The 254,933-nt window shown below is 44.2% G+C and overlaps 1 protein-coding gene and 2 long non-coding RNA genes across 10 annotated transcripts; 2 read left to right on the top strand and 1 right to left on the bottom strand.

The window, feature by feature from the left end:
- Positions 1-29,277: 29,277 nt before the first annotated feature.
- Positions 29,278-204,168, bottom strand: CDC42BPB (CDC42 binding protein kinase beta). 8 transcript variants are annotated; one of them, XM_053257808.1, is made up of 38 exons: positions 203,203-204,168; positions 167,539-167,630; positions 140,465-140,548; positions 124,705-124,800; positions 121,248-121,396; positions 115,384-115,477; positions 113,444-113,644; positions 112,004-112,252; positions 109,708-109,787; positions 107,956-108,122; positions 107,746-107,865; positions 106,681-106,814; positions 103,548-103,790; positions 101,408-101,518; positions 86,772-87,016; positions 86,509-86,614; positions 85,955-86,079; positions 83,693-83,798; positions 82,420-82,568; positions 80,750-80,844; positions 80,436-80,515; positions 73,904-73,954; positions 68,398-68,487; positions 67,913-67,987; positions 66,057-66,162; positions 62,741-62,877; positions 56,784-56,923; positions 55,761-55,842; positions 53,499-53,715; positions 52,367-52,429; positions 48,057-48,656; positions 43,961-44,058; positions 43,763-43,847; positions 42,431-42,551; positions 42,220-42,337; positions 40,212-40,314; positions 40,062-40,132; positions 29,278-31,170 (listed from the first exon to the last, which is right to left on the bottom strand). In XM_053257808.1, the coding sequence occupies exons 1-38, from the start codon at positions 203,378-203,380 to the stop codon at positions 31,039-31,041; spliced, it is 5,193 nt and encodes a 1,730-aa protein (XP_053113783.1). In that variant the 5' UTR covers positions 203,381-204,168; the 3' UTR covers positions 29,278-31,038. The 8 variants fall into 8 exon arrangements, with proteins under 8 accessions (XP_053113783.1, XP_053113791.1, XP_053113845.1 ...); XM_053257816.1 differs by having other exon boundaries at positions 42,431-42,548; positions 203,203-204,167; XM_053257870.1 differs by lacking the exon at positions 203,203-204,168 and adding an exon at positions 196,887-196,923.
- Positions 142,199-146,806, top strand: LOC128328169 (uncharacterized). Its single transcript, XR_008309056.1, has 3 exons — positions 142,199-142,328; positions 144,605-144,711; positions 146,117-146,806. It is a non-coding gene; the product is annotated as an uncharacterized LOC128328169 (long non-coding RNA).
- Positions 204,169-229,859: 25,691 nt separating the features above from the next.
- LOC128325949 (uncharacterized) lies at positions 229,860-240,719 on the top strand. The gene is made up of 3 exons (XR_008307757.1): positions 229,860-229,991; positions 240,124-240,147; positions 240,513-240,719. It is a non-coding gene; the product is annotated as an uncharacterized LOC128325949 (long non-coding RNA).
- Positions 240,720-254,933: the final 14,214 nt, after the last annotated feature.

Below are 254,933 nucleotides of genomic sequence, written 5' to 3'. Positions count from 1 at the left end.
ATCAGAAATGGAAAACCAATTGCAGATAGTGGCTGCCAGTTTTCTAGCTATAACAGGAGCATGCAAATGCCCTCAGTCTCTCAGCAAGACATGTTGTTCTTTTCTAATGCTGGCATTTCATTACAAGACTCCATTTCCAGCCGGCCAGCCTCTGACTCTTCCAAGAATGCAAAGAGATGAAAATGTATACAGGTTTGCACTTTATTGATGAGGCTTGCTGGCAGGTAGGCTACAGAGGCAGTTATGGCAAGTTGATTCATTTTTTTACACACACACACACAACACACACACACTCACACACATTTTGTGGCAAGAAGCCCTCTTCCTTTTTTGGAGGCTCTGGAACTCATTTTGACATACATCATGAGCGCTGCCAGAAAGCGACAGCGAGTCTGCAGCATTTAAAGGCATTACACACCTGTCTCCAGGATAATAGCTCACTGGAGATGGTCAGACGAAAATTGAATTTGTCTTCCAATATGTTTCCTGCCTAAATCAGATAGACCTCCTTCCCCCACCCTGCCCTAAAGTCCCTGCACAGCCTGGTTTAGTGTCATAAATGGGAGCTGGGAAACATGACAAATGAATATCATCTTTCCACTGTCCTTCGGGCAAGGGGATGCTGGGTGAGAAATGCGACCAATCACTAGTGACAGTTCAGGGATGCCCCTGAGGGAGGGCAGAAGGAGCAATTGTCCTCCCCCTATTTCCCCATCCAGTTACATCCCGTCCTGTTAGATCATTTCAGATGGCCCTTATGTCGATCCCTGATTTTCGAGAGGTTCAGAGTTCTAGGACTCGCGAAAGGGTTTTTTCGGTTGCTGCCCCACTTCTTTGGAATTCTCTTCCCCTTCAGATTCATCTAGCCCACTCTTTAACGGTCTTTAAATCCTTGCTGAAGCCCTTTCTTTACAACCAGGCATTTGCCCTGTAGTTTACTCTATTTCATTTCCATTATCTATTTTAGTTTGCAATTGTAATGAAATTTTTATTGTAATTTTTAATGTTACCTTATTTACATGTCATTGTATACTGCTCGGAGTCTTTGGAGTGGGTGGTATATTAAATGCTTCTAATAAATAAATAAATAAATAAATAATAAATTTCAAACAGCATGGAACTGATGGCTGGCATTCTGCGCAACGTTCCATATGCCTTTGAATGAAATGTGTGCGCAGCTGTGCAAGAGCACTCTTGCACAAGTGCAAAAATTGTGCAAATGCAGTTGCGTAATGGGCAGCCATTATTCCCAATGGCCATCCATTGCTCAACTCTGTGGGATTTCGTGTGTTTGTGCAAGAATGCTTTTGCGCAACTGCACACATTTTGTTAAAAGGCACATAGAGCATTGTGCAGTTTGACAGCCACTGGCTATTATTTATGGATCCCAAGCCATTGAATGGGCCAAGGCTTGCCAAAAGCAAGAGAAAGGTTTTCTTTAGATATGTCCAAAACAAGTGGAAGGTCAAGGAAATGGTGGATCTGTTGCATGGAGAACGTGGTGAAATGGGAAGAGGTGACAGAGAGAAGGCAGAGCTGCTTGATGACTATTTTGCACTTGTCTTTTTAAGCAAGGCAGATGTGGCCCAGCTGGGCAACAAGTGCAAAAATGAAGCAAGGAAGAAACTGTGTCCAAAGAGGTGGTAAGAGCCACCTTAAAAGTGTTCAAGTCTCCAGGTCCAGATTAATTACATTGTAGCAAAGGAACTTGAAGACATGATCTGAGAACCACTGACTGACATAACATGCAGCGTTCTGTGCCAGGGATGCAATAGACACCCAGACAGCCCTGATGCTGTTACGAATGTGCCATTGTGCAAATTGGACTTCTGTAGGTGTATTGATCACCCCGCTGACCAACAGAGTCCCTAACCGAGCTGACAGACTTGGTCTTGGGTTTGGTGTTGGAGTCTCCCAGGCTTATGGTGCTGACAGACTTCGAGACCAGTTTGTCTGGGGCAGCTCAGGAGTTCATAGTGACCATGACAACTATGGGCAGATCCCAAGCAGTCTCGGGACCAAAGCATGTTGCTGGTCACATGCTTGATCTGATCTCTTACTCTGACCAGGGTGGTGGTCGGTGGGTGGGGACTCCTGTGATTTCCCCAATGTCATGGACGGACCACCATTTGGTTAAGGTTGGACTCATAGTCACAACAACCCGCCTCCACAGGAGCGAGGGCCTATTGGGAAGGTCCACCCAAGAAAGTTATTAGATCCAACAGGCTTCCAAGAAGACTTGGAAGGATTTAGTGTGGGCTCTGCCGATGGTTCTATTGATGCCCTGGTGGAGAATCAGAGCAGCAAACTCATCAGGGCAGTAGACAGGATCGCTCCTAAGCATCCTCTCTGACCTGCTTCAAAATTGGCCCCTTGGTATACGGAAGATGTGGCAAGGTAGACAACTGGAGCGCAAGTGGAGAAAGACTCGACTCAAATCCGACAGATCATAATATACTGCACATTTGAAGACTTCTGCTCAGGCAATACATGCAGCAAAGAAGCCATTCTTTTCTGCACATACTGCATCTACAAGCTCACGTCCAGCGGAATTATTCAGAGTTGTGAGAGGGCTAGTATGTGCCACTCCTCCCTTTAATCAGAATTTAGAACCATCAGTTTACCCATTGTGGCATTTTATTATGAGCCCCATCGTCCACTGAGGTCATTGGAGGAGGTCCGTCTCCAGTTACTACCAACTCGTATGATGGATACACAGAGACAGGCCTTCTCAGTCACTGTCCTGAGATTGTGGAATGTGCTCCCTGCTGAGATACGATCCTCCCCATTTCTGGCAATTTTCAAAAAACACCTGAAAACCCATCTTTTCAACCAAGCTTTCTCAGCTTCCTAAATTTGGGGGGTTTTAATATCTGGTTTATTTTAAAATTCAAAACCTGATTTTGGGGGTTTTAATCACTGTAATTGTTTATTTGTTGTTTTAAAATGTTTTTAAATTGTTAATTGTTATGTTATTTTTTAAATTTTGTTTTAGCTCTTTACTGTTTTAGTGGTTTGTTTTAATTGTAAACCACCCTGAGCCATTTTGGAAGGGCAGTATATAAATCAAATAAATAATAATAAAATATCTTGTAGTCGGGCTGACTTAGACCCCAAAATTATTGAAGAATCTAATGAGGAGGTGTCCAGCAACTCCTCGTATGTGGTTACGCTTGATCATTCCTGATGATGTGACTCTTGATGATGTGGATAAGCTGCTTGGAATGGTGTGGCCTACCACCTGTTCTCTTGACCCTTGTCCAACAAGGCTTGTACTATCAAGCATTTATAATCTCTACCAGGTCTTCTACAACAACCTTCCTGCCTATCTGAGGGAGGGCAGGATGCCATCATGTCTTAATGAGATAGTCATTAGACCACTTCTGAAGAAGCCTGCTTTGGGTCGCTCAGGGTTAAGCAATTATAGGCCTGTCTCCAACCTTCCATTGCTGAGCAAGGTAATTGAGGGGGTGTTGGCCACCAAGTTCCACCTAGTCTTGGAGGAAACTGATTACCCAGACCCATTTCAAACTGGATTTCAGGTGGGCTATGTGGTGGAGAATGCCTTGGTTGGCCTGATGGATGATCTCCAATGGGGGACTGACAGAGGGAGTGTGTGACTGTTGGTTCTTTTGGATCTCTCCGTGGCTTTTGATACAGTGGGAGGCTGCTTTGCTGAGGTTCTGCTCCTACCTCTCGAGCAGATTCCAGATGGTGTTGCTTGGAGACTGTTGTTCTTCAAAACATGGTTTTATATGGCACCCTCCAGGGCTCCATACTGTGTCCAATGCTTTTTTGCATCTACATGAAACTGCTGGGAGCAGCGAGGTGGCCGAATTTGCAGATGATACCAAACTCTTTCAGGTAGTGAAATCTAAAACTGATTGTGAGGAGCTCCAAAAGGATCTCTCCAAACTGGGTGAATGGGCGACACAAAGTGTAAAGTGTAAAGTGATGCACATTGGGATGAAAAACCCCAACTTCAAGTATACGCTGATGGAACATGGCCACGGACGGACAGCAGGCTTTTAGCTGAGCTCTCAGCGTTTTTCTTGTTTTAGCTTTTTATTTTTATTTTAGCTCTTCTTTGTTCACTTTTTACTAACTTAAACTAGGTTGAACAACTTTTATTTTAAACTGTTGAGCTTTTTTTTAAGTATACGCTGATGGGATCTGAGCTGTCGGTGACAGACCAGGAGAGGGATCTTGGGGTCGTGGTGGACAGCTCGTTGAAAGTGTCGACTCAGTGCACGGCAGCTGTGAAAAAGGCCAGTTCTATGCTAGGGATAATTAGGAAGAGGATTGAAAATAAAACTGTTAACATTATAATGCCCTTATACAAAACTATGGTGCGGCCACACTTGGGAGTACTGCATACAATTCTGGTTACCACATCTAAAAAAGGATATTATAGAACTGGAAAAGGTGCAGAAGAGAGCAATCAAAATGATCAGGGGCCTAGAGCACCTTTCTTATTAGGCAAGGCTACAACACCTGGAGCTTTTTAGTTTAGAAAAAAGATGACTGTGGGGAGACATGATAGAAGTCTATAAAATCATGCATAGTGTGGAGAAAGTGGATAGAAAGAAATTCTTCTCCCTCTCACATAACACTAGAACCAGGGGTCATCCCATGAAATTGATTGCCAGGAAATCTAGGACCAACAAATGGAAGTACTTTTTCACACACCGTATAATCCACTTGTGGAATTCTCTGCCATGAGATCTGGTGACAGCCAACAACCTGGATGGCTTTAGGGGTTTGGATAACTTCATGGAGGAGAAGTCTCTCATTGGCTACTAGTTGGAGGGCTATAGGCCATCTCCAGCCTCAAAGGCAGAATGCCTCTGAGTACCAGTTGTAGGTGAGTAGCAGCAGGAGAGAGGGCATGCCCTCAACTTTTGCCTGTGGCTTCCAGTGGCATCTGGTGGGCCACTGTGCGAAACAGGATGCTGGACTAGATGGGCATTCTTGGGCCTGATCCAGCAGGGCTGTTCTTATGTTCTTATCTACTTTTCCATGTCAACATCATCAGGAGAAGGCATAACCACCCTAAATGCTTGCCTGGAGGCAGTAATGGGCTGGATGAGAGATAACAAACTGAGATTGAATCCAGATAAGATGGAGGTACTTACTGTGTGGGGCTGGAATTCAGAAGATCATTTTGATCTGTTGGTTTTGGATGGGGTCACACCTCCCCAGAAGGAACAGGTATGGAGTCTGGGAGTGCTTCTGGATCCAAACCTCTCTCTGGTGCCTCTGGTTGAGGCAGTGGACAGAGGTGCTTTCTATCAGCTTCATCCATTTCTTTAGCTAAAAGACCTCAGTACAGTGGTGCATATGCTAGTAACCTCCAGATTTGACTACTGCAATGCACCCTATGTGGGGCTGCTTTTGTATGTATAGAAACTGCAGTTGGTCCAGAATGCGGTAGCCAGATTGGTCTCTGGGTCATTTCGGAGAGACCATATTATTCCTATACTAAAAGAGCTACACTGGCTATCAATACGTTTCTATGCAAAATACAAAGTGCTGGTTATAACCTATAAAGCCCTAAACAGCTTAGGCCCAGGGTATTTAAGATAACGTCTTCTTCACTATGATCCCCCATTACCCATTGAGATCATCTAGAGAGGTTCGTCTGCAGTTGCCACCAGCTCATCTGGACAGGCCTTCTCTGTTGCCTCCCTGAGACTCTGGAATGCGCTCCCTGCTGAAATAAGAGCCTCCTCCTCTCTGACAACTTTTGGACAGTCTCCAAAGACACACTTATTCACCCAAGCTTTTTAACTGGACTTGTGGTTTTAAATTTATTTGAGATTTTAATTTCTGTCTTAATTTGTTTTATGTTGCTGTTAACTGGCCAGAGATGAAAGCTTGGGGCGGTGTACAAATATAACAAACAAACAAACAAACAAACAAACAAACAAACAAACAAATGTACTATTGCCTAGTTCCCTGTATGAGCCTTGTAGAAATATTCTATCCGTTCAAAGGCCAGACTTGTGGTTTTAAATTGTTGAATTATCCTTTAATTTGTTTTATGTTGCTCTAAACCACCCAGAGTTGGAAGTCTGGGGCAGTGTACAAATATAAGAAACAAAAACAGGCCAGGAGAAGGAAAGGCTGCAGCTTAATCAGGTGATATTCCTGAGAATGAAGAACCAAACCTACAGGTGAAACTCGGAAAATTAGAATATCGTGCAAAAGTCCATTAATTTCAGTAATGCAAATTAAAAGGTGAAACTGATATATGAGACAGACGCATTACATGCAAAACGAGATAAGTCAAGCCTTAATTTGATATAATTGTGATGATCATGGCGTACAGCTCATGAAAACCCCAAATCCACAATCTCAGAAAATTAGAATATTACATGGAACCAAGAAGACAAGGATTGAAGAATAGAACAATATCGGACCTCTGAAAAGTATACAATGTACTGTGCTTGATTGGCCAGCAAACTCGCCTGACCTGACCCCATAGAGAATCTATGGGGCATTGCCAAGAGAAGGATGAGAGACATGAGAAAAAACAATGCAGAATTGCTGAAGGCCGCTAATGAAGCATCCTGGTCTTCCATAATACCTCATCAGTGCCACAGGCTGATAGAATCCATGCCACGCCGCATTGAGGCAGTAATTGCTGCAAAAGGGGCCCAAACCAAGTACTGAATACATATGCATGCTTATACTTTTCAGAGGTCCGATATTGTTCTATTCTTCAATCCTTGTCTTCTTGATTCCATGTAATATTCTAATTTTCTGAGATTGTGGATTTGTGGTTTTCATGAGCTGTACGCCATGATAATCACAATTATAACAAATTAAGGCTTGACTTATCTCGCTTTGCATGTAATGCGTCTGTCTCATATATCAGTTTCACCTTTTAATTTGCATTACTGAAATTAATGGACTTTTGCACGATATTCTAATTTTCCGAGTTTCACCTGTAGAACCCCTTTTGAGTTCCTTACTTTACCTGGGCTGAAGAGTTGCAGTACCAGTTCTGACCATTATATGGGTGGTGCTGTAGTGCAGCAAAGTGCAGGCTGATCACTCCCTCTGCCTGAGAGCTGCTGCAGCAGCTCAGGGAGGAGGTGCCTGAACCCTGGTGTCATGGTGCAGGGAAATCTAGTTGGGGTAAATTGGGGAAGAATATGATTTTGTTTCAGTTATACATTCCTAGCTGAGTAGAGTTTACAGAGACTAAGAGGTTATTCCAAAGGCTTCACAAAAAAGATGGAAAAACCTAATAAACACTAATATACAGTTACCCTTGCTGTTGGCATATTTTTAAACTTATTTTCCGAATTTATATCATCTTCTTGTCAAAGCCTCAATGCGGCTTAACAAAAACAATATAAAACAGTAAGATAAACAATAAAACAATAACCAATGATGACTGAAAAAAGCACAAATGTAGCAGACACACAGAGCAAGATGCAACTGACAATGAAACAGTTATAGATTAAAGCTGGGGTTCTCAAACTTGGGACTCCGTATATTGTTGCTGGATTATAATTCCCTTCACCCCCCAGCCTCATGTGGCCCCCTGGATTAAAGGGAGTGAGGAGATATCTGACAATGTAAGATCTGTCAAAAGTCATTAAAAACTTTTTGAGAGGACAGGATATGCCTCAGGAACGGAGGGGAGGGGAGGGAGGAGAGGGTAGAGAAGAGGAGTGTCAGACAGCATCCCTCCCACTTCCTCTCCTTGTGACTGGCTGGCTGATGCTCAGCAACATTTCCCTTGCTATTGAGGCTGTCTGTCAGGTTATGGAAGGGGTGAGCTGAATCTGAGCACAAGCTGGCTGACCAGCCAGTCAGTCAGCCAAGAGGAGAGGAAGAGTAAGGGATGCTGCCTGACACACCTCCCCCTCCCCTCCTGGTGAGAACTCCTCTCCCTCGAAGCCAAAGATTAGACCTCCAATCAGGAACCAGCAGCATAGAGAGGGAATAAATGAAGAGCATGCTGTTATCTAGCCGGCAGGACCTTCAATTATATCTACACCCCCGAAGCAGTGGAATCGTTCCCTTCATTTTATAACCATGCCAGAAAAAGCTTCATTAGCTTAATTCCTGCATTGGAGACTTCTTTTAAAAAGCATAGGTGCAGGGCAAGTGAAAGCAATTGGCAACCCTGTGACCAGGTTTCTCTTTCACACGAATTATCCTTGGAAGGTGTTTCTAAAGCTCCCCCCATCCTCATTTTGCTTCCTTTTTAAAATCTCATCTATTCTGAATTTTTATTCTGTTTTTGTTGCCTTTCCCCCCTGTAGCTACTGGTGTCAGTGCATGCAAAAACAAAAGAAAGAAAAGGGAAAAAGCTGTCTACTGAAGAAGGCCCTGATGAGGGCCAAGAAAGGAGAAGCAATAATTACAGGGATCGTTGCCCAGCTGAGCAGCAAAACGCCATTTCTGAGCCAGCGTCAGTGAAATGCTCCTCACACAAATGTACGCCCTACAGAATCAAGGCTGAGTCACAGGAGGGTGTTTTGATCTAAGGATAGAGAGTGTCAGGGAACACACGGCAAAATGCAAAATATATGACAACAGAAAGGCACTTTCGCTTGGCATAAATCAACACAGGTTAGCCGCTTGGTATTTGGGAACCTGGATTTCCTCTGCAAGCGAGTATTAATCCGAAATGCATTAACTTAAGGTCACTTACTGAAAAGGTTTTAATTAAAGCAATGATCAGTTCTGTCAGCGTGCTAACAAAGCACATTCTGCTCTCTTCCTGTGGGAGACACATTCCATCACCCAAGAAGAAATGGTACAGGAACATTTGCAAAGGATAACTAGAAGGTGGAATGGGGTGGAGTGGGGGAGCACAGCTTCTGTAGGCCTTCCTAGGAATGGTGGGGCATCCTGATGGGTGCCCCTTGTCTCTCCTGACGACACACACTTCATGACGCCAAAAGGTAGAGCATCTGCTTTGCATACAGAAGGCCTCTGGTTCAAACATCTTCAGTTAGGGCTGGGGGACACTCCCGCCTGTCACCTTGGAGAGCCAGTCAGTGGAGACAGTACTGAGCTAGATGGACCAATGGTCTGGCTCGATATAAGGCAGCTTCCTATGTTCCTATGCACAGGGAAGAAAACAGCCCTCTCCCAAAAGGGATACAAGAGCGTTCCCCTGCGGCAGGGACCACCAGATCACAGCAGTACATGAAAGGGACTGAAAGGGACCGTGAGAAAACAAATCCCCAAGGGGCTGGTGTTTGATCCCATTTCTCTCTGCCAACAAATGGGCAATGATGTAGTCTCAATCAGGGCCAGCCTGTCCACTAGGCAGACCTAGGCAGGCGCCTAGGGTGCTGTTATGAACGGTCTATAACATATCAGAACCAGAGCTATCAACTCAGAAGCATGTGAAATATAGTCCTGTGTCTGATTTATTTTATATTAAGAGTTCAATTCAGTGTCTGAACTGGAGATGAATCTCATGACTGCCTGGTCAATGATTTGTAGAGGCAGGGGAATCTAGCATTGGTTATCTGTGGAAACTCACTGAGACAATGGGTCAGGCTTAATTACCAGTCTCACACTGCTGAAATTAACCGTTGTCCAGTAATCCCCCTTACCAGGATGCTTCTGCCTTAAGTCAAATGTGTTAATTAACTTGCCTCACACAGGCATACCTTTTGATGTTACTTTGAATACACAAGAAGTAATGTAATTGATGTCTCACACCAATAGAACTAACTCTCTCCCACTAACTCCTGACTTTTTAACACCTTTTGGGACCAGGAAGATGAGATTCAGAGATCTCTCTGGACTGACCAAATATCCTGAGCTAATTTTGGTAATTAAAAGACAATATTCAGAGGATAGCAGAAAAACACCTTTTGTGATCCAGAAGACATCAAAGGATGGAACCACTATAAGAAGGAGTCTCTGGACATGGCAGTTTATCAGTTCTGTGCCTATGGGCATTCTGCGCACATGCTAGCTATCTTGTGCCTACAGCAAGATTTGCTGAGGAACTCTGCTCATGAACAGGAACTGTCTGTGACTTCTAATGCACAGTGAGAAGTCAAGACTTTTCCCCAGCCATGGCACCTTCACTCTCTGCCTCGCTCTGAGCAAACTGTCTGCTTGACCACCAGAAGCCAGACCATCGCTCTGTTGCTGCTCCCAGCTACAGTCTCTCCTCTTCAGCTGAAAGATCCACCATTCTCAAGCCTGGTAAATATGCTGCTCATACAAACCTGGAATTCCCTCATCCCTTCCCCTTCTCCTACACCCTTCACCTCTCCCCCCTACTAATTTCTGACCCCCCCAAAAAAACCATACCAGCCCTGAGCCTTCCTTCCTCCCTCCCTCCCTCCCCCCTTTTCGGCCTGTATCTAAACTGTACTAGGCTCTAGGAAGATTTAATTACACACACATAAGGTAGTGAGGCACACGGGTGAATATTGGTGCTGGTTAGGAAATACTGTTAGCTATATTGATAGAGTGTTCTGCTTTCTGCTTGCTAGATTATGTTGTTATCCTCTATAATAAAAGCCTTGGTGTCCGTCCGTGTCAAATTCCTGGCGTGTGTCCGTGTCTCCCTCGGCTGTTCTGGGCATGCAGAGCGCATGCCCAGAACTCGCCGAGGGAGACACGACTGCCAGCACCAGGCTGCCGTGTTTGGCGGATGATTCCCCGGCCGCGGAAAAGCCAGAAGCGGCCGCCGCGAAGCCGGGGAAGAGGCGGCGGGGGAAACTGGCCAAGGCACAGAGCCGCTGCCTCGGCCAGAGGACATGGCGCGGCCGAGGTGGCGGCGGAGCCATGGCCGAAGACTGGCCGCGCCGCCGAAGCCGGGCGGAGGGAAGAGGCGGCGGGGGAAGCCAGCCAAGGTGGCGGCGGAGCCGCCGCCAAGGCCTGGCAGCGCCGCCGAAGCCGGGTAGGGGGGAGACTTTGGGGCCCTTGCCTGGCCGGGGAGACCGGCCGCGGCATGGAGGCTGGCGGCGGCGGGAGGGGGAATGGTGGAGGGGGCCCCGGAGCGCTTACTAGCGCCCGTTATTTAACTGGCCAAAAATCACTTGTACTCAATAAAGCCCATTGAACCCAAACGTGGTCACTAATATAAAAGAACTTGGTCCAGACCTGTTTTGTATACTAGCTAGCATATCTGGTATACCAATCGGGCCTGGTCTGTAACAGTGCCAGTTCTTAGGGGACGCATACACAGCGCCAGAATATAGCACTGCCCATTATTCTTTCTCTCCCTCTTGCATGGCACCTCTGAAATACAGCACAGTGGTATAAAAGTGTGATATGTAATTCTGTTCCCAGCTCTCCAAAGGGCCTGTACCTCCTGTACTCCAAAATACACAGTTTTCTTTGCTCATTGCACCTCAGCCTCCCACAAACAGTTGCAAATCATCCAGAACAATTCCCTAGGGAAGGTTTTGGGCCTTTCCCGGGGCATTCCTGATGCCTGCCTAAGAATCGAGGTAGGGCTACTTTCAATCTCTGTCAGAGTTCATTTAGCATTGCTAAGGTACTTCTAGAAATTAGACAGAAATTAGACTGGAACTTCATTTAGTCAAATCTTGTTATTTATTTTTGTAGGGCTTGAATTCTTCACAAAACATTTCATTCACTGGAGAGGTCCGTCTCCAGTTACCGCCAACTCGTTTGGTGGCTACACAGAGACGGGCCTTCTCGGTCGCTGCCCCGAGATTGTGGAATGCACTCCCTCCTGGATATGATCCTCCCCATCTCTGGCAATTTTCAAAAAACACCTGAAAACCCATCTTTTCAACCAAGCTTTCTCAGCTTCCTCAATTTTGGGGTTTTTAATATCTGGTTTATTTTAAAATTCAAAACCCGATTTCGGGGTTTTTAATCACTGTAATTGTTTAACTGTTGTTTTAAAATGTTTTAAAATTGTTAATTGTTATGTTTTTTAAAAAAAAATTGTTTTAGCTCTTCACTGTTTCAGTGGTTTGTTTTAATTGTAAACTGCCCTGAGCCATTTTGGAAGGGTGGAATACAAATTAAATAAATAATAATAATTATTATTATTATTTATGCAAGTGTTCACAAAATGAACCCAGGGCTAATAGATATCTTTTTGAGTAGAGCATGTCTTCCATTTTAATCCATATTGAACGTCTGGGAAATTCTGCATTAGAAGGAAATCTTGAACAGACATTTCCAAAGTTTCTCCATGGCTAAAGGGCCTTTACCCAGGTTATGACTGCAACACCAGATAAAGTTCTCAAACCTGTGAAATAAAATGATAATGCCTGCAGTCAGAGTGCCTTTCTCTCCCCACTGAATAACCATACCTATCTATCGGATAGGTTCCCACAGAATTCTTCTGCAGGTACCATTAATTTTCTGTCAGGCAAAATACAAAGGGTTTATATACTTGTTCTAGGTGCTAATTAACCTAGAGAGGAGAGCTGGTCTTCTGGCAGCAAGCATGAATTGTCCCCTTTGCTAAGCAAGGTCCACCCTGGTTGCATTCGAATGGGAGACCACATGTGTGAGCACTGTAAGGTATTCTCTGAGGAAAGCATCTGAGGCTCCAGGTTCCCTCCCTGGCAGCATGTCCAAGATAGGGCTGAGAGAGACTCCTGCCTGCAACCTTGGAGAAGCTGCTGCCAGTCTGTGTAGACAATACTGAGCTAGATGGACCAAGAGTCTGACTCAGTATATGTCAGCTTCCTATGTTCCTAAACTACCAGCTTTTCATTCTCATTATGAATGTAAGCCTTATTTTTTCTTGCTCTTCTATCCCAACCTTCCTTTAATTGAGATACTCATGAGTTATTTCCTTGCATTCTCACAACAACTGAAGGTGAGAGATCATGACCGGCTGAACGTCAGAAAGTGAATGTTATGGCTGGCTCAGAATTTGAACCCAGGTCCCCATCCTCCTCGTCCAACACTAGCTACTGTGCCACACTGTCTCCAGAGGAAAGGTGGTGTGAGAAATCTACTATGACGCAGAGCTCAGATGCTACAGAGAGAATTCCCACAGCTCACGGCAGGCTGGCGATACCTACCTACCCCTCATTAGGAAGCTCAGGAGCAGTGGGGCATGGGGCTGATCAAGGTGGGGTCCCAGAAGTATCAGAAGGCCCATCACCCAGCCATGGGACCTGCCCAGTGTCCATTCTGGTGGCAATGGCCTCTGCTGTCATTCCCCAATAAACTACAATGCACATATTACATCACTGTGATGTGGCAACAGGGCAGGCCCATTGCACTGTCCTGAATTTTAACAAGACGAGCCCACAAAACTTGGGGCGGGGCTTGCTTGGGTGGTGGGGTGCCAGCAGCCCTCCAAGCACCAGCGTGGTCACTGCAAACCCTCTGCATTGCTGCCACCCTGCCATTGGGGAGAATGCAGCACAGGACGTTGCCCAAGGGGCCTCCTGCAATTTGGCACCGTTCCTGAGGAAGGCTTAAAGGATCCCAGAACTGTGGTCCTCCTGCAGAAGTTGGCTCGAAACTCCCACCATCCCTGGCTACCAGTCACCACTGAAGCTGTAGTTCAACAGCAGCTGGCGGGCCACAGTTTAAAACCTCTCCGTGTAATTCTTGAAGTGCAGGCTCTTTCTGCTGTTGCTTGGTGGCGAGGGAAATGCTCATGGCAGCCAGTCAGAGCCACAGTCATCTATTTGGATGTTTTCGGTTTCAGGGTTTAGCTTTGACACTGAAGACAAGAATCAGAGCGGAGACTTGGCACACTTGAAGCCCTGCAAATGAATCTAAGTGTGTACTCCTAGAAATGCTCCCTGTGGAACTAGGGATGTGCACGGACCGGTCCGGAGACCAGTCCGGACCTGAGGCCGGTTTGGCGGTTTGACGCCGGGGAGGGGGTTGGACCTTTAAGGGCAGGGGAGGGTGTACTTACCCCTCCTGCCGCTTTTCTCCCTGCAGCGCTCCCCGTTTTTAACTCATTTGGGGCAGCAGGGTGCCTCCCTGCTGCCCCTTCCCCTGTTCCTCGGCAAAAAGCTTCAAAAGGCTGACTGTGTGTGAGCACACTGCGCGTGAGTGTCATGTCCGTGTGTCGTGGGCGTGCATATGTCAGATGTGCGCGTGCGATGCACGGACATGATGCACGTGGCGTGCGCACGCACAGTCAGCCTTTGGAAGCTTTTTGCCGAGGAATGGAGGAAGGGAGGCAGGGAGGTGCCGTGCCGCCCCAAATGCATTAAAAACCAGGAGCGTTGGAGGGGGGAAGCGGCGGGAGGGGTAAGTACACCCTCCAAAGAGTCCCCCTCCCCAGTGCTTGATTGTGGAGGTGTGGTTTCGTGAACACCACTATGTGGAACTACAGTCCTCAGCATTCTTAGTGGTGGTGGGGAGGTGAAAGCAATTTAAATTTTGGTAGACATGATAGACACAACTGTCATTCAGAAGCCCATGGGGGTTCTGGTATTCCCACCGGGTATTTTCCCCCTACATTGTGGCCATAACAGAGCAGATCACTGTGAGGATTCCACATGTATGCATGTATGTACGTACGTACGTATACACACACATACACATACACATACACACACTTTCACTCTCTCCATTGTTTGGTTCAAGAGACTCCATGAGGGATTAGTAACATATAGGCCAGGCCAAGCCCTTTGTGGGCAATACAAACATACACAGAACTTTCAGGAACCACCATTGAGAACCAGCGTGGTGTAGTGGTTAGAGTAATGGACTAGGATTGGGGAGACCCGAGTTCAAATCCTCATTCAGCCATGATACTAGCTGGGTGACTCTGGGCCAGTCACTTCTCTCTCAGCCTAGCCTACTTCACAGGGTTGTTGTGAAAGAGAAACTTAAGTATGTAGTACACCACTCTGGGCTCCTTGGAGGAAGAGCGGGATATAAATGTAATGATATTATTATTATTATTATTATTATTATTATTATTATTATTATTATAGCACCTCAATAATAATAATAATAATTAGAGCACCTCAACACCATAGGGGCCACAGAAATCACCATCAGCCAATTACAAAAAGCAGCTTTACTGGGAACAGCCTATATTCTGTGATGATATCTATAACAGCAACAACATTGACAATAAAATTCTGGCATCCCAGGTCCTTGGGAAGGACTCGATGTCTGGATAAAACAAACCAGTCAATAACACCTGTCTGACTGTGTAAAATAATAATAGGCCCCCCAATGAGGCACTACCTTGGCGTGGTTGTGGGGCTTGCGTGCTCTGAGGAAGGTGAGAGCTATGCCAGAGGTCCAACCATACTGGACAGGTCTCACCAGAGGAGCCAGACGAAGAGTACCTCTCCCATCAACAATATGGTGAGGCGTAACTTTAATAAAGCTATACCGGATCGGTCGTCGCCCGGGTCAACAAGGACCGCACCAGGTGCTGGATTCCCTGGACATCTGGTGGCAAGTGGGCAACAGGACTCAGGATCTTCAGTTGAGCAACCAGGGCTGGAGACTGCAGGGTTACTGGAAGAAACGTCGCTTAACTGGAAAAAATATACGAAAAATGCCAACAAGGAAATAATGATCTGCTATTACAAGTCTAGTCCAACTAGAAGAGGTTATTTAAAAAGAATGTACCAAATTTGGAAAGAGAAGCATCCAGATACAGAAATAACAGAACAAAGGCTAGCAGACCAGAGCACAGTCATAATAAGAAATAAAGTATTCAAAGAAGTTGAGCTGGAAGAAATGCAAAGAGCAACACAGGCTCAACATATGGAAGAATTACCACCAACTGAAGAAGTTGCGCAGGCGCAGGTGGAGGAGGTGTTGGAAATCAAGGATGCCACTGTTGCTGAACTGTTTCAAAATCAAAACCAGGCAACCTCCCCTTTGCCTTCACCTCAAAAACCCAAATGCCGTTTAACAGAAAAGCAACAAGAACTAAAGCAAAAAATAACTGAGCACATGAACCAAACAACCACCAGGGTTCGACTTCCAGCTCTAAAAACAGTTGCCAAAAAACCACTTACTCAGGCATTAAAAGATGTCAATGCTGCACTTGCAGAAATAACAACCAATAATTTGCAAGAAACAAACCAACTAATGTACAGTGCAGCAACAATAACAACACAAGAGCTCGGATATAAGATCAGTGGACCTGTAAAAAAAGAAAGTAGTACATCACCTAAATGGAAGATTAGATTAGAAAATAAAATCTCCAGGCTTAGATCGGATGCTAGTAAATTGAAAGATATGAAAGACAAGAAGCTGAAGAATGAAAACACCAAACAGTATCTGATCCAAAAATATTATCTCGATTCAAGGAAAATTAAAGACATCCTGGAAATAATAAAGCAGCAAATAACAGCAGTGTCAAAGAAGATTAGCAGATATGAAGCCAGAATTACACAACACAGGCAGAATCTCCAATTCCAGTCGAATCAGAGACGTTTCTACCAAAGCATAGAAGGAGAAACTGCAAGAAACGTAGAAACACCAAATAAAGAAGAAACAGTGCAATTCTGGGGGAAACTATGGGACAATCCAATAGATTATAATAAAAAAGCAGGCTGGATGAAAAAGGTCAAAAAATGTAACCAACAAATGCAAGATCTAATAATAACACCAGAATTAATAAGTGAAAGAGCAAAGAAAATTAAAAATTGGACTGTACCAGGCGATGATGAACTGCATGGCTTTTGGCTTAAACACCTAACAAGCCTCCATAAACAACTATCAAAACAGTTCAATCACATTATGCAAGGAGGTGATATTGAACAATGGCTAACAATTGGGAAAACTCATCTCATCATGAAAGACCCAGCAAAAGGTCCAGTTCCAAGTAATTATAGACTGATAACCTGCCTGCCAACCATGTTCAAATTATTAACTGGAATAATAGCAGATGAAGTGATGCAACACTTATTAACTAATAAGCAGTTTCAGGTTGAACAGAAAGAACACCAGAGGCACAAAAGACCAGCTGCTGATTGGCAAAATGATTTTAGAAAATTGCAAGAGAAGAAAAACAAATCTAAGTGTTGCATGGATTGACTACAAGAAAGCCTTCGACTCATTGCCTCACACATGGATACTAAAATGTTTAGAAACAAGTGGTGTCAGCAAAAACATTCAGATATTTATTTAAAAAGCAATGAGCATGTGGAGTACACAGTTAACAATCAATGGTGAGACATTTGGACAGGTTAGCATTAGAAGAGGCATTTTCCAAGGGGACTCACTATCCCCTCTGTTGCTTGTAATCGCCATGACCCCACTTTCACAAATACTAAACAGAACAGGCCTCAGAAATAAACATCTAAAACATCAAGTAAAATAAACCATCTGCTATACATGGATGATCTAAAGTTGTACGGAAAGTCCCAGTCAAAAAATCGAATCACTGTCGACTAAATCAACTAAACACTGTCCGTATATTTAGTAGTGATATAGCAATGGAGTTTGGACTAGACAAGTGTGCTGCATTAGGAAGCAAGATCAAGAACCTGGAAGAGAAAGAACATTACATATACTTGGGCATTCTCCAGGCTGATAACATAGCACACACTGAAGTTAAAAGAAAAATGGGAAGTGAATACATCAGGAGAGTTAGAAAAATCCTCAAGTCCAAACTCAATGGCGGGAACACCATACAAGCCATAAACACCTGGGCTATACCTGTTATCAGATACATTACAGGAATAATAGACTGGACCCAGGCAGAGCTAGAGATGCTAGATCGTAGATCTAGGAAAATAATGACCATCAATCATGCTCTACACCCCTGCAGTGATGTCGATAGGCTATACCTCCCTTGCAGCTCAGGTGGAAGAGGAATGCTGCAAGTCCATCAAACAGTAGAGGAGGAGAAAAGAGGCCTTGAAGAATATATCAAGGACAGTTATTGGTTATTTAAAACAAAGCAGGCCTACAAGAAAGAACAAGTCAAGAACTGAGCAGAAAAATGGAAAAATAAGCCACTGCATGGTCAATATTTGCACAATATAAGTGGAAAATCAGACATGGCAATGGCTTAAGAATGGCAACTTGAAGAAAGAAACAGAGAGTTTAATACTGGCTGCACAAGAACAGGCACTAAGAACAAACGCAATAAGAGCAAAAGTCAAAAAATCCACAACAAACAGCAAGTGCCGCCTTTGTAAAGAAGCAGATGAATCAGTGGACCACTTAATCAGCTGTTGTAAAAGATCACACAGACTGACTACAAACAAAGGCATGACAAAGTAGCAGGGATGATACACTGGAACATCTGCAAAAAATACAAGCTACCTGTAGCCAAAAATTGGTGGGACCATAAAATTGAAAAAGTTGAAGAAAATGAAGATGTAAAAATATTATGGGACTTCTGACTACAAACAGACAAACATCTGCCACACAATACACCAGATATCACTGTAGTTGAGAAGAAAGAAAAACAAGTCAAAATAATCGACATAGCAATACCAGGAGATAGCAGAATAGAAGAAAAAGAAATAGAAAAAATCACCAAATACAAAGATCTACAAATTGAAATTGAAAGGCTGTGGCAGAAAAAGACCCAAATAATCCCAGTGGTCATTGGCGCCCTGGGTGCAGTTCCAAAAGACCTTGAAGAGCACCTCAACACCATAGGGGCCACAGAAATCACCATCAGCCAATTACAAAAAGCAGCTTTACTGGGAACAGCCTATATTCTGCGACGATATCTATAACAGCAGCAACAACATTGACAATAAAATTCTGGCATCCTAGGTCCTTGGGAAGGACTCGATGTCTGTATAAAACAAACCAGTCAATAACACCTGTCTGACTGTGTAAACAAGACATAATAACAAGATAATAATTGGCCTCCAGTGCCTTGTCCTTCCCCCAGAACAGTCTGCCTTGTCCTTCAATGGAGGCTTTCAAAAAGAGGCTGGACAGGCCTCTGTCAGGGATGCTGTAGTAGATCCCTTCAGTAGATCCCTTCAGCAGATCCCTGCACAACCCATATCCCTGGGTAGGACTACAAGACCTCTAAGGGCCCTTCCCACTCTTAAGATTCTATGATAAGGTTTTTGCAATGTTTTGATGCATATCGATTGTATTTTAAACCAACAATGCTGCTGTAGTTAAGTCTGTGAAGTTCAGATAGATTTATTCATGCAGCTGTTGGGGGAAAGAAGGCCAGGATGGATTTGTAGCGCTTCAGATTCTTTCTCTCTCTCTCCCTTCCTCTGATCATTTTTTTTTTCCTTCTACCCCCCAAAAAAGAAGTGGCTGATCATGTTTGCTTTATTCTTGTGGGAAAAGAGGCAGATGGCTGAGCTGCTGCTTGAAGAGCGATGGCTTATCTCATCCATTTTTATGCCGTTAGTTCTCTGGCTCAGAAACAACCTCAAAAGAGCTTCTTTGTTGGTTTACACAGAAGCGCGTGCGAGAGTGCAGCATGTACGGAACGAGCCTACTGTGACTGATATTGTCCAAAGTGAGCTGATGCAAGGGGAAAAGATTGCCTTGGTAATCGGTTTTGTCTCTGGGTGATGGATTGGCACACCTGGATCCAGGAGATACCAACCATTTCAAGTGGGGAAGTTTGTTTTACTCAGTGATCCCCCTTCTGGTGGGATCGGCAAAGTGCAGTTAATCACTTTTTAAAAGGGCACCCTGGGGCCACTTCATGTTATGGTTATTTTTAAAGATGCATATTTAAACATGTAAAGCATGAACACACACACTATTACAAACAGATGCCTCATAATACAGGTGGATTCATCAGGGGACAAAGAAGAGCATGCACTCTTTATAAACTCTGTTTTCCTACTGGGTAATATGTGAAACGGCTCTGAAGCAAAGACAATCTTTTGAACACTGTTAATGGAACTGCTCCGGAATGCTGGCTAAACACTCCGATCAGGCTTATGGGCTAACGTGGGGAAATCAGCGTGACTATATGGAGCCGTCCACCACAGTATCAATTTAAGCAAAGTTGTGGACCGGAAAATGAGGAGGAGGCAGAAGTACAATATAATCAATTTATTTAAGGATAGGAGGGGTGCAGGAAGAGAAAAAAGATGATTAGGCAAAGCAATAAAATCTTAACTAGCAGTAATAACAAGAATCTCACGTAGAGGCGTTTTAGCTTAAGGTCCCAATTGTGAATGTAGCATTTTGAGGCTTACTGGAGAAAGGTCTAAAATGTAAGTCTAGAGCAGGGATTCTCAACGTGTAGGTCCCCAGATGTAATTGGACTTCAACTCCCATAATTCCCAACCAAAGGCCACCGGGGCTGGGGATTATGGGAACTGAAGTCCAATAACATCTGGGGACCCACCAGGGTTGAGAAACCCTGGTCTAGAGGAAAGAGAAAGGGGCAAGGAGTTTAAAGGGGTAGTAAGTTTGTATTATCAGTCCCGATCCATTGGTGTGTTTGCTGCACTTGCAGGGAAATACCTGGGCAGACCTCCCTGTAAGCGGGGGGGGGGGGGAGAGCAGAAAGGCAGGAAAAAGAAGAGGCAATTGGCGAAGTGTAACCACTCACAGGCTGAAGAACTAGCATGGTATAGGTCCATGTAAGTGTGAGGAGCAGGGTCCTTTATCCTTGTGCCCGGGGTCAGTTTTGAGAGTTCTTTGGGTATCCTGATTTCTCCAAACACGTGCTTGGATCTGGGCTACAAATAGGCAAATTCATGCCCCAGGGCCATTCACAAGTCACGCACCCTGGCTGGAGGGGCAGAAACTTGTGTGGAACAAAGGAATTCATGTTTGCAATAATTCATCAACTTGGGTGTAAACCTGGGGAACAAATGGTGGAATGGTTTGGAAGAAAGTATACGTGCAAGTTTGAATGGGTGAACATGAAGCTTATCTGCCAACCGGGATATCTCCAGGTGGAGAGAGATGGTTCTTTTGAATTTTAACAACTTCACCTCCTGGTTCTGGTCAAATCATTAGTGTGTTGACAGTGCAGTGGGGATGTGCTGTGCTTATTTGAGTTCCTGAGGAGAAGATTTGCAAAGCGACTTCTCTTTTGTAAGTAGGGAGTTTGCTATTTCCCAGGGACGTAGCGAGAGCCCCGGGACAAAATCTTCGTAGGAGGCCTCCCCATCATGCACATGCATGCACACACTCCAAGCCACACCTCCTGCACCTGACATCAGGCGCAAGATGCGTGGCAACAAACATCTCCCCCTGTGGCTGCCCCCACCCTGGCGCTGCTGCCACCCTTGCTCTGCCACCACCACCGCCCTTGACCCGCCACCACTTATCTTTGCCCCCATAGCAGCAGCGGGCACTGTGGCTGGGCCAGACTGGGCCACTCCAGCTGGCCAGCGCGCCTCTCTGTCTCTCGCTGGCTGGCCAAACTGCGTGCCTGCACAGTTTGACTATGCATGTTGCATGCCCCAATGTCCATAGTTAAACTGCGCAGGAACGCAGTTTGGCCAGCCAGTGAGAGAGAGGCATGCCGGGCGGCCAGAGAAGTCCAGCCATGCCACAGCACACGCCGCCGCATGGGGGCAAAGATAAGCAGGGCAAGGGCGGTGGGGCAGCTGCAGTGGCAGTGATGTATGGTATGGATATTGAAGTGCACAGCTTGAGATAAGCAACCCTATTTTGTTTAACTAAGCTCAAGGCTTTGCAAGGAGAGCCTTGTCAGCAGTTTTTGAGACTGTTACTGGTAGTTTTCCATGTTCCCTAAAGTCAAAGCAACCCGCTAGTGCTGGAAGATAAGGTTGGAATGAACTGGTTGGCAATCTGCACACGTTCCCTAACCTTGGCCAGTCATGGCTATGCAGCTGCTTTTTGAGGGATACTTTTGACTATAAATGTGTTGCCTTCTGTATGGTTCTGGGTCCTGCACATTGGCTTTAGCCAAGGCAGCACCTCTGTTACTTAAGGCAGAATAAAGCTTTGATCTTTAAGTCCTCTCACCTGGGCTGATATTATTGGGCTCCATCCGCCCAGGAACGAACCTCCCCTATTGGGGACAGGATACCCCGATACACCAGCGGGGCAGTCTGCTTGGGGCCCCCTTGAGCTTCTGAGCCCCAGGACATTTGTCCCTGCTTGTCCAATAGATGCTACGCCCATGCTATTTCCCTTGCGAAGGTCTCTGACCCTGGGTCTATTTTGCTAGCTTTCTTCTCTTTTGAAAGGGAGGCTATGAGGGAGGCTATTACTGCTGCCAGATGATTAGGCACCTGCTTTTAAATGTGCCCTCTCGCCACCCCCCACTGGCTGCCCTTAGAAGCGCTTTAAAGGCAAGATCCCCCTTTGCTTGTGAAGGGGAATTCTCACTGGATACCTCTTTACAAGCATAGCCCCTCGAAGCATCAATCTGGGTCAAACTGGCCCGCAATGGATTTGGCTCGATCCAGTTCTATCATGGACTGATCCACCTCTCCTGGAGGCCAGTTTAGTTCACAATCGAATCATCAATCTGGCCGAGTTCGTTGGGGCCTGGTTCATGCATACCACTGTCATTTGTATCTCTGCTTGAACAAAGACATTTTGACAGGAGCTAAAATCCCTTTCCTGTCCAGGAGATGTCTGGTGTAAGCACTCTCCAAGACAGCACTCTCCAATGTCCAAGTTTTGTGTGTGTGTTGCCAAGAGCCCTTCTGTCCCGTTGCTGCAGGAAATGCCTACCTGAGTGCCAGCAAAAAAGTCCCTGCAGGCTGGATCCAGCCCGCAGGTCTTACGTTGTGCAGGCCTGCCCTCAGGGGAATATCTTGCAGTGCTCACACAGGGGCATAGCTAGGGGTGAGGGGGCCCATGATCACTCCTCTCCCCGGGGGCCCCTTGGAGTTAGGGAGATAATGAAGAAAATAGGGAGGGGTGGCGCTTGGGGCTCCGGGTTCTCTGAACTAATCTGCTCAATTATAGCTACGCCCATACTCACACATGTAGTTTCCCATTCAAATTTAAACCAGGGTGGACCCTGCTGAGCTAAGGGGACAATTCATGCTTGTTGTCACAAGATCAGCTCTCCTGTCCAGCCTCTGAAAACCGCCACCAAAGAAAAGCCCACCACTGTCCGCGGCAGATTATTCCACGGTTGAACAGCCATAAGAAAATTCTTCCAGACCACCGTTCCCTCTAACATCTGGATTCCCAGATGTGGTTGACAACAACTTCCAGCATCCCCCACTGCAACAGCCTTTGTTTGGAGATGCTGGGAGTTGTAGTCAACAAAATCTGGGAATCCCTGTTAGAGGGAACATTTTGCTCCAGATGTCTAGCCTTAATCTGCTTTCTTGTCATTTCAACCCACTCCTGCCCTGTGGCACAACAGAGAATGTGTCAGCTCCCTCTTCTCTGTGAGAGCCCTTCAGATATTTGAAGACAGCTATCCTATCTCCCCTTCGTCTTCTCTTTTCCAGGCTAAACATTCTCAGCTTTTTCAACTACTGCACATAGCATCTAGTTTCCAAAAAATCCATCACCAAGCCTCCTTAATAGCTCTTTTTCTGGAAATCCCAATACCAGCTGTAAGTTATGCCGGAAGCTTTCTTAGGACTTTCTTTATAATGGCTTTTTGATAAGAGGGTTAACAATTACCCTAAATAGTTTCTATCCACTGGTAATGGCCCATCAGCTCTTTAATGCACCAACTCCTGATGCATTAAGACCATCTCCAAGAAGGCGAACGAACAGTGTGTGGCATTTACTGTTCTTTCTATCCCCATGTTTAATTCAGTATTTGCTCTAGAAGGAAATTCTCTTTACTTTTGAGGAGGACTCCAAATAAACATTATACAAATGACCCAAAAAATCCCAGAGATCACAGGTTTTCAAATTTGGGTCCCCAGACATTGTTGGAGTACAACTCCCATCATCTCCCATGTGGCTGGGGTTGATGGCAGTTGTAGTCCAACAACATCTGGGGACCCACATCTGAAAACCCCTGCCATACAGATGACAATAGAAACCCTCTCATTTTCACAGAGACGTTTCACCAGAGACATTGACTAAGCTACCTACACTTTGTCTTGAGATATACTTAAGCAACCATGCTAATGTAATTAGATACCAGGTTTTGCTGCCTGTGGTTAACTACTCCTGGAATTAGATATGGAATGACAGGAATTTTGCAAATGTTTGCAACCTGTAGCTAATATAAGGCAGTAATACTATCTATTTCGATGACTGAATCTTTATGTTCTTGGAAAGAAATGCTCCTTTAGTTATAAGACTTAAGTTCTGCTCCAGGATTATTCAATACAATGCGACACACCCCATGTGCCAGTGTAGTGAAGTCACTAATATGGAATACATACTCTTCAACATTTTACCAGTGAAAATGTGGACAAATGAACATCCACAGTTGTCCACATCTGGACAAATGCACAACGTAAGATCTGCGGGCTGGATCCAGCCTGCAGGGAATTTCTTGCTGGCACTCAAGTAGGCATTTCCTGCATGGAGAGGAGAGCTGATCTTGTGGTAGCAAGCATGACTTGTCCCCATAGCTAAGCAGGGTCTGCCCTGGTTGCATATGAAAGGGAGACTAGAAGTGTGAGTACTCTAAGATATTCCCCTGAGGGGATGGAGCCACTCTGGGAAGAGCAGAAGGTTCCAAGTTCCCTCCCTGGCTTCTCCAAGATAGGGCTGAGAGAGTTTCCTGCCTGCAACCTGGGAGAAGCCGCTGCCAGTCTGTGAAGACAATACTGAGCTAGATGGACCAATGGTCTGACTCGGTATATGGCAGTTTTCTCTGTTCCTATGTTCCTATCTAGAGGACATGGCCAAGCAATCTGGGAGGGATTGCAGACGGTTCTGACTACATGTAAGCCACAAACAGAAAGCAGGTAATGATCTGCATGCAGAGCACAGGATTCCAGATTGCCAAAATGAATGCGCCAAGCCTATACCCACCACACCAACATTTCATAAATACCCCCCAAATAGCCTATTTTCAGACCAAGGATTACTGTCCTAGTCCCCTACCCACTTTTACACATGGCTGAAAACTTGTCTCCTCCACCTTATATGCTGGCACCCGCTGGTATGTTCCCCAGACTATAAGAAACAGCTATATCGGGCAGCAGCAATAAAGGGAGTTGCTGAAAGGCATCATCTCATACTGTGCAGGAGGAGGCAATGGTAAACCCCTCCTGTATTCTACCAAAGACAACCACAGGGCTCTGTGGTCGCCAGGAGTCGACATTGACTTGATGGCACACCTTCACATTACAGACACAACTCATCCACCCACCTACTTAGAAATTTAATTTCTAGAAGCTCTGGGGAGGAAGTTGAATCCTGAAGAATGACAACCCCAGCAACTCGCATGAATTAAGAGAGTGCCTACTTAAGGGAGTGCCTTCTTTGTCATGAACCCTGCCACCTATTAAGATCATCTGGAGAGGACTGGTTATAGTTGCTGCCAGCTCGTTGGGTGGCGTCTCGGGACTGGGCCTTCTCTGGGGCTGCTCTGGGGCTTTAGAATGTGCACGCTCTTGAAATAAGAGCATCTCCTTCTCCATTTGCTTTTAAGAAGACCCTCAAGTCACAGCTGTTTTCCCTGGCTTTTAACTGAAAATGTGAAACTAATGTGTTTTTATCTTGATTGTTTTATGGATTTTAACTGTGTTTATATTTGTTGCGTTTTTTAATTTGTACACTGCCTAGAGATGTATATATCAGGTGGTATAGAAATATGATATATATATAAATAAAATAAAAGAGAGAGAGAAAAGAACCTGGCATCCTCAAGAGGCAAATATGGAGACAGTGATTTGCCAGGGACAGATGACAGAAAATGGGGACAGTTGGTGCCTATGGGAATACTGTGCAGTCTAAATGGAGTACAGATTGTGAGTTCGAAGAGACCCTAGTACTAAAACAGACAATCCTTGCTAACTGGGCAAAGAGGCAGTGGTGATTCTCTTTCTCAAAGTGGCAATTATCTTTATTTCATGTATATACTATCTATTCAAAATGGCTCAGGGTGGTTCACAATCAAAAACCATTTAAAATAGTAACACAAGTCAGTAAAACCTAAGTAACTTGCCTAGGGAGCAAGAGGTTGCTGGCTCGAATCCCCACTGGTATGTTTCCCAGACTATGGGAAACACCTATATCAGGCAGCAGCTATATAGGAAGATGCTGAAAGGCATCATCTCATACTGCGCAGGAGGAGGCAATGGTAAACCCCTTGTGTATACTACCAAAGAAAACCACAGGGCTCTGTGGTCACCAGGATCAACTCAATGGCACAACTTTACTTTTACTATTAAAAGCCAAGCAAAGAAGTTAAGTCTTTATGGAGCTCTTGGATGACTCTAGGGATAATAGACCTCTGATTCCCACAAGAAACACATTCCACAATCTAGGGGGATGTCTGAGAGGGCCCCGATTCCAAAGTGCCTCCAGATGAGCAGGTGGCACCCCACTCCTGGAGATTTTAATGAGCAGTGGGAGTCTTACAGAAGGAGGACCTAAGCTGTACAGAGGACTTCTATTAAGCAGGACAAAAATGGTTGGCCCTATTCAACCTGAACATAGCATCTCTCCAGTGGATGCTGTTGGTGTCTCCCATGTGTTTTAGACTGTGAGCCCTTCTGGGACAGGGAGCCATCTTCTCATTATTCTTTTTCTGTGTAAACAACTTTGAGAACTTTGTTTTTATTTTTTAAAAGCAGTATGTTAGTAGTAGTTTCACACCTGTCCCAAATTTTCCCCGCCTCGTTGCTATCTGGCATTGCTACCCACTTGAAAGATGTGGCTGAGCGTTTTAATGGGGCATTGTGTGTTAAAGCTAATGAACGGATGCTCTTTCTGATCCAGCTTAAGAGCCATCTGCAGCTGGGAGCTGAGTAAAATGTAATTTATTTACCAGGATACCTTATTTCCGCTATACCTGCCATGGCTCAGGCTCAGTTGCCATCTGTTTACCTGTTTGCAAATACTGCAGCAAACGGAAGGTTTTTCAGCTAAACATTCTCCCTATGTAGAAGAGGGTAGGCTGGGAGTTTATTTAAGCTTTCATATATCCACCATTGTCATCTCAATGCCTCTTTAAGTGCTGCATTCACACGCATTCTCCTCTGATTGCATTGTACTCATAATAGCAATCTGGAGCAAGTTATGCACGGTCAAACATTGTGATACACACGGTTACATTTCAGGCCCTTTCCCCTCTCATGACAATTTTTCTGGGTCACTTAAAACATATTGCATCAGATAAAGGAAATGAGCAAGGAGTCTAAATTAAAATTACAATGCTGGGATTCATTTCAAAAGGACTTTTCAGAGACCCATTCAGAGTATTTATGTATACAGAATGGCAGCACCTGATAATGTGCTGATAAGGAGCCAGTGTGGGGTAGTGGTTAGAGTGCTGGACTAGGACCCGGGAGACCCGAGTTCAAATCCCCATTCAGCCATGAGACTTGCTGGGTGACTCTGGGCCAGTCACTTCTCTCTCAGCCTAACCTACTTCACAGGGTTGTTGTGAAAGAGAAACAAGTATGTAGTACACCGCTCTGGGGTCCTTGGAGGAAGAATGGGATATAAATGTAAATAAATAAAAATAATGCCCCCAAACCTGAAATGGTTTCCTATTTGCATAGAGGGAAATTTAAAAAAGGTTAATCAAGATGGGTAGTCTTTGACTTCATCAGTTTGACTGGATTAACTCTTCCATCTTCCTGTTATTCCCAATACAGGCTGCCTACTATATGTCTGCCACTTCTTCACACAACTTACCAGAGCTGATGATTCCTACTGACCTTTCCCCACTGAATGGTCCTCAGCTCCATCCTACAGAAAGGAGAAGGGGAAGATCAGCAGCAACTGATATTCTTCTGCAGGCTTTAAATGTGGATTGAAAAGCCCTGGAAGCTGCAGAAGCGGCAGCACTGGCATATGCCAACTTTCAGCTGCTGCTTTCTCCGCCTCTAGGTTGCTTGGGCAGGTACAGGACGACAACAGAGAATATTCTACACATGCTTAATGTGCTGGGACAGGCCAGGCTTCCTAACCTTTTGGAGAACACAGTGCATGAATGAATTGCAGGGAAAAACCTGGTCCAATCTATTTATCTTTGGAAGTGACAATATTCATGGGCTAACATCCTGACTAATGAAGCACCGGTGTAACAAGAGAAGCACCAGTGCTTCTGAGGTTCAACTAACTCCGCTCCACTGCTGGCTCAGCAGTGGGGGCAAATTTCAATGACTTCCCCTTTCCCAGGAAGTGCTCTCTGCCAACAAAACATATGTCCCCATGAGGCACTCAGCCCTCGGGGACATATTTTTGGATGACACAGAGGGTTTCCCAAGAAAGGGGAGGTCCCTGAATTCCACCCTCCAGACATTCTAGCACCAGTGTTGTGTTAGTCTGGAACTCTACAGAAGTACCAGTGCTTCCTTAATCAGGATGTCAGCCGTAACTTTTTTTTGGTCTTAATGTTAAATTGTGTAGGGTACCCATGACAATTTTATTGTGATATGTTTGTGATATCCAGTTATACATTTGTATATTGATTCTGTTACCTTTGATTATATATGGATTGTTTTAATAAAACCTTTGTATGCTTGGAGCATGGTATTTTTAATGTGGATTCTTTCTAGACATTTAATGTGTTTATTGATTAGGGAAAATGTCTTCCCTTTATTTGCTGTGTGGTGGATAGGCACTTAGAGTCTCTGGATAGCCTCTTAGAGCAGCTCTTGAACACAAGCCCCCTTAAACAAGTGCTCCCGCTTATTTTGTTCTAAAATTAGATACAGGAGTGCACAAGGATCTCCCCACCCCTTTTCCTGGGGTGAGACATCATAGCCTCATTCAGACTGTATTTTAAAGGAACAGTGTACTCAAGTACACTGTCCAAAGCAGGAGTAGAGAAGTCTGGCGTGTCCATCATTCCCCTCAATTTGTTTCCTGCAGGGCTCACACTTCATCTGAAGATGCAAAGGCACCAGGGTTCACTCTAATAAGGATTCCCAGATGTTGTTGACTACAACTCCCATAACCCCCAAGCAAAGGCTATTGCAGCTGAGGATGCTGGGAGTTGTAGTCAACATCTGGGAATCCCTGTTAAGAGGGAACACTGGCGGGCACTTCCGTGATCGGAAGACCTGGGTGCTTGAGTCTCCCGATCACAGAAGCACCCGCCACCATGCTTACAGCCTTTGCCACATCGGACAAAGGCCATAAGTGTGAGCCCTGCGGGAGCGGGAGTAAGAGTGATGATGGATGCAGCATCAAGACTGGGGCTTCTGCTCCCACTTTCGATGGTGTACTCGAGTGCGTCATCCTTTTGAAATAACATGTAGACGAGCCTCATACTTCAATGCTTTCAAAATGAATAAAGTGAGTTTGAGTTTGAGTGGCGAACACAGATTTTAACCAGCAAAAGACAGGACCACTGGGAACTTTTTAAAACCTCCCTCTTCTGCTTTATTGACAAGTAAATTGTTCAAAAATGTTCTCACAATTCAATAATTACAAAGACTTTAGACTTACATTTAAAAAAAAGAGTAAAAACCAGAAAACCCCAAAAGCAGTAGTGTCCAGCTCAAATCGAGCCGCATTGATCAAGAATCTGAGAAAGAGCGAATATTGTCAAACACTTAATGTAACAGGATTAAATGTTGACTAGAGCCACTTGGTTTAAACTAGAGATAAGTGCATGTCCTATACAGTGTTTCAGGAAAGAGGATTAGCCATTGGTATACCATTAGCCCATAGAAACCAGATTTTAAAACAAGTGACATCCAACTGTCATCAAATTGGCACAGAAGGCACACTAGTGTGACAATGACAAACTGGATATGCCAGCTACAGAATTAATTACACACTTTTAAATGAAACATGATCACAAAAATTGTTGTTTTTTGGGGGTGGGGAGAATTACTAAATGTATAATACATGGAAGCATGAGATAAAATATACACGCAATATGTCACTGCTGCACGTGGGCCATAGCAAAATATACAGGAGTGTGCTGTGCAATTTTTCTCTACATGATCAATACTTTTGATTAACAATCATGGGGTCTTCATGCAGGTGAGGAGACAATGAACTGGGCGGGGGGAGGAGGGGAAAAAGAAGAGGCACCCTCATATACACATCCTTCAAGGTCTCCATTTTGGTTACCAATAAAAAAAGACCAATGGTTTTAAGCACTACACAATCCCATCGTATGAGCAGCCTTCAAAGGGAGCGATCCCAAGAGAATGCTAGCTAGCTAAAATAAAAACCAAAATTAAATGAAGGTATCCTTTACACTGAAAACAAAAACAAGAAGTTACACAAGTGTCTGAGAAGATGGTAGCAGGAAAAGCAGGGCATAACCTGTTTCACAGCAGTATTTTATATATATATGTTTGTGTGTGTGTGTGTTTGTGTGTGTGTTTTAAGAAAAGCCCTGCCCTGGCCAACAATGATTGAGGAGGTCTTAAAAAAAAAAGAAGACAAAGAAGGGTTAAGGGTAAAATGTAACGGTAATAGTTTTTATGTACATGGCTAAAAAGTCAGGAGAATGACATTTACAAAGCTGAGAATGCATGTAATGGCTAAATAAGTTAAAAGGCCACAGACTAGAGCCTCAATTTTCATTCAACTTCCTGACATATTCTACTGATGCTGGGAATGGCCCTACAGCTTCCTATCATTCTCCTACACTTTGAAAAAAACAACAGAATATATTTAGCTGAGGATGTAACTAGCCGGCTTTTACTTCCCATCCAAAAAGTTCACTTTTTTCCTAAAAGGATTTCCTGCTAACGAGACATTACATCATCCTATAGAAAAATAATATTCCTGACATTGCTGAATAGTAACTACCACCAGCATCTCTTCTCTAGGTTTTTTTCCCAACTTAAGTGTGCAGACTATTTACTGGTAGTCTTTCATGTATGCCGTGAGAGTGTATCACAGCTCTCCAGAAATGGGTCCCACCAGAAGTTTAATGAACAGTTTTGCATAAAAAACCTTTGATCATTGTAGTAATAAAGAATTCTCTCCATTTTTTGTCCCCCAAATCTACAATCTAGATACAGGATTTAGTTTTGTGCAACACTAGAAATTCAGTATCAGTCTTGGCACTGTTGTTGGAGACAGATGTCCTGCTCTTGAATACTCCATGGAGTAGCGGATGGTCCCACGTTCAGAAAGGGGGTGGCTGTAGTATTATGCATCACAGGTTGATTGGTCCAGTCCATCTAGTGTCAGCTGATTCCTATGTGGAGAGTTGGGACTTGGGGGGCCACTCGGGTTAGAGCTGTTGGAAGGAGTAGAGTGTTTGGTAGAATCCGAATCAGGCTGTTAAGAGACAGGAGAAAACAAGAATGCTTTCAAAACACACTGAAATTCAAATGCCTAAAAAAAAGCCAACAACATGGGATAGGAGGAGAGGCAAAGGCAATTCAGCTCATCACAACAAAAGGGGAGTCCTGTGGAGGATACAAATACAAAAAGTGTATACAAAAAGTGAACAAGTGCACATTAATGTAGAAAAAATTGCCCTGGGCCCAAACTAGACACAGAAGCAGCAGGCTTGTTTCTTCCAAGTGTGTTTGGCCTAAATCACATAAAAGTAGGAGATGCAAATTTAAACCACCAAAGGGGTGTGTGGGGAGGAACACTGACCCCTCAGCTCTTACTACTGCAGTCCAACTTCCAAAATCTGTGGCATCCTAGATGGGCTTGGATATTGGAAATGAGTCTGACTTCGTAGCAAGAGACCTTGTGGTGCAGGGGCATCTAAGCCACACTGTTGCCATACACTGGAGGAGAGTCCAAGCAGCGGCCTCTAAATCTGCATGCAGGTAATGTAGAAAAGACTCCGTTTCTTTTGTCTACAGCCAGGTCTCAAAAGGGGAAGAAAGAAAGGAAAGAAAGGCAACTTGTCTTTTAAATATGAAGACCAGCATACAGAACTTCCCTGGAAGGAGCAGCAGCAGAGTGGAAGATGGATGGGGAAGGGTTTGGTGCTCTCCACACTCAAGGCCTTTTTGGAGGTGACGGCACCCATCCTTCTGTAGACATGATTGGAGTGGTTTGAAGATGCCATGTGTAGTTTGGGCCTCAGTCTGATTTTAAAAAATGACGACCAGGACTTTTTTTGGGTAGGTGTTTGTGGTGTAGCAACAGAGAGCAGGTGATAGAAAGCAACAGCAATACCAGGGCACAGTTCCTGCAAGCTTCAACTCATTGACATTGGGTAGCTATTGAAGGATGTTCACATACAGTCCACATGATGGCAGTTCTGGGAGCAAGCCTCAGGATAGAGCCTAGGCAAACAGATTCTTACCTGAATCACCCCCACACTTGTGATCTGTCCAGCACTGACAATTTACTGTTCCGCAACACTAGAGGTTCTGTATTGCTCTTGACCCTGCTGGAGACAGAACTCAGACCCTTATTCCCACTCACCATCCTCTGTGTGGTGGGAAGAGCACACACCAGCCCAAGGCAGATGCTGCTTCTTGTTGGGTGTGCAACCTTCACAGCTGGACTGTGTGTGAACCTTCCCTATGCAGGATTTTGAAGACATCTTGTAGCAAACATATTATGACTATGATCATTTTCTTGCTCTGTGCCTGGAATTCTCTCTTCAAGAGTACCCTATATGATGCCACTTTTTTCTCCCCCTTCACATTCCTTCTCCTTCCCCTTCACATTCCTCCTCAAAGCGCACCTTTTCTGCAAGGTCTTTGGCTTAACACCTCTTTACTCCTCCATGCCACATAACTGCTTTCACACACACTTCTCCACGACCATTCTTGACCTTGTATTTTCCCTTCTAACAACATAAACACACTGGAAGAGCTAAACTGCATTGAATGCATGATTCTATTGCTGCAGTGGGAAGATGGACTAATTGTAACCTCTTTCTGCTCCTGCCATTTGTCTATTAACTGGGAAAACTGTTTCCCAGTTAATTTTCTACCTGTAGGGGAAAAGGTAAGGGGTGCTTCTTCTTGCCCCACTCCCCCACCCCCACTAACAGGAAAGCAGGGAAGAGGCATGAATGGAATGGATTAACATCATCCACTCCTTATCACTTTGCCCAATTTTGAATGTACACTCAGAAATGGCTTTTCTTATTATGTTATGTCATGTGGGCATACACACCTGAGTTCAACGGGCAATCTTTTAACTAAAGGCTAACCTCTGCCAGTGAGGGAAGAGCAGAACTCAACTGCACACCATTTGTAGTTTGGAAATGAATTAAGTCTGATGGAAAAGCAAAGGCATAAGACAACTTAAGAATTGTTCACCAATTGCTCATGCAATGGCTCTGGCAGCACAAGAAAAACTGGAGATTTTGGATTGCAACTCAAAAAACTCATCAAATTATGTCAAGGGAGGCTGGAAACGCAGCCCAGAAATGAAACATTCACTGGAAATTCCTTTCAGTCAATAACCCCCATGCACCGACGCTTATTTTCTAGATATCCTGCTGGTTGCTGACATTCTATGTGCAGTCCTTTCTCTTTTCTTTACTGGCAGCTTGGCCAGTTTTCTGGTATTTTGGAATGCAATTAACCCTTCACAATGCACAGCCTCATAGCAGAACTGCTACTGTGGCAGTCTATTAAATTGGGGGAAGCAGAATTTATATTTAGCCAAAAGATTAAGAGGCAATTACCCCCAAGAGATACAGTTCACAAGATTTTTTTGAGGGTGTAAACAGCAAATTTATCTAGAATGCAATTAATTAGAAGAGATAAGCAGTGATAAGGCAACATTACTGAGATCATTATCTTGGAAATGTGTATTGTGCTATCCATATACTCCCATGTGCAAAAACCAAGCATTAGAGAGTGAGTAGGCACACTGTACATAGGCATAAACTGAAGATGCGACCAAAAACCTGACTCAGTGGGCAATTCTTAAGGCGACAGCTGCAGGCTAAGCTTCTTGTTATGCTTACTGTGGGTGGAGCCCCACCATTGTGTTTCACCTGCAGTCCTATGATTTTTGCAGTCACCAAGGGGCAACAGACAGCTTTTAGGAAAGGATCCAGCACTGGTAGGGATTCTGACCCACTGTGCAAATATCAGCCATGAAACAAACTATGATGACCCACAGTATCCATGGATACTGGATCTTTTCAAAACGCCAGATACAACGCAGCTCTCTCTAGGGCAGTGGCATTCACTAGGAAATCGAGAAGTGTCCACAGACATGCAGAATTTTTAATATTTTGAGGGCTTGGGAAATTTTCCGAGACATATGCAAATGCTCCTATTCATTACCTCAAAGGCAAGTTCGACAAACAATTTCTCCCACTGCATTTCCCAGACCTTTACTTAAAGATATTTTTATCCCAAGCTCAAGATAGTTCAGATCTATTCAAACCTACTGGCCAATATTCTGACTAATAATGTTACACGAGAGGCATCAGTGCTGCTTCTGACTTTCTAACCAGTGCAGCACCAGCATTTGTGCATTAGGGGGTGTGGGTCCTATGACTTCCCCTTCTCCTGGAAGTGCTCTGTGCCACCGAAAGAGATATCTCTGAGGGTTGCACAATCCTCAGGGACATATTTTCAGGGGGCACAGAGCACTTCTGGAGAAAGGGGAATGGAGCATTGGTCGTGAAGGCTTCTTCTGGCTGATGGAGTTTAGGACATCTCTAAGTGGGTTAATGTCCCTCACGTGCTCCTAGGCAAGACTATGTTAGTTAGCTAAACTGAACATCTATATAGCCTGGGGAAGATAGCCCCACCCCAGTTCTCCAGGTGCAAGGATAGCTGAACATGAGATAAAAGATAAACATATACAATATAAGAAAGAGAACTATATACAGAGATAGGGGAATGATCAGAGAGTCCCATGTCGTCTGAGAGGTTGAGGACTGGCTGATGAAGGTAATTCTTGAGACTGTGTACCCATCGCCTCATGGCAGAAAACTCTAGACAAAGGAAGTTAGGATCTGGGAGTAGGTAGAGGCGGTGAGCGAGTGGGCCAAGATGTCCTTGACTCCAGCAGCCAGAAGAAGCCTGCATGGTAAGTGAGCAATGCTCCGTTCTCAGCTGCTGGGGTCAAGGACATCTCTAAGTGGGAGTTACCACAGCACAATAACATCTCCGCGTGGGAGCGCCTCCCACTACTCCCGGGGCAGCACCTGCTGAAGTACACGGCTTCCAAAGGTGGCTTGGGCTGATGCATGGGTGTCCATCCTGTAATGCTTGGTGAAGGTGGATGGATTTTTCCAAGTGGCCGCTTTGCAGATCTCGTGCACCGGAGCCATTGCTGAGAATGTTGCCGTGGTGGCTGCTGCCTGGGTGGAGTGGACCAGAATGCGTGTTGAAGGATGTGTGTATTTCGTAGGCCACAGGGATGCAAGTTCGGATCCATCTAGCTATTGTAGATGGAGAGAGCGACTTGCCCATTGATCTGGGAAGGAATGAGACAAAGAGCATGTCTGTAGTCCGGAAGGAAGCTGATCTTTTTATATATACTATATCCTCTTGAGGCATTGGTGAATGTCAAGCATGTGCCATGCTTTCTCTGCCGAGTGTGTAGGTCATGGGCAGAAGGAAGGCAGGATGGTATCTTGTGAAGTATGGAAGGCTGAAGAGACTTTAGGGGTCGGGTATGAGTTGAACTGTTTCTTGGGAGAAAATGCAGTAGGACTTGTGGATTAACAAGGTGAGCAGATGTGACAGCTATAAGAAATGCCAACTTGAAGGAAAGGATGTGCAACAGAATAGAAAGGATGGGCTCAAATGGAGGGGCCTGTAGGGCCTTCAGGACGGTATGTAGGTCCCAAGCAGGAAAGTGATGGACTGTAGGCGGAGATAATATGGTTGTGCTGCAAAGAAAACATCTGAGATGAGGATGAGCCAGTGTGGACTTCTGGGAAAGGCCAGGTATCAGGCCAATTAGCGATGTTGCCTGATGTTTGAGGGTGTTAGGTCTGAGCCCCTTGTCTAGTCCATCTTGCAGGAACTGAAGGAGGTGTTGTAAGGATGCATTGCCCCTGGGAATAGAATGACGGGCACACCAGCAGAGGAATGCTCTCCAAGAGCATTGATAAATTCTCTTCGCGGAGGCTCACCTGGAGGACATCATAGTGTCCAAGACCTTTAGTGAGTAACCATGCTGACTTAACAGTTGCTGCTCAGTCGCCATGCAGCTAGCTGCAACCAGCCAGGGTCTGGATGTAGAACTGGTCCTTGGGTTAGAAGGTCTGGAGTCAGGGGGAGCATCCACGGTTCTGTTGTGGTCAGGTGAAGTAACTCCATGAACCAGGGTGCACACGCAGCCCTTACTTCCGGTATTTCCAGGCAACAACGGGGGCAGGGAGGAATGCTGCCACCCCAAAAACCTTTTTTAAAAACGGAGTGCCAGCAGGGGGAAAGCGGCGGGAGGGGTAAGTGCAACCACCCTGCCCTTAAAGGGAGACCCCCGCCGGCGTCAAACCATGTCTCTGTGGTTCCGTGTACATCACTACTTTGTACAATGTCCAGCACCAACCTGTCTGTGGTGGAGCTTTCCCAGGCATGGAAGTGTGCAGAGAGGCATCCCCACAGTCTGGGAAGCCCCGAGTCAGGCTTGTTTATTCTGCTTGGCTGGTTGGGAGAAGTGTGGCTGGTTCTGGTAGGGAGTTTTGGAAGGTAGGCTATGGTGATTCCAGCCCCCTCTTTGTGGTCTAAAGTCTCTCTCTCTGCCTCTAAAAAGGCGGTGGTTTAGAGGCACAAATGGACAGAAATGGCTTCCTGTTGAACCTTTCAGGTTTTTGGGCTGCAGGTGGCATGGTTTTTCTTTTATCTTTTGATTCCACCAAAGAGCTTGGCCCCATCGTAAGGCACTGCTGATAAATTAAGTCTTAGAAGTGGCATCCACCTGCTAGCTCTTAAGCCAGAGGTGTGTGCCTTCTGCCCACCACTGATGTAGCCAAGGCTCTGGAGGCAAACCTGATTGAATCTAGGGTGGCGTTGGCAATGAAGGCCTGCGCCTTTTGTATCTTAACCAGCTGTTGTTCAAGTCTGGTGGGGCCAGACGGAGGGTCCTGTAATGGATTGTCCACTCAGAGGAGTGTCGCTCTGGCTATCATGGAGGCGGAGGCAGTGGCCCTAGTTACCAGGGAGACATTATCAACTGTCCTTTTAAATACAATTTCTACCTTTTTGTCAGTAGGGTCTTTAAGTAGCACCTTAGCGTCGCTGGAAAGCAATGAGCCTGAGATCAGGTGTACGACTAGTGAATCTGCGGGGGTGGGTGGGTCTTAAGCAAGTATGATGGCTTCTGTTGGAACCAATAGAACTTTTTCGGCACTATGAGAGCATTTCTATTTGCCACCGGGAGAAACCACTCATGTTTAATAGCTTTAGTAAATGGAGGTGGCATGGGAAGAAGCATATCTTTGTTTCTGGTTTTAGGAAACATCTAGTCCTCCCTAGAGGCTTTAGGTGATTCAGATGGCAGTTTAGGTTGCAATCCCAGTGTAGCAATAGTTCTAGACAGTAAGGGGTTAAAGTCCTCTGGTAAGAACAGGCATTAAGAAACAGAGGTAGCATCAGGGTCCTCTGCTGGAGACCATTCCCCCCCCCCCATCGGGGGTAGCGTCTGGGTCAGGATTAGTTCTATCCCCCCCCCCCAATTTGGAGTAGCTTCTGGATCTGCTTTCAGATCAATAACAGGATTGGAGGGTTTGGGAAGTCTAACTGGCCCAGTTGGGCGAGTAGGTTTTGCGGGTGGGTCATCTGAATTGGGGCCAGAAAGTTCCGATGAATGAGGTTCCCTGGTTTTAAGTTTTGAACCCTCTGATGTGCCAGATTTATTTGATTTGTGTCCCACAGTATGTTTTCTTTTTCTTTTGGCTTTTTTAGGTGGAGGAGAAAAGGCTTTGGATGAGGAAGACTCCTCTAAGGAAGAGGGAGTCCTCCTGTGGCTTTTTTGCTGTTTGGCTTTAAAAAAAAGCATTTTAAAGGATTGGAGAGATTCAGCATTTGTAAATTTAAACCAATCCTGATACTCTGAAGGTATGTATCTGGGCAATGGGGCAGAAAGGGGTTGTGGCATGCCTGCACCAGAGGGCCCCGCAGGGGAGGAGATCACTCAATAGGGTTAGATCTAACCAGGTCTTGAGAGTCATTTGGAGTGGAGTTGTCTTCCCTTTTATTGCTCTGGGCTCAGTTTGCCCAGTTGTTGCAGGGACGGGGCTGTGCGAGTGCTGCTCCATCGGCTGGTTATCCTCTTTGCTGTGCGGCTGATCCGCCATGGCCTTTTTAGTGGGTGCGGTGGGAGAAGTTTGTTTGTCCACTATGGCTCTGAGTTCCCTAGTGGTGGGGGGCGGGCGCTTTAGTTTGGCATCCGTGGCTTTGCGGAGCCTTAGGGAGAGCAGCAACAGCACCTCCGAGATCTCTTCTCCTTGTGGAATGGACAGGGGCGGAGAGACATGCTGTGCATTTCCCATCCGGGGATGGGAAATTACATGTCGAGGTATCCTGGGCTTGGCCGAGTGGCAGTAGAGTGGCCAGCATTGCCCGGGTGGGTGGAGGTGATCCGGGAGCCCTTGTAGTGAAGGGAAAACCCTTATGTCCCTTTACTTTGGGGACCAAAACAATCTGAGTGTTCCTTGAGTGCTCCATGCGAGTAACGGGAAGGAAGGAGGAAGAGACAAGGAAGGCTGAGATAGATTTTTTTTAAAAAAAATCAAAGGTTTAGAGTAGATAAACAGCGAGAATGGAGGTAGGAAGGAGGAAGGTATTAAAATGGAATAGCAAAAATACCGAGCTGGAGAAAGAAGTTGCCTGGAGCACTGTAGGACTGGAAGAACTGGGGCGGGGTTATCCGCCCCAGGCTATATAAGTGTTCAATTTAGCTAATAAACATAGTCCTGCCTAGGAGCACGTGGGGGGGAATTAATCCACTTAGAGATGTCCTTGACCCCAGCAGCTGAGAAGTTGCTGAAATTCATTCCAAATCCATCAGCAGCATTGGTGCTTCTCATACAGTCCTAGCATTTCGTTAGTCAGGATGACAGCCAATATACGCAAATGTAAGAACAACAAAGCCACATTTACTGCTACCACCATTGTTTGAGCCATCTCTTAGCCGCAGACATTTGCCCTTCCACACACACTGGCTCTGTCCACTATACTTGTAAGCCTGCCCTGCCACTAACACTACTGCCCATGTGAAGTAAGGCCAAGGTAATAATGGGGAGGTAGAAGCTGAAGAAGGGAAAACAAGCCCTATATCTGAAAGGGAGGTTCCTCAATAGGTCAAAGGCAATGCTTGAGCCACCCTCTGATTGCTCCCTTCGTGCTCTATGACAACTACAAAAACCACGGTGAGATGGGAGTAGAAAAGTATGCATGCGAATCCGTGCTCCCTCTCATTTTTTAGATGTGTGCACACAGAATGAATTTTGTTTTGGGCGGCAGTATTAAGGCAGTGTGTACGCACATGCATTCAGAGTGAGGCCTTCCTTATTGAACCTGAGCGGCATCTAAAACTAACTGAGCAGACATGGGGGGAAAACAACTTGTGAGCATGCACACACCTTAGAGGAAACACTGGTGTGAATTTAGCCACCAGGATATGAAGTTCATTCCCAATTTTGGTTTCCAATACTTCAGTTACTAGGCCCATCATCTTGCTTTAATTGTACTTGCCATAAAATCAGCCACAGCAGTTTATGCACTGAGGAATTAGGAACTGACTTCATAGTTTCAAACACGCAGTTTGTTTGGGAATCACTTTAATCCCCCAATGATACTATTACTGGTTTATGCAAAGTGGCAGACCAATTCCCTGGCAAGGGGGCTGGGATAAGAAAATGCAGGCCAACTGTGACCTTCAAAAACGTCCCACTTAATTTTTTAAATGTTCAGCATGAAACATCTTGAATCCTAGATGCCCAGAAAGTGTTCCAAGTATTAGTCTTTACATATTTTTATACTGCCCAGAGACATAAGTTTTGGGCAGTATAAACATATGTAAAACAAACAAACAAACAAACAAACAAACAAACACACGCTTTAACACAAAGTTGTTCATAGCTTTCTAATAATGTGAACCTAAAGTTTTGGGCATAAAGACACCTGCAGAACAGAATCTCCTTATATTTGACACTCCACACGTGATGTACAGCGTAACTCCAAGGAGTTGCTGTGTGCACAGACAGGCCTTCCTATCAATCAGATACAACTGGGTTCTACAATCAGAACACACATAGAGATAGATCTCACCTCTTTGTCGAACTCCTGGTCTGGATCGGACATACTTCGCAAGGGCATGGCTGCTCCCAGGTCGCTGCCAGCTGCAAATCAAGGATGTTTTTAACATCTGACTATAAAATGTTTTCAAAACAGTGTAGAAATAGATGATTCCATCCTTACTTGAAGAGGGCCATGAAATGTAGCTTTTGTTTCTCTGAGGGGCCTGGCGTGAAACGTTGGTCGTGGGAGGACAAGCCTTTTCATCTTGTGAAGGCAGGACGCTCTGTAGCAGAAATGCAGCCACAATCAATTACGCAAGACATTTTTGACAGAAGAATTTCTTTGAAATTTCTAGTAGATTTTTTTTTAAAAAAACTTAATACTACATTCAGTGCTAGTATAGGGTAGCTATAGAAACTTGCTTTGTTCAGCTGATGAGAGGCATATGACACGACGCTATATCTTCCAAAGAATCATCAAGGAGATACAACCACCCACTCCTCTCACCCATCCCCCAAAAGCTGAGCACTCAATCTAAAGTCCTTCCAACTGCTGGAGGCAGGATAACTGAAGCCACCAGAAGACATGCCTGAACAGAATAATCAACAACAATATGCTTCTTTTGCTTCATAATTCCGTCTAGAGGATAGTAAGTAGCCAGCGATACAAAAGTACTTCCTTTCCCTGGACTGGATAAGATCCTGCTAATTTGGGATGCTTATCAATTTACTGGTGTGTTGTTGGAGACTATATGGTATCAGCAGCAGAGTCTAACTGCAGATCACGCCTCTGGGTTTCCCAGTTACAGAAACCAGAGACTGGTTTGATTTTCAGCTATGTTCTATTTGGCAGCTATGACAGTAAATACTGACAGTTCTGCAACAGTGAAAAATTTCAAAGCATTCTCCAAAGAGTTTTTCACTTTGCCTCCTGCTGTTGGAAGGATACATAATCCCTGCCCAGGCTAGGAAAAGAGGTTCCTAGAGAAGACATGAATTAGTCTTAGCAGCTGAGAGCCTGCTATCTTGAAGGCAGGATTCAGAGCAGCAAGTACTAGCTTACACACAGAGGCTAGTAATTCCCTATTAGCCCTCCTCCCTTCCCCGCCACTTCCTTTCAACGCTGGCAGAGAATGCACACCACCACCACCATCATCATAATCCACTTCAGTTCCTAAAGAGCTGCTCCTACCCTTGCTACAGAAGCAGAGGAGGGACAGGAAGAGGAGGAAAGCAGTGAGGAGGAATGGTCACTCTGGAGAAAGATTTCAGCAGAGATAGGGCTCATGTGATAGACGTGCTCAAAGCCTGTTGGAGGTGATATCAGAGCAGAGTGTCGGGAGGATGAAGGGGAAGGAAATTCATTCTGTTATTTCAGACAAGACAAACAAGAAAAAGGAAGGAGGAGAGAATGGTTATTTAGAAAATACTATTGCACTCCTGGCAGTGATGACTGCTGACTTTCAGCCGTGTGTGTGTGTGTGTGTGTGTGTGTGTGTGTGTATGCACACGGTGGTGTTCTTGAAAAGACAGCTTTCACACAGCCTGTTCGGCCATCTCTTCCCTCTCAACCACGGATAAAACTAGTGACAAGCATTGGGCTTGCATGTCTCCTACCCTGGTTCTCCTCCCTGTGGGGAGAACTGGCTGAGCAAATGGGAGAGCATGTTTATCTGAACACAGAACCTCCTGTTACCTTAAGGTACCCAACTCCCTTTGAAAAAAGTTTCATCTCCTAGAGTCAGAGGAGCTACCCGGTCCAAATAACCACGAGATCACCCATTTCATCATTTCCATGAGGGTGGGAGTGTGCAAAGCCTACTTTTGTTCTCTTCCTGGAGTTATTTCTGTCCATGGCAAGGGAGGAGAAGAGGAGCAGCGTCCTAACAGATCCAGTCTCACCTGGGGTGTGATTCAAGGATTACAGTTGCCTCCTAGAAAACTAACAGTGGTTCTGTCCACTCTAACAGGGATTTCCAGATGATGTTCACTACAACTCCTAGGATCCCCAATGGCCTTTGGCTGGGGATGATGGGAGTTGTAGTCAACGACATCTGGGAATCCCTATTAGAGAGAACACTGGTTTTGTCCAGACTTTAAAGCCCTCTACCAGCTTCTCCCCTAAGATTTGAACAATGCAGCTGAGCCCTGGCTCAGATAATCCCTTTCCTAGAAATAAGAAGTTTTACCAATGGCAGATCCATGAGCACTTGCATCCCATCGCCTGGTCCCATATGAGCCACGTGGTTGAAATTGGTTGGGTTAGAAATCATTTTGTTTCTGAGTTCAGGATCTCGGAGCATCTCTCTATATCAAAAGGGACGTATATAATTACTTTACATAAGCAGATCCTCTGTTTCCCCCAAGTGTGTGTGTTGGGGGCAAAGATTAAAGCCTTACCGTCTTTGCTGCAATCTCTCTTCCTCAGGGACCTTAAAGACAAATCTTCGCTTGCTTCTAGTGCGAAGCATCTGCTTTTTGCTGTTGTCAGACGTTTCTGGCACACTGAGGGCAGCTCCTGCTGCAACAATATATTAATGCAGTTACATGGACTAGACACAGACTAGAAGTTCTGCACAAACCCAACTGAAGTGAAGGCAATGCAAGCAAAAGAAATTCTTAGCAAATTACTTGTGCTCATTGTGTACAGAAGATCTAAGAATTTGCAAGACCTGTGGCACTATGCATCTCAGATCGTGACCTCTCAGTCTAAAACCAATCTCTAAAACCTCACCTTGTTACAGTCTCTGTTTTACTTTATACATCACTTACTGAAATGACCGAAGTATCCACATCTACAGATCCTTACACAGCTTTATTCAAATGGTGAGAACCATGTCCTCTGACGAGGCTAGGAACCTGCATCCATTTGCTGTGGAGTCAGAACACTAGGAGTAGGAGAGTGACAGGTACCTCTTATTGCAGGTCCCCATCAAGTCAGTCTTCTAAAGAACCTGCTTCCTAGAGGGCATATAGGAAGAGCACCCCAAGCTCTAGACTGCTGGATGGCAACAAATAGGGAGAACCAACTAATCATCATCTGACAGCGAATTAATTATTTAATCAGTGACTAGAATTTAAGGAATAAATTAAACCTCACTATAAGTTACATTTTTGTGATCATGCAGAAGAAGGTAATCTACAGTTCAATTAGCACAAGCTTCCACTCATTTTTATAGAAGGAAAGGCCATTTCCAACTCCAGTATTATGGCAGGACCAAAACAGTCTCTCACACACACAATACTAAAAACTGCTCTACTTCCTTAACCAACTAATTAATCTGCTGCTTAGAGCTTGCACCATGCATTTGAGCTTGCTCCTTCCCCCACACTCCAAATGGCATTCAGCACCCTGGCTCACATATGGTGCAGCAAAACACAGGCAGTTGAGCACCACCCATGTTTCTGCATGTGCCCAAAACACTGACCACAGTTCTGCTGCAACTCAAACCTGCAAAATCGCAGCAGTGCAACATGACTGCCACTGGAAATAACAGGTAGTGTTGTACAACAGCGATGGTGCAATTTTAAGCTGCAGCAGAACAGTCTCGGTCTGTAACGCCATGGGCAGTGTCTTCGGTACACAAAGCAGCGCCATCAAGGCTCAACTGTCTGCATTTCACTGCACTGTATGTGAGCCTCTGGCCTCCAACACAAGAGAAGGCAATCACAGTTTCAACGGACCCCCTTTGTTATACTGTTATTTTCTGCCCTCGCCTCAAAAAGACTAACCTGAAAACTTGTTCTTGAAATAGATGAGCCGAGAAGGTTCACAGTGAAGGAGATTCAATGTGCCTGTCACATTTAGGGGTTTGATCTGTCAGGGAGGCAACAAAGAGAGGGAAACCGAATGCATTCTCAACCCACTGCACAGACATTTCCAGCAAACCAATGAGCCATGTCATTTTACAGGAGAGGCGGGCTACCTACCCTTCTTAAGCCAATAGTCTGAACCCATTCCATTGTGTTAACATCGAATACATCTACACCGTATTCACTGTAGATAGTTAAATAGAATGAATTGCAACCTAGGAGAAAACACAACTTTTGTCATCACCGCTTGAGGAAATGGCCAAGCATCATGATTATGTTTACAGTTTCCTGAACCCAGGCATGTTCAAAAACCTTCTTAGACTTGGCTCTTGCTGAGGTGGAAACTGAGCTGTACCATTTCAGACTGCAGGTGAAAAGAATGCTCCTCCACTGCATGTGGGTGGAGAGGAAGAGGATCCCTGCAAGCAGTGTAAGCCAGAATCCCTCTCCCTGACCATTCAACAGAGTCAGACCATTGGTTCATCTATCTTGGTACTGTCCACACTAGAGGTCAGCAACCTTTCACGCTGTGCCATGTCTTCATTTTACTCACTCTTAGAAATAAATAAAATATAAGGTTTTCTGTGCTATCAATACATGATATTTAGATTCTAACCTACCACCACCATCACTGGGGACTTCTTCCCTTGCTCCTGTTTTCCAGCATGCAGCCCCTGAAATTGTCCACGTGCCCCAGTCAGGGAAATTCTCTCTGATGAAGTTCTGGGGATGGGCTGCGTGCTGAAAACTGGGAGTGAGGCAACTCCTTGCAGGGACCAACAGTTAGAGGGTGCTACACAAGGGCCTGCCCTCCTTCTCCCCGCCCCCAATTTCTAGCATGCAGTCCCTGAAAACCACCCCTGGAGCCAAGTGCCATTAATTGGACCAGCGGTGGGAGTGCCACTCAACATCATTTTGCATGCCTCTCTTGGCACCCGTGCCATAGGTTGCTGACCCCAGCGCCACATGGACTGGCAGTGGCTCTCCAAGGTGGCAGGCAGGAGTCTCTTCCAGCCCTTCCTGGAGATGCCAGAGATTGAACCTGGGACCTTCTGAATGCAGAGATGTTCTTCTACTAAGCTAAAGCCCAATCCCCTACAGCCTCACAGTTTTCTTATGTGGAGGAAACCTTTTCCAGGGAAAAGAATTAATTATGCAAATCCTCTCTCACCTGCAGTCTCCGGGTGGTACAGCCCAGACCAGCTTTAGTACCCGAGTACTAGGCCACAGACTAAACTTTTACCTAGATGAAACTCATGGATTAATCTCTTACAGGGGACTATGGAGTAACACTTTTGTTGCAGAAATTTCACTGCTCAATTCAGAGCGATCATTAGTATGCATATAAGAATATTTGAAGTTCAGTCCTTTCCAGTCATCTTCATCAGCCTAGGCAGGACATTATTTTCCTTTTTCAGACAAAAAGTGGAGGGTGAGGAAATACAACTTGCCCAAGGCCATCCAGTGAACCTAGGGGATTGGAACCAAGCTCCCCCAGGCCTGGCCTTACACAGTCCCCATTCAAAGTGCAACGTATGACTGCTTAAAGGAATTTTTATACTTCAAAAATGAACTGCCCCCGTCCCCCCGCAAAGGTTGAAACAATATTATTCCACAAGGGGCTTTTAAAGGGATGGGGCTGTAGCTCAGTGGCTGAGCATTTCCTTTCCATTCAGAAGGTCCCAGGTTCAATCCTGGCATCAGGCAGATAGACTGACTCAGTATAAGGTGGCTTCATATGTTCCACCATCTGCATCTTTTGGACAGTGATGCCATGCCAGTCTCACATCTAATACATGCAGTAGGGGAGAGACAGAAGAAACCACTAGTGGACAAGGGAGCAAACTACATTATAGCTTCCCCTGCCCCAGTCCCACTTTTTCTCTTTTAAAAAAAAGAACTGGCCCTTTGCTTGAGAAGAGACTTCTGGATTTATATGTTCTGATTACCAGAAGATGTAAACCCGTCTGACTTGTTTTCTATATAGAACACCAGTGGTTCCCAACCTGGGTTCCGCCAGGTGTTGCTGAATTACAACAAATTGTAATTATAACAAATTGTAGCTGGGAATGATGGGAGTTGCAGTTCAGCAACATCTGGAGAAACCCAGGTTGGGAACCACTGTAGTACACACTAGAGCAGAACAAAAGGAAGGAGAGAACACACTGGCAGCACTGACAAGCTGCTAGTGACACGCCGATGGAAGTGCCCCTAAAACACAGCATCTGTTTATGTGGTAGAAAGGCCTATTCACAGTGGCAAGCCTGAGCAAAAAAATGAGGAGAAAAGGAAAAAGCAGTAGCAGAGACATGCCAGTCAGCCCCTGGAAGAACAGGATGCACCCTCCAGAATCTATGAGCATTTCCCCAGCCATCTGAAGGGTTCTGGACAGTGACAGTGCCTGCATTGACTGCACTTTCATCAGGCTTCAAAAATCTGGTGTACTCATTTTAAAAAAAAAATAGTTCTGTTAGTCAGACCAAATAAGTCTATCTAGCTCAGAATGTTATTGGCCAGCCAGAAAAGCAATAGGCCTTCCATTTATCCCCAGCACCTGGTAGTTGGAGGTAGCTTGCCACTGAAGATGGAGCTTTGATCTGGCTGTTATGGCTGGTAGCCATGGCGGAGTTGCCATCATTATGGTGGACAGGCTCCTCAACAGTTGCATGGCACACAGAAGCGCAATGACCAAAGTGTCCCCAGATCTCTCTATGCTGCTGGTATTCTGTCTGTCATGTAGTTGCTTGAGGCACAGAAGACTGTCCATAGTGGCAGCCCTAAGCTACTGATATGATTTGTTTACTCTCTTTTTTAGAAACCACTGAAACTAGTGTCTTTCACCACATCTTATGGTAGTGAGTTCTACATGTGCCTGATAAGAGAACTCCCACTATGCACTTTGAGAACTGCAGGTCTAGAGATGACAGATATCCAAATGTCAAGAAAGTTGTGTCCACATTTCTCTTCATATGAGATGAAACGAAGTCTACTTGGCAGAAGTGGTTACACTAACCTTTAAGCCTGAACTAAAGCGAACTGCAACAAGCAGAAAAGAGGCAGCCCAGACAGGACTAAGCATGCTTTGAGGTCCCAGGAGGAGTCAATGTTAGCAAAAGTTTGCAAAACAAAGCACATACCACTTTCCTTCTATAATCATACAGCATCATGCACGACAATTTCATGTACTACACTGATTGGTGGGTGATGGCAGTATCAGCACTCTGGGTTTTTTTTAGCAAATTCAGACAGACACTTGCAAAAGCCAAGGAGAAGCTCATGTCTCAAAGTCTCTTTAAAGTGTGAAACCAGCCTCCGTGAAGAGACCTGAATTCAAAGAACTGGTTATTAAAGCTGGAGACAGACTCTCCTAGAGGCGCGCAGGCTTGAATCTAACAATTAGTATTCATTGGGGCCACAAGGCTGACCAAGCTCTGGTTGTTCGTGCTGAGCACTGAACGGCAGCCACAAACCCCTCAAGTTGTCCACTCAGCCTGCTGAAGCTTTTTGCTCTACCTCTTTGAAACAGGAACTGAAACCATGCAGCTCTGCTCCCTCCTGTTTCTTTTCACTGGCTTGCACCTAAACTAAGGAGAAGAGTGACCAACCAAAGATGGGAACTCTTCCTGTCTAATATCTGAAGAGCCTTGGCCAGTTCTTGACTTGGGTGGCTTATTAGGACAAGTCTGTCTATTAGAATCCAATGTAAGGAAACAATCCATAAAGAGAAAAAAGGAAGGAAAGTAGACCAGGCTTCCTGTATTTTACAGGAACTCTGGTATTTTGCCTTTTGAAGACACATACTAATTAAGCTCACATGAAGGGATTTTCAGTGTGAAAGACCCAGCAGCTCCTAAGAAAAACCCAACAGGATCAGAACAAGCAAGGATCCAGGATTCAATTTCCTATGGTGGCCAGCCAGCTATTTCAAAAAGCCCAGAAGCACGAAGGCAACAACTCTTCTCTGTTGCTTGCCATCCAGTACCTGGCCTCCAGCAGCATTCTGCCTCTGAAGCTGGAGGCTCTATGCAGCTATGACGACAGCCACTGAGAGACCTGTCCTCCTTGGATTTGCCTACATTTGCCTCAAACACACTGAATGATCTTGGTAAACGACATTTAAACTGCAGTTGTTAACTCTGCCTCTTATTTGTCTCTTCTTTTCAGGTAAGTGAAGCAGCAACAAGGATACAGCAACAAAAAAACATATACATACTACAGGCAGTAGGAGTCGCAGGCCACATTAGCTCCTGCAAGCGCGACCTCCGACCTTGTGCATCGACGAACACTCCCAGGTGGCTGAAGCAAAGCAGGTACTCCTCATTGCTGAGTTCCACAGCACAGAGGGCATCAAAAGACTGTTGTGAGAGGAATGCAAGCGAAGGGTCATTGGGATTTACCAGGTTTAGAGACTGTCCATCACCCTGGATGTTCAATATAGAGAAACCAGATGGGTAGCCCACACACAGCCTGTCTTTGAACACAGCCATCCACTGTATGTTGCCAGGAGCCTGGATTTCATTGAACTTTTTATGGAAAGGTTTAGTTCTGTGAATCTCATAGCAGAGAACCTGCCGCTTCACTGCCACAAACAAACTTGTTGAAGGGCTTGTCTTCTTCACTGTCCCAGTTGTCATTAACTGGCAGGCTTTAGTTTCTGGAAGTTTAACATCAAAACCACCTTCGGATCCATCCAGGGAGGACCAGGGATACAAGTGAACATGATGATTCCGCCCACAGATGAGGATGATGATTTTCTCTTTGGGAGCAAGCTCTATCTGGTGGACCTTCTTGCAGTCAGCAGCTCGGACAATCACTGCAAACAACAGAACCAGTGAGTAAGAGGTGGGAGTGTAAACAAACTGGGTCATATCAGATATTACCAAAAATGATTACACAGTGTTTATGCATAGTTCCATATTAACAGGAGTAGCTGTAGCTTTGCTCCAGATATGACATTACTAAAGGCTCTCTCTTAGCCCTCTCTTAAAACTGTACATTATTACAGCAATAGCACTTACTATAGAGGAGAGATAGGCCAACTTCTATTTTGCGTGCTCTTTCTTTTTTTCTTAAAAAAAACCAACACCTAGAAATGTCATGGCCAACCAATGTGTTTTACATTTATAATACAGTAGGAGGACATACCTAGGATCTCTGCTCAGTGCAAGAAGCACAAGCAATTTGTATCAGGCAAAAGCAGAACAAGAGTGCAAATTCAGGGTTCCTTAATAGATTAGTTATGTCTTAAGACGTAATTAATCTTTTAGTCAATCCTGAATTTGCACTCTTGCTTAAGCATGTAAAAATGGCCCTACTGGATCAGTCCACCAAGTGCAGTATTCTTTGACAAAATCCCAGCACTACGTTATCCACCCGAAATTGATTAGCGGCACACAGGTGGATTGCTATCTACCTTCTGCCTGTCACTGCTGTAGACTGAACACATACTTAAGGTCCCCATCTACAAAGTCATCCTTTCCCCTTGAATTTGGGGGGAAAACTAATATTGTTTCTCAAAGGTCAACACAATTCAGGGCTAGTTGAGACTCTCTCAGTAGTAACTCCTATTTCATTAAGGGCAAATATTTTCATTATTAATGAGCAAAAAAAACATGGAGGTAAGAGCCTGAAAAGTGAGAAGTGAGACAAAAATGTTGCAATAGTAAAGAGAACGTGCTTGGAGGATTCCAGGAGGGCCTTAAAGACCCATCTTTTTAGCCTGGCTTTTGCCAATATCTAGTTTTAATTTTAATTTTAATCTGCTTATAATTGGTTTTTTTATTTTAATGTTATGTATTTTTTTATTTTAATGTAAGCTGCCTTGAGACACCTTTGGAAGGGTGGCATATACATCAAATAAATAAATAAAACAATGCTTTGACTCAATTGGAGAAATGAGATCGCGGAACATACATGCTAAATGTAGGAAAAAAGGAAGAGCGAAAGATGGATTCAAAGAAATTCGGGATACATTGTACTTTATTAAAATGAAATATTCTACAATTACAATGTATGAAACATTAATGTTAGGCATTAATATTAACTAGATGTAATGTGAACGTGACTGCATCCCATGAAAGTTGAATGCAATAATTTAGTTCTGAACAATTTGAACTATCCAGAACTTATTTCTAGTACTGCAATCATTTGAACCCTTTTTTAGTCTTAAAATGCTGCCCCCCTCCACCACACACAAGCGCAAAACAAACTTATATATTATTCAATTATTTTCATACCAGGGCAAGTCACTTCATTTTATAGAGATGGGAGACAATTATTTTACTTGCACTGAGGGCACCTGCATGCAAAAGATTTCATTTATGTCTGCCCCCTTACCTATGGGGCACCTGGGCAGGAAGCATGATGGGTTATTGGTATGGGGTGGAGAAGAGGGGTCTGTGCAAGCCTCCCATATCTAGATCCAACCCTTCTTTTGCCTGATGAAAATTAGTTATGCTCCTCGCACTGGGCTGAGAGTGAAATGCAGAAAGGTGGGGAGGGGGAGGGGGGAGTAGGGTTCTTTTGTTGGTCCCCATACACTATTATATGGGTTGAGAGAGACTCCTGCCTGTAACCTCATGTAAACAATTTCATGGATCTGGTAAAAGTAATTTAGCTTCCACATTCCACCTTCAGTTCTCAGCAATACGGCTTTTCTCAGATAAAAGTTCCAGAACGTTTGGCTTACCTAGAACAGAAACCTGTTCAATTAACAAATGATAACCATCTGTGCAGTGAGTAAGATAAAAGAAAATTCTTTCTGGTTTCTCCACAACATCCATTGTGTAGAAGCACTCCCTTAATTTGTTCACTGCATACCGCACTCACTCAGGCCACATAATGGAAACAAATCTATACCATCTCAAGGAAATAGTAGCAGATACAACTCATGGCACAGCAACTGCTCAATTTAATCACAAGCAACAGCTGAAATTCCAGAGTGTCTATACCACAGGTATTGGAGTTTTGTTTTTCCCAACCTGGTAAGTCACTTTGTATTTAAAAGTGTAGACAGTTTACAGACAACTTAGTCAAAGCCATTAGACATAATAAACTGCATCAAAAAGTAATACCTATCGTAAATGTGGGGTGAACATATCAACAAAACCATTTCGTGGAATCGATTTACTAAACTAACATCCATTTTGTGTATATTTTGTTTTTCTTTATACTTTTCTTATACAATTTATAAAGCTAATAAAGTTATTAGGTATAGGTGATCATCTATTTTGTTGTAGGAGAGTTCAAAATGTTTGAATAATTATAGCCTTAGAAATAATCCTATGTCTGCAAGACTGCTCGAATAATGAGACTCACTTTAACTTACAGAGTATGGCTACAGAGAGCACAAAAAAGTCTCTCTGACCAGAGAAAAATTGGTTTCAATGTCTATTTTTAGCCTATTCACCAATTATTCACTTGAAATAGTCAGTTTTCTGAAAGCCTGTTGGCAAACCATGGTTTTTTTTTTCATTTTCAGAGCAACAAATAAAAGAGCACAAGAGGAGAAATATTTTGTTTGAAAAATATCACTGTCTTTTACACAGACAGGCCAGAGAAAAGAATCAACCCTGTAATCCAGATAAACTGCATCTGATTTCAAGTACTCAGTTGCTCAGGGATGTACATTGATGTACATCCTTCGTCTCATGGTGGATGACAAGCCTTGATGAAAAAACTGACTCAACCAATCCAAGTGATGAACAGATGTAGATTTATCCTGTTCGGTGTGGTACACCATTATGACCTTTGTTCATAGTAATCAGCTTAAGCACGATCTGTACTCTCCTGTTTTTCACAATAACTTTTGGAAGGATATTTTAGGATGACCAAGCCACCTAATGGTGCAGCGGGGAAATGCTTGACTAACAAGCAGAAGGTTGGCGGTTTGAAACACTGATATTAGGCAGCAGCGATATAGGAAGATGCTGAAAGGCATCATCTCATATTGCACGGGAGATGGCAATGGTAAACCCCTCCTGTATTCTACCAAAGAAAACCACAGGGCTCTGTGGGCACCAGGAGTTGAAATTGACTTGATGTCACAACTTTACCTTTATTTTAGAATGAGAAGAGGTATGTACACCCAGTTTTGGTGTAATGTGGCTAGACGACTCCTGTACTTTGGTAATTCTTTCGTTGGTTTATTTTTGCAGAATAAAACTTAACAACAACAACAACGGTGGTGGAGGAGATGGATGTACAGTATTATTATCCCCAAATTGCCGTTGGGAGCGGAGGCCAAGAGGGGAGTGGCTTGCCTAAATATTCAACTATCACTGACTAGAACTGCTTTTGGTTAAGGCAAGAGTGCGATCACTCACAATGTTCAATAAGTTACCTGCTTGGTTTCAGAGAGAGCCCACTGAATAGAATAGTAATTAGAGTGCCCAGTAACTTGTCAGATAAACAAGTTCTATATGTGAAGAAAATCTGTATATCCCATGTGAAAAAAAGATAATTCTAATTCATGGGGCTCACATGCAATATACAACTGCTGAATGTAGCAAAGACTTCACTTACCATCACGGGTCACCTCTAAAACATAGAGACCTTCTTCGGAGCCAATCGCTATTCTATCCCGATCTACCAGTAGTTGGGAGAGAGAAAGAGCTATTAATACAATCATGTTTGCTGACACTGAGCTTCTATTGTTTTCACGGAAGACATCTGTTTGATTAAGGGTGTGAGCTGGAGAGAGAATATTGCATCTCTGTTAACCAACTCCACTGGTTCCCAATGTATTTCTGGGTGTAATGCAAAGTAGTGGCAGTAACCTTTAAAAGCCCTAAGCAGCCTGGGCCCAGGTTATCTAAGGGAGTGCCTTCTCCTGTATCAGCCTCCGCAAAGACAGAGATCTTCAGAGCAAGACAAGGAATGGAGATTTCTCTTTGGAACCCACCCCCCCACCCAACCAAGCCCAGTGGCCTAATACTCTCCTCACTTGCCAGAAACCAGGGAAGACGTTTCTATTCCAATAAGCATTCAAAGGGTGAGGGGGATTATTTTAATTAGCTTGGTACTGCAGAGTATATATGCTCTGTGGCTTTAAATTGGTCTACCCTCTTAATTTTCTTGTATTGTTAACTTCAATTTGCTTTTATGTGGTGCTATTATGATATTTTGGTCGCTACCCTCAGGGCCATTGTCTATGTGGCAGGATGTAAATGTGAAAATAATCTCTCCAAATGAGAAAGCCTACAGGGAAAATATTCACCATTATATTTTAAGGCTTTGTTAAGTGTATTAGCTAGTTATTTTCCCCCATTAAGCCAGTGGTTGCCAAACTGGGAGCCTCCAGATGCTGCTGAACAGCTCCCATCATCCCCAGCCACAATAAATTGTAGCTGGGGCTGATGGGAGTTGTAGTTCAGCAACAACTGGAGGCTCCCAGTTTGGCAACCACTGCCTTAAGCCAAAAGCAATGGGCAGAGAAATAGGAAAATTCATTCAAGCACTGTAGATGCCTACTGCAAGTAAAGTTAATCATAATTAGCTTTTGAAAATCAATTAGAGAATTTCACACTACCAAGCTTCCCTAGGCAGAGAGATACAGATGAGGAATACATAAAAGGACAGCAGTGCAGGCAATGCATTAGCTCCATTTGCAGCTATAACAGCACACACATCCAACAAGTCATACCTATCAACATACCTATAATAGCAGCAGCTAAGCTGTTTTTAATGAGAGGCAGTGTGCTGTCATAGGCTTCTTGTGGAATATGTACAACTTGGTTTTTGAGTTTATTTTTGTGCAGAATAGATTGAAGCCCCTCCAGGATTCCAACCCACTTTCGCTTTTCATTCTCATTTTCTGTTAGGATCAGCAGAGAGCAGGTCTTTGAAGGCGAGCCTAAGAGAGAAGCTGTCACCTTGACAGCAAGAGGAAGCATAACAAAAACAGTCTCAGATAAATTTGAGCTTTTTATCAGAAACAATTACATTGGCTAAAGCAACTGGCAAATGAAACCCATCTTCATCACGATGCTTTCTGACACTTAACTTGGTACAATGCCTTGGCAATTGTTTCAGCATTCAGTTTTAGAACAGTGTTGAATTTGCATACTTAAACATTTCTGCATGTGGATGGTCAAGGGATGAACATCCCCATCAGGACTGGCTTGGCTGTCTGAGGCAACACACTCCAATGCCAGTGTCCGGGTGGTGCCAAGTCCTGCCTCCCCTGTGCGAGGCTGTCCAGGCTGCCTAACCTTCTGGGAGGGTGTGGAGAGAGCAGAGCTGGATGCTTTCTCTCCTGCTTTTCCCCCACCCTTCGCCATCCACCTAGCTAGACTGACCTGGAGGTGTGGCAGGGTGGGAAGAGCAAGAGAGAAACCATCTAGCTGTATTTTCTACACCCCCACCTCCCTCACACAAGGATGTCTCGGCTGCTTAACTGTTTGGGCAGCTGGGCTGTTCAACTGGGCTCCGGTTTAATAGCCCAGTTATCCAGAAGGCTAAGCAGCCAGGACATCCTCATGGGAGGGAAGGGAAGAGTTGGGAGGGGCAGTGGCAGCAGTGAATATTATTAGTTGCAGCTGCAGGAGGTGGGTGAGGTGATGTCCAAGGGCAGTGGAGGTGGGAAGCCCCAGGGCACAGGCACTGCCTGAGGCTGTCACCTTTACCTTGCCTCACTGACGAGCTGCCTCGGCTTCCCATGCACTTTCTGTCACAATTAGCCAACTACATATAGCTGGATTAGGTTGAAGGAACTTTGGCCAGGTTGCCTTAGCAATCAGAACTCATTCTCCAACACACTCTTTGCAAACTTTTGGAACTTATGGCAAAGAGCCAGACTTAAAAAAAAAAAAAAAAAAACCTGCACAGAAGGAGGGCATTTTTCAAGAAGTGCTCCCCTTTTCCCCATTGTGGCTCAGTCAAATTTGCAATAAATGTAACATTTTAACAGAAACACTCCCATCTCAGCCCCATAACGATGACCAATTCACCACACATCTGCATCTCATGTGTGGTAAAATCTTCTTTACCACTTGTCCAAAAGTGTTTTAAAATTCTTTTAAGCAGTGTGTTTTAAATGGTGTTTGTTTTTGTGTCTTTCAAATTTGTGCACCGCCCAGAGCCTTTGGATGGGGCAGTCTAGAAATGTAATAAATAAATAAATTAATAATACATAAAAAGAGATGCAAATGACCAAGAAGGACGTTGATACACTGGAACAGGTTCAGAGGAGTGCAAATGAGGATGAGAGTAAGAGCATTCATTCAGGAGCGCTTTGATAATCTATAAAGGTTCTTTAGACTGCTAAAATGGTTTTTGCATCTTGTAAAATATGACCTATAATATACCAGATGTTTAAAAAAAAAGGATAATGAGCTAACAGCAGAAAGTTCACGTGACCTATTTAGATGCTAGTACACAGAGAACCCTATTGAATCAGACGTTACATGCTCTTTTGTAACAGAGCAGGGGACATATACAATTCCTTCTGGTTGGGCAAAGGAAGAATTCAATAGCATACAATTAAGAGTGAGCAGTCTGCTATTTGCCTCGTGGTGGGGGAAGGGGGCAAAATTTTGAATCATATATATCTAGTCAAGTATATTGCTGCATCTGTGTACATTAACTCTGAAAATATTTCAGAACTGTCCCTTCAGTTTTTGCTAGCATCTCCAAAGTGAGGATGCAGTATGGTTTTAATCATTTATGATGAGTAAATAGGCAAATTGTGAAGAAGAAAAATTGCAAACAACCTAGCCCTTCACAGACCACCTGAAGCTACTCAGAATTTTAAACAGCTTCCTTCTGCCTGTTCAGCACAACTCAGTAAACTAGTCTTTTCAACTAATTCAGGCTTGCTAAGATAATTCATTTTTCACTGAAAAAAAGGATGATCATAATAAATTACAGCTAAGAAAAATACAAACCACTTTCCCCCAAACGAATCAAATAACCATACCCTGAATATACAAGGGACATCTTTGCGGGTTGCATGTATAACGTCTGGTGCTAGCACAGAGCTCACACAAAAATCTTCATCTCTAGTAAAAAGAACAAATACCACATGTCACTGAATTTGCAGAAACTGACTTTATTAAAAAGTTTATTAAGGAAGAAAGTTAACACAAAACCCTGTGGTATTTTATCAATTCAGGGATATACTGGGTACAGATAAGCTTGGTAGCATTAAGGTGATACCATCATTGCTTTCTAGCAGGGAGAGAGTACATGACAGCCCAAAACTTGCTCTTTTTTCATACCAGGTACTCAGATGGTCTATCTTTTGCCAAGACACATACCGTATGAATTTAAGACAACCTTCTTAAAAAGAGAGATTAAATGCAGGTTACATTTGTAATTACCCCAAAGGATCAGGACTCTGAATTTAAGAGGAAACCGTCTCCCTCTTCCAATTTCTAACATCAAAGAACTTGGAAACAAACTAGTCTTGGATTCAGCTAAATACGGTACTTGTGCCACCTAACCCAGAGGCTCTAGGCGGTTCACATGAACAATAAAAAAAGATAAATAAGCCATTAAAAACAATATAAAATTAAAACAAACATAAGACTCATATAACAAAGCGTAATACTAAGACAATGGATATTTATATACCACTTTTCAACAAAAGTTCTCAAAGCAGTTTACATAGAAAAAGAAATAATAAATAAACAAATAAGATGGTTCCGTCTTAAAAGGGATCACAGCTTAAAAAGAAACATAAGGTAGACACCAGCAATGACCACTGGAGGGATGCTGTGCTTGGGGTTGGATAGGAAAAGTTGCTTTCTCCTTGCTAAGTATAGGAAAATCACCACTTGGAAAGGTGCCTCTCTGCTTTGTACTGCATGATTCAAATGAAAATTAAATGGGGATGCCATTTTTTGCTTGCTTTAATTGGGTCAAAGAGAATGTCAGCATAAATGTGACATGCAAACACAATGTTGTGTTTGAGCACAGCAATGGCAGAGTGAACATATACCTGAGATCTAAGACTTGACTTGCAACAACTCCTGGCTGGGTGGATTTCCCTTCAGGCACATCGTAGAGGAAGAGTTTGCAGTCACATACAACTGCATAGGCCCGCTGCCACCCTTTCTTAACTCCTGTTGGCTTTGGAACCTGTAAATACATATGACATGCACTATATCACTCACAGGTTTACAGACATAAAGCAAAAGAAGTACCCTAGAGGTAGAATTATTCTAATTATTTTTCATTTTCATGCTACACTTAAATCAAAAACTGCCCTAGGGCAGCAACCACATGTTTCCTCAGGGTGTGACACCAAGATGCATAACCAATAACTGAAGATGGCTTATCAACCCTAGAATTTATTTATTTATTACATTTCTATACCGCCCAATCCAACAGCTCTGGGAGGTTTACAAACTAAAACAAAATATAATCATTCAAAAATCAAATGTAAAGCCATAAAACCTGAACAATTAAAACAGTTTAAAACAGTTAAAACAATTTAAAACAGTTAAAAAACGCTGGAAGGCCAGACCAAACAAATACATCTTAAGGGTTCTCTTAAAGGCCGATAATGTATGTAAACCACAAATTTCCGTGGGAAGTACATTCCACAACCTAGAAGCAGCTAGAGAGAAAGCTTGGCCCTGAGTTGCCAACAGAAGCACCAGTGGTACCTGGAGATGGACCTCTCCAGATGACCTCAAAATGTGGTGGGGATCATATAGAAGAAGGCATTCTCTAAGGTAACCTGGACCTAAGCCATTCAGGGCTTTAAACGCAATAACCAACACTTTGTATTTTGCCCGGAAACGTAATGACAGCCAGTGTAGCTTTTTAAGTGTAGACATAATATAGTCTCTCCAGGTTGCCCCAGAGACCAATCTGGCTGCTGCATTTTGAACTAACTGAAATTTCTGAACTACATACAACGGCAGCCCTATGCAGAGTGCATTGCAGAAACCAAGCCTGGAGGTTACCAGTGGGTGTGCCACAGTTTTGAGATCGTTCTCTTCAAAGAATGGACGCAGCAGTTGAATCAGTCAAAGGTGCTCCTAGCCATAGCCTCCACCTGAGATATGAGGGTGAGGCCTGGATCTAGGAGCACCCCAAACTACATACCTGTTCCTTCTGGGAGGGTGTAACCGTGTCCAGAACAGGAAGATCTATCTCATCCCTCAAATTCCAGTCCCCCACAACAAGCACCTCCATCTTACTTGGATTCAGCTTCAAATTGTTATCCTTCATCCAGCCCATTACTGCCTGTAGGCAGGCATTAAGGGAAAGAGTGCCATTACCTGATAATGACGGTGATGACGATGATGATAAGGAGAAACAAATTTGAGTGTCATCAGCATACTGATTAACACCCAGCACCAAATCCCCTGATGACTTCACCTAGCGGTTTTATGTAGATATGAAAAGGCCTTGGTGACAGAATGGAGCCCTGAGGGACCCCATATAATAGCTCCTGTTTCAAAGAGCAACTGTTACCAAGTGCCACCATCTGGAATCTGCCTGAGAGATAGGAGTGGAATCACTGCAAGGCAGTGCCTCCTATCCCCAACACCCCTAGGTGATCCAGAAGGATACCATGTTTCATAGTATCGAACGCGGTCTTCAGTGGGGGAGTCTGGAGGGTGCAATAATAAACCTCCTCTTCTAACCAGGGAGCTAGAGCTGGCAGATCCAAGCAACTGGGGCTGTTGGTGGCAAAAGGCAAAGCCTCCTCACCTTACCCCGCTCCTCTTTGTAAAGCCCCACCTTTGGTTTACACCACATCATGAACCTCTGGTTCATTCAAGGTGAGCCAGCGAGCACCCTTTGCAATTGGGACCAATTCCTGCGAAGAGATGACATAGGGAAGGCTTGCCAGTCGAGGGGCAGTGTAAGAGGCTGGGATAGCATCTGTGGCTTCACTGGGATGTGCAGAAAGGGGGTCTATCTTTGGCTCAATTCTGCTACTTCTAAAAAAGTGATATCCATAACTGCCTGTGGTGCAGGTTTCAGGCTCCAGCTACAACCTGGGCTGCTTGAACTGCAGGTTCCCTGTTACATGTGAACCTATCTTCAGTGCATATACATTTCAGACAAACATTTCTCTCTCATTATCCCTCCCATTAATCCCTTTCTTGTTTCACAAAATTTCCTTCCAGTTTGCAGTCTGAGATTTCAGCTGTCAGTTTCTGGTCGTTCATATCAACCCACCTGCCATGCTCACTATAAGGATTAGCATTAAGGGGATTACTAGGAATGGTAAACAAAGCCTCAGGGCTTTATCACAATTTAGGAAAAATGGACAGGAAGAGAAGATTGTCAGCACAATTCTAGGGGAGATCCTCTTCTACAGTGTGTCCCTCCTAGATGTCTGATGCCAATACAGTACAAGCCAAGCTTCATGATGTGCGGAAAAGGTTTCCATAATACACCTAGATAATCAAGTGCCCTGAAGCAGCACACAAAATATAACAGAAAGTTGTTTTCTTGCAATTTTTTTCACTTTAGCTTCTGCATAAAGTTATTTAAGCTAACCTATTTAACCAAGGATTTTGGTTTCTCTTCATGTGATCTCAAAAAACAGTATTTCTGTTTCATTTATATATAATCTTTTTGCTTACTACATTTCAAAAGGTTAAGGCAGGTAACAGTGGCTTCAAGCATATAAAGAAAAACAGGTCTTTTTAAAAAACGCAATAAGCCTGTAACAAATGTCTCAACTCTACCCTGTAATGATTTTGCTGTATCTGTTCCTGTTGATCATTTTTGCTGGAAACAGCAGCATTTCAGATTCTTCTGTTTCTATGATCACGCTGTGGCAGTGATTACATTCCAGATTCTCTTGTTGCTTTCTGACCAATCTATATTTCTGTTAGCTATGAGGGGTTTGTCAGAGCAGGCCAGCAAAAGCTTAGGTTAGTCTACTAATGTTAGTGGCAAAGCAGTTTAAAATCTCAACTTCTTTTCTCCAAATAACAGAGCTCCAAGGCAGGGTGGTTCAGGGTCCATATCATATTTTAGAAATATCACTGGGACCATTTATTGCATTTTTATACTGTCCCATCTATTATTTATTTATTTATTTATTTATTCATTCATTCATCCATTCATTCACTCACACAGTCAGACAGGTGCGATTGACTGGTTTTATCCAGACATCGAGTCCTTCCCAAAGACCTGGGATGGCTGGATTTTATTGTCAATGTGGTAGCTGCTGTTATAGATATCGTCGCAGAATCTAGGCTGTTCCCAGTAAAGCTGCTTTTTGTAATTGGTTGATGGTGATTTCTGTGGCCCCTATGGTGTTGAGGTGCCCTTCAAGGTCTTTTGGAACTGCACGCAGTGCGCCAATGACCACTGGGATTATTTGGGTCTTTTTCTGCCACGGCCTTTCAATTTCAATTTGTAGATCTTTGTATTTGGTGATTTTTTCTATTTCTTTTTCTTCTATTCTGCAATCTCCTGGTATTGCTATGTCGATTATTTTGACTTGTTTTTCTTTCTTCTCGACTACAGTTATATCTGGTGTATTGTGTGGCAGATGTTTGTCTGTTTGTTGTCGGAAGTTCCATAATATTATTACATCTTCATTTTCTTCAACTTTTTCAATATTATGGTCCCACCAATATTTGGCTACAGGTAGCTTGTATTTTTTGCAGATGTTCCAGTGTATCATCCCTGCTACCTTGTCATGACTTTCTTTGTAATCAGTCTGTGTGATCTATTAACAACAGCTGATTAGGTGGTCGACTGTTTCATTTGCTTCTTTACAAAGGCGGCACTTGCTGTTTGTTGTGGATTTTTCTACTTTTGCTCTTATTGCATTTGTTCTTAGTGCCTGTTCTTCTGCAGCTAGTATTAAACCCTCTGTTTCTTTCTTCAAGTTGCCATTCTTAAGCCATTGCCAGGTCTTGGTGATGTCTGATTTTACACTTATATTTTGCAAATATTGACCATGCAGTTGCTTCTTTTTCCTGCTTGGTTCTTGACTTGTTCTTTCTTGTAGGCCTGCTTTCTTTCATTGGTGTTGAATAGTTTCTCGTTATTGACCATTTGTAGTGCATCTTCTTCACTATCCTTTATATATTCTTCAAGGCCTCTTTTCTCCTCTTCTACTGTTTGATGGACTTGCAGCATTTCTCTTCCACCTGAGCTGCGAGGGAGGTATAGCCTATCTACATCACTGTGGGGATGCAAAGCATGATTGATGGTCATGATTTTCCTGGTCTTACGATCTAGCGTCTGCTTGGGTCCAGTCTATTATTCCTGCAGTGTATCTGATAACAGGTATAGCCCAGGTGTTTATGGCTTGTATGGTGTTCCCGCCATTGAGTTAGGACTTCAGTGCGTGCGATGTTACCAGCCTAGAGAATGCCCAAGTATTTGTAATGTTCTTTCTCTTCCAGGTTCTTGATCTTGCTTCCATTGGGCAGTTCTATTCCTTCTGTTTTTCTTATTTTCCCTCTGTTCATTATTAATGCAGCACACTTGTCTAGTCCAAACTCCATTGCTATATCGCTACTGAATATACAGACAGTGTTTAGCAGTGATTCAATTTCTGACTGGGACTTTCCATACAACTTCAGATCATCCATGTACAGCAGATGGTTTATTTTACTTGATGTTTTAGATGTTTGGTATCCAAGGCCTGTTTTGTTTGGTATTTGTGAAAGTGGGGTCATGGCAATTACAAACAACAGAGGGGATAGTGAGTCCCCTTGGAAAATACCTCTTCTAATGCTAACCTGTCCAAGTGTCTCGCCACTGATTGTTAACTGTGAACTCCACATGCTCATTGCTTTTTTAAAAAATAAATAAATATCTGAATGTTTTTGCTGACACCAGTTGTTTCTAAACGTCTTAGTATCCATGTGTGAGGCAATGAATCGAAGGCTTTCTTGTAGTCAATCCATGCAACACTTAGATTTGTTTTTCTTCTCTTGCAATTTTGTCAATCAGCAGCTGATCTTTTGTGCCTCTGGTGTTCGTGCAATTTCCTTTCTGTTCAACTGGAAGCTGTTTGTTAGTTAATAAGTGTTGCATTACTTCATCTGCTATTATTCCAGTTAATAATTTGAACATGGTTGGCAGACAGGTTATCGGTCTATAATTACTTGCAACCGCACCTTTTGCTGGGTCATTCATGATGAGATGAGTTTTCCCAGTAGTTAGCCATTGTTCTATATCACCTCCTTGCAAAATGTGATTGAACTGTTTTGATAGTTGTTTATGAAGGCTTGTTAGGTGTTTAAGCCAATACAAAATCATCATCATCATCAATCATCATCATCATCATCTATTCGATTTCTATATCGCCCTTCCAAAAATGGCTCAGGGCAGTTTACACAGAGAAATAGCAAATAAATAAGATGGCTCCCTGTCCCCAAAGGGCTCACAATCTAAAAAGAAACACAAGATATACACCAGCAACAGTCACTGGAGGTACTGTGCTGGGGGTAGAGAGAGCCAGTTACTCTCCCCCTGCTAAATAAAGAGAATCACCACATTAAAAGGTGCCTCTTTGCCAAGTTAGCTAGTAGTCCCAGTTGGTTTACAACCAATTTGGTTCACACAATATTCTTCTAGGTGGCCCAGATTTCCTGCATACTTAAGCCTAATCCTTTTCCTAATCTCTACTCATCCTGAAGTGGGATATGGAACCCGAAATAAGAAGGTTTTTCTAAATAATCAGCTAAGAAGAATTAATTCTTTATTTGTGACACAAGTGCAGTAAAGAAATCGTTGCACTTATATACTTCTTAATATACACTCGCATTTTTGATAAGCGTACACTTGCATTTGATATGGCACTGAAGTGGATTATGCGCCGGTGTCCCTAATTATCTCCACAATCCAATTCAACAGTCAATACTGGATTTGATGGTAACTAATCATATCTAAAAAGTAGCACCGAAGAGAAGCTGCAACCCTCTCTTTCTCTTCTCACCCCAAGGCATCCAATCTTACCTTGACGTAACCTTTGTAGGCTGTTCCTATTCCTCTTTGAACATCTACTCCAAGGGGTCTCTTGGCTTGCTCCGGAGGTATAGGGCAGACTTGTGGTGTGCTGTCCTTGCAGGAAACATGGCATGCAAATGAACACACTAAGGGGGGGAAATGGAATTTGTCAAAACTCTTTGCTGTCACCAAAGTGAAGCCTTACAATCAGCAAGAAATGGTTGGCAAAACTGGGAAAGCACAGGGACACAGAAATCAATTTGACTTCTCACATCCATAGTTGAGTGGACAAATCAGCTACACTGCAGAACAGTGGAAACTTCAGTGCTCTTTAGAACCTGAGGATGGTGCCTAGCTTACTGGTAGAACACAGGCTGTGCATGTAGAAAGTCGAAGATTCAGTAGTGGTTAGTGTTGGACTAGGACCAGGAGGACCCAAGTTCAAATCCCCATTCAGCCATGAATCTTACTGGGTGACTCTGGGCCAGTCACTGAATCTCTCAGCCTAACCTACCTCACAAGGCTGTTGTGAGGATAAATAACCATGTACACTGCTCTGGGCTCCTTGGAGGAAGAGTGGGATAGAAATTCAAAACAAAAATAAATAAATAAATAAATAAATAAATAAATAAATAAATACCCAGGCAGCACTGGAAAAGACTCCTGTCTCAAACCCTAGAGAGTTGCTGAGAGTCAGTATAGAGAATAATGAACTAGGTGGCCCAATGGTCTGATTCAGTAGGAGGCAGCTTCCTATGTAACGTTATGCTGCCTATTCCATGTAAGTTGGTAGCAACACTAAGACTATTTTGTGACATATAAAAGCACTTCATTGGAAAACTTACACCATAATATATGGGTTTTAAAGGTGCCACAGGACTCTAAAGCCCCCTTCTTGTGCAATTCTCCCCATGTTCAATGAAAAGGAGAAATTGAAGGACCACATTTGCTGACCACTAGCCATGCCTCCCAGCGGCTGAGGATCCAGCATTAAATGAGGAAGGGGCCATACTTGTGGACTCAATGACAGTGGGAACTCAAGGATCTCACTGCTTGAGAATAACTGGGTATAGACCCTAACATCAAACCCACAACCGCTGGGGGGCAACCCCAGAAAGTGTTTGGTCATGCTAAAACTCTCCACATCCAGTGAGAAGAGGACTTGTTTTCTCCCTTAAAATGATACTATTTACTCCCTTAAAATGATACTATGAACAGGGAAGGAGGGCAGGGGCTCAGCTTCATCCTGCTCAGCTTCATGTTTGCTATTGGGGAATAGGAATGCTCATCACATGATTGTAGCATGTGAATTTGTGGTCACTTGTGAACTAACTATTCAGGTCTAAAGACTTGTGTTTCAGAGGAAGCTGTTATGGTCACAAAAGGATGCCAATGCACTGGCAACTTTTGATACTTGCAGCACAAGTTCCTTCTGTATTAAAGCTGAAGGCACCATTCATTTTTATTTTCTCTCCCCCACACCCCATTTTCTTGATCAACTCCCAGTAGAATGGTTGCATATGAATGGGAGAATAGAAGTGTGAGCACTGTAAGATCTTCCCTTCAGGGGATGGAGACACTCTGGGAAGAGCAGAAGGTTCCAAGTTCCCTCCCTGCTATCTCCAAGATAGGGCTGAGAGAGATTCCTGCCTGCAACCATGGAGACGCCACTGCCAGTCTGTGAAGACAAAACTGAGCTAGATAGACCAGTGGTCCGACTCAGTATATGGCAGCTTCCTATGTTCCTAAAATAGTTAGGCATTCTCTTTCCAACCGTCAGAGCACGCAGTTAATCTGTCAGAGCTCAGAGACAAGACTGGGCTTTTACAAGCAGTGGTGTTGCTTCTGACACTTCTCAAAGACTCACTAAAATTTTAGAGTTGGAGGGAACCTTGAAGATCTTTTGGTCCAACCCCTGCTCAGCACAGGAAACTGCTGCAGCATCCTGCATAGAAGGCCATTCAGCCTCTGTTTGAAAACCTCTAGAGAACAAGAGCCCACCACTTCACGAGACAGACTGTTCCAATGTATAGTCACGACTCTTAGTTTTAGAAAATTCCTCCTAATGTCTAGCTTGAATTTGTTTCCTTATCATTTTTAACCCATTGGTTCTAGTCCTTCTCTCAGGAGTAACACAGAAGAAGCCCACTCTTTCTCCTATGAGACAGCCTTTTATATATTTGAAGATGGCTATCATGTATCCCTTTAGTCTCCCCTTCTCTGGTCTAAACATTCTTAGATCCTTCAGCTGTTCCTTACAGGATTTGGTTTCCAGACCCTTCCTATCTTGGGTTGTTCTCCTCTGAACCTGGTCCAGGTTTATCAACGTCTTCCTTAAAACTACAGTGCCCAAAATCAGACACCGTATTCCAAGTGAAGTGTAACCACTACAGAAAAGAGCGGAACTATTATTTCTTGTGATTCGGATTATCACCATGATGGTTAGGTTTTAGATCTTTGTGACTCTCAGCTACAGCACTAACCACATTTGGGAATGCCAGCAAATCCTTAACTCCTTCTCTTACGATAATGTCACTGACCATATACTGGCAGGGAGAAGGACATCACTGCTGCACGGAATGTCCCTGCTTTGACAGGCAGAGAGTGGTGGTTACACCCAACACAGAAGCTTAATTTTGCAAGATGCACTTCAGTGCCTTTTATAGCACAGTTTGGAAATCATTGCTTTAGATACTGATGCATCTGTCAGCAAAGGCAGAGTCGTGGAAGTGATAGCAGTAGTAGTTCAAACAGATTCTCTGTAAAACTGGGAAGCTCTTGCACACAGCAAGCGATCTGAACAAGCAGGTTTGTGCTGTGTAAAATTTTAGTGCAAACTGGGAACAGGCCAATTTTCTAATGTAACCATTAACGAGGTTATAATAGCAAGCCCTATTTATTGGTATATAGTGCACTGTGTATGGTGCATTCCAAAGTACAAGAGGACAGGTCCCTGCTCCATGGGGCTTACAACAGAGGAAGGGGAAGGAATGGGAGGCAAGAAGATCCTGCAGGTACTGGGCTTCATTTTCCAAATTGTGTAGATGGGGCTGGTGCTTTGATACCACCTCTCACGGATGAAAGAGAAGTTTCCACTGGTTTGAATGATTTGACAACAGATTCAAAATCTGAACCTAAATCTAAGTATTTGAGATTTATATAATTGCTCTCATTTGAAATCTACTGACACAGATGCTTGTGTATTCTAAGCTTGTGTGCACACAGAGTTCAAATGTATGTTTTCTTTCCAAGCAACTGTCTTGTTGCTTTAAAGAGATGCTGTTAAATCGCTGAGTGTTTAGATTGGAGACTGAAGCCAACTTACCATCACAAGCGTAGCCCTGTCTAATCAATCCCACCATGAGGGATGTGCAATGGCTGCACTGAGTAGGGCTTGAAAAGGACTTGATGCTGAGCTGATGAGCTTTAGGCTGAAACAGATTCAGGGTAAATAAGAACAAACATTCATTGGAAAACTGGCACAATCAGCTAGAAACCTGTGTATCAACTGCACAAGTTCTTATTTCCATTGATCTTGATTTGAGGCAGTGGGGAGGGGAGGAGGGGCCTGGCAAACAGATGTATCTTTGAGCAGCCTCTATTTACCTGCCATGGATACAGGAGCCATCTCTGGTAGAATATACGCTCCTCATTTTTGATGACTATACATACACAATACATTTAGATTCTCCTAGTATCTTGGTAGCAGTGCTACCTTGATCCTGAAATACTTCTAGCAAGTAGAATATATTATGCTTTCTCTAAAAGCATTTTAAGCTTAGGAATGTGCTCCCTGTTGAAATAAGAGCCTCACCATCTCTAGCAACTTTTAAAAAGAAACTGAAGACACGCTTGTTCACCCAGGCATCTAATCTGATTTATAGTTTTATTCGTTTGTAATGTAGGGTTTTAAATGATTTTAATGTTTTAGTCGTTTCTGATTTTGTTTAATTTGTATTATTATTATTATTATTATTATTATTATTATTATTATTATTATTATTATATTTGATTTCTATACCGCCTTTCCAAAATGGCTCAGGGCAGTTTACACAGAGAAATAACAAACAAATAATATGGAACCCTGTCCCCAAAGGGCTCACAATCTAAAAAAGAAACATAAGATAGACACCAGCAACAGGCACTGGAGGTACTGTGCTGGGGGTGGATAGGGCCAGTTACTCTCCCCTTGCTAAATAAAGAGAATCACCACGGTAAAAAGGTGCCTCTTTGCCAAGTTAGCATTTGTACTGTATTTGTTGCACACTGCCCAGAGACAGAAGTTTTGGGAGGTATATAAATATGTTAAAACAAACAAACAACCACTCTAACCCTATACTATTTTCCAAGTCCTACATCCTGGATAATTGAAGCAGATGACCCAGCTCTGAGTTTCCAACACAGGCAGGCTCCCTCGTTCTACCTCTGGAAGCAGACCTCACCTCTGGACCAGGACAGCAAAGACCACTGGCTGTGCTGGCATGAAGAAAAAACACCAGCACAGTGCAGAAGATCTGTGCAAAGAGCATTTTCAGATGAAGAAATGACTGAGAGAGAGTTGGCAACACTTCGATTAAAAATCCTTTGTCAAGAGTATTTTGTGTGTTGTTCCTTGTGTTGGGATTTTACTGATGCAAAATGCATTTGGTCTATTAAAAAACAACAGTGAGGCTTCTGAGGGTCTCCTCTCCTTTTTTTGTCTCCTTGGTAGTGCCTCCACCCTTCTTTTTTGCTTTTGTTCCACATTCATTTTAAAAATTTATAGCTAGCCCCTCCAGTACACTACTGCTCATTAAATTATGAATTTGTATCTTTACTTAGGTACAGATTGTGTACCTAAGCCAAATCTATCAAGCCAAACATAGCCCACCAACCTTTTTACAGGGCCTGCAGGTGCTCAGCAATATCCTGGATTTTGCAGTTCCAGGCAGGCAGCAAATACTGGAGATTTAATTAAGGACGGGCTGCCATATACAGCATGCAGGCTGTGACTGGCTTGATGTGTCATGAGTTGTTTAGGCCTTTATTTTAAATATCTTAATAAGCCGACTAACAAATGCGGACATGAGCAAACACACACGACACAGATGGACCATGTATGAAATAAAAAGTAAAATAACTAAGAGCCACAATAATTATTACGCACCCCCCTTAGCAAAACAAATCATCAAGGCCCCCTACCTTTGGTACAGCTAGGGAAATGGACTGAATGGTGGGGGAGGGAGCAGCAGGCATCCTCTGAAGCCGAATTGGTTCCTGAATTGTAAAAAACTAAAATTGAGCAATATTTAAGACTTCTGGAATCCAATACACATTCGGTCTGGCAACATTGGTTGATTTTTTCATTAATAAGAGCAGGGGAAAGCAGAGTGTTGATCCTGATATACAAGAAGCAAGTTGCAGATCAGAAAGACTCACAGGAAAGCCTGCTCTTTGGAAGCAGCAGAAGGTAAAAAAAGAAAAAGTGGAGCACAAGGATACATCCAGGAAAATGGTAGCAAATCAGGAATTCAAAAAGTATGTACATTGAAATGCTGACATGTGCCTACAAAAAGCACACACCGCGAGGAGAGAATATTTCTTCTTATGAAGCAATGAGACACACTTTTAAACATAGAGCTCCCCAAAGTGGTTTAGTCAGGATAATAAAAACGATGACAACTTACTTCTTGTTGCTGCTCTGTAGTCACTACAGATGTTGATGGCGAGACTTCTGGTTTGGGACCTTGCACCTCCTGCTCACCAACAGAATTTGTCTGCCATGAAGCGGGGGAGGAGAAAGTATGCAAATTAGCTTTCAGCAACAGACCTCCAGGAGCAGAGACAGATCAAGTTCACCTGGGGCAAAAGAGCCTGTCTATTTGGAAAATATGGAGCTCTTCTCAACTTAGCGCCCCTGCTTGCGGCCTGGAGCACTTATGCTTATCTGTAAAAAAATTAAGTGTAGAGAAGAATGGGATTGGGAGCCTGGGCCTGCCCTAGAGTCCCACCCCCTGCTATGGGCCTGCTCAGCACTGTTGAGCTAAACTCCTGCACCCTAAAAGTAAAGCCCCAAAGCAACAGTTAAACTGTATGCCTACATGAGCTGCTGCTGCAAGCCTAAAATGGTAAGGTGTCAGTTATTTCAGAGACCAAGTTAAAGCCACTGACACTTGGCCTCCAAGACTCTTTGAAGGTCACTCCTAACTAATTGCAGAAACAAGCAAAATGAAGCCAGACCTGCCTTGCAGTTATTAAGATCATAAAGCAGTTTATTACATGGCAAACAGTATATATTTTTTCACACTACAGGACTTGAGTATCCCTGTTCCTCTTGACCCCTACATGCTACTGTAGGATACAAAAATAATACTAATAATTTATAGATTTTAAGGACATGTTCAAGACTACATTTCCAACAAAATTGAAGACTGGGGTGGTGGGGCAGGGCAGAATCAACTATTATTTCCCGCATTTTTTAAAAAAATCTAATTTTAGTAAACATTAATACAACTTATTAAGCTTATCTAAACTGTTCACTAGTTTACGAATTAGAACCATTAGGAAATTCAGTTACGTAAACGTGCACACAAATTCAGTATCTTTGCAAAGCATACACATTTGTGCTCTGATTCAGGTAACAAATGCCAAAATGTAGGTATTAGTATGTGCAGAGCCAAAGGGGGTATTTAAGAGTGTCTTTTGGTACCTTGGACAACAAGACTCTATGGAATGTGAGTATGATCAACAAAATAAAGTTACAGAATAGTTCAAAGCTCCTAATTATACAAACTGAGCTGGCTGTAAATAAGAGGCTATTAGAAAAAGAACAGTTTCAGGAAGCAGATATGCTACAACAGAGTTCATTTATGCTGTTCATGAAAGTTTCAATATAAGAAATAAATCCTTTTGGGTCCTTTGATACTGTGCAGCTAATTCAGGTAGCTGTCAACAGCATAAACTGCTCTACAAAACCATACAGCACCTTTAATACAGCTTAGAATTGAAACAATAACAATTTTCTACCTATATATATATATATATATATATAATTCTCTAAAGCATACCCATGGCTAAAACTGTGTGTGGCAGCTTTCGTGAGAGTTCGCAAGCAGAAGCACCTGACTGGGCAGTCGGGATTCCATATGCAGATAGGGAGGAGGAGCCTGTGAGAGCAGAAGCACCATGGTGATTGGGCAGTGGGGATTCCATATGCAGATAGGAAGGAGCCTGTGATGGTTAAAGTCAGTTGGAATGCAACTGTTACTGGTCAGAAGATGTTCTCAATTGTAGAGGAGAGGAATCTATATATAAAATGATAGTGGGCAGGGGTCTGCGAAGAGAGGGGTCATGAGCGAGGAAAGAGCCCCTTCAGAAGAGGGAGGCCGCTGTTGTGTGAATTAGATGAGGAAACAAGATAAACAAGATCTGTTAACTCAGGAAGGGAGAGAGAGAGAGAGAGAGAGAGAGAGAAGGAAAGGAGGAAAAGAAAGACAGAGGGGAAGAGTGAGTGGAAGAGAGAAAGAGATAAAAAGAAAGGAGGAGGAGAGAGAAAGAAGGAAGGGAGGGCGAGGGACAGGCCCAAACCTGTCAGCAGCCTGAGGGGAATGAGCGGCCATGGCGGCGTCTATTGGTAATAATAACAACAACAACAACAACAACAACAACAACAACAAAACTCGATTTCTATACCGCCCTTCCAAAAATGGCTCAGGGCGGTTTACACAGAGAAATAACAAACAAATAAGATGGAACCCTGTCCCCAAAGGGCTCACATTCTAAAAAGAAACATAAGACAGACCCCAGCTACAGTCACTGGAAGTACTGTGCTGGGGGTGGATAGGGCCAGTTACTCTCCCCCTGCTAAATAAAGAGAATCACCACGGTAAGGAAGGGTCCAGTCAACCACTGCTACTGTTTGGGGTTACTGAGGCTAATGGCGGTGGCAGGCAAGCGGGCAAGGGAAGGGCCCGGGCCTGTCAGCAGCCTGAGGGGAATGAGCAGCCATGGCGGTGGCAGCAGCAAGTCTCAGGTGGGGAGGTCTCTGGGGATAGGAGACTGCAGCTTGGCCAACTAGCACCACAACGCTGCAGACACAACCAAGAGGGGGATGGAGTAGTGACCAGGAGGGGAAAGGGGGATGGAAGCAACCGGATGGAGGAGGAGGAGCAGGAGAGCAGCTCAGGTGAGATGGAGAGATTTCTGAGTTGGGGGGGGCTGTGGCAGGGTGTGAGGTGAGCAATCAAGTACTAGTACACAGATGCTCTGCGCGGGTCAAGCTAGTATTAAATGTTGCTTTAAACTTCCAGCGTTCATCCTGATAGAAAATGTGTTTTTTCCCCTTTTCAAAATTATGATTAGAGTTTTTTTTCAACTGGGGGTGATGCCTCCTTCCTACAGCATTTTTAAAAATTAGCTCACTTCAGGCATCACATCAAACCATGGTTTTTATTAACCATAGCTTAGAACAGGGATGTGCACGAAACAGATTTAGCGTTCCATTCTGAGCTTGGAATGGAACACTAAATCTGTAGAACTTTCCGAGTGACATTTTGGATTTCAAAATGGCGCTCAGAACATTCAGACTCAAAACAGGCTGCTCCACTCTAAGCTCAGAATAGGCCCTTCATTTGAAAGGTGTTCTGTTCCGAGCTTGGAACTCTCGAAATGGCCCCTTTTGGGTTGTAAAGTTTCGACCGCAGAATGTTCTGCACATTCCATAGTTGAGAACGTAAGACATGTTTTGAAGCTGCCAGGCCATAATTACAGTTGCGTGTTTGCTTTTGTTTCCTATCCTTCTCAGAAATCAACTTCACTTCTATCTTCATGGTGCAGCAGCCTCTCTAGGTGGAGAGATGGTTGTAACCAGTGTTCTAATTCAGACGTGGCCCACAAATCCCCGTCAAACCACGGTTTCCAATTTTTGTTTGCTGATTGATGACAAGCCAATTAAGGCAGTATGGTAAACCATACTTAAACTGCCTTAACTATGCTTTGGCTTAATATCTGGCTGGAGTGAAGATAAACATATAAAAGGGGGAAAGGCTCCAAAGGGGCCCAACATTATTTACCCATGACACAATCCACTGGAAAAGTACTATTACTCAAAACACATTTGTTTCAACAGGCAAGCCCCTAATGGACTGTACCTGGAGCTTCTGCAATTATGCAACTCCCTTGGTGGCCCTATAGCCTTTTCTTTTCCAAAAGCCTGGCTACTGACCTAATAAAGAGATGGAGAAATGTCAACTGATTAATAATCTGCCTTTTAACCAAATTAAATTGAAAAATTGTACATTACCAACAGTCTCGAGACCTGCGCCTTTGAGGTGGTGAGCAACAACAAAAGCTCTTGCTCATTAGAAGGAAAGGAAATTTGTGCTTTTTCTGTTCTATCTCAGCACCACATTAGAAACAAAACAACCTCAAGAAGAAAGAAGCATGGCCATAACTTTCAACCCACTTAACGTCTCTCCTCACATTTTAAAAATGGGTCCAATCAATTATTCAGAGGAACATAGGAAGCTGCCTTACACCAAGTCAGAACACTGGCCCTTCTTGTTCATCATCATCATCTACATGGACTGGCAGTAGTTCTACAAGGTTTAAGGCAAGGGTCTTTTCCAGTCCTTCTGAAGATGCCAGGGATTGAACCTGTGATCTTCTACCATTGAGCTACAGCCCCATCCAGGGGATTATTTTACGATGGACAGTGCTCACATGTAGTCACCCATCCAAATGCAAACCAGGGCAGACCCTGCTTAGCAAATGGAACAATTCATATTGGCTACCGCGAGACCAATTCTCCTCCCATAATCAAGTGCAGCATTATTTAGCTGACCAATCTAAAGTTTGTGGCCTTGAAATTAACTACTACAGAAAACAATGAGACCATTGCAAATAATCTGTTAATACAAACTTGCACTCACTGCTGCTGCTAATAAACAATCACAGTTCTTGAATTAAAACAGAAGCAGATTGGAGGTGAAACTACTGTACTGTTTTATCACATTCTCAGGGCGTAACAACTGACTTACAAACACCAAATTCACCTTTACAAAGCTTTTGCTATTCATTTTGCACTACGTTATATAATCCTAAAGGCTTATTTGTCAGTCCGGCACTTTATTTTTGGAGATCTCCTTCCAACAGTTAACACACAAAATGCATATACTTGATTTTGTTACCAGTCAGCTACTCATATGAGGCAGTGGTGTGTGTGTGGTGGTCTTTTTAAGTACCAAACTTGTACTTGTAGAAATTCAGAGCAAGTTTACTCTAATCCATTCCAGAAATATGGGCTTGCAAAAAGCCTCACCATATATTGCTGCTTTGTTCAAGGGGACAACACAAGCTAAAATTACAGTAATTAAAAAAATCTACCTAAAATCTACCTCTGCCACCTTTCTGCTACTCAGCCCCCAAGCCAATTCATGACAGACAATGTAACTAGAAGAATATCTAAATAAATGAACAAACACCACTTAATTTTAAGAGAACAGCAGCAGCAGCAATAAAATCACGGACCATCAAATGCTCAGGAGACAACTTTAAGATAATAGTCTGCACCAAATTAGTTGTTTCTGAGGTGGTATTCCTCCACCTGGGGAGGGGGTATGGTGGCAGGATGACACCACAGAAAACATCATGTCCCCAGTAGACACCTGCCTGACTCCTGAAGGCAGAGGGCCCTGGAAGAGGACACAGATTTAGTGTGCACCTACACACACTGTAGCATGCAAGCCTCACAGATCCATGCCCTGATTGGACACGGGAATGTTTAACTAAACTACATCTCTCTCTGAAAGCATTATTACGCTTGAATGGACATAGACCATCAGAACTCTAGGAAAGCTGCTAGATGAGCAAAAGAAAGGCTTGCTAACCCTGGCCAATGTAAACTACATAATACCAGACTTAAAGGCAGGCTTGCTTAAAGGCAGCAAATTCTACTTTTGTGTCACAAAGGGTATGTTAACCTTCATATTTTAATTTCTTTTTCACAACAACTAGATGAGCAGACTACAAGAGGGCTCTTAAAGAGTAAATGAAGCTAGCTCTGTTTAGTTGGTTAATCTGCAGCATCATTAAAAACATGTATAAGGAAGCTAAAGGTGGGCAGGCAGACTAGTTTAGGCAATTTTACACATACAGGTCACAGATTACAGAAGTAGAGTGTCAGCATGAACTTACTTCTTCCGAAAAGGCTAGCAGAGAAGATGTAGACGAGGAAGAAACAGAGTCCTTTGTTGTAACAGATATGAGAGGATAAAAAGGATCACTTATCATCCAACATACTGTCAGAGGGGTCATTAGCAAGCTAACAAGATAAGTGACTACCTGGCAAAGTTCGTCACCGGAATTAAGCTTTCCTAACAAAACTGAACATTCTTTGCTGTCAAATTTAGGCAACAAAGTACCCATGAAAAGCAGGAGCTCTGACCCACAGTTCACAGCTCAAGCCCAACAAGACTTGCTGAACAGACCTGGGAAGGTTATTAACACTGAGCCTCATTTTACTGTCTTAATATCGCAATAGTACCGATCTGTCTGAAAGGGCTACTGTGAGGAAAAGTGAGGTAAGAAATTTTAAAAGAACTGTAGACAAAAACTGTAAGAGACAAATATTTCCTGCAGATGTATAAAAAAGAAGGTATAAAAGAAGAAGGTTGATATTGGAACTTGATTAAAATTCAGCTTCTCTGACGGTAACAGACGTTTACATCTAATGTAATGCTGAGTTCTGAAAGAACTCAAATGTGAAATTGCTGATCTCCTAGCAAAAATATGTAACTTGTCCCTACAATCAGGTTCTGTAACAGAGGACTGGAGAGTAGTTAATGTAACTTCACTTTTTCACAAAGGATCCAGAGGGGATCTGGGAAATTACAAGTCCGTTAGCTTAACTTCAGAGCTGGATAAACTGATGGAAAACATATGCGACAAAATGTTAAACACACAGAAGTGTGCCTCTCTTGAAGATACATCAGGAGAGGAGGAAAGAAGGTTTGATTTTGTGGTTTTATTTTCTTAGCACTGAGTATAATGTGCTATGCTACTGTGCTATAACTATCCGGTTTTGCTGGATCTCAGATTGACAAAGGCAGAACCTGGGTGTCTGCCTTCCTTGAGTTGTAGTTTGTTTTGTCTGAGACACAGTATTTTGGTGAGAAATAGACACCAGCAGCTGTGATGATTGCTGTGATGAGCTCCATGTTTGGCCTTGAGACTAACTTGTGCTTCACTCACTGCTCTGCTCTGCAATTTGCACTGCAAGGAGTACTCAGTCAAAATGTGGCTGAAGTTGCTCTAGTTGAGCTTATGGGTATGCTTGCTGCTAAGGGTGCTGCTGTAGTAGCGCTAGGAAGTAACATAAGGAGTCATAATTATTGTGTGGGGTCTGAACTTGGGAGATGATTTTGATCTGCCAGTTCTGGATGGGGTAACACTTCCCCAGAAGGAACAGGTACACAATCTGAGGGTGCTCCTGGACACAAAACTCTCCCTGGTGTCCCAGGCTGAGGCAGTGGCCAGAGGTGCCTTTTATCAGCTTCAGCTGATACGCCAGCTGCGTCCATTTGAGATAAATGACCTCAGAACAGTAGTACATCCGCTAGTCACCTCCAGACCTGACTACTGCAATGCGCTCTATGTGGGGCTGCCTTTGTACGTAGTCCGGAAACTGCAGTTAGTCCAGAATGCGGCAGCCAGGTTGGTCTCTGGGTCATCTCGGAGAGACCATATCACTCCCATCTTAAAAGATCTACACTGGCTGGCGATAAGTTTCTGGGCAAAGTACAAGGTTTTGGTTATAACCTATAAAACCCTAAACAGCTTGGGCCCTGGGTATTTAAGAGAATGTCTTCTTTGCTTTGAACCACACCGATCATTGAGATCATCTGGAGAGGTTCGTCTACAGTTGCCACCAGCTCATCTGGTGGCTACTCGGGGACAGGCCTTCTCCATTGCTATCCTGAGGTTTTGGAACACACTTCCTGCTGAAATAAGAGCCTCCCCATCTCTTACAACTTTTAAGAAGGCAGTCAAGACGCCTTTGTTCACCCAGGCTTTTAATTAGATATAGTTTTAATAGTAATTTAATAATTGTTTTAATGCTTTAAATGTTTTAAATTTTAATTGTTGAAATGTGTTAATCTTTTTATTGGTTGTTTTTATTGTCTTGTAAACCACCCAGAGAACTTGTGTTTTGGTTGGTATAAAAATGTGTTAAATAAAAATATTAAATAATAAAATAATTGTGTATGAGAGAGCCAATTGTGCCAATGAGGTTACTGCAGTGCAGGCAATGTGGCTGGCAGTGGATTCTGGGTCAGTGATTCTTTTTTTGGCTGTATCTGGACTGTGTTTGAAATGAGTGTTCTGTGTTGAGAGGGACACATTCCCTTTTACTGTGTGCTTCTGCAGTGTTTTTCAAGGCAGTGTTGCAAAATGCATTGCAAAACTTGTGTGAACTCCGTGAGTGCAGCTTGTTCCGGCCATAGGGAGCAATGGGAAAACTCAAAACACCCCATAGTTCCCCATGGATAGCTTTGGGGACACCAAAGTGGGTTGGGTGGTAGGGGATGATAGGTGCTACCTACCAACCAACCCACAAAAGAAATGGGCAAGCAGGCAATTTTAAACAAATTTTTAACCTTTCCTTCCCAAACCACGTATAATCTTTTTGGGGAAAGGTTAAAAAATGGTTAAAAATTGCCCACCTGCACATTTCTTGTGTGGGCTGGGCAATAGGTAGCACCCATCATGCCCTATGATCCAACCCACTTTGGTGTTCCCAAGAGCTACCCATGAGGAACAATGGGGTGCTTTGTGTTTCCACACTGTTCCACACTGACCGAAACACTCAAAATGTTTCAAATTTGTTTCATCAAAAGAGCTGGTTGAACTACTGTTTCAACAAAACATTTTGGCCATCTGTGTTTTGTTTTAAGCTCGAAACAAAACACAAAATCCGTTTTGTGTGTATTCCTACTTGTTCATAAATTATCTAGAAGTTGTAAACAGCGAAGTGGCCAAATTTGCAGATGTCACTAAACTATTTAGGGTAGTGAAATCCAAAACAGATTGTGAGGAGCTCCAAATAGATCTCTCCAAACTGGGGGAGTGGGCGACAAAATGACAAATATGGTTCAATGTAAGCAAGTGTAAAGTGATTCATATTGGAGCAAAAAACTCCAACTTCACATATACACTGATGGGTTCTGAGCTGTCAGTGACTGACCGGGAGAGATATCTTGGGGTTATAGCGCACAGCTCATTGAAAGTGTTGACTCGGTGCACAGCAGCTGTGAAAAAGGCAAATTCCATGCTAGGGATCATTAGGAAGGGGACTGAAAATAAAAATGCTAATATTATAATAGCACTTAGCAATAGCAATAGCACTTACATTTATATACCGCTCTATAGCTGGAAGCTCTCTAAGCGGTTTACAATGATTTAGCATATTGCCCCCCAACATTCTGGGTACTCATTTTACCGACCTCGGAAGGATGGAAGGCTGAGTCAACCTTGAGTCCCTGGTCAGGATCGAACTTGCAACCTTCTGGTTACAGGGCGGCAGTTTTACCACTGCACCACCAGGGGCTCTTTAATGCCCTTATACTTGTCACTGTATCTTAAGGAGGACATTGTAGAACTGGAAAGGGTGCAGAAGAGGGCAACCAAGACGATCAGGGGCATGGAGCACCTTCAATTTGAGGCAAGGCTTCAGCATCTGGGGCTTTTTAGTTTGGAAAAGAGGTGACTAGGAGACATCAGAGAGGTGTATAAAATTATGCATGGAGTAGAGAGAGTGGACAGAGAGAAATGTTTCTCACTCTCTCACAACACTAGAATCAGGGGTCATCCCCTGAAACAGAAGGTCAGGGAATTTAGGAACAACAAAAGGAAGTACTTTTTCACACAGCATGTAATGTTAATCTATGGAATTCTTTTGCACAAAATGTGGTGATTGCCACTAACCTGGATGGCTTTAAAAGAGACTTAGACAAATTCATGGAGGACAGGCCTATCAATGGCTACTAGTCTGTTGGCCACCTCCAGCCTCAGAGCCATGATGCCTCTGAATACCAGTTGCAGGGGAGCAACAGCAGGAGAGAGGGTATGCCCTCACCTCTTCTTGCCTGTGGGCTTCTCAGAGGCATCTGGTGGGCCACTGTGTGAAACAGTATGTTGGACTAGATAGGCCTTTGGCCTGATCCAGTAGAGCTGTTCTTATGTAATCCAAGCTGTTGATAACACCTGAGATTTGGCAGCAACCTCTATTTGCTTTCCATCTATTTTGCTTTCAAAGAGAGGCTCCAGTGTGGGTGGAGAATAGCACACAGAGCATCCTTCTACAACAGCAGTAAACTAGCACCCACATTCTGTGACTAACAAGCAGCACAAGTGCCTGCTTTATTCATTCAAAGGCTCACTGCCAATTTTTCTTTTCCTTGGCAAGCAGCAAAGCAGTTTAAAAAGGAAATCAGAAAAGTCAGGAAATCACAAAGACATGCTATGTACAAATGTTGCAGAAGTAGCACCAACATTATAAGTGCATCTTCATGGATATTATTCACATATATCATTTCTTTACCCTGCCTATTGTGTATCACTATTACATACTTTCAAGAGTTTGTGGATTTATGCAAAATAGTCATACTTCATAAGTACCTACAGATACCAAATTCTGCATAAACAATCCTGCCACAAATTAGCCGAATGCAATACTTTTTACATCTGAGTATGCTGGGGGAAAGGTTTAAATGGTTTTTTTTTTTTTTGTATTTAAAAAGAAGAAATTCTGAATTTAATAAGCATACTTTGTTATCACCAGATTTATCTACACTCAGTGATCAGATCAATAACTCAAAAAAGACATCATGCCAAAGAAAAGCAGAATATCTTTCTCAGATTCAAATGTACTATGATTCAAATTTACTATGTATGGTAATTATTCAATACAAAGTATGTTTAAGGTTGAAATTCCACAATTTAAAAACTGTTCTTTTAGTTCCCTTTTGCAAGCACATCAACAAACAATTCTATTACATATATTTAATTTCCGGAGCCTTCCTGTAAGTGTAATCTTAGCAAAACGATTTTGCCCAGTCAACAATGGGCCTCACCTGCTAGTGTTTTATAAAATAGGCCCCCAAATCAATGGAAATTGAGTGTGTTTAAACTTCACATGACTCACTTTACTATGCTCTCCTCAGGGGATATATGAGTTATTTGTAAAGTGCCCACTCATCTGCAACTGGAATCAGAGAGGATGTGCGTCTCATGCCCCAGCTCATATAATAAATATATTTCCTACTAACAACTCTGCTAAAGCCTCAAGCTGGAGTCAGCAAGCTTGCATGCAGCCCCTGTGACTACTGGAGAAAACACAGACAACATGGCGATTGCTTCTTGCCCTGCTCGTGACCTTCCCTAAAGCATCTGACCAGCTACTGCCGGCTTAGATTATCTCTTCTTCGATCCAGCATGACAGTTCTTAACATTCTTTATTTGGAAATAGCACATCCAATTCTATGCCCAACCAACAGATTTCCATTCCAAATTTTGCCTTTTAGTTCACATTCAAAATGACAATAAATCAAATACACAACACATGAAGTATTGAGGAGCGTGGTTTGCATTCAGCGTCCTGAACTGTGTGTCTGGATAACAAAGTCAGACTTCATTAGTTTGAGTGGATTAATTTAATGAGAGAGGGTTACACTCCTTTTCAGTGTCTAGCAATGAGATCCTCAGTCACATCATCTAAGACCTAAGGAGAGGACTACCTTTTCTTGTCAGCCAGATTCCAACTGCCAAACATTTTGCTCTCTGTCTGCTGGATTATCTGTGGCGTGCTTGTGGTCTTTGCCTCTAACCAGCTTTTATTATCTTTCGGCTGACATGTCTCCTTCCCAACACAGGGAGATATTATAGGGTTCCCTACAGGACAGAAGATGCACGTGTATGTGCATCTCCCTTTATCTAGCCTGAGTGGGAGATGATTTGGCAGAGGATAGTATGATACAGAGTCACCTTAAGTGGTGCTGTGGGGAAATGCCTGACTAACAAGCAGAAGGTTGCCAGTTCGCTATATGGGGCAGCAGCAATATAAGATGCTGCTGAAAGGCATCATCTCATACTGTGCAGGAGGAGGCAATGGTAAACCCCTCCTGTATTCTACCAAAAGAAAATCACAGGGCTCTCTGGGTGCTAGGAGTCAAAATCGACTTGACGGTACACTTTACCTTTACTATGATACAGAAGTAGGTTAAAAAGACAGCTCATTCATAAGGAAATGTAGATTAAAAAATGGGTAGACTCTTCAATATTGGGGAAAGAGTTAGACAGATATGGAGCACAGAATGGGAAGGGATTATGCTTATTTAACTTCTGGCTATTAAACCACTTAATTTCTCCCTCTTGTTTCCTTCCATGCACTGACTTGAACAACTGTTTTCTATTTCTTTTAAATATAGCATTGCTAGTTGACTATGTAAACAAAAGAGACGGACCCCTGAACAACTGCTGTTACCCTGCCCTGAGTTCACAGGACAAGGGAAACTCAAGTCAGGATTTGAACATGCTGATTAAGACTGTATAGGCACAAAGCTTGCTGTTTATCTTGCATACTTGATGCTCATTTGCTACAACCCAGGTCACTGTGCATTGTCCCTGGATAGCCTTAAGCAAATGTTTGTAACAACAAGGAAACACTCACTCTGAAAGACAGATCATGAGCAAGAGGGGAGGTATTGAAGTACTCAAAAATGGAATCTTGGAAGTCTGGAAGTTTGAGACCTGAAAAAGAGAAAAAGCACAATTAACTGATACACATATTTGCTATTTCTAATTAAGTATTGTTTAAACCAAGGGTAATTAACTTTTGGCACTCCAGTTGTTGTTGAACTTCAACTCCCATCATCCCCAGCCATGATTTATAATGGTGGAGGAGGAGGAGGAGGAGGATGGGAGTCATAGTTCAACAATAGCTGTAGCGCCACAGACTGCCTATCCCGGTCTAAAATATATTACCTGCATCAGTCCTATATTTTTCTTCCAGCTTCTTCTTTAACATTTCAACTTCATCCAAGAGTTCCCGATTCTTTATTTCAGATTCTTTTAGTTTGCTAAATAGAGAAATGGAAACCTTGAAATATTTGGAAGGTAAAATAACCCTAATTTTTTTGAGTGTGGGGGAGCCTTCATTTTTCTTCCAATTCCTCTGAGCCCTTGTTCTTCAGTTTCAGTGACATAGAGGCCTTAAAGGACTTCAGACAGTTAATGAACTGAATCTCATAGAGTACAATGCCCCAACAAGTCAGAGGATACATGTCCAAGTTCTCATTTACTGTAAAGACTGCATTCTTGCACACACTACTTGAGAGGAAACTCATTTTTTATCAATAGGGTTTACGTACAAATTAAATGCATGTACGATTTAACTCATGAAAGTTAAGACTTCTCAAGTTGCCCAGGCTCTATTTTATCTAGCATCATGACAGGTATCATTACATGTAGCATATTCTCACACTATAACAGAACAGGTAATATTATACATACAGAGAATGTGGACCAGTAAGGTAAAGCAGTGGTTTTCAAGCTTTCAGCCTTTAGGGAACATTGATAATTCCTCTGAGGAACCCCAAGGTATCTGTCACAGAATGCCTGCACATTACAGAGAATTCTGGGACATGTTCTAAGGTGCAGTATCAGTTCATGCAGAGCCGTAGCCAAGCCTATTGGTTTCATCTCTGCCCCTTTGTAAACTGAGAATGCATCCTTGAACACACTTGATACTCTTCTGTAGCATCAGTTGCAAAGGAAGATTGGTAGTGGTGAGCAAGCTGTCATTTAGGAGCATTTGTCTGCTATGACTAATCATCTTGCTCCTGATAAACTTCCATGGGATGCCAGGTTTCCCAGAACACAGTTTGAAACCTATTGGTATTAGATTAAATAGGCCTTCCACTTACCCACAAGCTTTAGAGAAAGATGGAAAGTTAGCTATATCCAAAAAGATGTTAGGTAGCAATGCAGTTATTTTGATAGTGCTAAATAAAGACAGTGAATTAGGTCATTCATTAAAAGCAACAATTACCACCCTTGTTCTTTGTATATCTGACAAGTAGATAACTATTCCATGTAACTCAAATATGTACATAGTTATAAAAAGGAATAAGCAACTGCACTTTTCTCTTACTAATATTGGAGCATGAGGTTTATTTCTTTCTTTCAATAAAATACAAGAAAGATTTTACTAATCACACACATTACTCCAGCTATAGTACTTCTGGCATACCACATGAAGAAGCAGGTACCATTTTAATAGTCCAAAGTATACTTCAATAAAAGACTTTTCCCTCTGAGCAGCAGACCTCCATGTACATTGCTTTTTCAACTTTCTCAATATAAAAAGAGGCTTGCCATATGACATGGTGGGAGAAGGAGGAAAGAAATACAAGTCAAAAGCTTATTTGGGCATGCAGAACTAGTTACACAGTTCTTTGGATCTAGACTATTCCATTTCCACTGTTATAAAGCAGAGGCTCACAGTTGCTTAGTTTTTCTTAGACTCCCCAGAACATCTTCTCAAAACATGTATAAAAATTACTTCTCTGTCAGAAGGCTGCATGGTGTCTTCCACACCCCTGTACTATATAAAAGTAATGTGAAAGAAGCTAGAGAGAGGTGTCAAACGTTACCTTTCAAAGGATAGGTTGGCATCTTTAACCTTCCTTAATTCTTCTTGGACTAGTTGTTTGGCACGTATTTCAGCATCGAGAGCAGACTGCAACTCCAGCCTCGCTGACATATCCAGCTTCTGACTACGTCTTACTTTCCAGAGTGGGTCCTGTTGCAGTGAGCAATTGTTAACACCTCTAAATAATTTATCACGTATGTTTAAATATTAAAGCAATTCAAAAGCTTCACTTGAATCCTGAATTCATTAGCATTAGGAAGGGGTGGAGTTCTTAAAGGACGACTACATCCAGGTAAGAACATGTGCAATAAAAGAATGTCTGACTTTACAACCAATCACTAATCACTGAAATACAAAAACAAAAAACGGAGCAGTGTTAAGCTGAAAGTAAACACTGTCCCAAAAAACATCACACACACACACCCCATCCAGAACTCATCAAGACATTGCCCTTGAGGGCCCCAAGTGAGTTGAAAAGCAAGATGTAAATACAAAAACAAATAACGCTAAGAAAAAAAGGAACACAAGGTGAAATTTGCTTCAAAGCATGAATTACTGAATGAGTGATTTGCCAAAATACATTTCATTGCATTATCATCTGCTCTTCTTTGGACAAATTGCCACTTTCCCCTCCTACTCTTGTGTATGCCACTTTTTCATATTCTAATGGTTAACAGAAGTTAAGACAGTCATGCTGGAGTGTCCAATGAGTCAGTGAGACAGTAAACAATGGCCCTGCCCTAGGATCATTCTAGAAAGGAAACCAACTCTGGGACTCACCCTTCCCTTGGCTTCTACCAAGAGAAGCAATGCTTTCCCCTTGTTCAGCTATAGCAACCACCAGTATTTTCAAGAGAAGGGAACAAGCTGGCTAAGCCAATCCACTTCCTGTCTCTAGGAGTTGCCCAGGGCAGGACTCTCTTCTGATTTGGGGCTGCAAAGTTTTTTCCAAGCAGGGTTCAGCGGGGATGTCACTAGATATCATGCCCTTGGGCAAACAGCTTGAAGTTCCCAGTTCTCGTCTTCTGGTATTAGTTGCACAGCATGCAATTATAACAAGAATTGTGATGAGTACAGGGTCATCAGTTTTGGCTGCGATTTATAAATATAAACTGGGGTGACTGAAAGCAGAAAAGAGGGACTTTTTTTGGCATGGTCTGCCCTTTCATTTTGAAAAGAACTTCAGGTGCAAGTGAACCCTGAAATGAAGCTTTGGAGATGTCCTGAATTGGTATGTTTTAAAATTAATCAAATGTTTAAATGTGCATGCTCACCAAAGTTCTTGATCCCAGACTGGAGCTTCTCAAAGATTCCAGTTCTTCTGTCATCTTTGAAGCTAATGCCTGAAGATACCCACGTGCATCTTTTTCATCGCTCACCCTAGAGTGCAGTCATAAGAATGACTCCTTTACATAGGTAGATACTTGTATAGCTTTTATACACATGCAATAACATGCTATTAACAGCACACACACCCAAATTAAAAATATAACATGTTGTTTGCTTATACAAAATGTTTCAGCACTGAATACAGCATAAAGAGGAAGGGTGGCTTTTCCCACAGCTGATGCCCCAGAGTGGACCTACCGTGCCCTTTTCGTTGGAACAGTCATAAGTCAGGCCGACAAATTTTGGCCATGAGTTCCATCTCAGGGGACACATACTCAAAGTGATTTTTGGCAATTTCTACCTAGCTAGAGATGAAAAATAGGTGATAGCATTGTTGTACTTACAGTTTTCTCTGTGTTATCACTGCTTGTGTTATCTCTACCCCAAAACAATTAGGGTAAAACTGCAGTCATTTCTGCACAGAGGAAAAGGTTAGGGTAACAATGAACACATTGTTTTACTTTCTCCATGGAATAATCTTTGGAGGACATTCCTGCCAATTTTCATTTCCATCCCTCTTGACAACATTGATAAAATTTTATAGTAGTTTTTTTGTGTTTAAAACTTTTAAAACACCATTGCAGATTTGGTTGCTGCAGGCCTGATGTTCAGGACAACAAAAGCATGATAACATGCTGAAAGTATTGTAATACTATCACCTATTTTATATCTCTAGGGGTGTAGTCTAGACTGTCAAAAAAATCACAATGAGCATTCATCCCCCCAGATGGTACTGACCACCCCAGCTGGCTCATGTAGTAGAAGGGATTTCCTCAGTTGTGGCCTTTCCAGACTAGTGTTTTTAAGCAGAATAAATGCAATTGGGATTCATTCTAGGCATGTGCCTGAAACGTTTCAGCGCTGGGGCAGTTTTCAGTGTTTCGGCACCGGCAGGGGTAGTACTTTAAGGGTGGGGGAAGGTATACTCACACCCGCCGCCTGCCGCGTTTCCCCCGCTGGCGCTCTGTAAATTTCAAGCCCCTCGGGGCGGCAGCGTTCCTCCCTGCTGCCCCATTCCCCCCGTTGGCCAACAGTGGCCGGAAGTTGCGAGCGTGCGCGCACCCGTCTGCTGTGCGCGCGCATGAGGGGCGCACGCACGCTCGCAACTTCCAGCCGATGGGGGTGAGAACGGCTTGAAATTTACCGAGTGCCGGCGGGGGAAACGTGGCGGGGGGGTGAGTACACCCTCCCCCGCCCTTAAAGTACTACCCCCGCTGGTGCCGAAGACAATTCGTGCACATCCCAAATTCATTCTGTCACAAGGAACTTATTTCACCTATACAATACCATCCTTTCTTCAGCAATATACATATTGCTGAAGGCAACTTTCAAGAGGAGATTCACTGGCTGACATACCACAGAAGGTACATCAGCCCAGTAACGCTATGTGCACACAATTTGTGCAAATGAAATTACACAAGAGTTAGTCCATTTCCAATAAGCTTACTCGTGTAATATTTGTGCAACATTACTGGCCTGACGTACTGGGCTGGCATACTGGCTTACTGGGCTGGCGTGGTATGTCAGCCCCTACACCACATTATTTCAGATGATTCGCTGACAGTTCCCCTCAAGGTAGCACTTCTGTTTTAGGGGTATTTGCATCTTCCTCATACTCAAACTGTAGTTTGTTGCCAGGCAAATACAATTTTTCTTTCCAGACAGTGTCAAGATTGTGTGGAATGTGGTTGTGGAGGCACTAATATTCCTATAGGAAAGGCTGTGAAAACACTGTGACCTTCCAACTCCTTATACCCACATTATGATGGGACTTTAAAAAAACCAAAAAACTTTGAAGGTTCTACACAGCCTCACAGTTTAAGTTTGGCACAGAAGCACTCAGGTAGACTCTCTTTAAAAAACGGAAAAAAAAAACAGCCAGGCGACAACCTTTTGTTAATATTAAATCAAAAACACATGACCTAAGACATCCTCTCTTTGGTGAGATCATTTGATACAGAAGATTACCAACTTCCTGTAATAGTAATAAAATCAGGACAGACAGTACACAATCAATCAATATCGGCTGTTGTGTGTGGATTTTTGAAGTGTATCATCTGTGAGATGATACACAGCAGTTCTTCGAGACTTGCTCCTATTAATAAGGCTCCAATGTATTTTTCAAAGGATCCCCAAATAGCACATACCACTGAATAATTTCTGCAATTTGAGCTTCCCAGTGGGCAACAGATTCCTTCTTTGCTGCCAAATCCTGCAGCTCATCCTCCAGCTGCCTGTTTTGGGATGTAAGTTTATCCACAAAGGAACAAAGCTGCAAAGAGAGAATTAGTAGTTTTCACAACCGGAAATTAATACAACTTCCAGGCACATGGAACTAATGTACAAATTTCCCACCACCCCAAAACAAGGACTATTTTCCAAACAGACAAATTAAGAAGAGTACTGAAGATGGCAAAGTGCACCAGAAGCACTTCAAATAATTAAGAATCACTGAGCAACTTTGATGTTGCTAACATAATGGAAACATTTTAATGTACCCAGGTTTCTAGCTTCCATTTGGGACAGTCAGGATCTTTCCTCATTCAAGTTCCTAAACTGTTTCAATAATACTTACAGCCTTCTTTGTGCTGAATGTTTTACTGGGGATGGAGAAATTATAAAAATATTTGAAGGAAATGAATGAAACAGATAACATATCCAGGGGGTGGGGGGACCCACTGTACTTAAGTGTGTCAATTACCTTTTCATTTTCGGTTGTTATTTTCTTGTTATCTTCAAAGAGCATGGTTCTCTCTCGCTCATATTTCTCTTTTAGAGTTCCCACTGTTTCCTCCATCTCAGTGCGCCTAAAGAATGAAAGATGGTCATATAAATGGCATTTCACAGAAGAACAAAGAGTTACTTTTTTAGGGGGCTGCGAGCATATCTCCTTAGTTCTTGGATTCCACATATGCTTTAAAAAAGTTTTAAAAAGATGTTTTCAGGAAAGCACATGCAACTTACTTCTCTCGTTTTGCCTTATCCAATTTGTCTTTTAACATCATGATCTCCTTTTGCAATGCCAGCTGATGGCTTTCCAAGTCATGCATCTCCTTTTTCACATTTTTTACTTCCAAGACATGGGATGCTTCTCGTCTGACCAGCTCCTCTTCATAAAACAAGATTTTCTTCTCAAGCTCGGACTTCATTTTGGCCAGCTCCTGCTGATGTTCCTGCATGGCACCAGCAGCACGGCCTCCTTGCTTTAACTGCAAAAGAGCAGAAAGAGACAGAAAAGTGGTCCAAGTCACTCTAATGTTACTTAACCCTTGGCTGAGAGTTGGGGTGAAATGTACCCCGACAATGATGAAAACAATAAAACTTATGTAAGTCTTCTATGACTCCGTGGTCCATGGGTCCATGTATTCCTTCATTATGATGAAGTTTTAATTGACATGTGCTTCACCTCTTAGATCTAGTCAAACATTGGTGAGTGTAATCTTAGTTTTCGGGGTCAATTCTATCTCTATTTGCAAGACAAAGAAAATGGAAAGACCATGTACATCAGGTGCTAAATGTCAAAGTGACTCTGCAAAATGCTGTTTTCACTTTTTTAGTTACGCCAAGTCTATAAATGTGTAGACCAAAACCTGTTCTTTCATTTTTGTGTGAGAGAGGAGCACAGAGAGATAAATAAGCATAGGGGGTGAAAATAGAATATTTTGTTTATTTTCATTTATTTCAACTAATTTCTCACTTTTCTTAATATCATTACAAATGGTTTTAGGGGTCAACACTACCCCACAGGTTTACAAAGCCACCTTATAAACTGGATTTTTAAATTTAAAAAAATTAAAAGAAAAAATAGAGTCTTCCTTGTGACCAAACAAAACAGCACCCCCCCACCCCCATCATAGTTATTTGCAAAGTTCATACTGAACAAATTTTTACATATATATGCCACTCTTCATCCTGGGACCCCCAGGATGCTGAACATAAAAAATAAGCATAACAAACTAATTAAAACAATCATAAAAAACCAACCACCAAAACACACAGCTACAAAACCAACTTAAAAGATAGTCAGGGGATAAAGAGCAAAGCCCTGAATGCAATGCAAAGGGCAGTCCTCAGTTGCCTCTGAAAGACTGGGAGTGAGGGACCCATGCGAGTCTCATCTGAGGGCAGGATTCACAGCTGGGGGCAGCTGAGAAGGCCCTGACCTGCGGCTATGACAAACAAGCTCCAGCAGACATCAGCACATGGAACAGAGCCCTGCCAGCTGACCAAATCAGGTAGACACTTTTGTTGGAAGTAGGTAGGCCTTAAGGTACCTGGGGTCAGGGTGGATAAAAATCAATGATTAAAAAAAAAAAATCAAAAAAATCAGATTTTTTTGATTTAAATCGGATTTTTTTAAAATAAAATGCTTTTTGAGGAAAATATATTACCATCCAAAGGTTATTCCATCATGAAATAAAGATTAGTTTTTTAATTATGTAGAATAAGGCTGTATATGTTTATTTTTTTTGGTAAATAAATTCCATTAATCCATTCACAATGTCATGCTCTTCCAGAGGTTTTTGTAAGATTATTGGGCAGTTTCTCTGCCTACAAGATATTATCACAGATGCTTGGTTTACTTTTGCAGTTCTCAAAACTGAATTTGACTCAGCAGAGATCACATGCCTCTTCTTCACAGCAAAAGTGTTATGACATGAACAGAGTTGAGAAAAAGACCTTAATCCTATTGTTCTACAAACCTATGAATACAGAATCAACCCCTTCAGTGCTAAGTTTCAAGAAGTTCAGTGAAATAGAATAGAAACAATATTTTTCTGACTGTTTGGAGTGGAATAGATCTGCACAAGAAGAAAGTGAAACTAAGTGTGAGGAGGGAGGGGCAAGCAGACAAGCAGTACAAAATGAAAGTGAAACTTTCTGAGCACAATACTGCATAGCCACAGACAGACAAGTCTTTGGATCTTTTTGTGTGTATGACCTGAGGTTTATCACATTCTTTCCTTGGAGGAAAAAACCTATAATGGCAGCAGGCCGTAAAAGAGACCCAGTTTGGCAATATTTTAATGAAGTTCCTTTACCTATGGGTAAGGCAGGCATGCGTGCAAAATGCAAACACTGCAACAAAGAAATGCAAGGCCTGGTGGCCCAAATGAGGCAACATCATGAGAAGTGCTGTGATGAAGATGACCAAAGAAACACATTTGAACAGGCAGGATCTTCAGGTTGGTAAACATTTTTATTGAATCATATAATATTTCTAAAGACTGCCTTGAACTGTCATGTTTGAGCAAAATTATATTTCTTATTATTACTGCATGTTACTGTCATTTGGTACAGTTATGAAGAAAAGCAAATATTCCTTTTGGGGCAGTGCTGTGTACAATAAGCAGAAATTGTATAAACAATAAAATAACAGCATTGACTTTTTTGTTTAGGGGAATTCATGGATTCTGGAAACTATCCACCTTCAAGATCACCATCCTCCTGTTCTACAGTTTCAGAGTTATCCATCCAGGATAGTGCTTCATTAGCATCATCATCAGACACCCACAGCCACATATCACTATCACCTAAAAGAAAGAAAAAATCCTTCCCTCCTGGAACCACCATAGATATGTTTGTGATAAAAACTAGCAGATTAGAAAAAGAGTTAATTGATGAAAAAATTGCCCAGTTTGTTTATGCAGCGAACTCTTCTTTCCGTCTGACTGAGAACCCACATTTCATTAATATGGTTCAGTCACTGAGACCAGGATACAGTCCACCCAGCAGAGCAGATGTTGCAGGGAAACTGCTGGATAAAGTGTATGACAGAGAAATGGAGCAATGTGCAACAGCTCTGGAGGGTAGAATTGTTAACCTAAGTATTGATGGGTGGAGTAATGTCCACAATGATCCTATTGTATGTGCTTGTATAACAACAGAAGAAGGGAAAGTCTTCCTTGCACAAACAATTGATACGTCAGGAAATGCACACACAGCAGAATACTTACAAGAAGTGGCAGTAAAAGCTATAATAACATGTGAACAAAAATTCAAATGTCTAGTACGCAGTTTGGTCACAGACAATGCTGCAAATGTATCCAAGATGAGAAGAAATTTAGAAGAGCAGGAAGGGAATACAAAGCTAATAACATATGGTTGCAGTGCTCATTTGCTGCACCTCTTAGCCAAAGACTTAAGTGTTCCAGAAATAGACTAATGTTGTTGAAATTGCTAAATACTTCCGTAACAATCACTTTGCTGCAGCAGCTCTGAAAAGGATGGGTGGAACCAAGCTAACGCTCCCACAAGATGTTAGATGGAACTCTGTGGTGGACTGTTTTGAGCAGTATATCAAGAACTGGCCTATTCTGATGACAGTTTGTGAACAAAATCGAGATAAAATAGATGGCACTGTCACGGCCAAAATCCTCAACATTGGGCTTAAGAGAAATGTTGAACATATGCTGAGCATCCTGAAACCCATCTCTGAATCTTTAAACAAAATACAGAAAAATAGCTGTTTTATTGCTGATGCTGTTGAAATTTGGAAGGAACTGAGTGAACACTTAAAAACAGAACTACACATGGACAGAATTAAATTACAAGCATTAAAAAAACAAATGGGACAAGTACTGTCTCCAGCTCATTTTTTGGCAAATATTGTCAATATCCAGTACCAGGGTCAAAACTTAAGTGCTGAGGAAGAGGAGTTAACTATGACATGGGTATCCAGCAATCATCCATCTGTAATGCCAACTATAATAAACTTCAAAGCTAAGGGGGAACCATTCAAGAAATATATGTTTGCTGAAGATATTTTAAAGGAAGTCACACCAGTGAACTGGTGGAAGTCACTTAAGCACTTGGATTTAGAGACTGTTCAAGTAATGATTTCACTTTTAACAGCAGTAGCTTCTTCTGCAGGCGTTGAAAGAATATTCTCTTCCTTTGGACTCATTCATTCTAAACTGAGAAATTGTTTGGGACCCGATAAAGCAGGAAAGCTTGTTTTTCTTTTCCAGATTATGAACAAAGAAGAAGATGAAGATGACGAGTGAGCTACAGAGGACAGTATTTAAGTTTTTCATGTGTAGGCTGGGCTGACAGTCTAGGTTTCTTAAAATATATATATTTTGTTTAGCCAAATTAGTTAACAAACATGGATGTTTGTTTAAGCAAATAACATATGCTGTAATGTTATTGTTTCAGTTGAATAAATCTATTTAAATTGTTATTATTAAGGTAATGATTATTTTTCTCCTTCCTAAGTACAACAGAAAAGTTGTCCAAATATGAATGATTAACCTATTAAACTGGGGATAAAAAAACTAATATGAAAAGTTGTTATTCTAAAAATCTTCATCTACTTGCATATTAAAGTTATACCAGCAAGAATTAGGCTTTATGTAGAAAACTATGATTTAAATCAAGCCTTACTGACTAGTGATTTAAATCGTGAATTAAATCAGTTTGATTTAAATCAAATCCACCCTGCCTGGGGTCCAAGTCATTCAGGACTTAAAAGGCAATAACCAGCCTTTTTATTAACCAGAAAGAGATGGACATCTAGTGCAATGTCTTCGGATTAGGTAACTCCAGATATTGGTCTGGCTGCCCTATTCGGCATCCTCTGTCGTTTCCAAATGCTTTTCAAGGGCAGCCCTATGTAGAGTGCATTGCAACAATCCAAATGCAACTAAGGAATGGGTGACAATAGTCCAGATCAGCCTTCTCAAGGAACGGGGTACAGTTGGTGATCAGCTGAAGCTGTGCAAAGGCACTCCTGGCCACTGCTACTTTTCTTACTAGTAACGAATTCTGCTCTGGGGTCATTTCGACTCCAATTTCATCTGTAAATCTTTTTAAGCAACCAGTTGACCAGACTTAATGTCACCTCTCAATTAACTACTTTCTTTGCTTTCCTTTGTTCACAGGAAGATCTTTGCAAAACGTGTTGACAATTGTCCTCAGGCATATTTGTAACCAGTCAGTCCAGAGCAATACAAATGCAGATTAGCTCAATCAGTGGTGGGAATGTATTAATCTGAACATTTTATGAACCTTGTGTGACTAAGATGTCCTTACATGTCACACTGTAAAGTCAAGTTGGATTGTTGGTTGTGGCTGTCTATTTCCTCTTGCTTCTGAATAGCAAACAGCAAATAGCAAACCCCTGCTAACTGGGCAAAGAGGCACCTTTTAACGTGGCGATTCTCTTTACTGAGCAGGAGGGGAGTAACTGGCCCTCTCCACCCCCAACACAGTACCTCCAGTGAGTGTTGCTGGTGTCTATCTGATGTTTCTTTTTAGACTGTGAGCCCTTTGGGGACAGGGAGCCATCTTATTTATTTATTATTTCTCTGTGTAAACCACCCTGAGCCATTTTTGGAAGGGCGATATAGAAATCGAACAAACAAACAAACAAACAAACACTGTCTAGAAAGCTAATCATCTAGGCTCTAGTCTGGATTACTGCAATGCGCTCTACGTGGGGCTGCCTTTGTACGTAGTCTGGAAACTACAGTTGGTTCAGAATGCGGCAGCCAGGTTGGTCTCTGAGTCATCTAGGAGAAACCATATTACTCCTGTGTTGAAGGAACTACACTGGCCTCCAAAACGTTTCTGGGCAAAATACAAGGTGCTGGTTATTACCTATAAAGCCCTAAACAGCTTAGGCCCTGAATATTTAAGAGAATGTCTTCTTCGCCATGAGCCCCACCGCTTGTTAAAATAATCTGGAGAAGTCCGTCTGCGGTTGCTGCCAACTCGTCTTGTGGCTATTCGGGAACGGGCTTTCTCTGTTGCAGCCCCTGGACTTTGGAATGCGCTCCCTACTGAAATAAGAGCCTCCCCATCTCTGGGAACTTTTAAAAAGGCAGTGAATACACATTTATTCACCCAGGGTTTTAATTAGATTTATAGTTTTAATATTGGGGTTTAAATGTTTTCAATGATTTTAACTGTTAAATGATCTGATGTTTTAAATGATTTTAGTTGTAAACCGCCCAGAGATGCAAGTTTTGGGCAGTATAGAAATATTTTAAATAAATAAAAATAAATAAATAATAACTCTTGTTGCTGCTGACTAGCAAAAGAGGGAAGAAAAAGGGCCAAACAGCATACCATGGAAGAAACTATATCATGTTCTGTAAAGTTTCTTGTTTCTGTTACAGGTAATTCACAAAATATAATTATTGCACTGTTTACTTATGGAACTGTTATAATTATATTGTATGTATGTTAATGCCACAATGTGATGCTTGTGTGTGTGTGTGTGGGGGGGGGTGTTTAACCCAATTGCTTACCTTTAACTGGTGGCCCATGTTCACATCACAGAATAGGTTCTGCCCCGTGCAGTAATCTCTGTGGAAGAATTCCAAAGCTTCATGAGGCGCTCTTCAGCTTTGCTGCCTTGCATGCTTGGCGCAACCATTATTTTCGTTGGGAGGGCACGTTCTCCTCAGTTCCTGAGCGGCCGCTTCGATAAGTGGGAAGTGTTGAAGTCAGGTAAGTCATTATTCCTGTGGAAGAATCCTAGCAGCAGAATAGGCTGGGTGGGTGTTGTTAGTGAATACGGATCACTAGAAAGATCGCCTGTTACAGGTAAGCAACCTGCTTATCTTTGAGGTGATCCATGTTCCCTCACAAATTGGGTGATTAGTGAGCTCACCTGAATGGCAGTGGGTGCTAGGATATGGTTACAGCACCCTTTAAAGAACTACCTGACCAAAGTTGGTCACCACTGCTGAGTATATGTCTACAACACAATGCTTTACGAAGGAAAGATTGGAAGACCACATAGCTGCTTTGCAAATGTCCGTCATGCTTATGCCTGACATGGGCTGCTGACATGGCCATAGCTCTAGCTGAATGTGCCTTGACTCTGGACGGAGACTTGACACCTGCTTGTATGTATGCAACATATGAAGATTAATTCCACTAGCCAATGCGATAGTCTCTGTTTTGAGATTGGCTGTCCCTTTTTTCTCCCTTTACAGGAGATGAACAGCTTATTGGACGGCCAGAATGATTTTTGTTCTGTTCATATCATCAAGAAGGGACCTTCTAATGTCCAAGGAGTGCATGGATTTCTTCAGAGGAGTCAAAGGGTTCATGCAGAAGGAGGGTAAGATTATGTCCTAGTTTAGATAGAATATAGAAACTATTTTGGGTTTAAAAGATGGATCTGTTCTTAGAATGATCTTGTCTAGACAGAATTTAGTGTATGAGGAGTCAGTTCTAAGTGCTGTTAGTTCTCTGACTTTCCTTGCCGATATAATGGCCATTTAATATAATGGCCTTTTAACAGTCTTTAAAAGCAGCTTGAGGGAGGAGGCAATCAGTGGTTTGAATGGAACCTCCATTAGTGTGGACAGGACTAAAGAAAGGCTCCATGGTTCAACTGGCTCTCTTACTATTGTTGATCCCCCCTTAAGGGATTCTTTTGAGTCAGGGTGGCACAATACAGTACGTCTGTCCCACCAGTCCCACCTGGGATGTCTTGCAGAGAGAGCCGCCATATGGACCTGCCTGGAGGTGGCAATGAGCTGGATGAGCGATAAACTGAGGTTGAATCCAAACAAGACAGAGGTGGCTCACTGTAGTGAGCCTCAATTCAGGAGATGGGATAGCTCTACCTGTTCTAGATGGGGTTACACTCCCCCAGGAGGAATAGGCTAGCAGTCTGGGAGTACTTCCGGACGCAACTCTCTCTCTGGTATCTCAGGAGGAGGCGGTGGCCAGGAGTGCTTTTTATCAGCTTTGGCTGATACACCAGCTGCGCCCTTTCCTGGAAGAGTGTGGCCTTAAGATAGTAGTGCATATGCTGGTCACCCCAGGCTTGACTACTGCAATGCACACTATGTGGGGCTGTCTTTGTACGTAGTCTGGAAACGGAAACTGATGCAGAATGCTGCTGCCAGGTTGGTCTCCAAATTGTCCCGTAGAAACCATATCACTCCTGTTTTGAAAGAACTACACTGGCTGCCACTTGGTTTCTGGGCATAATACAAAATGCTGGTAACTACCTATAAAGTCCGATGGGTTTCCCAAAGAGTAGTCAAATCTGTTCCGTAGTCGTAAATGAGTAAAGATTAACTTTCCGAGGACTGATCCGAATGGCGGTCAGCAAGAAACTGAGTAAGAGGACGCCCAACTGCCGCTAGAGAGTACTGCAGTCATGTGCACAGTGCGGTTATGGGTGTTGCGAGGAGCTAATGAATTCTAACCGAAGCTGGTCTGCACAGGCACAGAACCCACAGTTATGAGTGTCTAGAACCACTACCCAGTTCATCTTGGGCCCAAGGTATTTAAGAGAACGCCTTCTTCGTTATGAACCCTCTCGCCTATTGAGATAATCAGGGGAGGTTCATCTGAGGGTGCCAACAGCCCATCTGGTGGCAACTCAGAAGCAGGCCTTCTCTGTAGTTGCCCCAGGGCTGTGGAATGTACTTCCTGCTGAGATTAGAACTGCTCCATCCCTGAAGGCATTCAGGAAACAACTGAAGACACATCTCTTCAGCCAAACTCTTTAGTTGAAGTTTTAGTTGAATGTATTGATTGATTTAAATTTAAATTTTATATGTTTTAAAGTGGTTAATCTTTTGGTTTGGTTTGTTATTGTAAACTGCCTAGAGGCTACCTGCCCTTGATGTGTAGGGCAGTTGGATGCACACAATGATGTATGCACCACTCCCACAACTGTAGTGCTAGACTGAGAGACTGTTCCCCCTTGGCGACTGAGGTATGTAATCACAGTGGTGTTGTCCGACAGAATCCGCACGACTCGATTTTTAACTAAGGATATAAAATATTTCAGGGCGTGTAATATTGCTAGCAATTCTAGAGAGTTTATATGTAGGGATTGCAGCTGCAGCATCCATTTACTCTGGACATGAAATCCCGCATAGTGGGCTCCCCATCCGTTCAGGGAGGCAACCGTCTCACTGTCAATAATAGGGTTGGCAGTTGAAAGGGCACACCCACAGAGAGTCTAGTCTGGTCCACCACTGCAGGAACCGTATCACAGGTGGTGGAATAGTCAGCCACATGTTCTGGTTGTCTAAATTCAGCTCTGGAATTGGCACATCTTGAGCTTTGTATGAGTGAAGGAGGCTGTGCAAGAGGCCATCAAACCCAACAGTCTTTGCATGGCGCACGCTCTTTGTTTCAGGATGAGTGTGAAGGTGGAGATCACTTGTATGAGCAATTGCCTCCGGTCTTCTGGGAGGCATGCTCTCTTTGTCTCCGAGTCCAGAACTGCTCCTATGAACTGAATTTGTCTTTGTGGTCCTAGGATTGATTTGTTCCAGTTCACTTTGATTCCTAGTTTTACAAGGAGGATTAGGATGTACTGAACATGAGAGATCAGGGAGTTCTTGCATTCAGATGTCACTAACCAGTCATCCAGAAAAGGAAGTATTGTTTCTTCTCCCTCTCACATAACACTAGAACCAGGGGTAATCCCATGAAATTGATTGACAGGAAATCTAGGACCAACAAACGGTACTTTTTCCACACAACGCATAATCCACTTCTGGAATTCTCTGCCACAAGATGTGGTGACAGCCAACAACCTGGATGGCTTTAAGAGGGGTTTGGATAACTTCATGGTCTATCATTAGCTACTAGTTGGAGGGCTACAGGCCACCTCCAGCCTCAAAGGCAGGATGCCTCTGAGTACCAGCAGGAGAGAGGGCATGCCTTCAACTCCTGCCTGTGGCTTCCAATGGCATCTGGTGGGCCACTGTGTGAAACAGGATGCTGGACTAGATGGGCCTTGGGCCTGATCCAGCAGGGCTGTTCTTATGTTCTTGATATGCCTTGTGACCTCAGGTTTGCTATTACTGCACTTACACACTTTGTAAAGACACAGAGTGCTCTGTAACCCAGAGTGAACTTCAGATGTTTTCTGTGTCTTGGCCTTATTCCCACGTGGAAGTAGGCATCTTTCAGGTCTAGAGTCACAAACCATTTTTCCCTTGCTAGTAGGGGAAGGATGCTTTGTAAAGATATCACCCTGAATTTCCTCAGTCTTACCTATTTGTTTAGTTGCCGCAAGTCCATAATGGGATGGAGGCCTGCATCCTGTTTGGGAATCTCGAAATATCTTGAGAAGCCCTTCTCCTGGCCCTTCAGAGGAACTGGTTCTATCACCCCCTTTTCCAGTGAAGAATGTACTCCCTCTTCTAAGGTAGGAACTGAGTGGGTTGTATCTTATCCCTGAAAAAACAGGGAAGTTGATAAATTCTATGGTGTAAGCTGTAGTTATAACGCTCAAAATCTAGGCATCCAATGTTATACAACTCCAAGGATAGAAAAAAAGGTGAGTGTGTGTGTCAGGGGGAGGGGTACATGATAAATTTCCTGGGTTAAAGCATCAGAGTCTGTTTTGACTGATCTTGTGATATTGCGCTTTGTTGCTGCCTCTGCCTTTGATTGTATGTTTCCCCCCAAAAAGATAGTTTATAACCTTTCCTGTCAGTTTATTTGTACTGGTATCTTTGTCTGCCATAGGTCTTGTAGTTTTGTGAGTAGGATTGTTGCTGAGGGTTGGAAGTGAAAGTTCTTGCCATGCAGCATTTTTTCATCTTATCCATGGTCTCACCCGTTAGTGTGCCAAAAAGACCCTTCAAATGGCTGATTTTCTATTTTGTCTTTCATGTCAGGTTGTAGGGATGTAGATCTCAACCAAGCATGTCTCCGAAGAATACAGCACCTGCAATGGCACGGGACTCAGTCTCTTTCAGGTGTACTCAGGTGCTGCCTGTTGATGTCCACAGATTTGCTCAGGGCTGTTTTAGGAATTTTCCGAAACTCCTCTGGCACACCCTTCAAGTCTTCTTTCAGATTGTCCCACACTAAGCAGTGGTACTTGGCCATGCATGCCATTTAGTGGGCTATTTTCATGGATAAGCACAAGGTGGAATGAAACCTATACCCCATGGCATCTAACTTCCTCCTTCCTTATACACTGGGGCCAAGTGCTTCTTTCCTGACTTGCTGCTAGCACCATAATCAACCACCAGTGAATTCGGCTTACATAGAAAGGAGCGTGACTCTTCTTGAATTCTATACAGGCTCTCTAGCCTTTTTGGTGTAGAGGCAGAGGCCGATGATGAGTTAGCTAAGACTGGCAGCATAGGTAAGGATGTTGGTTGTGATGAAGAACTTGCTATGAAGTCATACATAGGAACTTCATAGGAACATAGGGAACCAGCATAGTGTGGTGGTTAGAGTGTTGGACTAGGACCAAGAAGACCCGAGTTCAAATCCTTATTCAACCATGAAACTCACTGGGTGACCCTGGGCCAGTCATGTATCTCTCAGCCTAACCTACCTCACAGGGTAGTTGTGAGGATAAAAATAAGCATGTTCCTCTGAGCTCAGAGGAAGAGCGGGATATAAATGTAGAAAATAAAAATAAACAAACTTCGACTTCTTGTGTTCGCGCTTTCAATTCTAAACCTGCTTTTGCCATGTCTGCCTCTGAAGGCGAATTCGAGAGTGGGTTTGCAACTGTTTCATCTGGGAAAGGGTCTGAGGGGATATCCATTTGGACTGAATCTCCCTCAGAAGAAAAGGTAGAATCATATTCACCATGAGTGTGCTCTTTTTATTTTTCAAGTAACTTCTCTGGTGCTGGAGAGAGGTGGATAATCAGGTTCAGGCTGGTGAGTACTAGCTGAGGTCTGTTGTTTCTTCTTTCCAGGGGGTACATTAGGAACCCCTGGGAGAGTCAGTAGTGGGTTTGGAGAAAGCTTTATGGGTAAAAATCCATAGCTAGACACCCCTAAGTTTCACTGATTTCCATATATGGTAATTGTCAAAAGCATATGGCAGCCCAGGTGAAGGCAGATAATAGAGGTCTCTGTAGTACCTGATACCTCTTATGTAGCCTGGGTCCAGGGCCCCTGGAGAGCTCTAATAGTTCATAGGTCTTGTCACAGAGGAATAATGAGGAGCAGAGTGGTGGTGCCTTTCTCTCCAGAGACATGAGGGAAAACATCGAGGAGTCACCCTCACAGGAGAAGCTGAGAGAGTTTTAGGAACTGGAACAATTTCTGAATCCCCATCACTGTCCAGTCCATGTAGAGAGAATCCTCTAAAAGCAGAACTTGATGGGGTGGTAGTTGCAGATCCCATCAGAAGCTCTCTAAGTTCCTTGAGGCTGACTTTTCCTGTAGAGTTGGGGATGTCTCCCTTGAAGAGAGAAGCTTTCCTCTTCTGGAGTCAGACTAATCAGCATGGATGGTGCGAACTGGAGATAGGTCTGGTGAGAAGTCAATCCTAATAGGTGACACATTGGTGACCCCAGTAATTGCCAGGATTTCCTGTGTTTTAGCCTTCGACGTAGGTGTCAGCATGGTGATCATCAATGTTGGTGTGGTGATTGTAGGCAGTGACTGATGAGTCATCAGTGGTGTATGGAGAGTCTCTTTGATGTTTCCTTTTTTTGTGGTGATGACATTGGTCATTTTCATTTACTGCTTCTAGTCTCTTTTGGCCTCTGTCAGGCGGAGGTGCCCAAGTTACCCAACTTGGGGAGTCCAATGTTGTCCTTGATCCCAAGGGTTGAAGGTCCATCGACATCAATGTTGTCAAAGAGGATGGGAGCAGTGATCTCGGCATCTGAGTTGGGGGTCGCAGTGTGGTCTCCGACAATGTCACCCTTAGGCAGAGCTCCCTGCCTTTACATGTTTGCTTTGAAAAAGCCAAACTGATTTTGCAGGACTCCATGTTTTGGTGTTTGGCCATGCAGATTAAACACTTGTGCCTTTCAGAGGAGGGTAGTGTTCCCCTATAAGAGGCACACTTCTTGAATGGTTTTTTTTTTTTTTTAAGAGTCCATTAAAACAAAAGGCCAACACGTAATACAAAAGAGAAACCAGAAACAGACCATTGTCATGAAGCCAGCAATTTCACCAATAAAGAACAGAATTATTCCAAAGAACAAACCAAGAAAGTCTGTTGGTCAAAGTCAGAATAACCTAGAAATGGTTTTCTTACAGGAACCAAATATTATGGAGCGAATCCTTCAAGACACAAGCAGTGTGGCAGTTGATAAGGACCTGGCGAGAAGGTGCTCTCACACCAAAAATAATGGTTGTGCCATGCGCGCAAGGTGATGGAGTTTTGGAATTCTTCTGCAGGGATTACTGTGCAGGCACAAAACCCATTTTGTGAGGGAACATGGATCACCTCATAGATCTGTGGAATCAATTAGGCTCCACAATCCTTTCTTGTACATGTTAATGCACTTCACACTGTGGATAACTTTTGCAAATTTTTGTTTTAAACTGAAGGAGGAAAATTGGCTTTGCTAGGGACCTTTGACCTCGAAACCAGATTGGCATCTTGCGAACAACGATAAAACTTTTAGTACCAGCTTGGACATATATTTTAATAGCAGCTGATCATGGCCTATAAACACCTCCAAGTTGCTTGGTCTCTTTCCTTTGTTCAGCCAAGAACTGAGAACAGACTGATCTATGCAGAAGATATACTGTACTAGCTGACCTGGCACAGAGCATCTGCGCCCCTAGTTCTCCCTGTCTCGCCCCACCCTTCAGCCCCAGTTTGCCCCCCCCAGACCCATTTCGTCCTCCCCCAGCAGCTGGCCCGCAGGGAGTGGGGGGAGAAGCGGCTGCCATCGCTTCTCTCCTCTACCTCCCGGATGCTAATCGGCAGCTCGATCGCGAACTTTCTCAAAAGCTGCCACGCATGGGATTAGCCATGAGTATGTCTTAGAGAAATCAATATATAGAAGACAGACAGACAGATCATCCAGGGCTGGTACCACATAGAAATAGCATATTTGAATGCTCTTTTCTGCATGTGGAAAGCTAACTTCAGGAAGAAGGGTTTTAGCTTAACCTTCTTATTATACTACTTTTCCATGAGGAGAGTGAGGAACATCCAAACTTGCAAGATCTGCCGTTCAGAAATATACACATCACTTGACAATCAAATATACACACAAATCCTCTGGCACCTAATACATAATCAATTCAAAACTGTATCTGATTGTGCTACTGTAAAGGGAAAAACTGTGTAAACAGCAGCAAATAGCAAACAAACCTTTGTCTGGGCTCTGTCAGTGTGAACTTGTGTACATGAAAAGAGCTGTTATGTGGCCACATTACATTCCTTTCTATTGCAGTAAGGTGGTTGTAGTCACTTACCACATGGCTTGGGAGATTTTGCCCATGTCAATCCAAACCTCTAAAAAAAAATCCTACGATCCATGAAAAGCCATGGTACACAGATGCCCTGCTTTGTGGAAAGGAATTGAAAGCAGTTACCATGTGGCTGGCGTTAGATGTGAATCAACACCAACAGCTCTTTCCCACATTAAAAATGTTGATACTGGGAACATTTCTACCCAATATATCTGGGTTTGAAAACATCTTGCTGGAATGCCCAATACATGAAACTGATTATAAATTAAATGTCCCTGATGCAGAACCAATTCTGGAGACTTAACACAAGCCAACCATTCTGAGCTGGTTATATCTACTGAACAGTCTGCCAAATGGTTTTTAAGAGGTGGCTTGCCACTGCAACTTGGGAAGTACGCAAGACCTGGATTCCTAGCCTTTGCCAAGTAAAATTGTTCTCATTTAGCTTGGATGTTTTCACAATATTACTACCTTTAGTGTTTCCAGTTCATTTTCAAGTTGCTTAGAGAAAATCTCACTGTGCTCCCGAAGCTTGCGCTCTTTTGATGCTTCTGCTGCTGCATCATCAAGTTGGGCTTCCAGCTACAGAGAGAGAAAAGGCAAAATTATTGAGACTAGCTCAGTCATAATTATTTTGTAGTTCTAGAGTACCTGTGACTCGGCGTTGCACAAAACAAAGTTAAGATGCAGGCCCTCTCTGCAGGCTGCAATCTAGATGACAAGGCACACAAGGGAAAGGGAGTGGAAGGAAAATGTGTGAGATCAGATCAGTCATGTCCATTTATTCCCACAGCTCAGTAACTTCTGAAAATTTCAAAGCAAATTATGCTGCTTTATGACTTATCCTCCGTGCTTGCAGGCCACTATGAAGTGACCATCTCACTAAAGTCCAGGAAAGCATCTTTTGTTAGCCAGCTGAGGTCCCAACAAACAATGGCACAGCGATGTGGGTGGCAGCTTGTGTCCAAGTTTTTTTGGCGGGCTGCCACCCCGCCACACTCATCTGTTACTGTACTGTGGCCCCATCCACATTTGCTGGCTGCAGCAAGGTATGATTATGTTATGGCCTGATACCTGCTAAACTGTGATGCCATTTCACTGTGTTATAGCCAGAAAATGCGCAGCAAGCTGGCCCAGAAACTGTGGTGGATGAGGCTGCAGAGAGCCAGAGCCGGAGCCGCAGGTGCCAAGTAGCAAGTGGCATGGAGGACGGGGAGACCCTACTGTGGAGGTGGCAAATGGTGAGCCCTGTGGCAGCTCCCCTCACCCACCCCCGCTCCGCATCCTTGGAACACGGCCACTCAATTATAGATCCACCCCGCCAACAAAAACAAGATACTTCGTAGACTGTGATATATTTCTAGTTTACACGCAACTGTTAAAATAAACAGCAATTAGTGCTTTTAATTTTCTCTCTCTCAAAGTAGACAGGAGAGAAAGAAGGTAAGAATAGCTAGTGATGTGCTCGGACCGGTCCGGAGGCCATTCTGCAGGCCTCCAGACCAGTCTGGCCTTGGGGCGGGTCTAGGCGCTGGGGTGGGGATCCCTCTGAGGGTGGGGGGAGGGTGTACCTACCCCTCCCTCCGCTTGTTCCCCACCGGCACGCGTCCGTTTAGCAAGCATTTGGGGCGGCAGGATACCTCCCTGCCGCCCCTTCCCCCTCTGGCAGCAAAAGGCTTCGGGTAGCCTTTTGCGTGCGCCAGGGAGGTATCCTGCCGCACCAAATGCTTGCTAAACAGACGCGCTGGCGGGGGACAAGCAGAGGGAGGGGTAGGTACAACCTCCCCCCGCCCTCAGAGGGATCCCCACCCCAGTGCCGGACCGCAACTCCACGATTCCGTGCACATCCCTAAGAATAGCAAGGTCATGAAAGTCCAAACGAAGGTCCAGGAAGTGGCAAGGTGATGGCATAGAATATATCTAACCCCTGCTAACTGGGCAAAGAGGCACCTTTTACCGTGGTGATTCTCTTTATTTAGCAGGGGGAGAGTAACTGGCCCTATCCACAACCAACACAGTACCTCCAGTGACTGTTGCTGGTGTCTATCTTGTGGTTTTTTTTAGAATGTGAGCCCTTTGGGGACAGGGAGCCATCTTATTTATTTATTATTTCTCTGTGTAAACTGCCCTGAGCCATTTTTGGAAGGGCGATATAGAAATTGAATTAATCATCATCATCATCATCATCTATGGAGTAGCTGGTCCACAGCCAATTAATGGCGCAGCGGGGAAATGGCTTGACTACCAGGCCAGAGGTTGCTGGTTCAAATCCTCGCTGATATGTTCCCCAGACTATGGGAAACACCTCTATCGGGCAACAACGATATAGGAAAATGCTGAAAGGCATCATCTCACACTGCGCATGAGGCGGCAATGGTAAACCCCTCCAGTATTCTACTAAAGACAACCACAGGGCTCTGTGGTCACCAGGAGTCGACACTGACTCGACGGCACATTTTAGCTTAGTTGATTCACACATTGAATTTATCCACTTGGAAAAACTGCATGGAGAAATGAAACAGCTCTTGTCTGTGTGACCAAATCCACAGTGTACTATTTTAACCATGAACAGCAGCTGCAATCTATTATCCCCAAGTATGCTGTGAGATACCTCTTTTCTTGCTTTCTCAGATTTACGGATTTCCTGTCTCATGGAGTCAATTTTCTGCATGATCACTTCCACTTCCTCTTCTTTGTCACGGAGCTGCCGAGAAAGCTTCTGCTTGTGAGAGCGCAAGTCTGCCATCCTCTCGTTCAGCTCTGAGAACTCCTGCATTGCGAGCTTTCTTTGTTGATGGGCATCCTTGAGTTCTTTGGACTGCGTCTTTAATCTTTCAGATGCTTCAACAAGTTGCTGATGAAAGAAAGGCCCAGACAAGTTTTTAGAGCTGTATTTCAAGTATGAAGTTAAATCTTATTGAATACCCAACAGCAATTTAGCAAAGGGCATATACACCCCCTCCCCACATATCCTAGCCAAAGCGGGGGCGGGGGGGGCGGGATAAGGTAGTTTCTGCTTCTCTCATCCTCAGCAGGCTGGGCATTATATTCATACACAAGCAGCCTCTTGTAACAATATAAATGTTATTTGTTGGCCATTTTTCTGTGCTTTCTCAACTTCCTTATTCTCTTCATTTCTTGTTTCCCCCATCAGTTTCTCCTTTCCTTCTCTTCTGACTTTTTCTTCCCTATGTCTCTCAACACTGACCCCAGTTTCATCCTACTACTTCTTTCCATCCATACCTCCCTCCCTCCCAGCCTAACTCTTCCTGTCCCATTTCCATTTTCCCCCCATTTCCCTCCTCTCCTCTTCTTCTTTTTACTATCCCTCTTTCCCCTTTCTTACACTCATGCCGCTGATGAAAAGGGATTTTTACTTGAAATACATTAAACAAAACAAATGATTCAGATTGTTTTATGAATTAACTGTATTCTTCAACACCTTCAGGGTTTGCCTCTGTTTTTGTGGCAGGACAATTGCTCTGAAAAGTCGTAGGACCCCCGCCCCCCAAGTTAACACACCATAAAGATGACTGCCACCAATTACCCTTCTTCTAATGGATTGTACCAAGAGCCCACTTCACCCACTAGCAAATAGTATCAGCATCAGCTTAGGTGGCTGCATGCGGGGCATCCTGCTCCAGCCTGCCCCTGCAGCCTAACCACTGGGCCTTCCTGAGTTGCCTCTCCTTTCTGCAGCAAAGAGGGAGGCGTGCTGGTGCCTTTTCTTGAACCCATTTCAAGGACAATGACAAATATTAGCAACTTCTTCACTGGAGGAGTTTAACTTGCAGTCTAGTCATTCACAAGCGAGTCAACATGGTACAGTGGATAAGGAACAATGGATTTAGATCAGGAGGACTGGAGTTCTGATTGTCCTGTATTTTGCCATGAGGTTCTCCAGTATGGACAGGATTGCTGTCATAACCTCACATGTTATTGTGAGGATAAAACCCAGAAAATCTCAAGTATGCTGCCCTGAGCTCCGTGAAGGAAGAACAGAATAAGAACATAAGAATGGCCCTGCTGGATCAAGCACAAGGCCCATCTAGTCCAGCATCCTTTTGCACACAGTAGCCCAACAGATGCCTCTGGAGAACCTACAGGCAAGAGGTATGTGCATGCCTCATCCCAAGGCACCACATCCCATGGCAAATAATTCTATAGATTAATTATGTGCTATGTGGAAAAAGTACTTCCGCTTGTCGGCCCTAAATTTCCCAACCTTTAGTTTCATGGCGTGACCCTGGTTGTAGTGTTGTGAGAGAGGGAGAAAGATTTCTCTCTGTCCAGTGGTCCCTCTAATTTTTTTCATCTCTGTGCGGACTGAGTTTTGTTCTGGAAAGAAGTGTCAAGGCAGTGTGTGCATACCTGCATTCAGAATGGGGCCTTTCTGATTCAACCTGAGTGGGATCTAATATGAACTAAGTGGACATCCAAAGACTTGTGAGTGTGCATACGTGTGCATGCCTTAGAGGGAACAGTGTCTCTGTCCACCCTCTCCATTCCATGCATAATTGTATACACCTTGATCATGTCTCTCCTTAGTCATCTTTTTTCCAAGGTAAAGAGCCCCAGATGCTGTAGCCTAGCCTCATAAGGAAGGTGCTCCAGGCCCCTGATCATTTTGGTTGCCCTCTTCTGCACTTTTTCCAGTTCTACAATATCCTTCTTAAGATACGGTGACCAAAGCTGTGAGCAGTACTCCAGATGTGGCTGCACCATCGACTTGTGTAAGGACATTATTATATTAGCATTTGTATTGTCAATCCCCTTCCTAATGATTCCTAGCATGGAATTAGCCTTTTTCACAGCTGTCGCACACTGAGATGACAGTTTCAATGAGCTGTCCACTACTACCCCAAGATCTCTCTTGGTCAGTCACTGAAAGTTCAGATCCCATCAATGTATATGTGAAGTTTGTGTTTTTTGCCCCAATGTGCATCACTTTACACTTGCTTACATTGAACCTCATTTGCTGTTTTGTCACCCACTCTCCCAGTTTAGAGAGATCTTTTTGGAGTTCCTCATAATCCATTGTGGATTTCACTACCCTAAATAGTTTAGTGTCATCTGCACATTTGGCCACTTTGCTGGTCACCCCAACTTCTAGATCATTTATGAACAAGTTAAAGAGCACTGTCCCAGTACCGATCCCTGGGGGACCCCACTTCCTACTTCCCTCCATTGTGAAAACTGTCCATTTATTCCTACTCTTTGTTTCCTGTCCTTCAACCAGTTACCGATCCACACATGAACCTGTCCCCTTATTCCATGACTGCTAAGTTTACTCAAGAGCCTTTGGTGGGGAACTTTATCAAAAGCTTTTTGCAAGTCCAAGTATACTATGTCAACCGGATCACCTTTATCCACATGCCTGTTGACACTCTCACAGAACTCCAAAAGGTTAACTTTTCCTTGCAGATGCTATGCTGGTTCTTCTTCAACAAGGCCTTTTCTGTATGACAAGCAGACAACTCTCTATAGCAGAGGTTGCAATGCTGGTTCTTCAGCTGTTATTGAACTACAATTCCCAGCATCCTCAGGCACTATAAATTGGCTCCCATCATCCCTAGCCACAATAAATTGTGGATGGGGATAATTGGGGTTGTAGTTCAACAACAGCTGGAGAGCCAATGATCCGTTCCCATGCTGTTCTAAACAGTTGGCCACACAATCCAGATTGGTAACACCTGTATTCCCCCCACCCAACCCACACTTTGCTGGATGCTTTGTGCTAATACCTTATGGAGGTCCTCCTTCTCTTGCCTTAGTATCCTGCACTGCTTTTCAAGACCTTTTAACTTATGGGTGGAGTCTTCATGTTCTTGCCGCAGTGTCACTGCATCTTCGAGCTGCCGTTCTAGTCTATTTGAGTCTGTAAGTTTAAAAAGAAGATTATTTCCTTGGTCTTCTATACATATAACACAGAGCAGTTCTATATTCTTGTAGGTTACAAAGGACAATTTAAATTGGACAGTTCAGAGCAAATGTAACAACACATCCCTTGTATCAAAACATGCTGGTGATATACCATCTTCACATGGCTTTATACCGTATTCAGAAATGAAATGAAATCCAAGTTCTGCCTCACCGTGGTCCAAATTGTGTACTAAAGAACTGTGGATTCTGAACGCAGAATAAATTACGCAAATAAACTTTTGTCGTTTCCTTATTTCACACCACTGATTCTGAGTCCAACATCCATATTGCCAAAAGAAAGGATCAAAAGAGAGTTCTCTTTGAACACAGAACCGTATAAGCAGTAGCTGACTGCTCACATTTCTTTTTATCTTAGATATACATCACAAGACAATGAAATACAGAGCAATTAAACATTTTCTCATGGACAACACTTGCACCAAGTTCTGTAGATAAATTTTGTTTCTCCCTGGGAAAAGGCAAGATTAGGAGAAGAGGATATCCTGGGATTTTTATAAAAAGAAACAAAAATCAAAAGAATTATCTAAGTGAACCTGTAAAAGCCAAATTGCTTGTTCTCTTGGAACCCCAGTGGGAGTATCTGCTATCAGGTTGATGAAGCTTTAAAAGATAGGTAGATTTTTATTTAAACAGCTAAATGTTACTTAACACTGCATATGCCACAACTCTCCAAAGCTATATTGGAATATATAATTTCTCGTGCATTTACAGAATGAGTTATCTTACTCCCCATATGAAGGATCCAACAGTTAAATAAATGAAGCTCTATGCCAACAAGGTGCTTCAAGGAATTATTCTTCAGACTGGAATTATTCTGTACTACTTCCAGGGAGATAGGAACCTATTAAAATATGCCAGACACATACCTGCTATTTTATTTTTCAGGCGTTCAATTTCCTCATTTAACTTTTTTATTTCTTTATCCCGAGTTGTGCTTCCTGTTACGCGAGCAGAACCGTGAAGGGACTGAACAGTCTGGGTAGATTCTTGAATTGAATAAACACACAATATTTAGTCAAAATCAATGTAATCGACATATTCACCGCATGTAGTATTGAAGGAAATTAACAGCATACCTTGCAACTTCCTGCTCAATTCCAGCTTTTCCTGCTCCAGTCTTCGTATTCGCCTTTCGTATGCTTCTATTTGCAAGCTGTTTTCTAAGTCACGTTGCACATCCTCATCTTTGGTTATTCCACTGGACTGCATTACACTTTTTAGTGAGCCTCTATCAGAAAAACAGCTGGAACCCACAACACACCAGAGAACACATTTTAATCAACATGTTCAACCCTAAGCAGCAGTTTCCTGTTGAAAATTCAACAGAGCCAGAAGCTTGGGAGCAACTGTTAAAATTATATCATAGACATCCTTGCTTTCTCTCCCTTGGGCCAATCATGAAGGCTCAGCCCAATGTATCTCATAGGTTGTTGTGACAATGAAGTGAGAAAGGGTACAAAGTTTACACTGCCCTGAGCACCACAGAGGAGAGGCAAGATAACAAGAAACAATTACTTCGATATCTAGGTAAGTGGTGGTATGGCAATGCTCAACTCACCCTGAGGCCAGAGCTGGATTCTCCTTGTGGTTAGAATCACCAACCAGGGCATTTTTAAACAGACACCTTGCTTAAACTGTCTTGTATTTACATATTACAATTTATTTTCCTTTGTCCTCATCCTCAATTAAAAACGAAGCTCAAATATTAATTTATTTATCATATTTTATACAGATTATCAAATATCTATACAGGAGAGCCTTGAGTACTGCAGGTTTCGCTTTCATGGTTCTAATTTTTCACAGGCAACTTCAACCAAAACAGATAGTTTTGGTCTTTTGTAAGGTTTCCTGCTTAGAATTTAGAAGTGAAAGGGGTTATCCCCAAGCCCACAATGGCTTCTCAGTTGAGAACGAAGTGGTGCTAGCTGCTCATTCGTTGGGCTGGGGAATTAAAAAATAAAGGGGTTTAACTTTTAACTTCCCAACTGTATCTCAGGCAGTGTTTGCTCTAATTTTTTTCATCCGTGTGCAGAATGAGTGATCCAAGAATGGGTGTGCACATGCATTCAGAGTGGGATCTTCCTGATTAAACCTGAATGGGATCTAAAATTAACTGAGTGGACATCAAAAAACATGTGAGCGCATGGGCATGCGCATGCCTTAGAGGAACACTGATCTCAAGTAAGAAGAGGCCATTTCTTTTTCGCTTGGTTGAGATTTAAAAGAGGAACCTAACCTCATTTCCCAGTTAGATTTCAGTTTTGAAAAACATAGTTTTAACTTTTGCAGTACTCTGTGGAACATTATCCCCACAATGTTCAAGGGCCTCCTGTAACTGCATTTTGCTCACATTAATCCTTTATCTTTTTGCCTCCCCTCTTCCTTGTTTTTCCATTGTTGGAATGTAGATTGCAAGTTCCTTAGGGCAGAGACTTGTCTATCTGACCATGTGTCTCTGCAAAGCAGTGATGGCACTACATAAACAATATAATCCAGTATAAAAGCAAAGACTAACACTGAAGCTTGAACACTCATTGAGAGCATAGGAAACCAAATTCAATTCATGACTCTGGAGAACTAAACCTAAGGATTATGCATAGGCCATAGCCTAGTGGTAGACCACATTATCTACATGCAGAAGGTCCCTGGTTCAATATCTGGCAACTGCAAGTAGGGTTACAAAAAGACCACTGTCTAAAATCTTGAGAGAGCTAGTGTTAATTATTGCCAACAGTACAGACCTAGATGGACCAATGATCAGATCCAGTATAAGGCAAGTTTCATGTGCCATTTTTAGGTACTCCCTGTTTGAACAATTTTTCACTTACCTTTCAGTTGTGTAGGTAAAGCCAACAAAAGGTAAATGCAAGCCAGAAAAGCCAGTGTGAGAACCAGGTGGTATCATTTCCTGCACAAAAAGGAACACAAGAATAAAACCAACAAAATATGGGAGGATGCAATGGCTTTTTTTATTCAATTCCTCAAGAACAGGCTGAATAAAATGAGTAATATAATTCTTCAAGCATGTCAGTTTAAGAAGTTATTTATCAAACTGTCCAATGCATGCAAAGGTATATAGAACTTTTGACTCAATAAGGTTTCCAAATAAGGATTCAGAAATAAGGTAAAAACATACAAACATAGAAAAATTACTTTATTTAAAATGAAGTGACTGTTGAGCAATTTCATCTGATAACCTCTAATGAGGAGAACAGCTAGTTGTGTGCCCTTCTGTTTGTTTTGGAGTCCTGCAGAAGCAAGCTACTCCCATCCACTAGCTGCCACACACAAATTATATCCTGATTCTGGGCAGATACCCCTAACCTTAAACAGCCATGTCCTGCTTACTCTGGCGATGGCTACTTTCTCCTATTTGGCACAAAACAAGTGGGATGGGATTCAAACACATGTGCTTCCTTCCTCATTAAGAGAATGTCGTATTAATCAGTCCTCAGTATCTACACTGAGTTTTAAACATGAGCCAACCAGACTTTATGCTGATCTACACATTATTTATTTAGCAGATTTTTATACCACCCCATATATAGATCTCTGAATCTCTTACAAATTATGCAGAACAAGTTAGCAGAACTCGACTATACAACTTTAGTCTACAGGTTGAGCATTCTATTATTTAATGGTTCCCCCACCATGGGCTGTAGTCGACAATTAGAGAAAGAGGTTCAGTACAGGCTTCTCTCTGATATAGTGTCCTATAGTGCTGGGAACATGTAAATAATTTGTGTTGGGGGCGGGGGCACTGTATTTCAGCTGCAGTCTGAAGCAATGCATTCCAAACTTCTACTGCCTCAGTCTACCACCTCATTTTGTGTCATGTACAGAACAGTCCAATCAAAGTAAAACCAGAATGGTATGGTATGGCATGAGTTCATATCACACAGGCAGGCAGCTTAAATCTTAGCTCAAAATACTCTCTCAAAAGGTTCATCTGTCTAAAAAGCATGGTATATTTTCTTTGTCTGCTCCATCTTTTGGGCACACTAGTTTCTGACATGCTTGTGTGCCCCCTAAAGGACAGAAGGGGACATCCACAGAGCAGTCAAGGGATAGAAAACAGCAACTAGCATTTTTTATTATATACGTGTGGAAAGAAGCCCATGCTGAGGAGCTGAAATGACCCAGCAAACTTCAGTTCTAAGAATCTTCTGAGAAGCAGTGAGCACAACATAGATTGATCTTATTTAGACACTCAGGGCCCTGAATGTTGAGCCGATGAACAGAACGTTGAGGAAATCGTTCATTTTACTCACTATCCCCAATGCTGCCATTAGGAACAATCCACACTTCACAGAATAAAATTGGGGGGGGGGGGGAGAGAAGCGACATCTCTTTATATGACCAAAGAATCAGACAGAAGTCCAGGATAATTTCAATACTATTTACCAACTTTGTGAGTAACTTTGAACTGGATGGTCACAAAAATGTTGCTTAGCAAGATAAAATATAGTGAGAATACCTCACAACAGTGAATTTTCAAGCTGTGTTCTGGAGAGCCCTAGGGTTTCTCTATGAGAAGATCAGTAATGGTGGACAAGTTTCTCTGAAAACAGTTTGCCAATTGCTAGCAATCCTCCCCTAAAATGTGCAGCCACAGCAGAGGGCTAGGTGTCCACTCTGGTGCACTCTCAATCTCGTCTGGCTTTGTTCTTTTAGACACCAGGTAAAGACATTTTTGTTCAACCAGGCCTTTTAAATACTGATTTTCAGATTTGATCTGATTTTAACCAATTTTAAAATGAGTTTTTAAGCTGCTTTGTACTGTATTCTTTATTTTATTTTCACTTTTTTGTAACACATTTAATGTTTTGTGTGTTTTTATTGTATGTTTTAATCCTCTGTTGTGAGCCGCCCAGAGAACACTTTGTTAGGGGCAGCTAACAAATAAAGTTGTTGTTGTTGTTAATAATAATAATAATAATAATATTAGGCGGCAGAGAAAAGGTGGTGTCTGGACAAATTGCCCCCCCCCCCATGGGAACCAAGTGTGCACTCTAGAACATGTCCCAGAATCCTCTACAATAAGACAGATGAGATGAAATGGAAAGGTTTCCCAAGAAAATAAATTTGAAAAGCACTGCCTTAGAGGATAAAACAGTCACTCACAGGGTTCCTTAATACATCATCATCTACGTCAAAGTTTGATGTATCTGAAGGACTGCTAACTTCAGGAATGTAAGGTGCTTCCAAATTTCGGATATTATCCCAATTGAGTCCTTCAAAAAATGCATGTGACTTGAAATCCTGTATTCCGTTCTGTCCCAAACGACGTTCCCTACTGCAGATAAGCCGCTGGATGAGGTCTTTTGCTTCTTCAGACACATCAATAACATGAGATGGAAACTGAAATCTCTCCTGTGGGAGAAAGAGAGAAGATATTTATTTACGATAAAACGATGAACTGATGAACAGATCTTAGTTCACCCCATTCTCATCATTACTGTGGCAACTGGAATTTTTTTTTTTTAATAAACCAAATTAGATCAGGTACTGATATGTATTATGTAGTGTTCATAAGTACAACTTAGCTTCTCCCAACAGCCCAATCCGAACTATGATCAATGTAATCACCGCTGATTTCAATGGAATTTATTTCCAAGTAAACTAGCATAGGATTGCAAGCAAAGTGCTAGCATTTATGCATATTCTCTCTTCACTAGTTCAATAACTGTATGTGTCAATTCGAGTAGTAGACAAAACATTTAAATCTATGATTACTTGTTTTCTACTTAGGAAGGAACAAGTTGCCCATCACTTGTGCATTTAGTAAAACAAAGAATCTTGAAAATCCCAAGGGTAACTTTTAATCCTTACCCATAAAAGCCTTGGGCGTGCGTCCGTGCCGCCCGTGTCTTTTTCGCCCGTTCTGGGCATGCGCGGAGATGGGCGGCCATGTTGGACCCGGCCGCCGGTGGGCGACTGGCCCCAATGGTGGCGGCCGCCGCCACGGGAGACCAGAAGGAGCAGAAGCGGCGGGCGGAGAGTGCGGCCGAGGCGGCGGCGGAGCCGCGGCCTCGGCCAAAGGAGTGCGGGCCAAGGAGGCGGTGGCCGTGGCGGGGCGACTGGCTCCGATGGCGGCGGCCGCCGCCACAAGAAATGGCGGGCGGAGAGAGCGCCCGAGGCGGCGGCGGAGGTGTCGGCCCAAGGAGTGCGCCCGAGGCGGGTGAGGCGGCAGCGGGAAACCCCCCCCCCACTAGAGCCCGTTATTACAACGGGCTTACACATACTAGTGATTTATAATTGCCACATTGCAAGCAAAGAAAGATGTAATGGCTTGAAGAAATAACCTTTCGGTTATTGGTGGACCAGTGATATTTCTAGTATGCCATAGCAAGGCTCTAACCAGTCTATCTACATCCTTAGTAAACATTAGTCATCAAGTTTGTTGGTGTACTATCAGATCTTCAAAGAAAGCTGTGGTCTTAAAATCCCATCATGCAATGTATTCACTCCATCCCAATCTTCCAAGAACCATGTTAAAATATATAACAGATCCAGTTTCCATAGAAAAGAAATAAGAATTTTTAGTGTGTGTATATTTCTTACTTCATGATTCATAATCTTTCCGTAGGTTTCCACCAGTGACTCTGCATAAAACGGTGTTTCACCATACAACATTTCATACATGCAGACACCCAGGGACCACCAGTCGCATTCAGGCCCATATTTTCCCATGCCATCCTCCATGGCTTGCAGTATCTCAGGGGAAATGTAGTCAGGTGTGCCCACTGCAACTGACGATTGCACCTTCAAAGTAAAACAAAAATGTTAAGTCCGGGAGGACACTCTCCCCTACACATGAACTATATTCTAGCATTACTGAGATGCAATGGCACAGAGCCATTGTTCACTGTAATATGGATCCCCAGATATTGATGATTACAAATCCATCATCCATAACTATAACATTAGTCAACATCTGGGAGACCCTGTTATACAGAACACTGCTTAAAACCAGAGAACCATCAGCACTGCACCCCTAGCAAAATGGAGCATTCCTTCTCCCTCCTCCATTCTGCGGCTCCCCACCCCCAAAAGCCAACCCTGAGGGTTAGGGGAGCCCCAGTAATACTATGATATATGGCAAGCAGGGAGGGGGGTTGCAGTGGAAATCCTGCCTGCCCCCTTGAGCAATTGGAAGTGGTGCTCTGCTCATGCAAATGCTAGTTGAGATGCAACCTAAGGACAGCAGGCAGTTTTCTTAAAACATTTCTGTAGAAGTTCTTACAATTTGTGTTTTGAGTGAAGACATTTTATAAAAATGTTTGAAAACTATAAATTCTAGTTTTACCAATCTGCAGTGTCATCCACCTCCACCCTCCTGAAATTTCTGTATTGTTTTCAGACCTTCACATCTCTATCCAGAACACAAACATGGGGGTACACATGCAGTATAAGTAATTATTTTGCTGAATAAAAGCCCAAACTTCTTTGTCCACAAGATCAGAACACACACTATTACCTGCAGTCTCATTCTACTAGCCCCAGTGACTCCCATACCATATTTTTGAACTTGCTGGGTTGTGTGTAAACACATATACCAGGTTTAGGACCAACAAAGGGAAGTACTTTTTCACACCACGCATAATCATCTTGTGGAATTCTTTGCCACAAGATGTGGTGACAGCCAACAACCTGGATGGGTTTCAGAGGGGTTTGGATAACTTCATGGAGGAGAGGTCTATTGACGGCTACTAGTCAGAGGACTATAGGCTACCTCCAACCTCAGAGGCAGGATGCCTCTGAATACCAGTTGAAGGAGAGCAACAGCAGAGGAGAGGGCATGCCCTCAACTCCTGCCTGTAGGCTCCCAGTGGCATCTGGTGGGTCACTGTGGGAAACAGGATGCTGGACTAGATGGGCCATGGGCCTGATCCAGCAGGGCTGTTCTTATATTCTTATGACACTTACTTGGTTCAGGGCTTAGGGCTTAAATGAATGGCATAATTTGTAGGTGTGCAATAAAATAATATTAGGGTGAAAACTTGCTCCCACAGTCCAAAAGAGATATACAGTGCTCCCTTAAGGAAGCAAACCTTAGCACTGTACGCTGTATGTAAAATGGGGACTACAGCAGCTTGCTGCGTGAGATGGGATGGGATGGGGAGGGGCTGGCTCTACCAAAAAGCCATACTAATTTTTAACTTGTAAAGAGTAACTGCCACAACTACAATGAGACTTATGTTCTTTGTGTACCATGACAAAATGACTTTATGGGCCTTTGAATTGTTTGCATTTGAGGAGGGAATGCACGAAACAAGATCCATAAAGTAGCTATCACAAGTATCTTTGGCACAACACACACAGGAGTGTACAAGCTAAAATTCACTAAACATGGCCGGACTGCCTCTTGGCATATTTATTGTTTCTATTATAGGCCAACAGTTTAAAGCGAAGTATTAAAAGTAATTATCCAGGGGGTAATACACAGCAATTATGCCACAACTGCTTAAAATGAACTCATCTAAAATCAGACTGATACATACTGTGCCATCTTCACTCATCTTCAAGCATGATCCGAAGTCTGCCAGGCGTATGTGGCCATTCACGTCTAACAAAACATTGTCAGGCTTTATGTCTCTGTGTATTAAAAATAAATATATTACTTTTATATAGTACACACAGTTGGTTCAAAGTAGCAGCTTTACAATCCAGTTAAGAAAAGCAATCATCTATTTTATGCCACTGGTGCATTCGGGTTATAACCCACATAGCCTTACCCTGCTCCTCTGCAATGCCAGGTTGGTCCAAAAAAAACCTGAACTCATCCATGATTTGATCATGGATGAAGGGGCCGACCTGGTATGTATTAGCGAGACTTGGTTGCAGGAGGCTAGTGGTCCATTTTGGTCCCAGCTTTTCCCTCCAGGATATTCTATAGAGCAGCAGGTGAGGGGACATGGGTGGGGAGGTGGAGTGGCTGTGGTCTATAAGGACAATATCTCCCTTACCAGGGTCCCTGTTAGGGTTTCAGACCATATCGAATGTGTGAACTTAAGTTTGGGGACCAGGGATAGATTGGGACTTCTGTTGGTGTCCCGATCACCCTGCTGCCCAGCAGGATCCCTTACTGAGCTCACGGATTTGGTCGCGGAACTCATGTTGGAGTCTCCCAGACTCTTGGTGCTGGGGGACTTCAATGTTCATTTCAGGACCAATCTGTCCGGGGCAGCTCAGGAGTTCATAGCAGCCATGACAACTATGGGCCTATCCCAAGTGGTCTCTAGACCAACGCATACTGCAGGTCACACACTTGATTTGGTCTTTTACTCTGATCAGGGTGGTGTTCCGTGGGTGGGGACTCCTGTGATTTCCCCATTGTCATGGACAGACCACCATCTGGTTAAGGTTGGATTTACAACCACTTCCCACCTCCGCAGGGGCGAGGGGCCTATTAGAATGGTCCGCCGGAAGAGGTTATTGGATCCAGTAGGATTCCAAGAAGCCTTAGAGGGATTTAGTGTTGGCTTTGCCGGTGATCCTGTTGATGCCCTGGTTGAGAATAGGAACAACTTTCTCACCAGGGCAGTAGACACGATTGCTCCCAAGCGTCCCCTCTGACCCACTTCAAAATTGGCCCCTTGGTATACAGAAGATCTACGGGGGCTGAAGCGGCAAGGCAAGTGACTAGAGCGCAAGTGGAGAAAGACTCGACTCGAATCCGACAGACTGCGACATAGAGCACATTTAAAGATCTATGCTCAGGCAATATATGCGGCAAAGAAGCGGCTCTTTTCTGCCCATATCGCTTCTGCAAGTTCACATCCAGCGGAGTTGTTCAGGGTTGTGAGGGGATTAGTATCTGCCCCCTTCTGCTGGCCAATGGCCATAATAAAATTGATGATGATTATGATAGTACCTGCCCCCTGTCCCTTGAAGCAGAATTTGGAGTCATCAGTTACCCGCTGTGATGTGTTTAAAGAGTTTTTCACAGATAAAATCTCTCGGATTCGGGCTGCCTACCACTTGTTCTCTTGACCCTTGTCTAACATGGCTTGTTCTATCTAGCAGGGAGGCTGTTGTAGGCGGCCTGGCAGAAATCATAAACACTTCTCTAAGGGAGGGCAGGATGCCTCCTTATCTTAAGGAGACAATAATACCTCTTCTAGAGAAGCCTGCATTAGATCCCTCAGAGTTGAGCAATTATAGGCCTCTTTACAACCTCCCATGGCTGGGCGAGGTAACTGAGAGTGTGGTGGCCTCTCAGCTCCAGGCAGTCTTGGATGAAACTGATTATCTAGACCAATTTCAAACTGGCTTCTGGGCGGACTATGGGGTGGAGACTGCCTTGGTTGGCCTGATGGATGAACTCCAATTGGGAATTGACAGAGGAAGTGTGACTCTGTTGGTCCTTTTGGATCTCTCGGCAGCTTTCAATACTATTAACCATAGTATCCTTCTGGAACGTCTGAGGGTGTTGGGGGTGGGAGGCACTGTTTTACAGTGGTTCCACTCCTACCTCTCGGACAGATTCCAGATTGTGTCGATTGGAGATTGTTGCTCTTCGAAATCTGAGCATAAGTATGGTGTCCCTCAAGGCTCCAATGCTTTTTAACATCTACATGAAACCACTGGGAGAAATCATCAGGGGATTTGGAGCTGGGTGTTACCAGTACGCTGATGACACCCAGATCTACTTCTCCATGTCAACTTCTTCAGGAGCTGGCATATCCTCCCTAAATGCCTGCCTGGAAGCAGTAATGGGCTAGATGAGCGAGAATAAACTGAAACTGAATCCAGATAAGACGGATGTACTTATTCTGCGGGGTCAGAACTCTAGAGACGATTTTGATCTACCTGTTCTAGATGGGGTTCACACTTCCCCAGAAGGAACAGGTTCGCAGTCTGGGACTACTTCTGGATTCACACCTCTCCCTGGTTTCTCAGGTTGAGGTGGTGGCCAGGGGTGCTTTCTATCAGCTCCGGCTGATACACAAGCGGCGTCCGTTTCTCGAGATCAATGACCTCAAAACAGTGGTACATCTGTTGGTAACCTCTAGACTTGACTTCTGTAATGTGCTCTACGTTGCGCTGCCTTTGTATATAGTCTGGAAGCTTCAGTTGGTTCAGAATGCAGCAGCCAGGTTGCTCTCTGGGTCATCTCGGAGAGACCACATTACTCCTTTACTGATGGAGCTACACTTGTTTCCGGACAAAATACAAGTGCTAGTTATAACTTATAAAGCCCTAAATGGCTTAGGCCCTGGGTATCTAAGAGAGCGTCTTCTTCACTACGAGGTCCGTCTCCAGTTACCGCCAACTTGCTTGGTGGCTACACAGAGACGGGCTTTTTCAGTCGCTGCCCCGAGATTGTGGAATGTGCTCCTTGCTGAGATACAATCCTCTCCATCTCTGGCAATTTTTAAAAAACACCTGAAAACCCACCTTTTTGCCCAAGCTTTCTCAGCTTTTAAAAATTGTCTGTTTTAATTTTATGGTTGATTTTAAACTGTTGATTTGTTTTAACTTTTATATGTGTTTTAATTGTTTTATGTTAACCGCCCAGAGACAAAAGTTTGGGAGGTATATAAGTTTGATGAATAAATAAAATAATAAAAATAAAAGCAGGGAATCTACTTCACAATTCTATAATAGTACTAGGGATTTAAAAATTGATACGTGCCTAACAACATCAAACAAGACCTAGATTGCTTCCGATTTACTGCTCAAAATCAAAACCTAGAACAGCCATTAGGACAAACTAGACATCTCAAAAGATCATATGTATTTAACTAGATTGCTGTGTTGGAACAACAGATGCATTGGCTTAACAAATATAAGATGGCAAATTTTGCATACAAATATATGCAAAACAGTGAAGCACAAAAGCAGACTGCTAGAGGTCAAAAGAATATTCTTCTAAAACACGCCAACAAAATAGCAAATGAAATTTCAACAATAAGTACAAAAGATATGTTACAAGCATAAAAACCATGACATTCACCCAGTCATGTCTTCATTCATTCATTCATTCATTCATTCATTCAATTTCTATACTGAACTTCCAAAAAATGGCTCAGGGCAGTTTCATGAATGGATTTATCATGACAGTATTTTGCTCCAAAAAAATCAGATAAGCATGGCATAAATTTCACTGTATAATGGGCACCCAATCGCATGAGTGCAGATTCCATGTACACATAGAGGAGCGGAATGCTATCCACTGATTTCCCCCTTCCCTCTGCAGACCCTGTGCCCACTGAAAATAAGTATGTGAGCGTTGGAGGACATACATAGACATTTTTGGGGCTGCAAAGGTAAGCGGGGGGTGGGGGTGAAAATCAGTAAAATTCACTCCACCTCCAGAGTGTGAGCAAAAGAATACTCTTCAATGAAGACTTAATCTGAATGCTGCCCAGTAGAATCATTTTGCATGGATAGTTACCTTTTCAAAAGCAAACTGTAAAGATGGTTTTACAAAAAGTGAAAACCTTCACAGTAGATCAACTGGGAAGATTTACTTAAGGATACTGGTGAATGTGTGTGAGGTCAAGCACGTGTGTGCACACAAGAGTTTACAATTCTAGTTTGTTCCATTTGCTACTTAGATTGGTTAATAAGGATTCTGTAAAAGGTTATAAGCTGCTTTGAGGATTTTATGGACAGGCAGGGTAGAAACTTTGGTAATAAAACAAACCTTGTGTTCCATGCTTGGTTGCAAATATATACAACCTACCAATTCTGTAGAAGTGCATTAATTACATGCAACTACACACACAACTTATCCAGTGCCTGGTTGTCACTGGTTTTTACACACTCTCAATGCTGCAGAAATTGCTCTCCCTAGGAGGCTGAGACTGGCCCACAGGGCAACAGGGAATATTCCTGGTGTGCCCCACCCACGGGGCACCCCTGCGCCCCGCTGCATTCGGCTGCAGTGAATACTCCCACCCTTAAGTACCTATTCTGCTAAAAAACCGGCGCCCTCCCCACATACATTCCACTGTCCTCTCAGTGCCCCCAGTCTGGCCCTGCTCCCTAGCTTTAGACTAAAAAAATCAGGTGTACATAATACTCAGTGGCTGCACACATAAGACAGTCATTCCATTTTACATAATCTCTGTTCATAACAACCTGAAGTGGAAGGTCCATGTTTCCTGTACTAAGGCTTTTGTGCCAAATTAAAGAAATAGCACCATTATTGGGTGTGTACAGGTGGGGGAACAGTGCCAAGATGTGTATCTTTACTTAATCAGCTTTCTTATAACCCTGAGGATAGCATCATGTATTTCTCTTAACACTTCTGTTTACGAAAAGGTTCTTCTGGAACATGCATTCTAAGAGCAACCCAACAATAAAAGTGTACAACACGTACTTTGTCTTTCATTTCCTCCCACAGTGTAAGAGGAAGGAAGGTGATTAACTATTGGAAAACCTCAAACAGGAATTGATATTTTTTTAAAATAGCTTTGCTTGCATATACAGATATTTGATTTTTGCCACAACTGCCATGTAAAAAGACCCAGAAACAGGCTCAATAATATAGGGTTTCGCGCCCCCCCCAGCTAGTAAAATTTAATTGCAGTAAAGGAGGTAACAACACTGTCTTAGCTATGTTAACTAGATCATGTTACTGAAGTTTTTCAAATGGCATTATATCATTTTTGTTTACTCAGAAAAGCTGTCTTTAAATGCCAATTTTCTAGCTAGCTAGAGACAAAAAGTCTTTGAGCAATTTCCTGAAGTAGCAGTTATTCAGAAAGGTCATTAAAAGTCACATTATTTTTAGCAAGTTAAAAATTACTTTAATGCGGAAACTACTAGTACATTAAAACTGGTTGAAACAATACCCAAACATCTCCCCCCGCTGCCAACCACACACACTACCACTGTGGCTTTTTTGCAATTCTTTCAAAAATAGTAATGAAGAAGAGTTTATTCTATAAAAGACTATAAAATGGGTTGGGATGCAAATCAGCCACAGAACGGAAGGTGCCATTTTGCATGGTAAGCCCATGTTGCATGACTTGCATGTTCCCAAAAAGAAACCCCATGCTATCCCCACTAATGGTTCAGAGACTACACACCTGATGTCATGACATTACGATGACATATGATCGGCTGACAGCTTTTTTCTTAAAATTAAATTGACAAATGAACTTTTGTTTGGAAACTACATTTAGTGCTTTGTTATTTTTAAAAAAGTGGATAGCTGGGTTGAATATGGGGCTGACAACAAAATCAGTGGTAGAACCTCTAAGTATGTCCATCAGAAGTATTGCAAAGGCGAGGAAAGCTAGATTTACTGCAGTGCTTCTTCTGTTTTATGCACACCAAACCTTAGGTGACCTTTCACATTTTTGTTACCTTCAAAATATGCATTTTTTTCAAAATAAAACTAATCCCTCACCTGTGCACATAATGTAGCTGATGAATGGAATGTATAGCAAGTACCATTTCACCGATATAGAACCTTGCCATGTCTTCAGGGAGTTTGTCTTCAAACTTGCTAAGTAGTGTCAACAGATCACCACCTACGTAGTAGTCCATTACTAAGTACTAAAATGGGGTGGGGGTGGGGGAAGCAAAACAACAGGTAAGAATCAATGTAGAATTAAGGTAATAGTGGATTAAATACAGCAATTACAGGTAGCATTTTAAGGGGCACTACAAGTGGGGAAATGACTTGACTAGCAAGCCAGAGGTTGCCAGTTCGAAGCCCCGCTGGTATGTTTCCCAGTCTATGGGAAACACCTATATTGAGCAGCAGCAATATAGGAAGATGATGAGAGGCATCATCTCATACTGCGTGGGATATACTCCTCTCCTCGGGAGAGGACAGCTGGTCTTGTAGTAGCAAGCATGACTTGTCCCCATAGCTAAGCAGGGTCCGCCCTGGTTGCATATGAATGGGAGACTCCATGTGAGCACTATGAGATCTTCCCTTAGGGGATGGAGCCGCTCTGGGAAGAGCAGAAGGTTTCAAGTTCCCTCCCTGGCTTCTCCAAGATACGGTTGAGAGATTCCTGTCTGCAACCTTGGAGAAGCCACTGCCAGTCTGTGAAGACAATACTGAGCTAGATAGACCAATGGTCTGACTCAGTATATGGCAGTTTCCTATGTTCCTATATGGCAATGGCAAACCCCTCCTATAATCTACCAAAGACAACCACAGGACTCTGTGGTTGCCAAGAGTTGACACCAACTCGACGGCACACTTTACGAACAGCCACTAGAAGCAACATTTTTGTTACAATCCACCAAAATTTATCCTGTACAAGTGTTACTGAAATATGCAAGTATTTGAGCATCACAGGCCCAAGTCCAAAAGGCACACCATGATTCAAAATAGGGATGTGCATGGTCCGGAGCAGTCTGGACCGACACCGAAGGGGGGCCTTCCTTTTAGGGCGGGGAGGGCTTGCTTACCCCTCCCGCCTCTTTGCCCCCTCCAGCGCCCATATTTTACAGAGTAATTGGGGCGCTGGAAACCAGCCGCCCCAGCTGCCCCCCCCCCGCGAGCGGATTAGGGGCAAAAAAACCCTACTGCCGCCCTCCTGCCCCCCTGCCAAAGTCTCAGGCCCAACGAGGCCCGGTCTACCCAGCTTCTTCCCGGTGGGTAGACCGGGCTTCCGGCCGAAGTTCCATTAGCTGAGGAGTCCTATCGCGCGCAGCGCGCGCCCAAGGCCCCAGTTGGGCCTGAGACTTTGGCGAGAGAGGAGCTCTGTTCGCGAGCTCCTCTCTATTTTTTGCAAATGATGTGGTGAGCACTCGGGGGGGGCAGCAGGAGGGAGGGCAGGGGGGCAGGAGGGCGGCAGTAGGGTTTTTTTGCCCCTAATCTGCTCGTGGGGGAGTGGCGGGGGCGGCTGGTTTCCAGCGCCCCAATTACTCTGCAAAATACGGGCGCTGAAGGGGGCAAAGAGGCGGGAGGGGTAAGCAAGCCCTCCCCGCCCTAAAAGGAAGACCCCCCACCCGGGCCCGGACCGGCCAAGTCCGAACCGGTCTGGAAGTTCGGAGGCCTTTAGAATGGCCTCCAGACCGGTTCGGACACATCCCTAATCCAAAAGGCACACAGAGCAGCAACCCTGGTGAAGCTAAGCATGTCTGGATCTGGTTAGTGCCTGGGTGGGAGACCTGGGAAGCATATGGATATATCACACTGAGTTCTATTAAGGGTATACTCTCTCTCCTGCTATTACTCCCCTGCAACTGGTATTTAGAGGGATCTTGCCTCTGAAGCTGGAGGTGGCCTATAGCGCTCAGAATAGTAGCCATTCACTGACCTGTCCTCCATGAATTTATCTAAACACTTCTTAAAGCCATCCTGGTTGGTGGCTGTCACCATATCTTGTGGCAGAGAATTCCATAAGTTAATTATGCCTCCTTTTGCTGGTCCTAAATTTCTTGGCAATCAGTTTCATGGAATGACCCCTGGTTCTAGTGTTGTAAGAGAGGGAGAAACATTTCTCACTCTCCACACCATGCATAATTTTATAGACCTCTAACATGTCTCCCCTAGTCATCTTTTTTCTAAACTAAGAAGCCCCAGGTGTTGTAGCCTTGCCTTGTAAGGAAGGTGCTCTAGGCCCTTGATCATCTTGGTTGCCCTCTTCTGCACCTTCTCCAGTTCTATAACATCCTTTCTGAGATATGGTGACCAGAACTGTACACACTACTGCAAATGTGGCCACACCATAGTTTTGTAAAAGGGCATTATAACATTAGCAGTTTTATTTTCAACCCCCTTCCTAATTATTCCAAGCATTTTTCACAGCTGCCACACATTGAGTTGACAGGTTCAACGAGCTGTCCACCATGCCCAAAGATCTCTCTCTTGGCCAGTCACAGACAACTCAGATCCCATCAGCGTATATGTGAAGTTGGGATTTTTTCCCCCCAATATGCATCACTTTACAGTTACACTGAATTGCATCTGTCAGTTTGGCGAGATCCTTTTGGAGCTCCTCACAATCTGTTGTGGATTTAACTACTCTCAATAGTTTGGTGTCATCTGCAAATCTGGCCACCTTACTGCTTACCCCAACTTCTAGATCATTTATGTTAAAAAGCACTGGCTCCAGTACAGATACCTAGAGGACCCGGTTCAATGCCAAACCTGTGCATGAACCTTGCTTCGTGCACCCTGTTAGTTTCTTTGAATTCTAATTCCATCTGCACTTCCCTCAAATACTTGGGAACAATGATGGAACAATACAGAAGCCAATTGTGGGCTTCAACTCAGACAGCCAACAACCTGGATGGCTTTAAGAGAGGTTTGGATAACTTCATGGAGGAGAGGTCTATCAATGGCTACTAGCTGGATGGCTATAGGCCAGCCTCAAAAGCAGGATGCCTCTGAGTACCAGCTGCAGGGGAGTAACAGCAGGAGAGAGGGCATGCCCTCAACTCCTGCCTGTAGGCTTCCAGTGGCATCTGGTGGACCACTGTGTGAAACAGGATGCTGGACTAGATGGGCCTTGGGCCTGATCCAGCAGGGCTGTTTTTATGTTCTTACCTCAGTTTGGCCACCTCTGGATTTTAGAAGCAGTCTTGGAATCTTGCATAAAGTGACACATGAAGCTACTGTGCCAAGGTAAGTAACTAGAGAATAGGCATTTAGCTGAACAATTATCCATCTAATTAAATTGACTCTAACTCATTATATTTAATGGCAAATCAACATATCTACTGAGAAAAATAAAGCGAGCATACTGTATATGCATTATTCCGGAAATTTGTTTTTCCTTCAAAATGAATGAATGAGCATGTAGCTAACAATAATCTAAGGCTCTGAAATTCTCAATAGGTATCCAAGTGAGAATCCAGGTGTTAAGGGTCCACCTTTTAAAGTTTACTGCTCAACATACCAAATAGTTTTCATCCTGAAAGGCATAGTGCAATGTAGTAATCCACTGACAGTCTCCATTCACCAATACATCTCTCTCTTCTCGGAAACAAGCAGTCTAGAAATGGATTGAGAAAAGGAATTGCTGAAAACTTATATTTGTGTATACAAAACAAGGCGGCAAACATTTTAAATGCATTTTTATTTATAGCTTTAAAAAAACATGCAACTGCACACTAATACCAAGGAACAAAACAATTTACAACTTATCAAAACATTTCAAATAAAATTCAAACATCATAATAAAATTGCGTTCCCTCATACACAGTTTTGATTTACAAAAAGAAATACTCCTTTAATTACAGAAACCATCATTTCCAAAAGAACTATTTATGGAAAGGGACTAACATTTAGAAATGAACTCCTCTTAGCTGGCATATGAATATATATGGGTTTACAGTTGTGAAAAATGACACGTTTAAAATGGAACATGCTCATCTATAATCGATATGAGAGAAGCTGTTGGATCAGTGGTAGCATACATGCCCCGCACACAGGTCTCTGGTACAAGCCCTGACATCTCCAGAGAGCTAGGAAAGACACCTGTCTGAAAACCCTGGAGAGCTGCTGCCAATCAATGTAGAAATTAAGCTGGATGGCTCAATGGTTTGACTGGAGAAGAGCCTCGTAAGTTGAAAATATATAGTATCTATGTGCTTTCCCCCTGTACGAGAAGATAGATCTAGATCGTGGGTTGCTTCATTTGAGCTTTTAGGTAGACGACAGAAGCAATCAAGAAAAGATGTCTCATACTCTTTAAACACACACTGTAAACCAAGGTAAGGCAGGCAAACTTTGCTTCAAATAACTTTATTATTTCAATAAAAGTTTTATATCAGTTTTCTTCCACACAACCCAAAGTGGCATATAAACGGTTAAAAATAATTTTCATACAAACAAAAACTTCTGAGAGTCACTGAGCATTGAAGGCTATCCTGAAGAACCAGTTTACACCGATCACATTAAGGTGAGCAATGTGAGGGGCTCAAGTAGCCTCTATAGGGAAAGAATTCCAAAGAAGTGTTGCTGTCAAAGAGGCACTATTTCTTGTGGATGCTTGCCAAACATCAGAGAGACCAAGTATCCAAAGCGAGGCCTCAGATGACCTAAGAGTACAAGGGGGTACAAATAGGAGAAGGTGGTCCGTCAGGCAACAAGTCCTAAGCCATTTAGGACTTTGCAGGTAAGAACCAGGCACCTTAAATTGCGCCTTGAAGCAAATAAGACAATGGTTTTATAACCCAGCAGCACTCCTGAAGTTGTATTGTAGATGAGTAAAATAACTGCTGCATCATTTTTACTTGCACTGTGAGTCAATTATAGTCCTTAACACATCACGTTACACAAGGCAAGTGAAATCTTCACTCTCCAAATGGTGGTAGAGGGAGCAGGGTAAGAAAAGTAGTAACAAAAAAGGGATGGTATATGTGCTTCCCATCCCTGCAGAATGCACTGAAATTTTAAGTACCAATGGAAATACTTCAAGATTTCAGTATCCACAGATGTCCAGGATTAGAATGAGTGCTTACAACCTACATACAGGTGAAACTCGAAAAATTAGAATATCTTGCAAAAGTTCATTAATTTCAGTAATGCAAATTAAAAGGTGAAACTGATATATGAGATAGACGCATTACATGCAAAGCGAGATAAGTGAAGCCTTAATTTGTTATAATTGTGATGATCATGGCGTACAGCTCATGAGAACCCCAAATCCACAATCCCAGAAAATTAGAATATTACATGAAACCAATAAAACAAGGATTGTAAATAGAACAATATCGGACCTCTGAAAAGTATAAGCATGCATATGTGTTCAGTACTTGGTTTGGGCCCCTTTTGCAGCAATTACTGCCTCAATGCAGCGTGGCATGGATGCTATCAGCCTGTGGCACTGCTGAGGTGTTATGGAAGACCAGGATGCTTCAATAGCGGCCTTCAGCTCTTCTGCATTGTTTGGTCTCATGTCTCTCATCCTTCTCTTGGCAATGCCCCATAGATTCTCTATGGGGTCAGGTCAGGCGAGTTTGCTGGCCAATCAAGCACAGTAATCCCATGGTCATTGAACCAGGTTTTGGTACTTTTGGCAGTGTGGGCAGGTGCCAAGTCCTGCTGGAAAATGAAGTCAGCATCCCCATACAGCTCGTCTGCGGAAGGAAGCATGAAGTGCTCCAAAATCTCCTGATAGACGGCTGCGTTGACCCTGGACTTAATGAAGCACAGTAGACCAACACCAGCAGATGACATGGCCCAAATCAGCACAGACTGTGGAAAATTCACACTGGACTTCAAGCATCTTGCATTGTGTGCCTCTCCATTCTTCCTCCAGACTCTGGGTCCTTGCTTTCCAAATGAGATGCAAAAGTTGCTCTCATCAGAAAAGAGGACTTTGGACCACTGAGCAACAGACCAGTTCTTTTTTTCTTGAGCCCAGGTAAGACGCTTCTGACGTTGTTTGTTGTTCAGGAGCGGCTTGACAAGAGGAATACGACATTTGAAGCCCATGTCCAGGATCCCTCTGTGTGTGATGGCTCTTGATGCACTAACTCCAGCCTCAGTTCACTTCTTGTGAAAGTCCCCAACACTTTTGAATGGCCTTTTCCTGACAATCCTCTCTAGGCTGCGGTCATCCCTGCTGCTTGTGCACCTTTTTCTTCCACACTTTTCCCTTCCACATAACTTTCAATTAATGTGCTTTGATACAGCACTTTGGGAACATCCAACTTCTTTTGCAATTACCTTTTGAGGCTTTCCCTCCTTATGGAGGGTGTCAATGATGGTTTTCTGCACAACTGTCAAGTCAGCAGTCTTTCCCATGATTGTGATTCCTAATGAACCAGACTGAGAGACCATTTAAAGGCTCAGGAACCCTTTGCAGGTGTTATGGATTGATTAGCTGATTGGAGTGGGACACCTGGAGCCATGATCATCACAATTATAACAAATTAAGGCTTGACTCATCTCACTTTGCATGTAATGCGTCTATCTCATATATCAGTTTCACCTTTTAATTTGCATTACTGAAATTAATGGACTTTTGCACGATATTCAAATTTTTCGAGTTTCACCTGTATACTTTTACCAAAGTCTGCACAACTCCAGCTCTCCAGGAGTTGGACTACAACTCCCATCATCCCTGACTATTGGCCACTGTGCCTGGGGATGATAGGAGTAGCTCTCCAACAATCTCTCTCTCTCTCTTCAGGCTTTTATATGATTGTCTCTGCAGCTGCTTATTTGTATTTTGTACTGTTTTAATGCTTATGTTTTAAATTTTTAATCAGATTTGTTTTATATTTTTAGCTTAATATTTTAATTGTGTCATTATTATAATTTTGTTTTTAATTCTGTGTAAACCACCTTGGGATTGTTTTAATGAAAGGCAGTATATAAATTTAACAATTAAAAAAAATTAAAAATAATCTATCACATTTTCAGACCACCCCAAACGTCCATCTCCAAACGTCCAAATTTTTATTTTCATCTGTTTTAACACAATTTAAAGCCACAGTACAGTTAAAAAGCATGGGCAAAAAAAAAAGTCTTCAGAGACTTTTTAAAAATTGTCAGAGATGGGGAGGCTCTCATTTCAGCAGGGAGTGCATTCCAGAGTCTTGGGGCAGCAACAGAGAAGGCCGGTCCCTACGCAGTCACCAGACAAGCCAGTGGCAACTGCAGATGGACCTCTCCAGATGATTTCAGTGGGTGATGGGGCTCATAGTGGATAAAATATTCTCTTTAATACTCAGGGCCTAAGCTGTTTAAGGGTTTTATCGGTTATAACCAGCAGCTTGTACTTTGCCCAGAAACCTATTGGGAATTAGCCAATAGGAGTAATATGGTCCCTCCGAGATGACCCAGAGATGACCTGGCTGCTGCATTCTGTACCAAGTGCAGTTTCCAGACTATATACAAAGGCAGCCCCACATGGCGTGCATTGGAGTAGTCAAGTCTGGATGTTACCAGAATACGTACCACTGTTCTGAGGTCATTTACCTTAAGTAATGAACGTAGCTGGCATATCAGCAGAAGCCTCAACCTGTGACTAGGGGTGTTCACAAAACCAGGTTGCCCAGTTTGGTTTGAGTCCAGAACCGTTTTGTTCACCCCCAAATGCCCCCCCCCGGTTTGGTTTGGGAGGTTACAAATTTTTTAAAAAATATTTTTTTAAAAACCCTTTTTAAAAAAACCAGAAAAATAAGTCTTCACCCCTGCCGTTCTGGAGGCTTATCCATGGCCACTGGTCGGGGTGTGTGTGTGCTCTAGAGGTTCATCTTTCTCTCGCCAGCATCCATTAAGTTCCGAATAGTCCAGTTTGGGCAGTCTTTGGCCCATTCTGGGCCTCATCTCCATGGTGGTGGCCATTTTGGAGGCTGTGCATGCCCAATGGGCCTCTGTGTGGACGGCCCAGGAACTTAATAACTTGGCGGCAGTGAGTTATATTTCTTTCTTTTAAAAAGTTTTTTTAAAAAAAAATTAAAAAATGAACCCCCAAATCTGAACCAGGGGTTGTTTGGTCCATGATCTGGCCGAACAGGGGCCAGTTTGGTATTGATGTTCCTGTTCGATGTTGAATGGGTTTGATACTGAACCCATTCACACATCCCTACTTGGAACACCAGAGAAAGATTAAGATCCAGAAGGACCCCCAAACTGCATATCTGTTCCTTCTGGGGAAGTATGACCCCATTCAGAACCACCACATAAAATAGTCTCCCGAGTTTTGACCTCAGACAATAAGTACCCCTGTCTTATCTGGAATTTATCCCTCATTCAGCCCATCACTGCCTCCAGGCAGACATTTAGGGAGATTATGCCTTCTCCTGGTGATGATGTCATGGAGAAATTGATTTGGGTGTCATCAGCATACTGATAACACCCTGCACCAAGTCTCCTGATAATCAATCCCAGCTGTTTCATGTGTAGATCTTTAAAAGCACTGGAGACAATATGGAGCCCTGGGGGACACCATATAAGTTTAGATTTTGAAAAGCAACAGTCTCCAAGCAATACCATCTGGAATCTATCCAAGAGGTAGAAGGGGAGCTACTGCAAAGCAGTGCCTCCCACCCCCAACCCTCTCAGATGCTCCAAAAGGATATTATGGTTGACAGTATCAAAAGCTGCCGAGGTAGCCAAAAAGATCAAAAGAGTCACACTCCCTCTATCAATTCCTAATTAGAGATCATCCACCAGGCTGACCAAGGCAGTCTCCACCCCATAGCCCGCCCAAAAGCCAGTTTGAACTGGGTCTAGATAATCAGTTTCCTCCAAGACTGCCGGGAGCTGGGAGGTCACCATCCTCTCAATTACCTTGCCCAACCACAGAAGGTTGAAGGCAGGCCTATAGTTGCTTAACTCTGAGGGATCCAGTGCAGGCTTTTCCAGAAAAGGTCTAATGATTGCCTCCTTAAGGCAGGAAGGTATTCTGCCCTCCCCAAGAAGCATATATAATCTCTACCAGGCCTTCTACAACAACCCCGCTGCCAAATAGTATAAGCTCTGTCAGACAAGAGCCAAGAGAACAGGTGGTAGGCCACACTGTTCCAAGCAGCTTGTACACATCCTCAGGAGTCACAAACTGATCCAGGCTAACTACATAAGAGATGTTGCTGGACACCTCTGCATCAGACACTGCACGAATTGTGGGATCTGAGTCAGCCTGAATACAAGAGATTTTATCCACAAACAATTCATTAAAAACATCACAGCAGGTAACTGATTGTTCCAAACCTGATTCAAGGGAGGAGGGGCATGTACTAGCCCTCTCGCAACCCTAAACAGCTCTGCTGGACCTCTCTGCCCACATCCCTTTACCTGTTCCTCAACAGAGTACCCTGGAGGGAGTAGCTGGAACCAGACCAGGTCACCAGCCTCTCGCAACCAGGTTGGACCCTTCTCCATAATCAGATGCAATACAGACAGAAAAGAATTGATTCTTTGCTGCATGTACTGGCTGAGGACAGGTCTTCAAGTGCGCTCCATGTCATAATCTGTCAGATTAGAGTTGAGACTTTCTCCGCTTGCAGGCCAGTCTACCTTGCCACTTCAGTCCCCTGTAGAGCTTATGTATACCAAGGGGCCAGTTTTGAAGCAGGTCAGAGAGGATGCTTAGGAACGATCCTGTTTACTGCCCTGGTGAATTTGCTGTTCCGGTTCTCCACCAGGATATCAACAGGATCTCCGGCAGAGCCAACACTAAATCTTTCCAAGGCTTTTTGGAATCCTATTGGATCCAATAAGCTTCTCGGACAAACCATCCTAACAGACCCCTCACCCCTGTGGAAGTGGGACATGATTTTGAGTCCAACCTTAACCAGATGGTGGTGCGTCCGTAACAATGGGGAAAACACAGGAGTTCTACCCACCGAACACCACCCTGATCAGAGTAAATGATTAGATCAAGCATATGACCAGCAACATGCATCAGTTCCTAGACTGCCTGCGATAGGCCGATAGTTGTCATGGCTGCTATAAACTCCTGAGCTGCCCTAGACAAACTGGTCTCGAAGTGAACATTGAAGTCCCCTACCACCACAAGCCTGGGGGATTCCAACACCAAACCCAAGACCAAATCCATCAGCTTAATTAGGGACTCCACTGGGCAGCGGAGTGAGTGGTACACCAGCAGAAGTCCTAGACTATCCCTAGTCCTCAAAACCTAAGTATACACATTTGATTTGGTAAGACACTTTGGCAGGGACCCTGTTAAAGGAGATGTTGTTATTAGCAATCACAGCCACTCCACCTCCCCTCCCCTGCTCCTCAACAGAATACCCTGTAGGGAGAAGCTGGGATCAGACTGGGCCACCAGACTCCCTCAACCAGGGCCAAAGTTACGCAGCCTTGTTTTTACCGTATTAACATCTGCAGTAACACACAGACAGCATTATATATGACCCTTTAAATCCAGTCAAGTGCACAAATTTCTTTAAGTTGTAGAACACAAACCTATAGAGTTTTTATAAATTGTTCTGCTATTTGTATGCATGGATTGTTTGGTCTAGGACCGTAAATAAAACTTGACTTGACTAGAACACATCTTATATTTTATTTATCATATACAGAGATCCAGATATTCTTCCCTATCTTCATAACCAGAAACTACTGAATGTTCCTCCCAGTCTGTGGCAGAAGACTGAGGGGAAGGGCTTGATCTTATTTCCCCTGCTTGTAGGGCTATATAGAAGGCAAGAAGCAGTCAGTATCCCATGCCACTTTCCTGGTGCCATGGAGAACACAGGGGTCTTGTTTGACTTTCTGTGTCTCAGAGAATCCAAGAAAGTGCGAGAGAGGAGCTGGGGCCATTGGGCTTTCTTCATTTCCAGCAGGGATTTTGCAACATTACTCTCTCACACTGATTCTGCCTTCTGCAAAACCAGCCAGACACTCCCTGCATTATCTGCAATTTATCATCTGTAAATCACTTGCCATTGGTGTGCTGGTAAGATTTCTGGAGCCCTTAGAACATGTAAATATGAGGTAGCCTTTTTCTGAATGCTATTAAGTGTCAGGAAACTGTATGAAGAGATAGAAAGAGAGCATAAGGTTGAAGGATCTCTGCCTATGAAACAGACAAAAGCAGCAGCAGCAGAGAAAGAAGTTTAGTGTGTCACCATGACTTTAATGTCTACTACACTGAAAAAATATGGCCCTTCCTCCCTGACCCCATACTCCCTGGCAAAAATTGTGGTTCACACACTGGTCTTAACTATTGCAACCTTCTCCTTTCTGGTCTTCCAGTATCCCACTTCAGTCCTATCCAGAACTCTGCCACTAAAATAACTCACCTATCTTGTCGCTCTGACCACATGGTCTTTAAATCTCTACATTGGCTTCTAGTTTGCTCCTAGACCCAGCACAAACTCCTTGTCCTTATCTTCAAAGCCTCCATGGACTTGGCGCTCTCCTTTCCCTCTGATCTCATAACCCAATATATCCCTGCCTATAACCTTTTCTCCCTAGTTGCCCTTTATGTCTAGAATGCCAGCCCAGAATACTTCTGTGATACTGCCACTTGTCCTTCAAACTCCTCCTCAGAAGTCCTAGTCCTTATTTTTTGCTACAGAGGTTTCCAACCTTGGATCACCAGATGTTGCTGGACCACAACTCCCATCATCCCCAGCCATAATGTGGCTGGGGATGATTTATTTATTTAGCATATTTATATACTGCCCACCACCAAAGTCTTTAGGTGGTTTACAACATGATGGGAGTTGTAGTCTAGATCCCTTCATCTAGCAACATCTGGAATCCCAAGGTTGGGAGAGCACTGTGGCTGGGAATGATGGGAGTCGTAGCCCAACAACTTCTGGGGACCCAAGGTTGGGAACACGCAACCTAATGATACTAAACCTAAATGTACGTAACTGACCTGAACACATTATTCCTTTTTTTTTTACCATTACCACCTCCTGTTGTCTCATATTTAATTTTAGTTAGCTCCTTGAGTACAGACTTTTAAAATCTGTAGAGTGCCATGCATATTGGTAGAATAATATCTGAAGGGATGCTGGTGATTTTTTAAAAGTATCTCATATTGAGGTGACAACCCCGGTGAATGGATCATAGGGGTTTAATACGATAATATTAATTTGTGTCAGGGTTTAAGGTGACAGGGAGCCAGAGCTAGTTTATAAGAGACAGAAGCACAATGGAGCATATGAGGAGACTGTTAAGAAGCTGGTGATTGTGGAAAGCAGGCCAGCACAACTTTGGCCCTCCAGCTTTTGTTGGACTACAATTCCATCATCTATAGCCGTAGTGGCCAATCGTTACAGCTGGAGGGCTGAAGCTGTGCAGCCCTGGTATAAAGACTGGGAAGCATGACTACCCGAGAGGATAGAGAGGATTTCCCTGAAGAAATATAACCATAAATTGAGAAAGGTTAGGAAAGATTCACATTTAGATAGGCCTAGATGAGTTTTTTCTATTTTATTTGATAAGCAGTCTGACCTGTGCTTATTAGATTTTGGTAAAGTAAACAGTATTAGAATATATTTGTATGTTGTTAACAACAGAAATGGATCACTTTATGACAACAAAACAGAAAGGAGCATCAGTCTCACCATGAAGCCTTGCTGCTGGATTCTTCTGGCTGCTGGACATCTCATGTTCCCACATGTTCCTGGAGGCAGGACTATGCAAATTATGAGATGCTTTAAGAGTCTGAGAAGGAGAACCCCACCCAGTTCATAGCAGCCAAGTCCAAAGTACATAGAGAAATATGAGAAGAAAAGGAGAGGTACACCAGCAGATACAGATCCCTGAACAGGTGGTTTTAGATGTCCTTAAATCCAGCAGCAACAAGAAGCCTTCATGGTGATTAACCAATGCCCCTTTCTCTGCTGCTGGATGAGGACATCTCATGTGGAACTTGCCACAGCTAAGAACCCCAGGTGGGAGCATCAGCATCTACTGGGGCAGAAGAGCCTCTCAAAGGACACGTCTGCCAAAGGCAACTTGTGAAGAGTGATGCAAGTCAAGCTTGTAATGTCAGGTGAAGGTGAATGTAGATGCCCAGGTGATCCTGCTTGGGAATCAGGCCACCCCCTCCATCAAAGAGCACCAGCGGGCACCTGTTGGTCGCTGGCGTGCTTGCGGCCGTAGAGTGGGTTGTTACCGCTTGCTGGTAAGGTCACCTCAGTGGAGGAAAGGAAGAGTTCTTCCCTTTAGGAGTAGAATATTCCTAATCCTGTTTAGCATCTGGGCCATAGAGGGCAGAAGAAAAGATAAATACCAAGATAACAGAAGAGAAGATAAATACAAAGGTGGTTTTTGTTTTTTAAAGAGGAGTAAATAAGGCAAAGAAGAGAGAGAAAGATGATAGAGAAGTATAGGAATATGGGAATATAGCAAGAGAAGGCTTGGCTAAGGAGGAAAAAGGCTGTCTCTGGAGCAGGATGTAAGGCTAGAACTGGGTGGGGCTCCTTCCTAGCCTCTTTTCATAATTTACATAGTCCTGCCTTCTGGAGCATGTGGGAAGGATAACCCATGTGAGATGTCCTCATCCAGCAGCAGAGAAAATCCTGATTATTTATTTTAACCTGGTGTAGAGATCCACTTTGTAAAAACCTGAGCCTAAATCCACACAACACCATCAAAAAGGTTACCCTGTAGCAGGGACAGAAAGCTACAAGAAAAGAACAGAATAAAAAAGAAACAATAACAGAAATGAGGCTTGGGGGTGTATCTATGGTGGGGCAGGCAGGGCATGTGCCCCGGGCGCCACTTGAAGGGGCACACCATTTTATTTTATTTTTTTTAAATGGCCACAGAAAACAAAATGGCAACCGTGCATGCTCAAATGACCTCTGTGAGGCCCTAGGCCATGCCAGGCCTCGCAGAGGCCAACTGAGCATGTACGGTGGCCATTTTGTTTTTGACAGCCATTAAAAAAAAATTTTTTTTTTAATGGCCACCGCACATGCTCAAATGGTCCCTACGAGGCCCTAGAAGCCAGCAAGGGGAGGGGGAACTTTGCAGACCTCCCCCGTGGCCTTTAGGAAGCCCCCCGAAGGGGCTACAGCTTAAAAAAAATTAAATTTAATATAAGTCACTGTACACATATTCAGTTTGGCACTATGTACAGAGAATCAGGACTTGTGAATACTGAGCTGAAGCTTATGAGCTAGGATTGTATTCATTTGCTCTTACTTTGCTTCTTGTGATAAGTGAGTTAAATGTGATGTCTTAATAACATGGCTATTAATGGTGAGTTTGTCTTTGAATCAGTGTGAAATCCTTAGTATTAAGGCCCACTGGGAGTTTCTTGCTCTCTTTCTCTCATTTTAACTGTCTTTCTGAAGGACTAGAATATATTCCAAGCAGTGAAACAGTTTAATCTGCATATCCTTTAATTATTTTCAGAGTATCTGGGAAAAGTCAAATTCTCCATTTATTTTTAAAACTTATGTAATAGTGATGCTACAATGCATAGTAGAGAATTAGACAGGCACTTCTGTTTAGTTTTCCAAGTACACCTCCACATAGTATTTGGGTATTTCATGAGCCACAGCATACTGAAATTTTTAGTTTTCTAGCATTTTTTGGTCTGGATACATCCACTGCTAAATAGTTTTAGAAATATTAAAAGATTAACAAGCCTGACTTGAATTTTTGAGCTGATATTATGGTAAAGTTATCTGAAAGATGGGTGTCAGATGCTTGGACAGGGGGTGCAATTTCAGTGCTTGCCCTAGGCACTATTTTCTCTAGATACGCCTCTGGTGAGGCTGTATGTGGATTTGGAATCCCCCCCACCCCCGCCAGGCAATCATGGTGGTGGCAGCAAGGAGTTAATTGGGCAAGCTCAGCAGTCCTTAGAGGAAAATTCCCAGCAGAGGGGAGAAAAGGATCAGCAGGTCCCCACACAACTCAAAAGTGTGGCTGAGCAGACAGATTAGACATACAAAGGTTTATTAAATTTGCAAGGGGAACACCAATCATACAGTCATTTATGCTAACGTTTTTGCTCTACAAACCAACTGGGTGAGTTTCTATGATGAAGACTGAGAACATTCATTATCCTATGCTCAATGTGTGTGTGGGGGGGGGGGGGAGGTAAGGGAACACATGGGGGAAATTGCCTTTATCAAATCTCTGTTAGCTTATGGTATCCAGCAGGGGAAAGGGGATTAGTATCCTAATCTTCCCTGGCCTCCAAATCCAGGATGTTTTAAAAGTTTGACAATGCTGAGCTCAAAGAGCACTCCTCGCAGGTTCCTAACACTTTAATGTATCATGGAAGAAGAAGGGGGGCAGGGGAAGAGTGAAACAGAGTCTGGAGATGTGAACTGTGAGAAGTAAATATATTCACCACCACCACCACCACCTGCATAACACTACCCAGGTTCATAGCAGTTTCCTGTTCCTCTGGCCCCAGAGCTCAGCAGTCTCATGCTACTATACTACTAGGTGGGGGACTCCTAGTTTTTTCTCTATTCCTCATGGGTCCCCAACTCGTTTTAATTCTATTTTCTGGCTTTATTAACATATTATCAATTTCCAAGTATCAAAATGAAACAAATCACTGAAACAGATTTAGCACTCACTTTTGGGAGGCAACTATATGTGTAACCCTTTTTATCTGCTAACTAGCATTTTGTTCTAGTCCATCTCTGAACATATTGCCCTGAGTTCGTTCAACAGGTATTTACTAACTTGCAGCTGACAGACAGGGATAGGAAACAAAATTGATCTTTTACAGTTTCCAAGAGAAAATTAATACATACTCTCCTCTCCAACATGTCAGAGACTCATGTTCATCTTATTGGAATGTAAAATTAATGGTTAGACATTAAAGATTCCAATTAGAAGTAGTTTCACAAAGAATTAAGTCAACAATGTCAAACTTATTACAAACATTGATTTGATTATTAAACTGGTTGTTATTTTTATTCAAGGTTCTAATAATCTGCTTTTTGTATGAGCATCAGAGTAGATAGAGAACTTTTTAAAATGTATGTGATATTTAAGAATAGTATTTGAATAAAGTATAAATGCTATTTTGACCGTGAGATTTACTTGTTATGATTTGTAATCTATTGCCACTGCATCTTTAGCTTGACATAGCTAATGAGTAAAAGTATCCATTACATAGGAACTCTGTTATGTACTACAGGTGGCCCTCATTATTTGCAGAGATTCTGTTTTCACCTACAGGCGTGAATATGGAAACCACAAATAACGAAACCTTGAGTCAATGGGAATTGGGGGGTTAGGTTCCTTGAGCTTAAAAAAATCCAAAAAAATCAGAGGGGAAAGGAATAAAGCATAGTATCTTGCTCTCCAGGCCTCCAGAAAGCCTCCCCCCATTCAAACCTTCAAAATTGAGAATTATTTTTGAAAATTGAGTGTTTGTTTTTTTTAAGCCACAAAATGGTTCTGTGCTGCAATTTAGTGGCTGGATATGACATCAGAAGTCATTTCCAGACACCCAGGAACTGCGGATAGATGAATCTTGCCTATTTTAAAAACCACAGATAAAGAAACTGGGTCCCTAACGCAAAATTACATCAAGTACACTATCCTAGATGTTGTAAATGCTCTACGGAATTTAAAATTAACATGTTTTAGTTTTCAGATCTGCACCATTGTTAAGAAATATGTAGAAACTTTCTTCAAATCAACGGCGGGCGGGGGGGCGAGAGACGCGGGGGGCGAGAGAGGCGGCAGTGGCAGGCGGACAGGAGGGAGAAAATCGGCAGCAGCAGGGCCCATCTTGGCTGCCCGCCGCAGTTCTGTGTAGCGGGTCAGCTAGTGAATAGTTCATGATTTAAATCCTAACAGGTATGATAGGTTTTACTAGCTTAATAGTAATTCAAATGGCTAGTTTTGACCCTTAGAAGGACCTCATGACTTAGGATCTACATGTCTTCTGTCTGTCCTCATATGAATGCTTCCACCTCATGTGTCCCATTTCATGCCACTTCTGCAGGAAGGAGCAGAGCTTTTCAATAGAGGCCCTATGGAATGGGGAGGAACAATATAAGGAGGAACAATCTTACTCCTCTCTTGGCTTTCAGATTATGTAATCTCCATTTATTCAGAAAGCCTTTGGAGCACTCAAAGCATGCTGGCTTTTCAGACTGTGCATGAGTGGTAAAGAAAGCTTTAAAACTTTTTTTACTGCACTTTTGAACTTGTATCAAAATAGATTTGGCATTCAAATTTGTTTTATTGTGATTAACCAATTGGTTAAAAGATCAGAAACTATAAATTCTTCAAAATCTATTAATAATCCTAGTTTGTAAGCATTACAATGATCTCCCATTTTCCTCCAAAGTGGTTATAATAGAGATGTGCAGAACGATTTGAGCTCAAAAGTGCTGTTTTTAAACAAAATACACTTAAAATAGAGGACCTGTTTCAAGCTTGAAACAAAACTACCCCATTTTGAGCACCATTTTGGAGGGCTGTTTTTCTGGGGAAAGCTGGTCTACTAATTAGGGCCAGCAGGTAGACCAGTCTTCCGAGATGGGCTGATGTGCTAGGTCCAGAGCAGGGGCTGGTCTCCACGTCAGCCCGTCTCAGAGGACTGGTTTATCTGCGTGAGGCGGGTAGATCAGGCCTCCCCTCTGGACTTAGCGTGTTGGCCCGCCTCTGAGGACTGGTTTGCCTGCTAACTCAACTGCTAGACCAGCTCTCCCCAGAAAAAGAGCTCTCCAAAATGGCACTTGAAATGTTTTGAGTGTTTCATCGAAACAGCTGTCTTGGCCGCTGTTTTGATGAAACAATTTGAGCATTTTGGGTTTCATTTTGAGCTCGAAATGAAACGCAAAATTCATTTCGTGCACACCCCTAGCTTACATTTCCATAACAACTCATTTACATACTGGTTTTCATCCTTATTTATGACACTTTTACTCCACCCTTCAGCGGAGAAGCAACCTGCCTAGACAGTAGGAGGCTATTGGTTCAAAACCCCACTGGTGTGTTTCCCAGAATATGGGGAAATCCTATATCAGGCAGCAGCGAAATAGGAAGGTGCTGAAACGCATCATCTCATGCTGCACAGAGAAGGCAATGGTAAACCACTCCTGTATTCTACCAAGAAAACCACATGGCTCTGTGGTTGCCAGGAGTCGACACTGACTCAACAGCACAACCTTTCCTTTCTATAAAATACTTAAGGCAAAGTAGCAGCAACAGCAGCCATCACACCCCAGTAGATGCAAAACCACACACGAAGAAAGAAGTGATGCAGAAGTTTTTCTTTCACATATTTGAACCAGCCTTAGATTGGAGGAAGGAGAGATTTCTTGTGGCAGTCAGGAATGTATCTATGCTTGCAGAATGCAAGCTGTATTTCCTATTACTTGTTATAAGACACAAGGAAGAAATAAAAATATCTCTTCAAAAAGAAACAAAACCCGATGGAAATCTCTCAAAGATTAATAGAGGTTGTATTGTAGTGGACTGTGAAATGTGTTTATAGAGTGTGTTTCTGCATCCAATCAAATTCTTCCAAGTCCAATGAAAATTAGCCACTGGACTGTGTCCATAGTGTGAATTTCACACTATGTGTTATAATTTGATAGTTCTTTTTGAATGTTATACACTGTTATAATGGATTTTTGCCAATGCATTATTTGCTGATTTATACATATCTTGATGCATATTCTATTAAAAGCCCTCTTTGATATGTTACATGTTGATCTTTTTAATATACATAAAATGTCTGTTAGGGTATTTATGGCATTTCTGAACCAAAGTATCTCATTTCATATGAATCAACAATGCATTTCACTTTCACAAACACCGTCTCACTTTTTTTAAGGAGCCAAAAGCATTTCCCCAAATTAACAGTTACCCTTGAAGGTTTAATTTTCAAATGCAGAAACATCTATTCTTCATCATTTTTAATAATGATTTTTACATGTGGCTCTATGTCATATTAAGTGAAATCTGAAGCTTCCATGTCGTCTTTAACTTGGTTTTACAGTAAACAAAAATCTGGCCAATATAATTCATGGTAAGAACTAGGGCAGACTGTCTGGTAAATGAATACACAGTAGCGCAGAGAACAACAGATGCCTCGAAGGGACTGTCAGACTTGAGTACATTAAAGCAGCTCACTTATTTTAAAAAAATGGAGCCCCTATATGCTCATGCAGTAATTCTTTCTAATCTGGCAGAAGTTCACTGCAATTTTCCTTAATGTCATTCTTTAAAAAAACAAAACCAAACCCAAATCTCTGAATTAGAAACACTGTACTTACCTCTGCCCTTTTAAGCATTTCCCATTTATTCAGAATTTTCATCGCATAAATGCGCTCTGTGCATTTCATTTTAACAACTGCAACCTAGAATTTAAAAAGATATATATTACTACAAAGGCAATGGCATTTTAAATGGGTTGTTAGTGCTGGAACTGCCAATAAAGAAAACAGAATATAAATATCAACTTATACTACGGTACGATAACTGCAGAATGAAAAAAATTATTCAGCATGCCACTGACAATTGTTTTCAGACTTAAATAATACTAATTATGGAAATATACAGGCAGCCCATAAGAGTAAACAATTGAAACAGGAGTCAAGTGTGTGTCCCCAAATATTTGTCATTAAAAGATAGGGCTACAAGTGTATAAATCCCTTAATATGTTGAAAAGCTGCAAAGTCTACTAAGAACCAGCAGTGTTAATACAGCATATGCCTTTGATGGTGAAATAACTTTGAGCAGAGCCAGCCACAAAAAGACAAGAGCAACTGACCCTAGAGGAAAACACATTTGAAACCAGCCGGCAATGGATCAAAATAATTAAATTTAAAATTAACCAAATTAACCTGAAATATATTTGCATACTGGTATTGGATAACATTATTGTTCTCCAAGATCTGTCCCAAAGGACACTTAAGATACACACCCAAGGGAACACTGATCCCCTAAGCACTACCTTCTACACATGGGGTGATTAGATATAACCACTATGTTATAATTATGACCATTATAATATTTCCTGGTGTGTGTGCATGCGTGCAACTGAAAACATGTGTGATCATTATTTGCACTACTGACCAGAGCCCAAACCTAAGAACATTAGTTATATCAAATTAATTCAATTAAAATAAAAGCAGTTTCGTGTACCCTGTTTCCCCGAAAGTAAGACCTACCCCGAAAGTAAGACCTAGCAGTAATTTCTGATGTACCGCTAATTGCCCTAGTGCATTTTGGGGGGCTAAAATTAATATAAGACACGGTCTTATTTTCGGGGAAACACGGTATGTGGTCTCAGAGAGGAGCAAAGTAGAGAAAAGCATGAGAAATAGGCAACTGGTGGCCAAGGAGCTCAATTTGGGCCTCAGAGGCTTCTCATCTGGCTCTGAGCAGAGTTCCTGCACACAATCCCCACCCATACACAAAAGCTCTTTGGCTGCTTTCTAAGAGTTCTTTGGCTTCGGGGGAGGGCTCTGACAGTGTTTTTATTGCTGCTCACACAGATCAGAAAAGGATTCAAATCCCTCACCTGTGTATTGTTCTACATAAGAAATCAGTCAATGGGTGAAACCAACACTGCTAGCACATCATCTTTTGCTCTACTCAAAATACAGACCTTATTAAAAAGTATGTGCCAACCAGGGACTTAGAGAATGCTCCACTTATGCATACCACCATAAGGCAGCTGTGAATATTTTGTCTGGAGAAAGATTGCTCTGAAGTGAAATGCATTTTAGAGACTGCTTGAAGGGAAAATCTGTCTGCTAAGGTGAACAGGCATCTTTCCTAGGCTAATATGATCATTTCTACTAAACTAAATTCATTTGGGGAAAGAAAACACACACACAAAATTCTTGAAGCTGAAAGAAAAGTCAACACTGTAGCAAGTGTTGGCATCTTTAGTTAGCCAAGTGTATCTTGGTTGATGATTGCTTATTTCTAGAAAATCAGCACTTAATGCAATGCAAGCACTAACAAGTTTTAACAAGCAACAGATGAAGGAAGTAGGTCACTGCCAGAGACAGAATGTATCACACCTGACTATGAGGCTCTGGGAAGGAAGGTGAAGGAGCCTGGGCTCAGATGGTGTTCTCAGCAATTCTTCCTGTAAAAGGAAGGGCCTACAGAGAGAAGAATATTCAGGTGAATAACTGGTTACTCAGAAGGTGTTGAAAGAGATTTGGTTGCCAGGGCCACAGTTTAAGCTTAATGAGCAGGGCTTAGGAAATCCACTTGTCTACTTGTTTGAGGTGAGTGAAAAATGGTAAGAATATAAGCCTGCTGGATCAAGTGCAACACTTATCTAGTCCAACATCTTGTTTCCCACAGTGGCCCACCAGATGCCTCTGAGAAGCCCACAGGCAAGAGGTGAAAGCATGCCCTCTCTCCTGCTGTTACTCCCATGCAACTGGTATTTAGAGGTCTCTGAGGCTGGAGGTGACCTATAGCAAGACAAGTGGCCATTGATGGACCAGCCCTCCATGAATTTATCTAAGCCCCTTTTAAAGCCATCCAAGCCCATAACCATCACCACATCCCATGGCAGAGTATTCCATAGATTAATTATGTGCTGTGTGAAAAAGCACTTTTGTTGACCCTAAATTTCCTGGCCATCAGTTTCATGGGATGGGACTCATTGAGGCAACTGCCCCGAGTCCCACGGCTTCAAAGCCTGGAGGTGGGATAGTAAATCAGCAAGAATTTCAGAAAAGATGCACTGGTGTCAGCACACCTTTTCTGAATTGCTGCTGTTGCTGACAACACTGCTGAGACAGCACAAACCAGCCTGCCTTTCCTGAGTTGCTGATCTGCTGCTGCCACGAGCCACCACTGCTGGTTGGGGTTGCAAGAGCACACCAACCAGCCCTGAGGAGCTGTTGCTGCTGCAGTGAGAGTCCACATGTGAAGAGAGGAAGGTGGGTGCAGGTCGGGCAAGCCATGCAGGTGGTACAGTCATTGGGAGCCAGGCAAAAGAGGGGAGAGAGGGAAGGAGGTGGTGGATGGGCTAAGGCAGAGTTAGGCATCCAGCTTAGGGAACCTGCTGTGGAGTACAACCTTCTGGGGGAGTTGGAAGGGAGAGAGTTCTCAAGTGCAAGATTTGGTGGGGGGGGCAAAGGTGGGATAAGTGGAAGAGCCTTCAAGAAACTTTGCTGCAGAGAAGAATTGTTTGAGGCACAGACACAGTGGAGCTGTTCTGGAGGTGAGGAGGAAAACAAAGACCCCTCTTGTTTGGGAGCTCAGTGGCTATTGACTCTTCAAAGCAGAGTGCAGACATGGCAAGAGAGGAAGGTAGGTGAGGATTTTGTCTGGCTGGTGAACTAAGCCAACATTTCTTGAAAGTGAGGGACTACTGGCAGGAGATGGGTTGCACCCTACAAGAACTTGGAAAGGTGCGTTTGGCAGAAATCAGACAAACCTGATCAAGAGAGTTTTCAACTAACTCCTGTGGGAGATTGAAACAAAAAAAGCAAATTAAGTATAAGGGAGAAAGGAAAGGTTGTGCCGTCGAGTAGGTGTTGACACAAACTAAGTACAAAGGAGGTACTAAAGTTAGAAGGATGCTACAGGAGAAATTGAGGGAGTTAAGAACATTCATGCTGGATCAGGCCCAAGGCCTCTGGGAAGCCCACAGGCTGGCAAACCCTACAATAAAATAATGGTAGAGACATCAGAGCATGCGAAATATATACACTAATGCAGAGGGGTATAAAAAAACAAGCAAGATGAACTGGAATTCCTAGTATAGGGTGATAAATACAACTTGATAGTGCACTCAAGATTGGTGGCATGGCTGCCAAAATGGGAATGCAGCAACTGAAGGACAACTTGTTCAGAAATAATAGATGCAATGCGGGGGGCAGCACTGTGCGTCAAAAAATATGTACACTTACACAGAAATCTGAAAGTATGAACATGGTAGATGAGTGGAGAGCATTTGGATAAAAATAAATGGAGAAGGGAAGGAAAACAGCATTGTAGCTCCTGTGAGTCTACTACGGACCACCATGTAATGTGAAAAGGATCATAGGATTCAAGTCTGCCACATGCCAAATATGAGTTGGCAGTGTGATGCAGTTCAATGATCTGCCAGATCTGCCATTAACTCCTTCCTCACAAGCCTAGAAGATTCACTCCACCACTGATATTGCTTTCTACATGTCTGATAATCCATTTGGCAATGCCACACATCAGGGATGCTGCACCAGAGACTGAATCTTTACCATGGAAAGCATGTGTTTTATTTGCTAGCTTGGGTGGTTCATGTTTTGAACCAGAAAGGTGGAATAAGTTTTCACAAAAAGACAAGCAAACCTATTGCTACAGATGGATGTAAGGGCTGGGTGCAAGTGGAGGGTTGAGAGATAATCTAATTTACCAAGAGCAGAATCTGAGCTCTGATCTTTCCTTTCATACTGCAGCACTTGAAATCACTGACATACAAGACTGAGGCTGAAACCATCTTTGTAATCCTCTCCACCTAGACCCTCGAGTGGGAGAGGAATGGGTTCAACATTTCCAACACCAGGTGAGTGGACAGATACAGTTGCTAGGGATATTGGTTAGGTCTGGTGTTTGGAGTTTCACAGTTGTTATGTCACTGTTATAGCTTCTATGGTAGGTGTATCATGGTTCCTGTAGTATATATTCTTCAAACTTTTGTGTTCTGTTATAGACTATGAATACAACAAATATTTATATACAGCTTTTCAACACAAGTTCCTAAAGCGGTTTACATAGACACAAACAAACGGCATGCCCTCAACTCCTGCCTGTAGGCTCCCAGCAGCATCTGGTGAGCCACTGTGTGAAACAGGATGCTGTACTAGATGGGCCTTGGGCCTGATTCAGCAGGGCTGTTCAAACAATGGCTCCCTGTCCCCAAAGGGCTCACAATCTAAAAAAGAAACATGAGAGATACCACCAACAGCCACTGGAAGAATGCTGTGCTGGGGATGGATAGGGCCAGTTTCTCTCCTCCTGCTAAATAAAGAGAATCACCACTTTAAAAAGGTGCCTCTTTGCTCAGTTAGCAGGGTACTAAGCATGGCACATTGACTCCCTTGTGCTGGTGTACACAGGGAAAGAGTGGAGTAAAACCTGATGCTATAATCCAATTATCAGACCTCATCTAACTTCAGGAGATCGTTCCCCAAACTTCTCACACATTTTGATAGGGCACCTGTAACCTAGCTGAGAAAGGAAGAACTCCTTTGCATGTGCTTTTGACTAAACAAAAAACGCTGGGAAGTAACAGGTTATATCCCTGCTAATACATATGCAATAAGCTGGATGCCCTACTCTTCACTAGCAACAGCAAGTGTAGCAGCACATTATTCGCAGCTGCTGTCTTAATCTGAGTGCTAGTCCAGGCAGTCGTCATTGCTTTGATTACAGGAGGCATTTTAATCAGCATCTTGTTCACAAAGGGACTACGGTGCTGCTCTGTGATTGAGCACTTAAGGTATGATCTGCAAGGTTCATTAGCAGTTTCCTGGCTGCTGAGAAGCAATCTGGTGAATATGGGAGCGTTTTCAAAGCTGCTTTTATATCTACAAAATGGCTACCAATTATTTATATGGAATTCATGGCTCTCTGCTCACCTTAAAAATGGAATATGTTAAAATGTTCAATGTAGAGGTGCTACTGAATCTGTACATTCAGTGCATCCTCTTAAAACTTTTCCCTGTTTAATCCAATCAGCTGTTCAGTCCATCAGGAAACTTCTAAACTGATAACCAAGCTACTACAGCCTATATTCTCAATCATATTCACTGTCTAGACTTAAATGTGCAAACCACAGCTATTTGGTGTCGTTATTTGCTTCTGACAGACATCCAAGGTTTTTTGTGGGGGGTGGGCAGGACTTGACCTCCTTATCTTCCTTGTTTTCAGGGCAATATCAAACATTACTCCTTTCTTTCTTCCCACAGGCCTGCCAATCCTGATACAATGGACTTGCCAAGACAATGTAACTGTGCCCTGTAACTGGATGGAGCTATGGCGCAGCTGCATGGCTCATCACAAAGCAATTGTCCTGCAGAACTTAACACAACATGGAAATCCTTCCTACAGGCAAAAAAATAAAACAATTAAAAGAAGGAATGGAATGGATGGGAAACCCACCTGAAGTACAAGCTGCACACTTCTGGTTTAATGTAATGATCAGGCTAGTCTGTTTAACATTGTGAATTCCTTCTCTTTGGTCTACAAAACCATACATTGCAATAAAGTAAGCACTAGCCCCAATTGTCTATTCATACAAATTACCTTTCCAAGAGATGGCAGAAAAAACTGACAATTTACAGCAATGGTATGCAACTAAAAAAGCGACATGGACATCTAAAACTTTTCATTGTTATTTTTGAGGTTTTTTTGGACAAGCTTGTTTACCTAACAAAGCCAGATAATGAAACATTTTTAATACTTGTTCTAAAAAAAATAAGAGTGCAGTTTTAATTAGACCATTGTTCATGCACGTGTGTATGTAAAATATTATTCTACCACATTTAACTTAGATGCATTGTTTTGGAATGCCCTTAAAATGTTTTTTTAGACTGCATAAATGTCTAAGATAAACTAAAACTATTCAAGACTCCATAGATTACAGATGTTAAGGCAGATTTCCAGATTAAAGATTAAAGTACAAGGAACTGCTGCCTTCCTCCAAAGTTACTATGCAGAAATCAAGGAGGGGGGTGGGGTGAAGAATTGTTTGCCCTCTAGGTCAAAGGCGGCAGATTAGAAGTGTCTGATAAACTATGGAAAGTTCTATTATAGCCATACATTGGACTTAGTCAGGAAACCCAAAATTATGAAGAAGCAGAATAGAAGAACATTTTTTCCTCTTTCCCCAATCCCTATTCTTTTTTGGGTATTACCTGCGTCAAAAATTCAGTCAGCCTCATCTGTCATGTACAATCAGACTGAGAAAGCCCTGAAGCAATAAGCAAAGGCTCCAACTTATCAGGAACACCAGAATATCAAGAACAGAGAAGCAACTACAAAAATTTGAAAATGATCCTTTCAGAGTTAAAGAAGCAAGACAAGTCATTGATGGGCTCCTATGTAAATATATTTCTAGCAATCACTCTGTTCCCAGATTCATTTGAGTACCACACTGCACTGTAGAAAGAAACGTTGGTTTTATAGCATGAAGGGTTTTTTTTCATAGTTGAGGAGGCCATCCTTAACACTGGGATAACCAAGTTGGAAAAGAATATGGGAGGGAGACTAGGAAGGCACATCACACTACTTGCTGCAGGACCATGCGACTTAATGCCGCCTGAGCAGAGTGGAAAGAGGAGATTTTGTAATGTTTAATGAAAGGGGTAATGGAAGACCATGTAGCTGCTGTGCATATTTCCAACAGCGGGGCACTGGCGGAAAATGCTACAGAAGTAGCTGCACTGTGGGCAGGGGAGGATTAACCTATTTGCCACCCATAGGCAAAGGATTTTGCCGCTGCAGGGAGGGGGCCGTGCGAGGGGAAATCCCCCCCTTTTCACTCTAAATATTGCCGCTGCCATAGCGGGATGGGGTGCAGTGTTGGTGGCTGCCTGCAGGGAGGAGGGGGGCGAGGAGGGAAGAGTGTTCCCTTTTCTTTACCTTTTAAAATGCCAGGAATGGTGGTGGCCTGTCTCTGGTCCCGCCACCCTCCAGTAACATCCACTTCACCTGGTGCACAGGCTCCACCTCCAAAGCCCAGCAAGCCCCTCTCCCTCTGTCTTTTCAGGCAGACGTTGGCTGCCTGGAATGCATTTGTTTCCCTTTCTCTCTCTCCAGAGAGGAAGAGAAAGAGAAATAAACACTGTTCAGGCAGCAAACGGCTACCTGGAATGACAGGGGGAGAGGAGCTCCCTGGTCTTCAGAGCCCAGGCCACACACCCCTTTGCATGCGATTTCCTGTGTTCAATGGCCTTAGTTTGTCAGATGTAAACACGGAGAGCATGGCATACATACAAAGTATGCCAGATCTTTTCCTTAGGAAGGGCCAGAGTCGGAGGGAGGGAGGGCTATATCCTGAGAACAATGGTAGTCGGAGTTGGTTGGTGGCAGAAAGATAGGATTTGTCTTCAACACCATGGCATCTGGCTGGAAGATGCAAAGCTTCTTCCAGACTGAGGGAGCCCCCAGTTCAGAGACTCTACACATGGATGTAATTGCTGTGAGAAAGAGGACTTTATAAGAGAGGATTTTCAAGGAGCTATCTGCTAGGCTTGAGCCCGAAACATTTCGGCGGCCATTGAAAAGGCCGCCGAAACGTTTCGGGTGGTGGGGGCGATTCGGCGTTTCGGCGCCGGCGGGGGTAGGGCTTTAAGGGCGGGGGAGAGTGTACTCACCCCCCCCCGCTGCATTTCCCCCGCCGGCGCTCTCGGAATTAGAAGCCCCTCGGGACGGCAGCGTTCCTCCCTGCCGTCCCGTTGCCCCCGTCGGCCGGAAGTGGCCGGAAGTCCCGTTTGCGCGTGCGCCCGTCATGCGCGCGCGCGTACGGCCGCGCGCGCGCGCGAACGGGACTTCCGGCCACTTCCGGCCGACGGGGGCAACGGGACGGCAGGGAGGAATGCTGCCGTCGCGAGGGGCTTCTAATTCCGAGAGCGCCGGCGGGGGAAATGCGGCGGGGGGGGGTGAGTACACTCTCCCCCGCCCTTAAAGCCCTACCCCCGCCGTGCCGAACAACCTTTCGTGCACATCCCTACTATCTGCCAGGGGCTTGAAGGGAGGCTGAGTGAGTGTGTTAAGCACCTTGTTCAAGCTCCATGATGGGAATTTATGGACTGGAGGAGCGACCAAATTGGAGGCACCCTTGAGGAACCATCATAAATGGGGGTGCAACTGGGAAGAACTATTAGCCGAAAGTCTGAGAATGGAAGAAAGGGTGGATGTCTGGAATTTAAGCATGTCGGGACATAACCCCATATCTAACCCCAACTGTCAGGCCAAATGGTTGTCTGGTAAAGAAAGAAAGAAAGAAAGAAAGAAAGAAAGAAAGAAAGAAAGAAAGAAAGAAAGAAAGAAAGAAAGAAAGAAAGAAAGAAAGAAAGAAAGAAAAGTCAGTCAGTCTATCTATTTATCTATTTATTTAACATAGTTGTATACTGCCCAAAATGCAAGTCTCTGGGCGGTTTAGTTGAAGGTTGCCTGGACGCAAGAATAGTATTCTGTACAGCCTTTGGGTACTGGAGAGGAGAGCTGGTCTCATGGTGGCAAGCATGACTTGCCCCCTTGGCTAAGCAGGGTCCACCCTGGCTGCATATAAATGGGAGCCTAGAAGTGTGAACACTGTAAGATATTCCCCCCTCAGGGGATGGAGCCACTCTTGGAAGAGCAGAATGTTTCAAGTTCCCTCCCTGGCTTATCCAAGATAGGGCTAAGAGAAATTCCTGCCTGCAAGCTTGGAGAAGCCGCTGCCAGTGTGTGAAGATAATAGTGAGCTAGATAGACCAATGGTCTGACTCAGTCTATGGCAGCTTCCTATGTTCCTATGTACTCCTTCTTGGCTAAGATGGAGTGTTCAATTTCCAGGCATAGAGGATCTGGATGGAGGAGTGGCCCTTGTGACAGTAGATCTGGCAGTAGATCCTCTGTGCCTCGAAGGCCTTGGTTTCCAGATCTTCAGAACCTCCCAGTCAATCAGCCATGGCTCCTCTGGCTGATTGACCAAGAGGTTCTGAAGATCTGGAAACCAAGGCCTTCGGGGCCAATGTGGTGTGATCAGAATGACCTCTGCTCATTCTCTGCAGAGCTTTTGAAGTACCTTGGTGATAACTGCCAGAGGAAATGCATTCAGAAGGCCTGGGGGTGACGGGGCATCTGTAATCTCCACCGGGGAGGGGGGGAGGTGAACCTGGTGAAGAATCTGGAAAGGAGATGATTCTGGAGAGATGCAAAAAAGGCCACATCGGGGGCTGAAGCACCTCGCAATCTGTTGAAACACCGACGGGTGTATGCTTTGGCGACTGAGCTAGTCAGCTTGTGAATTGGCCATGCCTTGCAGATGTTCCACCATGATGGACGCGGTGAAGTTCTTCCCAATGAAAGGGCTTGTCCAACTCTGTCATCAGAGGACGTGATGTGGTGCTGCCCTGCTGATTGATGTGTGATTTGGCTGTCATGTTGTCAGTGCGCACCAGAACATGAGCCTTCCAAACCAGAGGGAGACACTGAATTAGGGTCAGTCGAACCACACGAACCTTGATCCAGTTTAGTGTGTTGCCTCCCTGGTTGACCAAATTCCCTAGATGTATTGGCCCAGGCAGTGTGCTCCCCAACCAGACAGGCTCATGTCGATAGTGACGATGATCCATTCCGGAGGAGTCAGAGGGAGCCCGAGGCACAGGGCTGGCGAGAGCCACCAATGGAAGGACAGTCGCACAGTTGGAGTGAAACGGATTTCCTTGTGCACTCAAGCCATGATGTCCTCTTGGAAGAGAAGCAGGAGCCATTGAAGGGGATAAGAGTGCCAGCGAACCCATGGTTTGCACTCCAGACAGGAGACCATGAAGCCTAGTAGTTGAGCCAACAGCATCAGGTATGCAGACTTGCTCTGGATGAGTGGGCGAATTAACAGTGTGATCTTGTCCTTCTGATCTTGTGGTAGGAAAATCAGCCCACAGGCTATATCGAAGTATGCCCCGAGATGCTGTAACTGTTGAGAAGGCGAGATGACTTTTCTGATAGTTTATCAGGAACCCGTGATTCTCGAGAGTCCTCAGACTAAGCTGAAGGGCCTGTTGGGCCTGCTAGAGGGAAGAAGCTCAAAAAACAGGTTGCTCACTAACTCTTGATCTGGTAGTGATCCATTGTATCGCTATGGTAGCAAGAACCCAACAGTCTTATGTAGTGGCTTCCCACTGAGGGTAGAAGTCGAGAAGCCTGCCCACTACTGGTGAGTAGTCATTGCGTACGCTGGGGATGGGAGGTAGCTGAGGAGAACTGGCGGTTCCCACACCCCCTGGAAGTTCCACCTCCCCGTTGTTGCCACTGATTACACCAGGTGGGTCTAAAGGAGGCAGAATGGTTATCTCTGCACTGATGGAAGGAGGATCTGGGAAAGTTCCAAAAGGAGAGAAAAGGCTGGTAGGTAGGCTGGATGGGCCTACAAAAATCTCCCCGAGGCGTAGGTAAGGCCTTTTTCTTATCTTTAGTTTCCACTAAGATAGGATTAAGGGCTTCTCTGAAAAGCTGGGAACCAGAAAAAGGGGAAGGAGCTAGGTTGATTCTAGATTTAGAATCCACGTTCCAGTGTTCCAACCACAGAAATCTGTGGACAGCAACCCCAGCAGCCATAGATCACGATGCGTACTGAATACAATCCAGGCTAGAATCAGCCATAAGGGCTGCCAATTTGTTGAGGCCTTAATGAGAGTTTAGAAAGCTCAGTACATTCCTCCTGAGAAAACTCTTTGGAAAGAGAAAACTCTTCACCGAGGCCCGGGTGAAAATAGAATTTGTGGTGGCAGCTTTGACAACAGTGGCTGCTGCTGTGTGACACTTACAAAGTAACAAATCAGATTTATGTCCTTCAGGTGTTCTCAGCTGTTACTCCCCCTCCTTGACCACCACCAACCCAGACACAGTTGGGCTACTGAAGGGTCTACTAAAGGGGCTGCTATAAAAGAAACATCCTGAGGCAGAATATATAGCTTCCTAGCAGAATTGTTTAAAGGTTTGGTGGATGCAAAAGTGGACCACTCAGCCAACGTAACTTCCTTAAACAATCTGGGGAAAGGCCTGAGGAGAAGGGGAAAACATTTTGGTCCAGGGAAGGAAGTTCCAAAGGAGCGTCCACAGGTGCCACATCGTTAACTGCACGTCTGACTTTGGCCAGAAGGACCTCAAAATCTGAAGAAAAGAACAAGCGTGTGAAACTTGGTAAGGTAGAAGGGGCAGCCTCATCTGAAAGTTCTCCCTCTTTATCAGAGGACATATCTCTCAAAGTTGCCCCCTGTTTGATACAGGAAGATCAGACAGAATCCTCAGAATGATGGATAGGAACAACTGGCATGGTAGTAGCCCTGACTGCTGGAACCTGTTTGGCCTGCAAGGAATTGGCCGGAGCTGTAATAGGGGGAATAGGGGGCACTGCTTTGCAGTGGTTCCATTCCTATCTCTCGGGTAGATCTCAGATGGTGGAGCTTGGTGACAGTCACTCCTCAAAGCAGGATCTGTTATATGGAGTCCCTCAGGGCTCCATTCTGTCACCAATGCTTTTCAATATCTACATGAAACCGCTGGGTGTGGTCATCAGGAGATTTGGTGCTGGGTGTTATCAGTATGCTGATGACACCCAAATCTACTTCTCCTTTTCATCTTCAGGAAATGGCACTCACTCTTTAAATGCCTGCCTACAGGCAGTAATGGGCTGGATGAAGGAGAACAAATTGAAGCTGAATCCAAGCAAGACGGAGGTGCTCATTGTGGGGGCTCAGAATCTGAGGAGTGAGTTAGATCTCCCTGTTCTGGATGGGGTTACACGCCCCCAGAAGGAGCAGGTCCGCAGCTTGGGAGTACTCCTGGACCCAGGCCTCACCCTGGTTTCTCAGGTGGAGGCCATGGGCAGGAGTGCTTTCTATCAGCTTCGGCTGATTCGACAGCTGCGTCCATTCCTTGAGGAGAATGACCTCAAAACAGTGGTGCACCAGCTGGTAACCTCCCGGCTTGACTATTGCAATGCGCTCTACGTGGGGCTGCCTGTGTACGTAGTTCAGAAACTTCAATTAGTTCAGAATGTGGCAGCCAGATTGGTCGCTGGGGCAACCCGGAGAGACCATATTAAGTCTATTTTGAAACAATTGCACTGGCTGCCGATCAGGGTGGATTTGATTTAAATCAAACTGATTTAAATCACGATTTAAATCACTAGCAGGGTGGATAAAAATAAAAAAAATCTGATTTAAATCAAAAAAATCCTATTTAAATAAAAAAATCGGATTTTTTTTATTTAAATCGGATTTTTTTGATTTAAATCGGATTTTTTTTTATATTTATCCACACTGCTAGTGATTTAAATCGTGATTTAAATCAGTTTGATTTAAATCAAATCCACCCTGCTGCCGATATGTTTCCAGGCAAAATACAAAGTGCTGGTGATTACCTTTAAAGCCCTGAACGGCTTAGGCCCAAGCTACCTTAGAGAGCGCCTTCTTCTGCGTGATCCCCACCGCACATTAAGGTCATCTGAGGAGGTTCGTCTCCAGTTGCCACCAGCTCGTCTGGGGGCGACTTGGAGGCGGGCCTTCTCTATGGCTGCTCTGGGGCTGTGGTATTCACTCCCTGCAGAAATCCATAATTTGAATTCTTTATTAGCCTTCAGGAGAGCCCTTAAAACGTATTTGTTTGGCCTGGCTTTCCAGGGTTTTTAAATTCTAACCCGATTTTGGGGCTTTTAATTACTGTAACTGTTTAATTGCTGTTTTAAAAAATTTTTAAATTGTTAATTGTTGTTATATTGTTTTTAATTTGTTTTAGCTTTTCTTTGTTTTAGTGGCTTGTTTTAATTGTAAACTGCCCTGAGCCATTTTGGAAGGGCGGTATAGAAATCAAATAAATAAATAAATAATAAATAATAGACTGATTGGAATTAGGAGGGACTGGACTGGAGACAGGGATAGGAGTGGGGCATCTTAGAAGGCAGGGAAACAGCCCTGCGAGGATGCTTGGGCTCCCTGGGTGGGCTGTGCTACGAGGAGGAGGAGAAGGAGGAGCTGTTGCGTTTTCTGTATCTTTGCCCCTTCTTGACAGGAATAAATTTCCCCCTTTCTGAGACAAGAAAAGCCCTCCCTGCAGGGGCTGGAAACAGGGGAGGATGACCAGTCCGGATGGGTCAGAACCCTGGGAACCAAGGGGGTCAAATGGGGGAGGTGGATTTGAGTGAGCAGGAATCTCAGCAGGGGGAGACATGGTCTCCAATGCTTTTTAACATCTACATGAAACTGCTGGGAGAGATTGTCAGGAAGTTTGGTCTGGGATGCTATCAATATGCTGATGACACCCAGATCTATTTTTCCATACCAACTTCATCAGGAAATGGCATGACCCCGCTAAGTGCCTTCCAGGAGGCGATACTGGGCTGGGTGAGGGATAACAGACTGAAGTTAAATCCAAGCAAGACGGAGGTACTGTATGTAGGGGGTCAAGAGCCGAGAGATGGCTTAGATCTGCCTGTTCTGGATAGGGTTACACTCCCCCTAAAAGACCATGTTCGTAGTCTGGGAGTGCTCCTGGATCCCAAACTCTCCATGGTCTCTCAGGTTGAGGGTGTGGCTTTTTATCAGCTTCGGCTGATAGGCCAGATACATCCATTCTTGGAGATTGGTGACCTTAAAACAGTAGTACAAATGCTGGTAACCTCTAGGTTTGACTACTGTAATGCATTCTTCATGGGGCTGCCTTTGTACATAGGTAGGAAACTACAATTGGTACAGAATGCGGCAGCCAGACTAGTCTCTGGGTTTACCCCAAGGGACCATATCACACCAATTCTAAAAGAACTGCACTGGCTGCTGATAGGTTTCCGAACAAAATACTAACTCCTAGTTATTACCTATAAGGCCCTTAACGGCTTAGGTCCAGGGTTTTTAAGAGAGTGCCTTCTCTGTCGTGAACCCTGTCACCTATTAAGATCATTGGGAGAGGTCCGACTACAGGTGCTGCAAACCCGTTTGGTGGCAACTCGGACCAGGCCTTTTCTGTGGCTGCCCCGGGGCTTTGGAACATGCTCCATGCTGAAATAAGAGCATCCTTCTCTGTCTGCTTTTAGGAAGACTCTGAAGACACACCTGTTTTCCCACACCTTCAATTGAGATTGTATTTTAAATTTTTAATGTGTTTTTATCTATAATTATCTTTTTATGAATTTTAAATGTGTTATAATTTATGTTTTAATTCTGTAAACTGCCTAGAGATTTTTATACTAGGAGGTATATAAATTCAATAAATAAATTAATAAATAATAGCGCAGCACTGCCTAGCAATAAAATCTTGCAGCCATTCATCAACATCAGGAGGAAGGGGATCCTTGTTGGGCAAGGGCACCCTACTCATGATCTCTGCAGGTGGACTTGGGCCCATGCGCACCACTGGCTGTAAACTCTCCTTTGCCACAGTAAGGTTTGTGAGCGGCTGCAGAGGAGGCAGAGAGTCCAGCTGGACCGGCACCTGAGGAGCTGCTGGGACGGAGCTGATCGGGGTGATCAGGCTGGTCTTGCGGCAGTAGGAACAGCAAGACTGACTCTAGCTCAAGAGGGAGTGGCTACTCAGTTGGTGGAGCTGATGGCAAGAGCGCCATAATTGGAATTGGCTGCCTAGAAGGCAGGGAAGAGGTAGGCAGAACGATCGCTGCAAATACTGCAAGAGCCGCCTTGTGCGCTGCCGCCATAATGGGGCCGCCGGAGGGAGGTGGGAGCTCAATAACCCCTGATGCAGGCGGCAAACGGCAAGGAGAGCGCTCCTTGCAAACTGCCTGAATTAAGAGGCGTTCACTGAGCCAGGGAGTTGCCGAGGGCTTGTGGCGCCTGCTAGGCTCAGCACCACACTTCTTGGCCTCTTCTGCATGGAGTGTCTTTTTAGCGACTTTTTGGTGTGCCTTTTTGTGTGCCTTTTTGTCTTCCTCCGAGCACAGAGCAGAGATGGCTGGAGGGTTAAGAGTGGAGCATTCCCAGCGCGGTGAGGGAGAGTGAGCTTGCTGTGCAGGGAAGAGCCTCCCCAAGTATCAGGGCACAGACCTTCAGAGAGGGAGCCCTGCAGCAAAGCTCCTGTGTGGGAATGGTTCATAGTGCCAGTACGCGGCTGTAAACTCTCCTCCGTGGGAAACAGGAAGCAAACGCCAAACAAACCTTACAAACACCAATGAGCCAAATTGAGAAAGGAAAAAAATGGTTTAGATTCAATTTATGAAAAACAAAACTGCAAACAGTCGACTCTTCCCCTTCTGGCACACTACTAAGGGTGTGGGGAAAGAAAAGAAAGAAAAAGCTAGCCACAGAAAAAAAGAGCAAAGGAGACAGGAGCTCCTCGGTAACCCTGTGTTCTGGAGCAAGACAGGACTGGAACTGGGGATCTACTGCCTTCCAGGCAGAAAGCTAGCTATGCCTACAGTTCAAAAGGTCAGGTCCTGTCTGTTGGACCATGCTCAGTACACAACCCAGTGTTAAGGATGGCCTCCTCAACTATGGAAACATAGTTATAAGAAGTGAAATACTACTGGACAGTTTTAGATATCAGGATCTCTTTCACCTCCCTTTTCTAGTTCTCTTGTCAATGTGGAGTAGCCAGCAAGGTGCACTGGTTAGAGTGTGGACTAGGCCAGGGGGACCCAAGTTCAAATCCCTGGTCAGCCATGAAACGCACTGGGTAACTCTGGTCAGCTTAACCTACCTCACTGGGTTGTTGTGAGGATGAACATAACCATGTACAGCACTCTGGGGCTACTTGGAGGAAGAGTGGAATATAAATGTGATAAATAAAGCAAGCAAGCAAACATACCATCACATAAGTTCCTCTTCTACAAATGACCATGACCGATCAATCAGGGATCAAAGAAGCACATCACTTAAACAGTGCAAACTATTACCTGAGCTCCAAAGCACAGTGGACATATGTCTGGAAGCCATAGCAGCTATCCAAGGATCCCAAAAAGCCTGCATATCTAAAGACATGCTTGTACTTGCCCTTCTTTCCATGTCCAACATGGATGTTACCAGTGTAACATCAGTATCACCACAGCAAATAATAACTTGTGTACCAAAAATCCATACTGTATTAAGCTTCAATTCAACAAAGCCAATTTTACAAATTCACTATGCAAAGATGTGACGAAACACAGACCTCCATCATCTTGAAGTCAGAGCATTCCATCCACAATGTATAACAGACCCACCCTTCACCACCTCCCTAATCTTATTCAACACAGAAGATAGGGACACTTTGCATCTCACCACGAAGAGGGGAGGTAACTCAAATATTCTTTGAACTACAGAGAAGTGCAAGACCAACAGTCACCTCGACCCAGCGAGGCTTCTCCCTCGCTCCATAAGAGCTATAAAAATAGAGGACAAGGGCCTGGCCAGGTCCACCAAATTCCATCTGCTAATGGGTGTTCCAGGGGAGAAGCTGCAGAGATTAACTCTCTCTCAGCCAAGGACCTGCAGGTTGCTTACCTGTAACTGGAGTTCTTCTTGTGGTCATCTGCCCAGTCACACAGATGGGCTTCCACGCAGCACGAGAAGCAGCCGGAAACCTCACAAGCTAATCTTACTTACTTTCTTCTGCCTTAGTGTAGGAAGGAAGGCTCCACCCCCTGTACCCTTTAGTCACGTGACCCTCACCCTCCTCCTCAGTTTCATAATCCGCCAAATCAGGCTCTGCAGTGGGGCAGGCTGGGCGGGTGTGTGACTGGACAGATGGCCAAAGAAGAACTCCAGTTACAGGTAAGTAACCTGCAGTTCTTCTAAGTAGTCTCTGTCCATCACACAGATGGGTGCATAGCAAGCTCTAGAACTATGGAGAAGGGGCAGAGCCCGGGACATGGTGGTACCCCAAAAACATGCTGGACAGTGCTAGGAAAAGGCATATTGTCAAAAGAAACACAACTCTATTGAATCCAACAGTAGAAGCACCAGCAGAAAGAACCAACATGTATCATCAAAAATATACAGGAATGGAGCAGTTAATCGAATACAGCCTGTAAAACTGATTTCCCAAAAGAAGCATCCTTGCGAGCTCTAATATCCAAGGCATAATGCTTTATGAAGGATGAAGGTGATGCCCTAGCAGCTGCCTTGCAGATCGATTCCAGCGGGAGACTTCTGTCAAATGCAGTGGACGTAGCTACTGCTCTGGTAGAATAAGCGCGTAGTGAACTTGGGGGAGTCTGTCCAGCCACCTGGTATGCTAATTTGATGGCCTGCACAATCCAAGAAGAGATAGATTGTGAGGAAGCTCTACGGCCCTTATGGGGCTCTCCGTAGGCTACAAACAAGATGAAGAGATCCTGAAATTCTTAGTTCTATCAACATAAAAAGCCAGAGCTCTTCTGACATCTAGCGTACGCCACTTACATTTTAAGTCAGTGGACAAATTGGGAAAGAACACAGGCAATAAAATAGATTGGGATCTGTGAAACGAGGACACAACCTTGGGAAGAAATAACACGTCAACTCGAAATACAACTTTCTCCTTTTGAAACAACAAGAATAGGGGATCACATCGTAAAGACCTCAGTTCCCCCACCCTCCTGGCCGACGTGAAAGCGACAAGGAAGACTGTTTTAAGAGTCAGTAGTCTTAAGTCACAGGTTGCCAACGGTTCAAAGGGTTTACCCATTAGTGCCATGAGCACACACTGCAAGTCCCAGGAATGTGTTATTGAGGGCGTATTCGGGTACAGGTGAGCGAGACCCTTTAAGAATTGCTTAATCTCCTTTAAGATGAACAAGGAGGGGTTATTGGCAACAATCTCCCGGAAGGCTGAGATGGCAGCCAAATGAACTCAGACAGAGGACATAGAGAGTCCCGACTTTTTTTAACTCTGATAGATAAGCAAGGATTACTGCAAGATTTGTATGAGTAGGATCAGGTGAATCTCGCAAGGCCACGAATTCCGAAAAACATTTCTATTTTGCAGCATACAATTTCAATGCAGACGGCTTCCTGCTAGGCACGTAAACTTCCTTCAGTTCCGATGACCAGACAGCCGGATCCTCCACGCCGTCAGGAGCAATATTTTTATGTCTGGATGGAGAATCTGACTGTCTTACAGCAACAACAACGATGTTAGGAGAGGAAGTCGCAAGAACCAACCCTTCAAGAGGTGCAGGAGATGTAGGAACCATGGACAACGCGGCCACTAAGAAGCTATGAGAATGCAGTCTGCCAATTCCAGGTCCAACTTCTGGAGAACTCGCAGAAGGAGGGGAAACAGAGAAAACAGATACAGAAACTTCCCCGACCATGTGGTTGTTAAGGTGACGCCCAGTGAACCGTTCCCGACTCCCGTTCTGGAGTGGAACATAGGAGGCTGCCATATACTGAGTCAGACCATTGGTCTATCTAGCCCAGTATTGTCTTAACAGACTGGCAGCGGCTTCTCCAAGGTTGCAGGCAGGAGTCTCTCTCAGCCCTATCTTGGAGAAGCCAGGGAGGGAACTTGGAACCTTCTGCTCTTCCCAGAGCGGCTCCATCCCCTGAGGGGAATATCTTCCAGTGCTCACACATCAAGTCTCCCTTGATGTCAATGGAGGAAAGGACCATGTGATGTAGTAAGGCCCAATGCCAGAGCTTGAGCGTCAGGGCTAGTAGGGAACAAGACACATTCCCCCCTTGTCTGTTGATATAGGCCTTGATTGTAGTACTGTCTGTTATTTGTATGTGACGGCCTTCCACTTCTGACAGAAAACCCTTTAAGGCCTTAAATATGGCCAAGAGTTCCAGATAATTTATATGATGGAGGAACTCTTCCTTGGACTAGTGCCATTCAAGCAAAGGCTAAAGAACTAGGACTTTAGCGAGCGGGCGGCGGGAGAACTCCCTGCCATCCGCTCGCTTCCCCGGCTGTGCTGCAAATGGCTTCTAGGAAGCCTTTTGCGCAGGCGCACAAAAGGCTTCCTAGAAGCCATTTGCAGCGCAGCCGGGGAAGGGGACGGGGTCGGTAGGGGAGTTCTCCTGCCGACCCCTTGAAATGGGAAGGGAAGGGGCGGCAGGGGTCTTGGGACTGCACAGGGGGCAGCCGAGCGGGGACATTGATGAAGAGCCGGGCGGCAGGGACTGGAAGATACCCTGCCGCGCGATTGAGAATTTAAAGGAGAAGAGCCGCGCCAGAGGGGGAATGAAGCGGGCGGCAAGGAGGTATGCCGCCCGCTTACTCAAAAGAATACAGTGACGTTCTTTGGGGGGTAACTAAAGCCCCCCCCCCGTACTTTGTTAGAACCTCCCACCCCAGTGCCGGACCGCAGCTCCGCGGTTCCGTGCACACCTCTAAAAAGGAGTAGTCGTAACAGTGAGGCACAGATGGATGAAATTGGTAGGGCTGCTGTGAACGAAAGGACCTAGCATACTGGGGAGCTGACAAAGCCGAGGTGAAGCTCATGGATTTTGCTGTCTTCCGCAGCTTCTGTACTCACTCCATCATCTCATCTGTCTGAGCTCCAAACAAGGCTAAGCCATCGAATGGATGGTCCTCTATCCTGGTCCGTGCTTCTGTATGCAGGCCAGACAACCGAAGCCAGGCATGACAACACAAGGAAATTGACATGGTCAGAGACATGGCCACAGAATCGGTTGAAGTATGGAGGACCTGCCTGCTCAGCTTGTAACCTTCCTTCTGCAAGGACAAGATCGCCTCATGTTGTGGTGGTTGGTGGGACTCAAGATGCTCTGCTAGTTTCTCCCAAAGGAGATGGTTATATCTGAACATGCAGGCCTGGTAGGTCACAATCTTCATTGGCATCACAGCACTAGAGTACACCCGCTTGCCCATAGCATCCAACCTGCATCCTTCCCTACCCACTCGAGTAGACAGGAGCTTATTTTTAGACTTCGTCTGTGCCACCTCTACTACAATAGAGTTCAATGCTGGATGTTTATGCAAGAATGTAAAGTCTTCAGCTCAAATCTTGTATAGATTCTCCACTTTCCTAGAAACTGCCTGGACAGAGGATGATTTCCCCTCAAAACTCTGTGTGATGTCCAAGAGAGATTGATTCATGGGTATTGCCATAAACTGAGATGAACCTTCCCCTAAAACATCAAACAAGGGGTTAGCGGATGGCTTGGCTACTTCTTGGAATTGGATACCAAGGGCACCAGCCATTTTAGACATGTTGGAAGGAAAAGTGTTGCAGTCCCCAGATGGGGATGAGGGGTCAGTCTCATCCTTTTGGCAGTCATGCTTTGAGACAGGACCATCCTCACTTGAAGAAGTTCTAGAGTCCGGATCAGAGTCACTTGAGGAGTCTGAGGATTCCAGAATCTTTTCAGGTGGGACCAGGCAGACAGGGTCCAATGACAATTCCATAACATTCCCTAAGGGTTGAGCATGAGCAAACGCAGGTTGAGCTCTTTTGTCTGCGACAGGAACTACAGCTGATGCACTCTTATGCTGAGTAGGAATAGCCGGCGCAGGCTGAGAATGGTCATCCATCAGGGCCAAGCAGTCTGGAGACCCCGAATCTGGGACGCTACCGCATTCGTCCCATTATAGAAATGGCAATGACGTCTCTTGTAAGGAGGAGAGCTCCTTCTAAGATGGGTGATCACCCTCTACCCATGTCGATAAGGAGAACCAGAGCCGAACAATAACCTCTTCTAGGCGTTCTAGATCGCTCCCGAAAGCCCCTCTTCTGATAGTTTCAGTCTCTATAGGAGCTCTGATAACGTCCCATATATTCCATCCCCTCAGGGTTACTCTTATCGGTTTGGTCATAATCCTATGATGAGGAGTACTTAATAGACTGGCACGAGGAGTGTGTGCGTGCTCTAGGCATATATACATCGGGACCACTGTCTTCCCCAGAGTATGCGGACCCACAACGTTCTGCCCCGACTCTGACAGATCAGATTCAAAGGCATGAGCGTTGCTGACAAGAGCACTCTGATCACGTCGGGGAACTCTTGCTTTAGAGCAGTTGGGGGAAAGTGGCTTTACTGCCTGCATTCCAGTGGGCACTCCAACCGGGGAGTGGGGAAAGACTCCCAGTCTCTCAGTGGCCAGCTGTTGCTCCGTTTCTTGATGGTCCTTACAAGGCTTGCTTTGCTTTTTAGTCTTCTTCTTAGCCGGCTCTGTAGAAAGTTCTGAGTGCTTTGGGACAGTCATGTTCTGCACATGCAAGGCCACAGGAGCTGCCAAGATCGGTGTCAACTTTGCCTTCGGCACCAAGGTAGCCCTGGCCTTATCTTTCTTTTTCTTGTGCCTTTTCAGGCCAGCAGAATCGTCAGAGGGCCCCGCAGGGGTCTACATCACAGTTCGAATGGCACAGCGCACCTGAGTAACCTCAGGGGCTTCCTGCAGCAGCATTACAGAAACTGGCATATTAGAGGCAGAGGGAGTCCCCGAGGGAGTCACAGGAGACTCAGAGCTACCACTGCAGACAACACAACCCACTTGGTATGACTGAACGTAGATCCACTGTCAGACTGCTCCATAACTTCAGCTGATAGGATGCGTTCCCACAGATATAAGTGCAGTCAAGATGCCATGTTTCTTTTTGCCTGTTTTGAAAATTTCTGGCAGTGTGTGCAGGACACAGTAACGTGGGACTCCCTCAGACAGAATAAGCACAAACTATGTCCGCCCGAGGAGGGAAAAGCTGATCTGCACTTTTGACAACGTTTAAAGGCCAATAAACTGGCCATACGGTGCGTTAAGTCCCCTCAGCATGCACCTCAGTAAAGGGAAGAGAAGCCAGTGGGGATACTAAACACGAATAAAAGGGGGGGGGGCGGTAAAGGGAGAAGTATGGTAGAGGAGGGCAGAAGGAATAAACCTAAAATTATAAATTCTGACAAAATAAAACCTGTGAGGTTTTAAGATGTTTCTCCTTTGGTGGACAAAAAAGAACTGAGGAGGGTGAGGGTCATTTGACTAAGGTGTACATGGGTGGAGCCTAGCTACCTACTCTAAAGCAGAAGAAAAAAAGATTAGCTTGTGAGGTTTCCAGATGCTTCTTACGCTGCATGGAAGCCCATCTGTGTGATGGACAGAGACCACAGAAGAACTGCCTACTGCTAGACGAAGGTATAAGTCACTGCCAGTTAGCTAGCTAGCTATTTTTGTATTTTCTTTTGAATTCCCGTGTGCCTTTCTTTACTTACAGTTCCCCCTATTTCCCCCAATTCCTTATTCTGTGTGCAACCCATGTATCTTAATAAAGTTCATGGACTTAGAAGTGCTCTCAGTCTGATTTGGAGGTTTCTGGAGGGTTACTTGCAAAACTCTTTCCCATGTGCCTTGTAAGGTCATTCGCTACCGTTGAGTCGTTTTCGGAATAATATACTGTTGTCTAGAGCTGGATTGTACGGACTCCGGATGTACAGTGCCTGTAAGTCCCAAGTCAGACAGTTCTCAGTTGTTGAAGCTGTTTCTAAACCTGATTAGTGGCTTTAGATCAGTCTTCAATTGGCGGCAGCCTACCTCGAAGGAGCGGCGTGCTCCTAGATTGGGGATTAGAGCAATCTCTCTACTGAGTGTAGATCCCAGGAAAGCATAGAGTAATCCCCATTTCGTCACAACAGTATTATAGACAAATGCTGTATCTAATCAAATAATCACAACAGCTTATTTACAACAGTGACATACAAGCAAGTCAGATATTCTGTCCTTAATTTGCAAATAATTTAACAGAAGGGAAGAAAAATAATGGGTTGTATCATTAGCACTCAAAGTGTGAGCAGAAAGAGACCTTTTACTCTTCCCAGCTCCTGCCCTGCTGCACATCAGTGTCCCATGAACATTGAGTTGTATCCTAACCACTTGTAATACAAGTGGAAGGAAGGAGGCATCATTTTCTCCGATCTCCCGTTCTCTTTGCAGCCTCCTGTGCCACCTCCTAGAACTGCTCCTGTGGATGGGTGGCTCCTCAAGAGCAGGATGGCATGGCATTAGAAGTTGTGGCAGGAAAAGTGTTAGCAGGTTGCTTTCTCATCCCCTAATGCATTACAAAGAGTTGCTGCTAGAGGAAAAACAATGAGAAACTTCAGCACACATACACAAACTTTTGCAAGCAATAAAGAAGATTATGTGGCTGTAGCTGGAGTCTGTAGTAAGTCCATGAAACTACCTTGGAACTCTTTCAGCATTTAAGTCTTGTGTCTAAAACAGGCAAGAGTTCAGGCTCAGCCCTCCTCTACTGTGAGCCAGCCTCTTTTATCCAAATACATGTCAGAATACTCTGTGTGACTGAAGAGCCTCTTAAAATATTTATTCTACCCTCATTTATCACTGAAGGATCCATTTCTTCAGACCTAACATATTATGTCTTCATGTCTAGAGAATTGGATGTGCACGAAACAGATTTTGCATTTTGTTTTGAGCTTGAAACAAAATGCAGATGGCCAAAATGTTTCATCAAAATAGCAGCTGAACCAGCTGTTTTGACGAAACAGATTTGAAACCTTTCAATTGTTTCGGCTATAGGGAACAATGGGGAAACTCGAAACGCATCACTGTTCACCATGGGTAGCTCCTAGGGACACCAAAATGGGTTGGGTGGAGAGCATGATGGATGCTACCTACCACGCAACCTACAAAAGAAATTGGGAAGTGGGCAATTTTTAACCTTTCCCCAAAAGGTTAAAATTTTGCTTAAAATTGCCCACTTACCACACAACCCACCAAAAAATTGGGCGGTAAGTAACACCCAGCATGCCCTACCACTCAGCCCACTTTGGTATCCCTAGGAGCTACCCACGGGGAACAATGACGTGTTTCGAGTTTCCCCATTGTTCCCTATGGCACGTACACAAGTTTTGCATTGCAACTTGCAATTCATTTTGCAATCCTGCCTTGAAGAACAATGAGGAAGGACATAGTAAACAGCAAATCTGTCCCTCCCAAAACAGAACACTCATTTCAAACACAGTCCAGATATAGCCAAAAAAGAATCACTGACCCAGAATCCACGGCCAGCTACAGTGCCTGCGCTGCAGTAACATCATTGGCGCAAGTTGCTCTCATACACAATTATGTCTCCTTATGTTACTTACTAGCATTGTAATAGCTGCCATAGCAGCAAACATAGCCATAAGCTAGCTAGAGCAACTTGAGCCACATTTTGACTGAGTACACCTTGCAATGCCAATTGCAGAGCAGAGCAGAGCAGTGAGTGAAGCACAAGTTAGTCTCAAGGCCAGACAAGGCCATCACAGCAATCAACAAGAAATATTACACACACACACACACACAGAGCTGCCACTGTCCATTACTTACCACAATAGGATCTCACAAACAAAACAAACCACAACTCAAGAAAGGCGGGCAGCCAAGTTCTGCCTTTATCAGAGATCCCGCAAAACCAGATAGTTATAGCACCAATAGCACAGCATATTATATTCAATGCTCAGAAAAGAAAACCACAAAAATCAAACCAAGCTTCCTCCTTTCCTGATGTATCTTATTCAAGAGGCACACTATAAAGGCTCTCTCTGCCTCCTAGTCCCTTTGAATACATTTTGAAACACACTCCTTTTGGGCTCCCCCCCCCTCCATTTGCTCATGACAACACTTGATTTGTATAAGAAGCCAAACTAGCAGCAAGGAGATCGTCCAATCAGCAAGGGGAAACAGGCCTCCAAAATGGTGCTCAAAACATTGAAATGTTTCAATCAAAATGGGGTTGTTCTGTTCCAAACTCAAAACAGATCCTTTATTTAGAGAGCATTTTGTTTTGAGCTCAAAACACTTGAGACGTTTTGCACATCCCTGTTCATGTCTGCAAACTCTCCATTAAGTCTCTTTCAGTGTTCCCCAGATGTTGACTACAACTCCCAGAATCCCCAGCTGCAAAGGCTTTTGCTTGGGGATTCTGGGAATTGTAGTCAACAACATTGGGGAATCCCTGTTAGAGGGAACACTGGTCGCTTTGCATTGGTGCTATCTTTGCATATCATATTCAAACACTTTGCTCTTCAGCCATATAATGAACTAAAGCAGAAGCTTTGCTTTATATTTTACATTAGGAGTGTGCACAGAACCTGTCCGGGGCCATCTAAGAGGCCTCCGAACTGGTTCGGAATTGGGCCGGGCTGGTGGTCGGGGGGGGGGGGGCATGTCTGGCTTTAAGGGGGGGTAGTACTTACCCCTCCCGCCGCTTTTCCCCCTCCGGCACTCCACTTTGGTGCAAAGTTTTTGGGGCGGCAGAGTTCCTCCCTGCTGCCCCTGCCCCCATCGTTGTCCAGAAAAAGGAGAAGTTGGCGCCACACATGTGCCCGTCGCAGCGCACGCCTGTTGCTGCCGTGCACGCGCCGCACATGTCACAGGTTGTGACGTCACACACACAACATGTGATGTGTGCAGCACACGCACGCAGGCGCACCACAACGGGCGCATGCATGGCGGCAACTTCCCCTTTTTCTGGACAACGATGGGGGCAGGGGCGGCAGGGAGGAACTCTGCCACCCCAAAAACTTTGCACCGAAGTGGAGCGCCAGAGGGGGAAAAGCGGCGGGAGGGGTAAATACTACCCCCCCCGCCCTTAAAGCCAGACACACCCCAGTGCCGAACCATGCCTCCGTGGTTCCGTGCACATCCCTATTTTACATACCATACTCCCACTTAAAAACACTAACGTCGTTCTTTGTTTCTAAGATGCCGAACAATTCAGTTTACCTGCCACTACAAACATTGTGTGACAGGGTTGCTTAGTCAGCATCAGGGGTTCTTAATCTTTTTGCACCTATTACCCACAGGCCCCAACCCCATTTATATATTTCTATAAGTAAAAGTTAAGAGGAAAACATACATACTCTGGATAGGTATTTTCAAGAACTTTATTCTGCCTCACCAAGATGGAAATTAAATTAAGTGTAGCAAAGATGGACCACCATAACTGGGTGAGTCCACTTACCCCAGATTAAGAACCCCTGTTTTAAATGATGTATTATATTCCATAAATTCCATAAATCGGACTCCATCAAAGTTTTTAGAAAGCTTCTTAAATCTTGGCTTTTTACTCAGGCTTTTACATGACTCTTTCTACTGCTGTGTGTTTTTACTCATTTATAGTTTTTATGCTTGTAATTTATAGTTTTTAAATTAGATTTGTTTTATATTTTTAGCTTAATATTTTAATTGTCATTTTTATTGTATGTTTTTAAACTTTTGTAAACCACCTTGAGGTTGTTTTTAATGAAAGGCGGTATATAAATTCAACAATAAATAAATAAATAAATAGCTTACCCATGTGAAAGCTATAGATTAGTTACAGATTCTAGCAGGGTGCCCATGTTAAGCTTGGATCCTACGCTGCTCTTGCGTTTGACCACCCACCCCATCCTGTTGAAGCTCTCTGTGTCACATTTTTATTTATTTAGTTATTTTTAATAATATTTCTATACCACCCAAAACTTGCATCTCTGGGCGGTTTACAATTAAAATCATTTAAAACATCGAATCAATGATGTTCATGCCATCCTGCTACAGCAGAGGGTCCCCAACAGCAGATTCTTAGGAGAATGCTGCTAAAGAAAGGGGGAGGCAGGAAAGCCCTGATCTGTTGGCAGAACAGCAATTAGGATCCAAGCCTTGGTCGACTGCAGCAAAAAAACAACAACCAACCCTCACATATGAAAGGAAGGCACAGACTGTATTTGCAACATTAGCAAAAAAAAACCCACCCTGAAATTGAGCTGCAGAGGCATCTTACCTCACCAAATGCACCTCTGCCAATGACTTTTATTATTTCAAAGTCATCTCGATGAAGCTGCATTTCCTTCACCAGCTGTGTAAACGGCTTTGCTGTTGAAAATAAGAGAAAATCACAAATGAAAGTCTGATCATTAGTCCAGCCTTGCAATTAAGCCCCTAAAAGTTAGTCACATGACTTGTTACGGTTACCTATGTTAATAATTCAGCATACATTATGGTCACAAAAGAAAGGAACCATTTATTTTCCCATTTACAGAAGTTTCCCATCTGGTCATCAGTAGGCATTTCATTAGCAATCAGAAAAACAGCTCTTTACAAACCTGCATAAGGCAGCCTTAATCAATGTTTTAGTTTTTAATATTCATGTCTGTGTGTATAAATAAATAAGTGTGTGTGTGTGTGTGTGTGTGTCTGTGTGCATCTCTCTGTCTGTCTGTCTCTCTCTCTCTCTCTCTCTCTCTCTCTATATATATATATATGCATGCCTCTGGGGGGGCCCTTGAGGCAATGGGGCCCCAAGACGACTGCCTCCCCTTGCCTAATGGTAGTTACGCCCCTGCTACCATGTCCCCCTGCTAAACTGGCAAAGAGGCACCTTTAACATGGCAATTCTCTTTATTTAGCAGGGGGAGAGTAACTGGCCCTATCCACCCCCAGCACAGGACCTCCAGTGACTGTTGCTGGTGTCTATCTTGTGTTTCATTTTAGAATGTGAGCCCTTTGGGGACAGGGAGCCATCTTATTTATTTGTTATTTCTCTGTGTAAACCGCCCTGGGCCATTTTTGGAAGGGCAGTATAGAAACTGAAATAATAATAATAATAATAAAAATTCCACATCATTTGCCAACTTGAAGATAGAAACAGAGGGTTTAATACTGGCTGCGCAAGAACAGGCACCAAGAACAAATGCAATAAGAGCAAAAGTCAAAAAATCCACCACAAACAGCAAGTGCTGCCTTTGTAAAGAAGCAGATGAAACAGTGGACCACCTCATCAGCTGTTGTAAAAAGATCGCACAGACTGACTACAAACAAAGGCATGACAAAGTAGCAGGGATGATACACTGGAACATCTGCAAAAAATACAAGCTACCTGTAGCCAAACATTGGTGGGACCATAAAATTGAAAGAGTGGTAGAAAATGAAGATGTAAAAATATTATGGGACTTCCAACTACAAACAGACAAACATCTGCCACACAATACACCAGATATAACTGTAGTCGAGAAGAAAGAAAAACAAGTCAAAATAATTGACATAGCAATACCAGGGGATAGCAGAATCGAAGAAAAAGAAATAGAAAAAATCACCAAATACAAAGATCTACAAATTGAAATTGAAAGGCTGTGGCAGAAAAAGACCAAAATAATCCCAGTGGTCATTGGCGCCCTGGGTGCAGTTCCAAAAGACCTTGAAGAGCACCTCAACACCATAGGGGCCACAGAAATCACCATCAGCCAATTACAAAAAGCAGCTTTACTGGGAACAGCCTATATTCTGCGACAATATCTATAACAATTGACAATAAAATTCTGGCATCCCAGGTCCTTGGGAAGGACTCGATGTCTGGATAAAACAAACCAGTCAATAGCACCTGTCTGACTGTGTAAACAAGATAATAATAATAATAATAATAATAATACCACATCATTTGCCAACAGGTGTGTAGAGTCAGTCTTTCAGTTGGACACTGGGCTGTGGATGGATGCATCCAGGCAGACATTTAACAGATGCAGCTTCCATAGTCACTTCCTAGAGATGCCCCTGATGAACTTCTGCCTGATGCATCTCTGATCAAGGCAAAGTGTGGGTGCATGGAGCCTCATTTCTAAAGCTATCATCATATACCTGCATGTACCAAGTCTTTACAGCTTATATGGCACGTAAATTAAGATGTGCACCTTAGCTTTCAACTTCCATTCCTTTTAGGGCACAAGTGAAAATGTAAAGCAGCTTAACTCTCATTTTAAACCAAAGGTTTTTGGATTACTTAATATGTAAGATAAAAACAACATCAGTGCTCTTACAAAAACAGTCAAGAAAAGTCTAAAAGGTCCTATTCTTGGGTGTGGTGTCGAAATCCATAGCTCACCTAACTGGCCTAGCACACTGTATTTGCCCTCTCAAAGTCCTCTTTGTGGTTTGCAGGCCTTCGATTTAAAAGCAGCTGTCACGGCTTGATCCACCATCAACAAATTACAAATCAAGATCCAACAAGTAAACTGTAGCATGAAAGGTACATTTGCTCAATAAAAAGAGGCTGGCACTGTTTCAAAGTTATATCGTAAAATCAGCCCACGGTTTCTACAACAGTGGCATTTGACAAGTAGTTTTGCAATTCTGACAGCTAAAAAATCCCAAGAGGGCACTAGGACCCAACAACCACTGCCACTTGTGCATATTTCCACTAGTCCCTCCCTGGCTTAACAGCCCACAGCATAATTCTCTTCTAAAGAATGACAGTGAAGTTGAGAGTAAAATTGTACAAACACCACATTCTTCTTCCTTGCTCTCTTTTTCTTAAAACAGAATTAAACTAAAGCCCAAAAGGATGGGGGGTGGGTGGGAAGGCAGCAGAGAAGAGAAAAATGAAGGGTCCCTTTCACCCTTCAAAACCAGGGTGAACACTATCACTTCTAAGATGGGATGCTGCCTGTGGTTAGAATCCAAAAATCACATTTGTGTTCTTGATTCACTGCTACCTCTTAAAAAAAATTATTATTATTTTTGGTTTGGCAGCTGGGATATATGTGGGCACAAACGTGAGGAATGCAGCCACTGCTGGTATGGCAAGAGGTAGAAAAGGGAAAGAAGATACTTGAGATTTTCTTGAGGACATGGAAAGGGCAGCTCAGAGGCATTTCAATTCATCTCCCTCCAGCATGTGGACTGTTACTGTTGAGTAGAGAGCAGTCACCAGACCTGTGTGTGTGCCTCTAAAGCAGGTAAGGTATTACTCCCAAGGAAGAAGATTCTCTACTTTGAAATGCATCTAGAATCCCTAATAAATACCACCTTGAACCATTTTGAGTTTCCGCCTCTGTTTTATTGGACTGGATCACTACACCCCTGGCAAATAAATATTTAATAAATTATTTCTGTTAATGCTGGCAAGAAATTCAGGTTTCCGTGACAAAGGAAATTATTTTGGAGCACAGCAATATGCAGGACATGGAGCACCTACCAACATGCACACACAGAACCAGGACTTTCCCCACAAGGACCATTTCAACTAGAAAGTCTGGCAACATAACTGAGGGAGTTTAACAACTAAAAGCAGCTCATTTCTTTGAATGAAAATCAAGTGGTATAAGGAGATGTTCCTTAGGCCAACATTTAGGTACAGGAAAACTCAAGCAGATGGAGTCTCTAAGCATTATTGCAACACCATTTTAAAGAGTCAGGCCTTACTGTGAATTTAGAGGGTGCTACATGAGTCATCTTAACAGATAAATATGCTGTACACACTCACACGCCTGCATTACATACACCCAGATATGACATCCTCAGAAAATATATACTATCTGAAGGTACGCAGGCAAGAACTGGGCAAGTTTCCACCCATACTTACCTAGAGTCATTGCTTTATGCAGATTGTACTCTGGAGTATTCACTTCCCTTAACAAAGAACAGGCATTGATACTTTTTTTAAAAAAGAGGGTTTTGCAGTCAGGCCACAAGTGCGTGCAAAACTAGTATGGGAACACATTAAGATTTTTTTATTGAGAAGACTATCCTGTAAGATAACCCAGTACGCTAGAGACTGATAAGAAAGCTGAACAGATACACAGGCAAGGGATTAATTAATACTGGGATTACTACCTAAAGTTACAAGAGATTGGGGGGGGGGGATATGTTGTACTTTAAAAACCCAGGAACAGAATGCCGCTTTATGCTTTGATTTCTACTGTTACTCTTTTTGACCAAACTGAACCTCCTTCAGATCACTTGCCAAGCCTCTTTTTACATCAGTTTTAGTGTGCCTTCCTCTTTAAGAATGTGGATTAGCAGCATCTACACCACTCAAGAGATTAGATAGTTGGGTAGGACCTAATGGGTCTGGCTACTTCCCCAGTAAGTTACAATTAAGCAGCATATTTCTTTCATGACATTATAGTTAATACTTTCCCCATCTATGCACTTGACAGACTCATATGTCTAAATGTTTTCAAGTCCAGCCCTACTTTTCTGCAGACAAGCAGGATCTTCTACAAATTAGTGACTCATACTGCAGAATGAGGTAGGAATACAATGGTAGAGTAGGGGACAGAACAGACGGAACCATTTCAGACTATAGATATGGGTTAACTTTAAAATCCTTCCCTCTCTGTCAAGTAGAAAACTAGCACAGTATGCAATGGCTAAAACCTTGTATTTTTTTCTACCTGCAGGGAACTTTTTAAAATGTGCAGTAGCGTTCAAAAAAATGCAAACCTCTACTTTCTGTCTGAGGCAGCAGGGATGTGCAAAACGTTTCGACTCCAAAGAGGGTGTTTCAAGCTTGAAATAAAAACGCTCTTTATTTAAAGGGTCTGTTTCGAGCTTGGAACAAAACAACCCCATTTTTATTTGATGTTTCGAGTGCCATTTTGGAGGCCTGTTTTTCCCTTGCCAATTTGTTTCCTGGCACTGGTTTGCGATCCTACCGGGGGTTTGGGGAGAAAGATTAGAATTTTATTTATTTATTTTATCACCTGCTTGCCCATTTCTTTTGTGGGTAGCACACATCATGCCCTACCACCCAACCCACTTGTCCTTAGGAGCAACCCATGGGGAACAATGGAGCGTTTCAAGTTTCCCCATTGTTGCCTATGTCCACAACACTCGAAATGTTTTGAGTTTTGTTCTGTCAAAACAACCTGGTCAATCACTGTTTTGATGAAATGTTTCCATTTTCTGCATTTTGTTTTGAGCTCAAAACAAAATGCAAAATCAATCTTGTGCACAGCCCTAGTATAGTCAATTCTACCATCTCAACATTCAGCCATCTAATTTTGCTGTACTTGGAGATCCAGACTTAAGCCTAACAAATGAGGTGGCAAAACTGTTTTTGGGCTCTGCCACTTTAGATTACAACTGGGGATCACATAAGTTAATGTCCTTCTACCTACATATTTAAAAGTCATCAGGGAGAAATGTTGTAGCCGAACCTTTTCTCAGATAAGCTAATTTTGTATGTGCAGGAATTTGCAATACCAAATTTGCAAACCCACAAATGAAATCTGGCATAGACAGGGTGGATTGAATTAACTTTGTTTCAAATAAAGTCATGATTTAAATCAGGAGGGGGAAAATCAATTCAAATCATTGATTTAAATGAAATTTCCCATTTATTATTTAGATACCTCCTAAATAAACATGCATATTAATTGGTTGCTTCACAGATATAAGCAATATTGGGTTGTATCCTAAATTGTTCGATGAACAAAGGAACTTACATTTATACAAAGAAGAGATGAAACTCAGTCCCTGTAAAATCTGCTCCTGAGGATTGGGAGATCCTCTGAAGGTCACCGCCACCCACCATGGGCCAACAGTGGCAGGCAAAATCCGTGCCTCCTTGGTCCACGTGCTTGGCTTCACACATAAACCAGGTTCTCAACTGCTGCATGTGTAACATTATGGATGGGACTGCAGCTCAGGGGTAGAGTATCTCCTAAACACAGAACCTATTGCCACTTAAAAGATAATTATCAAAGAGCAATGATTAACAAACATAAAGGTCTGGCACACCTTTATTCGCATTCCACTTCCTCTTAAATGGCAACAAACAACTAGTCATTTTCAACTGTGTCTGTCCCACACCCTGTTTTACTTCCTTAGAGCCTCAGATCTAACTGAAAAGTCAGTGAAAGTCAAACTTTTGCCTTGGGCAAAACTCCATCAAGGTACGTGACAGGTACTCACTGCTGCCATTAGCTAGAATACTTGCAGTGATGCAGGCTGGCCAAACTCTCAGTTAGGGCACTTTTAAATCGAAGAGGTTTGCCAGCCACAACTCCTACCCTGCACACTGTGCCAAGAACCTATCCTCCTCGCCCCCACCCTTTCTTTACAATCCTGAAGGCAGTGAGGTGAAACCGCTCTGGCTTCTGCAGCTTGTTTCAAATAACAAAACAGCAGATTTTTCCACTAGTCATAAGAACACAACAGCCCCGCTGGATCAGGCCCAAGGCCCATCTAGTCCAGCATCCTGTTTCACACAGTGGCCCACCAGATGCTGCTGGAAGCCTACAGGCATGAGTTCAGGGCATGCCCTCTCTCCTGCTGTTATTCCCCTGCAACTGGTGTCAAAGGTAGCTTCCTCCTGCAGCGGTTCTCAGTACTTGTAGTCTTTCTAAAGGCTGTTGCAAATTCCACAGCCTTTGAAAAGTCTACAACTCCCAAGATTCCCCAAGGAAAGCAACTGAGTTTAGGGAAACAACCGTATACTGCAGTGTCATTTGACACAAGCTACAGAAGCCAGAGCTGTACCTTCTTACTGCTCTGGGAACCATAAGTAAAAGGGGGAGCAGATTCTTGAAGGATGCAAGGATAGTGGGGAGGGTAATTCCAATATTTGGGGGATGGGGTTGAATGATATTTGAACATGATTTAAGACTATGATGCTGGTCACAAGACCCCACAGAAATGATGTGGAGCAAAACCTTTGAAAGCCCTGGTAATGTGAATGCATGCTCCATTACCTGCCCACTTCCTTTCATGAGGAAGGTCCAGCTGAATACATAATACCAAACAGCACATTTTTTAAAGTGCTCCTTGTTAGCACTCCAACACATCCTACCACTTACAGTCTGAAAGGGCCTACAGGCTACAGATAGCTCCCTGAGGGAGGAAAAAGCCACAGCAATCCAGGAAATCAACTCTGCAAGATCTACGCCACCATGAAGTGGTAAAGCTATCTATAACCCAGCACAGAAATGTTGCTTGTGTGACTGTGAGAATGAAGGGAGGAAAAAAATGACATATAAGGAAAATGAAGGAGTGGTGCAATGTAATGCTCACAGTCTCTTAAGCCATGGGTTAAACTTACCAAAGTCCAAGAGTTTTCAGGAAACAGTGTAAGACTATTATTAATTATTCTTATTTATACGTTTTTCAATGACTCCAATGCCCCCATCCCTTCTCCACACTAAATCAGAAGACAGAAAGATCATTCATACACACACCCTGCCCAGCACCCAGTTTTGCACATGGAAGGGCAGCACAAGTTCTGATTAAGAAATGCCCTAAAATTTTGTGTTAAAACTGAACAAGTGGGGTAGCAGTATGGTCAAGCCACAAAAAACAGAAACTAAAAAATTGAACATGAATATCACTGGGTGAAATTTGGAAGGGTGAGAAGACAACACTGGGATAGATTTTAAAATAGCTATAACAATCTGCCTGTTTAAAGCTTACAGTATACTATTGCAATGCCATTTGAATACATCCGGTGACAGCAGACACAGCATTAGCCAAAAGATCAGCAATGAGTTAGTGAATTTAATACTCTATGGGTGGGGGACAGGTGGGGGGCAGTATGTTGGCATTTCACACTTCAGAGCCGTCTGGCCGGCTAAGCAAAACAGTGATCCATTTTAAACCAGCCTGCTTCCGAGTGAAGTCACAGTGCCTTCCTAGTCATTATGGCTTACAGTTTCAAAAACAGGAGCTGCACTTTCCAGAAATCACCAGTTATTATCTAGACATTGAAAAGAAACCTTAAATTTAAAAAAAAGTCATATGAACAAAATTAAATTTAGGGTAGTCTAATCACACAGCTAGTCTAGTAGCAACAGGGCACCTGGACAGAACCAAATGAAGACAAATACTTGGCCATGTTCCTGCTTTGGTGAGCCCATGACAGGTGCATTACTGAACAAATAAGCTCTTATAGATTAATTCCAATCAAATAATGCAGTATTCTGGGCACCTGCTTGTCGCTGGTCACAGAGATCAGAGGTATGACAATGGCAGGCCTTGACAGATCCCAGGTGCCAGGGAACCATAGTGCCTAGAAATTTAACCATGGTGCATAGACAAGGATATTCATAGGTAGAGTTAATTAATAAAATCTTTGTTCCAGGCAGACCAGTTTCTGTCATTGGTAAAAGGGTTAAAGAGAAGTCTATTTACTCTCTCCCTCAACAGTGTTTTTCACTAAGTCCAGGAATTTTGCTACATGTCCATTGCCTGGTCCCTGAATTTTTGTGCTGGCTCCTAGATCCAAAGAACATTTGTCAAAGTCTAGACAATGGCATACCTCCATCTCACACAATACTAGAACCAGGGGTCATCCCATGAAACTGATTGCCAGGAAATTTAGGACCAAGAAAAGCAAGCATTTTTTCACGCAAGGCATAGTTAGTCTATGGAATTCTCTGCCACAGGATGTGGTGACGGCCACTCGCTTGGATGGCCTTAAAAAGGACTAATTCATGGAGGACAGGTCTATCAATGGTCTGATGGCTACAGGCTACCTCCAGCCTCAGAGGCAAGATGCCTCTAAATAGCAATTGCAGGGAAGCAACCGCAGGAAAGAGGACACGCCCTTGTCTATTGCATGTGGGCTTATCAGAGGCATCTGGTGGGCCACTGTGTGAAACAGGATGCTTAACTAGATAGGCCTTGGGTCTGATCCAGCAGGGCTGTTCTTAGGAGTCCACTGTCTGAAGAGACTATTATTAATAGTTTCAGGAGAGAGCAGCAAAAACATCATGATACTAATACCCTGTTTCCCCGAAAGTAAGACCTACCCCGAAAGTAAGACCTAGCAGTAATTTCTGATGTACTGCTAATTGCCCTAGTGCATTTTTTGGGGCTAAAATTAATATAAGACACTGTCTTATTTTCGGGGAAACACGGTATGTGGGGGGGATGTCAATTGCTTTCAAAAGTCCTTAAAGATAAAACATTGCTGGCCAGTAATTCTCATGTCTGGCTTTTTTCTACCTACAGTATGGATATTTATTCACTTCCGCAGGGGCACTCCTGTGTCTGTTCAATGAGCCCGAAAATGGCCCAACCTTTCATTTCCTGGGACATGGACAGGATCTGATAAGAAGCAAAAAGCAAAGAATACTGTATTACGTATAGATTAAGGAAAATTCAGGTGTTGTGCTGGTGGGTTTCAGGTTAGGGTATATATGATTTGTCTTAGGAGTTTTTGCCCCAAACCTTCGCTAGTAACTGCCTCTCACGTAATTGTTACTTCTAAGAAAATGCCCATGATCTCTTTTTCAAACGCTTTTATTCTGCATGCCAACTGGAGGACAAGTGCTGAACTAATTGAAGATGCTACAACAAATTGACTAAGCTGTCTTCCAGCAACAGTGTTGTCAAATTTCCAGTCTAGAGACAGTGGATTAATGTGTAACCTCATCTCATTTCAATTACTCTTTTCTTTAAAGAACTTTTCTAAAAACAATGCAAAAGGCTATGTGTATATCACAAAGAAAACTGTCCAGTTTCATCTCTGCGTAAAGGACTTCAACTAACTGTATTTATGACCACTCTTCATTAACAATAAAGTAAAGTGTGCCGTCGAGTTGATGCTGACTCCTGGAGACCAGAGAGCCCTATGGTTTTTCTTTGGCAGAATACAGGAGGGGTTTGCGATTGCCATCTCCCGTGCAGTATGAGACGATGCCTTTCAGCATCTTCCTATATTGCTGCTGCCCGATACAGGTGTTTCCCATAGTCTGGGAAACATACCAGTGGGGATTTGAACCAGCAACCTCTGGCTTGCTATTCAAGTCATTTCCCCGCTGCACCATTAATACCTACAGCATTTGTAGGGAGTGATGGAGGGCTTAGATCTGTACAAAACTATTCCTAGGCAATAACAATTACATAAGTAGAAATGAATTTAATGAGGATTTCCCCTTCTATGAATTGTTCTACCCAATAAGACTTACTTTGCTGTTAATGAAAGTGTTAAGATGAAAAAACTACAAGTAGTATTCTCTTGCTCTCCTCTAAATCAGGAGGAATGCCTGCCCATGTGGTTTATAAGAGCTTGAGAGGAAGCAGGCTGGTTAAAAGTAGGCCAAATCCACCCCTCTTTCCCCACCTAGAAATAATCCATTATCTTCCACCAGCTGTCACCCACTTTAGTGTTCACCAGATGAGCATCTCTGCAACAGCCCCCAAGACCCAAAGGGTAAAATTACATTATATTTCTCCACAATACCTTTATTTAACACTTACTTTGCAACAATTAAAAAGCACCTCTAGAGTTAACACCATGCCTTACAAAGGGACACCACATGGAATTTAGAAATGTACTGCATAGTATTAGAAATGGAACATTTACCAGAACAGAAGTAATTGGAAAGATGCTAGGATATAGATTTACTATTCTCAAATAAAAAATGAAAGCTGGAAACAACTGCAGAGAAACAATCAACCACTTCCCTGTAAAGAGGGCATTTTGCTATCTGAGTATTACTCATCAGTGAGTCAAGAGATCTTCTGAAAGTTTAAGCATGAATATAGTAAAGAGATAAAAATTTAAAGTAGAGTAATAACTTTAATAGAACCAACTAAAATATGACAAAATAGTCAGCAAGATTTCAGAAATCTCCAGCCTGGATGTTGAGAAAAATGGATGGGGCAGGAAAGATATATTAATAGATATGGAGAATGATAAGACATGCCCCACAAGTCTGCAGTTTGTAAGAGTCTTGAGTTGGAATGCAGGATGTTTTATGAAGAGAGAGAGAGAAGTTTATTCAGTCATTGACCAGCAAATGTTTTATGAAGACTTAATTAATCTAGTCTCTGCTATGTGCAAGATGCATTTCACTTTGCACCAAGAGCCAGTGAACTTGAAAAGCTGGGATTTGTGCAAGTGATGTAGGAAAGGATACAATATTATGCATAAAGTCCAAGAAGTAATGTACATTTTAATCAACAAAATAGTCTAAGACTGAATGACTAAGGCTTCATCCTACAAATCCAAGATTAAGTTCCACTGAACTCTGAGCAGACATACACAAGACTGCATTGTAAGTCTGACTGATAAATGAAATAAAAGGAGATGGCTGTCCTGATGTTTGTTTCAGGAAAGACAAGGAGAAGAGCACTGCAACAAGTCTCCTCTGCAAGTTCTAACAAGACTGACTATACCGCACTCATCCCACATACGATCTCAAGAAACTATTATAGTGACATAAGCAAACCTGACATTAGATTACTATACTTCCTTAAAAATGCCAGTTCCTCAGAAAATATTAGAACCACTGTACAATGGCACTTACATCATATGCCTGTATAACAAATAAACAAATCAGTGCTAAATTACAAGCGTGTTCATCTAGATTCTAGAACATGAAGCACAATTCCTTCATTCCTCTGCACATGCCTTAGAAAGCTTTTGAGGCCCATTTTCAACTTGCCACCAGGTGTGCGGGGGGGGGGGGGGACTTACTTATATGCCTCAGCAAAGCAGTGGTACGTGGCCTGGTTCAAATGTGTAGAGCACCCTGTACAATGCACATAAGCCCAGCATGACATTTAAGTACAACCCCAAAAGGAACACGCCAATATGCATATTTCAGTACATAAAAAAACATGACTAAGCAATACAAAAAGGCCTTTCAGAGTTCTGTTTGTGTAGCTACAATAAAGTTAAATGGTATTAATTCTATATTTCCAAGTTTTCTTCACAGAGTTCTCAAAGCTTGCTGATGTATCACTATTTCATAATCAAAAGTAGTTAAACCAACTCCATTATTTACACTTCTAGCCTTCTGACAATCTATAGCACCATCTTCCCTTGAACATAAAGATACGTTTGATTACACAAATAACTTCACTGTAGACAAGAAACTGACACAGATAGGTCAGTATGCTTTTATACATGATAAACTGTATAAGAAAAATGAAAAAATAACCTTTGACATCAATTTATTCTAATATTACAGCAAAAAATATTAACATTAAATGTTTTTAAACATTAAGCTTCAAAAAGGGAGGAATTTGTAGGAACTTGCATTTAATATTAAGGAGAGACCTGGTCTTGTGGTAGCAAGCATGACTTGTCCCCTTAGCTAAGCAGGGTCCACCCTGGTTGCATTTGAATGGGAGTCCACATGTGAGCACTGTAAGATATTCCCTTCAAGGGATGAAGCTGCTCTGGGAAGAGCAGAAGGTTTCAAGTTCCCTCCCTAGCTTCTCCAAGATAGGGCTGAGAGAGATTCCCGGCTGCAAACTTGGAGAAGCCGCTGCCAGTCCGTGTAGAGTGTAGACAATACTGAGCTAGACAGACCACTGGTCTGACTCTGTATATGGCAGCTTCCTATGTTCCTAATATTGTTTACAAGTTAAAGCAATTATGTTTTCCGTAAAAACAAGCTGTGCTCTTCAGTTAATTTTTAAAATGTTAGTTTCAAATTAAATGTTCATTTGTGGGGAGTGCTAAAATAGATTTATAGACTGATATTCTGAGCTATTTTATCAGGCTATTAGTTTAAGGTGCTACTAGAACTACTGTACTATACTCTCTTTCTGTTCACATTAGTCCAGGGATTTCCTCCCACTTATGGACTACACCAGTCATACTGTGCTGGGACAATGAGACTTATTACATGACAACTGGGTGATAGGTTATTAAAGTATTAAACTATAAAAGGTTGACAATTGGAAACTGAATGCTAGCCAAAAATTACAGTACTGGGCTGTCAAAGTCGCCATGCTGAGTTTCTAGTGATCAAGTATTTCAAATACATTTAGGTTTCTGTACTCAGAAGTTCACTGTTTTTTGTTAAGAAAAGATATCAGTTACAGGAAAATCAAAACAAAAACAAAACCGCTTCAATACTAGTTTATTTGTGCACACTTAATCTTTCATGTATAAATATACCATTACCACCACCACCACCACCACCACCACCAATAAAGTAGTGATTAAATACATTTTAAGTGTTCAAAGCAATTCACAGGCAGTATCGCAGTAATCTTTACACAAGTCATAGGTACTTCTAGTCTCTCTTTCATATGCAACCAGGGCAAACTCTGCTTAGCTAATGGGACAAGTCATGCTTGCTGCCACAAGACCAGCTCTCTTCCTGTCCTGTGAGGCAGAGCAGTATTATCTCCATTTGTAGATGTCGGGCTGAGGCTTAAGAAAATAAACACTTGCTTAAGGCCATATAGCAAGTTGGTGGCCAAGGTGAAATATGAACAAGAGATGTCCTGACTCACAGCTCAAATTCCTAGCCACCATGCTGTACCAGCTTCCAACATGAGCTCTCAACAAACATAGTGGCAGCACTGTGCAGTAACACTTTCCTTTCCGAAAGAGCTTACAGTCTACACAAAGAAGAACAGGTTGTAAGCATTAAAGGTAATTTAGAAGACTTAAAGTGAAGATGTGGAATGTAGTGAGGGGGACTTTTATTTTTTTCATTTTTGGCATAAGTTAGGGTGAGCATGATCTAGATGCAACATTTCCAGATCTCCTAAAAAGAGCAATTCCAGGGCACTCCCTTAGCCCTTTCGGCCCTTTTCAGTATTAGCCATGGTTAATAAACCATGGGAGTGCTTCAAACCCTATTTAAATCCGACCCTAGTGAGCATCAGCATTGGTACAGACAGAATGCTACAGCACAGTTAACAGTGAAAAGGGTGAAGAGTGAGGGGAATTAGTGTGGGAGCAAAGCATTTGAAGACGGGCAGGATCTAAACAACTGTTGTGATAACAACAATGTAAGTCATTATGCTGAGTTTAATAGTGCAACATTGCTGTGTTGACATAAAGACAATTATTGTGGCCATCGTGTGAAGAAAGTAACCTCTGCTCCAAACTAGTCCTTGTACTAGCTGAAGATGTTGCACCCTCTCTAGTGCCACATGGGGCATCAGTCAGCTATTGCACCACCTCTTACAAAACCTACTGAACTCCCTCTTGCACAGCCTTGTGTATGTCCCATAGAAGGTCTTCCATGAACAGCTATGAACCACTGCAGAACAGTACAAACCACTTAAGAAATTCATATTATCTCACATCACCCTAGTCCAAAACCAGTCGGGATCCTGCCAATGCTTGACCTGGATAAGGCACTAGAAGTGGTGTATTCTAGCTATAGGAGCTCTAGTGCTATGGTTTTGTAATAAAATTGTCATAATTATCTTGCTCAATGTAGCTTGCATTTGAAATTTGATTATATTTAAAATCTTGATTTGTCAGTTTTTGTGGCTACTCAGAGATGGGCCCGATCAGCTCTGCTTGTTTTAGTATGAGCTTTTTGAGAATGCTTTGGATGATGGCTGTTGGAGGAAAGGCGTAGAGTAGGACCTGTGGCCAGAGAGCCATGAGGGCATCAGTAACTTCTGCCAGGGGAGACTGAAACCTGAAGAAGTGCAAGAGAATATGGTTTTTGGGGGGTATGAAGAGGTCCACCTCTGGCTGGCCCAGATGTGATGTCAGCTGGCACAAGACATCCAGGTGGAGGCTCCACTCTGCTGGGTCCACTGTGCACAGCTGAGCCAGTCTGCTTGAAGGCTGTCAGCCCACTGAGGTGTTCTGCTGTGACCAACGCTAAATGGTTTCCCGCCCACTGGAAGAGGAGATTGGATTCTGCCATCAATGACCAAGATTTGGTGCCTCCCTGATTACTGACGTGGGACTTGGTGGTGATGTTGTCCATGCAGATTAGCGCATGTCATTCTTGCAGAAGATGGTGAAATTGCACGAGGGAGAGTCTGGCAGCCCGGAGGCTCTAGCCAGCTGATGTTTCGGTGTGACTCCTCACGGGCCCAGCATCCCTGGGCATATTGGTTCAAGCAGTGGGTGTCCCAACCAATGAGGCTGGGGCACTACTATTCTCTGAGGGCCCATCAGAGGGAGGCCTTTGTGGACTGCTGGAGAGATCCACCAATGGAATGACTGGTACACCCTTAGAGGGATGTTTACCTGTGTGTACGCCTGCCATGATCAATTCCTGATAGGGAAGGAACAGCCACTGAAGAGAGCATGAGTGCCACCTGGACCATGGAGTGCACTCCATGCAGGCCACCATGGATCCCAGTACAGTGGCCAAGAGCATCAGGTCCATCTTCCTTTGGTGTAGGAGAGGTGTGATGAGAGTTGATATCTTGTCTTTCCATTCCTGTGGAAGGGAGAACGATGCTTGAACGATGTTGAATAATGCTCCCAGGCAGTGTTCCCTCTAAGGCGTGTACATGTGGGCACGCTCAAAAGTTTTTTGATGTCCGCTCAGTTAATTTTAGATCCTGCTCAGGTTGAATCAGGAAGACCCTATCTGAATGCACGCGTGCACACACTGCCTTGATACTGCCGCCCAGAACAAAACTCATTCTGCGAGAGAGCAGGGACAACCAGCTGCAGTACCACAGGGGCAGGGAGGGAGTGGCTGCATCACACCTTGCATTCCCTTGCAATGAAATCCTTCAACTTGTCAGCAATGTCTGGGGTAAAGGAAATCATCAGTCCCCAAGGAGGGACATTGGTACTTATCAGCAGCCACTGTGGAGGCAGATCTCGGGGCACTGCAAGGGCACCCTCTGGTTTCTCCACTGCTTCCTCATGGGATGGGGCCCCAACAGCAGAATCCGCAGGAAGTGAGGCACACATTGTCCCAGTTGGGACAGAGCGCCATTGGCATGGGGGGAATGCATGGGCCAGCCGGTTACCCCTCCACCACAATAATCACTGGGCTAGCTGGGTTTGTGCCTCCAGACGCACCCAATGGGAGCAGTTTTTTCTGCTGACAAACCTCCTGAATCAAAATGCGCTCACTAAGCCAAATGGCTGAGGCTGACTTCTTGCACTTTTTCTTTTATGGCGACTTTGCCTGGTTCAAAACAATGTTTTGTTTTCTTCCCCGCCTTTTTGGTGGGCCATGGAAGATGCTTCCGCAGCTGTGGAAGGGGTCGCGCGGGAGGGGGAAGACCCAGTCCATTTTAGGGAGGTTGGGGGTTCCCACCCCAGGCTTCTGCTCCTAGAGTTTGGCTGCATGCCCTCAGAGGGAGCCAAGCAACAAATTGCCAGCCTGAGATTGCCCCATGTGGAGCAAATCAAAAGTGAAACAAAACACCAATTAGCCAAATTAGAAATAAAAAGGCAATTTGGGAATGTAAAAGAACTATAAACAGCTCCCTTCCCACTCTTGCACAATCCGGGGGGGGCAGGGGGCGAGATAAAAGGAAAATGCCAAGTCAAGAAATAGAAACTAGCCTGCCAAAATCTCAAATGCTGAAAAGCTCTTTCCAAGACCTGTGACCTCGAGCAAGAGAGGATCGGAACTGTGGTTATGGTGCCGCCTGGCAATAGGAAACTAGTGTCATTTGATCTAGCCCTGTCTCAAGCATGCTCAGTCCACAACCCGTTCTGATGAGCTCCAGCACAGTGGGGAAGGGAGATTACAAAAAATACCCATCCCCACCTTGTGCAAACAAAACTTTTTCATCTAGCAACAATAGTAGACAGGATGCTGCTCAATGGCTGCAAACTCATAAGGTTAAGGGAATATTTCAATATCTCACCTAGAAATATGAAGTTAAATATGGTTGTCAATATTCACCCTCTGTATATGACAGAAATGCCAACAAGACTATCAGAAAGCTGTCACTGATCTAACAAAGAGTTATTTTTTAAATATGGCTATTTATCCCTATGCAAGAGGATAGGTGCCTGAAACACCAACATGTTTGACAAATTGCATACCAAAGGCCTACCCATCAACGAATAATTCAGTACTTCATAATAATATTTCAGCAGCATGAACAATTGCATTGACCCTCCAGAGGACAAAAAATCAATTTGACTCGCCTCTTGCGGCCATGTCCAGGGAGGTTGGCTACAGTCCCATGGACCTTGAACTTCTTCATAATATTTGCAACAGTTGCCAGAGGAACATCAAACTGCTTGGAGGTGGTCTTATAGCCTTTGCTTTTAACATGCTTGTCTATAATTTTTTCTTTCTGATCTCCCCATACAACTCTCTCCTTTGCTTTCTCTGGTCCATGTTCATTGTGGGACACACGATACCAAACAGCAGAGTGACTACTTTTCTCCATTTAAAAGGCAGAATGACTGACTGCACGATTGGAGGCACGTGTGATACTAATTAAAGAAAACAGCTAATCTGAAAAATCACTCTAATCCAATTATTTATGATCCTTTCTAGGAGTACCAACCAATGTGTCCAGGCCACTTTAGAATATCTTTGTAGAATAAGCAATAATTTATCTCTTTTCACGCTTGCTTTGCTTTACTCGATGACATATCAAAGGCATGCAGGTATACATGGACAATTGCTTTTCATTTAATCACTTTTCAGGAGCCATAAAACATTTTTTCAATGAGCTGTAAGGGTACCAACAAATTTGTCCACGTGTGTATTTCCTTCTTTTTCTGTATTTTCCTGTATTTTCCCATTTCCTTCTTGAAGCAGTTTCTGAACTAAACTTCCTATTCAAAACAATGCATTTGAATTGGCCCAAAGCACTGTATCAACTTGGGGGCCTCTTCAAAATGCTTTGCACAAGCCCAGAAAGAACCATATGCTAACCCCTTCTTCCAACTAAGAAATAATGTCACTTCTCAGCTAATACTCCACTTCCTAATTGCTGCTTCCTTCTTATTTATTTATTTTATTTATTTATTTAACACATTTCTATACCGCCCTAACCCAAGGTCTCAGGGTGGTTCACAACAACAAATACTAAAAACAATTTAAAACAATTAATAAACAATCAAAAGTTTAAAAATTTAAAAGTTAAAAAGCTAAAAAGTTAAAAAGCTTGGGTAAAAAGATGAGTCTTTAAATCCCTTTTAAAAGCCACTAGAGATGGGGAGACTCTTATTCTCACGGGAAGTGCGTTCCAAAGTCTCGGGGCGACAACAGAGAAGGCCCGTCCCTGGGTGGCCACCAAACGACATGAAGGTAGCCACAGACGAGCCTCCCCTGATGAACGTAGTGGACGATGGGGATCATGCAGAAGAAGACGCTCTCTTAAATACCATGGGCCTAAGCTGTTTAGGGCTTTATAGGTTATAACCAGCACTTTGTATTTTGCCCGGAAACCTATCGGCAGCCAGTGCAACTCCTGTAATATAGGAGTAATATGGTCTCTTCGAGATGACCCGGAGACCAACCTGGCTGCCGCATTTTGTACTAATTGTAGTTTCCGGACTACATACAAAGGCAGCCCCACATAGAGCGCATTGCAGTAATCAAGTCTGGAGGTTACCAGCAAGTGTACTACTGTTTTGAGATCATGAACTTCAAGAAACGGACGCAGCTGGCGTATCAACCGAAGCTGATTTTTCTTCTTACCCACTCAACAGTTCCCTGTCTCTCTTATCATGATTTCTTCTCCCTTCTACTTCTCTAATACCCACTCCTTAATTTTTTCCTCCTTCCCCAAGAGCTTACTACTTTCCTGCCAAGTGTAGCCCATGATACTCAGTAACTGCTAACTGTGGAGCACTGAAAAATGTGCTTCCCCTCTTAGACTCCTTCCAAGTTTCCTTTATCTTAGCATGTATGTGCTGTCTAGCCCTTTCTTCTGTATAGCATTAGGAACTAGGTATCACCTTTGCTTCCCTTTCCATTGACCCTTTCTCAACGAAACAACTTAGGCATTAGCCATGAATTACACAAGAGAAACCACCCAATACACCACGCTCCTGAATTCATTCTCCCTGCAGAGGTCAATGTGATTTTGACATTTGCACAGAAGAGCTCTTCGTACAAGGAGGTCTGTTTTTCCTACCTTCCTGTTATAGTCATCAATTTTGTCTCTTTCCCATCTATAAAGCAATCCAGATGTCAACAAATTCTAGCATAAATCATGCTGTTCTGTTATCCACTTGTCTTTCAGAGGTTCATGAAAAGTTCTTAGGAGAACTAGATGTAATACGCACATATGCTCACACACACGCGCACATGCACACACACACCCAAAACCAGTCTTGGGTGCTGAAGAGCATGAACTGGGAGAGGTTCTCTTCTCTCCCTTTTCAGATGAGATTAATATGCTGTGACACCGATGTCAGTGCAGAGATAACTAAGTTGCAGGATACGGTCTACAGTGGTTAAAGTAGTAGAAAAGGGGCACAGCTTCATTTTCTCTGCTGTTAAAAGACTATTCTCTCCAGTGACAAACTAGAATTGCATAAATGTGACAGCCCAAAACTTCCAGCCGTTTTGAGCCATCAAGTCCTTAAGACTTATCTGTTTGGCCTGGCCTTCCAGGATTTTTAAATTGTTGTAAGGGGTTTTTAATGTACTGGGTTTTTAAGGGTTTTTAAATAGTTTTTTAACTGATTGTTTTATGGTATTTCAGGAGTTTTTGTTTTTGTTGTTGACTGATTGAGACTGTTTTTATTTTGTTTGTAAACCGCCCTGGGCCAAATTGGGAGGGTGATATAAAAATGCAATAAATAATAAATAAATAAGTCATTGGCCTAAACAAGATAACAGGCAATTGGCCTGAAACAAAGTTGGCGTGAAACACAGAACACAACAAAAGTATCACAGAAGCCCTTAAATAAAACCCTTCAACACCATTTTCATTACTTAACCACTGGAACATCTCTTTTTAGAGGAGCCAATCAGTACTTTGAGCAGATGAAAATCTTAATAAAATCCAAGAACAACAAGATCAGAAACCACTCCTACCAGAAGGCAGATTTATAAAATACTCCTCAGCAGTCACTAACACTGTAATGGGTCTAGTAATTCACAGGCCTGTGCTTTTGTGGTGCTGAAGCCAAATAATCTCCACAAGCGGCCACGTTGGTGCCATGTGGAAGCGGCCACAGTATATCCATCTCTGTGCAATACTGCAGTTCTGGTGCGAAGGACTCCTCCTTTACAGAAAGCAGAGCCCCATACCACTCCAAGCAACAGCTCAGAATGTGCATGGGGTGTGGCAAGATAGCCAAGTGGCAGGGAGTGTGGAGAGCACTGAGAGGGGAAAGTGCTTTGAAGTACCTTTCCTCCCAGCATTCCAAGAGCCCCTCCCAGCACACTCCACACACCATTCCAGTCATTGCTGGGACAGTAAGCAGAGCACTCGTGCGCTCACCCCCACACAAACAAACCGGAAGCATGGAGCACTGTAAGCGGACAGGCACACTGTGCATGGCCACCACTGCATGGTACAGACATGATGGTGCAGATTATTTTGCTTTGGTGCCAATGAAGCACAGGCTTAGCATTTAGCACTCAAGTCTTTGGCAGAGGAGACAGAATTTCTAGTACCAAGAACTTCACTAGAATGTTGAACTGTTGTGGACAAGTCTCCAGGAATAAATATGTGAGAAGGCAGGAGACAAATTCATGATGCGATATAAAGATGAGGTCAGACCATAGTATAATCCTCAATCATTTACATCCCTGTGTAATTACTTCATTTCAGCATCCCTCATTGTGATAGCTACGTGTCCTACCTTGCCTTTAATTAGCACAACAGCTCTTCACAACCAGGAGCAGATATACTAATGCAAGCCTTGACCATATCTCTTTGGATGTAGCAGCCAGCCTACAAATTTAAGAAGCAAAAAAATAAAATAAAAGGATACTTGGCAAAATCACTGGACTTAGTAACAGACATTGTGAGCAGAGGAATGGGTTTCTCTCGATACCCTTTACTAGTAACATACTTCAACAGAAACCGGGTGCATGGGGCAAATAAACATTTTATTAAATAATTCAGCATCTGAATATCCTAGTCTAGGAGCCATGGTTAAATTTCTAGGTGCTATGGCTCCCTAGCACCTGGGATTTGTCAGGCCCTATATTAATGTTTAATCTTGAAACTACCACCTTCATTTGGAGATTTGGGGTGCTCTTTCAAACACAAGAAAGATTTTAGGGACAAATATAGCAGAGGAGACACTGCAGAAGAGTGAAGATACAGAATACAATGAAGGGAAGTGGCTAAAAGGATGCAGGTTTGATACACATGGGGGTGGGTAAGCATATTTACAGCACAACTGAAGCAGTGAGAAACCAGGAAAAAGCAGATCTAATAAAAACAAGAGGAATGTAAGCTATGCCTTGAAACAAAGGCATTATGAAAAGGATGGATTAAAACATTCAAAATTTAAAATCTAATATTTTTTTAAAATCATTTTTAACTTTCCATTAAACAGAACTTTGTTTAAATGACGTCTGAATGCAGTACAAACTATTGAAGTCTACACTCATAATCTTAAAATTGAATGTGTAGAAAAACAAAACTAGGGGCAGAAAATGTGAATAATATATTACGAATACTACACAACAGATCATATATTTTATTTATTGTCGAACAAAGTATATGTAGGTATACTGTCAAATCACATTAACATCTACTTTGTAGATCATTGAGAAATATACTGTTCCAGGCAGTTACCGACAATTATTTCTGGAATGATTTGGGCATTTGGTCTTCAACTAATCATTGTACTTATGCCACACATCCTAACAAAGAGTGTGCATAAGGAGGACCTGTGGGGATGTGCTCCCCCGCTCCCCCAGGCCCCTTATGCCCCTGCTGTTGTACAAGAGCCCTTAGAGTCTAGAATGCTCCCTGTGCTCCAGAAGGGCTCTGCAAAATCAGAAACAAATTGCTATGTCTCTGATCTTGCAGAGCCTTTCCAGAGCACTAAGGGCATAGAGGGACTGGGGGAGTTGCACAAGGGCTCTCGTCACATCCCCACAGTCCTCCCCTACAAGCAGGCTCTGTTAGTCGGAATGTCAGCCAGTGCCCTGATGTGACCCAAATAGAAATCCTTCATTTTACAATTGCTTTTTAAAGCAGGTATCAGTTTGGCAGTTCAAATGTAGGGGTGTGCACGGAACCGGCAGGCCTCATTCGGGTTGAGTCCAGAAAAGACTCGAACCAGACGGGCCAAGTCCGGCCAACCCCCCCACCCCGGTCCGGACAGTTCACGGATTTTGTTTTAAAGTTTTTTAAATAAATGTAAAAGTACCTTTAGCCTTTTCGGGGGGCTTCCTGCAGGCCACGGGGGGGGTGTCCACGAAGGTTCCCCCTTCCCCCACTGGCCTCTTAAATCACCACTGCGGCCAGGTAAAATGATTCTTTTCAGCCTGTTCGGGCCTCTGTAAGTGCACACAGCAGCCATTTTGGCCACCACCGTGCATGTGTAAACGGCCTATGCAAGGCCTGGCATGGCCCACGGCCTTGCAGAGGTCATTTATGCATGTGCGGTTTTTGGAAAATTTTGGAAAAAACAAAATGGCCACCGCACCACCCTAACCCTAACCCATTTATGCATGCACAGCGTCTGCCAAAATGGCCACCGCCACGCACTAGAGGCCCGAACAGGCCAAAAATGATCAGTTTCCCAGGCCACAGCAGTAATTTCAAAGGCCAGTGGGGGGGGGAACCCTCACGGACCCTCCCACAGCCTACAGGAAGCCCCCCGAAGGGGCTAAAGGTACATTTATTTTTTTTAAAAAAAATTAAAATCCATGAACTGTCCGGAGGTTCCGTTTCATAAATGGAGTGGATTGACAGGAAACTACATATAATCCATTTTATTTTGCTTTGAGTGGATTAATCTGATGAAAAGACACAGAAGCTTGCAGAACTTACCTCACATGCCAATGAGACATAATACGACATATTTAGTTAAATTTTAAAGACAGCCTTACAACTCAACCCTAACCTGCCATGACTGGAACCTGCACTGTAGTGCTTTGTAGTTTACCATTAGAGTGCTCACCTATGGACAACTGCTGAACATCCCAGGTGAGTAGAAAGTTACAAAGCTGTGCCAAAAATAATCATTCTACATAGGGTCAGGGTGAATAAAGGTTGTCAGTATATAAACTGGCTTATTTAGATCTAGCCTTTAAAAAAATCATGACTATCAAGGTATAAACATGTTTACGACAGACCCATGACTTGCCAGAAAACTTTTGCAGACACTTGTATTAACTTCTGAAACTTGTTTTTATTTTCTTTACTACAGCTGGTAAATTTATTTCTGGACTGATATTCCAGCCAAGTATCAAAGAATCTGAAATAGCAATCAGATCAAAACTTACATTGCTAGCTTGACTGGCCACACAGGAAGTAGTCCATGAATTCCTTTTCTTACTGACCCACTTTGCATCTAAAGGAGACTTGTGAATCTCACCTTTTAAAAAGACACCTCTAAAGGGCCCAACATTTTAAGACATATTTCACAGTTGAGAAGACCCAGTGAACACAAATGGCAGCACATAAATATACACAAAAACAAATGTACTTTGTGACATCATTGTACATTGCAGACACCAAAGTACTCTAATGAGATGCTACCACAGCCAACCACTGTTCCCTCTAAGGCGTGCGCACGCTCACAAGTTTTTGGATGTCTGCTCAGTTCATTTTAGATCCCGCTCAGGTTGAATCAGCAAGGCCCAATTCTGAATGCAGGTGTGCACACCTTGATACTGCTGCCCAGAACAGAACTCATTCCGCACAGAGATAAAAAACATTAGAGGAACCACTGCAGCCAACCTGCCCCCTCCAAGTCTAATTCTGCATCAACCTGGTAACTGGACCTTTTATGGTTCTGTGCTGACCTTTGATTTTAAGAAATAAAGTACTCACAATAATTACACAACTCTTTATTTGCGCTCTTAACATTTGTTTTCCTAGTCTAAAATGTACAGTGTTTTATTGACCCATATCACTTTAAAAGCAACTGAGTTGTGTATGTATATAATATATACATACACACACAACTCAGGTGTTATATGTATATGTATATGTATATGTATATGTACATGTACATGTACATGTACATGTACATGTATATGTGTGTGTGTGTGTGTGTGTATTACACAGAGAGAGAGAGAGAGAGAGAGAGAGAGAGAGAGAGAGAGAGAGAGAGAGAGAGAGAGAGAGAGAGAGAGAGAAAAGATTTCGCTTAGCCTTGAAGCAAGACAGCAAAACATGGAGCGTGGGGAATACTGGAACTGGGAATTACTCTGCTTTTCAGTATGTCAGTGGGTGGATGAAGAGTTGGAAGAGACTGCTGCTTGACATGCAGGACAAGAGAGCAAGAATGGGTTAGAGGCAGCAATGGGCAAACTCCCCTCAGTTTCATTCCAAAGGGGCTCTGATAAAAAGAGTTACTTTCCAAACCCCTCCCCCAAAAAACCCCTATTGATTCTGAGCCCATTCTGAAATGTGATTCCCACCACACTTCCAATTACATCATTTGCATCAGATATCACTAGGAACACAACAGAGCCCAAAGGCCTCTTCACCAACTTTCCCCCATGAGCCCTGTCCCAACACCTCCTTCCCTCCAAGATTTACCTAGCAGTACCTGTCACCTCCCTGGCACCTTGAACACTGAAACAGCAGTTGCAAAGACACAAGGAGCCTAAAGAAATATAGCTTCTAGAGCTGCTGGGCCAGCCGCTGGGAGGAGGAGGAGCAGCAGCACTATCACTGCTTTAAGGGCATTTAGTTTATATTTATTATTATTTCTTGTTTACACAGTCAGACAGGTGTTATTGACTGGTTTGTTTTATCCAGACATCGAGTCCTTCCCAAGGACCTGGGATGCCAGAATTTTATTGTCAATTGTTATAGATATCGTCGCAGAATATAGGCTGTCCCCAGTAAAGCTGCTTTTTGTAATTGGCTGATGGTGATTTCTGTGGCCCCTATGGTGTTGAGGTGCTCTTCAAGGTCTTTTGGAACTGCACCCAGGGCGCCAATGACCACTGGGATTATTTGGGTCTTTTTCTGCCACAGCCTTTCAATTTCAATTTGTAGATCTTTGTATTCGGTGATTTTTTCCTATTTCATTTTCTTCGATTCTGCTATCCCCTGGTATTGCTATGTCGATTATTTTGACTTGTTTTTCTTTCTTCTCGACTACAGTTATATCTGGTGTATTGTGTGGCAGATGTTTGTCTGTTTGTAGTTGGAAGTCCCATAATATTTTTACATCTTCATTTTCTACCACTTTTTCAATTTTATGGTCCCACCAATGTTTGGTTACAGGTAGCTTGTATTTTTTGCAGATGTTCCAGTGTATCATCCCTGCTACTTTGTCATGCCTTTGTTTGTAGTCAGTCTGTGCGATCTTTTTACAACAGCTGATTAGGTGGTCCACTGTTTCATCTGCTTCTTTACAAAGGCGACACTTGCTGTTTGTGGTGGATTTTTTGACTTTTGCTCTTATTGCATTTGTTCTTAGTGCCTGTTCTTGTGCAGCCAGTATTAAACCCTTTGTTTCTTTCTTCAAGTTGCCATTCTTAAGCCATTGCCAGGTCTTGGTGATGTCTGATTTTCCACTTATATTGTGCAAATATTGACCATGCAGTGGCTTATTTCTCCATTTTTCTGCTCGGTTCTTGACTTGTTCTTTCTTGTAGGCCTGCTTTCTTTCATTGGTGTTGAATAGTTTCGCATTATTGACCATTTCAAGTGCATCTTCTTCACTGTCCTTGATATATTCTTCAAGGCCTCTTTTCTCCTCCTCTACTGTTTGATGGACTTGCAGCATTCCTCTTCCACCTGAGCTGCAAGGGAGGTATAGCCTATAGACATCACTGCAGGGGTGCAGAGCATGACTGATGGTCATGATTTTCCTGGTCTTACTATCTAGCGTCTCTAGCTCTGCCTGGGTCCAGTCTATTATTCCTGCAGTGTATCTGATAACAGGTATAGCCCAGGTGTTTATGGGTTTAGGTAGAAAATGTATATGAAAAATGAGTGAGGGATAAATAATTTTACAGGAGGATTCCCACCTCAATTTCTTTGTTTCCCCTAAATAGAGTCTGTCATGATTAGCAAATATGATTAGCATTAACCTCTAGATCAGGGCTGAACAACTTCAGCCCTCCAGCTGTTTTTGTTGGAGATGCATGATGGCATCCACTCTTGGCACCAGCAACCCTACTGACCACTGAGGCATTAGGGGTAGAGGTAGTGAGCAAGGGAATCCCCTCTCTGACTATGCTTTCTGTACACTACTTCCCCTTTGTTAGACTGACAATCTCAGGTTTCATTTTCTCACCTGGAAAGAGAGACTTCCACCTTCTCTGTTCCCCTCTTCCTGTATGTATCTAGCAGCAAGGCATGTAGGCCTTATCTATCTCCCTGGTGGATTTCCTAAACAAGCGACTTTATTTATAAAGTAGCTTTATAAATAAGCTACTTTATTCATACCTAAACAAGCCTAAAAATTAATACCTAAATAAGCTACTTTATTAATATTATCTGGAGACATGGAGAGTTCTAGAACTCTCCATGTCTCCAGACAACATTAATTAGCAGTGCTCTCCTTACCTGTGCACGTCCGCTGCAACTGGGGTAGATAAAGAAATCTCCTCTCCAAGCTCTCTAACAGTTTTTGGACCAAAATTCCCATAATTTCCAGTCAACGTGGCCAGTAGTCAGGGATTATGAGGGCTGCAGTCCAACATCTTCAGGAGAGTCAAAGCCATGCAGCCCTGCTCCAGATCATGATTTAAGATTCTAGTAAGGATTGTAAACCTTGATCTGGAGGTAAGTACTAACCATAGTTTCCTTGATTCCAATGTCACAGCAATTATGGTTAGAACATGGAAACTGAGGAGGGAATTGTGATGTGGGTGGGGAAAGGATTCGGGGGAAAGTGTTTGTGCACCCATGGCATCTCCCCACTCCTCTTAACCATGATGTGAGGAACCAGAATATGACATCTGAATTGGATCAATGCTTATCACACAAATAAAATTTGTCAACATGGTTTGCCTTTCCTTATTGCAGGATTGAGGTTTTTAGAAGGCTCCGTATAGTAACCTTAACTTTTAAAGATCAGTTAATTCCTTGATTCTTCTGCTTAAGTAGTTGGACTCTTTGTGCCAAATAGTACTAAGAAATGACGCTGGAGTCAGCAGCAGCCTGTAATAATTGGTGTACAGATCACTAAGCATGTCAAACCATTTTCTGTTCATCCCTGCCCATAAGTCTGCCAGTACTAACCCCACTTATAAACTTGTGTACTTCAACAGACTGAAATGGAAGAATGAGACATCCTCATGCCTTCTAATCAACCCTTACAGTAATATAACAATGCAGAATCAAACTCGTGTTTTGCCCTTCCTTAAAGAACTTTTTGCTTCAGATACTTTAACCTAACAAAAAGGTACCAAGCTCTACCTGCATACATGGATAATCCAAATATTCTTCACTAAAATGATATACTCAAGACACGCTTTGTAATAGTTTATAAAACTGATCATCAGCCTGTATATCTTTGCTTTCCTAGTACCTATTATCCAAAATGCATGGATAATATTTTTAAACAGAATATAACTATCAATAACTTGTGTGTACTTAAAACAATCTGTAAGCTTCTGATATAAGTATAAAAATTTATTTATTCCTATTGCTCAACCTTTGGATTCAGCACCCCAACAGGAGCACTCCCTGGAGGAACCCCAGGAGGAGAGTTGGTCTTGTGGTAACAAGCATGAACTGTCCCCTTTGCTAAGCAGGGTCCACCTTGGTTTGCATTTGAATGGGAGACTGCATGTGAGCACAGTAAGATATTCCCCTTAAGAGATGGAGCCATAGCTCAGTGGAACAGCATCTGTTTGCTTGAATACAGAAGATCCCAGGTTCACTCTCTGGCATCTCCAGGTACGGATGAACAAGACTGCTGCCTGATAGGGATGTGCATGGAATGGCAGGGGCTAGTTCGACAGCAGGGGGGATGTCTTTAAGGGCGGGGGGAGATGCACTTACACCCACCCACCCCCCGGGCAGCAGATTTCCAAAAAGCCCATCAGGGTGGCAGCATACCTCCCTGCCGCCTGGATATAACCGGAAGTACTAGACGCACTCGTGTCAGTTTTGTGCACATGCCCTAGATGTGCAGGCAGGTCTAGTACTTCTGGGTATATCCAGAAAACAGGGCAACGGGGCATCAGGGAGGTATGCTGTTGCCCCAACAGGTTTTGGGGAAGTCATGCACCGGTGGGGGAAATGCAGCGGGGGGAGGGAGTGCATCCTTAAAGGTGGATACACACACCCTGTCGAACCTTCGAGCCGGCCAGGTTTCAAATAAAAGGGCCTCTGAACAGGTTTGTGTACATCCCTACTGCCGAAAACCTTGGAAAGCTGCTGCCAGTCAGTGTAGACAACACTGAGCTAGATGGACCAATGGTCTGACTCCATATAAGGCAGCTTCCTAAGTTCTTATTCCTTTTTCCAAGCTTGATTCATTACCATCTTGGTCTACTTTAGTCTTATAATGCATGATCCAAAATCCAAAGAACCACACAATGAGATCTGCATGCTCAGTGGGGTCTTTTGGCTTGTATTTCTCAATCAATAGCCCACTATGCCTCATGGCAAATCACAAACTTTGCTCTGATGCTTCTGAGCAACAGAAAACCATATTTCAAGTTGGTGTTAAAAAGAAGTCCTAGTTCAGACTACTGTTTTAACATCACACATCTCATGCAACTGAATTGAGATGCAGAGTGCGATTCTTTAATACATATAAACAGTTACTACAGTTTCAACATGGAAACAAAAGAGAGACATAGAACAGGTAAAGAAAAAGTTACTATCTGAAACCTACTTTTGAATATCAATTTGAAATTTGAACCATGCTATCTGAAATTAAGCACATTTTATCACATAGCGAAGTAAACTGGAGGCAGGAAAATATTGCCTCTGCTGAAATCTCCTTCCACAAATGGGTGCTTCACTTTGCTTCATCATAAGGATGGCCACAATGAAATCAAGTCTTTGTATTTATTAAGCAACCCTGCCTTTTATTTAATTGAGTAGCAGCCACCTCTCTATTATGACTTGACAAAGTGTGCCACAAAACTCAAGAGCTGATATATCCTTAAAACTATCGAGTTGATTTCAACAAGCCTAATCTTATTCTTCCAACAAGAGTGATAACTCTCTCTCATGCAGGGTGGATTTGATTTAAATCAAACTGATTTAAATCACGATTTAAATCACTAGCAGGGTGGATAAAAATCAAAAAAATCCGATTTAAATAAAAAAATCCGATTTAAATCAAAAAAATCCGATTTAAATCAAAAAAATCCGATTTTTTTGATTTAAATCAGATTTTTTTTATTTTTATCCACCCTGCTAGTGATTTAAATCGTGATTTAAATCAGTTTGATTTAAATCAAATCCACCCTGCGTCTCATTCCTGCAAGAATGATTCCAGAAGAATCACGAAAAACGAAGACTGTCCTCAATCAACAAATACAGAGTAAAATTAAAGTTGGCATTCAGTTTATCTGAACTGATAATAGCTATTGACAGTTACAGGAGGCCTTAACAAATTTTATTTGGTTCTACAAGTCAGCTTAAAAAGTTAGGGGCCAAACAATGGACATTTGACAAAATTACCAGACTTGGTGATGAACATCGTAGAGAAGGGTGATAAATGGGCTTCTCTTTATCCCCTTTACAAGTGCCTAGGATGAACAGAAACAGGGCGCCTGGAATAAACAAAGACTTTATTAAGTAACTCTACCACTGACTATCCTAGCCAAGCCACCATGGTTAAATTTCTAAGTGCCATGGCTATCTGGCACCTGGGATTTATCAAGCCTTGAGTTACAGATATTTCAGTCATGCACTTGAACATATGAGCTCTTATGTTGAGCTAAACCAATGATCCATCCAACCCAGTATAGTCTCCTCTAACTCACAGCAGCTCTCCAGGGTCTTAGGCAGAGGTCTTTCTCAGCCCTGCTTCCTGACAACTGACAACCATATGGCTGCAGGTGCTAAGGACTAAATTGAGAATCCTCTGGTTGCAAAGTCCACTGATCTATGGCCCTTCCCCATTTGAAGGATCTTGGCAAAACATAATGTTGAAGTAACATGCCACACAAACAGACAACAGCAAACACTGGTTTCTATGTGTGAATTAATGTTCAACTATTTGTTAATGCTGCCCGAGTGCAACTAAGGTTATACACACTGTAATGCAAGACAAATTAACAAGTTGTCTATAGTAGCTGAGAATATGAAAACTGTCACTGATAGCAGCAAAGTAGTGTGTTGTTAAAGTTCAGGATGTTCAACAACTTGGCATTTCCTTTGTTGTTTCCTTATCTGTGCTACCGGCCCAGTGAAAGATCAAAAGTCAGAGAAATAACTTGGGCTTTTCTTATAACAGGCATATTTATGTAGACTGAAATGTACTTCTTTCTAATATCTACCTGGTTTTAATGCAATCTTTTCTACCAATTATATATCCCCAACAGCATCAGAAGTAGTTCACATGAGTATTTTACCTATTACAAGAATTAAGTGCCATCTAATCCCTTACTGAGCACATATGAGCCAGCATGTTGTACCAATGCAACAACTCAGAACAGTGTTAACTACACACCAGAACATCTGCTTTGTGTAAAGTTTAGCACAAGCTATATTTAGATGGAGGCAGGGTGCGATGATAGGGGAGAATATTATGCACCAGGTTGCTTGTGTCAAACAGGAGAACAGACATACTTTTCGCTGATACAATGCTATAGCCACAAAATGTAAACTTAACAAAACCTATGTACTAAATGTCAAGAACCATAAACCAGCCAAACCCTCAGACACTCACTGGAATACAAACGACTAAACACTTGTAACATCTTAAGTGTTGTCACAGCAGCATTCTTTTGCCTGGAGTCATAGGATTCAGCCGCCAGTTTTACTAGAGACACCTAGAAACCACTGTGGTGAAAACTGCCTTTAAAAGCTGTATTGAAAGACAGGATATACATATTTCAAAGTGAATACATAGTCCACAACAACAACAGCACTATTAAGACCTTTTTAGTCAAACTGACTTATTGTGGCCAAGGATAAGGCAAGATGATATGGGATGGGATTAATCAATGTAACAGAGTTGCTATTAACATATTGTTATTTGCCCCGAGGCCTTGGGATGAGACAGGCTATACATAGAATAAAAATAAATCAATAACCGTTAGCTGTTTTTAAAAAAAGTTTCCAAGCTTATTTTTTACCCATGCTTTTAAAACTGTGATAATTACTTACAGAAGTAGTGACCATAAGCCATTCCTATAACATTTATCAGTCATACGACAATGATAATGTTATTTTGGGATTTGAACCCGGAAGTTGTTGCCTCTATAAACATACCTGCCAATTTCTTGTCAACTAGTACAAAAAGGTCCTCCTCAAGCAGTACACATTATCATCTTCAAACAGCTTTACTATAAAGCAATTTATCAGCATCAATTTACGCAAATATAAAAAAGAGAATCCACTTTGGAGGCATACCATATTTCCACCACAAAACAACTAATCAATACTATGGGCTTCCCAAGCAGATGTTGGACAGTGTTTAATTATTCAGCTGGCAATCTTATTACTGACGTCAACAGATGACTCCAGGAAGTGAATCCTCTTAGCTGGTTAATGTATAACAAAGAGCAATCATTCCTAAAGAAATTGAGCACCAGCTGTTCTCACATTTTAGTGCACTACTAAATATTACTCAGAGTAAGTGCTGCTTACTTAGAGTTAGCAAGACACACCTGTCCACCAAAGTTCACATGTAGCTCTCCCTAGGGAAGTTATGCCTCTTTTAAAAAAGAAATCTTCCAACAAAATAACTACTTTGGGGAGAGAAAAGAAAAAACAATTATAATTATTTTAATCAAGAGGCAATATGTACTGTGATATTCCTAATTGCTGCTCCCACTCGCCATTTCTTATTCCATAGAATTTAGTTGTTCATATAATAAATGCTATTCAAAACCAGCCAATCAAATCAGAAACTATTTCAGGTATACTGTAGACCAAACTATTTTTATAGAAACAAAGACATGGGAGTACTCCTAGAGTCAAGAACAATAATGTCCAGCATTTGAGAATACTGTGCTAACTGGTGTATATATTTCCACAATAAAGCTCACTCAGACAATGAATTTGAAAAACGCTCTTGGAAAAGAGTATGACTTTGTAACGATTCATGTTTCCAGAAGCATTTTTCAAAGTCACTGTCTGAGCAATCTTTATCTTATATCAGCCTGTTTAAATTGCTACATTCTGCTCACTATCAGTATATTTAGCAGTGTGACATTATAGCAAAATCTCACTAGAATTGTCTGTCTACCTTATGCCTTTGGACATCTGATTACATGCAAAGTCCTAACAACAAATCTGACCGGAACAGGACACCAAGTTCAAGCTGAAAGAGTCAGACTTAAGGCCTTGCTTCTCTTTTCCTCTCCTCCACCGGTTCCAGGTAGAACACGCTAAGAAAAGTCATGGGATTAACTTGGCATTTCAGGCTAAGCTTAGCCTGGCATCCAGCCAAAGATACTTTAGTGGTATGTTTTCTACTTGCATTTTTATTTATGTACAATTTTTAACTCACCTAGCTCAGGCATTCTAGGTGGCATGCAGTAATAAATAGAGTATCTAAAAATACAGTATCAAAATGGATGACACTGATATGAAAGGATATCTAAACAAAAACGTGCATAATTTCTACAGCATCTGCAGGTTTGGGTGGTAACATCTCAGTTGGAAGCAAAGAAGGGGCCACAGCTGATATGCCCTTTTGCAAAAGCAGAACCAGCCTCATTTCCTAGGAAGAGATTCTCTCGCATGCTGCCTGATGTTATAGAAAAGGAAGGCTTATCCTCGTTTCCAGGGAAATCAATGAAAGAAACAGCAGGCAAAATTGTTTGTCACATGATTGCCATACCTCAGGTAGCTCTACCCATATGGAGAGCCTATCAGTTGTAACTTCCAGACAGAAGACAGTTTTTACCATGTTGTCATAACTGTTTAGAAATGCAGCACATGTTTACCATGTGGCCCAAGACTACAACCAGCCAGCACACAGTTATGCTTCCATCCTATCTAGTTTTAAGTGGTCACCATGTGATAAATGATCATGCAGTTCTGTTTTGTGAGGTTTCTGAAGGGTCAGAAAATGTCACCAGATTGTAGCTTTACTGGGAAATACTACATATCATAGGTTGTATGGGTCACACTTCTTCCTTCTGATTCCAAACAGACTAGTGCCAGGGGCAAAGTGCTTGGAAGTTGCTGCCGTTTTCACTATCTCCTCAGCCCCAGTTAAGGCAGTGAATTGGGATTCGAGCGAGAGCCCTCAATACCCAAAAACCCAGTCCAACAAGTACTGTTCTAATACCCAGATCTCAAGCTCCAAGGCAAGGAACTCAATAAATACAGCTTTATTTAATGGGTTTAAATACAGTTTGCTAGCCAATGTTCTCTTTGCTCCTCAGCTTAGGAAAACAATTCTTACTATAACCAGCAGTAGGAAGCATCCCCCTCCCCAAATGCCATTCTAAGATAGGTCTGCACAACTTTGGCCCTCCAGCTTTTGTTGAACGACAACTCCCATCATCCCCAGCCACAGTGTCCAATAGTCAGAAACAATGGGAGCTGCAGTCCAGCATCTGCACACAACTGAAGTTGAGTACCCCTGTGCTAAAACAGGGGAGGAATAATTCCATTATCTATATTACCAAAATGAGACTCTAGCCTTGATCTAGTCTAGATCTCTCCCAAAAGATCACCTGACTGCTACAACTGAACTGGTTTCCTTCATTATTAGGTCAATAATAAAGTCCAGTCTCACCCTGTACTTTACCTTCAGAGGTAAAATCTCCTCCCCTCAGATCCAAACATGAACATGTTCTGCCTGTACTTCACTATTCATCACTAGTCAATATTATATTCCTTAATTCTCTTTTCTGCCTTGGGCTCTCTCTACTACATAATATAATATATCAATCAGTCCCAATACAACAGTTAGTCAAGCTTCCTAGTGTACAGTCCTTACTAGACATTATTAATCTTCCCCTCCCTGAGCCTAGTTGGGATCAATCATTGATCCTGCCTGGGCCAAGAACTATAGTTCCAGATTTGCACCAGCCCAGCTGTACAGTTCCAGCCCTCCACACCTCAGCAATGTTCCTGCTACATCATTATCCTTCTACATCCTTGCTGCTTCTATTCATGAGTCAATGCTCTCCCTACTCCACCCAGCCCTTCAACCAATGCTCACCCAGCTTCCCCACCTCATCAGAAGTCACACAGCCTAGCAAAACCATCACAGAATAATCCAGTCATTCAGCCCCCTTACTTCAAGACTGACCGCATTCTACCCATGTTTGCTAGAAGGTTTTACCCACCATTCATGAGTAATGCTTGTCCCATGTCCTACCATCTCCCATTCCAAATCCCGAAGTTGCTGCTAATCCTCAATTAACATTGATACCATCTCCAAATCTGGAACACCCATGAGATGCCTAAAGAGGGACCTTTTACAGAGATTACTCTCTTATTTAGCAGGGGGAGAGCAACTGTTCTTATTCATCCCAGAACATCCTGCTAGGTCGGTTGCTGGTGTCTGTCTCCCTTGTGCTTCTTAGACTGTGAGACCCTTTGAGACAGAAAACTATTTTCTTGGTTCTATGCTATGTAAGCCATTTTGAGAACTTTTAAAAAAACAGTATTCAAATATTACAAATAAACATTCTTTATTGCTATCTTAACAATCAGGAAATACTCCTTCACATATTTCAAACTTGGACAATGCCACACCTCTCCCTTCCTTTACCTACTCCGTGTTTTATACAACCCCCGCTTGCTAATAATCATTAAACACTTGCTCCCATTGTTGTTACCACACTCATAATGGAACACTAATCGATAGGCCTCCCTTTACATCACCACCAATATCTACAACAAGGTCTGCTCCAGGCCCTGCCAGAGCAATAGCTTTCTATGCTCAAGTCATTGTAGTCACTCACCACCCCACTCAACCACAACACAGGCCCTGCTATCCACTCTTAAGCAACTCCAATGCTGCTGTTCCTGAGCATCTGTGTTAGTTCCCCTCCCATTTCAGTCCCCAGACTCAAGCCATCCCTGTTCATCAGACAATGCCACCCACCTTCACACTGCCCTACAGTATTCTCAACAGACAAGAAAGAAGACATCCCTTCTTTCTCCCTCTGAACCACCACTACAACCCTACCTCTCTTTCACAATACCCAAATATTACAATTACCCTGCCCAACCCCAAGTGACAGGTCTACATCCTCCCATCCTTTCCAGTATCCACAAACACCGGCTACACAAATGCAAACCTACCCCACCACCACTACCACCTCAGGCTCCCACACAAGCAGATGTTCACTTTCTGTTCAGTCAGCAATGCACACACCTGAAGGGGTCACCACCCCATCTCAATCTACTACACCGAATATGTAGATAGCACTTTTCAACAAAAGTTCTCAACGTGGTTTCCACAGAAGAACAAAGACACAACAGTTTTGTGTCCCTAAAGGAGTCGCAATCTTTAAAAAAGAAAGAAAGGCAGGCAGACAAGGGAGGCACCAACAAGAGCCACTAGACGGATGCTGGGCTGGGGCTGGATAAGGACAGATGCTCTCCCCGCTGCTAAAAAAATAAAGAGAAAAACGTCGCTTTAAAAAGGTGCCTCTTAGTCTCTGCATTCTTCGCAGAGGATGTTCTCTTTCTTTTCACGAGCAACACACACACAGCCCCCCTGAAAGGTCCGCCCCGTATCCCAAATCACAAGATTTCATTTCATTAAGTTCTGCCACCCCGGCGCTGCCTCCCTGGCCAGGCCCAGCCGAGCCCCGCTCCGCTCCCACGCCCCCCAAGCCCCGGCTTCAGCTCTCACCCCACTCGAGGAAGTCAGAGACCAGCCGGTCTCGCCGCAGCGGCGAGTCGCGGCTGCACTCGGTGTAGAGGCCGACCAGAAGATCCAGCAGCGCTTCCACGCTCAGGACGCTCTCGTTGCGCCGCGGCCCGTCCACCAGCAGCTGCTCCAGCTTCTTCAGCCGCACCTTGGCCGACATGGTGGTGGCGGCGGCGGCGGCTGGGGCGAGAGGGCCGAGCAGTCGGTCGGTCAGTCCGTCCAGGCGCAGGAGGGAGCGGCCGAGGCTGCGAGGAAAGTGGGCAGCAGGGAGGAGGAAGAGGAGGAGGCGCCGCCTCAGGCTCTGGGCAGCGGCGGCGGCGGCATCCGACTCTCCGGCCGCGCCTCCCTCAGCGCCCTGCGAGGGCCGGCGATGAAGGGCCCCGGGCCCGGCTGGAGCGGCGGCGGCTTCGTCTCCTCGCTACGCCCGCATTTGGCGAGGCCTCCCGGAACGGCGGCGGCGGCGGCTCCTCCAGGCTCAGCGCCAGGCCCAGCTGGTCCATGGGCCGGTCCCTCCCTCCGGACCCGCCCTCTCGCTTCGCCTGGCAACGGAGGAGGAGGAGGAGGAGGAAGCCGCGGCCGCGGTGACTGAGGGGTCTCTGCTGCGACGGCCACCGCGCGGCAGCCAAGGACGGCCGCCTCGTCTCCTCAGGGCTCCCCGGCGGCGAGGTGCCTTTCCCAGCAGGAGGAAGAGCAGCAGCAACTCCGGCCAGTGACGCCCACCCCACCAACGCCGCCGGCGTCTCTCCTTTTCCTCCTCCGCGCCGCCCCCACCTCCCCCCAGTCCCCGCGCGCGGGCGTCTGGGATCGGGATGGGACGGGCGAAAGGGATGGAAGGGTGGTCTGAGGAGAAGCCAGAGGGAATTGGACCTAGTCGCTTGCCGTAGTTGCTGGGAATAAGCGGCTTGCCCCGGCCATGACCATCCGGGAAGAGGGGGGGGGGAGCGCTCGGCAGATTCGCTAGTTGTGCAACCTGGAAAAAAAAAAGCCCTTGCAGGGAATATCCTTGGTTTCCTCGGCACTGATTCCAAGCCTCACTCCTCCTCTCCAAGAGGAAGCAGCGTGTTGATTCTCATCAGCATATTCGTACCTGGTTTTGTTGAAATAATAATAATAATAATAATAATAATAATAATAATAATAATAATAATAATAATAATTACCCTAGTTACCTGAATCTGAGACTAGGTTTCCCCCAAAGTTCTTTCATATTCGCAATCGGGGGTCGTCTTAAATTCAGAGTCCTCTTCCTTTACAGGTAGAGCTTTACAGGTAGAGCCTTTATTCCTTAAGAGGATCGTCTAGAGTGCCCTTCCTTTCTGGCAGATGCGGTACTTAGGTTTGTAGGATAGAAAAGTCGGTTGCCTACGAAAACTAAACGGTGGTGCTGCACTAAGGTTCTTGTCACTTTTTATTCTTTTCCTGGGCAGGACGCCAGTGACTTGGAACAACTGCGTGAAAGTGGGAAATGGTGTAGCCTTCCCCACCAGGCTGATAATAAGTGTAGAAAAATCTTGCTCTGTTGAATGTCTGTCTGTCATACAGGTGTACAAGGCTGGGGTCGTGATGTTTGCTTTTCAGACTTTTCAATCAGATATACCTTTTTATTCCTTGAACATGCCCTTTAAGAATCTATCTTGGAGTGGAGTTGCACACTCCTAGTACTTTATAAGATCCTATTTGTAATGCCTCCTTATTGCATCTTCCCCTTTGACTTTGTAATCGTTCTTTATTTGTTACATAAAACATAATTTAAAGATTTGGTACCTTGAGATGACTGCTGCCTTTGTGAGGAAGTGGGTCTCCTCAGAGACTTAGACTGGGTCTCCTCAGAGTGGAAGTGGGTCTCCTCAGAGACTTAGACTGCAATTCTCCCCATATTTCATTGGCAGTAAGACCAAATAACTTCAGCCAACTAACTAGCATGCATAGGATTGCCCTGGAGAGTCACTGCCAATCAGAGTAGACAATACTAAACTAGATGGACCAATGGTTTGACTCAATAGTCAACAGTTTCTTATGTTAACCATAGTATTAGAAGCCCAGTTATTATGTATACCAAAAAGGAGGAAAGGTACCACCAAGTCCGAGAAGATGCCAACTTGGCTAACCAGTAAAGTCAAGGAAGCTATAAAGGATGAGAAGAATTTCTTCAGAAATTGGAAGACCTGTCCAAATGAAGAGAACAAAAATGTAAACCCTGGCAAAAGAAATGCAAGGAGACAATAAGGGAAGTGAAAACAGAGTTTGAGGAGCTCTGGCAAAAGAAATGCAAGGACAGAGGATAAGGAACTGAGTCAGGTAGAGGTGATGAGAGATAATGTTCTAAACTGTGTGGGAAAATGAAAGATTAACAAATCGCCAGGACCAGAAGGCATCCACCCAAGAGTCCTTAAAGAACTCAAATGTGAAATTGCCAACCTCCTTGCAAAAATATGTAACTTATCTCTGCAGTCAGGCTCTGTACCAGAGGACTGGAAAGTAGCCAATGTAACACCAATTTCCAAAAAGGGATCCGAGAAATTACAGGCCAATTAGCTTAATGTCAGTTCTGGGCAAATTGATGGAAAGCATTGTCAAATATAAAATTGTTAGGCATATAGAAGAACAGGCCCTGCTGAAGGAGAACCAGCATGGCTTCTGCAAAGGTAAATCTTTCCTCACCAACCTTTTGGAGTTCTTTGAGAGTGTCAACGGGCATCCAGATAAAGATGATCCAGTTGACATAGTATACTTGCATTTTCAAAAAGCTTTCGACAAAGCTCCTCATCAAAGACTCTTGAGAAAACTCGGCAGTCATGGGATAAGGGGATGGTCTCATGTGTGGATTGGTAACTGGTTGAAGGACAGGAAACAGAGGGTAGGTATAAATGGACAGTTCTCTAAATTGAAGAAAGTAAGAACTGGGGTTCCCCAGGAATCAGCACTGGGATCAGTGCTTTTTGATTTATTCATAAATGATCTAGAAGTTGGGATAAGCAGTAAGGTTGCCAAATTTGCATATGACACCAAACTATTATGAATATGACAAATATTTATATATCGCTTTTCAAAAAAGTTCCCAAAGTGGTTTACATAGATATAAATAAAATGGCTCCCTGTCCTCAAAGGGCTCACAATCTAAAAAAGAAACATAAGATAGACACCAGCAACAGCCACTGGAGGGGTTCTGTGCTGGGGTTGATAGGGCCAGTTTCTCTCCACCTGATAAATAAAAAGCATCACCACTTCTAAAAGGTGCCTCTTTGCTCAGTTATCAGGGGGTAACTGAGGGAGTACCCTATTGGGAGTACTGAGATCCACAACAGATTGTGAGGAGCTCCAAAAGGATCTCCAAACTAGGAGAGTGGGCAACAAAATGGCAGCTGCAGTTCGCTGTTAACAAGTATATAGTGATGCATACTGGGGCAAAAAACCCCAACTTCACATATCTGCTGATTGGGTCTGAGCTGTTGGGGACAGACCAGGAGAAAGATCTTGGGATTGTGGCAGACAACCCATGGCACAATGTGCAGCAACTGTGAAAAAGGACAATTGCATGCTTGGAACCATTAGGAAGGAGACTGAAAATAAAACTGCTAAAACCATAATGCCCTTGAACAAATCTATGGTGCAGCCACATTTGGAGTACTGTGTACAGTTCTGGTCACCATACCTCAATAAAAATATTATAGAACTAGAGCATTTTCCTTATTGGGAGAGGCTACAATATCTGGGGCTTTTTAGTTTAGAAAAAAGACGACTGAGGGGAGACATATTAGAGGTCCATAAAATTATGCATGGTATGGAGAGAGATAATTTTTTCTCCCTCTCACATTGGGAGAACCAGGGGTCATCCCATGAAACTGATTGCCAATAAATTTAGGACTGACAAAAGGAAGTACTTTTTCACACCACACATAATTAACCTATGGAATTCTCTGCCACAAGATGTGGTGACAGCTGCCAGTGTGGATAGCTTGCAGACGTGTTTAGATAAATTCATGGAGGACAAGTCTATCAATGGCTACTAGTCTGAGGGCTATAAGCCACCTCCAGCCTCGGAGGCAAGGTGCCTCTAAATACCAGGTCCTGGTATTTAGCAACAGGAGCTAAATACCTGGAGAGCAACAGAAGGAGAGAGGGCATGCCCTCAGCTCTTGCCTGTGGGGTTCCCAGTTGCATCTGGTGGGCCACTGCGTGGAACAGGCTGCTGGACTAGATAGGCCTTGGGCCTGATACAGCATGGCTGTTCTTATGTTCCTACCTCATTACTATCATATGCTTAAATTTCTCCCATTGTCATCAGTGTCCCTGAGAAATGCTTGGCTTCATCTGGATTGTGCCCATTGTGACATATTGATTGAATTACACCTAATAGCGCAGCGGGAAAGTAACTTGCCTAGAGAGCAGGAGGTTGCAGGTTCGAATCCCCGCTGGTATGTTTCACACACTATGATAAACCCCTATATCAAGCAGCAGTGATAAAGGAAGATGCTGAAAAGCATGATCTCATACTGCGCAGGTGATGGCAATGGTAAACCCCTCCTGTATTCTACCAAAGAAAACCACAGTTTCTGTGGGCGCCAGGAGTCAACACCGACTTGACGGCACAACTTTACCTTTTACACATACTACAGGTGGCCAGCCACCTAATGGCGCAGCAGGGAAATGACTTGACTAGCAAGCCAGAGGTTGCCAGTTCGAATCCCCGCTGGTATGTTTCCCAGACTATGGGGAAAACACTTATACTGGGCAGCAGCGATATAGGAAGATGCTGAAAGGCATCATCTCATACTGTGTGGGAGGCAGCAATGGTAAACCCCTCCTGTATTCTACCAAAGAAAACCACAGGGCTCTGTGGGCGCCAGGAGTCAACACTGACTCGATGGCACACTTTACCTTTACAGGTGGCCAAAGTTAAGCCTAAGAGCTGAACACCCGAGTTCTCGTATGGCAAGGGCTTCTGTTTGGTATTCGTTTCCGTGTGTGTAAACTGCCCAGCCCACAAAGGCTCAGAGCGCACATAGCAACCGCATCAGACCAAAATGCCAGCATAGAATTTTAAACAAACAAACTTCATCAAGGCCACTCCTTTTAAAAAAAACACAATCTTTAGTTCTTCTTGGCTCCTGGATGCTTATCCAAACAGAAAAGTCTCACATTGCCCCTAGAAAGTGTTCAAGCTCAGTCTGTGAAGTGAAGGAGAGTCCCAGTGCTTGGGAACAAAGTGTCTGGTACGTTCCTCATGTCATCTGCTCTCCCCAAAGCCCACCACCCTCGACCCACTGCATTTTTCATCCCTCCTTTTGCAAAGAGAGTAACTAGTCAAGTATTTTTGATTTTACATTTATATCCTGCTATTCCTCCAAGGATTTTGGAGCAGTGTACATGGTTACATTTATCCTCGCAACAACTCTGTGAGGCAGGTTAGGCTGAGAGATAAGTGACTGGCCCAAAATCACCCAGTGAGTTTCATTTTTATTTAGCAGGGGGAGAGCAACTGGCCATATCCATCCCCAGCACAGCATCCCTCCAGCGGCTGTTGCTGGTGTCTATCTTATGTTTCTTTTTTAGATTGTGAGCCCTTTGGAGACAGCGAGCCGTTTTATTTATTTATATTCGTGTACATTGCTTTGGGTACTTTTGTTGAAAAGCGGCATATAAATATTTGTCGTATTTGTAAGAGTGATTGTGTGAGAGGCTAGAGCTGGGGGGGATGGAGGAAAACCCGGGTAGCTTTTCCTCCTACCTTGCTTCCACACAACTGAAAATTGGGAGCACACACAGCTCCCCAACCCGGGTAGAACACAATGAGGTTCTTCTCATGATTATTTTATTTATCATTTATTTATTTATCACATTTATATACCGCCCGAACTTTCGTCTCTGGGCTGGATTAGTGAGAAGAGCCTCTAGGGGGTTAGCGAGGAGAGCGGGCTTAGCCTGCTCTCCCCTCACACAAGCAGCAGTCTGCTCTGGAGGGCCGCAGCGGCTGCCCGCACGACTGTTGGCTCCGTCACGGGGCCGGCCGGGGCTGGGGAGTTCAGGGGCCACGCAGCCCCCGCTCCAGCATGCCCTGAGCATGTGCAGAGTGCAGAGACCCCCGAGCCGGGAGGCTGCTTTTCAGCCTCCCAGCCAAGGGTCTACTCATGAGTTGTCGTGGCGCGGAGCCGCACAGCGGCAACACACGAGTAAAAAAACTGGGTTTGCAGAGCGCTCACTCCGCAAACCTGGTTTAAGGGCAGGGGCACTGTAGCGGGTTACCCGCTTAGGAACCATTGGGCTTGCAGCCGAGCCCGGTGGTTAGCCTCAGTTTTTGGTTGTGTGGATGACCTAATAAGGTTGATTAAGGTTTTAGTCTTTAGCATATTGAATGGTTACTGAGAATCTTCATGTTGCAATAAAGCAGGAAAACAATGGCTTGAATGAGTCTCACTGCTGCTCCCCTGGTTTTTTTGCTGTGTAACATCCAAAGTGAGTCATAAATCTCACCCACTGTGAGATTTGCAAATCCCAGAAGGTCATCTGTGGCTCACAGATATGGCTACAGTTTATTTGAGCCAAAAAGCTATAAAAAAGAGGGAATATTAAACTGCAGTTTAAAAATACAAGCCTTCAACAGTGACAATCAGTTCTCCATAAAGAACAGATGGAACAACAGTTTTGTCACACATCATGAGAGCAAGTCTGGCTCCTGCAAAATAACATCTGAGGACACAACCTGACAAGTGGCATACTTAACCTTCCCTGTTTACACCATTTCTGAGCTACGTATAAAGTAACTGTTTCACTAATATAAAGCAAGAATAGTTGTGCCTTAGAGCTGCATAATACAGTGATTTTATCCACAGTCACACGGTGGCCTGGTTCATACAACCGTTTGCATCTAGGTTAAATGTGGGTTACTAACATTCGCATGATTGTGTGAACCCACACTAAGATGGTTCATGTCCGAAGATGAATCTGAGGTACCTAACATGGCAGAAGTTCATGCAGTCGTTATAATGTTAGTAATCAGCATTAAACCTAGGTTTGAACAATTGTGAACAAGCCTCATCTGGCATCAGGCAAGTTTTATTGAGGTGTCCATCCCATATTATTTTATTTTATTTACATTTATAACCCAATCTTCCTCCAAGGAGCTCATAGCAGTGTTTATGATTATATTTATCCTCACAACAACCCTGTGTGGTAGGTTAGGCTGAGAGGAAGTGACTGACCCAGGGTCACCCAGTGAGTTTTATGTCTGAATGGGGATTTGAACTTGGGTCTCCCCAGTTCTAGTCCAACACACTATGCACCACACTGGCTCTCATATGACCTGCACAATTTAAAATTGTGCCCTATTTTCAAGTTATATAGGACCTTCCTGCAAAATGTGTGACCCATCAAATCAATCACAGCAGACTATTCAAGAATGATGAACAAGGGGCGTGATAAACATTTGTTGTTATTAACCACTTCTTTTATCCATGGTTCTCCCCTCATTTTGTCCTCACAACAATCCTACAAGTTAGATTAGGCTTAGGGGAAAGGTGATTGGCCCAGATGCACCAATGAACTTCACAGCTGAGTGGAGATTGGAACTCAAGACTCCCCACTCCTAGTCCAACAGTCTGATCAGTACACCTCGCTTTACTGAGACAGGCTATCATGTGTGGCTAGTGATGGGACTGCATTCACTTTGGTGGGTCACAAATTGTGCAGGTCTGGCATTAGGTATATCACAGTGCATTCTAAAAATAAATATGACTTGGCTGTGGAGGGGGAAAAAATCTCTCTTAACAGTTTTCCTTTTTCCTGCCTGATGAATCAATGGAAAAATACAAATGTCACATCTTTTTTACCCTAGTCTTATGAAATGGTTTTAAACCATAACATTGGTTAAAAAATGTAATCAAATTGAAATATGCATTTTTTTCTTGAAACTGTCCTTAATATGAACAATTTATAAATGTAAGCTTCTGAGAAGGATTCCCAAACTGGGATGAAACCCATGTCCCTAAATTCTTTGTTCTTGGCTTTCCTCCAAGAAATTCAGTAGATAACACAAGAGAGATATCCTGTGTTAGATTTTGATGGCAACAGGAAATGGCTGTGTCACTACTTTATGACTTCAGGAAAATCCACCCACAGCTCAGGTTTTTTCGGACTAACAAACTGAAGAAATGATAGGGGGATTGAGAATGGAAAGCAGCCTCTCTCAAAATGCAGTAATAACCAGTTCTGCATAGACTGCATGGAGTCCTGGATTGAATTCAACTGCCTCACTGAATTAGTCCCAGAACTCCGCACAAGAAAGATGTATCCCTGCTGCAGAGAGCTTTCCTGTGCAGCGTCAACAGCTTTCTGACAGGCTGCTCTGTTTCTGGAAGTGCTCTGTGCAACCTGAAAATATATCCCCGAGGGTTGTACAGCCCTCGGAGACATTTGGGTGACACAGGGCACTTCTGGAGGCAGAGCAGATCGCCAACATTCGCTGCCCCCACTGTGAGCTCTCCTTAGCATGGATACATCTTCCCAGTGTGTCTATGCTGCATTAGCTAGGATATAAGCCAGTGAGTCTGTTTCGGGGAGGGGCAGTAATTCAGTGGTAGAGCATTTGCTTTGCTTGTGGAAGGTCCCAGGTCCTTCCCTGGTACAGGTGAAACTCGGAAAATTAGAATATCGTGCAAAAGTCCATTAATTTCAGTAATGCAAATTAAAAGGTGAAACTGATATATGAGACAGACGCATTACATGCAAAGCGAGATAAGTCAAGCCTTAATTTGTTATAATTGTGATGATCATGGCGTACAGCTCATGAAACCCCAAATCCACAATCTCAGAAAATTAGAATATTACATGGAACCAAGAAGACAAGGACTGAAGAATAGAACAATATCGGACCTCTGAAAAGTATACAGTGTACTGTGCTTGATTGGCCAGCAAACTCGCCTGACCTGACCCCATAGAGAATCTATGGGGCATTGCCAGGAGAAGGATGAGAGACATGAGACCAAACAATGCAGAATTGCTGAAGGCTGCTAATGAAGCATCCTGGTCTTCCATAACACCTCAGCAGTGCCACAGGCTGATAGCATCCATGCCACGCCGCATTGAGGCAGTAATTGCTGCAAAAGGGGCCCAAACCAAGTACTGAATACATATGCATGCTTATACTTTTCAGAGGTCCAATATTGTTCTATTCTTCAATCCTTGTCTTCTTGGTTCCATGTAATATTCTAATTTTCTGAGATTGTGGATTTGGGGTTTCCATGAGCTGTACGCCATGATCATCACAATTATAACAAATTAAGGCTTGACTTATCTTGCTTTGCATGTAATGCGTCTGTCTCATATATCAGTTTCACCTTTTAATTTGCATTACTGAAATTAATGGACTTTTGCACGATATTCTAATTTTCCGAGTTTCACCTGTATATGCAGATCGGCTTGGGAAAGGCCCCTATCCAAAATCTGGAGAGCTGTTACCAGTTAGTGGGAAGTCTGCATTCAGACAATGCATTCAGATTGTCTGCATTCAGGCAATGCAGAACCCCAGGTATACCTGTATACTCATGTAATGCATTGAAACTCATAGAGGCGGATCTCACGATCGGTGAGACCTGCCTCCAGAGGGTTTGTCGGATTGGCCGCCCACACGACTGCCGGCTCCGTCACGGAGCTGGCGGGGGCTTGGGAGTTTGGGGGCTGCATGGCCCCCGGAAGGTCCAGCATGCTGTACACAAGTTCACAGAGCATGCTGGAGAGACCCCTGAGCCGGGAGGTTGCTTTCTAGCCTCCCAGTCAGGGGTCTCCTTGTGAGTTGCCGCAGTGCGGAGCCGCACTGCAGCAACACACGATCTGGAAACCCCAATTAGCGAAGCGCTCGCTCCACTAACCTGGGCTAAGAGGAGGGCATTGCAAGCAGGTTACCTGCTTTGAGGCAACCAGGCTCGCCTGCGAGCCCAGTGGTTCTCACGTTCTGCTAAAATCGGCCTAGGCTCCCATAGTAAAATTTTAGTCGATCTTGAGACTCGCCTCATAGAACTGAATGGATTAAGGTTTGTTTAATTAGGAGAGGAGAGCTGGTCTTGTGGTAGCAAGCATGACTTGTCCCCATAGCTAAGAAGGGTCTGCTCTGGTTGCATATGAATGGGAGACTTGATGTGTGAGCACTGGAAGATCTTCCCCTCAGGGGATGAAGCTGTTCTGGGAAGAGCAGAAGGTTTCAAGTTCCCTCCCTGGCAGCATCTCCAAGACAGGGCTGAGAGAGATTCCTGCCTGCAACCTTGGAGAAGCCGCTGCCAGTCTGTGAAGACAATACTGAGCTAGATAGACCAATGGTCTGACTCAGTATATGGCAGTTTCCTATGTTCTTATGTTCCTAATTGGGTGATAAGCCTTAATAATGATGCCAAGCCTTAATAATGGGATGTGGTACATAACGTCTGCCGGGACTGGACCATCTCAAGTTTTGCATGGGGAAGGATTTGTTTGAATGCGCCCCCATGCCATGTGAAAATGACTCTCATGTGAACAATGTGCCAAACCCAAGAGAAGACTTCCTAACAGTGAAGTCAGACAGTCTTGATTAAGAAGCACATGAGGCGATAAGATTAGCTACTCGTAAACCTTGTCCTGATTCCAGTTCCTAAGTAGGGATTGCTTCATACCATGAAGGAAAGATTTCATTCACACTTCACATGCCCATTAGAGGTTTCGCAGTAATATGTATGTATCACACCAGGGGCATAGCAAGGTTGGAATTGGCCCTGGGACAAAAAGGGAAGATGGGCACCTGCCCCCCGCCCACCTCCCCACCTTCTTCTTTGGAGAGGAGAGCAAAGAGCCAGCTGCCGCTCAGCCGGCAGGCCCCCTCTCCCTCAGCGGCCCAGGGGCAACCCCCTCCACACACACTCCATTAAAGCTACACCTTTGCATCACACCGACCAAATACAGCCCAGTTCAGTCTGTGGTTCGTGGGCAGGACTTCCAGTCTAGTAGGCCTTGAAGGCATTCCTCGACTTAAGACAAACAGCACTTAAGACGCCTGTAAACTGTTGCCTTGTTTCAGCTTCACAACACTTGCAGGGGGAGGGGAGGCCCCACTAGACTGCTGCTCGTGCGTGGGCTGGAGAAGGAGGATAGCCCACATTGCCACCCAGGCAGGCAGTTCTGGAGGCAGCTGCTGCTGCATCTGAGGCTGTGTGGAGGGATTGGCAGTGCACCCTTGCCCATCCAAGGTGCCCCTCCCCTCCTCCTGCTGCTGCCGCGTCTCCTCCTCCTCCTCTTCCTCATCCTCCTCCAGGCTTAGCTGCTGTGCTGTGAAGGCAAGAGGGAGATAACCCAGCCCATTCTGAGCTCACATGGTCAGGGGCGTAACTATGATAGGGCAAGGGGAGACAGTTGTCTGGGGGCCCACTGCCTGGTGGTGGGGGGGCAGAGGCAAGTCACATGGTCACATGACTGACTCCCCCAGCCGCGCACCTACCTGGGCTTCCTTCAGTTGTATTCATCCTCCGAAATTGATGTGAGTGTTAAGACCTGGAGCTACCAGAACAGCATGTTTTTCTCTAGCGCCATTAAATGACTTGCATCGTCCACAATGTACAAAACCTTTTAAAAAATAATTTAGGATGATGTTCTATTGCGGCACATAGGATACACACACACACACAATCAATCAATCTCTTTATTTTGGTCAATGACTAGCATGAAATTAAAACAAATGTAAAAGAGAGGACAATCAAACTTGTATTGCAAACAATAACACCAGATAAATTTTAAAAAGTCCCCAGCATACTAAAAATACTACTAAAATAATTGGAAATAAAAGAGGCAGCAGTATTTCCTACTTATGAGGCTATTACACAAAATCAGAACTCAGCCGGTTGCCTTCTCGACTCCTAAATCTGAGGGGTGTTAAACAATACAGGAGCTCTGAGAAATATTGTTATTAAATTTACAGCTGATATACAGGTGAAACCAGTACCTCCGTGCCCACCTGCAGCTAGCCACATTAAGGCTACAAGTTGCTCTGGCCTTAGATCCATCGCCTATTTTCCCATTACTAAGTTCTTCCGCAAGCGAAGGGCTGCACTGCAAAATTTAGCTACCTGTCTGGTAGCGCAGGAATTGCTTCCTTCCAACAGCCTGTCAGTCATCTGAGGAGAATCAAGACCTGGGCGACACACACACACACACACACACACACACACACACGTTTTTTGTTACCACTCTTCAACCTTATTTAAGATTTCTTTACTTCATGAGCTGAGCTTCAGTGGGGGTGGGGTGGGGATTTTGAAATCTTCTCTCTGGGCCCGCTCCAGCCTTGCTACGCCCCTGCACATGGTGCTTCCTGCTCACCCTCCTTGGTTCCCTGTCTAGTCATTGCCCAGAAGGAAGGGGAAATGGAGGCGAGCAACCCTGTTGCCTCCTTTCTTTCGACAGACAAATGAGAAACAGCCAGGAAAGGACCAGGAAGGGAGTGGCTGGCAAGGTGAGCAACTTCTGATTCTCCACCACCAACTTCTCAGCTGCCTGTTTGCACAGCTATGACTGACACATCACCAGCTTTGACAGCAGCAGGGGAAAATAGGGTACCAAACCCACATGCATAACAATGGGTTCAGGAACCAATTGTTTCATACCTCTGAGGATTCCTTGTATTTCCCCGTATAGAAGGGTTTTGCTTATGGGTGGCAATCATCACTAGGGGAGCAATTCTCACCCTCTCCCATTGAAGTCAATGGCTCTGATTGATTTCTGTGGAAGGAAGCTCATGGGAATGTAATTGGGGAACCTATTAAGGTGAGAGAAAATGTGGTTCCCCTCTCGTGACAGCAGAATCATCAATATCAGAGACCCAGAACTTGAGGTAGAGGAATAGGTTCTCATTCTCTCGCTCTACACACACACACACACACACACACACACACACAGCTTGTTCATACATCTGCCAGCAGGGTAGGAGAAGTGCCCGATGTGGATAGGAGTCAGATGCACTCCTGAAATTCAGTTGTGTGCTGGCAAACATTAAGGTAGGAGGCAAGGAGAATGATGCCTATGAAGTGGCAGCTGGGTAGGACACAGGGGCATAGCTAGGGGAGATGGGGCCCGTATTCGCCCCTCTCCCCGGCAGCCCCTCAGAATGAAGGAGATAATGAAGAAAACAGGGAGGGATGTCGCTGGGGGGCCCTTGGGAGCTGGTGGGCCTGGGTTCTTTGAACCAATTCGCTCAATTAAAGCCACACCCCTGGTAGGATGAGCACACCCTACCTGATTCCCTCCTCAGCTTTTTACCAAGGTAGGAGGTACATTCACAACTTACTTCAACTCTTCCCTTTAGCTGGGGGAGGCACCGCTTTCAAGCTCTGCCAGCTTCCCACATCCTGGATATTCAAGAGCAAGTGTACCCAGAAACTTCAATTAAGAAACATGTACAGTCACATAAGGAACATTGAATTGGCATCCTGGACTATTACCCAGGAATCTCCCTTACAGAAGACATGGCTAGCCAGCTGGCAGCATTCATAACAATATCTTAACAAGACACTCTCCAAATGCAAAAATAGATCCAGAATAGTGACCCCTGCTAACTTGGAAAAGAGGCACCTTTTAATGCGGCGATTTTCTTTTATTTAGCAGGGGGGGAGTAACTGGCCCTATCCACCCCCAGCACAGTGCCTCCAGTGACTGTTGCTGGTGTCTGTCTGATGTTTCTTTTTAGATTGTGAGCCCTTTAGGGACAGGGATCCATCTCATTTATTTATTATTTCTCTGTGTAAACTGCCCTGATCCATTTTTGGAAGGGCGGTACAGAAATCAAATCAATCAATCAATCAATCAATATGATTTGGAAGCGGGGCACAGCTATAATTGAGTGAAAGGGTTCAAGGAACATGGGCACCCAGCTCCTGAGGGCCCTCCAGTTCCACCCCCTCCCCATTTTCTGTTGGAAGTGAAGGACTATGCGCTGTCTCTTGCCTCTTCGCCAACTGGCTGTCTCTGTCTCTTCTTGTCTCTTAACCAACCGGCTAAGCCCGCCCACCCCGCACACAAGAGGAGAGGGAGCCATGGGCAGCCGGATCAGCCACCCACACGATTGCCGGCTCTGTGACAGAGCCGGCGGGGGCTGGGGAGCTCGGGGGATGCGTGGCCCCCGTAACCTCCAGTATGCCCTGCGCGAGCGCTCAGGACATACTGGGGAGACCCCCGAAGCTGGGAGGTGGCTTTTCGCCTCCCCTCTGGGGGTCTACTTGTGAGTAGCCATGGCATGGAGTTGCGCCGCGGCTACTCACGATCAGATAGCCTGGGTTTGCGGAGTGCTTGCTCCGCAAACCCAGGCTAAGGGGAGGGCTACAGAAGCGGGTGACCCGCTTGTAAACCACCAGGCTGGCCTGTGAGCCCAGTGGTTTACACGATCGGCAGAAATCGGGCTAGGCTCTCCTAGCCCGATTCTTTGGGTGAGCATAGCCCCTGAGGCTATTCTCATGATCAGGTGAAAATGGGCTAGGGGAGCCTATCCCGATTTCGCCTGACCGTGAGAACCACCAGGTTCGCAGGTGAGCCCGGAGGCCTCCAGGCGGTTAACTCGCCAAACTATCCCGCCCCTTAAACTGGGTTTGCAGAGCATTCACTCCACAAACCCAGTTTTTAAATTGTGAGTTGCCACAGTGCGGCTCCGCGCTGCAGCTACTCATGAGGAGACCCCCGACCGGGAAGCTGAAAAGCAGCCTCCCAGCTCAGGGGTCTCTCCAGCATGCCCTGCGCGCTTGCACAGGGCATGCTGGAGCTTCCGGGGGCCACATGGCCCCCAAACTCCCCAGCCCCCACTGGCTCCGTGACGGAGCCGGCAGTCGTGTGGGCCGCTGCTGCAGCCGCCCAGAGCAGACTGCTGCTCATCTGTGGGGAGAGCGGTCTTAGCCCGCTCTCTTTGCAACCCCTCCCCAGGCTCTTCTCACAGACTGTGAGAAGAGCCTCATTCTGCTTTCTGAAAGCTTTCTGGCAAAATATTCTGTCAGGATGCTGGCTGTCTGATTAAATTAAGACGCACAGTACAATATTCTACAATTTTAGTCCTCTAGCTTTTATTGTAACAGAGTAGCCCTAGATAAGCTTTTAATGCTAACAATATGCTTGGATCAGGAAAGGTTCGTGCACATTTTAAAAAGTTGCTTTTTTTGTTCCGTTTGTGTTCAGGAAAAAGAAAAATCATTGTATTTCAGCCAAAACAAAAACCAGTAGGACTCACAGTGTGAAAACCACTATTGCTTGTTCAATTGGCTGCCTGTTGTGAACTGACATATGACCGTCCATTGTTGCTGAAAGCACTTAAACTCATTATGGGTTTAAAGGAAATACTCATAAATGTAGTTGTGAGGTGTGACTGTTTTTGATGTTTTTTTGACAATGTTATGTAACAGTAAATTAGTAACATTGTTTTTCCACACTGCATGACTGAGTTAGGTTTAGCACTTCAGTTAAAACAGGTCTGCTGAACTGAGGGTGAACATGGCATCTTATTTTGTTTTAGTTTATTGTTAGGTAGTTAAAAGAATTGGAATAGGACTGGGGAGACCTGAGTTCAAATGGATCTACCTCACCAGAAAAGCAAGGTAGAGGGCTCTCCACTCCTCCTACTTTGGTTAAGAACCAAAGGATTGGAGGGTTCACACAGCCCGTGAGTTCACACAACCATGCAAGCCAGGGTAGAATGCCTCCTACACTGATTTTTATGGTTGTGTGAACAGGCCTATAAATTGGCAGTGCTATATTCTTTCACTGTTTATCCGCCCCCCCTCCCCCCATTGGTGCCCTAGGTGACTACCTAGTCCTGCCTAGTGGGTGAGCCCGCCCTGGAAACACTAATAGTCTGCCAGCAACTGCCTGTGCTTAAGGTTGAAAGTCAGAGAGCCTGTATACAGAGAGCCCGTATTCTTCTGCCCTGTGAGGCAGCCAAATGAACTACAGCAGCCTTGCCAGGTATATCGTCCCCAGGCCATAGACTGACCTCACCCATCCAGGCTGTTCACTAGATCCTTTTTCTGGGATAGGATGGGAGGATATAAAGGCCTCCTGCCTGGGCTTAGCCTTTGCCTCTATTTCAAGGGGGCTGTTCACACGCACAGGCAAATCCAGGCTAGGAAAGCCCAGCCTGGTTTTGCCAGCTCTTGTGAACCGCTGCGAGCTCCTAGCGGTGGCACGGTGGTGAACCCTATTGGGTGAAAGGAGAGCTGGTCTTGTGGTAGCAAGCATGACTTGTCCCCTTAGCTGAGCAGGGTGTGCCCTGTTTGCATATGGATGGGAGACTTGATGTGTGAGCACTGCAAGATATTCCCCTCAGGGGATGAAGCCGTTCTGGGAACAGCATCTAGGTTCCAGGTTCCCTCCCTGGCAGAATCTCCCGGATAGGGCTGAGAGAGATTCCTGCCTGCAGCCTTGGAGAAGCTGCTGCCAGTCTGTGAAGACAATACTGAGCTAGATAGACCAATGGTCTGACTCAGTATATGGCAGTTCCCTATGTTCCTATGTCCCAGCTATTAGCCAGGGTTTAGGGCACAAGCACACCCAGGCCAACAGGTCGTGTGTCGGTGCCACGCAGTTCCGCATGGCACCGACACATGAGTAGCCTCCCGACCATTCCCCATAATGCACCGTGCACTCACACTGTGCAATATGGAAATTCTGGGGGCTTCCCAGCCCCAGAAACTCCCTGCTGCTGACAGAAGCCCGCCATTGTTTGGGCGAGCCATCTGCCTAGGGGGAGTGATCCACCCAGGGATTGCAAGGAAGAGAGGATCATCTGCGGGGGAGGTCAGCATTTCAAGGCTTCTTCCCGTCACCCCTGTTGTGCCCTTTCTCCGATCGTGAGAAAGGGCTCAAGATCTCCTTGACTCTGGGTTTGTTCATCTCATGTAGAAAAGAGTGTCCTACTTACGAGACTTTCTGGGTGGGCGCTTTTAAAAATTCTGCTTGCAAAGCAGAGTTTCATGTTCATGGGACTTACTTGCAATGGCTGTTTTACAACATGCCCGCCTGAAGCTGCCTGGTCTTGTCTTCTTTTATTATCTAGTAATTTTCCTTTCAGATTTTTTGAAACTGCTTCACCAACTCAGTTCCATTTGCTTTAGAACTAATGTTGTGGGTGCCCTGCAACCTTGCAGGCTCCTCCTTCCTACCCTTTCTTTTATCCCCTCTCGCTTCTGGATTCCTGCCTCCCCCTTCATGGGTTGCTGTGATGCCAGAATTGGGCAACTCTGGTTACCGCTGGCTCACCAGACACTGGGGCTATTCTCACGATCGGCAAAAATCGGGCAGGTGAGCCCAGTGGTTTACAAGCGGGTCACCCGCTTCTGTAGCCCTCCCCTTAGCCCGGGTTTGTGGAGCGAGCGCTCCGCAAACCTGGGCTATCTGATCATGAGTAGCTGTGGCGCGGCTCCGCACCGTGGCCACTCATGAGTAGACCCCCAGAGGGGAGGCAAAAAGCTGCCTCCCGGCTCTGGGGATTTCCCCAGTATGCCCTGCACAGTCCCCGAGCTCCCCAGCCCCCGCCAGCTCCATCACGGAGCCGGCAATCATGTGGGCGGCTGATCCCTCTCCACTCATGTGCAGGGAGAGCAGGCTTAGCCCGCTCTCCCCGTGTACCCTGCTAAACCGGGTCTCACTGATTGTGAGACCTGACTCACTGAGGTCATTCACAAATCAAAGGACCGGGTCTCACGATCAGTGAGACCTGGTTTGGGGCAGTGAGCGGGAAGAGCGGGCAGGGAGCCCAGGGCGGCCGGATCGGCCGCTCACACGATGGCTGGCTCCGTGATGGAGCCGGCGGGGGTGGGGGGAGCGGGGGCCGCATGGCCCCCGCAAGCCCCAATATGCCCTGCGTGAACACGCAGGGCATACTGGGGAGGCCCCCAGAGCCGGGAGGCAGCTTTTCACCTCCCGGCCGGAGGTCTACTCATGAGTAGGTGCGGCGCGAAGGCGCACCGCGGCTACTCACGATCCTAAAAAGCAGGTTTGCTGGAGCGCTCGCTCCGCAAACCTGCTTTTTAGCAGGGGTTCGCGAGCGGGTTACCCGCTCAAGAACCACCGGGCTTGGCTGCAAGCCTGGTGGTTCTTACGGTCAACAAAAATCGGGCTAGCCTCTGCTAGCCTGATTTTTGTTGATCGTGAGAATCGCCCCCCAAAGGTATGGGAGCTGTGGGTGCTCCCAATTTTTGGTTGTGTGGAAGCAAGGCAGGAGGAAAACCTGGGTAGAAGGGATTGTGTGGAAGCACGGTAGAAGGGAAAGCCATTAGGGTTTTTCTCCTACCTTGCTTCCATTCAACCAAAAATTGGGAGGACACACAGCTCCCAAACCCAGGTAGACCCCACTTTTTGATTGTGTGAATGACCTCACTGCTTCCAAGCCATGATTTGCAACCATTGCTTGAAGTGCTTTCGCCAAACCATTGTTTGGAGAATTTCCTGGATAATACTAACCATAGTTTGCCCAGACTTGCAAACTATAGGTGGGTTCACACATAAGAGTGTCACCTAAGGTTTGCATGTACACCCACAGCCCCAGAAGCTCATGTTCTTCCACATGAAATGCTGCATGAAACGCTACTTCCTGTCAAGCTTCTGCTATATTGAGACTGGTTCTGATGTCCAAACCCACCAGTCTTAGCATATCCTGCCCTTCTTCCAACATGGAACCTGACATTTGGTGGGCCACTGTGCGAAACAGGATGCTGGACTAGATGGGCCTTGGGCCTGATCCAGCAGGGCTGTTTTTATATTCTTACATTCTTATGTTCTTATCCCTAAATGAGATTTGAAGCTAGGGATGTTGGGTTCTCTAATGGAAATGGGGCAGAATATGCCAAGATTGGTGCATTCAGATGTTATGACCAAGCTCAGTATATTGGAACCTGGAAAGGAAGCGGTGACTTGTGTCAGATACGGGGAAGCATATGCTCCTGGGGCTGCGGGTGCTTGTTGAACTCAGGTGCCACTATTATGTGTGAAGTTGCCCTATGATTAGGCAAACCTGGAAAGGGAGGGTGAAATCTGTACAAGAGGGAGACAAAGAGGCTGTTCCCATGATCATTGGGAACTGCCAGATGAGGTTAAGTGGGGAGAGCGGGCTTAGCCCACTCTCCCCACAGACAAGCTCCCACAGAGACCTGGGCGGCCACACTGGCCGCCCACACAACTGCAGGTTCCGTCACGGAGCTGGCAGGGATCGGGGCTGCGTGGCCCCTGGAAGTTCCAGCATGCCCTGCGCGAGCTGGAGAGACCCCCTGAGCTGGGAGGCTGCTTTTTAGGCTCCCAGTCGGGGGTCTACCCATGAGTTACCACGGTGCAGAGCCGCACCACAGCAACACACGATCCGAAAGCCCGGGTTAGCGGAGCGCTCGCTCCACTAACCTGGGCTTAGGGAAGGGTAATGTTAGTGCGTTGCCCACTTTGGTGAAACCAGGCTTGGCTGCGAGCCTGGTGGTTCTCACATGTGGGCAAAATCAGGCTAGGCTCCTTTAGCCCAATTTTGCCCAATCGCGAGAATCACCACAGAGTATGTGAGCCAACAGGGTATTCACAAGAACCTAACCATGGCTTTGCCATAGTGTCTACACAAGGCCAGTATGTTTTTCACAACACAAAACAGCTTGAGTGCTTACGAATATACACTCTTATCCCCACCCCCATTTCAGTTTCAATTTATTACAGACAAAGATCAGCCAAACCTAAACAGTCAGTTTTGGGAGCTTCTCTGTATTGCGTTTTCTGCTCACATTGAGATTAAACCATGTCTTTTCTGGCTGGATGACTTTTATTTCTGATTGGAGAACAAAGCCCAAAGAAAGAGCAACCATAAATCTCTGGAAGAAAGGAGGGAAGTCTGCACAAAGACTTCCCTTCCAATAGCCATCTGTGTGTGTAAGACTCTTGTAAGAGTTACCTTCTGCTTGCTTCCACCAGAGTAATAGAGAAGCAGGATGTCTGGTTCCTAAATATGTAGTGTAGAAATGAAATACTGAGCTCTAATGTCTCCAACTATATGTGTAGTGCTGGTGTGTGTGTGTGTGTGTGTGTGTGTGTGTGTGTAAATTTCTATGCCTGTCTATTGCTGCATTACCAAACACAAGAGATAGTTTGGTCTTTGAGTCCATTTCAGTTTGTACACTTTAAAAAAAATGTAGTGACCAACACTGGACAAGGGATTCCAGGAAGGGATGTGTGGAACCGTCCCAGCGGTCTGCGGTCCGATGGTTCGGTCTGGGGGTTCGTAGGTTCATGATTGAACCGAACCACCACCACCACCCCCCGGTTCTGTCCAGACCGGAATCAAACTGCCAGTCTGGTCTGACACAGGTCCGTGAACTTTTAAATTTTTTTTTTTAAATTAAAAGTATCTACGTGTAGCCCCTTCAGGGGGCTTGCTGTAGCCACAGGGAGTGGGTGGGTCTGAGAGGGTTCCCTCTCCCCCTGCCGGCCTCCCTCATCACCGCTGCAGCCGGGTAAAGGTAGTCTTTTTGGTCCTTTCGGGCCTCTGTAAAGCGAGTGGTGGCCATTTTGGCCGCCACTGCACACGCACAAATGTCCTCTGCAAGGCTCTCGCAGAGGGCATTTGCGCATGCACAGCGGTGGGCAAAATGGCCGCCACTCACTTTATGGAGGCCTGAAAGGACCAAAAAGACTACCTTTACCCGACAGCAGCGGTGATGAGGGAGGCTGATGAGGTGATGAGGGGAGAGAGGGAACCCTCGCGGACACACACACACACACCCCGCGGCTACAGCAAGCCCTCCGAAGTGGCTACAAATAGTTACTTTTAATTTTTTAATTTTTAAAAAAAGGTTTGCGGACCTGTGCCAGATCCGACCGGACCTGGGGTAGGGGGTTCGATGCGGGCCAGACCGAACTGGCCTGGTTCCGTTCGAGGCCTCTCCAGCCTCGAACTGAACAGGGCTAGACGGTTCCATGCACACCCCTAATTCCAGGATTGTTGGGCATCCCAACTCTTGCAGGCTTTTAATGATGATAACAAAGCAAAACAGATCTGGCCACTATCAACCATACCTTAATTGCATAGCAGGTTGGGCATTGCAACATGCGAAGGTTATTCTCATTATCATTGCAGCCTGGCATGGAAGGCGCAGGGGGAAGATTGCTCTTACCTCCCCACCCCATCCCACCTCGCCAATAACCAGGAGCCTTGTATGGGGGGCACGGCTCGCACTCCCACACAATCAGCATGAATTTCTAGAGGCCGGAAAAATGCAGCCCAGATATTCCTAAACGCACTCCAAGAGGAGAGCGGTGCATTGAGGGATTTCCCTTCAAGCCGGGCACTCAAGCAACCGGCTCTGTGTCTGCTGCTCGGGCAGCCTGCAGCCCAAATAGACCCATGACCAGGGTCCTTGGTAAAAGCACACACTCACATTCTTTTACCCAGGTAAGAGACCTGGGGAACATCCGCGAGCTACCCAGTGAGGTAGCGCCAGGACTGGCCTCGATACCAGCTCTTTACATGTGCCGCTCAACCCAGGTATGGCCGCCCAAGCCTGGGTAGGGCTGCACGCGTGAAGAGCTTTGCTCTAAGTGGTGCTGCCCTTGAAAAGCTCTCAGAAACTCCAAGGGGCACAAAATGTGGCCGCCATGATTGCGTTGGGAGCCCTGGCATAAGAACATAAAAACAGCCCTGCTGGATCAGGCCCAAGAATGCCCATCTAGTCCAGCATCCTGTTTCACATAGTGGCCCACCAGATGCCACTAGAAGCCTACAGCAGGAGTTGAGGTCATGCCCTCTCTCTTGCTGTTACTGCCCTGCAACTGGTACTCAGAGGCATCCTGCCTTTGAGGCTGGAGGTGGCCCTCCGACTAGTAGCTGTTGATAGACGTCTCCTCCATGAAGTTATTGAAGCCCCTCTTAAAGCCATCCAGGTTGTCGGCTGTCACCACACCTTGTGGCAGAGAATTCCACAAGTTGATTATGCATTGTGTGAAAAAATACTTCCGCTTGCTGGTCCTAAGTTTCCCAGCAATCAATTTCATGGGATGACCCCTGGTTCTAATGTTATGTAAGAGGGAGAAGAATTTCTCTCTCTCCACTTTCTCCACTCCATGCATCATTGGAACTGTTACATTCATCTTGTTGCATCTCCATTGGCTTCTGGTTTGTTTCTGGGTGTAATTTGAGGTGCTGGTTGGTCATTACCTTTAAAGCTCTAGAGCAGCGTTTCTTAACCTTGGGTCCCCAGATATTGTTGGACTACAACTCCCAGAATCCTCAGCTTAAATGGCTTTTTTCCGGGGGTGATGGGAGTTGTAGCCCAACAACATCTGGGGGCCCAGGGTTAAGAAACGCTGCTCTAGAGGCTTGGACCTGGTGCTGGGAAAGACTCCCACCTGAAACCCTGGAGAGCAACTGCCAGTCAGTGTCGGTAATGCTGAGCTAGGTGGAACAAAGAGCCGGCATGCTATGAGGCAGCTTCCTATGTGCCATGGGCTGCAGGTGTGAGCATACTTGATTCCATGCTGCACCACAGTGGGGGGAAAATATTTCAAAGCTATCACAGGGAGGAGAGCTGGCCTTACGATGGCAAGCATGAATTGCCCCTTTGCTATGCAGGGCCTGCCTTGGTTTGCATTTGGATGGGTGACTACATGTCAGTGCTGTAAGATATTCCCCTTAGAAGATGGAGTGGAAGCTCAGTGGAAGAGTATCTGCATGCTTGCATGTGGAAGGTCCCAGGTTCACTCCCTGGATCTCCAGGCAAGACTGAGAGAGACTCCTCTTTGAAACCTTGGAGAGCCACTGCCAGACAATGTAGACCAGGGAATCTCAGCGTTGGGTCCCCAGATGTCATTGGACTTCAACACCCATAATCCCTAGCCTGAGGATTATGGGAGTTGAAGTCCAATAGCATCTGGGGACCCAACGTTGAGAATCCCTGATGTAGACAATACTGGGGCCATTCACACAACCTACTGGGTGGGCAGGCAGGCAGGTGGGGGGATGCCGGGAAGGCTTCCCAAACCTTGCCTTCCCCCCAGACTATCCTTCGTTGCTGGGTTGGAGCATGGAGAGTGCTCCCACACAATCAGCCCTGCTCTGTGCCCAGAATCGGTGAAGCCCAGAATGCAGCAGGCAATATGTGCGCTGCATTGGGGGATTATCCCAAGAGATGGACACTCTAGGTGCCCATCTCTGGGTGCAGCCGGGCTGTAAGCAGCCCATGCTTGCACATGAGCAGGTAGCCCGTAGGTAAGGGAGTGCACGCTCCCTTAACCTCGGCTAACAACCAGGCTTAAAAACCGGGCTAATCAGCACTAGACCCCGGAATCAGGTCCGATCCTGGTGGTTCTCATGTGCAGCCTAACTTGGGCTGGGTGTCCCTAGCCCGGGTTAGGCTGTGCATGAGAACAGCCTCATCAAGATAGATAGACCAAGGGTCTGACTTGGTATAAGCAGCTTCCTATGTTCCTAGCATATGAGGCAGAAGAGTAGGCTAGAACAGGATATCTAATTTTCCATCTGCAAGATATACAGATGGACCTCGTTATCCGCGGATTCGATGGGACAAGAATAACACAACTCAGTGTTATTCCCATGGCATGGGAATAACACAACACAGATGTGTGGAGGGTTAGTATTTAGGGCTTAGCCCTGTAAACAACCAACAAAGAAGCTGCAGAGGTAAGCACCATGAGATGCATAAATATTTTATTAGAAACATTACCTCTGTGAGAAGCATCAGTTCCCAGAGTAAGCAGGGATGGGATCTTTCTGTGCTCTTGCAAGGACACATTTGTTTCCGGAGCACTTTAGGAATCTTTGTCTGAGTATGTATAATAAGGGCTAATTCACAGAGGGTGGGAGGGAGGGAAGGAGGCTGGAGTTGCACATTTATGCAGTGCAATGTCTGCTGCTAAGCAGGCTTACATTCATGGGACAATGCAATGGTTCAATGCAATGCAGTGGAAATCAGGATTCTCCCCTCCCCCCGCCCCAAGAATCCAGGATAATATTTGTCCCCTCTGGAATGGTTAGGTCTCTTGATTACATTGAAGGAACTAATTCGATAAATACCAGTACCAATTAGTGACAATGGCTGGGCAGCTGGTGTGTGGGGACAGAAGCTTACTAAGCTAATCATAATTGCCTTGCAGTCACCTTGTGGTCCCCCCTTCTCTTTGTCCTGTCCATCTGTTGTCTCTCTTCAGCTACTGCAAGGTTTTTGGGAAGTGACGCCAGTGCTATTCATGTACAGTTCCTAGCACAATGTGGGCAATATATGACAGGGATTTCAGATGCCACTGCAGTTTGACTTGATTGCCATGTGTTTTATTTATTTCATGGCTTTCTTCCTCTGCCTTTTGGCCCAAGAAATCAACAAGGAGGTGTACGATGCATTAAAACACAGAACAAGCAAACAAACAAAAAACCAATTTAGAAAACAACCAGCAGAGCCCCCAAAGAGTCAAATTAAATCTACAAGATAGAGCCCCAGATAGGAGCAGCCCTTCCATGAGGCAAATTGAGGTGGTTGCCTCAGGCGGCAGAGGATTACAGCACCAGTGAGGTGGCAAGATGTTCTTCTGTACCCAGGGGCATAGCTAGGGGAGAGGGGGCCGTGTTCACCCCTCTCTTTCTGGCAGCCCCCCAGAGTGAAGGAGATAATGAAGAAAATGGGGAGTGGTGGAGCTGGAGGGCCCTCAGGAGCTGGTGCCTTGGGTTCTTTGAACCCTTTCACTCAATTACAGCTACACCCCTGTCTGTACCCTGCTTTGAGAAGGGGGAGAAGGGGGAGAGGCTGCACAAAGGGGGTGGCACTTGGCAACCTGCCTCAGATGCACAGGGGCCTTGAACTGCCACTGGGCCCAGCACGAGGGAAGATCCAAAAGCACTCAGCCAGGAATCAGACAGATCCAAACATTCTCTGAAATAAAATGGACTTTGATGCTGGAATTGGAATTACAGCAGTGAAAAGGTGGAGCAAACTTTATCCAGAAGGGAATTCCAGCGTTTCGGAGCCACTGTCAAGAAAGCCCTGCCCTGGGCAATCCTTCATTGAACCGAGCCCGCTGGAGGAACCTGGAGCAGAGCTTTGGAGGAAGATTAAGAACAGGTAGCCTCAATGGGAAATACGTATTCCTTCACTAACATATATAAATTATTATTGCTATATGTTGCTACACATATGATATATGTCACATATGATATATGTTGCTAACATACGATAAATAATCGTGAAGGTTATATCTATATATGTAATTCTCCTGGGTGAGCCTTGGAATGTGCGTCCCAGCCACCACCTGATTGGCTGGGCGGCAGAGGCACCTGATTGGCTGAGGCGCACCCAGGAGAATTGGTTGCTGCGGTGGGCCCAGTCACGGAGGTGAGGCAGTGGCAGCAGGCCCGGCCATGGAGGCAAGGCGGCAGCGGGCCTGGCCCCGGCGGCAGCACTCGGCCCGGCTGCGGCACTTGGCCCGGCAGCCTGGGCCCGGCACGGGCTGGCTAGAGACTGAGGCAGAAGGGGGGGGGGGAAGAGGTAGCCGGCCCCAAAGAGTGCAAAGATACTCTGTGCGGGGTTGGCTAGTTTATTCATATTTCCTATTTCTTCTTAGAACCTGACAGCTGACTGTATTTACTCTAATAGAAGGTGACTCTGAATGTAAGACGATGCCTTAGAAGATAGAGGCTAAATACAGGTCATATCTGCATTTACCCAAAAGAAAGAGGAATCTGAATCTAAGATTACCCTCACCCTGAATATTTAACTGGAAAGAACTGGGGGAAGCCTCATCTTAGATTTGGGTAAATACGTTACATGGGGTTCCCAGGCAGGCACGCATCCAGGCACTCACCAGATCTAAACCCACTAAGTTTCAGCAAGGTAGCTCTATCGTGAGCCCTCAGGCTTGGTGTATTGGACTCTCATTACAATTTGGGAGGTCAAAATTCAAATTCAGCATGAGGCATGAACTTGAGGTGAAACTAGGTGCAGGAAGGAGGCTGCTTTGGATTGGGGTTTGCACTCAAAGGAGGAGGGTTTAAACTTGCTTCTGTGCCAATTCCCTGATTTAATCCACTGCCTCCTGGGTTCAGGTGGATTAGTGGTGGGTGAGAAAACTTACAAGCACAGTTTTTGTGCCCATAGGTTTCCCTCTCCATGGCTAATAACAGCTTTGAGAAACAATGAGGTTATTCACACAATTGAAAACTGTGTTCTACCCAGGTTTGGGAAATGTGTGTACTCCCAATTTTTGACTGTGTGGAAGCAAGGTTAGAGGAAAACCTGGGTAGAAGTGATTGTGTGGGAGCAAGGTTAGAAGAAAATCTGGGTAGCTTTTTCTCCTACCTTGCTTCCACACAATCACTGTTACCCAGGTTTCCATCTAACCTTGCTTCCACACAATCAAAAATTGGGAGTACACACAGTTCCCAAGCCCAGGTAGAACACAGTTTTCGATTGTGTGAATGACCTCAATGTGGACTGGGGCTGTGGCAAAGAGGAGAAGGATTAGACCACATCCCCTCACTCTTTGCACAACCCCAATCCAAAATGGCCCCCCAGCTGCTTTCTGAAAAAGAAAAAAGTTATCAGAGTTTCAGTTAGAGAAGCCCTATGTCACATCTGCTTTGGCCCTCATAAATACCATCTTGGAAATAATCACCCTTTCTCAGCTTCAGGTGATGATCCGGGAAATGAAAACAATATTCTTTGCCTTCTCGAAGCTGAGGGGGTCACATTCAACAGTGAGCAGAGAAAATGGCAAACAGCAAAAGGCAGCAGAAGTCACTCTTTCTGCCTTATGTATGTTTAAATTTTTGAACGTTATCTAGTCATAATGATTGAATGATATTGATTGTAAGACATGTTTATAGAACATAAACATGGGAAAACATAGGAAAACACGTGAACTTGCACCAAAACAAAACCCCTTGAGCAGAGGGGAGGGGCTGCTTCCCTCAATGCCGCAAGTGCGATTCGAAGTGGTTCGCTCAACGTTTACCCCACAGCATGAAGTCATGTGCGAATAACTCCCAGGAGACAGGGAACTCTGAACCTGACTGTAACAATGACACTGCAGCAGGAGAGCTAACCCTTCCCCCCACAATTGTATATTTTTCCACTGTGAGACTAATAGCAGGGTTGTTGTTTTTTGGCAGGGAGGGGGGAGATTTAGATAGGGGAAATGGTTGGGGAGGAAAGATTAAACCCCCTCAACCAATGCTGCTGCTCTGAACAACTCTGGAGCCTCTCATGTCCTCTTCAAGGCAGGGGTTTTCATACTGGGACCCTCGTATGTTGTTGGACTACAGTTCCTATTGTCCCCCCAGCCACAATGGCCTTTGACCATATTGGCTGAGGATGGTGAGAGTTCTTAGTCCAGCCCAAGTTTGGGAGCCCAAGTTTGAGAACCTCTGCTTTAAGGTAAAAATAAAAATGTCAGGCAATTTTAGCTCAGGACTCCCATGTCTCCTGCAGTTTGGCGCTCAGCCAACTTCACAAACAATTGGTACAGGTATTGTCAGAGCCCTACCCTTGACTATGAAGATGACTCAGGTTCCCTTGGTGCCAAGTTTCACCGTCTCCTGTATTGTGGAGTGGACATGGGCTCTTGGCCAGTCACTTACTACATTACTGTGAACCCTACACTGCAAAGATGTGAGGTATTAACCTACCCTACATCAACACAAGCAGGGATGTTGGCAAATGTATGCAAGTTCAGGCTTTGGGAGGAATCCATGAGGCTTGGAAGAGATTCCACCCCCCACACACCCACACACCAAGGGAGGAGTTATTTTGCACTCTGAAAAGTTATTCCCTGTTCCCCAAAGTTATTCCCTGTTCCCCAGCCCTGTTCAGACACTATGTTGAACACTCATACAATGAGTGTAGAGTGTACACAGGTGTAGATCTGTATACATCGGTATATAGGTACAGTCATTCACACGTTCCGTACACTTCACATCTATACCATGCATTTGGGCCTGTACCTAGGTTAACTTTTTAAATAAACACAGGCACAACCATTGAGAAAAAGACATGTAGGAGTGTCTGTACACTCCTACATGTCTTTTTCTGCACACTTGTGCAACATAATAAGGTTGTTGCCCACCCACATGATCTGCACTGCTCCCAGCAGCATGGATCCCTGGAGGCTGGGAAAAATGAGTCCCGGCCTCCAGGAATCCCATTCCCACAATGCATGAGCACTATGAGAGCCCCAATGGGTGCACTGGGGGATCTTCCTTGGAGCTCTAGGTGCCTGCCTGACCCTGTGCATCCACATGACCCTGAACCTGGGGTTAAAGGTTCACACTCTTTAACATAGGTTAAAGCCAGGGGTACATTCCCAGGCTTGCAGCAGAGGCAGCACTGGGATCAGCCTCGATCCCAGTGCTGCACACAAGGAACTCAACCCAGGTTTGGGCTGCCCTGCCTGGGTTAAACTGCTCGTGTGCACAGACTCACTATCTGTCAGCGCCCAGACTTTACTTACTAGTCTTGCAAGTGGGAGAAATAGCAGCAGCACCACACGGGGAGGCTTTCTTTTTCTCCTCCCAACCATCATGCTGGTGTACTCCAGAGGAGGACACCATGGAACAAGTGGTCGTGGCAGTGCTGCATGGCACCCAGGAAGTCCCCCTACCTCCTTTCTTTGTGCTTTGACATGTTGCAGAGCAGCATGCCAAGCAAATGCGTGATGGTCCTTGGGATCTGGAGCTTACCCAAGGGCAACTGCAATGCATTTGCATAGGTAGGTCCCATTGCCCGTCTGTTTCCTACGCCATCACAGCACTCATGAAATGAAGCTTAACCTAAACGCTGCCTTCATCCTGCCAAGAGATACATAACATCTTACCTTAATAGCTGGAGCTGCTTGAAACAAGTAGCAAATTAAAATGCATGTAGTGCTTGATCTTTGCATTTTCACTTAGGAACATAGGAAGCTGCCATATACTGAGTCAGACCATTGGTCTATCTAGCCCAGTACTGTCTTCACAGACTGGCAGCGGCTTCTCCAGGGTTGCAGGCAGGAATCTCTCTCAGCCCTATCTTGGAGAAGCCAGGGAGGGAACTTGAAACCTTCTGCTCTTCCCAGAGCGGCTTCATCCCCTAAGAGGAATATCTTGCAGTGCTCACACATCAAGTCTCCCTTTCATATGCAACCAGGGCAGACCCTGCTTAGCTAAGGGGATAAGTCATGCTCACTACCACAAGACCAGCTCTCCTCTCCTATGGCTTCTTCATTCCACTTTCTGCTGGATACAAAGTCTCTTAAATATAAGGATCCAGGAGATAAGGAGAAATGCCACATGCCTTGAGCATTTCTCTGGATACTATGCAAATGCTTGTCAAATGAAAATATTTGTGTCTATTTTTCTCTACGCTAGTATGCAACCTTTCCATTTTTTAAAACAATCTCCTAAACAAAGTACAATGCTGGGCAGATTAGCTTGCATCCAAGATACCTACACTGTGGTTTGTATATTTATTTCTCATTGGATCACACATTGGCTTCCATTCGACTTCCTCTTGTTGTTTCAAACATACTTTGCTTTTGTCACCACTTTTCCCGTCCAATGAAAACAATTCTGAAAGAACCCATTTGACCCCCAAATATGGCATATATACAGCATAGTGGTTTAAAAAAAATAAATGAATGGACTGAAGAGGAAAAGAAAAAGTAGAGTGCCCTCTAGTGATATCCAAAAGCAGACTGAGCAGCATATGCTGAAATTGATTCCACAGTGATTACTATGATCATTATTTATCATGAAGATTGGTACTCTGCTCTTCAGTTTGAATTTTATGTCTAACACATGTACACTCTATGTATAGTGTGCATTCATACAGATCTGTACATAATGTTCTTATGTACAGAAATTCTTCTGTCTCTCCCATAACACTAAAACCAGGGGTCACTCCATAAAATTGATTGCCAGGAGGTTTAGGACCAACAAACGGAAGTACTTTTTCACACAACGCGTGATCCACTTGTGGAACTCTCTGACACAGGATGTGGTAACAGCCAACAACCTGGATGGCTTGAAGAGGGGTTTGGATGACTTCATGGAGGAGAGGTCTATCAATGGCTACTAGTCGGAGGGCTATAGGCCACCTCCAGCCTCAAAGGCAGGATGCCTCTGAGTACCAGTTGCAGGGCAGTAACAGCAGGAGAGAGGGCATGCCCTCAACTCCTGCCTGTGGCTTCCAGTGGCATCTGGTGGGCCACTGTGCGAAACAGGATGCTGGACTAGATGGGCCTTCTTGGGCCTGATCCAGCAGGGCTGTTCTTATGTTCTTATGTTATTCACACATTATGCTTGGAGTATACAGTAATATGTTTCTTAACCTTATCCTGCATTCAAGGTGTCCTGGACTCAGGTTCTCTTTTAAAATGAACTCAGGTGTAGTCCTTCACACAAAAACACATGCATGTGTATGGACATCGGTACACACATACAACATACTAAGGCAGTTCACACAATCAAGAATAGGGTAGTGGAAGCCTCCTAACTTAGTTTGGAAGCTGTGCAAACTCCCAATATTTGATCGTCTGTCCATTTAAAAGGTTGGAGGTGCCATCCATGATTATGTGCTAAGCAGCAGCTGGGTCGGAGGGCTTTTTCTCCTACCTTGTTGAAGAAGTGGGGAAGGCTGCTACAGTACAGTACAGTAGGAGGGAACCCTCTGACATGATCACAGATGATACTTCCAACCTTGTTTTTAACTGATAGATGGTCAAATATTGGGAGTGCGCACAGCTCCCAAACTAGGGTAGGAGGCTTCTCCTACAAAGGAACATAGGAAGCTGCCATATACCGAGTCAGACCATACGTTCATCTAGCTCAGTATTGTCTACACAGACTGGCAGCAGCTTCTCCAAGGTTGCAGGCAGAAATTTCTCTCAGCCCTAATCCTGGAGATGCCAGGGAAGGAACTTGGAACCAAGATGCATTTCCCAGAGCGAATCCATCCCCTGAGGGGAATATCTTACAGTGCTCACACTTCTAGTCTCCCATTCATATGCAACCAGGGTGGACCCTGCTTAGCTAAGGGGACAAGTCATGCTTGCTACCACAAGACCAGCTCTCTTCCCTTAGACCTACCCTACTCTTGATCGTGTGAATTGCCCTACTATCTAAATAGGGCTGTCATTTTTAAGAAAACCAATAAAGGTCCAGCAGGGAAACCTATGTAAAAGAGTTAACGTTAAAAGGCCTGAGCAAACAGAAATGTTTTCACCTGGTGCTGGAAAGTCATCAGAGCTGGCACTAGGTGCCCACTCAGGTGAACTAGTAAAAAGGGACATGTTGGCAGGTATGGGTGAGCTGTCCCAGGAGATGCATTTCACAACCAGGGTGCCACAACAACCAAAAAGACTCTTTTCCCCAATCACTGCCTGCCTCCCAACAGAGAATGGGGGAACGTGGAGAAGAATTGAGGATAATCTTAGAACTCAGGGAGGTTGTGTGGTTGCTATTAATCATGGCCTCCAGGACTGGCCTGACAGAGAGAGGTAAATGAGGTACCTGCCCAGGATTGCTGCATACACATTTCATTTTTCAGGATGTTAGCCAGTATCTTTTGTCAATGATGTTGTAAAGTGGTGTGTGTGTGTGTATGTGTGTGTGTGTGTGTTTTGGGGTGGGTGGGGGTTGCATTATTTTAAATTTGGTAAGCCTCCTCAGTTCCTTGGAAATTAGATAGGGTATATATTCCTAAATAAAGTGAAGACAAATGTATCTCCCTACAGCAACAGTTGCAGGATTTTCTTCTGCAGGGCAAGTTTATTTTATTTTATTTTATTTTATTTTATTTTATTTATTTATTGTTGCATTTATATACTGCCTTTCATTAAAAACAATCGCAAGGTGGTTTACAAAAGTTAAAAAACATACAATAAAATGACAATAAGAATATTAAGCTAAAAATATAAAAACAAACCAAATTTAAAATCTATAAAATAACAAGCATAAAAACGATACAACAGGTAAAAACACACAGAAGCAGCAATAAAAATAATTATGTAAAAGCCTGGATAAAAAGCCAAGATTTAACAAGCTTTCTAAAAGCTGTGATGGAGTCCAAGGAACGAATGGCCACTGGGAGAGCATTCCAAAGTCTGCGGGCAGCAACAGAGAAGGCCCTGTCCTGAGTGCATGACAGCTGGGCCTCCCTCATTGTCGGCACCCGGAGCAGAGTCCCCTCAGAGGTCCTCGTCAAGCGGGCAGCAACCTTTGGGAGCAGGTGGTCTCTCAAGTACCCCGGGCCCAAACTGTTAAGGGCTTTAAAGGTCAAAACCAGCACCTTGAATGGGACCCGGAAATGAATTGGCAGCCAGTGCAACTCTTTCAGAATGGGTGTGATGTGCTCCCAACGGGCAGCTCCGGATAAAACCCTAGCTGCCGCGTTTTTCACTAGCTGCAGTTTCCAGATATTCTTCAAGGGCAGCCCCATGTAGAGCGTGTTACAGTAATCCAGCCATGGTGTGATTAAGGCATGGGTAACCGTGGCCAGATCTGCCTTCTCGAGAAAAGGACGCAGCTGGCACACTAGCCAAAGCCGTGCAAAGGCACCCCTGGCCACCACCTCCACTTGAGCTTCCAAAAGCAGAGCCGGGTCCAGTAGTACCTGCTCCTTCAAGGGGAGTGCAACCCCATCCAGAACCACTAAAATCTCCTCATCCCGATTGGCTCTCCTACTGACCAACAGTACCTCCATCTTGTCCGGATTCAACTTCAGTTTATTAGCCCACATCCAACCTATCACGGCCTCCAGCCCCTGATTCAGGACATCCACCGCCTCCCTAGGATCAGGTGACAAGGAGAGATAGAGCTGAGTGTCATCCGCATATTGCTGACAACTCAGTCCAAGTCCCCGGATGACCTCTCCCAGTGGCTTCATGTAGATGTTAAACAGCATGGGGGACAAGACCGAACCCTGCGGGACCCCACAGGCCAACGGCCACGGGGCTGAGCAGTAGTCCCCCAGCACCACCTTCTGGACCCTTCCTTCAAGAAAGGACCGGAACCACTGCAACGCAGTACCTCCGATTCCCATACTCGAGAGGCGGCCCAGAAGGATACCATGGTCGATGGTATCGAACGCCGCCAAGAGGTCCAGCAAAACCAACAGGGACGCACTCCGCCTGTCTAGTTCCTGGCGTAGGTCATCTACTAGAGCGACCAAGACAGTCTCAGTCCCATATCTGGGGCAGAAGCCAGATTGAAGAGGGTCCAGATAATCCGTATCATCCAGGACCCTCTGCAGCTGGGACGCCACTGTGTCCTGCGGGAAAAGTTCTGCTTTTCCCTACCTTTGCTGCTGTCCCAGATACACTCACCTGGCTCTGATTCCAGTGAAGTTTTGTTGCACCCTTTATGCTTGGCGCAGGCTTTGATTTTTCAAAATCTTTTTTTCACCAGGTACTCAGATATTTATCCATTTATTTAGTGGCTGACATACAGAGCAAGGATGCATTGGAGCAGCAAGTGAACGGCCTAATAGAACTTAACAACTCACTGCCCTGGTGAAGTGGGGGAAGCCGCAAATGTTGACACACCCCTTTCCCCCAGGAAGCCCTTGGTGCTACGCAAAAACATGTCCCTGGTTGTGTGTAGCCACTTCCCATCCACAGCGGACTCGGCACTCAAGCCAGGTATTCCTGTCTTCACCCTCATTTACACTTCCTGCATTTGTGTGTAGATTTACTGTCCAAAATCACTCATACTCAAGATTTTAAAATTTAACAGTACTTCCTTGACAAAGGGATGGCGATTCCTCTCTCTCCCGTATGTCCAGTTATAATTAGGAAGGATACTGGACCTTGAGAATATACCAATACTTTAGGTGGATCAGCTCCTCAGCAGCAGAATCTTGCTTGCCTGTTTCTGAGAAGCATCTGAGTTGTTGGCATCTGGGAAGACCGAGCAAACACAGTTTCTTACACTCTGCAAGGAAACACGTTGGCCCCAGCAAAGATGATTACTGGCATACAGCCCAAGCAAGGACCACCTCCAGCTTCAAGGGCAGGGTGCCTCTGAGTATCAGTTGCAGGGGAGTAATGGCAGGAGAGAGGGCACGCCCTCAACTCCTGTCTGTGGCTTCCAGCAGCATCTGGTGGGCCACCGTGCGAAACAGGATGCTGGACTACATGGGCCTTGGGCCTGATCCAGCAGGGATGTTCTTATGTTCTTATGTAAGAAGGGTTGCCTTCCATTTCTGAAGTATCTTCATGCTGCCAAGCCTGGAATAGCTAGATACAGACCTATAGATTGGTCTGTTGCTTGGTTTTGCCAGTAGATTTTTGATGTAGCAGAAATAAATGCAGCAATCAAGCATTTTAAATAATATTGCCATGCCAGTCTTGGGCAATATACAATTAAAACATTCAGAGCCACTAATTGGAAATGATCCCAACAACGAGAAGCAGAGCGTGTGTGGCATTTCATTTAGCAGCACGCTCTCAGTTGTTACATGAAATTGTCCAGAGCAGCCAAACCACCAGCCAGCCAGCATTCATTCGTTTGTTCATTAATTCATTCAATCGCTCATTCCCCTGATCAAAGCATTCAAATTAATGGGGATTCTGAGTTCCGTGGCCCGCAGACCCTTGAGATGTAAAACTGTTGCTATGGAAAATGCTGAGTTATTGACACTCATGATACTTGCCTAAGCTGGTTGGTAGTAAAAAACATTGCACTTATTTCCCATCAAGATATGCCCTACAAGTTGATATTAGCCACATGACAGAGGGGGAAAAAAACCCACTTAGGAATATAGCAACATAGGAAGCTACCATGCAGGGGTGTAGCAAGGTTGGAATGGGCCCAGAGACAAGATTTTAAAATGGGCCCCTCGCTGATATATATATATATACACACACACTTCACAATATATAGTGCACTCACACTCACATCCCCATTATGAATATGGCGAATAGCTAGTTCACATTGAATCTGGTTTTTTTACTCTCTGCTACTGCCAATCTCCAAGAGGCTCAACATAATTCATAGGGGATGCAACACAGGCAGGTGGGGAGTCATGTGACGTGCCTCTGGGGGGGCCCTTGAGGCAGTGGGGCCCCAAGACGACTGCCTCCCCTTGCCTAATGGTAGTTACGCCCCTGCTACCATGTCCCCCTGCTAAACTGGCAAAGAGGCACCTTTTAATGTGGTGATTCTCTTTATTTAGCAGGGGGAGAGTAACTGGCCCTATCCACCCCCAGCACAGTACCTCCCGTGACTGTTGCAGGTGTCTATCTTGTGTTTCTTTTTAGATTGTGAGCCCTTTGAAGACAGGGATCCATCTTATTTATTTATTATTTCTCTGTGTAAACCGCCCTGAGCCATTTTTAGAAGGGTGGTAAAGAAATCAAATTATTATTATTATTATTATTATTAATAATAATAATAATAATAATAATAAATAATATGCTGAGTCAGATCATACAGCCATCTAGTTCAGTATTGTCTTCACAGACTGGCAGCAGCTTCTCCAAGGTTGCAGGCAGGAATCTCTCTCAGCCCTATCTTGGAGATGCTGCCAGGGAGGGAACTTGGAACCTTCTGCTCTTCCCAGAGCGGCCCCATCCCTTAAGGGGAATCTCTTACAGAGCTCACACATCTAGTCTCCCATTCATATGCAACCAGGGTGGACCCTGCTTAGCTAATGGGACAAGTCATGCTTGCTACCACAAGACCAGCTCTCCTCTCAGGCTTGTATTGTGCCTGTATGTTTCCCACACTATAGGACTAATAGCAGCTTTGGAGAGTGAGCATAGGGACATGGGAAACTGCCTTCTACTGAGTCAGACCATTGGTCCAGCTGGCTCAGTATCGTCTACTCTGGAAGTGGCTCTCCAAAGTTTCAGACCTTTTCCCAGCCCAACCTGGAAGTTTTTCACACAGGGTTTTAAAAGCCCTTTAACTCGCATCGCCTCCGGAATGGAGGGGGTGCATTCACATATCGTCCAGATTTACCCAGAAGTCCCTGTGTGTTATCGGAGAGCAGTTCACACACACTTGCGGTTTTTCACTGCGTCTTAAGAGTGTAGCCTGATTTATATCCAGGGTAAAAAAATTCACTATGCATTGGTTTTTTGGGACAACTTTCAGTTCACAGTAAACTCACGGGCAAAGCCTGCTGTGTTCAAAAGTCCCTGGAGATGCCAAGGATAGAACCTGGGACTTTCTGCATGCAGAGCAGCTGCCATACTACTTCTAATGCAAATAAGCTTATTGCAAGATAACTGTTTTTGTTGCATCCTCGCCAAGGAAAAATAAAACTGTATTATATTATTTCTATTTTCATTGTCCTTTTTGTTAGAATAATACTTTTTTAAAAAATGCTTTGCTTGATGTAGTTTAGGGTCTCAGCACATTATAATCTGGCCCTGAAGCTATGGCCCCAGGCCCCGAGGTTAGGTGGAAAGGCTTAAATACTCCTCTTCCAGGATTGCTGCTCTGATAAAGACTGGAGCTCCCCTAGGGCTGCTTTAAAGTAAAACAGAAGAAGATGGAAACAAGTTGTTCTAGTAAGAACTAATCTGCCTACTTCCTTTCTCTACAACGGGACTAAATTTGGTTCAAATTTCAGGCAAAAAAGTTATATCCAAGATGGATATAATTAATGCATGTAAAACCTACCACATACTGTAGCAGCCATCCAATCAATCTCTTCATTGAGACCATGGGGCATAACAGTTTGGAGTTGGTGTATCCAATACACTTCTCATCTTTGTACTTTTTTTAGGGAGGTTATTCTCAGGGGTCTTTATCTTCTCTATGCACCAGAATTTCAAATCCTTTTCAGTATGTCCATATTAGTTAAAGTAGTCAACCTGGGGTGCCTGAGCTTCCCCTCTTCTAATACAGCTTTTATGTTCTCCTATATATGTCTTGATCATCCTGGTTGTCATCCCAACATACAGAAGTTTGCATGGACATCGAATGAGGTAGATAACCCCCTTACTGCTAGAAGTGAAGAAGTCATAGATCTTATAGAGTCTCTCATTATGCGGATTCTGAAATTCCTCTAATTCCATGCAATATAAAAAAACATCGCACCTACCACATGGGTGTTGTCCCTTAGGTCTAGATACATCTATAGTGGTCATCTCCAGAGCACTGTTCTTTCTCTGCACCAACATATCCTTCAAATTGTGGGTATGTTTGTAAGTGAACATAGGAGTATCCTTACATCCTGGGACATTTCCCAGGTGGTACCAATGTTTCTCTATAATGCTCTTCACCAAGTGAGAATGTGTATTAAAGGTTAAAGATATAACCATTCTGTTCTTATTTTCATTTTTCCCTTTAGGTATTAAAAGAGTCCTTCTATCTGCATTCTTAGCCTTGTGAAATGCCTGTTTTAATATTTTCTGCGGATATCCTCTATCTCTCAATTGTCCCATCAATATGTAAAGGCTGACATAGTATTATAATTATGGCAAAATCCGATCATCTGTGAATATGGAAGATTTCTTTTCAAATTGGTTGGATGATGACTGTCATATTTCAAAAAAGAACTGGCATCTGTAGGTTTCCTGTAAACATCTGTATCATTAGATATCTCAATATTAACATCCAGAAAGTGAATACTGTCATTATCAGAAGTTATCTCAAATTTAATAAATTTATGTGCAGAGTTGTTTGTTGGTTTTTTAAAACTCCAAATAGCTCCAATTCATTGACCGTGCCTTTCCAAGATTATGAAGATGTCATCCAAGTATATCTTATAGACTTTTCTCTTTAATAAGGATTTTATAATAGAAAAGTTAAAAAGTGACTCTTCAGCCACTTAAAATGTAACCTTCTCTTACCATGACTCAAAAGGTGAGTTTTTTTTTAAAGGGACCATATTATGATTTTCACTAAAAGGCTAAAAGCCTATAAAAGTATAAAAATGTTGACTACATCATAAGAAACAATATATATCTACTCAATAACTACTAAATTTACAATATTGACAACAATACACATGCTAAAAACAAAATTTAAAATGGATCAAATACTTTAACCTTAAGTTTATGCATCTGCCATCTTGAATCAGGGTGGATGACATTGTCACAAACTATGCCATTGAGGTTTCCGTGTGTGTCACTCACTACAACCGTACCTAATTTGCTCCAAATCGGTTAGACAGTCCTCAAGTTAGTGCACCTGTGCCTCAAATGTTCACACGTCTGCCATCTTGGATTGGGGTGGATGACATCACCACAAACTATGCCATTGAGGTTTCCCTATGTGTCCCAACAGCTGTAGCAAATTTGGCTCAAATTGGTTAGGCGGTTCACAAGTTAGCCCACTTGTGCCTCACAAGTTTACGTGCCCGCCATCTTGAATTGGGATGGATGACATCATCACAAACTATGCTGCTGAGGTGTCCCTATATGTCCCTACAACTGCACCCAATCTGGTTCATATTGGTCCAGGCATTGTGAAGTTGATAGTGTGGGGCGGGGGACACACACACGGACACATAGAATGCCAGGTGATCTCAGAAGCCTCCTGGAAGGTAGGCGAAAAAATCAGGAGATCCAGTCATGGATCTCGTGTGTCATGTGTGGTGTAGTAGTTAGAGTGTTGGACTAGGACTGGGAAGACCTGCGTTCAAAGCCCCACTCAGCCATGAAAGTGACTGGGTGACTCTGGGCCAGTCACGCATATCTCAGCCTAACCTACCTCACAGGTAGGATAAACATAACCATGTATACCTCTCTGGGCTCCCTGGAGGAAGAGTGGGATATAAATGTAATAATAAATAAATAAATGTGTGGTTTGGTAGAAATGTATGCATGGGACTGTTTGGAAATAGGTCCCTCTGAGCAAAGTGTGGCTAGTTCTTTCTGAGTACCTTTGCATACTCAGAAAGAAGTAAATCAAATCAAATCAAATCTTTATTACAGTCTTTGACAAGCATAAGGTAGGATACATAGATGGCATAAGAAGGCCATAAAGATGGCATTAAAATGATGATTAAAATCTTAAAATCTCTAAATCCTAAAACCTTAATTCCCAAGGGTAAACCTTCAGGATCTCAACATCCTAAAATCCCCAAATCCGAAAACCGTTGTATCCCCAAATCCGAAAATCTGTAGAGCTGTAAAACTATAAAATACTGGTTATAAGATGCTATTGCTAAAACTGAGCTGTAAAAGAAATGTAAGACTCCACTGTGTCAGGCCCGCTTCGGTCTTGCTGCCTACCAGGACCTGACAGATTTTGCACGCTGTAGCGCAGAACTTGGCTACATTATGCGTGGTGGCAGGATTGGAGTCGGAGAGCAGGAGAGAGGCGTAGAATTGGCTTGAATGACCTGGGGACATGAGTATTAGTGGGAGGATGAGGGTGGTACAAATGTCTCTGTACAATGGGCAATCAAGTATGGACATGAGTACCCTTGCATAGGGTACCCAAAGAAGTGTAAGTACCTTTGCAAAGGACTGGTAGAAGGACCCTTGCATAGGATTGCAAGTATAAGTTCCCTGCACAGAGTGGGCACAGAGGAGGAGATTAGCCATGCTACTGGGAAATCAATAAGGGTGTTTGCTATTCCAGTTTATGTCCTGTTATTCTCTTTCACTTCCATAGAACCAATCGCATTATGTTATTTACTTGAGACATGCCCATGAAGTGGGTGGTGTATGGAACAGGGCAAAAGAAGGGAGTTTATTATTATTATTATTATTACATTTATAGCCCGCTCTTCCTCCAAGGAGCCCAGAGCGGTTTACTACATACTTGAGTTTTTCTTTCACAACAACCCTGTGAAGTAGGTTAGGCTGAGAGAGAAGTAACTGGCCCAGAGTCACCCAGCTAGTTTCATGGCTGAATGGGGATTTGAACTCAGGTCTCCCCGGTCCTAGTCCAGCATTCTAACCACTACACCACACTGGCTCCTTAAAGTTTTGCTTTGTAAAGTTTTGCTTTCCTTTTTAAGCACAGTACTTTTTATTTTGGTATTTTCACAATACAAAAGAACAATGTTGTCAAATCTCCAGTTACCACCGGCACGCCAAGTGGCGTCTCAGAACTGGGCCTTCTCTGTAGCTCCTCCAGACCTGTGGAATGCACTCCTGGCAGATATCCGTAGTTTGGGCCCGTCGCTGGCCAAGAGAACCCTAAAGACTTACTTGTTTGATCTGGCCTTCCAAGGTTTTTACATTGTTCTTAAGTATTTTTAATTGGTTTTAAATCGCTCTGAACTGTTTTAAATTTGTTTTTATATTGTTTTAAGCAGTTTGTTTTAAATGCTGGGTTTTTTTGGGGGGGTGTTACTTGTTGTGCTCTTGGATGGGACGGTATAGAAATGTAATAAACAAACAAATATTTTTATAGATTGGCCCCTGTTCAGACATTAAGACCATTCACATGACCATTTGAGGGTGGGTTGGAGGGCCCCTTCCTACCCCGTTAGCTGCACATGAGCAGATCCTCTGTTTGTGTCAGCAAACCCAGGAAAGACACAAATTAAGCCACAAACAACATCCGTTGTTGACATGGAGAGCTTCAAGCATGGACAGTCCTCGAGGCCTAGCATGTCTTCCCAGCATGCTTTGCATTCATAATAGAAAAGCTTCATAACATCAGCAGCTGTCCTCTGGCCACAAATTGCTCAGCAGGAGTTGGACCAGCCTTGCTGAAGTGGCTCCAGCTTCAGGACCATAGAGGGTACTTTTTAGAGTGATATCCCTGATACACGAGGGGCAGGACATGGTTGTTGTATTCTTTCCAGTAGAATACCTGCTAGCTGAGCAAAGACACACCTTTTAAAAGTGGCGATTCTCTTTATTGAGCAGGGGGAGAGCAACTGGCCCTATCCAGCCCCACCACAGCATCCCTTCAGTGGCTGTTGCTAGTGTCTACCTTATGTTTCTTTTTAGATTGTGAGCCCCTTGGGGACAGGGATCCATCACTATTTATTTTTATTTCCCTGTGTAAACTGCTTGGGGAACTTTTGTTGAAAAGTGGTATATAAATATCCATCGTTCTTATTGTTGTTTGTTTGTTGTAACTTTTATGTGTTGTTTAGAAGTTTGTCCCAGTGGTGATCCTGTAGGGTGTAGGGGAGTCAGAAAGGGAGGGAAAGGAGAAGGAGAAAATGGAATTGTTTCTGAACAAACTCTTAGTTAAATCTATATAAGATTACTTTGAGTTTGTGCAGGAAGCAGCTATAAAATAATGGTGGTAGGCACCATCCCAAACCTATGCATGTTCAGTTGAATGTCCCAGTGGTATGTATGTGTGTATATCTGTAGACCAGGGTTTCTTAACCTTGGGCCCCCAGATGTTGTTGGACTACAACTCGCAAAATCCCCAGACATGGCCTTTGTGGCTGGGGATTCTGGGAGTTGTAGTCCAACAATAGCTGGGGGTCCAAGGTTAAGAAACCCTGCTGTAGACTGTCTCTAAACAGTTGAAACCCCTTGAAAAGCAGGGTTCCTAATCACAGGGTAAGAACCCTACATGTGTACAGTTAGTTGTACATGGCATGTAGACATTTGACCAAAAACATGTAAGTCCATTCATTCATGCTGGATATGTTGGGTGGCTGCAACCAGTGCATATCTGGGGAAGGGAATGGGACCATAGCTCAGTGGCACAGCATATGCTTAGCAAGCAGAAAGTCCCAGGTTCAATCCCCGGCACCTCCAGGTAGGTAAGTAGGGCTGAGAAAAATCCCTGCCTGAAGCCCTGGGAAGCTGGTACTGCAAGTCATAGAAGACAATACTCCTTCCACTCATGACTGGAGTGTGTGTGTGTGTGTGTGTGTGTGTGTGTGAGAGAGAGAGAGAGAGAGAGAGAGAGACTTTCCTTCCACTAACAAAAAGAATTTCTGTGAATGATGGTGCACCACTGTACCAAAAATCTAGATACTTCCTGCTACAGTGAAGCAGAAAGCATTGTACGTGCATGCGAATCAGTCCCAAGTCATCCTTTATCACACATGATTCCTTGTTTATGAGGCTGTAATGAAAACATTTCTTTGGATTTGAACACTGTCCTCCCCAGGGGAGTAGCTATAATTGAACGGATGGGTTCAAAGAACCCAGGCCACCAAGTTGCTGAGGGCCCCCGAGCAACACCACTCCCTATTTTCTTTATTATCTCCCTCACTCTAAGGGGCCACCGGAGAGAGGGCCGAACATGGACCCCCTCTCCCCAAGCTACGCCCCTGGTGCACCCCATATCTTCAAGAAACCCTGATCAAAACTCTAATAGTTAGCAGGAATTCCCTGCTAACTTGGCAAGGAGGCACCTTTTAACGTGGTGATATCTCTTTATTTAGCAGTGGGAGAGTAACTGGCCCTATCCACCCCCACCACAGTACCTCCAGTGACTGTTGCTGGTGTGTATCTCATGTTTCTTTTTAGATTGTGAGCCCTTTGGGGACAGGGATCCATCTTATTTATTTATTATTTCTCTGTGTAAACTGCCCTGAGCCATTTTAGGAAGGGCAGTATATAAATTGAATTATTATTATTAATAATAAGAATAAGAATAAGAATAGAACTGTTTTGTGTGTGTGTGTGTGTGTGTGTGTGTGTGTGTGTGTGTGTGTGTGTGTTCTAGATATATTAGAGTTTTGATCATGTTAAATCTGAAGATATTGGTTGACATACAAATTAACCAAGTACAATTGTGCCAGTGCTTTTCCTAACGCAAGGTGATGTATGTGATTTTTGGTGATCCTTTCTTCCTTCAGCAGCTACATGTGCCATGTGCCAACTACATCCCTGAGATCTAGGGACCCTTCAGGATCATAAGAACATAAGAATAGCTCTGCTGGATCAGGCCCAAGGCCCATCTAGTCCAGCATCCTGTTTCACACAGCTGCCCACCGGATGCTACTGGAAGCCTACAGGCAGAATTGCAGGAGGATAGGTGACTGCAGATGGAAAGCTGGATTGCCAAAAATCATGGGGTTCCCATACACAACCAAAAACTCTGGTCTGTCGGTGCAGGGTGTAGAATCCAGAGAATTAAGGATTGTAAAGGTGATCAGGTACTAGAGTAAATTCTGTTGGAAAGTTAAAGGACTTTGCGCTGTCTCTTGCCTCAGACAGTGGAGGACAGACTAGTAAGTCAGAGGGCTAGAGGGTCAAGATATTTGTCATCCCTTCTCCACTGCTCTGATGCTATCCCTTTGAAATATAGATTGCTAATCTTAGGGATTCAACTTCTTTCCTCCTTCTTTCTCTTGCTACCTGGCCGTTTACCTTGCAACATGGCAAGTCTCTTGCCCTGCACCATATGTGCAGAGAAGATGCAGAATCCAACTGCATCCACTTAGATAGATAGATTAGAGATCCTAAATCCTCACTTTCCTATCTAGAATGGAGTTCCTTAATAAATGCCTTTTATATTGATTTGAAACTATGAATTGGCTCCAAGTTACTTTACGCTCAGCACACACGCATGCCTAACTAAATCTGCTGTGTATTGTGCCTCTGTGCACTCTGCTATATTGAAAAGGGATTCTCTCACCACAGAGAATTTCCAACTATTCAACACACCCAGAATTGTAAGATTTAATTATCTTACCTTTTTGTCTATTGCCAGGCTTTTTGTGTATTGTCTGTCACCCTAATAATTGGACTATAATGCAGAGGCTTTCTCAGTATGACCGGCTACTCTCTCCTAAAAAGTGAAAGGAAGAGGGAATTGGTCTACTTGGGCCTTTAGCAGCTTATGGTATCCTGGTGGTGAGAACAATATGTGCAGTTTCCACTTATGCACATTTTCAAAGTGTCTTCCCATTTCTTTCCTACAATAACATCATTTACACATGCACAGGAATGGCAGGAGAGAGAGGCTCAAAGATATATTTAGTGTTGTCTGTGAAAACACCCACGGTGTATGGATCCAGGAAGTATGATTCTCTGCCGACTGTGCACTAGGCATGTCTGCTTGGTAGAGGGTCAGTTTCTTCCTTTATGAGTGATGATGATGAAGTCATCGCAGAAGCTGCTCCCTTCAAGAGATGATGAATTAGAGCCTCTCAAAGATTTGGGGCAGAGTTAATTTCTAGCACTGTTGAACCCTTGGTTTATGCTTTGAGCTGTCAGCTATAGTTAGCTGCCTGAGAGTGTAGCTTTGGCTCCCTTCTGTCACTCACCACGTCCAGTTTTCCTCTTGCTCATTTTTCCAAAGCTCAGTTCCATTTTGCAGCCTTCCCCTTTGCTCCTCACCGGTTATTATTTCCCAGGGCATCCTGCCAGCTGCTCTTCTCAGTAGTGCACTCAACTGGTTTCCCCCACCTCTTGCTCTGGGCATTTCTTTTGGGGTCTTCCAAGGCCAGAGGGCTGAAATGACATGTATTTAAAGAGTGGAACAATTTCCACTTCCTAGCTCACGTGTAAATGTGAAAGTGCACTAGTGTTGAGGCATGCAGAAATTCAGTCAAGAGAAAACCAAACTCCATATTTCATTGCCGAGGGGTTGGGGGTGGGGCAAGCAAATCCCTACACACAGGATATAGGATGGGAGATAACTAACTTGGCATGTGAAGAGGATTTCAGGATTGCAGCCACTCTCAGCAATGTGATGCAGCTGCAAAAAGTCTAAAGCAATTTTAGGCTGCATGACCTTCAGATGAGGGTTGACTAGTGAGGTGATGACTTTTTGTTACTTGGAAACTCTAGTCTGAATCAAACATTGAGGTAATTCTCATTACTAGCCGTACTCAAGTAGGGCAGCACCAGCGCTAGCCCGAGTAGGGCTGGCCGTGAGTAGGGATGGGCCCGGACCAGTCCGGAGGCCATTCTAAAGGCCTCCGGAATGGTCCGGAATGGTCCAGACCTGGGCAGTCCGGTTCGGGTGGGTGGGGGGCTTTAAGAGCGGGTGGAGGGTTTACTTACCCCTCCCGTCTCTTTCCCGTTCTGGCGCCATAAGTTTAGTAGTAATTGGGGCGGCAGGATACCTCCCTGCTGCCCCTTCCCCGCTGCTGCTCTGAAAAACTCCCAGAAGTTCTTTGCGCGCACGCACATCACAGAGACGTGAAGCGCGCGCATTATGTGTGCGCGCACAAAGTACTTCTGGGAGTTTTGCAGAGCAGCAGTGGGGAAGGGGCGGCAGGGAGGTATCCTGCTGCCCCAATTACTACTAAACTTACGGCGCCAGAATGGGAAAGAGGTGGGAGAGGTAAGTAAACCCTCCACCCGCTCTTAAAGCCACCCCCCACCCCAGTGCCGGACCGCAGTTTGGCGGTTCTGTGCATACTCCTAGCCGTGAGAACCACCAGGATTGCTCCTCAACTGGTGTTCCTCAACCAAGTAAAGCTAAAGTGTGCCGTTGAGTCAGAGTCAATTCCTGGTGCCCACAGAGCCCTGTGGTTGTCTTTGGTAGAATACAGGAGGGGTTTGTCACTGCCTCCTCCTGCGCAGTATGAGATGATGCCTTTCAGCATCTTCCTATATCGCTGCTGCCCGATATAGGTGTTTCCCATAGTCCGGGAAACATACCAGCAGGGATTCAAACCGGCAACCTCATGCTTGCTAGGCAAGCCATTTCCCCGCTGAGTCATTAGCCAGGTAGCCTGGGGTGGGTTTTTTTTTTTTTTTTTTGCATCTGTACTCTCCTACCCCACTGCCTGGTCATGTGGGTGCACAGGCTTCCAGCACCTCCATTTGGGTTACCAGCATCCATTATCACCATAGAGGTCGGGGGAAGGAGCAACCCAGATTCAGGAATTTCCTTAAGGCACTATGCTGCTTGTGCAGTGCATTGTGGGATATTTGGAGGCCAGACATCCTTCCCCAGCCTCTGGAGAAGTGCACCACTTGCTGCAGCACCGATCGTATGGGTGCATGAATGGCGACACCTGGTGGCACCTGGAGCAGCATCTATCGTGTGTGTAGGGGAGGTAGGTAGGATCCTGCCTCTCCCCCAGCCCAACTGCTCATGTGAATGACCTTATTATGCTGTATGACGCTATGGATATCTGTACACTCATACATGTTTTTGGTGATAATGACTGTGTCTGCATTCATTTTAAAAGGGAACTTGGGTACAGGTCTCTCAAATGCAGTTAGGAAGTGTACTGCTGTACCTGTGTCCAACGGACCTATGTACATTGTGTGAATACAGTAGAACCTTGTTATTCACAGTACCGCTATTCATGGTTCTGCGTATTCACTGGTGTTTAATTGACACTCATTTTCATTACCCACAGATACGAAAGGGTTCAAATCCACATATCTGCAGATCCTAGAGGACTGGAAGTGACCGCAGAGGTCACTTCCGACCGCCATTTTGTCAGGAGGAGACAGGAGGAGCCATTTTGTGGCTCGTTTCTTAAAAAAAAAAAAACCCCACACAACCCATGTATCGGAGTTTCCCACCCTCCTCCGTGAGACAGGATTGTTTACCCAGTCAAAAAGCAGTGTACCGAGAGAAGCAGGGGGCTCCAGATGCCAGGACAACCCCAGTAATTACCTTTCAGAAGTCAGGAAGGGCTCAGAGAGGTGTGCAACAGCTGCTGGGGGATGGACAGGTGCAGCCCAGGAGGCAGCAGAGTGGTGGAGACGGAGTAGGGATGATATCAGCTCCACAACAGCAGACAGGTGTAGCAAGGCTAATGAAGGGGGCGGAGTTGGAGAACAAGTCCCCTTTGGAGGCCAGGGATTGGGTGGTCAATCCATTTGCCTGGCCAGGGAAGAAGGAGCAAGCTGGAAGCAGGGGCAGAATGTCCTGAATGTAGGGCTTTATTTAAGGCAGGGGCTGCCGAAGATGAGACGATCAGCAGGGATGGGGTTTGCTAGTCTGGTGGACTCCCAGAGAGGAGCTCAGGCTTTTGGCTCCCACTGATAGGAGAAGGGGTAGAGTGACTATACTCCCCTCCTCCCCCAACTCTGAGGCAATGCCCGTGCCTATAACTTAGTGCAAGAGGGTGGAAAGTTTATCTAGATAATTCTTCCTCCCTAAACACGGACACCACGATTTTTTTGCAGTTAGGGAGGCATTCCATAGGTTGGGGGGGTGGCATTCCTGAGGACATGGGAGCACAATATAGAAAACAGTTTCAATTATTTTTCCTTTTTTGGGGTGGCTTTTTTTTGGCAATTTCCCTAACCTTTTTGCTCACTTCTGGAACCTAACTCCCCCTTTCCCCATTGGCATAATGCCTCGTTACTCATGGTTTCTTAACTCATGGTAGTAGGAACCGCTGCAAGTAATGAGGTTTGCCTGTAATTGTACCTGTGTACAGATCTGTACCTGTGTACACTGTACACATGAATGAATGATGAACATAATGTGTGAATAAAGCTTATGATTCTATAGTTTCAAATAAGAAATAATGGCTGACATCCAGACTAATGCTCATGCTGCCAATTCTATGCTGGGGCAAGTAGGGGGAGTATTTCTATCAATTACTCCTTCTTTCTGCAGCCCATAGTGTCTGCTGAGAATATGTCCGTGATGGCCATGTGGTCCTCAGGGACATACTTTCAGGAGGTACCATATGCTTCAGAGTGAAGGGGAGATCAACAAAAATCACCTCTCCTTGCTAGCACCAGTGCAGGGTTAACACTGCAAGCACCATGTTAAACTGGATGTCAGCCATATCCCACTGTATTCCACATCAGTCAGAACTCATCTGGATGTAGACAAATTTGAATGGGTTCAGAGGAAGGCAAAGAAGATGGCCAGGGATCTGTAAACCAAGTCCTATGAAGAACACTTCAACGAGTGGGGTATGTCTAGCCTGGAGAAGAGGAGACTAAGTGTTGGGGGATAATTACTTATATAGCAGAGTATTTCAGGAGCTAACTCCTGAAATAACATTACAACAGAAGTTAACAGGGGCAGGAGCTTGTAATTGAAAAGCATGGAGATTCATGCAAGGTTAAACTAAACTACTTTATTTAGAAGTCCATGATGATAGGAAAGACCTATTTCTAACAGCTGGCTACATGTTGGTCAGAAAGCGACCTATAGAAGTATGGTGCTCAGAGAGAGAGAGAGCTAGAAGCATTCTGGGAAGAAGGAGGAGGAGGAAGTCACTCCCAGGGAGATCTTGAGTACGTTCTATCCATAGAGGGGGTCACAGAGGCCAAGATAAACAGGAAAGAGAAGGAGACCCTACTGACTCCCTCCACTTCCAATGCCCCTAGTGGTCATTTATTTATTTATTTCCTTCCTTCCTTCCTGAAAATATTTCTATACTGTCCAAAACTTGCATCTCTGGGTTACTGGTGCAAAAGGTTGATGCCATCTGGAGCTGGATCTCCAACAGTAAGGGGAAACATGATAGTTATCTTCAAATATCTGGAGGGCTTTCACAAAGAAGAAGGAACAGACTTGTTTCCTGTTGCTCCTGAGGGCAGGACTAGAAGCAAGAAGGTGAAATTACAAAGAAGCAGATTCAGGCTAGGGAGTGGGAGGAATTTCCTAACTGTAAGAACTGTTTGATGATGGGATGCCTGCCTGAAAGCTGTGATGGGCACTCCTTTGCTGAAGTTATTCAAAGAGACTGGACAGCCGCCTGTAGCAATGTTACAGCAGCTTCCTGCTCTGAGCAGGGGTTGGGGGTGGACTAGAAGACCTCCAAGGTCCCTTCCAGCTCTAACATTCTGTGATTCTAAAGCCTGTGAGTCAATTGTAACATGCAGTGATTACACAGTCAAGCATTTTTCTCAGAAGCTGTGACTGGGTGCCCCTTCCCTGTGTGCCTGCGATCACGGAGGTGTGCAATCACTGACATTTGACAATAGGTGAAGGAGGCCCTTGCTGCTTTCTAGACGGCCGTGGTGTGCTGCCTTTAGCTCTCTGCTCTAACTTTATCTCTTTTGCAGCCTGCTGCCCCCCCTCCCCACCCCAGTTCCAGGCTAATTCTGGTGCTGTCAGTTCTTAGACACTTCAGAGAAACTGGCACTGGCAACGCACAGAGGAGATTAAATAAACACTTTGCTTTAGTTGGCACGCAGAGAGATTTCTAGCTTGTGCGGTTCAGGTTTTGCCCCTTGTAGCCCCTCCTGACAGTTCTGGTGACTGCCCTGTTCTCAGCCCGATCACTTAGCTGACAGATTCCCACCCCTCTCCAAATTACACCCTTCTCCATTTCCTAATGTTCTCCTCAAGTTCCTGCTGGCAGAAATGTTGCTTGAAATTCTTCCTGCTGGTGGATGCTACATTTCAGCCCGCTGAAGGGAAATCTTGTCCTTTGGTCAAAGAGTGGCCGCAAGCGAGGTGAGGCGGTCATCTCCGATGGCGGATTAATGGGGCGCCAACAGAGCAGCAAGATGCCTCCCGCCACAGCACTCTGAGACTTCTCTGACCCTTGCAAGCAGCGCAGGAACATAGGAAGCTGTCATATACTGAGACCAGGGGCGTAGCAAGGTTGGAGTGGGCCCAGAGACAAGATTTTAAAATGCTCCCCCACCCCCGCCACTGAAGCTCAGCTCATGAAGTAAAGAAATCCTAAATGAGGCTGAATAGTGGTAACAAAAAGCATAATTATACACACACACACACACACACATACACCCCTATGTGCCACAATAGAACATCATCCTAAATTATTTTTTAAAAGGTTTTGTAAATTGTGGACGATGCAAGTCATTTAATGGCACTAGAGCAAGACATGCTGTTCTGGTAGCTCCAGGTCTTCACACTCATATCAATTTCAGAGGATGAATACAACTGAAGGAAGCCCGGGCGGGTGCGTGGCTGGGGGAGTCAGTCATGTGACTTGCCTCTGGGCCCCCCCAAGGCAGTGGGCCCCCAGACAACTGCCTCCCCTTGCCCTATTATAGTTACGCCTCTGACTGAGACAGAGCAGAGAGGAGGTTTCCCTCCTCTCCTCACCCTCCTGGCAAAGCTTGCAGGAAGCAGGAACAGAAAAGGGGGCTGCCGGTAAAGTGCCCGGCACTGTGTCCAAAGCTTGCAAAGTCAATATTCTGAGGGGGCTGCCCCCAAACAGGAGCATGGGGCAAGGCAGCATTTGGTGCCTCACCTTGGTGCCACCATATCTTGGACCATGCCTGTCCACGGCTACCCCTCTTGAAGGAAGAAAGGTGGAATATAATTACGATAGATAAAAGATACATAAAGTAAAGCTATAAGTTCAGTATGTGATCAGAATGGTCCTTGAGTAGCTTTCATTATAATCATTTTAGTTATAATTAATGTCAGACTCCCAGGGGACAGGGTGGGCTCCTAGCCCTTCTTCGACTCCAGAATGACTGGGTCAGCACCAAACAAACAACAACAACAACAGATTCCGCCTCAGGAACAGCCAGGGGAGGAAGTTAGCTTGTCACCTGAGTCCTCCTAGCTTGCTGCATTCAGCCAGTTCCCTCTCCCAGAGAACTCCTGGCTCCCACACTCAGAAGCAGCTGCTCATCATCAGCTGCCTTGTCTTTTAATACTCCAGTGCAGAGCTGACAGGGCTTAAAGCAGGGCTGCTCAACTTCGGCCCTCCTGCAGATGTTGGCCTACAACTCCCATAATCCCTGGCTATTGGCCGCTGTGGCTGGGGATTATGGCAGTTGTAGTCCAAAAACAGCTGGGCAGCCCAAGTTGAGCAGGCTTGGCTTAGAGCCGACTTCCAGCCCCGCCCCCTTCCTGACCTTGCTTCCTGTTTCCTGCCCCACCCAACCCAGCTGTCTCCCTGGAGCCGTTTCCTGCCACTCTCCCTGCCTTGCCCTCTCAACCCCACTGGGATCTGACCAGCCTGGACCCTTCTCATCCCTACTGCCCCCTAAAGGGAACGAAAGCCCCACAGAAGTGATGCCACACCCTTCTCCAGACTCCACAGGGCCACCCAAGCAACCAGGTAACATGGCATCCTGACAATTAATTCATCTGTGGATGTATCAATGTATTAATTGCTTTCCAACCAAAATGTCCATCAAGCAGATTTAACAGAAAACGGAAAGAGGAGAAGGTTCCCTCTGCCCCCAAAGGGCTCACTGCTGAAAAAGGAACACACGTGATATGCCTGCACCAAGAACAGGATGCTGTGGTGGGCTAAAGAGGGACATTATAGCCATCTCCAGATATTAGCCTTGTTCATCCAAACTCCGGCAGGGTAAGAGAACCGCCAAGCCTGCGTAGGAGAGCCAGGAGCATTCCCTCTCCTTCCAGTCACGTGCTTACAAACGTTAAGGTAAGAGGCAGGGAGCATGAATGTCTATGCACCTGGATCGGACAGCATCCCTCCCTCCTGTCTCCGTAGAATGCTGGGGACAGAGTTCCAAGTGGGGCACACTGAGGGCCGCTGAGAGCGGGTTCGGGCCCCGGTGAAAAATAATTCCACGAGGCCCTTCCCCTGCTGCTGCCGCCACAAGGCCAAACTGCCAATATTTAAAACAATTCTAGCCGCCATGTGAGTGGCCAGGGGGTGGGGGCGAGCCAAGCACCCCCCCTGTGGCGGCGGTCACAGCGGACGGAGCAGGAGCAGCTGCTGAGCCTGACCGTCCGGCCCAGTGGCCCTTGAGAACTGCGAGGCGCTCCAGCGTGCAGTTTGAATCGAGCATGGGCGCTCGGTTCAAACTGCGCAGGCGCGCTGGAGCGCTGGAGCGCCTCGCAGTTCTGAAGGGCCACTGGGCCGGATGGTCAGGGTCAGCAGCTGCTCCCGCTCTGCCCGTCACCACCACAGGGTGGGGGTGGGGGGAGTGTGTGCTGTGCTCAGCTCACCCCCGACCCCCTGGCCGCACACATGGTGGCTAGATTTATTTGGGTCCCGGGCCCCCTTCCAAACCGCTGAGCCCCGGTAATTTGTACTGGCTTCCCC

This window comes from Hemicordylus capensis, chromosome 1 (assembly GCF_027244095.1).
Source record: "Hemicordylus capensis ecotype Gifberg chromosome 1, rHemCap1.1.pri, whole genome shotgun sequence".
NCBI classification, from domain to species: Eukaryota; Metazoa; Chordata; class Lepidosauria; order Squamata; family Cordylidae; genus Hemicordylus; species Hemicordylus capensis.
Note: the sequence above shows the minus strand (reverse complement) of the source record. Positions and strands in the feature narration are given on the sequence as shown.

Bases quoted from the DNA above. Each gene is read 5' to 3' on its own strand.
- CDC42BPB (XM_053257808.1), bottom strand. From the start codon at position 203,380: ATGTCGGCCAAGGTGCGGCTGAAGAAGCTGGAGCAGCTGCTGGTGGAC. The intron at 101,519-103,547 runs GTATCTCACAGC...CTCTCTCTGTAG, and splicing joins CTGAGAAAGCAAGAAAAGAG to CTGGAAGCCCAACTTGATGA. The intron at 44,059-48,056 runs GTATGTATATGT...GTTTTCTCCTAG, and splicing joins TGCGACTCCTACTGCCTGTA to GTTGCAATTCATTCTATTTA.